The sequence below is a fragment of the Ovis canadensis genome, chromosome 7, assembly GCF_042477335.2.
Source record: "Ovis canadensis isolate MfBH-ARS-UI-01 breed Bighorn chromosome 7, ARS-UI_OviCan_v2, whole genome shotgun sequence".
Lineage (NCBI taxonomy): Eukaryota > Metazoa > Chordata > Mammalia > Artiodactyla > Bovidae > Ovis > Ovis canadensis.
The window spans coordinates 101598711-101887068 of NC_091251.1; positions in this window are offsets into that span (position 1 = coordinate 101598711).

The window sequence follows — 288358 nt, forward strand, 5'->3', positions numbered from 1 at the left end:
TTAACTGGATGGAGGTTGACATTAAGTCACTGTGTCTCTTGGCATCTTTCCTTTTCAAATGAAGTGCTGTTAGCTTTTTCACTGACACTTTGAAACCAAGACATTTAACTGACATTAATCCAAGACAGAGTGTGTCAGGGTTATGCACTTGGAACTTTTCAGTCTTTCCAATGAAAAGACAATATGTGTATCCAGTCTTCCAAAATGAATGCCTGAAGTGGAAGATAGCAGTCTAGATCTGTAATGTTTATTGGTTAGATTTTATAACTCTCATGTAGCCCGGGATATGAGGAATCTTTGAAACTTCCTCCAGGCAGAAGCTTATGCAATGCATGTCACTTCTGTTTGCCCACAAGAACTTCCTAACCTTCAAATTTGGCAGGTCTCTATGACATCCTGTGTCCAGAAAGCGTGGGCTGTGCGTTGATATGTCATAAAAAGCTTGCACTACCGAGGACTTTTCCCTTTTCATCTTCTGTTCTTGGACGACCATAGTAATCCACGGAGACCATTATTTTGTGTTCAGGGTGTCTTTTATTCTGAACTCTTCAAAGTGAAACTATCATTAAACTTGAGTGGCAATCATTGTTTGCCTCCAAACCCCAAGTGAGCAGAGACATAGTGGCTGTCTAAATGGCAAAGGGCTTGACCACTGACAGAATGCTGAACCTGGCTTCCGAACATATCCCTTGTCAGGAGGACAATGACACGGGGAGAGATTTTGTACTAGAGAGATTCAGTAGGAGAGAGGTGTTCTCTAACTGTGTGATCAGGGTCTGTTCATTGAAGAGCTTTCAGCAGGCCCCATGGCCCCGAGCCTGCCATTCTCTGGGAATTCTCCCTCCAGGGACACAGCAGCCCACAGTCACGAGTACATTTTTAACAGCTATGACTTTAAAGGAGAGATGTGCAGTTTCACACTAAAGTTTTCCAATTGGAGTTAAATTCTGGAAAGGTTTGGGAGTCAAGGACATAGCTAATTCCACATCCTACAGACAGATACAGAAGACTTAATTAGGAAAGACTTTACTAGAAGCATGATTCACCCTAGTTTGAAGTGTCTCAAAGGGAAACCTTTACAATTCCTCATGGATGCCCAAACACACCGTCAGTTAGAAGTTGCTATCCTCCTGTTTCCTTGAAATTTACACAAAATATTTTTCCTTCCCTTTTTGAACTTTTCTCCTCCTGTTGTTTCCTCCTAATATAGTGCTTATGCTCTTCCATTATCATTTCCATGTAGCTTCGGCCTGGAAGTAGATATCTAAATAATTTCTGAGGAGTTAGCCAAGTACTTCCCCTTTCTTGTAAGAGGCCCTGAGGATTATCTCAGATCCTCTGGCATGTCAGCCACTTATATCATGTACAAATTAAGTACACATCTTTGAGGTAAAAATATAAGGCTGATAAAGCCATATTTAAAGAACTCTTCCTGGCCTTCTTTCTTTTGTAATCAATTCTCTGTTCCCCGATTAAAATTTGAGATACTGGAAGCAACAAGGTCTTCTGCCGCTCGCATTGGTAATGTTCTGCATTCCTTTGCCATAAAATAAAAGACAGGGTCTTGCCTTGGTGTTCTTTCATTTGCCTATTTAAGGAATGCTTTGCCTCCATGATGCTGACAGTGCATTTTCCATTCTGTTCAGCCTTTCCTGCTCAAGAGAGCTTGGGTTTTCTTCCTTAGAAGGCCCATTCTGCTACAGACACATTACACGAAATCATCAGCAAAGTGGGCTTGGGTGATGAACGCATGCCTGTGCTGTCCATGCGAATGCCCTTGGATCCAATAAATCGTTAGCTGTCTAGAGCAGACCGCACACCTCTTCTCTCCCCCATCTCTCTCTGTTTCTCTCTCTTCCACGGTGCCTAGTGCAGTGCTGTATACTTTGTGATTCCACTAAGAAAAGGGCGCTGGCATACTTTGAAGACACAGTAATATCATAATAATAAAATTTCTCATTCTCTCTTCTAGTTTCCTAATCTAAGCTCTATCTTCCTATCAGTCACTCTTATAGTTCCCTTTAGCTCCCTCCATTTCAATTATATTCTTCCTGTAAGAAAATGAGCAAACCAATGTCAATTTTCAGGCATTTCCATGGTTTTATTTACTATATGTGCAGGTGACAGTCGGCTCATTCCATCAATCACGGAGGTAAATTCCCATGAGTCCCCAAGATGCCTCAATTTATTATCCCTGGACTATTTCCTTTGAGAGATTTATCACAGACAGGATGTTTCAAAGAAACCTAACAATCCTTGCATTGAGGTTCACTCAATCATTTAGACAGTCTAAAGGAATCACATTTGTGAAGACTCTTGATGCATAAAATAATGCAAAGAGAAGAATAGAGCTCACACTGAGCTTGCATTAGTGGGAAAGCCATGAATTGTAGTGATTAAAAATACAGACTTTGGGTTCAGTCAGTCTGGGTTCAAACCACAGCCCACCATTTACTGGCTGTGAGATAGGAACCAGTTCTTGAATCCCAGTTTCCTCATATGTAAAAAGAAAGAAGAATACTACCTCATAGGACTTCTGAGAAAATCCAATGGGATGATAGTTGTAAAATATGAAATCTAGCAAGGTGTATGGAATATGTTGCATTTTTCCCAAGACTGTAACTAGAGTTGTTCTTAGAAGCTGCAGAAAGCTTAATCTCATTGTGAGAAGGCTTGTCATTTCTGTTCCAGAGATTCTTTTAGTTAAATCACATCTTCCAAACTATCTCTATCGAACGTGGTAGAGGAGTACATATTATCAGACATGAGCTGTTTTGTACGGCCAGCTGTATAGCAGGATCAAGGTGCAGGGGGGCCATCTCCTTACATTATGAATCTGGCAGAAAGGTTTTTTCAATATATAGCTTGAATTATAGGCTTTGTGTTAATTCATGTAAAAGAGTAGTACTTGCTTTTAAGTTCAACTTGAAATTTCAATTTATTTCTCAGTTCTATGGAATAGTAATATGTTTATAATGTTACTATTTGTAACATTATTTTATTATTATAAAAGTATTATTTTATAATGATTATTAATTATATAATATAAATTATAACAATATTAATTAATTGCCAATATTAACAGAGTGATTACTCTGTGCCAGGCACTTGATTTCCTAGCAGAAATATTCCTCAATTTAGAAGACTAGTCTGTTGCGTCAGTGTGACAATAATCTCTAGGTAGGCAATAATGATCATGTTTTCTTCTTAAATGAGCCAACACTCAAATTGAGTTTTCCTTTGACTTTGGATCGGTCACCTTCCGGCAGCTGCTTGGACATCCATGTCTCACCAGGTCATTTGTAACTCCTTGATTTTTTTTTTCTTTGCTCTGAAGGCTGCTTTTTCAAAGATTGCTCACCAGTGTATAAAGACTTTAAACTCAGTGGATTGTCGTTGTGAGATGAAGATTTCCAGGGACCAGCTGTGCTATCTGGAGGGCCATGGCACCATGACTAGGACATTCTTTTTTTTTTCTTGTTGGAGTAGAATTGCATTACAATGGTATGTTAGTTTCTGCTGTACAAGGAAGTGAATCAGCTCTTTGTACACACATATCCCCTCCCTATGGGCCTCCCTCCCGGCCTCCCTCCCAGTCCCTATCGTACCCATCTGGGTCATCACAGAGCATTCTTTTCTTTAACTTATTTTTAATTGGAGGATAACCGCTTTACCATGTTGTGTTGGTTTCTGCCATCCCACAACATGAATCAGCTGTATATACACATGAACCCCCTTCCCGCCCCTCTAGGTCAGCAGAGCAGCAGGCTGAGCTCTGTGTTGCGCAGCGGCTCCCCAGTCGCTGTCCGCTTTACACGCGGCACTGGAAGTGTTTCCAAGCTACTCTCTCAGTCCGCCCCACCCTCTCCTTCCTCTGCTGTGTCCACAAGTCACAGAGCATTACTGTCCATTCTTAACTGGTGTGATAAAAAAGCAGAGGGTCTATTAGGACAGTCAAAACTATTAACAATGAATTCTAGACCTGAAAAACTGATAAATAGGGTGCCTAAGGGGCTGATAGCAGTTATTTCATCCTGGAGAGAACGCCTAAAGGTCTTACTTCAAATTCTGATGATACAGCAGATCCGGATGCCAGTGTTTCAAACGAATGCCTGAACTGCCAAACCTTAACCAGAAATCATTGCCCACAATACAGGTGGCAATCTATCATGGTAAATGTCGCCACAGAGAAGACCTGGAAAGCCAAAAAACCAAAAAGATTGGATATAAAGCTTATCCAACTGGACTTTCCTCTCAAGAGGAATTACAAATTCAGATATAATTGAGTGACCTCTGCTCTTTACAAGTTCTCAGAAAGTTCTGTAGGTCTGAGTGGTATTGTTTATAGCTCTGCACAGTTATGTTTCAGATCCCCGTACAACAGAGGCAGTCTTTGCATGACAAAAATTTCCAGGTTGTAAGTGGTGGCGATAGCTAGCATTCAAACTGATGAAATTGTAAAGGAGTACAAGTGATGGAACTGGATCCATCCTTGTGGTCAGTGTTAACAGAATTTAACTCTCAAGTTACTTTTTTGCAAATAGAAATAATTTTAAAAATAAAAGATGAATCAAAAGATAAGCTGAACTTATCAACTTTCCCTTTTAGATTTAATATCTTTATTTCTATCTATGATACCATAGAAATCTCCTATTACTGAGTTTTTAAAGCATAACACTTAAATAAAACATTCAGCTGCTTGGGAAGTTTCTAGGATCTTTGTTTCAGCAATAAGACTTAAACCACTGGGAGAATATGAAATCTTTTTGAATGGCCCCAAATTAACATCCTGAATTTTTCTTTGCTCATTTCCGCTCACCTCCAAAATTTTTACCTAAGCCATAGTCACATGTACGTAGGACAGTTTTTCCAGTCTGTCATGAGTTTCATCTATCTGTTTCTTCTGCTCAGAATGACTCACTTCCCCTTTCGGCATGAATAATGTTGTCATTATTAGTCTTCAAACTCCAAGTCAGCTACAACGAACAGAGCTGGTTGCCTCCTCCACGGTCTGCGCAAAGCGACTCTGTTAGAGCATCTGTCTCATTGTCCTGGCCTCAGACCACATCACAGACAGTGAGCAACTCTGATTTGTCTTTGTCGTTCCACAACTCAGAATGTCACTTGGGAATCAGCGGACAGTAAATGATTTTTTTTTTTCCCCTGAATGAATCCTTCCCAAGGCTGCTGTGTATACCCATACTGGTTTCACACACTGCATAGCTCCACAGACCACAATTCAGGTGGACTGAATGGGATGCCCTGCACCTATTTTAAGTAGTAAGGAGAGCACGGATAGTCCATGGCGTGACATGGCTATGTATGCAGTCTATCACCATCAGATACTTTTAATCAAATACTACAAGAAGCAAGAATCTGAGTGACCAGATATATGATACCGCTGAATATTTTGTCAAACTCACCATATTCAAAGTGTAGTATTAGACAACTCGGGAGATAGTCTAAATGTTAATGGACTTCCCAAAGGCAGCAAGTGTTTCTTGCTTCCCTGCTTCAGCAAGTGAGCTTCTCTGATAGCTCAGTTGGTAAAGAATCCACCCACCATGCAGGAGACCCTGGTTTGATTCCTGGGTTGGAAAGAGTCTCTGGAGAAGGGAAAGGCTACCCACTTCAGTATTCTGGCCTGGAGAATTCCATGGACTATACAGTCAGTCTATGGGGTCTCAAAGAGTTGGACAAGACAGAGTGACTTATATTTCACTTCTTCAAAGCAGCAAAACCTTAAGTGGAAGAGGTGTGTCTTAAACTCATACTTGCTGGGGCTGTATGATTTATATTGATTTTGATCCCAGCAATTTACATTTGAATTACAACTTGCAGTTCTCTGGAAACAGTTCAGTACTTTTGGGAAAGACCATAATGTAGTTGCTGACTCACGTTTTGCTAACAATGGAGGTGGACATAATCCAATAGGATTAACTGGGTGCAGGCCATGTTGTCCCATAAGCAGTTTCCATAGATTGAATAGAATATAGTCATGAAAGTAACTGACCATGACCAACTAACCTTCTTGACAAGAACTAACCAGCAGTCGTGAATGGAAAAAAAAAGAAATCTGAAAACTGGATCATTTCCTCAGGTTGATCCAGAATTGACTGTACAGATTCATTAGCAAGTAAGCTAAAAAGAGAGCTGTTTCTGTATGTACTGGCTTTATATTTTTTAAAAATTGAAATGTTTCTCAAAGCATTGGTAAATAAACTTCTACTGGCATGGAAAAGAAAAAGGCACTCTGTATTTTCTAGTCAAGGAGGATTAAAAGGCTGTGAAACTATATCCAATGTGCAAATGTTATAATTACGATAAATATTTGTCCTTTCTGTTTTCACTACAAACTCAAAAATCCTAGAGTCTGTGTTTGGCACACGCAGGAGATTACAGCCATCTGCTGGGAGACAAAGCTGTCAATTATAAAACAATCTGGCTTCCCATTCCATTCCATTAGCAGGTTAAATGCGGCCCAATTGAGGTAAAATCTATTTATTAGTATCATTACAGTCAGAAAGTTCTTGACATCTTCTGCCCTGTGATCTTATTCTCTGGATCACAGGAGATCTGTAAATCTTGGAAAAGTTTCAGTCTCCAGGTCAGCTTGCCTTTACAGGCCATTTAGTAAGGTGAATCGTCTTAAGGTTGAGCTTCCCAGGTAGTGTTAGGGGTAAAGAATCCGCCTGCCAAAGCAGGAGACAGAAGAGACATGGGTTCGATCCCTGGATCAAGAAGATCCCCTGAGAGAGGAAATGGCAACCCATTCCAGTATTCTTGCCTAAAGAATCCCATGAACAGAAGAGCCTGGTGGGCTACAGAATCACGAAGAGTCAGATAGGACTGAAGCAACTTAGCATGCGCCCTAAAGTAAGACTTTGAGCTCTTAAACCAACTTGAACATAAAATGATGGTTTTGTCCAATTAAAACATACTTCAGGCTAAGGAGAGACATTATGGCAAAGAGAAACAACTAAATTAAGATAGGAGGTCTTCTGCCAGCTGCAGTGATGAAGACCTAAAAAGGCTTTGAGGTCAAAAGAAAAAAAAATAGGCCGATAAAACATGAAAAGCAAAATGGCCGATTTAATAACAAGATTCAGCAACACTGAAGATCAGTTCACAACCTAGAGGTATTCTAATGGAAGAGGCTATGGCCCTAAGATCGTGCCCACTAAGAACCTGGCGGCAGTGAGTTAGCCTTTGCTTTGGCCCGATTCCATATTAGAAAATTCATCCTGCTTTCTCAAATTCTTCCTGCAGTTTTACTGGAAACAGTTATCTCAGGGTTTGTCTTAAGGCAGTTAAACTGCCTTTTAACAGACAGTTCAGGAACTTTCTATTCCTCAGCAGCAGAGGAGGAAGAGCTGGGTTTTAAACCCACACCTATTACAGAATAAATGTTTTCCCACCTAGATCTGTGCATGGGTTGGACCTGAGACCACCTGCCAGAGGCCACTGAAAACCTAGATAAAGCCTCTGTTTATACAATACTAATTATAGTGTTTACAGAAGGTTCTTCCTTAAGGCCATTAGTGATGAGAGGAGAGTGAAACTGAGATTGAATTTTCCCAAGTGAATCTGATTCTTCACCTCAGTTCAACAACCGTAGTTTGCATTTCATCGCTGTGACCCAATCTTGGTCAATAATTTCACTGACTAACTCTTGAAATCAAGACAGAAAAAAAAAAAAAAAAGACTTGTATAGGTGAAGAGTTCACTGAAACCTAACTCATAAACTTGTTAATAAACTAAAAGGAATCAGTTTAAAGCAAATTGGGTAATAATTAGGGCATTTGACTCTAGCCATTAAAGCAGATTTGGGCCCCTGGTTCAGAGAGAAGATTAAGCTGGATTTCAAAGTTACCTTCCTCTTTGCAGTGCTAAGTCCTCCCCTAGGGTGCCCACATCCACAGCAGCATCTGCAGTGCTACCATTCTGCCTTGTCTTCTCTCTGTCTCTCTAACCCAGCCATCAACGTTTACGCATCCCAGGTCTCATTCTGTCCACCAGGTTGAACGATAATGAAGTGTTAGTCACTCAGTCGTGTCACGCTCCTCTGTTCATGGAATTCTCCAGGCAAGAATTGTGGAATGGTTAGCTATTTCCTTCTCCAGGAGATCTTCCCGACCCAGGGATCGAACCTGGGTCTCCTGCATTGCAGGCAGATTCTTTACCGTCTGAGGAAAGAACAGTTGACTTATCCCACTGTTTAGTGTGGCGTGCTCAGCTGCAGTGTTGTGATATATTTCTGGGCCATAATCAACTGTGTGGCTCATCGTCATTAATTTAACACTTATAAAGAGACTCCCCTTATTAAAGACTTTCATCTTCAAACCTTTTATAGACTCAAATAAAACTCCAACACGAAACGATCAACTTTCCTCTCCTCAATAACTGGCAATATGTAGGGGATTTTGCAGATAGATGTTGATGGGGATCAGGACGTAACACCCCAAATTATGCCATTTTGACCCAAAGATTGCTTTAAGCTGAAGGCAATTGAGAATCAACAGATGCAGGAAGAGTTCTCTGCCCTCCCTTTCTCTGCTTAAAAACAAAGCATAAATTTCCCTTTGAGAAGGTGACCCCATGGTCACAAGAAGAAAAGAGTGACTCTTTATCACCTGAGATGGGGCATCAACACCAAGATGAGTTTATATAAACAAATCTTACTAAAATAGCCTTTATCTCCCCTTAGTTCCCCTAAATGTTTCCTAATCACAATTGGTAATCTCTTGAAGCCTAACCCCCTTTCCTATGGTAAAGTGATATAAAAGCCCCTGAGACTGATGACTTCTTTAAGTGTCATTCCTATGAACTACTGTGCATATGACTATTAAGAAAAATTCTGTGCCTTTCTCCTCTTAACATGGCTTTCATTAGTTTAATCCACAGACCTTCAAGACTGAACATAAAAGGGTGGAGGGAAAGTTTTTCCTCCAACCAGTATCCTGAAGTTGGGTTTCAAGACTGTATGCCTGAGGTTGATAGAGGAGGACGACAAGAGTAGGTTTGACACTGTAAATCCTATGAGTAGTAAATTTACCGCTGATGGAAATTTTTTCTGGGGACCATGTATGTTGATTCATACCAAAGGCAATTTGTATCTGCACACTAACAAGGTCAATGGTAGGAAAGCAGCCACCTTACAATCACAAAGTACTGGTTCATAGACACAAGCTAAGAATGATGAAGCAGGAGGTAGAAGGAGCCTAGCTCTTTAAGAGAGCGACTGTGCCAGTTCTGAACCACCCATCTCTGGAATTCTGGAATTCTGGTTATGTGAGAAAAGTCTGTTTGTTTGAACTACAGCTAAGCTTTCTGTTGCTTGAAACCATCACAATTCTAAGTGACACAAACTGCTTCAGCAGAATTTAATATTGATGAAAGCAGCTTATTTGGGGGATATAAACTTGACATGTCTTATTTGAAGACTCTGAAGGACTAGCTCACACATCTGTGCCGAAAAGTACCAGATGAGCATTTCTTTCTGTAAATATGGATTTATACAAAGAGAAGAATACAGAAAAGGACTTACAGACACTTTGGCTAGTCATATTTTTTTTTTCCACTGTCAAGGAACTAGCATTAGTGAATTATTTCTCTTTCTGTAAATTAAGTGCCCTGAGTAATATTCCTAGAGTAGCCCGCCTTCCCCTTGCTTGTCCACGGAAGCCGTCTGGTTGTGAGAGAAGGATGGAGTCCTAAGTAGCACTCCTGGAATCAGGCACAGCCATGGACATAACCTGGAAGTCTGTCCTCTTTGAGGATTTCCTTTGGTTGAATTTGTCACAGGGGACTATTTAAAACCTGCTGGCATAGTAAATGTAGCTATGAATAGATTTCTGAATTAACACACTCTTATTTTAACAATTCCTTCTGAAAATGCAGTCTTAACCCAACAAAGTGCTAAGAGAATGAGGAGGTGGATATCTGGGGAACTGGGCGCTTTCAGCCTTCTTCCAAAGGGGTTCTACCCCCACAGATAAGCCCTTCTAGAACATAAATGCTGGATGGAGTGTAAGTTGATGAAAATGCTGAAAGAAAGTGAAAGTGAAGTTGCTCGGTCATGTCTGACTCTTTGCGACCCCGTGGACTGTGGCCCACCAGGCTCCTCTGTCCATGGAATTCTCCAGGCAAGAATACTGGAGTGGGTTGCCATTTCCTTCTCCAGGGGATCTTTCCGACCCAGGGTTCAAACCCAGGTCTCCCACATTGCCAGCAGATGCTTTACCCTCTGAGCCACAGTGGGCTTGGAAGTGCTGAGAGGAGAGAAGAAAGGCAAGGCTTCCTTCCGGTACTTTGAATACGGTTCTTTGGGTTTCTCTTGGTAGGTCTGTGTGCACAGTAGGCATCCCATAGGGCTCCTTCCACCAGGTAGAGAGTCCATCATCAGGTTGGTGACGTGCAGAGTTCCCTCACTGCCTTATTCTCAAACGCATCAGTGAGCATCTCTTCCCTAAGACACTGTTTGCATTCAAAAGGGCCAAGGTTTCCTTGTTTATAATTATACCAGCAAAATATCCCGCTGTAACTAGATCCACACGGAGGCTTGCCAACATTCCACATCCTCACCCCAACACCCAGCTCATAAAGAATACACACTCTTTTGTGTTGGGTAGAGTGGAGCTCAGCAGCTGTTTAACAGCCACACAGCAACCCAAAAGGGGACAGAAAAGCAAAGGCCAAGGTTGGTTCTGATTGAATTCGCAGGGGAAATTTCAAGTGGCAGAGTGCAATTACCCCAGTTAGGATACTGAGGTTAAGTAACATCTAAGCTCTCTTATCAAAAAGGTATCTGGGATCTTTATCAGCTGTAAACGGACTTGGATCTTAGTTTTATAACCGGGTAGTGAAAAGGGAGGCAGTTCTCCAGGAGCAAGGCAGTCTCTTGCTTGGAAACACTGCTTCTCATCCGGCACCACCTGCACGCCCCCGTGGCCGCCCCCCAGCTGGGCGCTGCTGCCGCCAAATCCAGCGAGCCTGTGCGAGTGGCCAGGAACACAGCAGAAGGCATTGGCTTCCTGGACCCTCACTGAGGCCATCTGGACTCTAACACACCTGTCTGGGAAGGTTTCCATGGCTTGGTTCACAAATGGAAGTGTAGCCCAAAACGTTCCATTCCAGAGCTGATCATTTGCCTTAACTTTTTGTGGGAGTTAATTATGAAACAAGATCATTTCTGTGCCCATTTTTCTCTGCCTGTTATAAACTTTAGATGGCAAAAACTGAGTTTCTGAGTTTTTTTTTTTTTTTTTTCTTGGTGGAATGCACAGATGTAGAAGTGCTTTCAATTCCCTACTAAAGGTGACACTAGGCCAGATTTGATATTACACTGAGTCCCACATAACATTTAAAAATGAGTTTTTTCAAGCATAAAATTACTAATTGATCTGTCTTGTAAAAAGATAAAGGAAATGAATGCCTATTTGAGCTTCATTTCTGTCAGGCTCCCAATTCCTTATTTTATGTAGCGCAAAATGAATTTTAATAAAGCAGCCTCCAAATTTCAAAATATGCCATTACCTTTGGAAGTAATTGGCATATTTGACTGCCTTTTCCTTTCTTACAGTCTGTCTCACTTTCTAATCTTGAAGTCAGTACTCTGTTCAACATGTCTTCCACATACCATCTGAAAGAAGTAAATTAAAACAAAAGCAAGGACCATACCAGAGAGAGTTCATTCATTAACCATTCAGCAAATATTTATCGAATTCCTGATCTATGTCAGGCACTGTCCTGGGTGCTGCAAAGATAGTAGAGCACAAAATAGTGGAAAATCACATCTCTTGTGAGATTATGTGCTCATTGAGAGAAACGATATAAAAAACACACAAATATATCCTATTCAGGTGATGATCAAAGCTATGAAGAAACATTATGAATATTAACAGTATTAATGTTAATTAATATTAAGTTAAAGAGTATTTTTAATTTTTTACAGGGGAGCCAAGAAAAGCCTCTCTAGGAAGATGGTATTTGATCAGAGACCTGAATCCAGTGAGAATGTGAACTATTTGGAGAATCAGAATCAGTAGATAGAATAATCTTCTTTCTGCCTTGCAGGACTTCCCAGATGGCACTAATGGTGAAGAATCTGCCTGCCGATGCAGGAGATAGAAGAGACGTGGGTTCAGTCCTTGGGTCAGGAAGATCCCCTACAGGGGGAAATTGGCAACCCTTTCTAGTATTCTTGCCTGGAGAATCCATGGACAGAGGAGCCTGGCAGGCTACAGTCCATAGGGTTGCAGAGTCGAACACAACTGAAGCAGTTTAGCATGCACACATGTTCGACTCACTGACTGAACAACCACCACAAATACACAGCAGAAGGAAACAATTTTCTTAAATAAACGTTCCTGGCTCCTTTCTTTAACCTGGGATGTGTAGGGGGCATGACAGTGGGGAAGGCAGCTTTGACCAGAATATGTGTATTTCCACATCCCATAAATCTGATGATAACCCTCTGGTCTGAGGCTCTGATCTTCATTTTACAGCTGGGGAAGCAAAAGCTCTTGGATATCCAATAACTTGGTGGTTCAATTTTCCGGTTATTTATTGCGGCATCACAAACGTCTAAATTTTGTGGCTTACAATAACAATTATTTATTTTTCTCATAAATATGAGATTTGAGCAAGACTCGAAAGGGAAGGCCTGTGTCTGCTCCATGTGGCATCAGTTGGGGAGCACAGTTTAGGGCTGGGGGATTTATACTCAAGACATCTTACTCCCATGCCTGGCAAGCTGGTTCCATTGATCCAGGGATAGGTCAGCTGAGTCTCAGGGCCGCGGCCTCCATTTCTCTTCTGGGCTTCCTTACAGTGTGGTGACTGGGTTTCTAGGACTAGTTAGTATTCCAGGAGGGAGAGACTGAAGAACACAGCATTACAGCAATAAGTCTTCGAATTCTCATAGGCTTAAGCCAGTGTTTCACTAGTGTTGGGTCTTCCGCAAACTGACATAACCCTAACCCCCAACAAAGATGTTTTTCCAAATAGCAGATCCCTCTGAATCCATCCATTAGTCAGCAAGCCATCCAGAGTGCCTCTCACGTCATAGTTAAAACTCCCTTCTCTAGACTTCAATTGCTTGAACTTGGATCCTAGCTTTCCAATTTGCATACTGACAAAATTTATAAGATTTATTCAATCTCCCTGTGCCTCAGTGTTATTACATGTAAAACATCAGGATTTAAGGAATGTCCAGAGATTGTCTCATGAACCTAATAATACCATTAATCCCTACCTCTAAAATACTACCACTTCAGCCCCATTGCTTAAATAATCAACTCCAAGAAAGAAGGTAAAATGAGAACCCAAGGCCCACCTTCTCCAAAAAAGGCTTCCATGACTTCTTTGTCCCCAAGAGGTCCAAGCTCACATGATATTCTTTACAAGGACTCGTATGCTACTATAGTTCTATACAACCCTAAATCTAAGGGGACAGCAGAGGATTGATGGTTAGATATCATCACCAACTCAATGGACATGAATCTGAACAAACTCTGGGAGATAGCGGGGACAGGGGAGCTTGGTGTGCTGTAATCCGTAGGATCACAAAGAGTCAGATACAGCTTAGCAACTGAAGAACAAAAACAACAAAATCTAACTCAAGCTGTCATTTTTCCCCAAAGCACCAACCTGTTCCACATTTCTCTTTGGAATCATGGTTGATCATCAGGGAGTGAAAAAAAGCTACTTTATAAAGGATTCTCTCACCTTTCTTTAAGGGAAAATGAAAAGTCCTCTCCTGTGATAGCTGTTTCTTTATGGCATTTTTTTGTAGAATGTTTGTCCTCCTAGTTCTCTGTTACAGTTTATAAATCATTTCTCCTCTGATCATCCACAAACCTAATGACTTTTGAAGCAAGTGGCATCAAACTATGGGGACTTCCCCGGTGGTGCTAGTGATAAAGGACCCACCTGCTAATGCAGGAAGTATGGGTTCAATCCCTGGGTCAGGAAGTTCCCCTGGAGGAGGGCATGGCAGCCCACTCCAGCATTCTTCCCTGGAGAATTCCATGGACAGAGGAGCCTCACAGACTATAGTCCATAGGGTCGAAAAGCATCAGACGTGACTGAGTGACTTAGCTCACATGTATGACATCATACTACTATCTGCCATCCATTCATGACACACCCCTGCTCTTTCCTTACCTTTCATCTGAGACCTTAGTGCCTGGCTCATTCTCCAGGTCTTTCTCAATTATCATTCCTGTCACCATGCTATATAGCTTCAGCACATACACAGATAATCCATCCACTCTCCTGGCTTTTAACAATAATTTGTCCTTTGCTATTTGAACTTTCTTGCCTTTATCCCATCTCAACCATACACTCTGATGGCCATATTCTAGGTCCAGCCTACCTCCTTCAGCATGTGATTCTAACACTTATTCAATCCATCAAGTGTGTTTTTTCCATTTTATTATTCTTTAAGATTTTTTTTTGTGAACCATGTTTTAAGTCTTTATTGAATCTGTTATAATATTGCTTCTGTTTTATGTTTTGGTTTTTTGCCCACAAGGCATGGGGGGATTTTATCTCCTTGACCAGGGATTGAACCCTAATCCCCTGCTTTATAAGGCAGTCTTAACCACTGGACTTCCAAGGAATTTCCAAGAGTTTTAAATCACTTTGTCTCATCATCCTTCTCATTTTACTTCTTCCTTCCTTTCCCTGCTAGGTAGGATTCTTTAGTCCATTACTAGTGATCATTCCTTTGCATAGTCTATCAACAACTTGACCTTTGCAACCTACATATTAGTTCCCTATTGATGCCGTGACAGATTACTACAAACAGTAGTTTGAAGCAACACTCATTTACTATCTAATAAATTTATTGAAATTCCTTGAATTTCTCCGACCTCCTTTTCTACATTTCTGCTTTTAAATATCTCCTGTGATTACCATGGGCCACCTAGATACTCACTTTTTTCTTAAACTCTACTTAACCTTAATTACATCTGCAGTGTTTCTTTACCATCAGTTCAGTTTAGTCACTCGGTCCTGTCCAACTCTTTGTGACCCCTTGGACTGCACCACACCAGGCCTCCCTGTCCATCACCAACTCCCAGAGCTTGCTCAAACTCACGTCCAAGTTGGTGATGCCATCCAACATCTCTGTTGTCCTCTGTGTTCCCCTTCTCCTCCCGCCTTCAATCTTCTCCAGAATCAGGATCTTTTCCAATGGGTCAGTTCTTCACATTTGATGGCCAAAGTATTGGAGTTTCAGCTTCAGCATCAGTCTTTCCAATGAATATTCAGGACTGATTTCCTTTAGGATGGACTGGTTAGATCTCCTTGCTGTCCAAGGGACTCTCAAGAGTCTCTTCCAACACCACAGTTCAAAAGAGTGGTGGGAGGAGGGGTCAGGGAATTCATGTACACCCGTGGCGGATTCATGTCAATGTATGGCAAAACCAATACAGTATTGTAAAGTTAAAAAAAAAAAAAAAAAGAATCAGTTCTTTGGCACTCAACCTTCTTTACGGCCCAACTCTCACATCTATACATGGCTACTGGAAAAACTATAGCTTTGATTATATGGACCTTTGTTGGTAAAGTAACGTCTCTACTTTTTAATTTGTTGTCTAGGTTGATCATAGCTTTTCTTCCAAAGAGCAAGTGTCTTTTAATTTCATGGCTCCAATCACCATCTGCAGTGATTTTGGAGCCCAAGAAAATAAAGTCTGCCACTGTTTCCATTGTTTACCCATCTATTTGCTATGAAATGATGGGACCGGATGCCATGATCTTCGTTTTCTGAGTGTTGAGTTTTAAGGCAGCTTTTTTCACTCTCCTCTTTCACTTTCATCAAGAGGCTCTTTAGTCCCTCTTCACTTTCTGCCATAAGGTGGTGTCATCTGCACATCTGAGGTTATTGATATTTCTCATGGCAAACTTGATTCCAGCTTGTGCTTAATCCAGCCCAACATTCCACATGATGTACTCTGCATATAAGTTAAATAAGCAGGGTGACAATATCTAGCCTTGACATACTCCTTTTCCTATTTGGAACCAGTCTGTTGTTCCATGTCCAGTTCTAACTGTTGCTTCCTGACCTGCATACAGATTTCTCAGGAGGCAGGTCAGGTGGTCTGGTATTCCCATCGCTTTAAGAATTTTCCACTGTTTGTTGTGATCCACACAGTGAAAGACTTTGGCACAGTCAATGAAGCAGAAGTAGATGTTTTTCTGGAATTCTCTTGCTTTTTCTATGATCCATCAGATGTTGGTTTTCTTGACTGGAAAATCCCATGGACAGAGGAGCCTGGTGGGCTATAGTCCTTGGGCTCACAAAAGAGTAAGACACAACTTAGTGACTAAACAACAACACTATTCTGAATTTGTGATGGCAGATGTGAAGAAGGACTCACCAGAACCCAACAGTCACTCTGCATTTTCCTGGACAAGTTCTGCTTCCAAACTCTCAAACGGCATATCACGCACTTTTCTAATTCCTCAAAACTCTAACCCCTTCCTAATATTCTACATCTAAATGATGACTTCAATTCTTATTTCACTGGGGGGAGGGGGTTTGGGGGGATAAGATTCAAAGTAATCAGAGGAAAACTACACTATTTCCCTATCACTCATCTGTCTATATTTTTATGCATACACTCAGCCTCCCTGCTTTTATTTAATTCTCCCTGCTCTAATTTAGTATCTACCTTCCATGAATACACTCAATCCCATCCTCTCTTGCCTATTTATAACTTTCCTGTTGCAGTTTTTTTTTTTTTCTTCTCTTGCATCCCTTTCTCTCTGTCTTGAATTGCTAACATCACCATAAAAAATTTCAGACGTATCTTCCATACTAAAAAGGAAAAAAATTTCCTGGGACTTCATTGTGACTCCAGGTGCCATATAATTGTTAGAGCCATCTTTCCTTAAACAATGCTAGAACTTGCCTGGTAATGCATAAAAACCTAAGGAACTATCCCCGCATTCAATGTTCAATGATTGGAAAATATTAATGATGAAAGGCTGAAATTTAAAAATTTTTCAGTGGCCTCCTTTGTCCTCCCTCTACAATCTCACCAATCTGTCTCTGTTCTTAAATCCCATGAAATCCTGCATCAACTCCCCATTTCTCTGCTCATCTTCATAGTGGAAACTTCCTAGAAAGTTGTCTATACTTGCTATCTTTCCTTCCGTAATAGCTATTTTCTCTTTAACCCGCCCCAGCCATGGTTTGTCCCTGCCGTTTACTGATATTCCATTTCTCAAGGTGAATCTCTTATACACCAAATACAACGAACAATTCCCAATTCTCAGCAGCATCTGACTCAGTTGATGAATGCCCTGTTTCTAAGACAGCTTCTTTATTTATCTTCTGGATCCCTCTACCCTCCTGGGTTTTCTTGTGCCTGGGTCTGTCCTTGTTCAGTTTCCTCTGCTTGATTTCCCTTTTTCCTGACCTCTAAAGAGTGGACTTCCTCACGACTTGGTCCTCAGTCATCTTCTGCTCTTTATCAACATTCTCTCGGTAGCTGAGCTAATTAATCCCAGTGTTCTAAACATCTTCAATATACAGATGACTCTCAGTTTTAGATTTCTAGTTCTGACCTATGCCCTGCCCCCTTCAGCATTACACTGCTTTATAGATGCCTTACTCTACACCTCCACTTGGCTGTGTGATAAGGTTCTCAAAGTCAGCACATCTAAAACAAAACTCCTACTTCTCTCCATTTCCTCTCTCTTTTCCTCACCGCCGTTCAATTCACTGCCTGTCCCATTGTGGCCAATGTTACAACCATTCACCCAGTTGCTCACATCAAAACTGAATTAGTCCCACTTCTCCAGAAAGCAGACCCAGTAGGATGTATATACTTATAGAAAGAGAGATGTATTTTTAAATTCTGTTCATGCAATGGTAAGAGCTGGTAAGATTGGAATCTGCAAGGAAGACCAACAGGCTGGAGACTCAGAGATAAGCAGATGTTATTACCGGAGTACAAACACAGTCTGGAGGCAAAGTTCCTTCTTCTTTTGGGGAAGCTTAGTCTTTATCTTGGGCTTTCAATGGACTGGATGAGGCCCACCCACACTATGCAGAGTAATCTGCTTTATTCGAAGTCTACTGAATTAAACGTTAATCACATTTTTAAAATATCTTCACAGCAGTATCTAATGAAGTGAACACGATAATTAACTTTCATAGTTCACCCGTTGTCAAGTTGGAACTCATATACATCTACATACACTATATTTAATCTCCAAATAAAGGGCATAGCAAGGTCATACTTCTGCCTTCTGTTCAATTCAGTCTCTCAGTCGTGTCTGACTCTTTGTGACAGGATACAAAAATCCCATGTAGAACCATAAAAGCAGTACTATTGTCCCTAGAATAGGATGCAAAGTACTTAGCTGATGTTTACTTTTCACTTTGACATCCTACGGTTAAATACTATGATGTAAAGCCAATGTATCTTTTGTTGTATGATAAAGGGATAAAAAACCCCAAAGATATTATATTACAATATATATATAGAATATATATAATATATAAAGTAAAATTTATAAATATGTTCATAGCAAAATAAGAAAAAATGCTTATGATAATTACAGCCCTCATTTCTGTAACTGGCCATATCGTATTTTCAAATACCTTCTTGTACTGCTCATTCTGTATGTCCTTTGCCTTTAGCAAACACTGCATCTAGGAATGATTTTGTACCTGGTAGGGTGACCCAAACTTTCATTCTTGAAGGATCTGGACCATTAGTTTTCTTACCTGAATGGGGTTGTTGTAGATTTCCACTGACTTTAAACACAGGGCATGGGAGGTCTGGAGACACCCTAAAGAATTTCCAGTATCCCACACATACTCTTTCTTACCTCCACTGTGGAGCAGCAGTGCAGCTTCTTCTTAGTAATAATCAGTAATTTGGCTGCCTGTCCCCAGTAACTTCCTCTTTGCCTCTTGATTCAGAGGCAGGAGGAGTTCATGGTAGCAGATGGCAATCTAAACTTCTAGTTCAACAGAGTAATTGTTTTATCTCTTGGTGAAACACACTGACATTTTTGGTCTCCTGGAATTAGTGCCAATTCAGGGCTAGCATTCAATAATCTTCAAGAAGTCAGCTCATTTCTTTTTCCTCAATGCACAGGTACTCTGGTAGAAAGCTGTTGATCCTTTGGAAGAGACTGAGAGAAAGAGAAACTGAATACATTTTTGGCAGGGTAGTAGAGTCCTTCCTGGAGGGTGGCTGGCCCCTCCTTAATTCATTCAAGGGGCCCTGAGCCTGGCCCTTGATATCCTGGGATCCAATTACATTCATTGCACTTGAGTTTTCCAATTCAGTGATAGCAGTTCCCTCTATAATGTATGACCTACAGAGAAGTGTAATCCCAGAGCTTTTCAAGAGTGTTGTGGGTCTTCTCACGAATTTATTTCTCACATTTGTGAGAAGATATGAGAAAGTTCTGGAGAAAGATACGTCCTCTGTACTCTCCTAGACTGGGTGACCAGGTCTTGAATGATAAATCCTTTCTAGCTAACCCTTTGGATATCTTCCTCTACAGTTTGTCAAGGCAATTCTAGCACTTAAGTTCATTTAAGGTAAGCCCTCATTTGGTTCATGTCGCATCCAGACAACCCACCTGTTAAAGTTCTAACTCCCTAATTCTGCCTTACCTAATTTTATGATCCTTCTACTGCTTTCAGTTCAGTTCAGTTACTCAGTCATGCCCAACTCTTGGTGACCCCATGGACTGCAGCATACCAGGCTTCCCTGTCCATCATCAACTCCACTGCTTTGCCACACTTTTAATAATTATTCCCCCTGTGGTCCATGGATTTTTGTCTCTACACATTGGAAAAATCATATCATTCTTGTAGCGTGTACTGAATCCCTTCATGAGCCACACTTTGTACCTCACATTTAGGGACCTACAGGAACTCGAGTCTCACAATAGGTCTAGAAACAAAGAATTGTGAAGAATCAATGAAGTCTTGCAAGGCAACTACCTCAGAGGAGGCATTACAATATTCTCAGGTAAAGCAGAGTTCATCTCCTCCGATGGGAAGGGAACAGTTGCTTCTACTAGCAAAGAAGACTCATTGAAATTTCAGTGTTCTCAGCTTCATCAGGGTCTTCCCATATGTCCCCATTCCAATTTTCAGGATACCATTCCTTCCCAGTTGATGCCTTCACTTTAACAGCAGACACCCTGTGAGGTTGGAAATTCAATTTGCATTGTAATTCAACTATTTCCAGGATGAAACTATGGGTTTGGTTTTCAGCAACCTCAGCTCTTTGGCTACAAGTGATAGAAGTTTCTTTCAATATAGACATAGAAATTTTGAGATCATTTGTGCAAGCCACAAACTAGAGATTTGAACCCCTGAGTACATTCTTTTATTTCCTCACTTTGTTCAATACAATTAGGAGCAATTAGTATGTACCCATTGCTTGACAATAGTTCTCTGAGGTATCAAATGCATGGAAACTCAGAAACTTATCTGAGTAATTAATTGTTTAGGATTATGTAATGGTGATATTTTGTGAATTGCTCTTGCCACATTATACCAGGAACTATCTGCACTCTTATTGTTAATGGAAATAGCCATTAGCGCCTTTAAATCTAATCAGATTCAGGAACCAATTCCAAAAACTGGGTACCGTGGCCTAGCCAAGTTCACACATAAAATCAACCATCATAAAATCTACAAGACATCCTTGATGAATTTTACTCTTCCCGCACATCTGATTTTAATATATCCTGCCTCTGATCACATATCCCCTTCATCATTATCACCATCCTAGTCCAAGTTGCCATCATTTCTCACCTCAGCTCTCTAAATGACCCCCTTTTGCTTTATTTGCTTTCACCTTGCCTTCTATTCCACTGACCTCTTGCTGTTTGAGTCCATTATTTATGAAATAACCAAAGTGGTTTAAGGCCTAAATCTAATCATCCCACTCATTGGCTCAAAAGCTCCAGCAGCCCCTATTAAACTCAGGATAAAACCCAAATTTCCTATCACTGTCTGCAGCCCTATGTTGTCTGGTTCTGCCTCATTTTCTCTGATTTCATTTCCCCACTCACCAGTATTTTTACTAACTCCCTAATGTCCAACTGAAGGTATTTTTGTTCCTTTTGTCTGGAAACCTTGTCTTCAGATGTTCTTCTGATTCCATCCAGATCATAGCTCAAAAGTTACTCCTTCTAAGTCCTTTCAGGATCATCCTATTTAAATTTAACTGTATGATACACTATTCTCTTATACCAATTACCTTTTTTTCAAGAAACTTATTGCTAACATTATATTACATATGTGTTTGTTTAATGTCTGCCTTCCCAACCAGAATAAGACCTCCAAGAGCACAGGGGCCTACACACCTCATTTCCTCCAAAATACCAAGGTCCTAGAACTAGATCTAATATATAGTAATGCACAAATTTGGCAAATGAGTTAATGGCAATAATAATAGCACCCTAAGGTTAGCATTCATAAAGTTGTTGAGAGGATTAAATTTGATAACGTACTTATGCCAGAGACTGCTAATTATCTCCTAATATCAGTTCTTCCTTCCTTCTTTATCGAATCTCCAATTTTTATTTGGACACATCCCTTCTCAGAGTAAAGATGTCATTTCCCACCATGCCTTTCAATTAAGAATGATCACGTGACTAATTCCAGCCAATAAGGCACAAGAAAAAGTGCTACTGACAACTTCTGAGAAGAGTTAGGAAAAGAAGCAGGTGGGGTCAGAGCAGAAGCTTCCCCTCTTCTTTTCCCCTGCTGCCTAAATGTGGGCATGACTGCTGGAGCTCCAGAAGTGCTCTGGCATCCAGCTTGAAGCATGGGGTAATCGTAAGGATCTGAAGAATAGAAGTCAACCAAGGAAGATCACAAGATACAAAACTCCTGGATTCTTGCTACCACAGATTGACATATCATGTCTAGACCTACTACCTCTGGTCTGCTGAGTGTGAAGGAAAAATAAACTTCTATCATTTTAAACTCATTTTTAATTTGGGGTTTTCTGTTCTTTGTAACCATACCTACTTCTAACAATTTTAACCTGCAAATTGATCAAGACCAACTTTGGATCAGAGTAAGCCTCCTAGTAAGCCTCCCAGGTGTCAATATTGGTAAAGAACCTGCCTGTCAATGCAGGAGACACAGAGATGTAGGTTCCATCCCTGGGTTGGGAAGATTCTCTTGAAGAAGGGCATGGCAACCCACTCCAGTATTCTTGCTGGAGTATCCCCATGAGCCTGGGGGGCTACAGTCCATAGGGTCCAAAGAGTCAGACACGACCGAAGCACCTAAGCACACATGCACCCACAAGTGTTGATATCCTTTTCATTTGCTTTTTGTTATTCTCATTGCTTTAATTTTTTTTCCACTTCTGTATCTCCTTGTCATTCATGTTGTTATTGGTATATACCATGTACTGTGTCAAGTGCTGGGGATTAGGACGAGAATGAGATAAACTTTAATTTAAAGGACACTGTGGTTTGAGAAGAGGAGAAATAAAATTACAATGTGATGTAAAATAGGTTTTAATATCTTAATAAAAAACATACCATGGGAAGGACAGCATAAGTCTTCCAGGAGGAACAGAGGCAGCTTCATTGCAGAAGGCAGAACTTGAACTAAGACTTAAATATGTTTAGAAGACTGTCTTGAGAACAAATGGTAAGGGAGGGCAGAGGGAAAAGCAGGAGAATGACTACATATAAGCTCCCCTGTTCGGTGAGCAGGAATGATTTGGATCTTACCAAAAAAAGAAAGGCCTTGTTGCCCCTAAGAAAGCCAAGGCTCTTTTCTTACCCAATGGGTGTATGCATGCTGAGTCGCTTCAGTTGTGTCTGACTCTTTGTGACCCAGTGGACTGTAGCCCACGAGGCCCCTCTGTCCATGGGATTTTTCAGGCAAGAATACTGGAATGGGTTGCCATGCCTCCCCCGGGGGGAGGCGGGGAGTCTTCCTGACCCAGGGATCGAACCTGCATCTCCTGCCTTTCAGGCAGATTCTTTACCGCTGAGCTACCAGGGAAGGCCTCCGTACCCAATACTTCACTGCAAAAGCAAGGACACTGTATTTTAAAAAAGCTAATAGCACAGAACAGTTTGATGAAGTGAAGAGTTGATACCTTAGAAAGGAAGGATGTAGGGACTTCCTTGGTGGTCCAGTGTTTAAACTTCACCTTCAGATGCAGGGTGTGTGGGTTCAGTCCCTGGTCAGGGAACTAAGATCCCACATGCCTTGCAGCCAGAAAACCAAAATGTAAAACAGAAGCAATATTGTAACACATTCAATGAAGACTTTCTTTTTTTTTTAAGAACGGGTTTGTCATTTAAAAAAAAGAATGTTTAGAGTCAAGATTTTCAAAGCAGGCTTGATGGCATATCATGGGCGTGGACTTGTTGAGGGAAGGAAGAGAGGATTTGCAAGAAAGAGAATATGCCTGTGTGCCTGTTGAGTCACTTTAGTCGTGTCTGACTCTTTGCAACCCTATGGACTGTAGCCCGCCAGGCTCCTCTGAACATGGGATTCTCCAGGTAAGAATACTGGAATGGGTTGGCATGCTCTCCTCCAGGGGATCTTCCTGACTCAGGGACTGAAGCTGTGTCTCGTACATGGTAAAGAACCTGCCTGCCTATGCAGGAGACTTAGATGCAGGTTTGATCCCTGAGTAGGGAAGATTTCCCCTGGAGGAGGCATGGCAATCTACTCTAGTATTCTTGCCTGGAGAATCCCATCAACTGAAAAGGAATGAGAATATGAAAATATATAAATTAGAAAGGTCTTCCAGTCTTCTTGCCTGGAAAATCCCATGGATGGAGGAGCCTGGTAAGCTACAGTCCATGGGGTCACAAAGAGTCAGATTTTACTTTACTTTCCCAGGGAAACATAGCTACCAAAGGCAATGATTTCAAAAGTAGTTTCTAAAAATTAAGCTGTAAGTACTACCTATTCTATCTCTTACATTGACAGGCTGGAAGTTTTAAGATAGTATTCAATTGACAATTATCAGAGCAACGATTTTGCGTAATTTTGAGATCCTTACCCACCCTAACCATATGTGCTTTGTAGCCTGGAAAATCCCATGACCGGAGGAGCCTGGTAGGCTGCAGTCCACGGGGTCGCCAGGAGTCAGACACAACTGAGCGACTTCACTTTCACTTTTCACTTTCATGCACTGGAGAAGGAAATGGCAACCCACTCCAGTGTTCTTGCCGGGAGAATCCCAGGGACGGCGGAGCCTGGTGGGCTGCTGTCTATGGGGTCGCACAGAGTCAGACACGACTGATGCGTCGTAGCAGCAGTGGAAGTCAGAGGGGAAGGGGAGGAGCGCCAAGACAGCAAAATAAGGATGGGGAGTTTGGGATTTCCTGCGTAAGACGTGTCTCATGCTGCGAAGTCAGTGCTTTTGCTGATTCCTAATCTGGACCCTCAGGTCCCTTTGCCGTTGTCCATTTAACCTCCTGAAACTAAACTGAACTTACACAATTGCAAAATGCTCTGGACAAAACCTGTAACACTGAATTTAGCATTTACATACAGCTTCTCTCATACCGATTCTTGATGTATATACTGATAGTCTCACATCAGCAATTATTTAAAAGGTAATTTTTAATGTCTTAACATTTACTTTTCTATGCAAACTCATCTCTGAAAATATAATGGAAATCAATCAGAAAATATTGTTGGGCCTATAAAAATCTGATTTACAGATTTCAAATTTCAAGAAATAAAAACTAAACAAAGAAAAATACCCCACAAAGTTATCCCTATCGGGACTGGTTTCTGGGATTGAAAAAGAAAGGGAAAAATAACATTTGCTTAGTATTAACCTATTATAATGTATCTCTTACCTTAGCTTCTCTTTGCCACATTCTAAAGCAGCAATCCTTCTCATTGACTGCATAATTCCAATCTTTCTTTAGAGGAATATGCAATAGTTGGTAATTGCATGCATTCTAAAACATCTGATTTTATGCCCCCCAAATGCATGATTTACTTTAACTGATAAATATGGCTATGAAATGGAGTGTTTCTGCCATTCACAGATCAAATGTAACTGGGGAGGAATAACTCAGATGCATCCTGATGTTTTATATTTCCAGGCACTAATATTTGCTTCACACCGTATGTCACAGTCACTAAAGAATGTGAGAAAGTAGAACAGCCGAGTGGTTTTCTCCGCCAACATCTGGTTTTCTAAAGAAGACTTGCATGTCAGAGATTCATGTTTAAATCTCAAGGTAGGTGGGGTGATAAAAACCCTTAGTTAGAGGCAACACAGGGAAGGCTGGAAAGCCTTCTCCCTATCCTCACACTGGCATCAGTGTAGACTATGATAATCTCAACGAAGTTAAGCAGACAGACCCCTTAGTCCGCTGGACCTTCCCTGAAAAGCCACAGGCAGTGTCATTCCCAGAGTAGAAAAGAGAACCAGATGTCAGCCTTTTAATGGTGGCTATTCTTCCAACGTTCTGAGTCTTTAGATGTGTTCAAGGGAGGCAGCCCTGGAGACAACCACAGCCACCTAAGGAACAAAGGCAACATCCTCTTCCTGAACCTGGGCTGGCCAGTCTCCAGAGAAAAAGATCAAGACCAATTACAGTGTCTTGTTATGGGCTAAACTGTTGGGATTAACAACACATGCTGTCCAATCCTTTAACAAGGGAGACGGAGATATGCTTTCATACTCCTCTGAAGGAATAAATTAGCTGTATCTGTTCTTTTCATTTCTTCACATGCCCCTTATTCTTTGAGTCAGCTACTAACCCCGCCACTTCATATAAGCTACCCTTTAGTTCTCAAATAGCCACCATACAAGCTAAACTTCATGTACCATTTTCTATCTTTATTTCACTTCATCGCAGCATTTGACATTGTTTGCCGCTCTCTCTTTTTCATTGTTGTTGTGTGAGATGTTATGCTTCTCTGCTTTTCTAAATCTTTTTTGGTTGTGGTTAGCTTTGATGATTAGTTCACTTTTTCTAGACCCTCAAATTTAGTTGTTTTCTGAACTTTTGATGTTTGGTAAAGAAGGTCTTTGCCTTCTTCCTTCCACCTACATTCTCTTCCCAGATGATCTGTTGTTCAATCGCTCAGTCGCCTCCTGCTCTTTGTGACCCCATGGACTGCAGCATGTCAGGTTTCCCTGTCCTTCACCATCTCCTGGAGTTTGCTCAAACTCCTGTCCATTGAGTCAAGGATGCTATCGAACCATCTCATCCTCTGTCTTCCCCTTCTCTTCCTGCCTTCAATCTTTCCCAGCACCAGGGTCTTTTCCAGTCAGTCAGCTCTTTGCCAGGGCTCAGATAATAAGTCCCTATCAAATATCTAGTCCCTCATCATCTACATATGGCTTGTGCTGGTATCTTCTTTGCCCCTCCAGGTAAATTGCCCACCTTTCTTCATCCTGTTCTAGGCCATGGGAAGTTGCTTTCTATAAACTGCTTCTTTGGGTCTTTTGGTTAATGGTTTGTTTTTGTCAAGAAGGATATCAGTAGGAAATTGGATCCTGGGAGGAGAAAGAGGTAAGATGCAATTATTTTTTCTGGCTTCTTACATGCCTAGTTCTGGATTGGAGTGGTCAAAGACCTTCCTGTTAGGCAACACCCAGCTCTGATAGTGATAGCTCTTGGAAGGTTCCAGTAACTCTTCCTCTCTCTTTACACCGTGGGCCTCGGGATAGTAGCAGCTTTCAGTTGTGCTCATTCCAGAGTACTTCCCCAACTCTTGCTGTGTTCCCTGAACCCAGCCAATAACTTTGTAAATAGTCCATTCATTAAAGTCCTTTCAAGTGACTTCTTTCCAGGATGCCATCTACTTGCTGCGAGAACCTTCACTCACATGCTGAGATTACTCCAATCTGCATTTCAGGTCGATCTATCTATGCTAAGATCAAGATCCATAAAACGAACTGCTGTGCCTACTAAAAGGTCTATTTAAAATTTCTGTGCCATGCTGGGTTTAGTTGCATCTGACCCTTTGTGACCCCAGGCACTGTGGCCCACCAGGCTCCTTCGTCCTTGGGGATTCTCCAGGCAAGAGTACTGGAGTGGGTTGCCATGACCTTCTCCAGGGAATTTTCCCACCCCCGGGATCGGAAACAAGTCTGCCGCATTGCAAGCAGATTCTTTACCATCTGAGCCACCAAGGAAGCCCAAGAATACCAGAATGGGTAGTCCATCCCTTCTCCAGGGGATCGTCCCAACCCAGGAACTGAAACAGGGTCTCCCGCATTGCAGGCAGATTCTTTACCAGCTGATCTACCAGGGAAGCCCATTTAAAATTTCTAGAGGTGTTTATATACTAACGTGGCGAACAATGAACATGTCAGTTCCTCCTCTTCTTTCTCTTTGTTTGCCTATTTAGCAAAGGATATTGCTATTTGAAAAACTGTTTTTCAAGCCAGAAACATGAACATCACCTTTAACTCCTTTATTTTCTTCAGTTTCCTCATCCAACTGAATACTAAATTTTACTGAGTCTGTTCTAAATATTTCTCGAACCCAGCTATTTCTACCAACCTTACGGCTTCTATGCTAGATCAGAGTACCTTCATCCTCTGTCTAGTCTCCCTTACATTTTTCACAGGGAAGCCAGAGTGATCTTTCTAAGAAGCAAATTTCATTACATCAAAACTCTATTTAAATACCTTTAAAATGGATTTCCATTGCCTTTGGATAAAATCTGGGCTTGTTAACCATGTTGTGGGCCACTACCTGACCCCTGCTCCAGCATAACATTCATTATGCTCTGCTGTGGTTTGTTATCAAAACGTCAGCTGCGTCTGTCAAAGATCCACAGGTCAAGTGTTATCGGTTGAGTAGTATCCCTCCAAGGGACTTCCCTGGTGGCTCAGCAGTAAAGAACCCACTTGCAATGCAAGTGATCACACCCGAGCCACAGGAGATTGGGTTTGATCCCTGGGTCAGGAAGAACCCTTGAATCCCATGATATGAGGAGCATGGAGCGCCACAGTCCATAGGGTCACAAAGAGTCAGACACGACGGAAGTGACTGAGCACACACACAATAGCCCTCCAGATTTACACACTGAAGTTCTAATTCCAAGTACCTCATCCAGAATGTGGCCTTCTTTGGAAACAGAGTGCTTGAAGGTGTAATTAGTTAAGACGAGGCCTTTCCTGGAATAGCTATTGTTGAGCGTGTGAGTTCAGTCGTGTCTGACTCTTTGTGACCTCATGGACTATAGCCTACCAGGCTCCTCTGTCCGTGGAATTTTCCAGGCAAGAATATTGGAGTGGGTTGCCCTTTCCTCCTCCAGGGGATCTTCCTAACCCAGGATCAAACATGCATCTCTTGCGCCTCCTGCATTGGCAGGTGGATTCTTTACCAACTGTGCCACCTGAGACGGCATTCCTGGAAGACAGAGGGGGCTTTAATCCAGTACAACTGATGTCCTTATATCAAGGGGAATTTGAACAGAAACACAGAGCCATGTAGAGGAGAGGTGATGAAAAAAGCACAGGAGGAAGATGGCCATCTGCAAGCCAGGAAGAGAGGCCAGAGCAAGGCTTCCCCTCTCAGCCCTCGGAAAGAAGCAGTGCTGTGGACAGCTCGCTTATTTAGCCTCCAGAAGTATGCAGCACCTAATTTTTCTGTTGTTTAAGCCACCCAGTTTGTTATCCTTTGTTACAGTAGCCTTAGCAAACTATTAGAGTGGGAAGCATGTCTAGCTAGTAATTCTAGCCCCCCACGTCTGTGGCAGTGTCTCAAACATACACCGTAGGTTTTCTATAATTATTTGTTGAGTGATTGAATAAATTCCTATAGTTACTGTGAAGTAAAATTACATATCTGGCGCATGTGTGAGTGTGAAGTCGCTCAATTGTGTCCGACTCTTTGTGACCCCATCTGGCACATAGATTAGGCCAATTTGATGAAGCTTAGTTATGGTTCAGCTCAGTTCAGTCACTCAGTCATGTCTGACTCTTTGTGACCACATGAACTACAGCATGCCAGGCCTCCCTGTCCATCACCAACTTTGGGAGTCCACCCAAACCCATGTCCATCTAGTCAGTGATGCCATCCAGCCATCTCATCCTCTGGGGTCACCTTCTCCTCCTGCCTTCAATCTTTCCCAGCATCAGGGTCAGTTCTTTGCATTAGGTGGCCGAAGTATTGGAGTTTCAGCTTCAACATCCGTCCTTCCAAAGAACACCCAGGACTGATCTCCTTTAGAATGGACTGGTTGGATTGCCTTGCAGTCCAAGGGACTCTCAAGAGTCTTCTCCAACACCACAGTTCAAAAGCATCGATTCTTCAGCGCACAACTTTCTTCACAGTCCAACGCTCACATCTATACATGACTACTGGAAAAAAAATATATCCTTGACTAGACAGACCTTTGTTGACAAAGTAATGTCTCTGCTTTTTAATAGGCTGTCTAGGTTGGTCATAACTTTCCTTCCAAGGAGTAAGCATCCTTTAATTTCATGGCTGCAATCACCATATGCAGTGATTTTGGAGCCCCCAAAAATAAAGTTTGACACCACTGTTTCCCCATCTATTTGCCATGAAGTGGTGGGACCAGATGCCATGATCTTCGTTTTCTGAATGCTGAGCTTTAAGCCAACTTTTTCACTCTCCTCTTTCACTTTCATCAAGAGGCTCTTTAGTTCTTCTTTAAGGGTGGTGTCATCTGCATATCTGAGGTTATTGACATTTCTCCCAGCAATCTTGATTCCAACTTGTGCTTCTTCCAACCCAGCGTTTCTCATGATGTACTCTGAATATAAATTATATAAGCAGGGTGGCAATAAACAGCCTTGATGTACTCCTTTTCCTATTTGGAACCAATCAGTAGTTCCATGTCCAATTCTAACTGTTGCTTCCTGACCTGCATATAGGTTTCTCAAGAAGCAGGTCAGGTGGTCTGGTATTCCCATCTCATTCAGAGTTTTCCACAGTTTATTGTGATCCACACAGTCAAAGGCTTTGGCATAGTCAATAAAGCAGAAATAGATGTTTTTTCTGGAACTCTCTTGCTTTTTCCATGATCCAGCGGATGTTGGCAATTTGATCTCTGGTTCCTCTGCCTTTTCTAAAATCAGCTTGAGCGTCTGGAAGTTCACAGTTCACATATTGCTGAAGCCTGTCTTGGAGGATTTTAAGCGTTACTTTACTAGCATGTGAGATGAGTGCAATTGTGCAGTAGTTTGAGCGTTCTTTGGCGTTGCCTTTCTTTGGGGTTGGAATGAAAACTGCCCTTTTCCAGTCCTGTGGCCACTGCTAAGTTTTCCAAATTAGCTAGCATATTTAGTGCAGCACTTTCACAGCATCATCTTTTAGTTATGGTAGTATCACTAAAATCTGAAACCAAGCAGAAAATTGAAGGACAGCGTTTTAAAGTCCCCTTCATTCAATACTAATTAATCAAGGAGGAGCAAATGTTTCATCAGAAAAAAAAAAAAAACCACTGAGGATAATTACTCAGCTAGAATAACGTATTTTAAAAATATTATTAACGTATTTTTGAAATATTGTATCAGGTCTTACCTGGTCATGTAGTGGTTAAGACTCCATACTTCCAAGGGAGAGGGAGAGGGAGAGGGTTCAATCCCTGGTCAGGGGACTAGAATCCCATATGCTCCACAAAGTGAGTGAAGTCGCTCAGTCGTGTCCGACCCTTTGCGGACCCCATGGTAGGCTTACCAGGCTCCTCTGTCCATGGGATTTTCCAGACAAGAATACTGGAGTGGGTTATTTCCTTTTCCAGGGGATCTTCCCGACCCAGGGGTCAAACCCAGGTCTCCTGCATTGCAGGCAGATGCTTTACCCTCTAAGCCAGAGTAGTGCAGCCAATAATATATATATATATATATATATATATATATATATATATATATATATATATAAAATACTATATCAGCTTTACATTGTTTGCTTTATGAGCCCTTCAGATTTTACTTATCTAAATAATAGAGAGTGCTTATTGTCAATAGGGACTTAAGCACAGAGGGTAGAAGAGTTTGAGTGGGTCTTTTTTCATTTTTACTTATGTTAGAGATACTAGGGAAGGGAGGTGATTGAGTAGCTCCTTTTTGAGTTTCTCTCTTCATAAGTCAAACCTGAGAGTTTCAACTTCCCCAACAGAGTATTTAGAGGCTGAAGTTGGGTAACCCTGTTAAAATTTCATGAACCGCATCAGATTTATTGGTTCATTCAGCTTTTTTTAGTGCCCCTAAGGTTGAGGTGGTTCAGGTGAGGTATGGCATGTGGATTTCTTAATGAATAGTGAATTCTGTAAGTTTGTGTGTACTCTGAAAAGCCCACATCTCTTAACCCAATATCTCATGTTAAAGTTAGGTTATATCTTAGAAATTGGTGCCTCCTTGCCATTGGGGGCATTAGCGGTTGGCACTTCATAAATTAAATAGTCCTCTTAAATTAAATAAAGACCAGTCATGGTGATGAAGTGGTGAATATGATTTGAATTAAATTGTATTCTGAATGGTCATGTCTAAAAATTTCAGCAGCCTAGTAAAATAAATTAGTAGTGACCTTGTACTTGGTGACATCAGTGACCTCTTCCAATCCTGATTCTTCAGAGGAGAAGTCACATCTGTGACACTGGTGCATATTTTATCAAGTGTTACCAAGCTGCTGCCTTCAAAGAATGGTGAGTACTTGAATTTAACCACTCTTTATAGCATTTTTCTTACAAGCTGCTCTTTTCCAAACCCATAGCATAAACCAAGCCTGTGTGTGCTCAGTTGCTTCAGTTGTGTCCGACTCTTTGCAACCCCATGGACTGTTGTACGCCCAGCTCCTCTGTCCATGGGATTCTTCAGGCAAGAATACTGGAGTGAGTTGCCATGCCCTCCTCCAGGGATCTTCCAGACCCAGGGATGGAACCCTCCTCTCTTGCGTCTCCTGCCTAGGCAGGTGGGTTCGGTACCACTAGTGCCTCCTGGGTAAGCCCAAACCAAGCCTTTGAAGTGAAAGTCACTCAGTCCTGTCTGACCCTTTGCAACCCCATGGACTAGTCCATGGAATTCTCCAGGCCAGAATACTGGCATGGGTAGCCTTTCCCTTCTCCAGGGGATCTTCCCAACCCAGGGATCGAACCCAGGTCTCCCTCATTGTGGGAAGATTCTTTACCAACTGAGCCACCAGGGAAGCCCAAGATACTGGAGAGGGTAGCCTATCCCGTCTCCAGTGGATCTTCCCAATCCAGGAATCAAACAGGTCTCCTGCATTGCAGGTGGATTCTTTACCAACTGAGCTATCAGGGAAGCCCAACCAACCCTTTAAGTGCATTCAGAGTTTATCATGCTATACTAAGATAGCTATATAACCACAGTAAAATCCTCTACCAAGGGAAGCTTAATGATCAGAACTTTGTATTTTCTTTATTTTTAATGTGTGTGTGTGTATATATATGTATGTATTTGTGTGTGTGTGTATATATATATATGTATTCGTGTGTGTGTATATATATATATTTGTGTGTGTGTATATATAAATGTATTTGTGTGTGTGTATATATATGTATTTGTGTGTGTGTATATATATGTATTTGTGTGTGTGTATATATATATGTATTTGTGTGTGTGTATATATGTATTTGTGTGTATATATATGTATTTGTGTGTGTATATATATATGTATTTGTGTGTGTGTATATATGTATTTGTGTGTGTGTATATATATGTATTTGTGTCTGTGTATATATGTATTTGTGTGTGTGTATATATGTATTTGTGTGTATATATATTTGTGTGTGTATATATATATGTATTTGTGTGTGTGTATATATGTATTTGTGTGTGTGTATATATATGTATTTGTGTCTGTGTATATATGTATTTGTGTGTGTGTGTATATATATATGTATTTGTGTGTATATATATATATGTATTTGTGTGTGTGTATATATATATATGTATTTGTGTGTGTGTATATATATATATGTATTTGTGTGTGTGTATATATATGTGTGTGTGTATATATATATGTATTTGTGTGTGTGTATATGTATTTGTGTGTGTGTATATATATATATGTATTTGTGTGTGTGTGTGTGTGTGTGTATATATGTATTTGTTTGGCTGCACAAGGTCTTAATTGAAGCACATGTGGTCTTCAGTCTTCATTGTGGTGTGCAGGATCTTTGGTGGTGGCATGTGGGATCTAGTTCCTGAATAGGGATTAGACCTATCCCCCTGCATTGGAAGTGCTTTGCCTTATCCACTGGACCACCAGGGAAGTCCCTTGGACTTTCTTTAAGCAATAACTCTGGCCACAGCATGTGGCCAACTGTCAAGTCGAGAGGTCCTTATACATATTCCTGACCTATATCCTGAGCTCTATCATCTCACCACTACTGGAGTTCATTTTCCCAACACTCTGTTGAAGTGATCACTTTCTAGAATAATCCATGCCCTTGTCCTGATTAACAAAACCTTTCTGCCATGACATTGGCTTCTGCCCTAGTTTCTGCCCTGCACATGGCGCCTCACGCTGTATCACCTTTCCTTCCACCAAACAGATCCCTATGCTTCTTCATGCTATTGGCCATGTGGTAAAAATTTCCCCAGTCCAAGAAGTGGAAAACCAGATAACAATGAAAGCGATAAACCCTGATTTGTTACTAGTCCAGAACTCCCTTCTTAATATCCATAGTCCCTTAGAATCCTCATTTACAAACTCTTGGAAACGTGTTGATGCCTTGATGGTTGCTCTGTGGTTATTGCCTTAAGTCAGTTCAGTGCAGTTGCTCAGTCATGTCTGACTCTTTGTGACCCCATGAACCGCAGCACACCAGGCCTCCCTGTCCATCACCAACTCCCGAGGCTTACTCAAACTCGTGTCCATAGAGTCAGTGATGCCATCCAACCATCTCATCCTCTGTCATCCCCTTCTCCTCCTGCCTTCAATCTTTTCCAGCATCAGGGTCTTTTCAAATGAGTCAGTTCTTCACATCAGGTGGCCAAAGTATTGGAGTTTCAGCTTCAGCGTCAGTCCTTCCAGTGAATATTCAGGACCAGTTTCCTTTAGGATGGACTGGTTGGATCTCCCTGCAGTCCAAGGGACTCTTAAGAGTCTTCTCCGACACCACAGTTCAAAAGCATTAATTCTTCCCTGCTCAGCTTTCTTTATAGTTCAGCTCTCACATCCATACATGACCACTGGAAAAACCATAGCTTTGACTAGATTATATATAAGAAAATTATATACCTTAAGTCAGAGGTGTATGATTTTACAAAAGCTTATAAATGTTACAGAATATTTCTTCCATCACCAAAATATTTTATAATCCTCCTATTAGTTCACTCTCCTATCACCATAGCAATCAGAGGACTGATCAGTACCACTGCAGCCTAGAAAACAAATTCGAAGGTTACTGTCCTGAAAAAAAAAAAATCATCTGTAGTGTCAGTCCTTGCTTGCTTGCAGGTAGAAATTTGTTTTTGTTTGTTTGTTACCTTGCAAATAAATGATTCCAAGCGAGTCATCTAATTAGTCATTCATCTCAGAGAAACTGCTGAGAGTTTAAGAGGCAGGTGAAGGAGACAAAGGCCAAGGATAAGAGTGGGAAAGGAATTTGGCTAATTTAAAATTTCTTGTGCCTCTGAAATACCAGGATCCTTTGACAGACTTCACACCTTTGTCATGGTGAACCTCTCAGCTCCTCACTATTCAGCTGGTGTTTTCAGGTCCAGATATCCTTGAAGCAATCATTAAAGCAAGCATCTAATCAGCATGAAATAAAATAATTGCATCTAAAAATCCTTAGATATTCTAAATTCTGAACATTTGGAGCTTTTAAAATACATGCAAAAGTAATTTGCTTTTGAGTTTTGATATGAATTGAGAGAGACTCTTGCACTGATACAAATTATTAACAAAAAGATTTCAGTATCAATACGATATAGGATTAAAAGATGTTTATTATAATTTTTTAAAAGATAAACCTTCAGGTTATTTAACCTTTCTAACCAAAAGATACAGACAATTATCTCTAAAAGAAAGGGCATTATTAATAATTATGACATTTAGAAGACTTTGAAAAAAAAAGGGAAACAGTTTCTAGTGGACCAAATTCTTCAAAATACAGGTAAACTTGATATAGCAAAAAACATTATGAACTCAGTTTTTTTTTTTAAATAAATAAGTAAAGATAATTCAGTGTTTACCTTTTAATAAACTATTGATGGTCAGGATGACAATATGCACCACAAATAAATTTGCCTGTAGAGAAGAAAGATCATGCCTTTCCATGTTCTCTTTTCAGACACTGGAATAATTATACAATAGTGTATAAATCAATAATATGCTATATAAATCTGCTTTCATAGACCATCAAGCCCAAAGCCTGCTTATGTTTTGGTTGGTCAACATTTTTCTCAATTTTCAAGAAGAAAGTGTAAAATACAGAAACAGCTTTCTCTCTGACATGCTGACTTCCAAAGTAATGTCTGCACAGAGCCTCCAGGGAGGCTTGGGAATTGGAACTCTTTTTCTATTAGCAAAGGAAAATCGAAGAGAATTTTCAGTAGTGGCTCAATTAATCCAAGTACAACAGCAAACACATCCTAGTAGCTGGAGTAAGAAATAGAGGATCTCGGAAATACATTTCCAGGCCCCAAACTTCCACTTGCCTCACCTGTCCTTCAGGTCTCCCCACTGTAAAAATAAACATGTGAGATATAATTTAGTTCCATCACATGACAAGGGTTTAAAATACTTACCTACCAACATCATTCACGAACCCGAGCAAAGAGAGGGCCTCGAGACTGACAAGGCTATTAATTGCTGGTTACATCCTACACTAAGCTTGTACTCCTCAGGTCTTTCATGATTTCAAGAAGATTTTCATGTATCAGTCTTTATTTTCAGATAGTTCTGCTCTTCTGGATGGGAAAACGTTCGCCAGTGTAGCTGAGACAGTTGTTTTTTTAAATTTATTTATTTTAATTGGAGGCTAATTACTTTACAATATTGTAGTGGTTTTGGATAGAATCAGTTTCAGTTCTAAGTCTCTCTTGAGAGGCACTCACATCTCCAGGGTTCACCTAGGTTGATTCCAAGGAAGTCTCTTGAGTAAGGATCCTTGGGCCAAGTGCGTGCATTTTAGCCTCTAGCTGGGATTCCACTGAGTCAATAGCTTGTTAACATTGTTTTAAGAAACATGCGCTTGAATGGCAAAGATCCAAATAACATCTAAATGATCCTTTGTGAGGGAGAGTGTCGCTGTCTCTACGGATCCCTCACAGGTCAAGGCCAGCCCTGACAAAGCCCAGGGTGAAGTTCTCACCTTAGAGAAAAGACTCCGCACCCCCAGCAGCAATAGGAAAGCCAAGCCCCAGGGCAGACACTGCTCTTTAGGACGGCAAATTTCTCTTGCTTCCCCTTAACTGATGAAACTATACCTGTCTCTTCTTTTTTCAATCAAAATGCAGGTTAAATTTCTTCATGCATCATGGGTGCTTTGAAAGCACAATCGAGTTCTCAAAAAGCTCAGTAAGTAATATCATTGGTTTATTCCTTTGTGGAAAGCCATGCTGCTTTTCCGGTCTTGACTGTTTGCACACGCTCTTTCCTCTGTTTGTGATGCCTTTCTCCTTTTTCACTTGAATAAAGCCCAGTCCTAAAGAAGAACAGCTTCTTTCAAAACTTGCCACCTCCCAGATGGGTTGAGTGTCCATGTCTGGGTACCCAGGCCCTGCTGTTACTCCTATCTCATAGCACTTCCCCAGTGTGAATATAATGCTGGTTCGCTCTTTCGGTCGCTAGGCTGTGACGTCCCTGAGGCAGAGGACATATGGCATCAGCTTGGTTTCCATAAGGTCTTTAGACTCAGTGCTTAGCAGAGAGATGTACTAAAATGTTTGTTGAATTAATGTACTTAGCGCTGTCCAGTAATACATGATCTCAGGAAATAACCTAATTTAGATTTACATATCCTGTGTAATTAGTTCGGCATTTTAGTCATGAACTCTAGCCTGAAGATAATGGATTATCTTTAAACTCTTACTTTTCCGGGGTTGACCTCTGACTCAGATATACTTTCTTGTAGCTGTACTTTGTTCACATTCGTCTTCTTTATTAGACGTTGAAAAAAGAGACTGAGCCCAACTGCCTGTGGCTAGCAGGCACAACAATAAATACTTTTTGAATAAATAAACAATCAAATATGAAAAGATGACTGATGATGCCCGTGGCTAGGCAGAGGCCATGGCTATGGACTGACTCAATAGCTATGCAATTAATCAAATAGCGGTGATAACTGGAGTGAAGAAAGACAGAATAAGGTTGGAGCTGGAATAAGGAGAGTAGGAAGCTAATAATAAAAACCTTTCCACAGACTAAATAATACCAGTCATATTCAGGGTTAAGAAAAAAATTTATCCCTTATATAAAGATATTGTCATAAAAATAGGGCATGTGGCCCTCCAAGTACAGAAGGGTTAACACTTTGTTTATTGCTAAAAGAAGTTTTTGTTTGGCTGAGAATTAGGAAAAAAAAACAATCTGGAGCTTTCCCAAGGCAGGGAATGGAAGAGAGCCAGTCTAAAGAGCAGATTTGCAATGGGTAGCTTTCAAAAGACAAGGGTATGCTGCTCAGACATGGGGCAAAAGGGAATGAATGGAGATGTGATCAATTCCATCCATGGAGAGCTTCCTGAGACTCACGGAGAAGTGAGGAAGCAGGTGTTTTCATTTCCAAGCAAGTTGGCTTCTTTTTCAAATCTGGCCCATTGCCTGATAGGATAGAGAGTCTCCTTAGAGGCCCAAAGCACTCAGCCCAGATGCTTTGACAATTCTGGCATACATCTCCATTTCATCAAAGCTCCCAGACATCAGAGCATTTGTATTGCATCAACTGAAGACCAGCCCCTGTCTCCTGAGGCTTATGTGGTCTTAGGATGCACGAACACTTGGAAACACAGGAGAATTATCAGCCGAGGTGGCCCATAATACATCCAACCATGATTACCAGCAGAGCCCTCCTAATACCAGTACATGTTTTATTAAGGAAAATTAAAAAGCTGTTCAGCTGTGAAAGCCGTTTCCCATTGGATTGTTGCCAGCCCCAAATAGCAGTTACGCAGACCCAAGTTAGCAGCAACACATTCACATATACACCCTTCAGATAAAGCTCACGATCCATGTGATTTAGCATTGAATCCCAGCAAATAAATAGAAATGTTTTTCTTTCTTCCCCTTCTTCCTGTTGGCCAACAGGTATAACAAGCTGACTGAATCTGCAATCAGCTCCATCAGAAAGTGAGGATAAAAGAGGAAAAGGCAGAAAGATTTTCTGCCATCTAACTGACAGAGCAACCCCAGGGAAATTTGCAGAGGAGGGAAACATTGCTGAGAATTACTGTAATATACTACCTTTCATCAAAGGTGCTTACTGTGATTGAAACATATTAATAAGCTTCCTTCTCAAATTCCAGGATCAAGACTGTAAAGTATTTACCATTAGAATAGGTTTGGAGAAGACCATGCATCTCCTATCCAGACCAGTACTAACCCAATCCCTCATACGTGGGAAAATTGTATCACTACTTTTTTTTTTCCCCTACAGCCTGTAAGCCAGAGAGAAAATTCAGAATAGTCTTATGTCCACATCTCTGCTCTCTAAAATTTGAGATATGCTAGAAAGCCTATTGTGGGGGGAACTTCAAAGGCATGCAATGGAAAAAAGAAGGAGCTTGGAAACTGAGGAGCGATACAGTAGGAATTGCTCATGGCCATTTTACCAAATGGATTCAAGCAGTGTACTCTATTATCCCTAATGAAGAGATTAATTAATATCATTCATGCTTAATAGGTATTTAAGAACACTGCAAGACTTCAGGAAGTCAAAATCATTTGTTTTCCTTTCTCCTGTCTTAAAAGTCATCTCTAAATGGATGGTTTCCTTGTGTCTGCCTCAATTTCAGTCTCAGTATTTTCATGTTGGCATTTCCTATTGACATGTTTCGTACGCTCTCTGCTGGATTCTGGAGAGGTTTGACAGAATAGACAGTCCTCATCTCCGTGAGCTCCTCTGGATTGTTTGTGAGCATCGCTGCACCATTGCACACACACGCCTTTGTCCTGTCACGAGCCCCCACTGGGAACCTGCTCTTATAGGCCCTGACCTGGCCTCACCTGAGCACTGACCCCTCATCTATCAAAAAGGATGTGAACATTTCCTGATGGAGAAAATGGGTGAGGTTTGGTATTAACATCTCTTTCTTATTTCCTTTACTGTGACCCAGGCCATTGAACTCTGTTCAGTTATTTTCTGTTTCTGCAACATTCAGCTTGTAGACCTCCTGCTGCTTGGTTTGCCAAACTATACCTCTGACTACCCAGAGCATGGATCCTGGTGCTAGACAGCCTGGACTGAATTTAGCTCTAATCATAACTAGCTTTGTGCCTTGGTTAAGCTATTTATTCTCTCTCTGCCTCAGGCTTCCCACCCATAAAAGGGGGTTAATAAACTATTTTTATTTCATGAGATTTATTGTAAGAATGAAACTTACTGGATATCCCACAGACTCCGTTTTCCTTTTGTCATAGGCTCAAATGCTTGCCTCATTACATACCTGGTCCCTAAAGGTATTTGAACCGACATTTAAATATGTTCAGGATCCTCGTTGCCCACCATAAACCTAAGTCTATGAAATGCAGCTTCCCAAGGGTGCTAGTGGTAAAGAACCCACTTGCCAATGCATGAGATACAAGAGATGCAGGCTCCATCCCTGGGTTGGGAAGATCCCCTGGAGGAGGGCCTGGCAACCCACTCCAGTATTCTTGCCGGGAGAGTCCCGTGGACAGAGGAGTCTGGCGGCTACAGTCCATACTGTTGAAAAGACCACGACACAATGGAAGCAACATAGCATGCGTGCATGCATGGAGTGAGTACAAAGTCATAGAAGATGATTAAATAGACAATCAGTAGAAGTTTTTCTTGAAACTAGACATTCTTCTCTCCAAGTTCATTTTGAGAGCTTTGGTAAACCATCAGATAAAATTTTACTGGCCTCTGTGCCTAGCAAGAGCAGTAGTAAAAACAGAGCTAGTCCTAGGGGAACTGGTAATTCAACTACTCCAAGGAAGTGTGGTTTTACATGCTGATTTGATGGCCATAAAGACTAGTTGATTCTAAGCAGATTTTGTTTTGGACTGTATGAATATTCTGAGTTCAAGTTGGGAGAGCCAGTATGAGCTGCAGCTGGGCAGTAAGTGTCATGGTCTCGGCCGTGTTCACCGGAAAGAAGGAAGGAAAACACAGCGTTCCTGCCTAGACAAGTATGGGGAGGTCCAGTGTTGCATAAATATTGGTCTAGCTTCAGGTATGACCTAAATCAAATCCCTTATGATTATACAGTGGAAGTGAGAAATAGATTTAAGGGACTAGATCTGATAGATAGAGTGCCTGATGAACTATGGACTGGGGTTCATGACATTGTACAGGAGACAGGGATCAAGACCATCCCCATGGAAAAGAAATGCAAAAAAGCAAAATGGCTGTCTGGGGAGGCCTTACAAATAGCTGTGAAAAGAAGAGGAGCAAAAACCAAAGGAGAAAAGGAAAGATATAAACATCGGAATGCAGAGTACGAAAGAACAGCAAGAAGAGATAAGAAAGCCTTCTTCAGTGATCAATGCAAAGAAATAGAGGAAAACAACAGAATGGGAAAGTCTAGAGATGTCTTCAAGAAAATTAGAGACACCAAGGGATGATTTCATGCAAAAATGGGCTCAATAAAGAACAGAAATGGTATGGACCTAACAGAAGCAGAAGATATTAAGAAGAGGTGGCAAGAATACACAGAAGAACTGTACAAAAAAGATCTTCATGACCCGGATAATCACGATGGTGTGATCACTCATCTAGAACCAGACATCCTGGAATGTGAAGTCAAGTGGGCCTTAGAAAGCATCACTATGAACAAAGCTAGTGGAGGTGATGGAATTCCAGTTGAGCTCTTTCAAATCCTGAAAGATGATGCTGTGAAAGTGCTGCATTCAATATGCCAGCAAATTTGGAAAACTCAGCAGTGGCCACAGGACTGGAAAAGGTCCGTTTTCATTCCAATCCCAAAGAAAGGCAATGCCAAAGAATGCTCCAACTACTGCACAATTGCACTCATCTCACATGCTAGTAAAGGAATGCTCAAAATTCTTCAAGCCAGGCTTCAGCAATACATGAACTGACAATTTCCAAATGTTCAAGCTGGTTTTAGAAAAGGCAGAGGAACCAGAGATCAAATTGCCAACATCCGTTGGATCATCGAAAAAGCAAGAGAGTTCCAGAGAAACATCTATTTCTGCTTTATTGACTATTCTAAAGCCTTTGATTGTGTGGAGCAGAACAAACTGTGGAAAATTCATAAAGAGATGGGAATACCAGACCACTTGACCTGCCTCTTGAGAAATCTGTATACAGGTCAGGAGGCAACAGTTATAACTGGACATGGAACAACAGACTGGTTCCAAATAGGAAAAGGAGTATGTCAAGTCTATATATTGTCACCCTGCTATTTAACTTATATGCAGAGTACATCATGAGAAATGCTGGGTTGGAGGAAGCACAAGCTGGTATCTAGATTGCCAGGAGAAATATCAATAATCTCAGATAGGCATATGACACCACCCTTATGGCAGAAAGGAAGAGAAACTTAAAAGCTTCCTCAGGAAGGTGAAAGAGGAGAGTGAAAAGGCTGGCTGAAAACTAAACATTCAAAAAATTAAAATCATAGCATCTGGTTTCATCCTGGCAAATAGATGGGGAAACAGTGTCAGACTTTATTTTTCTGGGCTCTAAAATCACTGCGGATGGTGACAGCAGCCATAAAATTAAAAGACGCTTGCTCCTTGGAAGAAAAGTTATGACCAACCTAGATAGCATATTAAAAAGCAGAGACATTACTTTGCCAACAAAAGTCCGTTTAGCCAAGGCTATGGTTTTTCCAGTGGTCATGTATGGATGTGAGAGTTGGACTATCAAGAAAGCTGAGTGTGGAAGAATTGATGCTTTTGAACTGTGGTGTTGGAGGAGACCCTTGAGAGTCCCTTGGACAGCAAGGAGATCCAACCAGTCCATCCTAAAGAAAGCTAGTCCTGAATATTCATTGGAAGGACTGATGCCGAAGTTGAAACTCCAATACTTTGGCCACCTGATGCAAAAAAACTGACTCACTTGAAAAGACCCTGATGCTGGGAAAGATTTAAGGCAGGAGAAGGGGATGACAGAGGATGAGATGGTTGGATGGCATCCCCCACTCAGTGCACATGAGTTTGAGTAAACTCCAGGAGTTGGTGATGGACAGGGAGGCCTGGCATGCTGTATGTAGTCCATGGGGTTGCAAAGAGTTGGACAGGACTGAGTGACTGAACTGAACTGAGCCAAACACACTTATTTTAGTTCTTGTTGACATATCTATCACATATTACTATGAAAAAACAAACAGCAAAACCTCTAAAAACATTTCACTTAATGACTGGAAACATCTATCTTCAGGACAATAATAGAATGTACGTGTATGGATGAAAGTCACTCAGTCATGTCTGACTCTTTGCACCCCCAGGGACTGTATAGCCCGACAGGCTCCTCTGTCCATGGAATTCTTCAGGCAAGAATACTGGAGTGGGTTGCCATTCCCTTCTCCAGGGGATTTTCCCGACTCAGGGGTCAAGACCCAGGTCTCTTGCATTGCAGGCAGATTTTTTACTGTGTGAGCCACCGGGAAAGCCCAATAATAGAATAGAAGTCTTCAAATTTACAGACCCATTTATAAATTGATGATGGTTGCAGTGTGTCTCTTCAGTGTTTCTGCTTTTCATGGGTTTGAGTTTTGCTACCATTTATAGGCCTACCATTAGATCTTTCTCCCCCTTTAACATTTTCTATTTTGCAAGCCAAAATTATTTCATTTCAAACACCTGTAAATCTTCTTGCAAGTCATTAATTAAAAAATAAATCAAATAATTAAGTGTCTAACAATGTATCTTGATGGTCTGCCATGGAGCAGCCCACTCTTTCTGTTTAGCCCTTTCTGCTCCACTGTCCATTTTCCACCCCATTCTTCCAAAAGTTGCCATTTATCAAAAATTATTACCTAGAAATCTGTCAGCCTATGTTTGATCCATACATTTATATATTGAAAAAATATAAATGATTTTGAAATCGCTTCATAATTGAAGCTGAAGAATTGATGCCTTTGAACTGTGGTTCTGGACAAGACTCTTGAGAGTCCTTTAGACAGCAAGGAGATCAAACCAGTTAGTCCTACAGGGAATCAACCCTGAATATTCATTGGAAGGACTGATGCTGAAGCTCCAATACTTTGGTCACTTGATACAAAGAGCCGGCTCATTGGAAAGACCCTGATGCTGGGAAAGATTGAAGGCAAAGGAGAGGATGATAACAGAGGATGAGATGGTTGGATGGCATCATCAACTCAATGGACATGAATTTGCACAAAATCCGGGAAATAGTTAAGGACAGGGAAGCCTGGTGTGCTGCAGTCCATGGGGTCACAGAGAGTTGGACTCGACTAGCAACTGAACAGCAATGAAGCAGAACAATACCAGAGCTCAAACTAGGATGAGAGACATTTGAATTCTAATCAGCAGAAGTGAGGCACAGAGTAACAGGATAAAACTAGAGCGTCTGCCTGCAATATGGAAGACCTGGGTTCCTTCCCTGGGTTGGGAAGATCTCCTGGAGATGGAAATGGCAACCCACTCCAGTATTCCTGCCTGGAGAATCCCAGGAACGGAGCAGCCTGGTCGGCTACAGTCCCTGGGGTCACAAAGAGTCAGACACAACCGAGCCACTTCACTTCATACTACGGTAAGGACTTTCCTGATGGCTCAGTGGTAAGATATCCGCTGGCAATGAAAGAGACACAAGAGATTGGGTTTTGATCCCTGGGTTGGGAAGACCCCCTGGAGGAGGAAATGGCAACCCACTCCAGTGTTCTTGCCTGGAGAATCCCATGGACAGAGGAAGCTGGCGGGCTACAGTCCATGAAGCTGCAAAAGTATCGGACAGGACTTAGAGACTAAACAGAAATAACAACCTGTAAGTAACTTTTGATAGAGAAGGAATTGGCAACCCACTCCAGTGTTCTTGCCTGGAGAATCTTGTGAACGGCGGAGCCTGGTGGGCTGCTGTCTGTGGGGTCACGCAGAGTTGGACACAACTGACGTGACTTACCAACAGCAGCAAATAACTTTTGAAGCCTTCCAAACCATTCTCCAACACTCTTTGTAGGAAGATACACACAAAAGATCCCAAATAACATTAAATTTACAGTGTCTAACATTCAAACATAAAATTATTAACTATAATAAAATAATAAAATATAATAAAATGAAGTAAAATGTGACCAAAAACCAAATGAAAAATCAGTCAATAGAAACAGATCCAAAAATGACAGAAATAAAAAAAAATATGAGAAGGGGGCTGTAAAACTGCTATTATGAATATGCTCACTGTGTCTGAGTTAAAGAATATGAATATAATGTGAAGGGAAAGGAAAGATGTCAGAAAGTTTCAAGAGGAAATTGTCAGGATGAAAAATACAGTGTCTGAAGTGAAAAATTCACTGGATGGGATTACCAGCAGGTTAGATTACTGCATTAGTAAAAATTAGTGAGCCTGAGGACACTGCAGTAGAAGCAACACAAACGGAAATGCAGAAAGACAAGACTAATAGCTATAGTCTTTGTGAGCAATAGGCCAGTACAAAGTGGTCTGTGCGTGTGTACGTGGTAGTCGCTCAGCCTTATCCAGCTCTTTGCAACCCCATGGACTATAGCCCACCAGACTCCTTTGTCCGTGGAATTCCCCAGGCAAGAATACTGGAGTGGGTTGTCATTTCCTTCTCCAGGGAATCTTCCCAACTCAGGGATCAAACTTGGGTCTTGTGCATTGTAGGCAGATTCTTTATCATCTCAGCCACGAGGGAAGCCCCATCAAGTGGTCTAGCATGTGTGTTTATGGCATCCCAAAAGGATAGGAAAACTATGAGAAGGTTATGAAGAAATAATTCCTCCAAAGTTAGTAAATCTATAGATCAAAGCTGTTCAATGAAACCCAAACAGGAAATAACCACATTAGCACTAATACAGATGCCTGCATGCACACACACACACACACACACACACACACATACACACACGATGCATAAAATGAGACCAAAGAATATCATAAACAAATTCCCAAAAACCATGATAAGGAAATTTTAAGTCTGCCAGAGGAAAAAAGACATGGTACCTAGAGAGGAATGAAGAAAAGAATTACTACAGACATCTCAAAAGAAATGAGACAAGCCAAAGCAAAATGAAAACAACCTTCAGAGTAGTGAAAAAACCTATCAAATTGGCATTCTGAAAGCTGCAATAACATCTTTAAACATGAAGGCATGCTAAAGACATATTCAGACAAACAAGAGCTGAGAGAACTTGTTGCCAGCCAACCTGGATGTTAAGATATGATATGAAAGTTTGTCAGGTTGAAGGAAAAATGATTTCAGATGGGATTTTGGATCTTAGGGGGAAAGAAAAAACTGAATAAAAGGTATGGTAAATTACAAACATATGGCAAGTATCAAAGGCTTTTAAATCTCATGTTCGGCTTTCTTTAAAAGCTATTGATTTTTTTACCGCAAAAATGATCATGAAAGGTATCACCTATAATACGTAAAATTAAAATGTTTTACAACAATAGTACAAGTTGTAGTGGGAGAAGGAAATATGCTGCTTCTTCTTTGTAACTGTTATAGAGCAGAGTTGATTTACAATGTTGTGTTAGCTTCACATGTACAGCAAAGTGAATCAGTTATACATATATACGTGTAGCACACTTTTTTGGATTCTTTTCCCATATAGGCCATTACAGAGTCTTGAGCTGAGTTCCCTATGCTGAACAGCAGGTTCTTTTCAGTTATCTGTTTCACATGTAGTAGTGTTTATATGGCAGTCCCTATCTCCCAGTTTATCCCTCCCCACATTCCCCGGTAACCATAAGTTTGTTTTCTACCTCTGTGACTCTACTTATGTTTTGTAAAAAGTTCATTTGTACCCATTTTTTAGATTCCACGTATAAGTGATATCATTTGGTGTTTGTCTTTCTGAGTCTGACTTACTTCACTCAAGGTTTTCTTTTTTTGAATGTTTGTCTATGTATTTGGCTGTGTCAGGTTAGTTGCAGCCCTCAGGACCTTTGACCTGTTCTGTAGCATGCTGGATCTAGTTACCTGAGCAGGGATCAAACCTGGGCTCCTTGCCTTGGTAGCACCAGATCTTAACCATGGGACTACCAGTTAGGAAGCTAACCAGAAGCCCCTCAGGGTTCTTATGTTATAGTGAAATGGTGTCTGAAAGTCAGCTGTAGCAAATTAAAGATGCATGTTGGAAATGCTGGAGCAATTGCTAAAAACAAGCACACAAACAAAAAGAGTGATACGTCTAACAAAGAACAGACACGCTCAGTCGTTCTGTGGCATGAATTTGTCCTCTGCTTTTGTAACCAAATCTCCTCTGGGCTAAGTCACAGAGTGATGAGAAGTGAGACAAGCAATGGCTTTTAGATCAAAAACCTTAACAATATTTTAGACACTAAAGCATTTAGAACCATTGGGGTCAGCCTAATGAAGTAAATGAAATTTGTCTCTCAAATTCATTATTACTTGGAGAAGGGAATGGCAATCCACTCCAGTATTCTTGCCTGGAGAATCCCATGGCCAGAGGAGCCTGGCGGGCTACAGTCCATAGGGTAGCAGAGAGTCAGACTTGACTGAAGAGACTTAGCACCCACGCATACATGCACTTATGGAGAGCAAGCAGAAGTCTAAATGAACCATTAGGGAAGTTCTTTCCCTCTGTTACAGAGATTACACGCTCCACAGTGAAATTGCTGGAGGAAGACACAGAAAGACAGCTGGCGCTGGGAAATCACATATACTGCTCAGAGAGCTAGAGGTCAGCCATCCGAGGAGCTTGTGAGCAAACGAAGCTTCTATAGTCAGATCAGCTATGGGTGCCATCCAACAGTTTTTCCAGGTCTTCTCTTTCTATCTACTGAGAGCTAGACATGATCAAGTTACTTGCATTGGCAAAAAAAAAAAAAAAGCGAATGGAAATGCTGTGTGTCATATTTGTAAGGACGCCTCTATGAGCCAGCATACTCTGTGTTCCACTTCCTCTTGACCAGGGAGCAGCAGCAAAGCTCCCCAAAATGCAGCCTCGTTCTGCCTAGATCCTGTGACAGGAAATGGAGATCAAACCCCCTTCCATATACACAATGGAATATTGTTGTAAAAAGGAACCAAACTGGGTCCTGTGATGTGATGAACCTAGAACCTGACACAAAGAGTGAAGTAAGTCAGAGAAAAATGAATATATTAACGCATAGGTAGCACCAGAGGTAAAGAATCTGCCTGCCAATTCAGGAGAGGCAAGAGTCTCTGGTTCAGTCTCCGGCTTGGTAAGACCCCTTGCAGTAAGACATGACAACCTGCTCCAGTATTCTTGCTGGAAAATTCCATGAATAGAGGAGACTGGTGGGCTACAGTCCATGGCACTGCAAAGAGTCAGACATGACTGAAAACACAAACACACGGAATCTAGAAAATTGGTATTGCTGAGCCCATCTGCAGGGCAGGAACAGAGACAGAGATATAGTCAATGGGCTGTGAACACAGTGAAGGAGGCGAGGGGCGGGGCGCGAGTGGGAGAGGAGCGTTGACGTATATACACTGTCATGCATGAAACAGATAGCTGGGGGCAGCTGCTCAGTAGCACAGGGACCTCAGCTCGGTGCTCTGTGATGACCTAGAGGGGTTGGGGTGTGGGGGGGGTGGGAGGGAGGCTCAGGAGGGAGGGGATATATGTGAACCTATAGCTGATTCTCATTGTTGTGCAGCAGAAACTAGCACAACGTTGAATGTTTGTTGTGATAAGCCGCTAGAACAGGACTGGTTGCTGTGACTACAGCCCACCCTACCCTGAATGATGATAGCCACAGAACCCTTCCATAAGCACCCAAAGAGCGTCTCCTCTGAGCTTAGCAGTATGGCTGTCAAGGCAAGAGATCTGCTAGCCTTAGGGGGCAACACGGTAGTAGGGCGTCAGCTTCACAATGATGAAGTAACTGGAAAGGATTCCTATGTCACATTCAAGAACACCAACAAAAGAATATAAAAAAAGAAAATGCAGTGCTGGGGTTAGTCAAACAGAGATAGGTAGATGATCCCGTTTTTATACCTCAAAGCGAATTCTTCACTCAGGTGGTGTAGCATTTTCTAAATGTAATGCATAAGAAAACTGTCCTCCACTCACCACATTTCTGAACCCAAATTCATGGTTTTTTTACACCTAGCAATTCACCATTTCCTTCTCCAGGGGATCTTCCCGATCCAGGAATTGAACCCATGTCTCTGTGTCTCCTGCATTGGCAGGCAAATTCTTAACCACTTGTGCCACTTGGGAATCCCTTGGTGTCTTACAACTTAATGCACTTCTGATCCCAGCTGGAGTTAGTGCAGATCCTACAGGTTAAGAATTCAGTCCAATAGGACTTCAGATGCCAATTACAAGTATCGGACCTATAGGCTACCCATAGGACTATCTGCTACTATTAATATTTAGCTGCTAAGTCATGTCCAACTCTTTCCAACCCCATGGACTGTCATGTTCCAGGCTCCTCTGTCCATGAGATTTCCCAGGCAAGAATACTGGAATGGGTTGCCATTTTCCGAGGGATCTTCTTGACCCAGGGATAGAACACGTGTCTCTTGCATGGCAGGTTGAGTCTACCACTGAGCCCCCTGGGAAGCCTTATACTTCTGTCTGACTTGACTGTAAATCATGGGTTTCATAGAACCTCTTCTTCAGGTTCAATAATTTGCTACCCCAGCTCATAGAGTCTAGGCAAACACTTTACTTACTGGTTTATTTTAAAGGGTATTATAAAGGATACAAATGAGCAGTCAGATGAAAAGGTACATAGAGTGATGTCCAGAAGGGTCCTCAATGCAGGAATGCCTGTCCCCGTTGAGGCGGGTGGGCCCCCCCTTCCAGTGTGTATGTGTTCACCCACCAGAAGCTCTCATATTTGTGTGTGAGCCATGATTCTACTTTTCCTTCCTTTTTGGATTTTTATTGGAGTATAGTTGCTTTACAATGCAGTGTTAGTCTCTACCATATAGCGCAGTGAATCAGCTATCAGTATCTTTATATCCCCTCTTTTTTGAATTTCCTTCCCATATAGGTCACCGCAGAGCATGAAGGAGAGTTCCCTGTGTTATCCAGAAGGTTCTATTTAGTTTTCTATTTTATGTATAGTATCACTAGTGTATATATGCCAATCCTCATCTCCCAATTCATCTCATGCCCCTCACTTCTCCAAACTCTTTTGTTTAAGGTTTCTCCCTTCTTAGTCACTCAGTTGTGTCCGACTCTTTGCGACCCCATGTACTGTAACCTGCCAAGCGCCCCTGTCCATGAACTTTTCCAAGGCAAGACTACTGGAGTGGGTTGCCATTTCCTTCCCTAGGGAATCTTCCCAACTCAGAGATTGAACCTGAGTCTCCTGCATTGCAGGCATATTCTTTACCCACTGAGCCACATGGGGAGGCCTTCACTTGTAGGCATGATTGATTAAATCACTAACCATTGATGATTAAGTCACTCTCCAGCCTCTCTATCACCCCTGGTGGTTGGGAGGAGGGTGATAGTTCTAACCCTCTAATTACATGGTTGGTTCCTCTGGAACCCAATCTCCATCTTCCAAAAGTCATCTTACTAGCCTAAAGGTAGACATGGTTGAAAGGGACTTTAGATAACAAAAGATGCTCCTTTTAGCCTTACCACTCAGGAAATTTCAAGAATTTTAGAAGCTCTGTGGCAGGACCAAATGTATACTTTCAATAATATCACAGTAACACATAATATAATTGGTTTGCTCGTGTACCTGTATAACCACTTTTTGGTATGTCTCCTTAGCCCTAAACCATTCTTCTTTTCCTGGACACTGTGCCTTTTTTTGTTACAGTGTAACTCAGTTTCTCTGGCAATAAGGGCTTGTATAAGGAGTCTGTGGGTGACTGAACCTGAGGCCATCCCTTCTGTAATATTTGGAGTTGAGATCAGGAAACGCCACTCTTATCTCGGACTCATAAATGGAGAGGATTTTAAAACTTACAAACTGCAATTTTCCCAGTTTCTGTCATTCTATATAGAGGTAGAAGTGAAAACCAGAAAGCTAGCTTTGAAGACAGGCATGGCCAAGAGGAGCGGCAGTAAGAGAAAGAGGCTTTTGTGTTTCTTCTGTATTTTGGCTGTGCTGGGTCTTCATTCTAGTGCACAGGCCCCTCTAGTCAGAGAGGTGTGCAGGCTCAGTATTGTGTTGCAGGGGCTTCCTTGACTGACCAGGGATGGAACCTGTATTCCCTGCCTTGGAAGGTGGATTCTTTACCACTGGAATACCAGAGAAGTCCCAAAAAGAGTATTCCTTGACATGGCTTTCCATCCCCTTGTTCCAATACTCCAAGCGAGTTGCCTGAATGTCTGCACCCCGAGTCTCACAATCATACGTGATTTTTTTTTTAAGACTTTAAATTTTGAAGTAATTGGAGACTCACAGGAAGTTGTAAACATAGTACAGAGTTTACCTTTGCCCTTACCTACTTGTCCCTCTGGGCTTCGCAGGTGGCATCAGTGGTAAAGAACCTGCCTGCCAATCCAGGAGGCCAAGAGACACAGGGTCGATCCCTGGGTCCAGAAGATCTCCTGGAGGAGGACATGGCAGTTCACTCCAGTATTCTTTCCTGGAGAATCCCAGGGACAGGGGAGCCTGGTGAGCTACAGTCTACAGGATCGCAAAGAGTCGGATACGACTGAAGCAACTTAGCATGTATGCACACACAAGCTTAACCTTAGCAACCACTGTTTGGTTCTCCATCTCTATGGCTGTGCCATTTAATACAGTTATATAAATAGTCATAATATGTATAAGCTACTGACATTGGCTCTTTTCCCATTCAGAATAATGCCCCTGGTATCTATGCAAGTTGTGCTGCATCAGTAGCCTATTTCTTTTTTATTGATGTATAGTATTCCACCGTATGAATGTATAAATTGTTGATCCATTCACACACTGAGGGACATTGGATTGTTCACCTTTGGCAATGCTGATATGAGTGTTCATGTGAATGCTTTTGTGTGAACAGAGGCTTTCTTTTGTCTAAGATAAATGCCCAGTGGTGCTATTGCTGGACTGTCTGGCATATGCAATGTTAAAAAAAAATGCGGCTTTAATTTTTCCACTCTCAAGTTGATCTCTTTCTTAGAAACAAACTTTTCTAAATAAACCAAGTTGCTGAAGCCCATGCCTGTATTCCCCGCCAGAGTAAGAGTCATGCAAGGCAGGGTCTCTGTCTTAGTAATAATTGCAGACCCAGTGACAGGTTCACCACAGAGCAGACATAAAATGAAGTTGCTTGTGTTTTCTCTCAAAAGATCTAAGGTTGCTTTTGGTCATTTCTGGATGGATTGATCACTCGTATGTACAAAGAAGTCAATCCCTCACTCACATTAATAAAGAATTCTCACAGTACAGAAAGCTTATGTGGGGTCATTCTGAGCAGCGATTATCTGGAACTTGAATTTCATGCTTCAAAAACAGCTCAACCGTCACTGCCATCCTAATTTTCTCTTCAATCTCTCTTTGCACATCAAGTATAGACACAAGGTATCCTGATTTAGAGGTAGCTAGTTGATTATGACCGTCTTTTGTGATAAAAGGCAAGTCTTTAATAAAATCTCAAGGGAAGTAAAGGACATGATGTAATAGAGAAGAATAGGAAGGACATTTAAGACAGAAGGAACAAGATTAGCACAAATGAATACAATCTTCAGTTCAGTTCAGTCCAGTCGCTCAGTCATTCTGACTCTTTGCGACCCCACGAATCGCAGCACGCCAGGCCTCCCTGTCCATCACCAACTCCCGGAGTTCACTCAGACTCACGTCCATCGAGTCTGTGATGCCATCCAGCCATCTCATCCTCGGTCATCCCCTTCTCCTCCTGCCCCCCAATCCCTCCCAGCATCAGAGTCTTTTCCAATAAGTCAACTCTTAGCATGAGGTGGCCAAAGTACTGGAGTTTCAGCTTTAGCATCATTCCTTCCAAAGAAATCCCAGGGTTGATCTCCTTCAGAATGGACTGGTTGGATCTCCTTGCAGTCCAAGGGACTCTCAAGAGTCTTCTCCAACACTACAGTTCAAAAGCATCAATTCTTCAGCTGTCAGCCTTCTTCACAGTCCAACTCTCACATCCATACATGACCACAGGAAAAACCATTAGCCTTAACTAGACGGACCTTAGTCGGCAAAGTAATGTCTCTGCTTTTGAATATGCTATCTAGGTTGGTCATAACTTTTCTTCCAAGGAGTAAGCGTCTTTTAATTTCATGGCTGCAGTCACCATCTGCAGTGATTTTGGAGCCCAAAAAAATGAAGTCTGACACTGTTTCCACTGTTTCCCCATCTATTTCCCATGAAGTGATGGGACCGGATGCCATGATCTTCGTTTTCTGAATGTTGAGCTTGAGGCCAACTTTTTCACTCTCCTCTTTCACTTTCATCAAGAGGATTTTTAGTTCCTCTTCACTTTCTGCCATAAGGGTAGTGTCATCTGCATATCTGAGGTTATTGATATTTCTCCTGGCAATCTTGATTCCAGCTCGTGTTTCTTCCAGTCCAGCGTTTCTCATGATGTACTCTGCATAGAAGCTAAATAAGCAGGGTGACAATATACAGCCTTGAGGTACTCCTTTTCCTATTTGGAACCAGTCTGTTGTTCCATGTCCAGTTCTAACTGTTGCTTCCTGACCTGCATACAGATTTCTCAAGAGGCAGGTTAGGTGGTCTGGTATTCCCATCTCTTTCAGAATTTTCCGCAGTTGATTGTGATCCACACAGACAAAGGCTTTGGCATAGTCAATAAAGCAGAAATAGATGTTTTTTCTGGAACTCTCTTGCTTTTTCGATGATCCAGCGGTTGTTGGCAATTTGATCTCTGGTTCCTCTCTTTTCTAAAACCAGCTTGAACATCAGGAAGTTCACGGTTCACATATTGCTGAAGCCTGGCTTGGAGAATTTTGAGCATTCCTTTACTAGCATGTGAGATGAGTGCAATTGTGTGGTACTTGGAGCATTCTTTGGCATTGCCTTTCTTTGGGATTGGAATGAAAACGGACCTTTTCCAGTCCTGTGGCCACTGCTGAGTTTTCCAAATTTGCCGGCATATTGAGTGCATCACTTTCACAGCATTATCTTTCAGGATTTGAAGTAGCTCAACTGGAATTCCATCACCTCCACTAGCTTTGTTCATAGTGATGCTTTCTAAGGCCCACTTGACTTCATCAATCTTAACAAGAATAAAAAGATTTCCAGAGAATTTGACTCCTAGAATGTAATAATTTAACAAACAGTTTAATGATTAAAGGCAACTAATGATGCAGTCTTCCTTTTGATCTTCAACTGTCTGAATGGGTTTTATTTTCCTTGAAATAGCATGGCTATCTGTTACTTTGGGTTTCTTAAGTGGGGCTAGTGGTGAAGAATCTGTCTGCCAATGCTGGAGATGCAGGTTCAATCCCTGGGTCAGGAAGGTACCCTAGAGTAGGAAATGGCACCCTGCTCCAGTATTCTTGCCTGAGAAATCCTATGGACAATGGAACCAGGTGGGCCAGAGTCCATGGGGCCACAAAGAGTTGGCCACAACCAGCTCACACACACCCCCACACACATCTATCACTTTGCTGCCTGTGACAGTCCTCTGATATCCCACCTCCTTTGCCAAATCGGAAATTATAACAGAGGGGCATCCCTGTCCCCATTCCCTCATCTGAGCGTAACAAGGTTTCCTCACATGTGATACTTCCTGTACTACACACTATCAGGCCATCCACACAAGTCACAGGCATCAAGACAGCCAGCCATGGCTGCCTTCGCACCAAGAATAAACTCATGGGCCATGTGGGATAATCTTGGAAATATTAAAAACATGGGAGCAGCTAAAATGCCTCAATATTTTCCTCTAGTCATCCCCATATAGCGAGTAGGGAGGTCAAGTGGATGAAGGAATTTAAGGAGAGGAGAGAATGGGTAGGGACAATGCTTAGAATCCTTTTATAGAAGAAAAGGCATCTCTTTCTTTGAAACTGCATGTCACATTTCAGTGATTTTAAACGTGAAATGGGTAGGGAAGTGATGCTATTGTCAAAAAGACAAGCAAATGCAGGTTCAACTAGATTAAATGGAAAGCAAATAAAAAACTCAAAGTGAACACAAACCTTTTTACTTACGAAAGTTATCATTTTATTCTCCATGTGCGAGCTGGGTTGATCCAGACGAGGTAAACCAAAAAGGCTTAAACTTCAACTGAAATGGGAATCTTATTCCCACATGAATACCCCGATACTTGGAGGATGGCTCATTCAACAATCCTTCCGTAGGTTAGGCGTGGTGTTATGGAAGACTTGTTTCAGTTACAAGTAACAAAGATGCTCAGATAGCAGTAGCTTTGCCTTTATTGCTCTCAGACATAAATTAATTCTGGTGTAAGCATTTCAGAATGTGCACAGTGGCTCTGTGATCATTATATTTTATTGTTCTACAGTCTTTGACACGTAGCTTCCTCCTTACCGCCCAGGATGATTTCTTCAGTCCCTTGATGTCTGCAACTCAGCTGCAGGAAAAAAAAAAAAGTGTAAAAGTAATCAGCCCCACCTTTTAAGAACATTCCCTAGAAGCTGTGCATGACACTTCTCTTTATATTTAATTGGATAGAAATTAGTTACACGGTTACATGAAGCTTCAAGGAAGGCTGGAAAATGAAGTTCATATTTTAGATGAGTATTTGCCCAACTAACTTGCAGTGGTTCTATTATTAGAGAAAAGAGAAGAATCTTGAGAGAGAGCAGTCTCTGCCACGGGTTCCATGGAGCAGTAATTTGCCAGTAATGGCTGCCCCAAATCCTTTGAACATACTGTCTTTTTTTTCTTTAATAGTTTCCATCATTGCAAATCCCTACTGAAAGTGATTGAGAGGCAATAAATGAGGCTGGAGAGAGGGCAGAGGCCTGATTGTGAAGGGCCTCATGCATCATGCCAGAGAGTTTGGATTTTATAGGCATTGGATTGAGATTTATCTGAGGCTTATATGTAATAGATAGACAGACAGACATGTAGACAGAAATATAATGCTTTTGATTACCAACTAGGTTTAAGGCTTTTTAGCACAGATGATGCAACAAAAATAAAATTGACATTCATTACTCTTATGGAATTTATAATTTTGTAGAGAAGATATACTCGTAACTAAAATCCAATGCAAAGTAATAAAAGTTTATAGCCCCTTTTAATTTTCAGAGACCTTCCACAAAAGTGATTGATTAAGTGACTGTAGCAAAGAAACGGAGTCTGAAAAGGAAACGATATTTGGGGAAAATGAGAAGTTTATTTTGACTGACTAGGATTATATCCAAAGGAATAGTGGGAGAAACCCAAGAAAATAAACTTGAGAATATATTGAGGAATATATTTTTCCCGTTTCTGAAGATTTAAAAGCAACAAATATAAGACCTGAGGATTTCTAAGCACACACTTTGAGGCTTGCCTGAGCTTATTAAATCTTTAGTAAGTCAGATACTATATCAGGTATCAAGGACTCCAAGCCTCAGAAGTCCCACTGACTTCCAGGCGTGTAAATATCCATAAGGTCAGCTGTATGAGGTCATAGAAAACTATGACCTAACCGATCCAACCCTTCCCTTGGCTCCCAAATAGTAGCCAGGATATTTACAATCTGTCTCCAAATATGTCTTTTGTTTCCTTTATCTCTTATTGTGTAGCAAACCACCTCCAAGACTTAGTTTCTTCAGACAGTTATTGCTGATGTTGTTTAGTTGCTACGTCCTGTCCGACTCTTTGCGACCCCTTAGACCGTAACCTGTCAGGCTCCTCTGTCCACAGGATTTCCCAGGCAAGAATACTGGCCTGGGTTGCTACTTTCTTCTCCAGAGGATCTTTCTGACCCACGTCTCCTTCACTGGCAGGCACATTCTTTACTGCTGACCCACCAGGGAGGGCCCTGTTAAGACAGTAGCAATGTATTATTTCTTAAGATTCCGTGAGTATCTAAGATTCATTTGGTGTCAGCTGAGGTGATAAGAAGACTGGAAAGTCTAAAATGGTCTGATTTATATTGTTATAGGTGGTTCTGACTGCTGACTGAAAACTCAGCGGGGTGATCCACCAGAAGCCTCAATTTTCATCTCCTTGAGCCTCTCCTGGGACTTCTTGGGCTTCCTCACAGCATGGTAGTGAGATTCTAATGTGTGTTCCTAGTGGCAAAAGTAGAAGCGATAGATCTTTGAAGGACCAGCCTCAGAATTTGCACAGCATAGTATCTGCTTCAATCTTTTGTTCAAAAAATATCATGCTGCTACTGCCGATGATTTCATAGCTAAGCCATGTCCAACTCTTGCGACTCCATGGACTGTAGCCCTCTGGGTTCCTCTGTCCACGGAATTCTCCAGGCAAGAATACTGGAGAATTGCCATTTTCTTCTCCAGGGGATTTCCAGACCCAGGAATCAAACCTGGGTCTCCTGCACTGCATGCCGATTCTTTACTGACTGAGCTATGAGGAAAGCCCCATGGGGCACGCCAAATTTAAGGAGAGGGGAAATATATTCCATGGCTTGGTAGGGGAACAGGAAGATCATACTGCAAAGAACCATGTGGAACAGAAGATACTATTGCATCAGCTTTGTGGAAACAATCTGTCTCTATCCTCTAGCTGTGAGAATTCATATTCCTTCCACATGAAAACTGTTCCCATCCTATTCCCCTCCTCCCAGTCTCATGCATTTTAACATCAGACTCAAGGTCCACAATTTTTTCAGCTAAATTAGGTTCCATTGAGAATGAGTCTTCTTGGGTGTAGGAACCTATAAAATATCTACCCCTCTCGTATATCCAATAAACAGTGCAGAAAAGGGAATAGGATAATCATAATAGATGTTCCCACTCAAAAAGGGGAAGCAGGTAGCACTAAGTAGTCACCTTTTATAGAAATGATGATATCCAGCCAGACACATGTGGCTAAGTTTCCATGATGCAGAATCAGGAAACGGACATTGACGAGGACCACGTCTAACTCCCTCTGAATGATTCTCCTTGGCTCTACAGTCTGAACTCCAGACCCTCCCGTTAAATAAAACTCTCTTTTCCTTTAGAAATGGCCTGGTTTTGCAGTTGAGGAGTTTTTTCTCATCCTACTTCCTGACAGTAGAGGGTTAGGAGTCCAGAAATCTTGAGTCATTTTGAACAATTTCAGTCCTAATCCAATCTCTAGTCTAAACCAGCACTGATTCCTCTGACAGTTCTCTTAGAAACTTTGCAGATTGCTTATGACTACTACTGAGGCTAGCATCCTTGGACATAAGCCACACAAACTTTTGGGGTCAGCATCTTTGACCAAAGCCATATACACACTCAAAGTTATGGTTCTTTCAACCTTGGGGAGAGGGTTAGGGTGTTATGGAACATGGCCTCTAAAAGTTTTGCAAATTATTTACCTGTGTTGTTGTTTTTCAGTCCCAAAGCCGTGTCCAAATCTTTGCGACCCCGTGGACTCCAGCACACCAGTCTCTGCTGTCCCTCACCATCTCCTGGAGTTCACCCAAGTTCATGTCCATTGAATCATTGATGCCATCCAATTATCTCATCCTCTGCCACCCTCTTCTCCTTTTGCCTTCAATCTTTCCCAGCATCAGGGTCTTTTCCAGTGAGTCGGCTTTTCTCATCAGGTGGCCAAAGTATTGGAGCTTCAGCATCAGTCCTTCCAATGAGTATTTGGGGTTGATACCCCTTACGAATGACTGTCTTGATCTCCTTTACCTGTAAGGGTCTGTAAATCAGGCCCTTACATTTTTCATAAGGTGCTTTTTCTTTTTTTTTGTCCAGTCGAGAGCAACTAGGAGGCAGTCTTCATAAGGTCTTAATAATCTTACGAGCTTCCAAGTGATTCAGCGGTAAAGAATCTGCCTGCCAAAGCAGGAGACTTCAGAGACCCGGGTTCGATCCCTGGGTTGGAAAGGATCCCCTGGAGAGGAAATGACAGCCCGCTCCAGTATTCTTGCTTGGAAAATCCCATGAACAGAGAAGCCTGATGTGCCACAGTCCACGGGGTCATGCTAAGAGCTGGACGTCACTGAGCACACAATCGCCTTATAGACACATCCTTTCCTTGGTCTTGATCTAACACCGCATCTTGCTAGCATCATCCTGGCTTTGATCTTTTCCCAGAGCTATTTCTTACTTTGCCAACTTAACCATCTGGAGAGGCTTGGAATGAGAAACAGTTTTATTTTCCATCCTTAAAACTTAGGTTGAAAGACTTTCCTCTGAATTTCGCTTGAAATCCAAACCGTTGCTTTCGGTTTGCTTTCTTGTTCGTGACTCCATTATCAGCAGTTAAATGCAGCCAGTTGACACTTTCAATGTTCTGCCTTGAACAACTTTTGCAAAATTCACAAGTTTATTAGTTGCATTTTATATCATCCATATTACAATAGGTGACAATGTGGTCAAAGCTTCCATCACTACAGAAGACTGGATGCCTTTCCTCTACCCTTTAACATTAATGTCCTCATGACCTTATCAGCTTCTACTAAGTCTCCCTACTTGTCTTCATGCCTCTACCCACAGTGCAATCTCAAAGCCAATGCCATGTATTTTAAGTTTATATTATGGCTTTACCCCATTGCTATACTGTTCCAAAACTTAGTTGCTTAAAGCAATACAAAGACTCTGTCAATTGTCACTATTCTCTTTACTATGTTGTTGGTTGAACTGGCAGGATAAGTGAGAAGTCAAAAATAGCATCACTGACATGGCTGGCAGCTGGTTCTGGCTGCATTGATAGCTCATCTGATGATGTCAGCAGGAGTCTTGGTTATCCTTAACAGGGCCCCTCCACATACCTATTTGGGCCCCTTGACATGTTTTATTGCATTTAACATATCTCTTACTTTAGCATTGTGAGGTAGATTATCACTCTCATTTATTTTATTCATTTATTTAGCAAATAACATCAATTAGTAGCTGCTTATGAAAACAAAAAGTCAAGTACAACATAATTCTTGTCCTAAAGGAGTTTATATCCAGTGGAGGAGATGATTATTATGCAAAAAAATGAAAAAAAAAGAAAAAATGGAGAAATAGAAGTTCAAAAACATTAAGTAAATTTCTTTTCCTTCAATAATTGACTCAGATATGAAGCTAGATCTGCCTGGCTTCAAAACTATGCTTTCTCTGGAGCACAACTGAGCATTTAGAAAGTTAATATACATTTCTGGACCAATGATAATGAAGATTTGGAAGCTGGGAATGAAAAAAAATGGATCGAATGCAAAAATTTGCCCAAGCAAAATAGACAGGACTTGATGACTACTTAGATAAGGCCAACAGAAGAATCTAAGTTTAATCCTGTAATTAAAGTTAGGAAATCAGAAGGAAGGACTGGTGGTATTGACTTTAAAAATATCCAACTTGAGAGCTGTGAATTAGGCTTTATTACTGCAGCCTGGGAGACAGCACCTCAGCTAGAAATTCCTCTGAGACATTGCTCCAAAGAGGCAAGGGGGAGGACAGTTTATACATATATATTTTTGGGAGAGGGGGAATACGTGCAATCAAGCATGTATTTTTTGTAGAAAGCTTCTGCTGGTCTTGGGAGGCTTCTGCGAGTCATGAGAAACAAGTATCACCATGAAAGCTTTTAGTGCTCTTCTAGAAATGAGGAGATACAGGAATTGGGCTCATAAAATCAGCTCCTGAGACTAACTATCTGAAGAGCTCTCCTGCCAGTTTTCCTGCAGTATCGACTGCCTCATTTCTGATCTCCACCCTGAACTCCCCTCAGACGATGTTGAAAGTCGGCAGCAGCAGCAGCACATGATTTAATCCTTGTAGAGTCGATGGCAAGCACCCAGGGCAAGTGCCATTTTCTAATTGACAGTAGTAAACAATGATTCCATTTGTTTCATCCATGTTTAGTTTGAGGAACTACACAGACATACAGATGTTATCCACAAGCATGGTAAAGACAGAAAACTTCGATCACTCAAGAGCACTTCCTGTATGTCTGGTTCTGGACAGGTGAACCAGAAACCACATCCCTAATGTCAATGATTTAAAAGTCAAAGATGCAAAGACAGCCCGACAGGGAAACGATTGCACTTTGATGTGATAAGGACCACAATAAACATAGATACACAAGTCACTGCGAGGGAACAAATAAGAAAGTAAAGATGATACCAGGGAAATTAGGTACAGAGAGGTGGCCATTCTACTGGGGTATGGATGCAACTGCTAAGGGAAAGAAAAGAAGAACATGACCAATGACACTGGCTAAGATTCAAAGAAGCAGACGGGAGGAAAGTCCAAATGTAGGAAGAGAGTCAGCCACAGAAATCAAGGGAAGAGAAAATGTCCAAAAAGTCACTACATTACAGGCAGAGGCAGCCCCGTGAAATGAGATGTGGTCAGTAACTTTAATACACAATTGATACAAGGCAGTCAAAGAGGATAAAGACCAAGAAGAGATGGCTTTATTGGGCTTGAATTCAATTCTTTCTTTATGTTGATATGGAACTCAGATAAACTGTGATAATTCAGCCTTTCAAAGACATTAAAATGACTTCCTAACAAACAAGTATATTGGTTATATAGCTCTATCATGATGACTTATATCCCAAGAAGGAATAAATGAACTACAAGCTGAATGAGAAAGAAACACTTAGCTAAGACAATTAAGTCAGCTAGGCTTAATTGAGGGTTCAGAAGCACCAAGTTTTGGAATGTAAATGGTAGAGAATAAGCTTCTTTTAGAATATGATAGGATAATTTCAGGTTAAAAACTGAAGAGGTCTAAGGATTTAGTATCTGAGATGTCCCATTGCAATGTTTTGTTCTGTCTGAAGAAAATTTCATCATAAAAATAGAAATAGCTAGATGTTTGAAAAGTATAGAACAACTATTCTTTCTTTCTTTTTTTTTCCGCATTTTTAAAACTATTCCATACAAGAACAATTTAACCAAAATATAAAAGCATCTATAACAAGATGTTAAAAAAATTTTTTTTTGGTGTCAGTTTAAAACCCCAAAGATTAAGAACAAATAATAGGCGCAAAATACTGTTCCAGCAAGGCAGGTGGCTAGGGATGAGCAGAGAAATGGGGGCAGGGGCCAGGCGGCAGGAAATCATGCAAACGGTAAACAGTAGGAGTCCATGGGCAGACAAAAGAAAGCAGGAGCCTCTGGACTGATAGGAAACCATACATTTTGGGTGATAAGTGTCTGGGCAGTAGACAAAGACAGATGGGGAAAGGCAGGAATCTCGTGCCTTCAAACTGTGACCAGTTGTCCATTGTGCTCTCATTATAATAAGATTGGCCTTGCAGATAAGAAGCACTCATTATGAGCTGACACCATGACACTTCTGATCTAAGCTAAATAAGGACAGGAGTCACCCCTCTCCTCGGGGAAATGGAGCTGGGATGAAAACCAAGGAATACGATCCCCAAACTCTTCCTTCAGTTCAGTTCAGTCGCTCAGTCCTGTCCGACTCTTTGTGACCCCATGGACTGCAGCATGCCAGGCCTCCCTGTCCATCACCAACTCCTGGAGTTTACTCAAACTCATGTCCATTGAGTCAGTGATGCCATCCAACCTCTCATCCTCTGTTGTCCCCTTCTCCTCCAGCCTTCGATCTTTTCCAGCATCAGGGTCTTTTCAAATGAGTTTTTTCAAACTCTTCCTTACCCAGTGAATATTCTGCCCCTTTGTGTGTATGCCCCTCACAACTTGCCAAAGAAACCCAGGGCAGTAGCCCCTCATCTGTGTGCCTGCTCTCCCTTGGAGGGTGTATTCTTGCTAAAATACTTTCATTTTAGTTTCTTAATCTCCCTGCTTTGTCTTTGAATTATTTTGCAGTGAAGAAATGGAGAAGGAAATGGCAACCCACTCCAGTGTTCTTGCCTGGAGAATCCCAGGGACGGGGCAGCCTGGTGGGCTGCCGTCTATGGGGTCGCACAGAGTCGGACACGACTGAAGTGACTTAGCAGCAGCAGTGAAGAAAGAACCTTAACTTCACCAGGAACAATTCCTCTACAATCTTGAATGAGAATACTTGCAAAAGAAGTGTCCTGAAACTTGCTTTGGCAATCATTAGCATAAGGGCTGCCTCAAAGATATTTAAAAGGTTGGAGAGGGTAAAAAAGAGGACTATTTTTGAAAAGAGAGGGTTTTAAAATGAGATTAGCATTTGAATCATTAGACTGAATAAAACGGATTGCTTTCTAATGTGGGTGGGCCTCAAGCAATCAGTTGAAGGTCTGATGGCCTATAAATGCTGCTAGAGCTGGGATATCAGTCTTTTCCTGCCTTCTCACTGGAAAAACTGGCTCTTCTTGGGTCTAAAGGCTGCCAGTTTGGGGACTGTAATTTATACCATCAGTTCTCCTGGTTTTCAGGTCTTCAGACTGGAAATATATCACCAGTATAATCTTGGATCTCTTATCTGGAGACCCAAGTCTGCAGCTTGCTAACTGCAGATCTTGTGACCTCTCAGTCTTCATCATTGCAAGAAATGACTTCTTAGTTCTGTTTCTCTGGAGAACCCTGACTAATCTCCCTCCCCGTCTCCTTCTCTCTCCTCAACATTCCTCCATGAATGGGCACAATTCATGGTAAGAGGGCTGCCAGCGGGAAGTCTAGTCTTAACATGCCTTAGGTTCAGAATTAAACAAAGCACAATTAAACCAGAGTTTAACTGAGTCGGTGATGCCATCCTTTGAGATGCTCCTTCCTTTGAAATCTCAGCAAAATCCCCATTGTGTTTAATTCGCTCTGACTCTAGATAGGCACAGACCTAAACTAAGCAGCTGGGGCAGGAGAATGTTCTCTGGTTATCAGAAAAATGGAAGCTGGGGGAGAGGCAACTTAAAGAAAAGCTCTGATTGACTAGGTTTGAGCCACAAGCCAAGCTCTTGAGCTAAACGTGGAGTCAGATCCATCCAAAAGGCTGTGCAAAGTTATTTCATAGGTTGCACTGAGCTTCCCTAAAAGATAATGTTAACATTTTAACCGCCCTCCATACCTCAGTATATGCCCTTATCGAGAAATAGCGTGATTGTAGATACAGTTAATTGAGTTCATACTAAAGTAGGGTGGATCCTAATCCAACATGGCCAGATGTCTTTCTAAGAAGACAATGGTGATAAGGAAGGGGAAGAATGTTATGTGATGATGAAGGCAGAGATTGGAATTCTGCAGCTGCCAGTCTACGAATGCCAGAAATTGCCAGCAAACTGCCAGAAACTAGGAAGAGCCAAGAAAGGATTCTCCCCTTCAGGTTTCAAACAGTATGTGTGTACTGGTAACACCTTGATTTTGGACTCTAGGCTCTAGAACTGTGAGGTAATACATTTCTGTTGTTTTTAAGCCATTCGGGTTGGTACTTTCATACGGTCATCCTTGTCGTTTAGTCGCTAAGTTGTGTCCAACTCTTTGTGACCCCATGGACTACAGCATACTGGGCTTCCCTGTCCTCCACCATCTCCCAGAGTCTGCTTAAACTCATGTCCATTGAGTTGGTGATGCCATCCAACCATCTCATCTGTCGCCTGTCCCCGCCTTTAACTCCTGCCCTCCATCTTTCCCAGCATCAGGGTCTTTTCCTTTGAGTGGGCTCTTCTTATTAGGTGGCCAAAGTACTGGAGCTTCAGCTTCAGCATCAGCAGCATGGTCATCCTAGGGAACTGTTAAAGCTTAAGAGGTTATTTCAGTTCAGTTGAGTTCAGTCACTCAGTCGTGTCCAACTCTTTGCGACCCCATGAATCGCAGGCCTCCCTGTCCATTACCAACTCCCAGAGTTCACTCAGACTCACATCCATTGAGTCAGTGATGCCATCCAGCCATCTCATCCTCTGTTGTCCCCTACTCCTCCTGCCCTCAATCCCTCCCAGCATCAGAGTCTTTTCCAATGAATCAACTCTTCACATGAGGTGGCCAAAGTATTGGAGTTTCAGCCTTAGCATCATTCCTTCCAAAGAAATCCCAGAGCTGATCTTCAGAATGGACTGGTTGGATCTCCTTGCAGTCCAAGGGACACCACAGTTCAAAAGCATTAATTCTTTGGTGCTCAGCCTTCTTCACAGTCCAACTCTCACATCCATACATGACCAGTGGAAAAACCATAGCCTTGACTAGACAGACCTTACTCGGCAAAGTAATGTCTCTGCTTTTGAATATGCTATCTAGGTTGGTCATAACTTTTCTTCTAAGGAGTAAGTATCTTTTAATTTCATGGCTGCAGTCACCATCTGCAGTGATTTTGGAGCCCCCAAAAATAAAGTCTGATACTGTTTCCACTGTTTCCCCATCTATATGCCATGAAGTGATGGGACTAGATGCCATGATCTTTGTTTTCTGAATGTTGAGCTTTTAGTCAACTTTTTCACTCTCCTCTTTCACTTTCATCAAGAGGCTTTTTAGTTTCTCTTCACTTTCTGCCATAAGGGTGGTGTCATCTGCATATCTGAGGTTATTGAAATTTCTCCCAGCAATCTTGATTCCAGCTTGTGTTTCTTCCAGTCCAGCGTTTCTCATGATGTACTCTGCGTATAAGTTAAATAAGCAGGGTGACAATATACAGCCTTGACGGACTCCTTTTCCTATTTGGAACCAGTCTGTTGTTCCATGTCCAGTTCTAACTGTTGCCTCCTGGCCTTCATACAGATTTCTCAAGAGGCAGGTCAGGTGGTCTGGTATTCCCATCTCTTTCAGAATTTCCCACAGTTTATTGTGATCCACACAGTCAAAGGCTTTGGCATAGTCAATAAAGCAGAAATAGATGTTTTTCTGGAACTCTCTTGCTTTTTCCATGATCCAGTGGATGTTGGCAATTTGATCTTTGGTTCCTCTGCCTTTTCTAAAACCAGCTTGAACATCAGGGAGTTCATGGTTCACGTATTGCTGAAGCCTGGCTTGGAGGATTTTAAGTATTCCTTTACTAGCATGTGAGATGAGTGCAATTGTGTGGTAGTTTGAGCATTCTTTGGCATTGCCTTTCTTTAAGACTGGAATGAAAACTGCCCTTTTCCAGTCCTGTGGCCACTGCTGAATTTTCCAAATTTGCTGGCATATTGAGTGCAGCACTTCCACAGCATCATCTTTCAGGATTTGAAAGAGCTCACCTGGAATCCCATCACCTCCACTAGCTTTGTTCATAGTGATGCTTTCTAAGGCCCACTTGACTTCACATTCCAGGATGTCTGGCTCTAGATGAGTGATCATACCATTGTGATTATTTGGGTCATGAAGATTTTTTTGAACAGTTCTTCTGTATATTCTTGCCACCTCTTCTTAATATCTTCTGCTTCTGTTAGGTCCATACCATTTCTGTTCTTTATCGAGCCCATCTTTGTATGAAATGTTCCCTTGGTATCTCTAATTTTCTTGAAGAGATCTCTAGTCTTTCCCATTCTATTGTTTTCCTCTATTTCTTTGCATTGATCACTGAAGAAGGCTCTCTTATCTCTTCTTGCTATTCTTTGGAACTCTGCATTCAGATGCTTCTATCTTTCCTTTCCTCCTTTGCTTTTTGCTTCTCTTCTTTTCACAGCTCTTTGTAAGGCCTCCCCAGACAGCCATTTTGCTTTTTTGCATTTCTTTTCCATGGGGATGGTCTTGATCCCTGTCTCCTGTACAATGTCACGAACCTCATTCCATAGTTCATCAGGCACTCTGTCTATCAGATCTAGGCCCTTAAATCTATTTCTCACTTCCACTGTATAATCATAAGGGATTTGATTTAGGTCATACCTGAATGGTCTAGCAGTTTTCCCTACTTTCTTCAATTTGAGTCTGAATTTGGCAATAAGGAGTTGATGATCTGAGCCACAGTCAGCTCCTGGTCTTGTTTTTGCTGACTCTGTAGAGCTTCTCCATCTTTGGCTGCAAAGAATATAATCAGTCTGATTTCGGTGTTGACCATCTGGTGATGTCCATGTGTAGAGTCTTCTCTTGTGTTGTTGGAAGAGGGTGTTTGCTATGACCAGTGCATTTTCTTGGCAAAACTCTATTAGTCTTTGCCCTGCTTCATTCCGCATTCCAAGGCCAAATTTGCCTGTTATTCCAGATGTTTCTTGACTTCCTACTTTTGCATTCCAGTCCCCTATAATGAAAAGGACATCTTTTTGGGGTGTTAGTTCTAAAAGATCTTGTAGATCTTCATAGAACCATTCAACTTCAGCTTCTTCAGCGTTACTGGTTGGGGCATATACTTGGATAACTATGATATTGAATGGTTTGCCTTGGAAATGAACAGAGATCATTCTGTCGTTTGTGAGATTGCATCCAAGTACTGCACTTCAGACTCTTTTGTTGACCATGATGGCTACTCCATTTCTTCTGAGGGATTCCTGCCCACAGTAGTAGATATAATGGTCATCTGAGTTAAATTCACCCATTCCAGTCCATTTTAGTTCACTGATTCCTAGAATGTCGACGTTCACTCTTGCCATCTCTTCTTTGACCACTTCCAATTTGCCTTGATTCATGGGCCTGACATTCCAGGTTCCTATGCAATATTGCTCTTTACAGCATCAGACCTTGCTTCTATCACCAGTCACATTCACAGCTGGGTATTGTTTTTGCTTTGGCTCCATCCCTTCATTCTTTCTGGAGTTATTTCTCCACTGATCTCCAGTAGCGTGTTGGGCACCTACTGACCTGGGGAGTTCCTCTTTCAGTATCCTATCATTTTCCCTTTTCATACTGTTCATGGGGTTCTCAAGGCAAGAATACTGAAGTGGTCTGCCATTCCCTTCTCCAGTGGACCACGCTCTGTCAGACCTCTCCACCATGACCCGTCCATCTTGGGTTGACTCGCAGGCATGGCTTAGTTTCATTGAGTTAGACAAGGCTGTGGTCCTAGTCTGATTAGGTTGACTAGCTTTCTGTGAGTATGGTTTCAGTGTGTCTGCCCTCTGATGCCCTCTTGCAACACCTACCATCTTACTTGGGTTTCTCTTACCTTGGGCATGGGGTATCTCTTCATGGCTGCTCCAGCAAAGCACAGCCACTGCTTACCTTGGACGAGGGGTATCTCCTCACCACCACCCTTCCTGACCTTCAACATGGGATAGCTCCTCTAGGCCCTCCTGCGCCCACGCAGCTACTGCTCCTTGGACGTGGTGTTGCTCCTCCCAGCCGCCGCCCCTGCCTCGGATGCAAGGTGGCTCCTCTCGGCAGTTCCCGCGGTGTCGCAGCCTGGCACTCTCGGCCCCTGCCCCTGACCTCGGACGTGGGGTAACTCTTGTTGGCCGCTGCCCTTCGGGCATGGGGTCCTCCTGGCTTCTGCCCCGACCTCGGACATGACCTCTCGGCCACACTTAGGGCGCCAGTCACAGCCGCCCATGCTTAGTGCACTTAAAACAGCAGAGTAGATCATCGCCACCGAGATGGCCATGAAATGACATCACAACACATAGTAGCCACACAGCATAATATATATTTCATTCATTTATTCCACAAACTGAGTGCTGCCGCTCAGCGAGGCACACATGCCACTCACGTCTTGCGTAAGGAATAGAAAGATATGGTTATCAGAGAAACAGAAGTTGGGGGAAAGGCAACTTTTAAAAAGGTATCTTGATATAGTACTTACAAATCATTTTCATTGTTTTTAAGTGAAAACAAATCCTGTGTATTTATCTATGCAAATGCTATCAGGGTAACTAAAACACAGATATTTTGTGTTTATATGGAAGTTTTTCAACCTTGTTGTTCTTACCCAGGCAGACACTCTGCTTGCCAATTATACCATTTTTCCTATTGAAATGAAAAGGAAAATTGTTACTTAGAAGCAAATATTTCCCAACATGGAATCATGGGCTGTGCTGAAAATAATAAAAGAATCTTTTATATAAAATACATTTAAACTTTTGGCATCCTAGACTAGGCATCTGAAGCAGTAACAGCAGTGACACGTGATCAGGGGCTATTCAGTGTTCCAAAGTGATCATCTTTGCTCATTATCCCTCCTGGACACAGAATGGATGAAGTACACCTAACATTTTTAGTGAAAAGGCGTACATTTAAGCAAACAATAGAGCAAGTGACATGAAAATAGGAATGATGTAACTGAATGAATGTGAAGTCCATTTGTCAAATAATCAATAAGGTAAGCACTTGGGATATTTCGCAATTTATTGGATGATGGTATGCATTTTCTAATTTATTGGATGCTTGCTTCTTTCATAAAGGTAAATTATATATCATTAATCTTTCTAGGAGTCTGTTGTCTTAGAGTTAATTTAGTGATGATTTTTCGGATAATACACCTACTAGAGAAGTAGTATGTAGTCAATACAAGAAAGTAATCAGATAAGGTGTATATGCCCCCCTTTGAAATTTTTTTATAATTAGTGGGATATAAACTGTGGGTTGGGTTAAAGAGAAGGACTAAAACAGAGATACAACTTGCCCTGGAATATCAGTCCTAACGCTATTTCTTCTGCATCAGGGGCTCCTTCATTTACTTAGTGGCTTCTTTCATCTCTTAGTACCCACCCTGCCTCCTGCCAAGTTCCTCTGGCACTCTCCTGTCACCCTTCTTCCCTATCCTTTTCTTCTTATCTTAGAAACACCCTCACTCTCATCCCCAGGGAACTATAGTCCTGTTATTTCATTATGCATCATAATTTTTGCATCCCATTTTTTTTGTAATATCTCACATCCCTTCTGGCTTTGGCCTTAATATTTACATAAGCCAAAGGGCCATTAAAATGTTTCCCTAGAGTTCTATCTTTAAGAGAAATGCTGCTCTCTTTTTATCAATAGGCTCTAATTACAAGCATCTTTTGAATATTCTGGTTTTCATTGCTTCTAGTAAGGCCAAGTAAGCTCCTGCATACTGTCTTCCCATAGACAACAATTGCAGACTCTGGATACAGCACAACAAAGCACCTGAAAGCACTGGACAATTAACAAGCTGATTTTGAAGGGGAGCTGACACTTGGGAGAGGTGAATGCACCAGATGAGTGTCAGTCTATCCTTGTCTTTCCTTCCTTTTTCTTCCTCTTCCTCATCTTCTTTTCTCATTAGTGTTTAACTTAAGCAGGGGGCAGGCAGAGACACGCAGGACAGGTGAAAATTTAACAGAAAGCCACACCCTTTTTGATCTAAAAAGCAGAGGACAGAGTTGAGGAGCTACAATTTCTAAAAGGCAAGAGGGACTTACTTCCCTGGTTATCTAGTGGTTAAGATTCTGCCTGCCAAGGTAGGGAGGGCTTCTCTGATGGCTCAGAAGGTAAAGACTCTGCCTGTAATGCAGGAGACCTGCATTACAGGGTTTGATCCTTGGGTTGGGGAGATCCCCCTGGAGAAGGAAATGGCAACCAACTCCAGTATTCTTGCCTGGAGAATTCCAAGGACAGAGGAGCCTGGCAGATTACAGTCCATAGCATCATAAAGAGTCAGACATGAGTGAGTGACTAACAACTTCACTTTCACATTTCAATGTAGGGAATATGGGTTTGATCCTTGCTCGAGGAGGATTACACATGCCAAAGGGCAACTAAGCCCCTGTGCCACAACTGCTGAGCCTGCACATCTGAGAGCCCACGCTCTGCAAAAAGAGAATCCACTGCAATGAGAAGGCCACGCACCACGACTGAAGACTAGCCCCCGCTCACCGCAGATGGAGAGAGCCCGTGTACAGCAACGAAAACCCAGCGCAGTCAAAAATGAATACAGTAATTAAATAAAATGTAAAAAACAAGAGAAGTGGGGTGGGGGAAACTCCAGGAAGAAGAGAGCCAGACAGGAAGAGTTACAAATCCTATGTATACATTTTGTGCAGAGAGCTCAGAAACAAGGATAACAACCTGAATTTGCAATGTGCATTTGAAGTAGAGGTCAGTCTCTTCAGACAGAGCGCTTAACCTGTGGGATCTGACGCTATCTCTGGGTAGATAGTATCAGAATTGAGCTGCCTTGTAGGACATTGGATGGAGATAATGGTAAAGAACCCACCTGCCAGTGCAGGAGACACTAGAGACGTGGGTGTGACCTCTGGGTCTGGAAGATTCCCTGAAGGAGGGCATACCTCCATACCAGTATTCTTGCCTGGAGAATCCCATGGACAGAGGAGTCTAGTAGACTGCAGTCCATGGGGTTGCAAAGGGACCCCATGAAGTGATTGAAGTGACTGAAGTGACTTGGACACAACTGAAGTGATTTGCACACAGGCACAGAGGATGATTGGCTGGTGTTGCAGCCTTGTGTGTTTGGATATGTGGGAAACCCTCACCATCCCCTGGCACTGGAATTGGTTCTACAACTTTTCAACTGAAACTTTTATTCCACTTTGCTATGTGTATGAAAACCAGCTTTTTTTCCTCATTAAAAAGTTCTTATGAGCAACTTGGATAAAGTTATGTAATACTGCTTAAAATCCAGTAAGAATGGCTGAATGCTAGATAAACATTAAAAAAAAAACTGGAAAAGATGTCTATATAAGCTTCATGGAAGTCTAGTATTATCTATCTGCTTAGAATTCTAGGGAAATTATCCTAAGACAGTTTACAGTCATAGAAAACAAGGCTGACTGATTGAGTGGTTAGCATACTAAAATAACTGAGTACTTAAAAAGAACAGGCAACTCCTAATTCCTTAGATAAAAAATATGATGTACAGATTTATACTATGTATCCTCAACTTGAAAAACTAGAAATAATTAGATAAATATTCAAATGACTTTTAAAAAAAAAGAAAAAGAAGTACTACATGAACTTCCTTTAAAAAAAAAAAGCTTGCAGCACAAGTGTTGCTTTCTAAAATAATTTCAGAGTACATAGTTCTGTCTATATAACATAAAATCCAAAAAAAGAAAAGTGATAAATTCGACTGCATGAAAGATTAAATTCCTGCAAGATAGAATCCACCATAAGCAAAGCCAAAAGTCAGATGGCAAACTGGGAAACACTTACAATTCATGTTACAAAGCATTAATTTCCTAACATATATGAGAGATAAAAATCTCCAGAAAGCAATAACAAAAAGACCAATAATCCAATATAAAAATAGGAAAGGATATGAACAGGCATATCACAAAAGAAGAAAATTAGTTATTTTAAAACATATGAAAAGATGCTCAGTCTAGATAATAAAAAAAGAAATATAAACTTACACCATACTGAGCCTACAGTTTTCGCCACCATATTATCAAAGATCAGAAAAGATGATACTGTCCTCATGGTTCCAGGTATGAGGAAACCTGTCATTCATTAGCGTGAGTGTAAATTACCATAACCTCTATGGAGGGCAATTGGACTGGGACCAGCTGGGGAAAGGGGGTTTCCCAGGTGACACTAGTGGTAAAGGCCTGCCTGCCAATGCAGGAGGTGTAAGAGATGCAGGCTTGGTCCCTGGGTTGGGAAGATCCCTGGAAGATCATCATTCCAGTATTCTTGTCTGGACAGAGAAGCCTGGCAGGCCACAGTCCACATCATTGCAAAGAGTTGGACAGGACTGAAGTGACTTGGCAGGCACGTACACAGCTAAGGAAAGGAATCCCGGAATCATCACAGCTCTCTACCTCCTCTAACTTTTTTTCCCTTCCCCTTCTTGTCCCTAGGGGCTCAGATGGTAAAAGCGTCTGCCTGCAATGTGAGAGACCCGGGTTTGATCCTTGGGTCAGGAAGATCCCCTGAGGAAGGACATTGCAACCCACTCCAGGACTCTTGCCTGGAAAATTCCATGGATGCAGGAGCCTGGTGGGCTACAGTCCATGGGGTCACAAAGAGTCAGACATGAGTGAACAACTTCACTTTCACTTTTCACTTCTTGTAGCCTGTTGTTTAGTTGCTAAGCCGTGTCTGACTCCTTTTGCCACACCGTGGACTGCAGCCCATCACGCTCCTCTGTCCGTGGAATTCTCCAGGCAAGAACACTGGACTGGGTTGCCATTCCTTCTCCAGGGGATCTTCCGAACCCAGGGATCAAACCTGCGTCTCTTGCATTAGCAGGTAGAATCTTTATCCTCTTGTAGCTTAGCAGTGAGCTAGTTTACCAGGTTGGAGTTGGGTCTTCAGGCTAGTGGGAGATCTGTGGTTAAGAGCAACATTAGTATGTAAAGTCACTAGCATACATATGGACCAACATGTCCATAAAGGAGCTCTGGCCCCTCATGGACAGTTCCCAGTCCAGGAAGCATCACCTGTCACAGAATTAAGGAAGTGCTCTCTCCTGGATCACCCTAGAAATGCAACGAGCTGAATGTGTGTAGGGTCCTCTTCCTGGACCACTTGCCATGGTACATCCTGTAGTGCCCAACACAGAAGGCCTCTCCTTGGGACCTTAACAGGACAGTGAAGCCTTACACACTACCAGCCTTTCCACCTGTGAGTTTTTCCAGCAAATCCAATTTTCTGGGACTTTCCTGGTGGCACAGTGGGTAGGAATCCACCTGCCAATGCAGGGGACTCAAGGTTGATCTCTGGTCTGGGAAGATCCCACATGTCGAGGAGCCACTAAGCCCATGGGCCGCAACTGCAGAGCTCAAGCACTGCAACTACTAAAACCTGTGTTCCTAGAGCCTGTGCCCCACAACAAGGGAAGCCAACAAATGAGAAGCCCAGGCACCGCAGCGAACAGGAGCTGCCACTCCCTGCCACTGGAGAGAGGCTGCTCAAGGCAGCAAAGACCCAGCACGGCCCAAGAAAAGAACAAAAAGTTTCCCCTAATTTTCTCCCATGCAATGTAACATGAGTGTGTGTGTGTGTGTCCATTATCTTTATGTGGACACATCCAAATTATAAATGCATATACCCTCTTGCTCAGTAATTTTACCATTGAGATTTCATCTGCAGATATATTCATACACATACAGGAAATGCCTCTATGCAAAATTATTCATCATATCATTTTCTGAGATACAGAATATTGGAAATAGTCTAGATGGCAACAAGTGGGGAACTAGCTGAATCATGAATTATGGTATATTCACACAATGGAAAATTACACAGCTATAAAAAAGAATGAGAATGTTCTTTATGTATGGATAAGGAATAATTTCTAAAATAAAACTTTAGGTTAAAATTCAAGATGCAGGGGACTTAGTGGTTAATACTTTGCCTTCCAATGCAGGAAGTGTGGGTTCCTGGTCAATGAAGTAAGATCCCACAAGCCTTGTAGCCAAAAAACCAAAGCCTAAAAGAGAAACAATACTGTAACAAATTCGATAAAGACATTAAAAATGGTCCATATCCCCCTTCCCCAAAATAACCAAGGTGCAAAATCCATTATGTAATATTAAGCTGATAACTGTAGTTCCCTTTGGGAAGATCTAGTGGTTATCTGTGAATAAGGATAAGACAGGGAATTCTGTGTGTGTGCAGTGGTTAGGACTCTGCCCTTCCATGGCAGAGGGCATGGGTTTGATCCTTGGTTGGGGAATTAAGATCCCGCAAGCTGTGTTTTGAGCCAAAAAATTAAAAAAAGAAATATTTTACTATACACCCCTTTGGGCCTTTTAAATTTTAAACCACAAAAATGTATTATATCTCTAAAACAAAACACTGAATGAAGTAACTATTCTAGAAGTCCAATAAATCATGGCAGAAGCTAAGGATCGTTAGTTGGGAGGGTCAGGATAGGATGGCAAGATAGAAGGGGATGGAGGAGACTGATATAGACAACCCCTGAGGCTTCTTTTGACAATAAGATCCTCAAGCACAATAACACTCCAATACAGCTAGGGAGAAACAGCAGATATTTGACAGGCACTCCATGCCCTCTTTGCCAATTTTCTATTTTTTTCATTTGAGTAGCCCTGCTTATCATTGCATGCTAGTTTCATGGATCCTTTTTAATTTTTATAAGATTTTAGAAGACAGAGGATAACCTGAGATTGATTACCTAATGCTCTTTAAGATGAGAGGCTTTCCATTTTCAAGAGTATTCAGCTTAAATCATGTTAATTCTTTCCCTTCCCACCTATAAGGAAGAAATCAGACAATAATTCTTATAACATAAATGGAAATATTTGAAAATGCCACAATGTGATGTGGCATGCAACTAAAATTTCAGTGAAATGATTATCTCAAAAGTGGTGGAAAGTCGGTATGATGAACCCAGAAGTCTTCAAAATCCTAGATCATTCCTACCAAGGGGGCAGAGGATTTTTCACTCTGCAGGGAACTGGGGAGTTGCCAGGCAAAGCAATCGCTTTTCACTTGCTCGAGGTTCCGCCTGCAGTTTTCAATTGGAGGTACTTCCCACTCCCCATCACAGTGCTCCCAGCTGCTAGGAATGACTGCAGACTTTTACTTCAGAGGGAAGAGCTTACAGAAAACACCAAAGTTAGAAAAAGGTAAGAAATTATAAAAATCAGAGCAGAAATAAATGAAAATGGAATGAGGAAATCAATAAATGGACTTGTGGACACAGCTGGGGTAGAAGAGGGTGAAATGAATTGAGAAAGTAGCACCGTTAACTACACACTATTATCATGTGTAAAATAGCTCATGGGAAGTTGCTGTACAATACAGGGAGCTCAGCCTGGTGCTCAGCAACAATCTAGAGGGATGGGATTGCAGTGGGGTAGAGGCTCAAGAAGGAGGGAATATGTTTATACTTATGGCCGCTTCATGTTGTTGTGCAGCAGACACTGACACCACATTGTAATTATCTTGCAATTAAAAAGAAAGAAAACAATTTGAAGTCCAAAAGATGAGTTCAGTGAGTAGCAGAGAAACGAGTTGTCTGACAAATATCAAGACACTCTTGGAGGCAAGGAGAAAGAGGTTAATTGTGACTGTTTGGTAAAAATAATTAGCAATTATTGTTGCTACTTAGAGAGGACTCACTATGGTAGGCACAGTACTCAGCGATTTTACCTACATAATTTTATTTAGCCCTTGCATCAGCTCTGTGAGGTGGTGCCTTGTGCTGTGCTAAGTTGCTTCAGTTATGTCCAGCTCTTTGTGCCCCTGTGGACTGTAGCCTGCCTACCCAACTCCTCTGTCCATGGGATTCTCCAGGCAAGAGTACTGGAGTGGGTTTTCCTTTGGGAATAATCATTATCTCCATTTTCCAGAGAAAAAGATGGCAGTGGCTAAGTTTCTTGTCCAGGTTCACATAGCTTACAGGTGGTGGAGCTGACATTTGAATCTAGCTTTTATTCCGCGGTGGCACCTTCAATCATTATATGACTACAGTACTAAAAAGAACGCCATCCAGATACAAACACTACGGCTGACAAGTGAGACTTCCTAGGGTGTGAGAACAAAGCAAAAGCAAAATAAAACTCTGCCTCTTTAAAACACTCGTGTAGGTTCTTTCTTCCTTGGACCTTCAGAAAAGACTGGGGCAGGTCTCATGGCTCTTAGCTAATTAAAAAAAGATTCTCTTGTACTTCTAAATGCAATAACAATCTCATTTCAGAATTAAAATGGCCAGTCCGTGGTAGTAATCTAGACTCTGAGCTTTATTTGAGGTTAAAATTCTTATTTCACCCAACTGCACTGTTTCCTTGTCCATTTTGGGAGTAGCGTGGGGGTGCAGGGAGGGGAATACCGAGAGGAAGAAGATGTTATTAGGGGCAGGAAAGGTGACACGTGGCTGGCTCCTCCCCACATGATCTCACTTTGCTGATCTCTGAGCTTGGCTGGTGGCCAAAGCTGACTTATTATCTCTTGGGGAACTTTTATGTCTTTCTCAAAAATTTCCCCAGTGGGAAGAGCCTCGGTTAAAGCAGTGCTTCTCATTTTGGTGTCTGCTTGTAATTCCTCCCCAGACCATGGGCATCCAGTGCTTTACTCTGTTGGAGTCCCCCCTTCCTTCTAAGCAGCCCCTTTGGGTGGTATCATACTGGCTCCCAGGTTGAGCCCCACAGTTAATCCCTAGGAAACACGGATTGAGTGCTGCTATTTACCGATGCAGCCTCCACCACATCCCATGTTCAGACTTTTCTTGAAATGGGTATGGCATCCATCTATGCCTTTCATAGATTTTTAGGGACAAAGATCAAACTTGTTTCCTTCACATCCAATTAACTGACTTGCAGTAACTGCTGTGGTCCACGAGCAGGTTGGAAAAGAATTTCCAGACATGAGGCAGGATGAGAAGAGAATAAAGTTTATTAGCGTGGGAGACTGTTAAAACAGTCAGCTGGCTCAAGAGAGAGCCGAACCCTTTCACAGGCTAGCAGTCAGCTTTTATAACCTTAAGACAGAAAATTCCTACTGGAATGATGGTGGCTCAGCTGATAAAGAATCCGCCTACAATGCAGGAGACCTCAGTTTGATACTTGGATTGGGAAGATCCCCTGGAGAAGGGAATGGCTACACACTCCAGTATTCTTGCCTGGAGAATTCCATGGACAGAGGAGCCTGGTGGGCTACAGTCCTGCTGCTGCTGCTGCTGCTAAGTCACTTCAGTAGTGTCCGACTCTGTGTGACCCCATAGACGGCAGCCCACCAGGCTCCCCCGTCCCTGGGATTCTCCAGGCAAGAGCACTGGATTGGGTTGCCATTTCATTCTCCAATGCATGAAAGTGAAAAGTGAAAGTGAAGTCTCTCAGTTGTGTCTGACTCTTAGCGACCCCATGGACTGCGGCCCACCAGGCTCCTCCGTCCATGGGATTTTCCAGGCAAGAGTACTGGAGTGGGGTGCCATTGCCTTCTCCAGGGCTACAGTCCACGGGATCACAAAGAGTCGGACACGACTGAGTGACTTTCACTTTCTTTCTTTCTTTCACTCGGATGCTATAGGTTGGATACAGGATAAATATTTTACCAATATGGGGTCAGGGAACTGGGCAGTTTAGATCCTGAGGCTTATGGCAACAGTTGCTATGGGGTTTGGTCAATTCTAGAGATTTTTATCCTGGGACCATGGTACAGGGCTCCATAGTAAGGAAAATTCTCTTTTCCCCCATGGTGATGAGGAGTGTGTTTGAGTCAGAATCGGTAGTGAATTCTGTGCCATTCCAATAACTCTCTCAAAAACACATATACCCAGAATAATGTTTGACCAGATACCTGGGAGCTCCATGACCCAGTCAGGTTGAGACATAAAACTAATCGTCACAGAGACAAAAACCAGTTCTCTTTGGAATGACTTTAGCTCCTAAATTCAACTGGGTATGCATGAAGCACTACCCTTGAGCTTTTCAAATAATGATCTATGTATGCCCTTGTTTCTTAAGTCATTTCAGTTATCTATTCTAATTGAAATATTCGTTATTATCTTTATAATGTCCTCGGACCCATGTGGCTCCAAGGAAATCATTGGCAAGTTCCTAGCTGAGACTTTGTTCTCTGTCATCATCCTTAAATCTTTGGGGGAAAATTATAGGTCTGTGCTCCTCTTGTCTATGAGCCAATAACTTGAACCATAGTTACCTATTTGTTCAACAGTAGAAATAATACACACTGTAGAGTTGCTTTTTTGATTCACTGAGGAAAGAAGCTCTTTCTTTTGGCTATAATATACTTTCTATTTATGCTTTTTCAGAACTTTTCTATGTGTTCCCACACCAAAATATCTCATTGAAATATTAAAAACACAATCGGCTAATTGTCCAGGAAAGCAAGTAACTTTATGTCTTAGAGTAGTGACTAGAGGATTTATACAGCCCAAGGAGATATTTGAAATTCTCCACAATTTCATGCAGTCTATAAGCTGACATTTTTCCAGCCCTTGAGATGTCCGCATTTAAGACTCCATAGAGAGAACTCAATCAACCAAGCAATACAATCAGATTGTTTTCTTTAACACTTGCTTTCTGTTAACTTTTTTGATTGCAGTGGCACGCAAACAAAAAACAAATTCTCCCTGGTAGACAGGAGCTATATCAACTCAAGGATAAACTACAGCATCAAAAGGTAGTAAGAGCGCCAAATGTTAAAAGGATTCATTTTACTCTGAGGATATCTGAAAGCTTGCTCCACCTTGTTTGACTATATTCTGGGCCTTGCTTCTCTTCTTGCAAGCTAATTTCAACAGTGAAGACTGGGGTTGAACCCCTGTATCAGGTGATCACCACCTAACCCGACATTATCGATGCTTCTGGAAAGTTACTTATAAATCGAATCACGTTGGAGGCTCACTAGAGGAAATTGTTATCTAAAGGAGTTATACAAGAAACCTTTTTTTAAAAGCAAGGCATCTATTTGGTAAAATAAAATGTCTCAGATTTGATGTTCATGTATAAATTTGGTCTTTCTTATTTTGGACTTGCTTTAAGCAAGTCTGAAGTTCTATTCTTTGAAATTCATCATGAACCAGATGAAACTGAGCTCTTAGGCTAAAGCAAGAGCAGAGGAAGTAGGACCCAGTTAACTGAGGACTATGCGTAAGTAAAATTAAAGTCTCTCTCTCCTTGCCTTTAAGCCTGCCTTAAAATATTTAGATTGAGAGATAGAGAGAAGGAGAGAGAGAGAGAGATAACATAATTTCAATTTGGTAAACAAATTTTTTTTTAAAGTTAAGGAAGAAAAAATATCTTACTTGGACAGCGTTGGATTCATTCTATTGTAAGTGATAGAGACTCAATTCAAATTAGCTTGAGGAAAAAAATAAAAACATAATTTACTGACTCATTGACTCCTTAGTGGGATAGAAATATATAGTTCTTCAAACCCTTGCTGATGGTAAGAACTGACAACTTTTCATCAATTTGAGACTAAAAAGATACCTCATTATAAACATTTTCTTTTCTTGATTAGTAGCCATACTAGAGTTTTCTTCACATGTTTATTAGCTATTTAATCCATTTTATTTTGTCAATTGCCCACTTGTTCATTTTAATTGAAATGTTTTAAAGTTAAAGATATTCATCCTTTAATGACATTAGTATGTCTTAGATTATACACTGTATAAGGCAGGAATCATGGTTCTCAAATTCGCACGTGTACTAGGTCACTTCAGTCATGTCAGACTCCTTGCAACTCTAGGGACTGTAGCCAGCCAGGTCCTAATCCATGGAATTTTCTAGGTAAGAATACTGGAGTGCTATTTCCTCCTCCAGGGAATCTTCCTGATCCAGGGGCTGAACCTGCATCTCTTATGTCTCCTCCATTGACAGGTGGCTTCTTTATCACTGTGTTGTGCTGAGCTTAGCCACTCATTCCGATCTGACTCTTTGCAACCCCATAGACTGTAGCCTGCCAGGCTCTTCTGTTCATGGGGATTCTCCAGGCAAGAATACTGAAGTAGGTGGCTGTGTCCTCTTCCAGGGGATATTCCCAACCCAGGGATGGAACCCAGGTCTCCCACTTTGCAGGCTGATTCTTTACCATCTGAAGCACCAGGGAAGCCCAAGAATACTGGAGTGGGGAACTTATCAGTTCTTCAGGGGATCTTCCCGACCCAGGAATCTAACCAGGGTCTCCTGCATTGCAGGTGGATTCTTTACCAGCTGAGCTACCAGGGAAGCCCTCTTTATTACTAGGGACACCAAATTCACATAGTGCTAGTTACACTATCAGACAAAAAGATGTATCAGTGTTTATCAGTGCTTCTGAATGATCATTGATGAATGAGATCAATTACATGATCATTGATGTTCCTGATCATGAATCATATAGAAGTAATGTTGCGTTGTTGTGTAGTAGCTAAGTATGTGACTTTTGCGGCTGCAAGGACTGTAGCCTGCCAGGCTCCTCTGTCCATGGGATTCTCCAGCCAAGAATACTAGACTCTACTGCCATTTCCATCTCCAGGGGATCATCCCAACCCAGGGATCAAACCCACATCTGCATTGCCGGTGGGTTCTATACCTCTGAACCACCAGGGAAGCCCACATAGAAATATAGAATATTAAAATATTCGTTGTTCAGTCGAACCCCACCTTCTGCGCCTTCTGCATTGAGAGGCAGACTCTTTACCACTGAGCCACTTGGGAAGGCCTCAGGGTTATTTAGTCCAGCTGCTAAATGTGACCCTTCTGCTTTTGATCTTTCCCAGCATCAAGGTCTTTTTTAATGAGTCAACTCTTTGCATCTGGTAGCCAAAGTATTGCAGTTTCAGCTTTACCATCAGTCCTTTCAATGAATATTCAGGAGTGATTTCCTTTAGGATGAGCTGGTTGGATCTCCTTGGAGTCCAAGGGACTCTCAAGAGTACTCTCCAACACCACAGTTCAAAAGCATCAATTCGGTGTTCAGCTTTCTTTATGATCCAACTCTCACATCCATACATGATTACTGGAAAAATCATAGTTTTGACTAGATGGACGTTTGTCAGCAAAGTAATGTCTGTGCTTTTTAATGTGCTGTTTAGGTTTGTCATAGTTTTTCTTCCAAGGAGCAAGTGTCTTTTAATTTCATGGCTGGAGTCACTATTTGCAGTGATTTTGGAGCCCAAGAAAATAAAGTCTGTCACTGTTTCCACTGTTTCCCTATCTATTTTCTATGAAGTGATGGGACCAGATACCATGTTCTTAGATTTTTGAATGTTGAGTTTTAAGCCATCTTTTTCACTCTCCTCTTTCATCTTAACCAAGAGGTTCTTTAGTTCCCCTTCACTTTCTGCCATAAGGGTGGTGTCATTTGCATACCTGCTGCTAAGTCACTTCAGTCGTGTCCGACTCTGTGCGACCCCATAGACGGCAGCTCACCAGGCTCCCCTATCCGTGGGATTCTCCAGGCAAGAACACTGGAGTGGGTTGCCATTTCCTTCTCCAATGCATGTAAGTAAAAAGTGAAAGTGAAGTGAGGTTATTGATATTTCTCCCAGCAATCTTGATTCCAGCTTGTTCTTCATCCAGCCCAGCATTTCTCATTATATACTCTGCATATAACTTAAATAAGCAGAGTGACAATATACAGCCTTGACATACTCCTTACCCAATTTGGACAGTCTGTTGTTCCATATCTGGTTCTGTTACTTCTTAACCTGCATAGAGGCAGGTAAGGAGGCAAGTAAGGAGGACTGGTCTTCCCATCTCTTTAGGAATTTTCCAGAGTTTGTTGTGGTTCCTTGGCATTGCTTTTCTTTGGGATTGGAATGAAAACTGACCTTTTTCAGTCCTGTGGCCATTGCTGAATTTTCCATATTTGCTGGCATATTGAGTGCAGCACTTTAACAGCATCACCTTTTAGGATTTGAAATAGATCAGCTGGAATTCCATCACCTCTACTAGCTTTGTTATAGAGCTTGGTTAAAGGCAGCTTGCTTTTAATGAGTATCAAAACAAGAACAGTCATTGCTAGGAGATGTTCATAGCAGCAGTGAGATCACATAATTAAATAGGTGACAAAGCCTAAAGCTTATAGTTCCTATAACCACTGAAGAGGATTAATATGAAATTCCATTATTAACACAAGTCTTATTTCAATTTTTAAAAATTGAAAATATGTGGTTAGTTGTGACTTTTTATAGCATATGTTCTCTTATGTCTTTCCAAGTTTGATAGTAAAATGTCACAAACTGGGCTTCCCAGGTGGTGGTAAAGAATCCGCCTCCCAGTGCAGGAAACTCAACAGACATGGGTTTGATCCTTCAGTAAGGAAGGTCCCATGCAGGAGGAAATGGCACCCCACTCCAGTATTCTTGCCTGGAAAATTCCATGGTCAGAGGAGCCTGGTGGACTACAGGCCATAGAGTGTCCCAGAGAGTCAGACATGACCTAGCAACTGAGCACATACACACAAGTCACAAATGTATACTATAAGTTTCTCAAAGTTGGCAGATGTCACAGAGATTTGCTAAAGCTACACTGTCTTAAAAACTCCTTTCTTTTGCAAAGGACTCTTGACGTCCCTGCTACAGAGATCTCTTACCTCTCACCCCACTGTTCAAAGCATCCGATTAGCTGAATGGCAACTAGGAGGAGGTAGGGGAGAAGCACCCCACATGGAAAGGAGGAAGGGCACAGTCCTTCCCACAAGGCCCTCCAAGGCGCAGGGAGGGTCTTTGTCAACAGCAGCCCCAGAGAAAAGGTAAGGCTGCCCAAAGAGATACAACAATTAGTACAAGTCATGTCAGTTCACAGTTTCTTTTTATTAGTAGTAGTATTTTATTGTGGCAAAAGTAGCATAATATAAAATACTGTTTCAACCATATTTGACTGTACATACAGTTCAGTAGCTCTAAATACATGCACATTGTTGTACAACTCACTGTTGTCCATCTCCTGAGTTCTTTGCCTTCCTAAATAGAAGCTCTGTCCCCATTCTGTATGTAGGAAATGGATAACTGATGAGAACCTACTGTATAGCACGGGGTGGGGGGCAGGGGAGAAGGTATAATCTGCCTGTGGGACATATATTAAGTTAACCTTAAAAATGCTTTCCAATGTATACTTGGCACAGACGAATACTATTTGATTCCACTTATGCGAGGTACCTGGCACAGTCAAATTCGTCGAGTCATGAAGTGCACTGATGGATTGCCAGGGGCCAGGAGGTTGGAGGGTGGGGAGGGAAAATGGGGAGTTAGTGTGTAATGGGGACAGAGCTTCAATTTAGTAAGGTGTCCATATGTTTGTTCTTTACACCTGTGTGTAGTTTCTCTTTAAGCCGCTGTCTGCTCCATCGAAGAGAGGCAGGCCCATGGAATTTTAAATTTCTGCGTGGTCCCGTGGTGGATACGTGAGGACATATGGCCCTTTGTGTGGGAGGATAAAGATGATCGTATATGTTAGAAAAGGATATAAAAGAGAGACAAAATGGGATTGAGGACAAACTTTAAAACAAAAAATACGCTTATTTATTTATAATATTTGGCTGTGCCAGGTCTCAGTAGAGGCACTTGGGATCTTCCTGGCATTATGCAGAATCTGTTTGTTGTGGTACTTGAATTCTCTAGTTGTGCCACATTGGCTGGTATCTGGGATCTTAGTTCCCTGACCAGGGATCAGACCCGCATGCCTTGCATTGCAAAGCAAGTTCTTAACCTCTGTTCTACCAGGGATGTCCCTGAGGGTAAACTTTATTTATTTCAATAAATTAAATTGACCAGGGGAAGCCTCTATTCATTTGCTAGGAGGTAGGAACTGAGGCTTTAGCATTTGACAGATATCACATTGGTTAATCAGCTGTGGGCTCTGAGTTCATAGTTACTGTATTAGACTGGTTTCTCTAGAATAACAGAACCAATGGGATCTGTGTGCGAGTTTGCAAGAGGTGGGCAGATAGATAGCAAGATAGATTTTAGAGAACTGGCTCATGTAATTGTAGAAACTGGCAAGTCTAATAGCTTCAAGGTAGGCTACAGACCCGGGCTAGGTTGACCTTGTTGTCTGCTGGCAGAATTCCTCTTCCTGGGAGGAGGTCAGTCCTTTTTTCCATTCAGGCCTTCAACTGATGGAATGAGGCCACCTATATTATGGAGGGGAATCTGCTTTATTAAAAATATACTGACTTAAATGCTCATTTCATCTAAAAATACTTTCACAGAAACATCTAAAATAATGTTGGCCCAAACAGCTGGGTACTGGGACACATAATGTTAACTCTTAGATTCTCTGTGGCCATTAATGGAGGAAAACCAATGGTTTTAGGACCACTGGGCTTCCCCGGTGGCTCAGGTGGAAAGAATCTGCCTTCAATGCAGGAGACACAGGTTCAATTCCTGGGTCAGGAAGATGCCCTAGAGAAGGAAATGGTGACCCACTCCAGTATTCTCACCTGGGAAATCCCATGGACAGAGGAACCGCAGGCTATACAGTTCATGGGGTCACAAAGTTGGACACAACTTTGCACATAAGCAACAATAACAATTTCCAACTGTGTCTTTTTTTTAAGATTTTTTTTTTAAGCATACCATTTTTAAAGTATTTAACTTGTTACAGTAACGTTTCTGTTTTATGTTTTGGCTTTTTTGGCCATGAGACATGTGGGATCTTAGGTCTATAAGCAGGGCTCAAACTCACCTGCATTAGAAGGCCAAAGTCTTAACCAATGGACTGCCAGGGAAGTCCCTCCAAGTATGTCTTCTTCTTGTCGTTTACTCGCTAATTCATGTCTGAGTCTTTTGTGACCCTATGAACTGCAGCCCAACAGGCTCTTCTGTCCATGGGATTCTCCAGGGAAGAATACTGGAGTGGGTTGCCATTCCCTTCTCCAGGGATCTTCCTGACCCTGAGATCACACCCATGTCTCAACTATGTCTTGGCTAACTCAAAAAGGAGCTCTCTGGATGAAGTTTTCAATCACTCCTCTCAAAGGCTAGGATCACAGAAATGTGACATGCAATGACGTTTCAGCAAAATGATGGCCTTTGTCTTATTCAGGGCAGTTCAATGAGCCATGTAATTTGAAGACATGAAATATCTTGCCTCATATCAAAGGCAATGCAGCTCACACAGATGTCAGTTTTTCGCCCCTGGGGTACAATAATTAATGTTCAAAGATCTGCTGACAAGCGTACCCTTTGTAGATTATCTGAAGAAAATGATCATTTTTACAGTCATATTTATTTGTTCACTCTGTCAGTGAAACTGTTTAGTGTCCTTAATGTGCTAGTATGTGAGTTACGTGCTGAATATATGAAGGTTAATGTCTTAAAAATTCCTCCTTTCACGATTAAAATTGAGAGGCAGATTAATACAGACTCATTTTCCCACACCCAAGTGTTTTTGTTGTTGTTTCAGTCGCTAGGTCATGTCCAACTCTTCTGTGACTCCATGGACTACAGCCTGCCCGGCTCTTCTGTCCGTGGAAGTTTCCAGGCAAGAATACTAGAGTGGGTTGCCATTTCTTTCTCCAAGGGATTTCCTGACCCAGAGATTGAATCCACGTCTCCTTTGCTGACAAGTTGATTCCTTACCTTTGAGCCACCAGAGAAGCTGGCTAAGTGTTTTAGAAGGTCCTAATTCCACCACTTTGGGGGTATCAGGTAAAGGAATGGTTTTCTGTGGTGGTTTCCTGAAATTAGACTTAATTGGTGAATAATAATAATTAATGATAGAAAAATAGGCAAGATTCCTTGACTACTTTCTTTGTCCAGGCATGGTCATAAGCAGCGTACATATATTCCTCTATTTAATGACTAACCCTTTACCAGACGCCTTGGGTTGAGATGGTATGTGAGGTAAGAGGTGTAGCATGTACAGACTCATGGCCTAAGACCAGTAGACACATTTAGGGAACTTCAAGTGACCTAGTAGTGGAACATAAGGCTGCCATGCAGGGTATCAGTGAATGAGACTGAAAACTCTGCCTCCCGGAGATCCCATTACCAGTAGCCAACGTGCTGCTTTGCTCCCATCTCTAAGTGCCCACACTCCATGTCTGGACTGATGCTGTGGAGATCTCCTGGTGTTCACCCAACAGACCTGGAACTCTGAGTGCAGTTACCCATTTAGTTTCGCTGTCTATTGCCTCAGGGTCTCAACGTGTTTCCTTTGTTTATCTAGTCGAATAGGAGCGTTCAGAATTCTTGTCATCATCACAGCTGCCCTCTTCTTGGGTGCATTTGGGTGATGGATTCTTCCAATCTTTCCTCTTTGTCAACTGAATTCAATCTGCCTTCTATCTTTAAGGGATTCTTCACAAGTTTCGGTTTAAGGGTGGTACCTTTGATGTTTTAGTGTTCTGGATTTCATCTACATCTATATAATCTATAAGTACATAGGCATATGTGTATGTCATATCAAAGGATTTGGGTAACAGGAGAGGTCATCACAGGGCTTCCCTAGTAGCTCAGACGGTAAAGCATCTGCCTGCAATGCAGGAGACCTGGGTTCGATCCCTGGGTCAGGAAGATCCCCTGGAGAAGGAAATGGCAACCCACTCCAGTATTCTGGCCTGGAGAATCCCATGGACAGAGGAGTCTGGCGGCCTATATAGTCCATGAGTCTCAAAGGACACGACTGAGTGACTAACACACACACACACAGGTCATTACATCCTTGTTTTACTGTTATGATAATTTTGGATACTGGGTTGATGGCTTTTTTCCCCCAGGTTTTACTGATGATTTTCATTGTGCTGGCCTCTTGCTGAGTATTACAGTCCTTCTGACCTTAAAACCAATGCCCCTATTTGTTTTTCATCTCCAGACTTGAGGGACTGTTCTTTCTGTCCCTGTAGTTTGAGAGACAGACAGCATTTGGAGCTGCTCACTGTCCCCCTAGGACCATAAATCTTCGTTCTTGATGATCTTTGAATAGTGTCCTTTCAAAGACTGTTAGTCCCCTGCTGAAGATCAAAGGATATCACAGAATGGCTTAATATGCAAACATGGTAGCTTATAAACTGTTGACATCCCAGGCGAAAGGCTCATTTGGGTGCCTTGACTTTCCTCTTCATATTCTTACTCTGTTCTGTGTGCCGTATATCTCTGTCAGGGTCTGAGTGGAAGCGGGGCACAGGGACTCAGATACAGTTTAGAAAATAGAGGAAATTCTCAAGTCAGAGTGATGTTTGTAATGGAGGTTCAGGAAGTTGGAAAATCCAAAGGTCTCTAAGGTCAATCACTGCAAAAGATAAAAGGCCAAGGCATCTGAAGGGGAGGAACCGCCTTGTGGGATATGCCGCAAAGCAGAAGACCAGCGCAAAGGGTCTCCGAGTTTATTCTCAAGGGGTCTAGGTTTCGTATCAGAATTCCTGTCATTTCGCCTGCGTGCAGTGCTTTGGGGCTACTGGAGAACCCAGGCATCATCTCTCTCTCTCAGTTTTTCTTTCTTTCTCTGCTTCCTGCTTATGGTTTAACATTTTATTTTCTTTCTAAATTGAAGGAAAGTTGCTCTGATAGCCTTCCTTTATCTTACTATTGTAGTAAAACTCCATGGTTCAAGCCCTCCATGACTCATTTTCTAAAAATCACACTTTGTTCCCAATGGCATTTAAACCAGAATTGAAAGAGACACATGTACCCCAATGTTCATCGCAGCACTGTTTATAATAGCCAGGACATGGAAACAACCTAGATGTCCATCAGCAGATGAATGGATAAGAAAGCTGTGGTACATATACACAATGGAGTATTACTCAGCCGTTAAAAAGAATTCATTTGAATCAGTTCTGATGAGATGGATGAAACTGGAGCCGATTATACAGAGTGAAGTAAGCCAGAAAGAAAAACACCAATACAGTATACTAACACATATATATGGAATTTAGGAAGATGGCAATGACGACCCTGTATGCAAGACAGGGAAAGAGACACAGATGTGTATAACGGACTTTTGGACTCAGAGGGAGAGGGAGAGGGTGGGATGATTTGGGAGAATGACATTCTAACATGTATACTATCATGTGAATTGAATCGCCAGTCTATGTCTGACACAGGATGCAGCATGCTTGGGGCTGGTGCATGGGGATGACCCAGAGAGATGTTATGGGGAGGGAGGTGGGAGGGGGGTTCATGTTTGGGAACGCATGTAAGAATTAAAGATTTTAAAATTTTAAAAAAAAAAAAGAAAAAAATAAAATCAATCAGTTTATTAAAAAAAAATGAATGTTTGATTTATATAGAATTCATATAGCATAAAATTGTCTTCTGAAGTATACAGTTCAGTAGTTATAAACATACTCATGGAGTCGCCTAACTACTACAACAGTCTAATTTCAGAATGCTTCCATTACCCCAAGTAAATCTCAAATACGTTGACAGTTATTTCTCATTTCCTTCCTTCCTTCAGCCTCTGGAAATCCTGTATCTACTTTGTGTTTTTATGGATTTGCCCATTGCGAGTATTTCCTATGGGATTATACAGTGTGTGGACATTTTCCTTTTTTGACGACTGGCTTTGCTTACATTCTGTTTTCAGTGTTCATCCTTGCTCTCGCATGTATTGATACTTCCTTTCTTTCTACTGCCATTGCAGAGATATACCACATTTTGCTTATTCATTGTTCAATTAATAGAGATACAGGTTCTTTCCACATTTTGGCTACTATGAATGGCATTGTTGTTGTTCAGTTGCTATAACATTGCCGTTGCTGTTGATTCCCAGTTGCTCAGTCGTGTCTGACTCTTTTCAACCCCATGGACTGCAGCACGCCAGGCTTCCCTGTCCTTCACTATCTCCTGGAGTTTGCTCAGACTCACGTCCATTGAGTCAGTGATGCCAACCAACCGTCTCATGTTCTGTCACCCCCTTGTCTTCTTGCCCTCAATCTTTCCCAACATCAGGGTCTTTTCAAATGATTTGGCTCTTTGAATCAGGTGGCCAAAGTACTGGAGCTTCAGCTACAGCATCAGTCCTTTCAATGAATACTCACGGTTGATTTCTCTTAGGACTGACTGGTTGGATCTCCTTGCAGTCCAAGGGACTCTCAAGAGTCTTTTCCAGCACCACAGTTCTAGGTCATCAATTCTTTGGCGCTCAACATTGTTATGAAAATTCATTTAGACATGGATTTTCAATTCTTTTGAAAATTGTCAGGTTAAATGGAAAGCCTTTGCTTAACCCTTTGAGGAATTTTCAGAATGTTTTCCAAGGAGCTTGCACTGTTTTGCACTGAGATCAGGAGTATACAGATTTCCGATTTTCCACATTGTTGTCAAAAGTTCTTATATGTCTTTTTGCTTGAAGTTATCTTACTGTGTATGAAGTGGCATCTCAATGTGGTTTTGATTTGCAATTCCCTGCTACTAATGATGTTGCATATCTTTTCCTGTCCTTATTGGCCATTTGTATATCTTCTTTGGAGCAATGCTATTCAAAGATGGCTTATTTTTCTTCAAGTTGTCTTTTTATTGCTGAGTTATAAAACTTTAAAAAAAATAAATTCTAGATATAAATCCCTTATCAGACATAAGATCTGCAAAAAATTTGCTCTCATTCCATGAGTCATTTTTTCACTTTCTTCATGGTGTCCTTTGAAGCATAAAGGTGTTTAATTTTGATGAAATTTAATTTATCTATTTTCTTTTATCATTTGTGCTTCATATTTGTTTTTTTCTATACCTAAGGGATTGTTAGGATTTAGAAAAACCCTGTTCTCTATCAAGTGGTCTGGCTTCAAAGATTGTTATCTCACCATGGACTTAAGAAAGTCCAAACTTTCTTAAGTGATCAATGACCTCTTTGTACTAGACAAAGAGGCTATAATCCTTTATGGAAGGTCTGCTATCAGGGTTAAGAGATAGATTGCTTTTTGCTAGGGTGGACAAGAGACATATGAAGACTTTTTTCAACTTGAGTAGGGTTTAGATAGAAAGATGTCCAGTCCCTAGGGTATCACAGATTGACCCAATAAAGGTATAAAGTTGAAAGGGCTGGTTGCAATCTGAGCTAGAGCAGAAAGTGTGTGGTAAACAATTGAATGTCAAACCAAAGATGAATTGTATTGTCCCATGGATAAGCTATTAGATGTTTGTTGCAGGGGAAGGTAGGAAGATTATTCCTCCTGGGTTTTTACAAATGTTCATCTAGATTGTAGTCTAGAGAAATGATTGTGAAAAGTGGGCCTAGAGGAAAGGACCCACTTTGATTGCTATAGAGGGTCTATATCAATGAATTAGGTGAGACGGCTTAAATGAGCCTTGGTAGCTACAGTGGGACAAAGAAGGATGGCACAGATGCTTTGGCGCTGGATCTGTTGAGTCCTTGGCACTGTTGAGATGCAAGGTGGGAGCTGACAACAAGAGCAAGAAAACAAGTTAGTTTCAATGAGAAAAATCTCTCTGATTAAATACATAAAATATCATTTTGAAGTAATTGTGGTGCATTGTTCTCATGTTCCAAAGGGACTGTAGCTTCCTTAATCAAAATGACCTAAATTACCTTGTTTTTGAAAATTATTCCTGCAAATATTTTTTCAGCTCCCAAGGAAGGATACTTCTGAAGAGGGGAATATATTCATTTTGCCATTTTGACTTGAGCTCTAATGGAGAAAAGAGTCTGCATTCTATTTGCAGTTCTTCATGGCAACATCTTAAAATTCTCATTTCTCTATGCAAATGAAGTGCACCTTAAATGGTTGTATGTGTTTTCCTCTTGAAGACAGAAAAAAAAAAGGCTGTGTATGTGTGACTGCAATAGCATATGAGGCAGTACTCTTTGGTATTGTATTTTTGTCCTTATAGATTGCTCCACAGTAGGCCCTGAAGGTTCCAAAAGATATTAAATTTGTACAGCAGACTTACGGAGTGACAGGAAGTTCATATTTTCTGGCTTTTCTTCCCACAAGCCCTAGTGATTTAACCTCTGAAGAGCAAAGATAGCTCACTTAAACTTCAGGTTTAAAGAATTCAAAGAAAAGACATACAAATATCTTCTAAGATATATACATATATGTAATGAAGTGATTATAATACAATTGTGTAATGAAATCTCCCTGAGGGCTAGTTCCAATTGTACACTGGGTCATGGGTTTTTTATGTTTGTTTTGTTTTGATATAATTTTGTCAGGGACCTTTAAGAAATGGGATGGAAGCCATGGACTCTTTCCTGCTACCTTTTGCGAACAGATTGAGGGGTCATGCAGATTTTCTGAAGACACAATCTCTGTTGCTCTGTGAAGAGGCTCCCACAGCAGCATGCTTGAGTGCTGTGCACACTCTTGGAGAATAGTCTCAGGATGGTCACAGTGGCATGACTGTCTGAAAATCATAAGCATAAATTACATTAAACAATAAAACACAAAAATTCATAGCAGAGGAAGGATGCCTTGTATATATTAACAAGGAGATGAGTTAATAAGAGAGTGAGTAACTTCTCACATTTTAATCATTTTTCAATGGTCACAGTGCAGTCAGTTCTTTATTATTCCCAAATAATATAACAAAGTTATATCAGTTCAGTTCAGTCGCTCAGTCTTGTCCCGCTCTTTGTGACCCCATGGACTGCAGCACGCCAGGCCTCCCTGTCCATCACCAACTCGTGGAGTTTACTCAAACTCATGTCCATTGAGTTGGTGATGCCATCCAACCATCTCATCCTCTGTCGTCCCCTTCTCCTCCTGCTCTCAGCCTTTCCTAGCATCACGGTTTTTCAAATGAGTCAGTTCTTCACAACAGATGGCCAAAATATTGGAATTTCAGCTTCAACATCAGTCCTTCCAATGAATATTCGGGATTATTTCCTTTAGGATGGACTGGTTTGATCTCCTTGCAGTCCAAGGGGCTGTCAAGAGTCTTCTCCAACACCACAGTTCAAAAGCATCAATTCTTCAGTGCTCAGCTTTCCTTATAGTCCAACTCTCACATTCATACATGACCACTGGAAAAACCATAGTCTTGACTATATGGACATTGTTGGCCAAGTAATGTCTCTGTTTTTTAATATGTTCTCTTTAGGTCTTCACTTTCTGCCATGAGGGTGGTGTCATCTGCATATCTGAGGTTACTGATATTTCTCCCAGCAATCTTGATTCCAGCTTGTGCTTCATCCAGCCCAGCATTTCTCATGATGTACACTGCATATAAGTTAAATAATCAGGGTGACAATATACAGCCTTGACGTACTCCTTTCCCTATTTGGAACCAGTCTGTTGTTCCATGTCCAGTTCTAACTGTTGCTTCCTGACCTGCATATAGGTTTCTCAAGAGGCAGGTCAGGTGGTCTGATATTCCCATCGCTTTCAGAATTTTCCACAGTTTCTTGTGATCCACACAGTCAAAGGCTTTGGCATAGTCAATAAAGCAGAAATAGATTTTTTTTCTGGAATTCTCTTGCTTTTTTGATGATCCAATGGATGTTGGCAATTTCATCTCTGTTTCCTCTGCCTTTTCTAAATCCATCTTGAACATCTGGAAGTTCATGGTTCACACACTGTTGAAGCCTGGCTTGGAGAATTTTAAGCATTACTTTGCTAGTGTTTGAGATGAGTGCAATTGTGTGATAGTTTGAGCATTCTTTGGCATTGCCTTTCTTTGGGATTGGAATGATAAATGACCTTTTCTAGTCCTGTGGCCACTGCTGAGTTTTCCAAATTTGCTGGCATATTGAGTGCAGCACTTTCACAGCATCATCTTTTAGGATTTGAAATAGCTCAGTTGGAATTCCATCACCTCCACTAGCTTTGTTTGTTGTGATGCTTCCTAAGGCCCACTTGACTTTCATTCCAGAATGTCTGACTCTAGGTTGGTGATTTTACCATCATGATTATCTGGGTCATGAACATCTTTTTTGTATAGTTCTTCTGTGTATTCTTACCACCTCTTCTTCATAGCTTCTGCTTCTGTTAAGTCCATACCATTTCTGTACTTTATTGTGCCCATCTTTGCATGAAATATTCCCTTGGTATCTCAAATTTTCTTGAAGAGATCTCTAGTCTTTCCCATTCTATTGCACTGATCACTGAGGAAGTCTTTCTTACTCTCCTTGCTCTTTTTTGAAAATCTGCATTCAAATGGGTATATCTTTCCTTTTCTCCTTTGCTTTTCGCTTCTCTTCTTTTCACAGCTATTTGTAAGGCCTCTTCAGACAGCCATTTTACTTTTTTGCATTTCTTTTCCATGGGGATGATCTTGATCTCTGTCTCCTGTACAATGTCATGAACCTCTGTCCATAGTTCATCAGGCACTCTGTCTATCAGATCTAGTCCCTTAAATCTATTTCTCACTTCCACTGTATAATCATAAGGGATTTGATTTAGGTCATACCTCAATGATCTAGTGGTTTTCCCCACTTTCTTCAATTTCAGTGTGAATTTGCCAATAAGGAGTTGATGATCTGAGCCACAGTCAGCTCCCAGTCTTGTTTTTGCTGACTCTATAGAGCTTCTCCATCTTTGGCTGCAAAGAATATAATCAATCTGATTTCGGTGTTGACCATCTGGTGATGTCCATGTGTAGAGTCTTCTCTTGTGTTTTTGGAAGAGGGCGTTTGCTATGACGAGTGCATTCTCTTGGCAAAAATTTGTTAGTCTTTGCCCTGTTTCATTCTGTACTCCAAGGCCAAATTTGCCTGTTATTCCAGATGTTTCTTGACTTTCTACTTTTGCATTCCAGTCCCCTATAATGAAAAGGACATCTTTTTTGAGTGTTAGTTCTAGAAGGTCTTGTACGTCTTTACAGAACCGTTCAACTTCAGCTTCTTCAGCATTACTGGTTGGGGCATAGACTTGGATTACTGTGATATTGAATGGTTTGCCTTGGAAACGAACAGAGATCATTCTGTCATTTTTGAGATTGCATTCAAGTACAGCATTTTGGACTCTTGTTGACCATGATGGTTACTCCATTTCTTCTAAGGGATTCTTGCCCGCAGTAGGAGATATAATGGTCATCTGAGTTAAATTCACTCATTCCAGTCCATTTTAGTTCACAGATTCCTAAAATGTCAATGTTATATTGTTGACAAAGCTATATAGTAGGATATGAATCATGAGGTGTGGTGATGGAATAAGCTGTCACTTTTGTTTGTCTTTTTAGAGCGAGGCAGTTGCAAACCACATACCTAAATCAAGGTCTTTTTGTGTGTGCTCAGTCATGTCCGACTCTTTGCAACCCCATGAACTGCATCCTGCCAGACTTCTTTCTATCCCCAGAATTCTCCAGGTAGGAATAGTGCGAGTGGGTTGCCATCTTCTTCTCAGGGGGTCTTCCCAGCCCAGAGATTGAACCTGCTTCTCTTTCATCTCTTGCATCTCCTGCATTGGCAGGCCAATTCTTCACCATTGCACCACCTGGGAATTCCCAATCAAGGTCTGGGGTACTGCACATGAATTACTTTCAACATTTTACTCATATTTCACATTGGCAAAATTAAATAAGTGCTGTGTTCTGAGAGCATTTTTACTAGACTGCAGGTAGAAGTCATGTACAGGTGCTGATCCTATAGGCAGATAATAAAATTAGGATGTGTTTAGTCTATCCTTAAGCTCCCACTCTGGCGACTGTGTACTCATGGGTTTCAGTGTCCATCAGCAAGCAGCCTCTGTCCCAGGATCTAGCTCACTGCTACCTGGACTGATGAGCCCAAGACTGAAGATCACGATATGGACTCCCCATGGCCTCTGATGTGAAAGGGATCCAGAAGCACTACTTGCCCCTCCAAAGAGGAGAAGTGTCTGTGAGGTCTGAGGAGGTCCACAACACTTGACTTTGAACTACAGAAAAAGCAGAAGAGGGAAGCTTTGTGAGAGGCAAGGCTCATGGCAGGAGCCTCATGAATGGTTGTGCAGGTTGTTCCTGTGCCAAGGAGCCTCCTGGAGAGGTGTGCAACTGTGATCTAACTTCCATTCTGCCCTTGGTGCACGACTATGTCCACATGCAGGATACTCTTGTCTCCCATCTGACGAATGCCCTTTGTAGGCTCGAGGTGGCCATGGTTCAAAGTCAGTGACTGTCACAGTCTTTGTAGACCAGGACTGGAGTCAATAAGAAGAAGGATGCAGGGGACCCAAGTCTTGAGTGAAACAAGGGTACTTTATTTGCAGAAATGCATGCTTATAGATCTTCAATAAAATGATTACTCAGCCGTTAAAGAGAATGAAATTCCACCAGTTGCAATAAAATGAATAGTCCTTTAAGTACAAGGTCACTGAAGAGAGTCACTGAAGGCAGCCACTGAAGGGAATCCAAGCAGGTGCTCTTTCCCAAGATCTCGGTCCGGAGAACTGCACGCAGCTCTGCTCATTCCTGCTTTCCAGGAACTGATAAGGAACAGAGTCCTTGAGAAATGGCACACAAGGGAAGACAACATATTGGATCGCTTAAAGTTGAATGTCCCCTGACAAGTGACAAATACTGATGTCCTTCCAAAGTCAGCGGAACAGGTTCCAACACCACTGAATCGGCACTTAGAGAGACTGAGCGGAAGGCAACATGAAAATCAGGCCAAACCCTGAAGCCTTCAGGTTGTGTCAGCTCTCCTTTGAAACAAGACACTGCCTTGGGGAGTAAAAAGTGGAGGGGAGAGTCAGCCCCTTCAGGAAATTCAAGATGAAATTATCTAAATATTTACTCAGCTGAGACGGATCACCCTGAAAGAAACGATGGGAAGTCAAGACTCTGCTGTAACTCAAATTGTCGAGTTTCTGTCCTCAATCCCTCCTGCAGCAGACACACCCAGCCTTTGAAACTTGATCTGTTTCATGTAGAAGATGATACACTTATAACAAAGAACCCTGCTGTTTCTGCAGGACAAACTGTAGAACATAACCTTTGACTTGTATGTTATATCTGTTCCCCTCTATAGTCTATAAGCCTCTCTAAGCCACAGTTATGTTTTTATTCAAGTATTCAAGAATGCTTTCTACATAGAGGATGCTCAATACATTTGCACCGAAGTGTTTCACTAATAGCTTAGGATGTAACAAAGCATGTTTATCTCTTTCTCTAGAAGACTGGCGGCCTTTTCAGTCTCCAGATAACATATCTTTGTTTTCATCACATTTTATATCTTTGTTGTCAATGTTTGGGGTTTTGGCAGAAGACAGAGAAAGGAAAACCTGCTCATTATATGCATGCAATATATATACTCAAATATTGGCATAGCCTCAAGCCTGATAAAAATCTGTTCAGCAATCATATTAAATTAGTTCTTTAATCCTATGAAAGGGGAAAATTACTGGGAGATGAATAGAATTCTTGCAAGATGCTGGCTTAGCAATTCTCAAAGCTCATTCTGAAGACTTCTCTAATTAAGTTGGAAATAGTGAGGTACATTTCTCCCCAGCATTCCTGACTCCAATGCAATACGACACTTGCGTGTCTGGTCGAACTGTCATCTCTTTAATATTTATTTATATGACTGTGTTAGGTTTTAGCTATGGCACTCGGAATCTTCGTTGCATCATGTTCGATCTTTCATTGCCGTGCACTGACTCTCTCGTTGTGGTGTGTCAGCTCAGTAGTTGCAGTATGAGGGCTGAGTTGATCTGTGGAAGCTTAGTTCCCTGGCTAGGGATTGAACCAGCATTCCCAACATTGCAGGTAGCTTTACAAGGTGGCTCAGTGGTAAAGAATCTGCCTGCCAATACAGGAGACATAGGTTTGATCCCTGGGTTGGGAAGATCCCCTGGCAAAGGAAATGACAATCCACTCCACTATTCTTGTCTGGAGAATCCCACAAACAGAGGAGCCTGGTGGGCTAGATATAGTCCATGGGGTCGCAAAGAGTTAGACATGACTGAGCAACTGAGCACACACATACATTGCAAGGTGGATTCTTAACCACAGTCAGGGAAGTCCCTATAATCTCTCATAGGGATTCTGTCAAGCTGTCGTCTCTCTTCTGCTTGTGAGGAGTACACATGACACATCGAGGCAGAAAAGAGTGACACTAGATGCCAGTATGAAAGGCTGTATTCATCGTCTGCCTAGAATATACGACAGACCTTGACTGTAATATCTTATTCTGTTGAAAAAACCACTACAATATTGTACAGTAATTAGCCTCCAATTAAAACAAATAAATTTACACAAAAAAAGAAATATCTTTTGGTATTTACTGACTTTTTGAAATTGTGGTAAATCTCTTCTTTCCAAAATAAAAATCTTCATTGTTTTCGCCTTTCTTTGATAAACTCTCAATGCTTATATTTTAACTTTTATTGAAAGTGAAAGTCACTCAGTCATGCCCAACTCTTTGCAACTTCATGAACTACACAGTCCATGTAATTCTCCAAGCCAGAATACTGGAATGGGTAACCTTTCCCTTCTCCAGGGGATCTTCCCAACCTAGGGATTGAACTTAGGTCTCTCGTATTGCAGGCAGATTCTTTACCAGCTGAGCCACAAGGGAAGCCCAAAAATACTGCAGTGGGTAGCCTATCCCTTCTCCAGGGGATCTTCCTGACATAGGAATTGAACCCAGGTCTCCTGCATTGCAGATGGATTCTTTACCAACTGGGCTATCAAGGAAGCCATAAAACTTTTAGTAATTTGTGCTATAAATATTATACTGCAGTTTTTGGCTACTACACTGCTGTTTGTCACAATATATGTAGCATCAGACAAGTACACATAGATTGCCTTCACGTTTTCTTTTTAAATTAATTATATATTTTTGCCTGTGTTGAGTCTTTTCTCTAGTTGTGGCAAGTGGGGGCTATTCTCTAGTTGTAGTGTGCAAGCTTCTAATTTCAGTGGCTTCTCTTGTTGCAGGGCAAAGATCTAGGATGCTCAGGCCTCAGTATTTGTGGTTCCCAGGCTCTAGAGCACAGGCTCAATAGTTGTGGTGCGTGGGCTTAGTTGCTCCAAGGCATATGGGATCTTCCTGGACTAGGGATTGAACCCATGCCTCTTGCATTGGCAGACAGATTCTTTACCACTGAGTCACAAGGGACGCCCTGAGAGGATGTCTAGTGTTACACTGTGCAGTCTCTGCATATATGAATTTCAATAGAAAATAGATTAACACACTTTTTGCTTTTTTAGTGTTTTTGCACTCAGTGCTGTAACATACATATTGAAATATATCTTTGTGCATTTTCCAGTAAATTTCTCTGGGTTTCTAGAAATAAAATTGCCAAGTCTAACCCTATGTGTTCAAGCTATTGATCTGTATTGCCAAGCCACTCTAGTATATTTATACCACTCAGACACTCACCTGGTACTTCTCATCATTTTTAAGTAATAGCACAGAGAGGCAATGATAGTATTTGGATGGTCTGAGGGTAAAGAGGGAAAGATGTTCTCAGCAAGGCCAACCAGCTTCAGGGCTGCACCTGCCTTAACAGTTGGAGTATCTGTACTCTCATAGCTCATTTTTTTGTTGTTCATTTCATCCCTGAATATTTGTTTGTTTCTTTAAAAGATAAAATATTGCTTAAAACCATAACCACATCCCATGATCACACCTAAAAAATTGACAGTTCCACAATATCAACAAATATCCAGTGTTTAGATTCCCTGATTGCCTCCAAAATAATGTTTTTTAAATCTTCATTTGTTTGAATTAACTTCTAAACAGCGTTGACATATTCACTTGGTTCTCCTATGTCTCTTAAGTTTGTTCTAATTCATAAATTCTCCCATCTCTTTTTTCCCTCAGTAAATTTCTTTTTTTAAGCAATTTCCTTGGTAGAGTCTCTTGAGTTTTGGATTTGGATGATTGCTTCCTTGTGTTGTCATTTAACATATATTTTTGCCTCTCATATTTCCTGAAAACTGGCAATTTGATCTAGAGGCTTGCTTTGATGGTTTGATCTGATTTAGGTCTCTCTCTCTCTCTCTCTTTTTTTTTTTTTTTTCAGAAATACCTGAATAATGTCTGCTTGTCTCTTTTTTTGTGTGTGTAATCTTTTTCTGGTTCTTAAAAAAACTTTTTATTTTATATTGGGGTATAGCTGGTTAACAATGTGACAGTTTTTTAGGTGGACAGCAAAGGAACTCAGCCATACATACACATGTATCCATTCATTGCTCATTTTTGAACCATCGTTCTGGAAGTGTTCTGCTAACAGTGTACCCAAGTTTATTGTCCATATTTTAAAAGATCTTTAGTCTCATCTGCAGACATTTCTCATATGAAGTTTTTATTTTTTTGACAGTCAAGGATGTTGAACAGCTTTTATCTGTGCAGATTGCTATCTGTATTTTCCTAAGCATTTGCTCTCTATGTGCTCTGCCCATGGAGCCCCAACGTGAGCTGCCTGGATGTTCCCAACCACCACACTTCTGAAACTCTCTAGCCACTGGCTAATCTCCCTCCCCACATCCTATGAATCATGGTTTCCAAGGATTCAGCACATGGTGAAGTTGGTTGTACTCTTAGCTCGTGCTCTGAGCCTCCAGCATGCTCAACACCACTATCCATGACACTGGACACCACTCCTCCTTTGCAGTTTCAAACATAGTCTTGACATAAGCCTGTTGTGAGTTGCAAATGTTTAGGGAAATTGGATCATAGGGGCTTACAAATATAAGCTAGCCAATAAACTAAAACTGAGTATCGGACTTCTCTGTTCCCAAAAGTCTTGCTCCTGGCCACCAGGGGGAGACCTCCTCTGCCCTCCTGCATCTGCTCAGCCCTTGCACAAGCTTCTTCTCAAATCTTGAACTCTTCTTTCCTTCTCAGTGTTCCTGAAGAGTTCCTCAGAAGTCTTTGCCCTTCTCAGGAGTTCCAGATGCTTTAGTCTTCCCAGAAATCCTACATTCTTGTTAGTTGAAATGCAAGGCAATGTGAATCTTATACTTAAACTTCAGTTAGGCTGAATCAAGAGGGATTATCTTTTCAACCATAAAGTCCATTCAAAGTGTTTCCTGGAAAGAAACTCTCTCTTTCTTGTGATAATGATAAAAATAAAAAACACTATAGTCTTTTGTTCATTTCCAGTGTCTTTTTAAAGAAGATCTCCTCCCAATTTCCTAGTGGAGTGTTTGCTTTTTCTCTTTGTAAAAGTTCATTATATCCCATTTCTACCACTTGTAAGCTCCTGCTCTGGATAACTCTTTTAACTTCTCTGAGCCTCAGTTTCCTAGTCTGTAAAGCGAGTTTAACAGTATCTCATACGTCATGTGGTTGTTAGTAAGCTAGTTAAGCTTATTACAATGTCTGGTACAAAGTAATCACTATATATGTTGGGTAGTAAATTTACATTTATTATTACTAATAATATTAAATTATTTTGTTTATTGCAAATAATTTTTGCTGGGGTCCAGCCTCAGTGGATCCAGGGTAATTTGAAGCAGGGATGGCGTGGCGAGGAAAAACTTATTTATTTAGAAATATAAAAGAGAGATTAGGAAAGAATTGTGTAGTAGGAAAATTTAGTGGAGAAAAGAGGCTGAATAACTTGGTTTACGGGGAAGGCTAATAAAATCTCAGGACAAGAGATTTGCACCATATACGTTAGGCCACCGGTGCCCATTTGAATATCGGAGAGTGCCCCGCCTTGGGCTCCCTCTCTCATGGATCTTAGAAGCTGGGGCAAGTGAGTATACATGGTGAGCCTCCCCGCTACAGATGGGAATTCAGCCTGAAGATAGAGTAAAGAAGACACGGGGGAAACCAGTCCTGTGACTGGCCCCTCCTCTATTGTCCGGAAAGGCCTTATATACCTTTTGATTTTACATAGAGATCAATGGATAATACAAAATTATGCAGCATCAGCAGCCCTGACTCATCAAGACCAGGCTTTCTCTCTGCATACTTAGTCATATACACAAGTCTTAGGTGATTTACATCATTTTCTGGCCAGAAGGCCAATTAACATTTCACGGCCCTTTTCTGATAAGGGTTTGTCAACCAGAAGACTTATTTGCCCTAATAGTGTTGTTCTTCCCAAAGTCTGGTGCCACCCTCAGAAAGCACTAAATAAAGTTACATTCTTACATAGCAAAGACACAACAATTTATAACAATGAAAGAAGTACAGTGATTTATAACAAAGAGAAACGTAACTCAAAAGTCTAGTATTGCTAACATCATAACTACTATATTCCTTTTCCTATATCCCAATTACATTGATTAATATCCTCCTAGGTGCCTAAAAGATAAAGGATATGGAGGCCTGGCGGCAAACATTAACTCAACAAACTCTTCACCAAACTAATTCTTAACTCTTAAAGGCTCTATATCTTTAAGATGTTTTAAGCTCATGCCTCTCACGGTTGGGGGCTGTAAACAATCCATAAATTGTAAAAGTCCGGGGGAACCTGTCAGGCAAGAAGCTGAGACATTCTTTTTATATGCAGGAGACTGTTGGAGCTCTGAATTAACTCTTTCCAGAGAAAAGGTGGTAATGTCAGAAGAGTACAGTATAGCAGACAGTAAATAGACAGATTTTGGTTTGGGGTAGATGCTCAGGAACACCCAGGGGGAACCCCTGAAGCCTGACTTGCCTTGCCCATTAGGCCTCTCCACATGACCTTGTCATGGGTGGGATCTTCCATGCTGGCTCCCAGCAAATTTTCCCAGTTTTTAATCAGTATTTTCAATTTTGACTGTCTTCTGTGAAAATTGTTGTGGAGCTATTATTTTTTTTTTCTTTTATGGTTTCTGGTTTAATGTCATGATAAGATTTTATCTATCTCAAAAAAAAAAAAGACTTTATCTCAAGTTTATTTTTAAAAATTCACCTGCACACTTATATTTAAATTTACTGTTAAAATATTCATTATTAATTGAATTACTATTGATTTTTATTCAACACAGAAAGAGTCGTTAACATATCAGATGGTTGACACTGCATTCCCATCCATCCAAATGAATATTCCTGTACCCTCAGACTCCATGAGATTTAAGTTCCTTAAAGTCTAGATTTAATAAAAAACAACAACAAAAAATTCATCCCAGAATGATTGGACTTATTTTTTTCCCATGACATGAATTGACATAAGCATGAAATTGATCCAAAATTATAAGCTACAGTCCCTGAGTTCTCACTTTAACTAACTTTCATAAAACACTAGTGAACTGTGAGCCAGGTGAGCTGGGGGAAACATCCTTTTAGAATGTGGATCTTCTCCTCTCACTTCTTATTTAGCACAATCCTCACCTCACCAAGAGCTCCACACACTCTGTCAGTGTGAGTTTAGAGCAATGGTAGCAGTGAGAGACTTAAATTCCTTTACATTAACATAAAGTCTTTAGTATAAAACTGGTATTTCATGCAGACCAAATGCGGGCTCTTCCTCAAACTGTCCATAGAGACCTTTCCCCTGATCCCCCACCCCCTACTCCCCCGCTATAGCACATCCCTGCAGAAATGAAACCTAAGGAAATTTATTCTTCAGTGAACTCAGCTGCAGTCTTGCTGTGGCTGCCAGTTGCTCAGGAACAGCCTCTTTTTCTCTGTACTCAGTGTCTCTCGGTTTGCATGGAAAGAAGTAAGAGAAAGAAACAGCTTCTAAGCCAGCTCCCACAACTCTGCCCAGCACTACAGGGGTCTATGATACTTCTTGGGTAATATTACCATAGACACCCCTTGTCAATTTTAAAGCTTACGTTTCCTGGGCAGCTCTATTATACCCACTTGGGCTAGATATATGCTTAGTGTGAGGACATGGGGAGAAAACTGTTTAGATTTGTACTGCACCCAACCCTGTCCGAAGTGTGAGCAGAATGAGCATCTGCGTTACAGAGAGAAGAAAAAGAAAAGTCTATCAAAGAGAAAGATTTTTAAATTAAGATAGTGTTAACTACAGATTGGCACTTGTCCTTGGCACTTGCCACCTACCTCTGCAAGGTTGCTGCAGCTGCTGATTTTCAACACCCCCTGAAAGAGTTCAGGGAGGAGAGCAGAATTGAGGCACTCTGTGCCCAGGGGAAACACTGGCAGAACAAGTCTTCAGACAGATATTTTTAGGAGTCAATTTTTAAAACCCAATTCTTACATTTCCTCATATTTAACAAAGCACTAAAGTCTTTCTTGGTGCCTATTGCTCATCATGACTAGCAGAAATATTCTGCTAAAAATATGTGCTTGATTGCATTTATTCCCCCTTCATCAAAATCACATACATACTGACCTTTCTCCCTGCCTCTTTGGAACAGTTTCCCAGAGTCAACTGAAATGTGTTTTCCCAGGCTGCAGTCCTCTTTTGCCCCAAATAAAACTTAACTCGCAACTCTCACATTGTGCATTTTTTAAAAAAATAGACAATAGGCGCAACCATTTTTAAACTGTAAATCAGGAAGCCTTTATCTGGTAAATCAGTACCCACCAAAGGACTTGGTTCAGTCAGTCATGTCCAGCTCCTTGCGATCCCATGGACCATAGCACGCCATGCCTCCCTGTCCATCACCAACTCCTGAAGCTTGCTCAAACTCATGGCCATCGAGTCAGTGATGCCATCCAGCCATCTCATCCTCTGTCATCCCCTTCTCCTCCTGCCTTCCATCTTTCCCGCCATCGGGGTCTTTTCCGATGAGTCAGTTCTTCGCATCAGGTGGCCAAAGAATCAGAGCTTCAGCTTCAGCATCAGTCCTTGTAATGAATATTCAGGACTGATTTCCTTTAGAATGGACTGGTTGGATCTTCTTGACCCCTGAGCTATAGGGCTTGCGAAGGATTTAAGATGGTAGAAAATAAGGAAGTGAGCACAGGCAGGAAACAAGGGCTAAGGGTGAGGAAAGAAAGCTGGAAATTGTTATTGAAAGAATACTGTTATACTCAGAACACTCAAGTTTATTCATTCATACAACAAATATTAAATGACCACTTACTAGATGCTTAGTAGTGAGCCTGGCACTCAGTGCTTGCTGGTGAATGTGACACCTGTGTTTCTGGCCTTTAGGAAGTTTACACCCTGATGGGGAAACCCAGTGAGGTCTATAATTACAAATGGTGATATCTCCAATAGAAAGGTACACTAAAATATGTATAACCTAAAAGTTGAGAGTTGTATTTTATTCTGCAAACATTCTTAGGACTTCAAGCCTAGGAGTCAGGACTCTTGCATAATGCTGAGAAAACTGCTTTGAGGTGGGAAGCCCGGATATGCGGGAGTTTTTGCAACAACACCAGGAAGTCAGAACAAAAGGCTACTGTTAAAAGAAATCTTCCCTGGTAGCTTCATGGTAGAGAATCCGCCTGTCAATGTAGGAAACGTAGGTTCAATCCCTGGGTTGGGAATATCCCCTGGAGAAGGAGACGGTAACCCATTGCTGTATTCTTGCCTGGGAAACCCCATGGACAGAGGACCCTGACAGGCTATAGTCCATGGGGATGCAAAAGAGACACGATTTAGCAACTGAACAAAAGCAGCAACAAATAAAAGAAAATCAGACATTTCAAGTTAAGGAATTGAGCACTTTTTATGTATGGGAAGTTTGGGCTCACTGGCATCTCTCCTTTGATGTGCACCTTGGCTGTCTTAACGTGTTTTCTCATCCAGAGTCTCTCTGGGGTGCTCTGTCCAGGGTACCTGCAGTCTGATGACTGCTAGATGGTGGTCATTCCATGTTTCCATCCTGAGGGGCTCACCATCGAGGGTGGCTGTCATGCGGTGTGGGCACACTACACACTTGTTTACTGACATGGCAGCAGTATTTTATTTCTCAGGGGCAAATGAGCAGGGTTCAGGGACAGGAGAATGAGTTTACAGGTGGGAGTTTTTCATTTGGTAAATGGGTCAGGGTAGGTCTCTCTTAGAAGGTTTTAATCAAAGCTCAGAGGATGATCTGGAGGTGGTCATGCAGATGAACCAAACAGAGAAAGAGTCATGTGACGAGGCCTAGATGAAGAGTTTAGTGAGCTGGAAGCACTAATGGTCTGATACGATGGGAAAGCACTGAAAACAGTGGACAGCGGCCTAAGATGAGGCTGAAGGGCAGACGGGGGGTCACACCAAGAAGGGCCTTGCCGGCCACCTCGTGGAGGTTGGCCTGGCAGTGGGGAGCCACTTGCCATCTTCCTCTGCAAGGATTGCAGCAAAGATTGCAAGCAACAGCGGATATGATTGGAGTCATACTTCAAGATTGCTTTCTGGATGCTGGGTGGAGAAGTGACTGTTCTTATAGTTCTGTCTCTGCCTTAACTTGCTGTTAGAGCCACTTCTGTGGGTTCTAAGGGTTCTCTGAGTTCTCCTGGAGTTGTAAAATCTCAGCCTTTTATTAGCTCTAACAATGAGTGATGAAAAGTGGGAGGGGAGAGTGTGTGTTGGTGGTGGGGATTTGGAGAGGACATTTCAGGTGCTTCTGGGTGAGTATGCATGGCAGAGTGGAAGTTGACAGAGTCAAATATCTCATGTCCTATGTTTACCCAGAGCTGGTCTTTCCCACCAGCCAGAAAGTAACACACACTTTAACTTCACATAGCTTGAAATCATATATCCTTTATTTACATCTTGGGAATCTAGGTCAAGTGTCTTTGGTACACTCACCAAATATTTATTGTTTCCTGTTTACACAGAAAGTGAAAGTCTTAGTCGCTTCAGTTCAGTTCAGTTCAGTTGCTCAGTCGTGTCCGACTCTTTGCGACCCCATGAATCACAGGACTCCAGGCCTCCCTGTCCATCACCAACTCCCGGAGTTCACTCAGACTCACGTCCATTGAGTCAGTGATGCCATCCAGCCATCTCATCCTCTGTCACCCCCTTCTCCTCCTGCCCTCAATCGCTCCCAGCATCAGAGTCTTTTCCAATGAGTCAACTCTTTGCATGAGGTGGCCAAAGTACTGGAGTTTCAGCTTGAGCATCATTCCCTCCAAAGAAATCCCAGGGCTGATCTCCTTTAGAATGGACTGGTTGGATCTCCCTGCAGTCCAAGGGACTCTCAAGAGTCTTCTCCAACACCACAGTTCAAAAGCATCAATTCTTCAGCACTCAGCTTTCTTCACAGTCCAACTCTCACATCCATACATGACCACTGGAAAAACCATGGCCTTGACTAGACAGACCTTTGTTGGCAAAGTAATGCCTCTGCTTTTGAATATGCTATCTAGGTTGGTAATAACTTTTCTTCCAAGGAGTAAGTGTCTTTTAATTTCATGGCTGCAGTCACCATCTGCAGTGATCTTGGAGCCCCCCAAAATAAAGTCTGGCACTGTTTCCACTGTTTCCCCATCTATTTGCCATGAAGTGATGGGACAAGATGCCATGATCTTCGTTTTCTGAAAGTTGAGTTCTAAGCCAACTTTTTCACTCTCCTCTTTCACTTTCATCAAGAGGCTTTTTAGATCCTCTTCACTTTCTGCCATAAGGGTGGTGTCATCTGCATATCTGAGATTATTGATATTTCTCCCGGCAATCTTGATTCCAGCTTGTGCTTCTTCCAGCCCAGCGTTTCTCATGACGTACTCTGCATAGAAGTTAAATAAGCAGGGTGACAATATATAGCCTTGACAGACTCCTTTTCCTATTTGGAACCAGTCTGTTGTTCCATGTCCAGTTCTAACTGTTGCTTCCTGACCTGCATACAGGTTTCTCAAGAGGCAGGTCAGGTGGTCTGGTATTCCAGAAAACTCTTTCAGAATCTTCTACAGTTTCTTGTGATCCACACAGTCAAAGGCTTTGGCATAGTCAATAAAGCAGAAATAGATGTTTTTCTGGAACTTTCTTTCTTTTTCCATGATGAGAGAAGTGAGACTCAGAGACATAACCTTACAGTGTTAGTACAAGGCAGGGCTGGGATATAAACTCTGAACTATCTCCAAGCCGCATATGGTTTCCATTGGATCACATGCCTTTTTTTTGTTCCCTCCCCCTTACTGTGGAAGGGCTTCCCTGGTGGCTCAGATGGTAAAGACTCTGCCTGCAATGTGAGAGACCTGGTTTGGGAAGATCCCCTGGGGAAGGGCATGGCAACCCACTGCAGTATTCTTGCCTGGAGAATTCCATAGACAGAGGAGCCTGGTGGGCTACAGTCCATGGGGTTGCAAAGAGTTGGACATGACTAAGCAACTCTCTTGCTTTTAAGTTCAGAGTTTATATCCCAGCCCTACCTTGTACTAACACCGTAAGGTTACGTCTCTGAGTCTCACTTCTCTCATCTGAGCAGGGGGAATGGCAACACCTACCTGAATAAGATTTTGCACACAAAGCAACTAATTTTAGAGCCATTATTATGAATGAGTAAACATTCAGTATACCTGTATCACATTTTAGGGTCTCCTGGATTGTTTCCGTCAAGGAAGGCAAATTAATTCATAGCATATTCTTCCTATATTGTCAAACAAGTTCCAGATTACAAAGTCATCTCTCAAAAGTTTCTACTTTTAAGTTTTTAATAATTTCATTTATTTATTTACATTTTGTGGTGCAGGGTCTTCACTGCTGCATGCGGACTTTCTCTAGTTGCCCCAAGCAGGGGCTACTCTTCATGGTGGTGCAGAGGCTTCTCTTGTTGCCCAGCATGGCCTCTAGGGCATGCAGGCTTTAATAGTTGTGGCCCACAGGCTTAGTCACTCTGCAGCATGTGGAATCTTCCTGGACCAGGGATCGAAGCCCTGATTTGATAGGGAATGGGGGCTTCCAAGGATAGGAGGGTCATTCCTAGGACAATAAGAAGATGAGCAGATGTTTGTTAATTACTTGTTTCCCCTTAGTTCAAAATAATCCTCATGTAAATATGACGTATTTGGGCAAGGCTCGTTCTGAACTCCAAAACGACTAGAGAATTTTTGCTTTGCATTTGGGCAAAAGATCCACAAATTTGAGTGTCATACAAGTAGCAGAGCTGATGCCTCAATTATTCCTTCTCTACTCCCTGAAGCTGATGCCTATACCTACAAGTTGGGGGAGCTCCAAAAGGAGAAAGAAAACCAAAACACCTTGTTGAAAACAGTAGAGAGAAATATCCCATACTGTGGGTATGGCTGTGGCTCTTCAGTCCTGTATGACTCTTTGCAACCCCGTGGACTATAGCCCACTAGGCTCCTCTATCCATGGGATTTTTCAGGAAACAGTAGTGGAGTGGCTTATCACTTCCTCTTTCAGGGGATCTTCCTGACCCAGGGATTGAACCCGTTTCTCCTGCATCTGTTGCACTTAGCAGGTGGACTCTTTGCCACTGAGCCACCTGGGAAGTCCAATATGAGTATAAACATGAAAGTTTTATCCTAAGTGATATAAAGATTTTGACTGAATTTTGTATTTTTATGGTACAAAACATTATCCCCTTTAAAACAGAACTCAAGCAAGACAGTTACTGGTGATAAAAAGCTAAAAAGGGTTACTTGTTTGAGGGGTAGGTGTGGAATCAGAGTTAAATGGCAATTTCTCCTTAAAAGAAACACCCATAGTCCAGAGTTAGTCACTTCTACTTCAGCTGATGCATGTAGTAGTCAACATCTCTAGTAATTTAAACTTACTGTGGTGCCTGTGAGAAATGGAGTATTTCCTGCCGTATCAGTAGACAAAGGGTGTCATGGTCCTTAGCTATTGCAGCCACCACCGAAGGTGAGCTGGTGAGCCCCGAGGGCACTCAGGAAGAAGCAGCCATCAAACTGCAGACACTCCCTAGGATGAGCCTGAAGGAAGCTCAGAATGTGAAAACCAGGAAGCTCACCCCAGATAGCTGAGGTGCCTATCAAAGGAAAGGCTCCCCAGGGGCACTAGTGGTAAAGAACCCCCCTGCCAATGCAGGAGACATAGAAGATGCAGGTTTGATCCCTGGGGTGGGAAGATCCCCTGGAAGAGGGCACAGCAACCCGCTCCAGTGTTCTTACCTGGAGAATCCGCATGGACAGAGGACCCTGGCAGGTTATAGTCCGTAGCATTGCAAAGAGCTGGACACGACTAAAGCGACTTGGCAGACATATAGAAGGATGATTTCAGTGAGCCCAGTCTCTTGCATTTTTCCATAACTGGAACAGCACTAAATTCCTTAACTTGTGATATCTGGTTTTCTTTAGCAATAATCTTTGGATGTTCAGACTACCTGCCCTTTGTTGCAAAAATTCTATATAACCTGGGTCCTCCCCTTGTCTCCTGGGAGCAATTCTCTCAGGGTTACTTGAGATGCTGTCTCCTGGGCTTGAAGTCCTAAAAATTCCCACTGAATAAAGCATAACTCTCAAATTTAAGGTTGCAAATATTTTTCAGTCGACACCTGTCATGACCTTATTGTATCTGGTTCATTCTTTCCAAGTCCGGGGTGCCCATTGTAGCGTGGAGCTCACCAAACAGCAACTCACCTTGTTAAAGCAGCTTGCTCAGAAGATTCTCACCTTGACTGATCTTCCTTGGCTGTGGAATCATAAATTGAAATGATAGTTGGGTCTACCTGGGTTTGAGCAGTATTACCTATACAGTGTTCTTTATGACTTAAACAAAAGCATTTACCAAGAATGATTGAATCATTGTCCTCCAATCAATAGCCCATATATATATAATTATATTATATTATAATATATATTATATATTAAATATATATAAAATATTATATATATAATATAAATATATTCACATATTATATATAAATGTATATTATATATTTATTATATAAATATATTTATATGTATAAAATATATATATAATTTAATTAACAGTTGTGTTTAAATGCAAAAATACACGTTGGTAGGGCTATAGTTTTGTATCTTTATTCCTATTCTCAATATTTTTACTAAGTACAATTTGTTCTTGTTATGCTAAGGATTTTCACTAGTCTTTTAATTAAGTGAAGATAATTCATAGGATTTTTGGAGACCCTCACTCAGTTATTAGTGTTCATGTGGGCTTCCCAGATGGTTCAGCGGGTAAAGAATCCACATGCAATTCCAGAGATACAAGAGATCTGGGTTCGGTCCCTGGGTTGGAAAGACCCCCTGGAGCAAGAAAAAGGCAACTCACTCCAATACTCTTGCCTGAAAAATCCCATAGACAGAGGAGCCTGGCGGGCTACAGTCCAAAGCATTGCAAAGTATCAGACATGACTGAGCAACCAAGCACACTGTGTTCATTTACTTTTCATAAATATGTTTGCCTGAGTGGTCCTCAGAGGTAGCTGAGGTCTGGGCAGGTGTGGAATAGAGCAGAGTTATGTTTTCATAGGCATATAGGGAAGAGCATGGGAGAATAGTCTTAGTGCAAAGGGGATGCCTAGAAAAGGTGGGGAGACAGTCTCTTGGGGATTCCATGTAATTAGGAGAATAACGTGGAGGGCTTTGGTATTTGAAACAGGGAGAAACAGAGTAGGCTAAAGTAAGAGAGAAGCTCTAAAAAGGCCACTGAGAGTTTCCAGCTTTCAGTTCACTTCTTCAGGTCTTAGATGTGACATCTTTTGTTCCATCAGTGATCCCCAGCTCAGCATGTAGCCCCTAAAGGCACTTAGACTCTTTAGTCTCCAGCTCTTGTTCTGTTACATGACAGCCCAGATGACATGAAAAGTTGCTTTCTGCTCAAATATTCCATGGACTCACTCACTGCTGTGGAGTGTGGAGGCAATACTTCTGCGCTCCACAAGAATGCACAGGTACATAAACAGCGTGGCAAACTGTCCACGAACGAATTTATGCAAATTGTATGGAAGCTGGAGAATCACAGCAAAGGTCGGGAATCTTGCAGTGGAGCAATATTATTTTTTAAGACATCACCTCAATAAAATGAGACGTTGTCAGGGGCGTGGAAAGAGCCACAGATGAATATTTTTGTAAGTTTTGTGAATGTTCTCATGATTGCTTTGCTGCATTCCGATTATGCACTTACAATAAAGAATCCAGTGAAAACAAAAGCACTCTTGACATACTCTGAAAAAGAAGAAAATCTGAGAGGACACCGTGGGGTCAGTGGTCACACTTCATTCATCCTGAAAAAAGAACCTATTGCAATTGTGTCACGGTATGGGTTATATCGGGCGTCCCTGACTGTTCAGTGGTTAAAAATCTCACCTGCAGTGCAGGAGATGCAGAAGACCTGGGTCTGATCCTTGGGTTGGGAAGATCCCCTGGAGAAGGAACTGGCTACCCACTCCAGTATTCTCGCCTGGAGAATCCCATGGACAGAAGAGCCTGATGGGCTAGCGTCTGTGGGGTCGTAAAGAATTGGACACCACTGAGCACACACACATATTATATCACCAGGAAAATATGCCTACTTCAGAAACACTCACAGGGCTATGGAGCTAGATGGGGAGGATAAAAGGAATTTTCTCTCTAACACGGACATCCTCAGTTGCAATTTTTTTTCTTCTTCTGAGAATTTGGCCACTATAGAAGAGAAAAATTCTTAAGTCCCTGAACACTGCTTTAGAGGCACCATGGACACTTGCTTTTAATTCAGCTCCTTCACTGGCAATTGAAACCGCATCCAGCCTCCTCAGCGCCTGAAGGGCTTTTTGTGCTCTTGTTTTTCTTGAGAGACTTGTGCGTCACACAGAGGCACAAGGCAGCGACGGGGAAGACTGGCTTTGTTTGGGGAGAGTGATGACGAGGGTCCCCCAGACCACAAGCCACTTCCACCCTGTTTTCCCCAGTCAGCTCCAGGACTGCTTTTACTGAAGGAAGTGAGAATCCAGCTTTTAAAGTCACTTCTTGGCTATGTAACAGTCTTAGAGGAGGAAACCTTTTTTGCTTTTTATTATTTATGTATTCATTTTTAATGGACTCAGAGTAAAAGGAAGCTGAGAAAGCTTTGTAAAAATACGCTTTATCTGTACATGTTCACCCTTCATTTTTGAGGAAGGATTTGAGAAAAGGTTAAAAAGTGTTCTGATGCCCCTATTTTCTTATCACTTACAACAGAAGCTAAACATTTGTTCTCCTTCTCAACACCCTCTAAGGTAGGTACAAAACGGCTGAGTACCTAACACAGAGGCTTACTGAGCTGCAGCATGAAGCTGGCTCAGACGGTAAAGAATCTGTCTGCAGTGCCTGAGACCAGGGTTTGATCCTGGAGCAGAAAGATCCCCTGGAAAAGGGAATGGCTCCCCACTCCAATATTCGTGCCTGGAGAATCCCATGGACAGAGGACCGTGGTGGGTACAGTCCATGGAGTTGCAAAGAGTCAGACACCACTGAGCGACTAACTCTTCATGATGAAGGGTTAGGTTCTTGAATCAGAGAGGCCCTCACTGGATTGTCACTTGCTCCATCATCCAGTTGTCTCATAATGCCTCCTGGACCCAGAAAAGAGGACACCTACCCTGGGCTCTGTGGATTAAGGGGTTTTCAGATCCAAAACTTCCAAACTACATTTACTAACTCAGGATACTGCATTCAACACTGACACACGATTGTCAACATCCATTCTTGCGATTAACACAATTCAAGACCCAGAAAAATGCTCCTCCATATCTCTTCGGAAGGAAAGTCACCTCCACTGGAATACTGCGAAGGCTCGCAGGCGGTGCTGCTGGGGACATCAAAGAAGAACACTGCTTTGGAGCGCAGGGACGATTGGAGCTGCAGCAGAGGCATTTAGATAAAAGACAAATTAATTAACTTGTCAAAACTTCCTCTCAGATAGCATAAATGCAATACATTCTTACATAATGAAGTGTCATTTCCAAGTTGTACTGAAACAAATGGCTCCAAAGGCATCTGCTAATTAGAGCAGTTTCTGCAACAGTTGTGTTGGTGACTAAGGAACATTTTGTAACATTAAACATTATGTTACATTCAATTTGTACATATATGTGGGTATACTGAGATCTAACACGTGCTGTGGTGTTTTGCAGTGATGTCTGACTCTTTGTGACCCCGTGGACTGTAGCCTGCCAGGCTCCTCCGTTCGTGGTATTTCCCAGGCAAGAATACTGACGTGGGTGGCCATTTCCTTCTCCAGGGGATCTTCCCAACCCAGGGATCGAACCCAGGTCTCCTGTGTCTCCTGCATCAGCAGGTAGATTCTTTACCATCTGAGCCACCAGGGAAGACCAAGAGATGTAGCATGGAACAATGTAATGCCATCTCTTTATATTGGTGTTTAAATGGCTATTAAATACTCAGAGTGGGATCAGTTTTGTTTTTATAAAATATTTCATGAGATTTTATTAAATTTCAAAGACTTAAGTAAGCATTTCATCTTTATGAAAATTATTTTAATATTCTTTAAATATACTTATATTGCTGCTGCTGCTGCTGCTAAGTCACTTCAGTCGTGTCCGACTCTGTGCGACCCCATGGACGGCAGCCCACCAGGTTCCCCCGTCCCTTGGATTCTCTAGGCAAGAACACTGGAGTGGGTTGCCATTTCCTTCTCCAATGCATGAAAGTGAAAAGTGAAAGTGAAGTCGCTCAGTCGTGTCCGACTCTTAGCGACCCCATGGACTGCAGCCCACCAGGCTCCTCCACCCATGGGATTCTCCAGGCAAGAGTACTGGAGTGGGGTGCCATTGCCTTCTATTAGGCTTTCCAAAATTTAATAATATAAAATATTTTAGAAGAAAATTAAATTTGAAGCACAGTAGTTTGATCCCTTACATTTATTTTAATTTACAGTTTTGATAAACTATATTAGGTAAATAATATTTGAATTTGGGTAAAAGAAATGCAAATGTTGCATACTTTCAATATAATTTTGCTTTATTTTTTAATCCTTTAGATTATCACACTGGAAGAATATAAATATTTCAAAAAATTGCATATAATAGTATAATTACTGTGCTCAAGACAAGAAAAATATATTTTAAGGAATATCCATCATAATAATTTCTTATTTTCTTGTGTTATTACTCATTCATACATTTTTACTCCAGAGACAGAATATCTGAAAACATACAGCAATTGTTAACTTTAATCACTTTTAATGTTTTGTCAACAAAATGTTGGATGGCATCACTGCCTCAAAGGATATGAGTTTGAGTAAGCTCCGGGAGTTGGTGATGGACAGGGAAGCCTGGCGTGCTTCCCTGGGGTCCATGGGATTGCAAAGAGTCGGTCACGACTGAAAAACTGAACTCAACTAAGTAGTATAAAAAATATAGATTTACATCTATTTTTCAATTTTGTTTTTATGAAAGTACATGTGTCAAAATAGAGAATGCAATATATTTATTTACCACTGGATAGTTTCTTGATGAAAGTGAAAGAGGAGAGTGAAAAAGTTGGTTTAAAGCTCAACATTCAGAAAACTAAGATCATGGCATCTGGTCCCATCACTTCATGGGAAATAGATGGGGAAACAGTGTCAGACTTTATTTTGGGGGGCTTCAAAATCACTGCAGATGGTGACTGCAGCCATGAAATTAAAAGATACTTATTCCTTAGAAGAAAAGTTATGACCAACCTAGATAGCATATTCAAAAGCAGAGACATTACTTTGCCAATAAAGGTCCAGCTAGTAAAGGCTATGGTTTTTCCAGTGGTCACGTATGAGTGTGAGAGTTGGACTGTGAAGAAAGCTGAGCACCGAAGAATTGATGCTTTTGACCTGTGGTGTTGGAGAGGATTTCTGAGAGTCCCTTGGGCTGCAAGGAGATCCAACCAGTCCATTCTGAAGGAGATCAGCCCTGGGATTTCTTTGGAAGGAATGATGCTAAAGCTGAAACTCCAGTACGCCACCTCATGCAAAGAGTTGACTCATTGGAAAAGACTTTGATGCTGGGAGGGATTGGGGGCAGGAGGAGAAGGGGACGACAGAGGATGAGATGGCTGGATGGCATCACCAAGTCTATGGACGTGAGTCCGAGTGAACTCTGGGAGTTGGTGATGGACAGGGAGGCCTGGCATGCTGCAATTCATGGGGTCGCAGAGTCGGACACAACTGAACGACTAAACTGAACTGAACTGAACTGTGACAGTTTGAGCTATTACTGTTAAATATGTTGCCATATGGCATGAAGTCCTTTATTTATGCCCTCACCCAGGTCCCACAGTTTCTACAAATGAGTCTGAGTAAATAATCCTTAGAATTAAACCTCTTGGGACTTGAATTTCCCCATCAGTAAAATCAGAACGATTATACTTCCCAAGATGATGGTGAAGGTGATAGGAATGTCATAATCTCTTTAGTCCATGAAAGATGTTGAGAGTTCAGTTGCGGTGAGTTCAATTATGGTGTCCATAATTTTCTTACAAGAAGCAACATCTAACTAGCTTCTGACATAGCACTGTCCAATGAGATAACATGTAAGAACCATACTGTCTCTTTACATAGGCATTTAAATGTGTTGAACGTGAGAAGCACAAATGATGCTATTTTTATATAAGCATTTAATGAGATGTTTTTAAATTTTGAAAACCAAATGAATAGTTCAATTTTACTTAATTAGTTTAAATAACACTTCTTAAGATGACGGTGGGGCTGAAATAATGAGATGATGGCAAAAAGTGAAGAGGAACTAAAGAGCCTCTTGGTGAGAGTGAAAGAGACAAGTGAAAAAGCTGGCTTAAAATTCAGCATTCAAAAAATGAAGAACATGGCATCCAGTCCCATCACTTCATGGCAAATAGATGTGGAAACAATGGGAACAGTGACAGACTTTTTTTCTTGGGCTCCAAAATCACTGCAGATGGTGACTGCAGCCATGAAATTGAAAGACTCTTGCTCTTTGGAAGAAAAACTATAACCAACCTAGAGAGAATATTAAAAAGCAGAGGCATTCCTTTGCTGACAAAGGTCTGTGTAGTTGAAGCTACGGTTTTTCCAGTAATCATGAATGGATGTGAGAGCTGGACCATAAAGAAGGCTGAGCACTTAAGAATGGAAGCTTTTGAACTGTGGTGCTGGAGAAGACTCTTGGACAGCAAGGAGATCCAACCAGTGAATCCTAAAGAAAATCAGTCCTGAATATTCATTGGAAGGACTGATGCTGAAGCTGAAGCTCCAATACTTTGTCCACCTGATGTGAAGAGCCCACTCATTGGAAAAGACCCTGATGCTGGGAAAGATTGAGGGCTGGAGGAGAATGGCACAACAGAGGACGAGATGGTTGGATGGTATCACCTACTCAATGGACATGAGTTTGAGCAGACTCTGGGAGAGAGTGAAGGACAGGCATACCTGGTGTGCTGCAATCCATGGTGTCACAAAGAGTCAGACATGACTAAGTGACTGAACAAGAACAACAGCATGATGGTAAAGGCAAAATGAAATTATACCCATATAGCCTTTAGCAGAGTAAGTGCCTGAAAGATGGTGAGAAATCAATTATGGCCCTTATCATTTTCTTATATGAAATAACTTCTAACTAACCTATCATACAGCATTGTTCTTATTAAATATATCCCAACCAAAGTTAACATTTTTTTTTCTGGCACTGGTGAAAACACAAAAATTTACCTTATAAAGCTTCAGCTGCTATAGAACATGGCTATTTTAAAATACAGCACTTTGTTATCCACCTTTTATTTACAGAGAGGGAGTGCACATGTGGTGTTTTGGCCTCAGGAATAATTTTCTTTAAAGGTACTTGTTTGGCTCCTCTAATCTTCCTTTTCCTTTTCTGCTTTATTGTTTACTATAGAGCTTCCACTTTTATAACACCAAACACAGCACTGAGTGTAGAAGCTTAAGAAGCATGAATTTAATTTTTCAGTGCTCCTTACTTTTATTTTGTTGAAAGTTTTTATTTGAATTGGTTTAAAAAAAAAGAAAGAAAAAGACACCCACTATGGGCCCTTAAACTAAAGTGCCTACCTAGTTTTCTCATGGATTTCTGGTCATGAAATTGATAGCTCTTGTATCACTCATGGTGCTTACTGACTTTAAAATTTTTAATTCATACTAGACATCACAAGAGTAAAACAGTACTTATAAACAAAAGCAGCATAAGGCAGACAGGTCAAAATGAACATCAAAGGAAAGCAAAGCATCATAAGAATTACATTTTTAGCTTAAACAAAATAATTTTAATAACTACAAGGGTTTGAGAGAAAGTTACCAAGAAGATCATCTTCTACTATCTAAAATGACATAACAGAAACAATAGACAACTCTCCCTTTATGGGAATTGTCGAGGCAGATCTTTTTCTTTATTAACAACAATGAAAGTTGAACCTAAAAATCAGATTCACTATTCCAAATAATATCAAAACATGACCATTAGATAGCAGATTTCTTCTGGCACTTTAAGTCATGAGATTATGATGTCAAATTGTTATAAAAATATTGCTCAATATTCTGTGCTGCTCACTTATAATTGAGTTGTTATCTGTAAGGAATGCTGATAATATGCTATTGAAAAAAAAGATCTCAGTGGTTGGTCAGAAGGAATGAAACGTAAGGTTCTATTGGTTTGAGACAACTTATCTCTAATCAGCTGTCTCTGTAACCTTGTAGCTCTTTCGATGTATGGAATCTGATTTTTCAACTATTTTGTATTTTCTCAATTATGATTTTATAACAATTCTGTTTATATATCCAAGTGTAGTGCTTTGAACTTACTCCTCATAAAATTACATTTATTGGTTTAAAAAACTGACCAAAAATTTTCTGGAATACCTCCACTAAAAGTACCCAAATCTGGGCCCATATGTCTTATTATCTGAACAATTCAAAGCCATTTAGTTCCAAGTTCTCTCTACCCTGCTGCCCTTGTCACTTTCAGAAAGTATACAGATTGCCCCCATAACCTTCATGGCTGGTGGGGGGGGGGGGTCCTGTGACCTTGTTCTGACATTTAAGACCATCCAAAACAAAGTCTCAATCAGTCATAAATAATGCTTTCATTCTACATGTAAGCTTCCAATAATTCAAACAAACTATACCTTTCTTCAATACCAGAACATGCTGGGTTATTTTGATTGTGATTTCTGCCTGGAATGACAGGCTGCCTCCTATCTCCTACATTAGAAATCCATCCTGTCCCTCAAGGTTCATTGTTCCTAATCTCTCCAATCACCAGCTGAGCTCTTCCTTCTTTAAAACATTAAATTCCAACTCAAAACACTTTATACTCTTTGGATATTTTTAATATTGTGCCTTGAATATCAGGTTTTGTTGGGATTTTTTTGTATGTTTTTGTTTTTCAGGGGTGAAGTACGTTTGCCAATTGCCATTCTGGATCATTTCTCTTTCAAGGCAAAAGCTGGGATTTACTTATCTTTAGAACAATGTCAACTCTAAGAAATATGTTGAATTAAATATTTATGTTGACTCAATTTCTAGATTTTTAAGGCATGTCTAGATATATCTGAAATTTGAAAATGTGGAAAGAAAGAAAAGCTAAGGGATACTGGCAGTGGAAGTGAGAAATAGATTTAAGGGACTAGATCTGATAGAGTGCCTGATGAACTATGGACAGAGGTTCTTGACATTGTTTAGGAGACAGGAATCAAGACCATCTCCAAGAAAAAGAAATGCAAAAAAAGCAAAATGACTGTCTGAGGAGGCCTTACAAATAGCTGCGAAAAGAAGAGAAGTGAAAAGCAAAAGAGAAAAGGAAAGATATACCCATTTGAATGCAGAGTTCCAAAGAATAGCAAGGAGAGATCAGCAACCAATGCAAAGAAATAGAGGAAAACAATAGAATGGGAAAGACTAGAGATCTCTTCAAGAAAATTAGAGATACCAAGGGAACATTACATGCAAACATAGGCTCAATAAAGGACAGAAATGATATGGACCTAAAAGAAGGAGAAGATATTAAGAAGAGGTGGCAAGAATACACAGAACAACTGTACAAAAAAGAGCTTCACGACCCGGATAATCACGATGGTGTGATCACTCACCTAGAGCCAGACATTCTGGAATGTGAAGTCAAGTGGGCCTTAGGAAGCATCACAACAAACAAAGCTAGTGGAGGTGATGGAATTCCAGTTGAGCTGTTTCAAATCCTGAAAGATGATGCTGTGAATGTGCTGCACTCAATATGCCAGCAAATTTGGAAAACTCAGCAGTGGCCACAGGACTGGAAAAGGTCAGTTTTCATTCCAATCTCAAAGAAAGGCAATGCCAAAGAATGCTCAAACTGCCACACAATTGCACGCATCTCACACACTCGTAAAGGAATGCTCAAAATTCTCCAAGCCAGGCTTCAGCAATATGTGAACCATGAACTTCCTGATGTTCAAGCTAGTTTTAGAAAAGGCAGAGGAACCAGAGATCAAATTGCCAACAACCGCTGGATTATCAAAAAAAACAAGAGAGTTCCAGAAAAACATCTATTTCTGCTTTATTGACTATGCCAAAGCCTGTGACTGTGTGGATCACAAAAAACTGTGGAAAATTCTGAAAGAGGTGGGAATACTAGACCACCTGACCTGCCTCTTGAGAAACCTGTATGAGGGTCAGGAAACAACAGTTATAACTGGACATGGAACAACAGACTGGTTCCAAATAGGAAAAGGAGTACGTCAAGGCTGTATATTGTCATCCTGCTTATTTAACTTATATGCAGATTACATCATGAGAAATGCTGGTCTGGAGGAAACACAAGCTGGAGTCAAGATTGCTGGGAGGGAAAAAAAAAAAAGATTGCTGGGAGAAATATAACCTCAGATATGCAGATGACACCACCCTATGGCAGAAAGTGAAGAGGAACTAAAGAGCCTCTTGATGAAAGTGAAAGAGAATGAAAAAGTTGGCTTAAAGCTCAACATGCAGAAAACTAAGATCATGGCATCAGGTCCCATCACTTCATGGCAAATAGATGGGAAACAGTGGAAACAGTGTCAGACTTTATTTTCTGGGGCTCCAAAATCACTGCAGATGGTGATTGCAGCCATGAAATTAAAAGACGCTTACTCCATGGAGGAACGTTATGACCAACCTAGACAGCATATTAAAAAGCAGAGACATTACTTTGCCAACAACTGTCTGTCTAGTCAAGGCTATGGTTTTTCCAGTGGTCATGTATGGATGTGAGAATTGGACTATAAAGAAAGCTGAGTGCCAAAGAATTAATGCTTTTGAAGTGTGGTGTTGGAGAAGACTCTTGAGAGTCCCTTGGACTGCAAGGAGATCCAACCAGTCCATCCTAAAGGAGATCAGTCCTTGGTGTTCATTGGAAGGACTGATGTTGAAGCTGAAATGCTGATACTTTGGCCACCTAGTGTGAAGAGCTGACTAATTGGAAAGACCCTGATGCTGGGAAAGATTGAAGGCAGGAGAAGGGGACAACAGAGGATGAGATTGTTGGATGGCATCACCGACTTGGGTTATGGGTTTGGGTGGACTCTGGGAGTTGGTAATGAACAGGGAGGCCTGGTGTGCTGTGGTTCATAGGGTTGCAAAGAGTCAGACACGACTGAGTGACTGAACTGAACTGAACTGAACTGGCTTATTTGAGTAACTTTATCTCTTTTGTAGAACCATGCCTAAAGGTTACTGTCCAAATAAGATGCTTTGGTCTTAATATATGGAACTAGTCAGTGGGTTTCTGTCTGATTTCTATAAATAGGAAAAAAAGTCACTGCAGATTTATCTGTTCATTCATTTTTTCAACATTGTAAACACTTATTTTGCACTGTTTGAATTTTAAGTTGCTAGAAGTCCCTTTGAACATAGTGAATATTAGTAACTGCATCTGCTAATACTCACCATCTAAACAGCTCAAAAGTTCCACAGATTATATCAACATCTACAAAAATGACTCTTAGGTGTAGCCTGCTCTGTTTGGAATCAGAGTGATGAATAAGACAATCTACTGAAGTTTCTTTCTGGCTTCTGTGAAATATCAAGAATGTAGACACCAAGCACATTTAGTCATTAACGGTCCCACGGCACAAATTGCCCAAAACAAGATGCTCACAACCCAGATACCTTGGCCTAACTCCAAAGAAAGTAATTACATTCAGTCTACCTGAAATTCCCACTGCAGTAACTGGAACTGGGTTTTGTATCCTGCTTAGCTGAACTCTTACGCAGTATCATTGTATAGAAGTAAGACAGCTGCTATATTTGATTGACTTCTACTTTCTCCCAGCTTTAGCAACTAAAATGGCTCTGTACCAAATTTTTCTAATAAGAACTTGAACAGATAAGACCTATGTATTCCTTCCTCTGTTTCTTTGTTGTTATTCAGTCATGAAGTCGTGTCCAACCCTGTGACGCCATGGACTGCAGTACGCCATGCTTCCCTGTCCTTCACCATCTCCTGGAATTTGGTCAGACTTAAGCCCATTGAGTTGGTGATGCTATCCAACCATCTCATCCTCTGTCATCCCCTTCTCCTCCTGCCTTCAATCTTTCCTAGCATCAAAGTTTTTTTCAATGAGTCAGTTCTTTGCATCAGGTGGCCAAAGTAGTCAGCCAAGTGATGCTTCTGCTTTCCAATACACTATGTTTGTCACAGCTTTTCTTCCAAGGATCAAGCATCTTTTAATTTCATATTTCTAAGACCCAGGATTTCTGCTAACAAGACAACTGATGGACAGGGTTACGTAATCTCAACCTTATAAAGAATCTAGTTGCAACATGGCATAGACATGTTTTAAATCACCATGAGGAACTCATTTTTTCTCCTCTTTTTCAGCAAAAATATAAAAAGTAAAAAATCAGAGGAAGAGATAGGGAATCTACCTGATAAAGAATTCTGAATAATGATAATGAAAGTGAGCCAAAACCTTGAAAACAAATTGGAGTTACAGATAAATAGCCTGGAGACAAGGATTGAGAAGATGCAAGAAAGGTTTAACAAGGGCCTAGAAGAAATAAAAAAGAGTCAATATATAATGAATAATGCAATAAATGAGATCAGAAACACTCTGGAGGGAACCAACAGTAGAATAACAGAGGCAGAAGATAGGATAAGTGAGGTAGAAGATAGAATGGTAGAAATAAATGAAACAGGAAAAAAGAAAAAAGAATTAAAAGAAATGAGGACAACCTCAGAGACCTCTGGAACAATGTTAAATGCCCTAACATTCAAGTCATAGGAGTCCCAGGAGAAGAAGACAAAAAGAAAGACCATGAGAAAATACTTGAGGAGATAATAGCTGAAAACTTCCCTAAAATGGGGAGGGAAATAATCACCCAAGTCCAAGAAACCCAGAGAGTTCCAAACAGGGTAAACCCAAGGTGAAACACCCCAAGACACATATTAATCAAATTAACAAAGATCAAACACAAAGAACAAATATTAAAAGCAGCAAGGGAAAAAAAACAAATAACACACAAGGGGATTCCTATAAGGATAACAGCTGATCTTTCAATAGAAACTCTTCAGGCCAGAAGGGAATGGCAGGACATACTTAAAGTGATGAAAGAAAATAACCTACAGCCCAGGTTACTGTACCCAGCAAGGATCTCATTCAAATATTAAGGAGAAATCAAAAGCTTTACAGACAAGCAAAAGCTGAGAGAATTCAGCACCACCAAACCAGCTCTCCAACAAATGCTAAAGGATCTTCTCTAGACAGGAAACACAGAAAGGGTGTATAAACTCGAACCCAAAACAATAAAGTAAATGGTAATGGGATCATACTTATCAATAATTACCTTAAATGTAAATGGGTTGAATGCCCAAACCAAAACACAAAGATGGCTGAATGGATACGAAAACAGGACCCCTATATATGTTGTCTACAAGAGACCCACCTTGAAACAAGGGGCACACACAAACTAAAAGTGAAGGGCTTGAAAAAGATATTCTATGCAAATAGAGACCAAAAGAAAGCAGGAGTAGCAATAATCATATCAGATTAACATAGACTTTAAAACAAAGGCTATGAAAATAGACAAAGATGGACACTACATAATGATCAAAGGATCTGTAACTCCAATTTATAACATTTATAAATATATATGCACCTAAAATGGCAATCCACTCCAGTACTATTGCCTGGAAAATCCCATGGACAGAGGAGCCCGTAGGCTACACCCCATGGGGTCGCAAAGAGTCGGACATGACTGAGTGACTTCACTTCACTTCACTTCAACATAGGAACACCACAATATGTAAGACAAATGCTAACAATTATGAAAGGGGAAATTAACAATAACACAATAGTAGTGGGAAAATTTAATACCCCACTCACATCTATGGATAGATCAACTAAACAGAAAATTAACAAGAAAACACAAACTTTAAATGATACAATAGACCAGTTAGACCTAATTGATATCTATAGGACGTTTCACCCCAAAACAATGAATTTCACCTTTTTCTCAAGCGCACATGGAACCTCCTCCAGGATAGATCACATCCTGAGCCATAAATCTAGCCTTGGTTAATTTTTAAAAAAAATTGAAATCATTCCAAGCATCTTTTCTGACCAAAGTGCAGTAAGATTAGACATCAATTACAGGAGAAAAAATATTAAAAATTCCAACATATGGAGGCTGAACAACATGCTGCTGAATAACCAACAAATCACAGAAGAAATCAAAAAAGAAATTAAAATGTGCATAGAAATGAATGAAAATGAAAACACAACAACCCCAAACCTATGGGACACTGTGAAAGCAATGCTAAGGGGAAGGTTCATAGCAATACAGGCTTACATCAAGAAACAAGAAAAGAGTCAAATAAACAACCTAACTCTACACCTAAAGCAACTTGAAAAGGAAGAAATGAAGAACTCCAGGGTTAGTAGAAGGAAAGAAATCTTAAAAATTAGGGCAGAAATTAATGCAAAAGAAACAAAAGAGACCACAGCAAAAATCAACAAAGCCAAAAGCTGGTTAATTGAGAAGATAAATAAAATTGACAAACCATTAGCCCAACTCATCAAGAAACAAAGGGAGAAAAATCAAATAAACAAAATTAGAAATGAAAATGAAGAGATCACAACAGACAACACAGAAATACAAAGGATCATAAGAGACTATTATCAGCAACTATATGCAAATAAAATGGACAACTTGGAAGAAACGGGCAAATTCTTAGAAAAGTACAACTTTCCAAAACTGAACCAGGAAGAAACAGAAAATCTTAACAGACCCATCACAAGCATTGAAATTGAAACTGTAATCAGAAATCTTCCAACAAACAGAAGCCAAGGACCAGAAGGCTTCACAGCTGAATTCTACCAAAAATTTAGAGAGGAGCTAACACCTATCCTACTCAAACTCTTCCAGAAAATTGCAGAGGAAAGTAAACTTCCAAACTCATTCAATGAGGCCACCATCACCCTAATACCAAAACCTGACAAAGATGCCACAAAAAAAGAAAACTACAGGCCAATATCAGTGATGAACATAGATGCAAAAATCCTTAACAAAATTCTAGCAAACAGAATCCAACAACATATTAAAAATATCATACATCATGATCAAGTGGGCTTTATCCCAAGGATGCAAGGATTCTTCAATATCCACAAGTCAATCAATGTAATACACCACATAAATACATTGAAAAATACAAACCATATGATTATCTCAATAGATACAGAGAAAGCCTTTGACAAAATTCAACATCCATTTTGATAAAAAACCCTCCAGAAAGCAGGAATAGAAGGAACATACCTCAACACAATAAAAGCTATATGTGACAAACCCACAGGAAACATTATCCTCAAGAGTGAATAAATGAAAGCATTTCCACAAATCCACAGGAAACATTATCCTCAATAGTGAATAAATGAAAGCATTTCCACTCAAGTCAGGAACAAGTCAAGGGTGCCCACTCTCACCACTACTACTCAACATAGTTTTGGAAGTTTTGGCCACAGCAATCAGAGCAGAAAAAGAAATAAAAGGAATCCAGATTGGAAAAGAAGAAGTAAAACTCTCACTGTTTGCAGGTGACATGATCCTCTACATAGAAAACCCTAAAGACTCCACCAGAAAATTACTAGAGCTAATCAATGAATATAGTAAAGTTGCAGGATATAAAATCAACACACAGAAATCCCTTGCATTCCTATACATTAACAATGAGAAAACAGAGAAATTAAGGAAAAAATTCCATTCACCATTGCAATGAAAAGAATAAAATATTTAGGAATATATCTACCTAAAGAAACAAAAGATCTAAGACTATAAAACACTGGTGAAAAAAATCAAAGAGGACACAAATAAATGGAGAAATATACCGTGTTCATGGATCAGAAGAATCAATATAGTGAAAATGATTACCCAAAGCAATCTATAGATTCATTGCAATCCCTATCAAGATACCAATGGTATTTTTCAGTGAACTAGAACAAATAATTTCACAATTTGTATGGAAATGCAAAAAACCACGAATGGCCAAAGCAATCCTGAGAAAGAAGAATGGAACTGGAGGAATCAACCTGCCTGACTTCAGTTAAATAAGCAGGGTGACAGTATACAGCCTTAATGTACTCCTTTTCCTATTTGGAACCAGTCTGTTGTTCCATGTCCAGTTATAACTGTTGCTTCTTGATCTGCATATAGGTTTCTCAAGAGGCAGGTCAGGTGGTCTGGTATGCCCATCTCTTTCAGAATTTTCCACAGTTCATTGTGATCCACACAGTCAAAGGCTTTGGCATAGTCAATAAAGCAGAAATAGATATTTCTCTGGAATTCTCTTGCTTTTTCGATGATCCAGCGGATGTTGGCAATTTGATCTCTGGTTCCTCTGCCTTTTCTAAAACCAGCTTGAACATCTGGAAGTTCATGGTTCACATATTGCTGAAGCCTGGCTTGGAGAATTTTGAGCATTCCTTTACTAGCGTGTGAGATGAGTGCAATTGTGCGGTAGTTTGAGCATTCTTTGGCATTGCCTTTCTTTGGGATTGGAACGAAAACTGACCTTTTCCAGTTCTGTAGCTACTGCTGAGTTTTCAAAGTTTGCTGGCATATTGAGTGCAGCACTTTCACAGCATCATCTTTCAGGATTTGAAAGAGCTCAACTGGAATTCCATTACCTTCACTAGCTTTGTTTGTTGTGATGCTTCTTAAGGCCCACTTGACTTCATATTCCAGGATGTCTGACCCTAGGTGAGTGATCACACCATCATGATTATCTGGGACATGAAGCTTTTTTTTGTACAGTTCTTCTGTGTATTCTTGCCACCTCTTCTTAATATCATCTGCTTCTGTTAGGTCCATACAATTTCTGTTCTTTATCGAGCCCATCTTTGCATGAAATGTTCCCTTGTATCTCTAATTTTCTTGAAGAGATCTCTAGTCTTTCCCATTCTGTTATTTTCCTCTATTTCTTTGCACTGATCTCTGAGGAAGGCTTTCTTATCTTTCCTTGCTGTTCTTTGAAACTGCATTCAGATGCTTCTATCTTTCCCTTTCTCCTTTGCTTTTTGCTTCTCTTCTTTTCACAGCTATTTGTAAAGCCTCCTCAGACAGCCATTTTGTTTTTTTGCATTTTTTCCCATGGGGATGGTCCTGATCCCTGTCTCCTGTACAATGTCATGAACCTCTATCCATAGTTCATCAGGCACTCTGTCTATCAGATCTAGTCCCTTAAATCTATTTCTCACTTCCACTGTATAATCATAAGGGATTTGATTTAGGTCATATCTCAATGATCTAGTGGTTTCCCCCACTTTCTTCAATTTCAGTCTGAAAATGCCAATAAGGAGTTCATGATCTGAGCCACAGTCAGCTCCTGGTCTTGTTTTTGCTGACTCTGTAGAGCTTCTCCATCTTTGGCTGCAAAAAATATAATCAGTCTGATTTCGGTGTTGACCATCTGGTGATGTCCATGTGTAGAGTCTTCTCTTGTGTTGTTGGAAGAGGGTGTTTGCTATGACCAGTGCATTCTCCTGGCAAAACTCTGTTAGCCTTTGCCCTGTTTCATTCTGTATTCCAAGGGCAAATTTGTCTGTTACTCCAGGTGTTCTGCATTCCAGTTACCTATAATGAAAAGGACATCTTTTTGGGGTGTTAGTTCTAAAAGGTCTTGGAGGTCTTCATAGAACCATTCAACTTCAGCTTCTTCAGCGTTACTGGTTGGGGCATAGGCTTGGATTACCATGATATTGAATGGTTTGCCTTGGAAATGAACAGAGATCATTCTGTCATTTTTGAAATTGTATCCAAGTACTGCATTTTGGACTCTTTTGTTGACCATGATGGCTACTCCATTTCTTCTAATGGATTCCTGCCCACAGTAGTGGATATAATGGTCATCTGAGTTAAATTCACCCATTCCAGTCCATTTTAGTTTGCTGATTCCTAGAATGTCGACATTCACTCTTGCCATCTCCTGTTTGACCACTTCCAATTTGCCCTGATTCATGGACCTGACATTCCAGGTTCCTATGAAATATTGCTCTTTACTACATCGGACCTTGCTTCTATCACCAGTCACATCCACAATTGTGTATTGTTTTTGCTTTGGCTCCATCCCTTCATTCTTTCTGGAGTTATTTCTCCACTGATTTCCAGTAGCATATTGGGCACCTACCGACCCAGGGAGTTCCCCTTTCAGTGTCCTATCATTTTGGCTTTTCATACTGTTCATGGGGTTCTCAAGGCAAGAATACTGAAGTGATTTGCCATTCCATTCTCCAGTGGACCACATTCTGTCAGACCTCTCCACCATCACCCACCCATCTTGGGTGGCCCCAAAGGGCATGGCTTAGTTTCATTGAGTTAGACAAGGCTGTGGTCCGTGTGATTAGATTGGCTAGTTTTCTGTGATTATGTTTTCAGTGTTCTGCCCTCTGATGCCCTCTCGCAACACCTACCATCTTACTTGGGTTTCTCTTACCTTGGACATGGGGTATCTCTTCACAGCTGCTCCAACAAAGCGTAGCCACTGCTCCTTACCTTGGACAAGGGGTATCTCTTCATGGCCACCTCTCCTGACCTTGGGCATGGAGTAGCTCCTTTTGGCCCTCCTATGCCAGCACAGCGGCTGCTTCTTGGACGTGGGGTTGCTCCTCTTGGCCACTTCCCCTGACCTCAGGCAAATAAAAACCTCAATGAGGTACCATTTAATGCCAGTCAGAAAGGCTGCTATCCAAAAGTCTACAAGCAATAAATGCTGGAGAAGGTGTGGAGAAGAGGGAACCTTCTTACACTGTTGGTGGGAATGCAAACTAGTGCAGCCACTGTGGAGAACATTGTGGAGATTCCTTAAAATGCTACAAATAGAACTGCCTTATGACCCAGCAATCCCACTTCTGGGCATATACATGGAGGAAACCAAAATTGAAAGAGACACGTGTATCCCAGTGTTCATCGCAGCATTGTTTATAATAACCAGGACATGGAAGCAACCAGATGTCCATAAGCAGACAAATGGATAAGAAAGCAGTGGTACATATACAGAATGGAATATTACTCAGCCATTAAAAAGAATACATTTGAATCAGTTCTAATGAAGTGGATGAAACTGGAGCCTATTTTATAGAGTGAAGTAAGCCAGAAAGAAAAACACCAATACAGTATACTAACACATATATATAGAATTTAGAAAGATGGTAATGATAACCCTGTATGTGAGACAGCAAAAGAGACACAGATGTATAGAATAGTGTTTTGGACTCTATGGGAGAGGGCAAGGGCGGGATGATATGGGAGAGTGGCATTGAATCATGTAAATTATTATATGTGAAATGAATTACCAGTCCCGGTTTGATGCAGGATACAGGATGCTTGGGGCTGGTACACTGGGATGACCCAGAGAGATGGGATGGGGAGGGAGATAGGAGGGGCGTTCAGGGTGGGAAACACATGTACACCCGTGGCAGATTCATGTCAATGTATGGCAAAACCAATACAATATTGTAAAGTAAAAAAAATAAACAGATTTTAAAAAACAGAAAAAAGAAAAAATCAGTTGGCATGTTATACAGAAACCCTTTCACTTAGTTCTTTCAACAACAACAATAAAAATGTATCCTCTTATGATGGAGCACTGCTATTGCCATTTAACCAGTGACACTAAATCTAGTGCATGGACAGTATGATGCCTGTTATAGGTGGTTCTAGCAGCGTTTAAATAATTCTTATTTTCAGACCAAGATATGTTTATTCATTCTTAGACTTATAAAACTTCTGTATATTTACTAAATGTAATTTATTAATATATAATCCAGTAAACTACTAGGGGAAGGCTTTAACTCCTTTCCTCATTCCTAGATATTTATTTCTTTTTTAACAAGCTGCAAATGACATTGGCCAAGTCTTTGGCTGCACTTACTGATGAAAGATCAAGAGAACATGAAATGACATCTCGAAAGGAACAGTTAATAATCACTAGCATGTACTAGGGAACTTACCACATGCCAGGCACTCCTGGGTTAAAGATGTGAGCTGATTTAATTGTCACAGTAACCTTATAAAGTGGGTGGTTTTATATTTTTGGCTTAATGATGAGGGGAATCAGAGTTAAAGATGAATAACTTGCCTAATAGCACAGTTAGAGAGTGGCAGAATTTCATCCAGGCAGTCTGATGATCTCAACTCTACAATATAGATGATAGGAAAATTTTAAATATCATAGTATCTTAGAAAGAAAACAACATTTATGAAAAACTGTGAGAGAAACTAAAGAAGTCTCTCAAGTTCTTTGTAAAGAAAACTGTCATTAAATTTCAGTCTTAAGTTTTAAATGGTCTAAACAAGTAGTTACCCACAGAAAATAGTAATTGTTCTATGAAAGTTCCGAGTGAAAGGACAGTTGAGCAACTTTGCTTCCAGGTAGCTTGTTCCAGCTTCAGTTCAGTTCAGTCACTCAGTCATGTCCGACTCTTTGTGACCCCATGAATTGCAGCACACCAGGCCTCCCTGTCCATCACCAACTCCCAGAGTTCACTCAGACTCACATCCATTGAGTCAGTGATGCCATCCAGCCATCTCATCCTCTGTCATCCCCTTCTCCTCCTGCCCCCAATCTCTCCCAGCATCAGAGTCTTTTCCAATGAGTCAACTCTTCACATGAGGTGGCCAAAGCACTGGAGTTTCAGCTTTAGCATCATTCCTTAGCCTATGTTAAATAGGACATTAAAAAAAATTGTATTGGTTTTGTACTTGGCTTTGATTGAAAAGGAAAAAGCAAGAAGCAGAGAGAGAGACACACACAGACAGACGGAGAGAGACAGAGAAAGGAAGAAAAAAAAGATTAATTAAAAACAATCTTTTAAGCAAACGTTTCTTCTTTACTACAAAACAATCAGTAATACTTGGAATAATAAGAAGACCAACAGCACCGACTAATGCAAAGCAGGTTCACTTAGGTTCATTTTGCTTTGCTGAGACATTAAAGGAAGTGAGTGAATACAATCAAACGCTTTTGTTTGGACCTTGTTGAAAATCTAATAGGTAGTTTCCTTGGGTTCCTTTTTTCTCTTTCTTTTGTGGCTGTCATTTAACTCTTAGTTATCCAGAAATCCATTAAATAAGACAATTTATTTCTTGTGCATCATGTGTTAATTTAGGGCTCGCTGTGTCACTCCATGAACAAGAGTGAGATGCTAAGCTACCCATCCCAGACAGGAATTTTGGAGCAAACTCTCTTCTGACAAGAGGGCTGGACAGGAGAGAGGTTTGTGGAATAAGTGAGGCCTCTTTGATCTTTATTTCAGGTCCTCCAATACCTCTTACAAATGTTTTCGATTACTCAAATGTGGCTCTCTTATTTTTTGAGGTTAGGGTTTATAAAATTTAGTATGCATCAAAATCACCTAAGGGGCTGGCTAAAACACACTGCTGGGTCCTGCCCCCAGAATTTCCAATTTAGAGTGAGGCCATGGATTCTATGCCTGACCCGTTCTTCAGTGATCCTGATGTTGCTGGTCTGGGGGCAGTCCTTTGCAAAACACACTCTAAGTTACGTGGAGGCATCCTTTTGCTAGGCTGACCATTCTGAAATCTAGAATTGACATTTTTCCCTACGTGTCCCCTTCTGTCACTGTGTCACTTTTTAGGAACTCCAGCGGTGCAGCTTATGTGGTTACACGTCGTGAACACTGGTGACTTGTACAAGGCTAGGCACCTGTTACAGACTCTGCTAATCAGAACATTTCTCTGGGAATTTTTGTTTTAATTGAGATCAGAAATGTGCAAATCTCTCTCTCTCGCTCTCTCTCTGGTACAAAGTGCTAGGGCATGAAATGTAGGAGGTCTTGGCATTTCCTGTATGTTATGTAACCTACGGAGAAGGCAATGGCAACCCACTCCAGTACTCTTGCCTGGACAATCCCATGGACGGAGGAGCCTTGGTAGGCTGCAGTCCATGGGGTTGCTAAGAGTCAGACATGACTAAAGCGACTTAGCAGCAGCAGCAGCATGTAACCTAGTCCAAAGGGCAAAGGATAAAGTAGATTTGCTACGAGAAGCAGTGGTGAGAGATGGGAAAGCATGGGAGGATTAAGTTCCAGCTAGCCCTGTGACTACCTTTCCTGTTGTTTGGATAAGTGAAATGAACTAGTAACCTGCCAAACAAATTGCCTTTTCTCCTAGCCAGCCAGAATTGGGTTTTGCTACTTACTACAGAAAATATACAGCCCTTTCATCTGTACTTGTCAATGCACACATTTCTCATAAGGAGTTAAAACCATGTAAAACCAGGTAGCAAAGCACAAATATTTAGTGCACAAGTAAACTGGCTTCTGGAAATATATCCCAAATCACTTGACTCAGAAAACATGTTTCTAATGACAGAACTTAAGAGGAACAAATTCTCGCTCATATACGTCCCATCTAAGCTCACCATGACTGTTTGAAACCTGGCCCCAATGTCAGTCTCTTCAGCCAGACCATCAGGAAGCAGAAGGAATATTTCACAACCAAGAAACTCATATTCTTTACAGCCAAGAACACATAAATAGCTTCCAAAACACACTCGGAGGCTCTAGGGTGACCCACTCTTCCCACTTTAATCAAGACTATCCTAGTTTAAAAATGAAAGTCACACGGGATACGTGTGTCTTTTTGAATTGTGGTTTTCTCAGGGTTGGGAAGATCCCTTGGAGAAGAAAATGGCAACCCACTCCGGTACTATTGCCTGGAAAATCCATGGATGGAGGACCCCATGGACTCCATGGGGTCACAAAGAGTCGGACATGACTGAGCGACTTCACTTTCACTTTCTTTTCTCAGGGTATATGCCCAAGAGTGAGTTTGCTGGGTCATATGGTAATTTTATTCCTAGTTTCTTAAGGAATCTCTGTACTGTTCTTCAGGCTTCCCAGGTGGTGCTAGTGGTAAAGAACCCACCTGCCAATGCAGGAGACATGAGATGCGGGTTTGATCCCTGGGTCAGGAAGATTCCCTGCAGGAGGGCATGGCAACCCACTCCAGTATTCTTACCTGGAGAATCCCATGGACAGAGGAGCCTGGTGGGCTACACTCCACAGAGTCCCACAGTCGGGCACGACTGACACATCTTAGCCCTCACGCATACTGTTCTCCATAGTGGCTATATCAATTTACATTCCCACCAACAGTGCAAGAGGTTCCCTTTTCTCCACAACCTCTCCAGCGTTTATTGATTGTAGGCTTTTTGATGATGGCATCTGACTGGTGTGAGGTGATACCTCATTGTCGTTTTGACTTGCATTTCTCTAATAGTAAGCAATGGTCGGAGGGAGGCTCAAAAGGGATGGGATGTGACAGCTATAATTGATTCACGTTGTTGTACAGCAGAGACCAATACAACATTGTGAAGCAATTGTCTTCCAGTTAAAATATAAAATAAAACTAAAGCCCCAGGTCCCCGGAATCCCTTCAAGTCTTCAGCAAACCAAGACAGTTGGACAACCCACACTGAGCCCACTGTTTACTGAAGCAGTGATTTTCTGCCCTTTTCTTCTGAGAAAACTGTGGTCTTTCAAAATGGAAACTGAAAAATAAAACCTGATGGTTTTGGTTTCAAGAGAGCAGGAGATGAATGAAACCTTAGCAAATGCTCACATTAACTACCCATTCTCGGCACATCATTGATCTGTGACCATGCTATTCTAGGTAGACTTTTCCCCGCATTGAGGACCAAGCTTAGCAAATTTCTTCTTTTCCTTTTCACTATTTATCTAGCACAGTTGAAAATTTGTCTTTATGCAGACCAGTTAATGTTAAACTGTGTAGAAGCTGAAGATGTTGATGTGCTTTCCAGACTGTTACTAGTCTCCCTCATTTTTATTAGCAAAATCAGCATTACATATAAGTGGCTGATATGTTATCACTATGGTAGCCTTTGGTTTTACATAGAAGACTCTTCTGGACATAATGTCTTAATCTCAGGGCAATTTCTGTTGTTGAAATGGATAAATCATTAATTGACCCAGACTGAACCAGTGCTCATTTTGATCAATACTTGGATATTGATTGTATTGTGTTCTGGTCCAGTTATCATTTAACCAAATGCACTGGGTCCTGTCAAAGATACCAAAATACAGAAACAAAATTCACCAAATGTCTGCTGAATAAATAAGCATATGGCAGTGTGTCCATTTGGAATATATGATAGACATTTTGACAAGTAATTTAAATGTATATACTTGCAGTTATCTATCACTCCTGGGTTAATGCAAAGCAACGACTTTCTATTTCACCCAGCAACTCCTCCTTTTTCTCTTCTCTCCAGTTTCCAAGAATCTGCTGTTACTATTACAGTTTCCTAGGCTTGGAAACCAGGAGGCTTTCACCTTCCATGACCACAAATCACCTGGTCTTGTAAATGTCTTATGATAATCTCTCTGGTGCTTCTATTCTGGCTCAGGTCATATTAACTTCAGCCTTGATCATTATATTAATAACAACCTCTTCTCTTGGGGCTCTCCCCTGTTCTCTACACTTTAATCCACTGTGACACTATCATCATACTTATTTCCTTCAAGTGTCGTTTGATCATTCTACTAGCATGCTGAAAAACATTCATGACTCATATCAAACAACTGAGTTTTTAAAAAAAGGTGCATATAAAATGGTCATTTACAAGATATTTGCAATAATAGTCAAAATTAAAACTGTATTATTTGAATCAATTCTGACCCAAATTTATTTCTGACATTTGGAGCTGGGTTGTCTTTCTAGCTTCCACTGTAGATTTCACATCTTCCCAGTAGTATTTTTGCTACCAAGCTTCTGGGAATTTCTAGGAGGAGTCAGCGCCATGTGATACATTTTGATTTACAGAGAATGATAAACTGGTGGTAATGGAACCAAGCTTGCAAGATCATTTTCCTTTTTTCTTCTGTGAATGCAAAACTTCACAGCTGCTAGTCTAATGAATTAGCCCAACATAGAGTCTTAATTTTTCCCTGTGTTCTTTTCTCTTGAAAAATGCTGTTTATATTCTTTTAAGAAATCACATAGTAAAAAGGCAACATCACATAAAATTAACTGTGACAAAACCTAACTATGAACATAAATATTTATAAAAATGAATAAAATTTCTGAAAGATTCTAAACAAATGTGAGTTTCAAAAACCAAGATAACTTGAACTGTAGGGCGTAGCACTACATTAGACATTTCAAGAAACAATGAGGCTTTTCCCTCAAGTAGGTTAGAATAGCTTGATGCACAAAAATAAAAGACAGAGGGACTTTCCTGGCGGTGCAGTGGTTAGGACTCTGTGCTTCCAAGGCAGGGGGAATGGGTTTGATCCCTGGTCTGGGAATAACATCCTATGGAAAAGTCAAACGAACATTTTGGCTAACCCAAATAGATAAAAAGAGGATAGGTAGAGAATAGCCAAAGTGTTTTAGTTGAAGGAAATATAAGTAGATAAGAAAGAAGTGACTACCTGGGATTTGGGGAAACAAAGAGAGCAAGTCAAGCTGAGGTTTAAGAGATGGGTGCAATCTACCAGGAAGAAAAGTGGGAGGAGGCATTCCAGGGGAAGGATATGAACAAAGAGCCATGAAAAGGGTCTCACTTAGAGCATCCCCAGGCATGTTGGATGGCCAAAGCTCAAGACAGAAAAAGGAAAAAGTGAAGTCGCTTAGTTGTGTCCAACTCTTTGCGACCCCATAGACTGTAGCATACCAGGCTCCTCTGTCCATGGGAGTTTCCAGGCAAGGGTACTGGATTGGGTTGCCATTTCCTTCTCCAGAGGATCTTCCCGAACCAGGATCGAACCCAGGTCTCCCACATTGCAGGCAGACACTTTACCATCTGAGTCACCAGGGAAGCCTCTAATTTATTACTTATTATTGAATAATAATAGATTTATTTTGAAGTACCTCAGTTGGAGGGTTCCAGATTTGTCAAATAAAAATCATGATTTCCAGTTTATACCTTCACATTCCTTGGTTACCAGAGATGCTCTGTGAAAGGCATGAAGTCTTCACCACTTGGAAGATGCCAGATTGACTGAGCAGCCAGTAAAGGCACATCTGAAGCACCAGCTCAAAGGTGATACTCAGGAGGATGGGGAGTCATTCTAGCAAAAATCATAGGGATTATATGATGCATCTTTATATACGATGTTCCTAATAGGTAAAATAAATGGGTACAAGAACAAAGAAGTGGTTAGTTATGGTTCCATGTAGAGTTATTTCCAATGAGTCATTCAGGGACTTTATGCTTTTCATTCTCACGAATTAAAGGCTCTGGTCTTCATACAGAGCATATTTGTCAAAGTCCTGTTGAATAACAACTACGGCTGCCATCTGGGATCTCTGGACTTGAGTCCATAGACCAATAGGTAAGATTTAGCCAAGGTGTCAAAGACAGTTAATCCTGATCATTAGGAAGAGATAATCCTCCTGTTCCATAGCGGTGACCATGTGATCCACTTGGGGGCATCTTAGTAATTACCTCGCCACATTATTTCTGTAATTCATCAGGTATAGTTACCTAGGCATGGTGACAGTGAATTAGTGTCCTCAGGGATGAGAATTTGGGTCATGCCATAGGTAAGTCACCAGGTTCAACAGAAACAATAGTCAAAGATGAGAGAACATAACGTAGATAGTGAAGGAAGGAAGGACAAGTGTCATTTGCAGACTCCAGGCTCCCTCTTCTAAGTTTACTCATAAGGGAAGCTATCAGAATCCTACAAGATCTGCTCCCAAAACATATATGAGGAAATGGACCTGAATAATGCAGTGGATCCGTATTGGTAAATATGGGGATGGGTTGCCTAGACTCACCTCCAAGAAAGGAATTGCCACTCAGTTGTAAGCAGTATAGTCAGTTCCTTTGGTGTCTACTTCAGCAGGGAATGGCAACCCACTTCAGTGTTCTTGCCTGGGAAATCTCCCATGGAGAGAAGCGCCTGGTGGGCTACAGTCCATGGGGTCGCAAAGAGTCGGACACAACTGAGCAACTAACACTAACACTTGGTGTCTACTTCAATTTCAGAGAGTCATCTGATCTAAGCTCTTCCCAGGTAACCCACAGCTGGTGACTGAGGGAGTCACTGGCAGGAAGACCTAGCCATCTTGACCCAAGATGGGACCACTTCCACTTCTCTCTGGAGTGCTCTCCTGGGTTGGGTGAGGGTTTGGCAGGCTGTGTTGCTCTTCAGCTTCTCCTCTGCCCACTAATGATCCCCTTTCTTAATTTCACAGATGTTGATCTCCAATAAGCATCTCACATTCCAAACCCAACCTAAGATAACCGACAAAGGATTTGAAAGGATGTAAACTGGGTTTCTAAGGATATATTAAGACTTATGCAACCCCAGGGGCAAGTTCTTATTGATAATTAACAATTACATGTGCACTCTATCACCTGATGAAGCAGTAGAGACAATAGTTATTAAAAGAAACATTTTTTGATCCAGAAAATCTAAGCTTGCATCTTGACTCTACCACTCCCTTAGATCAGTGATTCTCAATTGGGATAATCCCCCCAACACACTTTGCAATATTTGGAAGCATTTTTAATGGTTGAAAACAGAACGAGATGCCACCAACAACTGTGGATAGAGACCATGAACACTGTTCACCATCCTACAAGGCACAGGACAGCATGCACAGTGATGGAATCCCACTCTCACATTTCAGTGGAGTTAAGGTTGAGAGATCCTGCCCTAAATTACTAACCTTCTGGGAATTACCTACTCTTACTAAGTACATTCATTTCCTCTTGTTGCTATAATAACCACAAATTGGATGGCTTAAAACAACACAAATTGATTCTCTTACCATTGTGGAGGCCAGAAGTTGGAAATCAGGCTCACTTGGCTAAAGTCAAGGTCCTGGTAGGACTTGTTCTTCTGGACAGTCTAGAGAAGAACCTGTTGCCTTACCTCTTCCTTCTTCTAGTAGTCACCTGGTTCATGGAAATTTCTTGTATCACTCCACCCTCTGCCTCCATGATAACGCCTTCTACTCTGTGTGTCTTGACTCTGCTCAGTTCAGTTCAGTCACTTAGTTGTGTCCGACTCTTTGCGACCCCATGAATCGCAGCACACCAGGCCTCCCTGTCCATCACCATCTCCCGGAGTTCACTCACACTCACGTCCATTGATTCCGTGATGTCATCCAGCCATCTCATCCTCTGTCATCTCCTTCTCCTCCTGACCCCAATCCCTCCCAGCATCAGCGTCTTTTCCAATGAGTCAACTCTTCGCATGAGGTGACCAAAGTACTGGAATTTCAGCTTTAGCATCATTCCTTCCAAAGAAATCCCAGGGCTGATTTCCTTCAGAATGGACTGGTTGGATCTCCTTGCAGTCCAAGGGACTCTCAAGAGTCTTCTCCAACACCACAGTTCAAACACATCAATTCTTCAGCGCTCAGCCTTCTTCACAGTCCAACTCTCACATCCATACAAGACCACAGGAAAAACCATAGCCTTGACTACTCCCCTTATATTAGGAGTCTTGTGATTACATCAAGCCCAGAAAATCTCTCCATCTCATTCTAAGGATTAGGACACAGGCACCTTTAGGATCACGCTATCTACCATACTAAACCTGTTTTCTCGTCTGCAAAGTGGAGACAGTGAGAGGGCATGTGGGCTTCAGGGGTTGCCTCTTATGGGCTCAGTAGCTGCAGTGCACGGGCTTAGCTGACCCTTGGCATATGGAATCTTCTGGACCAGGGATCAAACCTGTGTCTCCTACACTGGCAGGCAGATTCTTGTTTGTTTTTTTTTTTTTTAATATGTCTTTATTGAGGGAAAATTGCTTTACAGAATTTTTTTGTTTTCTGTCAAACCTCAACATGTATCAGCCATCAGTTCAGTTCAGTTTAGTCGCTCAGTCATGTCCGACTCTTTGCGACCCCATGAATCGCAGCACGCCAGGCCTCCCTGTCCATCACCAACTCCCGGAGTTCACTCAGACTCACGTCCATCGAGTCCATGATGCCATCCAGCCATCTCATCCTCTGTCGTCCCCTTCTCCTCCTGCCCATAGGTTTACACATATCCCCTCCCTTTAGAACCTCCCTCTCATCTCCCACCCCATCCCACCCCTCTGGATTGATACAGAGCCCCTGTTTGAGTTTTCTGAGGGCAGGCGAATTCTTAACCACTAAACCACCAGGGGAGTCCTGACATAATTATTGCTAACGTTTTTGAGTCCTAACTAATATTATTTAACTAGGGCTATAATATTAATTCCACCTGTAATTCAGGTGACAGGTTATATCCCTGGGTTGAGAAGATTCCCTGGAGAAGAAAATGGCAACCCACTCCAGTATTCTTGCCTGGAGAACCCCATGGACAGAGGAGCCTGTTGGGGCTGCAGTCCACATGGTTGCAAAGAGTCAGACATGATTGAGTGACTAACACTTTCACATAATATTAATAGAGTACACACTAGGCTATGATATAAATAGTGCACATGGTATTTATATCATAGTGCAAAAACTATAACTACCAGAGCTTTATCTAGGATGGCAGACACAGCAAGTGCTTCCATATTTCCTGGATACTTCTAAGCAAGCCTCTGGTTTTGGCAAAGCGAAAGATTTCTAGTGGTACATCTTATTACATGGGTGGTCGAGTTATTGAACTCTGTTGACAAAGGGCTGGATTTTCCGGCAAGATGGAGCTTCATTAAAATTCTGCAGAGACTGAAAATTCAATAATCTTTCTCACAAAGCACTGCATGAGCAGGGCTGATTAGGCAATTTCTCTCTCATTCCATTTCTTTTGCTAAAAGCATTGTTACTTCTTGTTTGGTACAAAAAGACAATCATTAAATGAGCATTCGCTATAGGTGATTAAGCGGAAAGTTTTAAAGGTGCACTGACTCCTTTCTCAGGGCCTAATTGAGGGCTTGAAAAGGGAGGGGAAAAATTAAACAAAGCATCATTTCCATATTCTGGACTGAAGCATGCAAAACATGATGCTAATAAGTATTTTGCAGCTTATTTCTTTTAGACTCTTGATCTCTTTCTTGTTTACTCAAACTTGCTTCTTCTCCACCAATCCACTGCCGCCTTCTTCTTTAAACATTTTTTTTTTAAATTGGAGTGACTTCTTTTTCTACTGTACAACCCTCTTTTTACTCAGCTACATTTTTCCAGAAGAATTAACTCATGCTGCACATAATACACAATTTTGCCCAAAGAGTTTCACATTCCTGTAATGAAATCTATCACAGTTATTGGAACTGAGAGTAGATAATATCAAATACCTTTATTTCAATTCCCATTTAATATCTAATACTTGGTTGTATCAATGGAGTAACTCTAGAAACCTGGACTACCACGTGTAAATAAGATTTCAGGATAAGACTAAGAAGCTCTCTCCTTTCATTCATGTATTTTCTCTCTTTCTCTCCTCTTCTCTGTCCTTATTTTTATATCCTAGCAGAAACAGTCTTTGTCATGGTAGCTTTCTCTACAGAACATTACTAAGCTGGCTTTTCCATGAGATTTTTAAAAATCTGTTACTTTCACTGATACATATATCAAGTACTTAGAAGAGGGTCAAGCACATAGTTATTCAATAAATACTTGCCTAGTTAATTAATTAATCTTGAGGGCAATAACAGGTAAGATCTGTCCCATGAAGATGCCCTTCTATCACAGTAATTTGGCATTCTTCAACTTGAGTTTTTATTAAGATGGGAAAACTATTAATTGAAAATATCAACCTGCACTATGAGAAAATAAAGTTATATCTGTCATTGTCTATTATTTTAGGTTTAATTATATTTAAGAAAAATGGAAATTATATCTATTGGGATTCTGATAAAATATTTATTTGTCTTACTTAAGGAGTCTTTGAAAGATCTTTACTAGGTATTCCTAAGACTCTCTTCTAGTCTGGGCCAAATTCCTCCATCTTGCACCATCCAGGTCCTACTGATCCTCTTAAGCTCAAGATGCTCAGTTCTTGTCCCATAACATGCTCTAGGATGTCACCTTTTTACGTCAGGACTTTTATCCTCTATATTTTACAAATGAGTCTAAAGATCCGACTTTAATCTGCAGGTCTTTATCTATTCTATTACAAAGAGTATTTTAATCCCAGCCAATGCTTTTGTAAAATACCTGCTGTAAATTACTCATATGCTCAGATTCCAGAAGGTTCCATGTGCCCTGACTCAGCTGAACACCTTCAGGTCCTGCCCTTGTGTCTTGCAGGTGCCTCTGCAATAGGAAGGACATTGTATTCAGCTTCCTTTGGCTGAAAGAGAAACAGGTATGCTCCTTTACAGGTGAAATCTCTTTATAGCAAACTCCATGGGCCTCCCAAAGTATTCATATTTGATTATATGAGAATTAGAAAATATAAAATTCATCTCAGGTCCCAGAGCTTGGTCTCCCTGTGTCATGAGTTTTGAAACGAAGAGGAGTCAGATAGGATGGACAGAGTGATATGACTGGCAGAAAGGGCCGTGTCTTCCTTGTGGCAGGCTGGATGGAAGCTCATTTCAGGACAGCTGTACCGTAAGCCAAGTTATGGAAATCCCAGGCAGGAGAGACAGAAGCTAGACATCAAGAGGGCTGAGATGGTGCCCCGGGCAATTGGAGAACTGTGGCTGACTGACCCTGACAGGCCAGTCCAAGACACTGAGAAAGCTGGACTCTGAGCAAAGGCTTCAGGGCAGTGACAACTATGGAAGGCAGGGAAGAAAGCAGTAAAACCTGCATTGTGGGTAAGAGCAGGACCAGGCCAAAAGATGACTAATATTTATGTAACTTGAGTCCAGTCAGCCAAAAGGCAATGGATAAGGAACTCTCTGGACTCTAAAGAACCCAAGCTCCAGCTCCTTGCCCTAATCTGCTCTTCTTTCCATATAACTGTCATGCTCTATGCAAAATCATAAGACAATCCATCGTTGTAGCCAGCTCACATGGTAGCTCTTTCATTGCATCGTCCATCTTCCTTTCCCACTTTGGAATCCTATGAAAGTGAAAGTGAAAGTAGCTCAGTCGTGTCTGACTCTTTGTGACCCCATGAAGTACAGAGTCCATGGAGTTCTCCAGGCCAGAATACTGGAGTGGGTAACCTTTCCCTTCTCCAGGGGATCTTCCCAACCCAGGGTCTCCTGCATTGCAGGCAGATTCTTCACCAGCTGAACCACAAGGGGAGCCCTTGGAATCTTATGCCCTCAGTAAATTTTCTCCTTCACCTTCCTTGAAAGAAACCTACTCTTAAACTGCTGAAATGGCAAAATCATTTCGTGTTCTGGATGACTTAAGTGTTTGAATCAGTGGACTGAGTCAAGCAGGTTGCCCTCCTCAATGTGGGTGGACATCACTCAATCTATTGATGACTTGAAGAGAATAAAATTGCATGGCAAGCAGATTTTTTACCATGTCATCTACCACGCAAGCCTTAAAATTGCAACAGAAGGATAAATTTCCTCTCTGACAGCTTGAGTGGAATATTGGTTTTCTCTTTCTCTTGAACTCAGATACCATAAAGTATGAAAGTGTTAGTCACCCAGTCATGTCTGACTCTGTGACCCCATGGACTGCAGCCCAGCAGGCTCCTCTGTCCATGGAATTCTCCAGGCAAGAATACTGGAGTGGGTAGCCATTCCCTTCTCCAGGGCATCTTCCTGACCCAGGGATTGAAGAACCCGGGTTATGTACATTGCAAATGGATTCTTTACCATCTGAGCCATCAGGGAAGGCCCAGGTATCATAAGCTCTCCTGGTTTTCAGGCCTTTGGAGTAAAAGATTAAACTATATCACCAGATTTCCTGGATTTCCAGCTTTCAGACAGCAATTGTGGGACTTAACTTCTGTATTCAAATTAGCCAGTTCCTCATAATGGCACTCTCTCTCTCTCTCTCCCTCTCTCTCTCTCTATATATATATGTATATATACACACACACATATAATATATCTCTCTCATACACATATATACATACATGTATGTGTGTATATATTTATATACATATATATTCTGTATCTCTGGGCAATCCTGAAAAATACAAAATGTGATGAAATATTTTGGATTTTCTTTATTAAATACAAAATATGGAAATAACACTTTCCCTTTACTACTCAGAGACAGGACTGTGAGCATCCATTTTCAATAGAATGTTCTATGGTCATTTTTGAGATGTTGGGTCTTTTCCCTCAGGCTCACAGTCATCATTTCTTACAGATATTAGGGGGCCTGTCTCCAGTGGAAACAGAGCTGACAAAACCACAAAGATACAAAATAAAGATTTTAGCTGCACTTTATCTGAGAACCTATTTTCTGATTCATAAAATAATAGTAAACATTGTCATGATAAGTGGAAAAAACAAACACAAGCCTAGTGCATAATAGGTGCTCAAATCAGTAAATATTAGCATTGTGAAAAGCAGCCAATTAAAATGATTAGTGTATATTGAGGAAGTAAGAGCAGGAGGGATAGATGAAGGAATGGGAAGATAACACTGGAGGGCAGAAGTGTAAAAACTTTCATATCTTTCCACTGTCCAGTAGCTTTGACTCTACCTGTTAGATTCTCTAAGGTATAGCTCAAAATCTCCACACCAATAATCCAGGATTAATCCCTGCATCTGTCAAGATTCAACCAGTAAGGTATATACATACATGCATACATATATATGTATATGTGTATATACATACATACATATATATGTATATGTGTATATACATATATGTGGGCTTCCCTGGTGGCTTAGACAGTAAAGAATCCACCTGCAATGTGGGAGACCTGGGATTGATCCCTGGGTTGGGAAGATCCACTGGAGGAGGGCATGGCAACCCACTCCAGTATTCTTGCCTGGAGAGTCCCCAAGGACAGAGGAGCCTGGCAGGCTACAGTCCATGGTGTTGTAAAGACTCAGACATGACTGAGCAACTACGTGTATGTGTGTATATATATATACATACACGCACGCATGCATGCATGCTAAATTGCTCAGACACGACTATCTAAGTGTTTATACACACACACACACACACATGCATGCTAAGTTGCTCAGTCGGACACAACTATCTAAGTGTTTATATATATATATATATATATATATATATATATATATATATATATATACATATACATACACACACACACACACACACACACACACACATGCATGCGTGCATTCTAAGTTGCTCAGCCGGACACAGGTCTTTGTGACGCTATGGACTGTAGCCTGCCTGGCTCCTCTGTCCATGCAGATTATCCAGAATAATGTCCTCTACTTGAAGTCAGCTGACTATGAATGTTAATCAAATTTACAAAATACCTTCACACCAACACCAAGATTAGTGCTCGATGAATAACTGGGAGCTATAATATGGGCTTCCCTGATGGCTCAGTGGGTAAAGAATCTGCCTGCAATGCAGGAGACATAGGAGACGCGGGTTCAACCCCTGAATCGGGAAGATCTCCTGGAGGAGGAAATGGCAACCTACTCTAGTATTCCTGCCTGGAAAGTTCCATAGGCAGAGGATCCTGGCAGGCTACAGTCCAAAGGTTTGCAAAGTGTTGGGCAGAACTAAGCCACAAGCACAATAGACTAGCCAAGTGGACACGTAAACTGACCATTACAATCCTTTACCCTGTAAGTCTTATATTTTCACTGAAGCACTAACCTTTGCAGGTCTTGTTTTAGAATTAGGTAAATAGGCATATGTTTTTTTTTCCAACAAAGAAAATATTAAGAACAAAAGACATCAATTAGCTTTATTGTCTCCCAAAGTACTGAAACCGGAAGTCTATACGTATTTGATTAATTACATTTCTCCACAATTTCACTTTAATAAAGAATTCTATTTTCAGGTCTCTGAGTTTGCAAGAAGTTTTATCTCTGCAGTACTTTGGCTAAAGGAAGTAGCTAGTGTTTATTTTTTGCATTCTATAGGAGAAAAATTATATAACTCCAAAATTAAGACCTCTCGAAGATTTGTGGGGGATGTGTGTGTCTGTGGAAGTTTGTTGAACAAAATAAATTAAGACAACTTCATTTTACCTTTATTTTCTCAGTGTGTGGGCTTATGTGTCTGTATAGATTATAAATTTTAGAAATGCCGTTCACTATGCCTGAACTGTTAATTCCTCATGGATAAAAAATTAGCTGGATATTTAGATATAGATATACTTTATTATTTTAGTAGCAGTTAATATTAATTACTGGGGGACATGGCAAACAGTCACCAGTACTTTAGAGTTAATCTTTCTACGTGGCTGTTAATCCTGCCCACTCAAAAATAAATAAATAAAATAAAAATAAATAACAATGAGAAAATAATTTTATCTTGTAGAAAATGCAGAAATAATCATATTGTGCCCTGGAATATGTTTAAGGATAGAAAGAGGGATGAAGAATAATATTCTAATAGAGACAACAATGGATAATTGGGAGATGACCCAGGAAAAGGATGCCTCTTAAGAAAAAAAAAAAGCAAGCAAGTATATCCAAGTATTATTTCTGGGCATATGGTTGTTATTAAGTTGTGTGTTAAGTTGTGACGTTAAGTTGTGTCTGACTCTTTTTTGACCCCGTGAACTGTAGCCTGTCAGGCTCCTCTGTCTGTGGAATTTCCCAGGCAAGAATACTGGAGTGAGTTGCCATTTCCTCCTCTGTGGGATCTTTCCAAACCAGGGATCAAACTCGCCTCTGCTGTCTGACATGCAGATTCTTAACCACTGAGCCACTAGGGAAGCAATCTATAGGTATCAGTTCAGTTCAGTCGCTTAATTGTGTCCGACTCTTTGAGACCCCATGAACTGCAGCATGCCAGGCCTCCCTGTCCATCACCATCTCCCGGAGTTCATTCAGACTCACGACCATCCAGTCAGTGATGCCATCCAGGCATGTCATCCTCTGTTGTCCCCTTCTCCTCCTGCCCCCAATCCCCCCCAGCATCAGAGTCTTTTCCAATGAGTCAACTCTTCTCATGAGGTGGCCAAAGTACTGGAGTTTCAGCTTTAGCATCATTCCTTCCAAAGAACACCCAGGGCTGATCTCCTTTAGGATGGGCTGGTTGGATCTCCTTGCAGTCCAAGGGACTCTCAAGAGTCTTCTCCAACACCACAGTTCAAAACCATCAATTCTTTGGCACTCAGCTTTCTTCACAGTCCAGCTCTCACATCCATACATGACTACTGGAAAAACCATAGCCTTGACTAGATGGACGTTTGTTGGCAAAGTAATATCTCTGCTTTTTAATATGCTGTCTAGGTTGGTCATAACTTTCCTTCCAAGGAGTAAGTGTCTTTTAATTTCATGGCTGCAATCACCATCTGCAGTGATTTTGGAGCCCCCCAAAATAAAGTCTGACACTGTTTCCACTGTTTCCCCATCTATTTCACATGAAGTGATGGGACCAGATGCCATGATCTTCATTGTCTGAATGCTGAGCTTTAGGCCAACTTTTTCACTCTCCTCTTTCACTTTCATCAAGAGGTTCTTTAGTTCTTCTTCACTTTCTTCCATAAGGGTGGTGTCATCTGCATATCTGAGGTTATTGATATTTCTCCCAGCAATCTTGATTCCAGCTTGTGCTTCTTCCAGCCCAGCGTTTCTCATGATGTACTCTGCATATAAGCTAAATAAGCAGGGTGACAATATGCATATATATTCTCTCAAAAAGTGAGAAAATAAATAGAAGCACAAAACCAAAAGCTACTCTTTTGAATCTAATTCTGGACAAAAAAGAGGAATTCAAAGAGACCAAGGTGGTTGAGAAGCAAGCCTCTGGTCAGCTCAGGATCAGAGGAGCAAAGAAATATCCTACGACAAAAGTGCAAGGTATGGAATGGACTGCTTGAAGGCAGGGTGCTCTGAGAAGTGTCCAGCGGCTCACGGACACAGCTTTGTGACGTGAAAGTCACTCAGTTGTGTCTAACTCTTTGCAGCCCCATGAACCAAATAGCCCATGGAATTCTCTAGGCCAGAATACTGGAGGGGGTAACCTTTCCCTTCTCCAGGGAATCTTCCCAACACTTACGTAAGAGCATATTGATAATGATAAGCAGGATGACAGGAAGTACTTGAGAGGGCTACACTCTTGTGCAAATGCAAGACCAAGAGGTTCCCACTGTCCTGAAGGAAATTTTTAACAAAGATTTTTGTGACCTGATGAAGATGAATCTGTCTTGTTTCCCTCTGGTAGGCAGGTTCTGAGACAGGGCGAAAAAAATATGCATAATTAGATCAGGACCAGGGCTTTCTGGGAGGAAAGGCAGAGCTCAAGTGGGGTGTGTATGTGTTTGTGTGTGTGTGTGTGTGTGTGTGTGTGTGTGTGTGTGTAGGGGAGGAAGATAATGGACTAATTTGATCAAGAAGCATAGCTAGAGGCAAGATGAGATGCTGAGTGAATTCATCAAGAGAAGGAGATTGTGGTCTGAGAAGATCAGCTAACCAGTAGCCTCCAGGGTCATAAAGAAGGCGGGTTCCAGGATATCAAAATCTTTCTGTTCACATTTGCCTTTGGAATGCAAAGTGACTTAGAGAACCACAGTTGAGTATAAGATGGTATTTTCCCTAATGCATGCGTTAATGCTAAGTCGCTTCAGTGTATCTGACTCTTTGCAACCCTATGGACCATATCCCTCCAGTCCCCTCTGTCCATGGGATTCTCCAGGCAAGAACACTGGAGTGGTTTGCCATGTCCTCCTCCAGGGGATCTTCCCGACCTAAATATCGAACCCACGTCTTTTATGTCTCCGGCATTCATAGGTGGTTTCTTAAAAGTCTCTTGACGAAAGTGAAAGAGGAGAGCGAAAAAGTTGGCTTAAAGCTCAACATTCAGAAAATGAAGATCATGGCATCCGGTCCCATCACTTCATGGAAAATAGATGGGGAAACAGTAGAAATAGTGTCAGACTTTATTTTGGGGGGCTCCAAAATCACTGCAGATGGTGATTGCAGCTATGAAATTAAAAGACGCTTACTCCTTGGAAGAAAACTTATGACCAACCTAGATAGTATATTCAAAAGCAGAGACAATTACTTTGCCGACTAAGGTCCGTCTAGTCAAGGCTATGGTTTTTCCTGTGGTCTTGTATGGATGTGAGAGTTGGACTGTGAAGAAAGCTGAGTGCCGAAGAATTGATGCTTTTGAACTGTGGTGTTGGAGAAGACTCTTGAGAGTCCCTTGGACTGCAAGGAGATCCAACCAGTCCATTCTGAAGGAGATCAGCCCTGGGATTTCTTTGGAAGGAATGATGCTAAAAGCTGAAACTCCAGTACTTTGGCCACCTCATGCGAAGAGTTGACTCATTGGAAAAGACTCTGATGCTGGGAAGGATTGGGGGCAGGAGGAGAAGGGGACCACCTAGGATGAGATGGCTGGATGGCATCACCGACTTGATGAACGCGAGTGTGAGTGAACTCCGGGAGATGGTGATGGACAGGGAGGCCTGGCGTGCTGCTATTCATGGGGTCGCAAAGAGTTAGACATGACTGAGCGACTGAACTGAGCTGAACTGAGTGCCATGTAGGAAGCCCATTTTCTGTTAAACTCACTGTGAAAAAGCCTAAATGAGGGCAGGAAATGTAATCAAGAACCAGCCTCACTCAGTGAGCTTAAATCTCCTTATCAAAATTAGTGATTTTCCTAAATACCAAGAGTCCCTACTTTGAGACTGTTAAACCATTCTTGCAAATTTTTGAAGAACCATGATTAAAAGGAAGGTGCAAGCAGACAGAAGACACACAAATAGGGTTCTGTGAATGGTTGCCTGGTGAGGTGATTGTCAATTTTGAGAAATCTATTCACTTAAAATGTAGGTGTGAGCACTTCCCTCATAGTGATTATTACCTCACTTTTAAACATTATTTGCAGTGAAGATCTCATATTGGAGCTACTTAATTTTATTTTTGGATCATTTTTATCCTGATGAACTAGAGCAGAGCCCTGTTTAGAAGCAATGCCTCTGAATTTTAGCACAGCATTGACAAGGTGCCTCCCCTGAAATCCTGTGGACAAGATGGAAAGATATGCCTGAATAATATACAATTAGGTGGCTTAGTAAGTATGATAAATATGCAGGCTCAGTTGTTCTGTCATGTCCAACTCTTTTGTGACCCCATAGACTATATATAGCCTTCAAGTCTCTTCTGTCCGTGGGATTTCCCAGGGAAGAATGCTGGAGTGGTTTGCCATTTCATACTCCAGGGGTTCTTCCAACCTGGAGGTAGAACCTGAGTCTCCTGCATTTACCACTAAGCTACCTGGGAAGCCCATATAATAAATACACTCAGTGACAAGAGATTTCTCTCTTCAGTTCAGTCTCTCAGTCGTGTCCAACTCTTTGTGACCCCATGGACTGCAGCACACCAGGCCTCCATGTCTATCACCAACTCCCAGAGTTTACTCAGACTCATGTCCATCGAGTCAGTGATGCCATCCAGCCATCTCATCCTAGGTGGTCCCCTTCTCTTCCTGCCCCCAATCCCTCCCAGCATCAGAGTCTTTTCCAATGAGTCAACTCTTTGCATGAGGTGGCCAAAGTAGTGGAGTTTCAGCTTCAGCACCAGTCCTTCCAAAGAACACCGAGGACTCATCTCCTTTAGAATGGACTGGTTGGATCTCCTTGCAGTCCAAGGGACTCTCAAGAGTCTTCTCCAACACCACAGTTCAAAAGCATCAATTCTTCGGCACTCAGCCTTCTTCACAGTCCAACTCTCACATCCATACATGACCACTGGAAAAACCATAGCCCTGATTAGACAGACCTTTGTTGGCAAAGTAATATCTCTGCTTTTGAATATGCTATCTAGATTGGTCATAACTTTCCTTCCAAGGAGTAAGCGTCTTTTTATTTCATAGCTGCAATCACCATCTGCAGTAATAACCACTTTTTAGAGATGTGGTTTGCAAATATTTTCTTCCCATTCCATTTTCTTGATTTTTCTTTGATGTGAAGATGGTTTTTAATTTGACATAGTCCCCCATGTGCTTCCCTGCTGGCTGGGATGGTAAAGGATCTGCCTGCAATGAACGAGACCAGAACTCAATCCCTGGGTCAGGAAGATCCCCTGGAGAAGGGACTGGATACCCCCTCCAGTATTCCTGCCTAGAGAATTCCATGGACAGAGAAGCCTGGCAGGCTACAGTCCATGGGGTCACAAAGAGTTGGACATAACTGAGTGATTAACACTTTTACTTCCACATTTCCCATGTATTTATTGAGCTGATCATATGATCCTTACACTCCCTTTTGTTGATGTGGTGTATCACATTTATTGATTTGTGTATGATAAGCCATCTTTGTCTCCTGGGAATAAATCCCATTTGATAATGGCATATGATCTTTTTTAATGTACTATTGAATTAGTTCGCTAATATCTTGTTGAGGATTTTTACATCTGTGTTCAGGATGAAATTACTGGTTGTCCCAACCACAAGATTTTCTACAATTAGCTGGAGTACTATTCAGAAAAGATCCAAATTTTATCTACCAAAAGCTGAGGCAGGTGATTCTTATTGGAAAGTTAAGGGAATTAATATTTGCTACAGTCCAGGGCAGTTTTAGATATTTTTATCTACATTGTGTGCTCATTGGAATGCCAGGAAAACTGGGAGTTTCATGACCTGTAAAAAGGGTAGTAACAAGAAGATATAGAGAGATTAAGTAAATTGGTCAGAGTCAGAAAGCTAATAAGGCAGGGTCTTTCCATTGCATCACACATTGAAAGTCTCTTGCCTTGCTCAGCAAATTTGGCCTCCTGGACTTTAATGTTTTAATGACAGGTCACTCATGTTCTGTCATATTTGTTTTACCTTGCTGTGGTTCATCACTATTCTTATTAAGCATTTACTGTTTGCTAGGATTTGTCATAAAGGCAACCATAGTTTAAATATACATTAGTGGTATTCTGTCCATCTTTTGTTTACTACTTGAACCTCAGATTTGTAGGACTGTCCTTTCAGGAAATAGCATAATTTTCAGAAAAAGGATTTGTGATATCTTTTTTTCAAAAGGTGTTTACTACCATCCTAGCTATAGAATTTCTCTTTTTCATAAAGTATGTGTGAACTGTTTAGTAAGTAATTCACATCAGCCAATTCTCTTAGTAATCTCAGGTGCTTGGCTGGCTGATTTATAAATGTGCGAAATTTCCAAGTTCTGTATTCCCTCACCTGATTATTGCCAATAGCTATTTGGCAAGGTTTTCATTATATCTTAATAGTCCAAATTTGTTTGCTTCATTTTTCCTGTTAAATCTGGATGCAAAGAATGAGTTCAGTCTCTCAGCTACTTTAGAACTGTCGTCAGTTTCATACCCATGCTCACTGTTTGGCAGCCTTAATGTTCCCATCTCTCCATTCCCCAGGCCTATTTATAAAAGCCTTCCTTTGTACTCTGCAACCTGTGTTAGCAGTCATCATTTCACTACCTTTATCTTTTCCTACCAAGTTTCAACTGATGTGGAATATTTCTGTTCCATGCTCTCCTTTTTAGTCATGTCAAGTGAGAATTTTGCTCTCTCATCAGCCTCCTGTGATACCACATTGAGTGTGTCAGGCAATTAACATTGCTGTTTTTCAGAAGAATTGAAGCACTATCCTGATAATTTGGGCTTGAGCTCCACGTCTGCCTGAAATGTCTAGATAATTGCAGCATATGTGGGTGTTGTGGAGTTTCTCTCTGCTTGAATTGTCCAAATCATTGCTTTAATTCCCCTCATTGCTTCACATATAGAGTCAAGAACACGAAAAAGGTAGACCTGGAAAATGGCAGAATGAAGGGAATTTTGCATGGGATCTTTATTCTGCTGATGGCTACAAGCTTATTTCTTTAAGGAAGTGCCTCAGGTCACCACTGTGCACTTACTTGCTATCCTGGGTTGAGTAGTCCTTTCTGTGTGAACCACTTGCTCAGCTGGCTGGGATTCAAAGGGTCTCATATAGAACCCAGGATATTTTAGTAAAGGGTTTCTCACATAACCCAGGAGATATATATATGTTTTTTTTATTTTTGCTATCTTTAACATGTGTCTTTGATGAATAATACTATTTAAGAATGTCAGAGATAAAAGGAGCCCAGAATAGCAACTAGCCTCCCTCCCCTGCCACCACCATTTTATGAATGTAATAACTGGGACGTAAAGGGATAAAATAACTGCATATCTTTTCATAGAAGATCAGTGCAGAGATAAAATCAAACACAAGTTATAAGTCAGCTGTAAACCAAAACAGCGCATTTCTAAAAACCAAACAATAACCCCAAAATGGTTGACTTAATGACCTTTTCACTAAATGCTTATGAAACAAAATGCAAGTGTAGTCATACAAAGTATGATTTAGGGAAAACTGGATCTGATCCCAGAGGTCCACCGCCTCCTGGACTCTGCCACCTTTTGCTGAGTAATTCAAGGTGGAAAGAAGACAAGAGTGACCTACGCACATCTTTCCTCCAGAAAGCAAGGGTCACAGGTGTCAATCTCTGTATTCCATTTCTCCTGCTCATTTTCTGTAGATCTGTGCAAGAAGCCAGCTCTGAACTACCAGCTATAACTCTGATGCCGACGCAACTCCAACCTTAGAAATAACAGTGTCTAAATTTAGACTGGGTGTCGGTGAGGAAGCTGAGTCCTTCCTGTGGCTGCTCCCAGTAATGAAGGAAAGAAAGTGAGTACAGCTATCCAAAGTCTAAGACTCTATGGAATTCGCCTCTGCTCTCACGCCTTTCTCTGGCTGCCATAGAAGACTCCATCTTTCTGTCCCCTTTCTCTTTTCCTGCCAGAGAAATCTTCTCTCCAACCTTCTCCTTCTCCCCCAGGCTGGTTGCACATGTGTATGCATGTGTAAGTGTGTGTGTGTGTGTGTGTGTGTGTGTGTGTGTGTTTGCAACCCAGCTCTAGGTGTCCAGGCAAACGTTTGGATTTTTCCATCTTGCCCTTCAACGTGGAAACTGGGCAGAAAGAATTGCTGACAGTGAACACCGCCCACCACTAGAGAGCACCCAAAGCCAGCATTTTCCTGGGCAAAACCCTCTTTTTAATAAGCTGTTTTCAAAGGAGCCAGGTTCTTTTCGTCTTTTCATCCTCTTTTTCACCTTCTATCTTTCTCTCAGCCAAATACCCTGCCAGTCTCCTTCACAAGGGAACATTCCATATATCTATTCAGGTGTTATGGGGACAGTGAAAACTCTGCTCAAAACGTTTGTTCTTGAAATCTCCACAGTTCGATTCCATTAGCACAATCAAGCTGACCTATGTGAATTATAAAATGTCAAAGATGTAGATAATTTTGCAGTAAAACAAAATGAGTTACCCCCATAAATGGATAAGCAAACAAAATCAAATCCTAGTAGGTCCTTCCCTAAACCCCACTAGAGGGACCAACAGAACATAAACCTAAGCAGGGTCCCAAGCATGCCTTTAGGTTTGGTTCGTCCTCATGGACAGCACAATTTTTCCAACATTAATAAAGACTGAAACTGGGCTTCATATAGGCTGTCTTTCAAATTTCAGTAGGTCTATGTTGACATTGTTTAGTTTAATGAACAGTAAAATAAATTCATTTTTGACTGGTTAGCCTGATATTGTGCAAGAAGAATCCTATAGTTTGAGAGTGAAAGGCAAAGGAGAAAAAGGATTTTTGAAATCTGGAAGACTGAAGATTCAGAATTGTGGACTGTGGATTTGGTTTTCTTTCTTTCTTTTTTTTTTTTTCTACATTTGTATTTGAAATTTGTCTCTGCCACTTAGTTGAAGTTGACCTCAGGCAAGTTATTTAAGCTTTCTCTAAACCTCAGTTTCTTCCTCTGTAAGGCAGAGGTCATAACTGGTTTTTACAATGGGACTGCCATGAAGATGAAAGGAAGATGTATGGAAAGATATATGCAGTTCACTTAAGGGATTAACTGTGATTGTTCAAAGGGTTTAGCAGGTGCCAGGCTCTCCACTGACTTTTTCTGCCTTATTCTGCTACTGATGTATCTCTATATATCCCATTTCATTTTTAATTTTATTAAATATTCATTAAAAATATGTTACATTCCCAGTATATTTCTGGTCCTCAAGTGGTTACAATGCAGTTTTCCAAACAGATAAAGAAATACGAAGGAATGAAGTGCAAAGAAGACATATTTTACAATATTTGATTTTAAAAGGAACACATAAGACATGTATGCTATCCAAACTACTCTCTGGACAAACAAGTGTCTGTACAGTTTAGTGGTGTATACGAGTTCTTTTTTTAATTCTTTATTAACCAGTGTTTCTTTATGGCTTAAATTAATGTTTCATATCACCCTTGATATTTTTTGTTGCTGTTGTTCAATCTCTCAGTCATGTGGGACTCTTTGTGACCCCATTGACTGCAGCACACCATGCCTCCCTGTCCATTGAGTCGGTGATGCCATCCAATCATCTCATCCTCTGTCATCCCCTTCTCCTCCTGCCTGAAATCTTTCCCAGCATCAGGGTCTTTTCCAATGAGTTGGCTCTTCGCATCAGGTGGCCAAAATATTGGAGTTTCAGCTTCAGTATCAGTCCTTCCAATGAGTATTCAAGGTTGATTTCCTTTAAGATTGACTGATTTGATTTCCTTACTCTCCAAGGGACTGTCAAGAGTCTTCTCTAGCACCACAGTTTGAAAGCATCAATTCTTCAGCGCTCAGCCTCCTTTATGGTCCAGATCTCACATCTGTACATGACTACTGGAGAAAACATTGCATTGACTATACAGACCTTTGTAGGCAAAGTGATGTCTCTGCTTTTTAATATGCTGTCTAGGTTTGCCAAAGCTTTTCTTTCCAAGGAGCAAGTGTCTTCTAATTTCATAGCTGCAGCCACCTTCTGCAGTAATTTTGGAGCCCAAGAAAATAATCTAATATGGATATTGTTATCACCAATATCTAACAGGTGGAATACAGCTCAGTCATGACAGAGAACACTGAAATCTATTCTCGCATTCTTTCTAAGGGCTTCACCAACAGACAGTGACTCTTTGGGGTTTGATTGCATTCATCAACTGTTAATATAGATGGTGCAATAGCAGTATCGCCAAACTCCTTGAATTGAATTATTTTAACTGATGCCCTGAGCAATGGGGCTGCACTCTCAGTGCTAAATGGAAGTCAGTTCACATGTGTTTAGGGCACAAAATCAAGTTCAAACAATTATCATTGCAGCGATTTAGGGAAGGATCCACAGGAGATAGAGTGGGACGTAGATGAGTTGGATTTTAACAAACAGAGCAAGAGGAAGGGGAAGAAAATGAGGGTGTGCAAGGCTGCAGGAAAAGAATCATTAAAGGCAGTGAGAAAGTAGGAAAAATAGCATTTATCAATTAACTCCTATGTAAACGAGACACCTTGATGCCTTTAACTTGTTCGTTGCCTCCACAAGCCTGAAAGGTTTACAGGAACGGCCTCAAATTGTAAACTGAGGAAACATGAGACTGAGGATACAGCCAGGAAGAGGCGAAACCAGGATTTGCATTCAGATCGGCAGATTCCAACTGTATGTCCATTATACCACACTGCCAGGGGCATAAAGAAGTATGATTATGGGGGAAGGAGGTGCTGAAATAAAAGTAAAAACTATTGCATTGTCTCCTTGAAAGACAATAAACGTTTCAACTGGGTTATGAGAAAGGGCCTGCTAGGCATTGACAGTGATCATTAGAAATTGCTGCTTTTTTCCTCCTGTGACAAGATTTGTTCATAGGGGATCACTAACAATCAGCAACTACGGCTACTCCAAGGGTTAGTAAAGGAAAATAAATCTAAAATTAAATAGACTAAAAAAGATCACAAGCTAGTTAGAGAACAATAGATGATAAGGGGGAAAGAAGCTATGGATGGATGAGAAAAGAACGTAGACATTATGAACATACAAAATGGTCACGTTACTATAAATCATACGTTTGAAATAAGGCTATTTTCTTCCTAATGCTGCTCCACCACTAATTAAGCTGTCCCAAGTTTAAACTCCTATCCACTCCTTAAATAGTTACAAAGAACCCATTTTCAGGATCTCAAAGACATAGCCCCAAAGCCACCTCTTCCTAAAAGCCTTATTTAATCCTTTAGAGCTATAATTCATCACTCATTTCTTCGAATTCCTAAGAGCATTGTTGTTTGGAATATACCTATGCTCAGCCCTGACTCTTGGCAGACTTTCTGCAGCCCCATGGACTGTAGCCCACCAGGCTCCGCTGCCCATGGAAGTTTCTGGGCAAGAATACTGGAATGGGTGCCATTTCATACTCCAGGGGATCTTCCTAACCCAGGGATTGAAATTGCATCTCTTATGTCTCCTGCATTGACAGGAGGATTCTTTACCAATAGTGTGACCTGGGAACCCCATTGTGGTTATTTATTGATGGCTTATTTATCCTATTGGATAGGATCCTGGAAGAGTGTAAGATCCTATCCTATTGGATAGGATCCTGGAAGATTGTATCCTATTGTAAGATCATGGAAGCTATGGTAAGGATGATTCATTATAACATGCCTTAGCTCCACATTGCATGCAGTAAGCACTCAGAATGTTTCTTCGGTGAATGCTGAAAGTGTTTCACATGAGTTAACATCAGTTTCTAAAATCAAACTTCGTGCCTACGTAAATTGTTTTCAGTTTGCTTTTTCATTGGTTATCACATGATCACTGTACTAATCATATACACTATGATATCCCAGGGGATGGACTGTATTGCTGAACCAATAAACTTGTTGAATCTGGATTTCCAAAGACAGAAATGTCTTTAAAAGACTCAGAATTCTGCATACACTGAGTTTAGGCAAAATACATATTGTTAATGCCATTAGCAATACAACAGTGACTGGAGCTTTGGTTAAAGCTACCAACTAAAATTTTTGATCCAAATGGTTCCATAATTTCAAACTTTCAGTAGTCAGTGTCATTTTTAACAAAATAAGGCAATGAGACATAGTTATGGTGAAAAACAAAATAAATAACTGTACAAAATTCCCAAGCCCATAAGTGAACTGAAGCCCAAGACTCCTGGGCTTTGTTTCAAAAAGCAGATTGAGCCACTCAGAAATAGGGATTCTTTGGAATTCTAGGGACTGAGGGGGATGTGAAAAAGAGGGGGCTGGAACAAGACTGCTGTTTGAAGCCAGGGAAATAGGCTTCTCTTCACTTAGGAAAAGCATATGTATGTGTTGGGGTGGGAGGCAGTGGTTACTTTGGAGCGAAGGGTTACTTTATATAGGCGACTTCCCTATAGCTCAGATGATAAAGAATCTGCCTGCAATGCAGGAGACCTGGGTTTGATCCCTGGGTCAGGAAGATCCCCTGGAGAAGGAAATGGCAACCCACTGCAGTATTCTTGCCTGGAGAATCCCATAGACAAAGGAGCCTGGTGGGCTACAGTCCATGGGGTCACAAAGAGTTAGACACGACTAAGTGACTAACATAACAACACTTTATTTTGAGATAGTTGGAATTTACAGGAAAATCATAAGAGTAGAAAAGACCTCTACATAGACTCCATTTAAATTTCCCAACTGCTTTTATCTTCTTGTTTTTTTTTTAAATTATTTTTACTTATTTATATAGGCTGTGCCAGGTCTTCATTGCTGCGCAGGCTTTCTTCTAATTGCAGCTGCTCTCTAGTTTCGGTGTTCAGGCTTCTCATCGTGGTGGCTTCTCTTGCTACGAAGCATGGGCTCTAGAGTGCTTGGGCTCAGTGGTTGCGTTCCCCCAGCTCTCGAGTGTAGGCTGCATAGCTGCGGTGCATGGGCTTAGTTGAGGCTTCTTCAATGGCTCAGTGGGTGAAGAACCCAGAGGAGACGCAGGTTCCATTCCTGGCTCAGAAAGAGCTCCTAAAGGAAGAAATGGCAACCCACTCCAGTATTCTTATCTGAGAAATCCCATGGATAGAGGATCCTGGCAGGCTACAGTCCAAAGGGTCATGCAAAGAGTCAGACTGGGCAACCGAGGAGAAGCAAACACAGGCTTAGCTGCTCCACGGCATGGACCAGTGGTGGAATCTGTGTCCCCTGCATGGCAGGTGAATTCTTTACCACTGCACCATGAGGGAAGCTCCTTTTCCTTTTTTACTGAGATATAATTAGCGTACAGCACTGTATAAGCTTAAGGTGTACAGCATGATGATGTAACATATATATCATGATATGATTAACACAAAAAACTTAGTGCATATCCATCATCTCATAGACATAAAAGTGAGGAAGCAGAAAATATATTTTGCTTGTGATGAGAAATCTCAGGATTCACTCTAACAACTTTCACAAATATAACACTCTGTTGTTATCATTATATTTATCACATTGTACATTATTACATCCCTCAGTTCAGTTCAGTCGCTCAGTCTTGTCCAACTCTTTGCGACCCCGTGAATACACACCAGGTCTCCCTGTCCATCACCAACTCCTGGACTTCACTCAGACTCGCGTTCATCGAGTCAGTGATGTCATCCAGCCATCTCATCCTCTGTAGTCCCCTTCTCCTCCTGCCCCCAATCCCTCCCAGCATCAAAGTCTTTCCCAATGAGTCAACTCTTCACATGAGGTGGCCAAAGTACTGGAGTTTCAGCTTTATCATCATTCCTTCCAAAGAAATCCCAGGGCTGATCTCCTTCAGAATGGACTGGTTGGATCTCCTTGCAGTCTAAGGGACTCTCAAGAGTCTTCTCCAACACCACAGTTCAAAAGCATCAATTCTTCAGCACTCTGCCTTCTTCACAGTCCAACTCTTACATCCATACATGACCACAGGAAACACCATAGCCTTGACTAGACGGACCTTAGTCAGCAAAGTAATGTCTCTGCTTTTCAATATGCTATCTAGGTTGGTCATAACTTTTCTTCCAAGGAGTAAGCGTCTTTTAATTTCATGGCTGCAGTCACCATCTGCAGTGATTTTGGAGCCCCCAAAAATAGAGTCTGACACTGTTTCCACTGTTTCTCCATCTATTTCCCATGAAGTGATGGAACTGGATGCCATGATCTTCATTTTCTGAATATTGAGCTTTAAGCCAACTTTTTCGCTCTCCTCTTTCACTTTCATCAAGAGGCTTTTTAGTTCCTCTTCGCTTTCTGCCGTAAGGGCGGTATCATCTGCATATCTGAGGTTATTGATATTTCTCCTGGCAATCTTGATTCCAGCTTGTGTTTCTTCCATCCCTAGTACTTATTTATCTCATAACTGGAAGTTGGTACCTTTAGACTGCCTTCATCCAGTTCCTCCCTATCATCCCTGTCTCTGGTGATCACAAATCTGATTTTTTTTTCCCAAGATTTTATTTTTTATATCAGAAACTAACACAGTGCTGTAAAGCAACTATACTCCAACAAAAGTTAATAAATAAATAAATAAATTTTAAAATGTTTGCTTGCTTTTAAAGTGTAATTTATACTCTCAAATTATTAACTGCATTGGTTCATCACTCTCTACATATATGTAAATACATATACTTGAGAAAAAGTTTCAAAAATTAGGTCTTTTTACCCCAAAATACTACATTTTCATAACCATGGTAGAATGATAAAAAGCAGATAAATAAGTTTGATACAATACTATTCTATAATCTGCAGAACTCATTTTAAATTTGATCATTGTTTTAATGCTATCTTTTATAGCATATATGGAAGAAAAACTTTCTAGGATCAACATTGCTTTTAGTTTCATGTTACTTTCATCACTTAAATGAGTCTCTCTTTTTGAATTCGCTTTAATGACATCAAGATTCTTGAAGAGTACAGACAAGATATTTTGAAGATATCTCTAACTTGTGGATGTCTGATGTTTCCTTATAATTGAACTTGGGTTAAGTCCTCTAGGCAGGAATACACTGAAAAATGATATTCCATCATCTTCTGGCTTACATTTTAAAAGAAAAGTCTGCTGTAATCCTTATCATTTTTCTCACTAAGTAACATGGATTTTTTTCTCTTGCCTCTGTTAAGATTTATCACTTTATTTATACTGGTTTTCAAGAATTTAAATATCCTGTTACTTGGTGGGGTTTCCTCTGTTAGTGATTTTGTTTTGCATGAGGTTCACTTTGCTTCATGAAGATGTGGTTTTATACTTTTCATCAGTTTTAAAACTTTTATGCCAGTGTTGTTTCAGGTGTTTTTCTGGTTTTCCCTTTCTCTTTCTTTTCCATCTTATGTTGCAATTATGTGTATGCTAAATTGCTTGATATTTTCTCTCAGGTTAATAAGCCTCGTATTTCATCCTTCTTTGTCTCTGCTCTATTCCATTAGGATAGTTTCTATAACTATGTACTTAATAAGTTCACTAATCTTTACTTCTGCACTGTTTTGTTGTATGCTTTATTACGATAGATGTTTTATTTCAGATATTATGCTTTTATAAATAGATGACTCCTTTGGTACATTTTATATTTCCCATATCTCTCCCCTTTATGTTCATATTTTTCTTTAAATCCTTGAGCATCCTACATATAATATCTATTTAAAAATCCTTTTCTAACAATTCCAGTATCTTGTTTCTGTGTTTGCTCTGTTTACTTATTTTTCCTCTCCTTATGAGTTACATATTCCTGATTCTTGACATGTCTAGTCATTTTTATTAGATATTGTATCTTGAGATCTGTAAGTTTTTGAGTGCCTGGATTTTATTGTCTTCTATTAAATTTGTAAGGCTGTGCTTTGGTAAAGAGTCAATTTACTTCAGATCAACTGGATAATTTTAAGACATCTTGGAATGTGAAGTCAAGTGGGCCTTAGAAAGCATCACTACAAACAAAGCTAGTGGAGGTGATGGAATTCCAGTTGAGCTATTTCAAATCCTGAAAGATGATGCTGTGAAAGTGCTGCACTCAATATGCTAGCTAATTTGGAAAAATCAGCAGTGGCCACAGGACTAGAAAAGGTCCATTTTCATTCCAATCCCAAAGAAAGGCAATGCCAAAGAATGCTCAAACTACCACACAATTGCACTCATCTCACAGGCTAGTAAAGGAATGCTCAAAATTCTCCAAGCCAGGCTTCAGCAATACATGAACAGTGAACTTCCTGATGTTCAAGGTGGTTTTAGAAAAGGCAGAGGAACCAGAGATCAAATTGCCAATATCTGCTGGATCATGGAAAAAACAAGAGAGTTACAGAAAAACATCTATTTCTGCTTTATTGACTATGCTAAAGCCTTTGTCTGTGTGGATCACAATAAACTGTGGAAAATTCATAAAGAGATGGGAATACCAGACCACCTGATCTGCCTCTTGAGAAATCTGTATGCAGGTCAGGAAGCAAGAGTTAGAACTGAACATGGAAAACAGACTGGTTCCAAATAGGAAAAGGAGTCCATCAAGGCTATATGTTGTCACCCAGCTTATTTAAATTCTATGCAGAGTACATCATGAGAAACGCTGGACTGGAAGAAACACAAGGTGGAATCAAGATTGCCAGGAGAAATATCAATAACCTCAGATATGCAGATGACACCACCCTTATGGCAGAAAGTGAAGAGGAACTAAAAAGCCTCTTGAGGAAAGTGAAAGAGGAGAGTGAAAAAGTTGGCTTAAAGCTCAACATTCAGAAAACAAAGATCATGGCATCCAGTCCCATCACTCCTTGGGAAATAGATGGGGAAACAGTGGAAACAGTGTCAGACTTTATATTTTTGGGCTCCAAAATCACTGCAAATGGTGACTGCAGCCATGAAATTAAAAGACGCTTACTCCTTGGAAGAAAAGTTATGACCAACCTAGATAGCATATTCAAAAGCAGAGACATTACTTTGCTGACTAAGGTCCATCTAGTCAAGGCTATGGTTTTCCCTGTGGTCATGTATGGATGTGAGAGTTGGACTGTGAGGAAGGCAGAGCGCTGAAGAATTGATGCTTTTGAACTGTGGTGTTGGAGAAGACTCTTGAGAGTCCCTTGGACTGCAAGGAGATCCAACCAGTCCATTCTGAAGGAGATCAGCCCTGGGATTTCTTTGGAAGGAATGATGCTAAAGCTGAAACTCCAGTACTTTGGACACCTCATGCGAAGAGCTGACTCATTGGAAAAGACTTTGATGCTGGGAGGGATTGGGGGCAGGAGTAGAAGGGGACAACCTAGGATGAGATGGCTGGATGGCATCACTGACTCGATGAATGTGAGTCTGAGTGAACTCCAGGAGTTGGTGATGGACAGGGAGGCTTGGCGTGCTGGGATTCATGGGGTCGCAAAGTTTCGGACACAACCAAGCAACTGAACTGAACTGAAGGCTTGGTTTTAAGCTTTGTTAGGGCAAGCCTTTAATAGCCTTTCCTCTCAAAATTATTTAGCATACATGTGTGCTTTGTCACTCAGTGTGACTGACTCTGCTACCCCATGGACTGCAGCCCACTAGGCTCCTCGGTCCATGGGATTATTCCAGCAAGAGTACTAGAGCAGGTGGCCATTTTCTCCTCCAGGGGATTTTCCCAACCCAGGAATTGTGACTCCAGCATTGGCAGGCAGATTCTTTACCACTGAGCTACCTGAGAAGCCCCCAGGATTATGTAGTCTAGCTGCTAAATATGACCCTCTTAAGATCTCATTATTGTCATTCAGTTACCCAGTTGTGTCTTATTCTCTGCAAACCCATGGACTTGCAGCATGCCAGGCCTCCCTGTCCTTCACCATCTCCCAGAGTTTACTCAAACTCATGTCCATTGAGTCAGTAATGCCATCCAACCATCTCATCCTCTATCATCCCCTTCTCTTCCTGCCTTCAATCTTTCCCAGCATCAGGGTCTTTTCAAATGAGTCAGTTCTTTGCATCAGGTGGCCAAAATATTGAAGTTTGAGCTTCAGCATCAGTCATTCCAATGAATATTCAGGACTGATTTCCTGAATGGGATGGACTGATTTGATCTCCTTTCTGTCCAAGGAACTCTCAAGAGTCTTCTCCAGCCCCACAGTTTGAAGGCATCAGTTCTTTAGTGCTCAGCCTTTCAATTGTTCAGCTCTCATATCCATACATGACTACCAGAAAAAACCATAGCTTTTGACTATACAGGCCTTTGTAAGCAAAGTAATGTCTCTACTTTTTAATATACTGCCTAGGGTCTCATATTTAGTGAAAACTCCTAATTCTTCATTTTGAAGCATGAACATTTCTTCACCTTCTCTGTGTTCAGGCTGTATTTCTAGCTACATGGAAGTTGTTCTCTATTTAGCTTATGGAATTTCATATAAGCACAGCTTAATAATCAATAAAGCCTTGAGATTACCATTATGCAGACTCTTTGGAGCCATGTGCATAGCATGGTAGTAGTAGCTGCAGCTCTGTTCTTCCTAAAACTAAAATTCCTGCCCTAAGACATCTGCCTCCTTTACCTCTGACTATCTACCTTAACTCAGTAAGATTGGCATGTTGTTCTTAGAACGCTTTTCCCTCACTGTGGTCTAGAATGTGCCTCCAGTCAGAGTCAGGTAAATCACAGGGCCCATTTTCTTTATTTCTCTGCTCTCAGGGTCCCTGTTTTGGGCTATCAGTTGTCCAACATCTGTAAACAACAAGTTAATGTATTTTTTATTCAGTTTCCTTGTTTGTTTACCATGGGAGAGTAAGTTTATGCCCTGTTAAATTTTCATGGCCAGAACTAGAAAATTGTCCCTTCCTCTCTAGTCTGTTTTCCCAAGAAGCATTGCCTGTCTAAGACAGTATTTTAGGGCTAGACATTTTTTTTATGTCCATGCTTTGATCTACCAGGATGGTTTCTCAGTGTTTTTGCACTAAAAAAAAAAAAAAAAAAAATTTGTCTTTCTGAATGTGGTTTTACTTCAGTCTTCTCTTTTCTGCACACTTTTGCTCTTTCCCTCTTGTTCTCTACAAGGACTCATTGTGGGAGTTCAAGAACTAGCTCTCTTCAAAATTATTATTTTTCTACTTACAGGTAATTTGAGGTTGTAATATTTGTTTGTTTTATAATTATGATGAAGTTTGTGACTTGTATGGTTTTATTTATTCTTCTTGATATTTTTATAGGTATTTTTAGGATATGTAGGAAAGGTGACTATCATTATCACACCTTCCTGAAAATTATGGCTATAGCTTTAAAAATAAAATATTATTAACAAATTAAAGAATAAAAATCATATGATCATCTCAATAGGTAGAGAAAAGGCTTTTGATAAAATTCAACATTCATTCATGATAAAAACTCTTCAGAAAGTGGGCACTGAGGAAACATACCTCAACATAATAAAGGCCACAAACCCATAGGTAACATCATACTTGAAACTGAAAAGTTGAAAGCAGTTCCTCTAAGATCAGAAAGAAGACAAAGATGCTCATTCTTGCTGCTTTTATTCAATGTAATTTTGGAAGTCCTAACCATAGCAATCAAAGAAGGAAAGAAAATAAAATGAATCCAAGTTGGAAAAGAGGTAAAATTGTCACTGTTTGCAGCTGATGTGATACTTTATATAGAAAACCCTAAGGCATACCAGGAAACTACTAGAGACCATCAATGATTTTAGTAAAGTTGCTGGATAGGAAACTAACATACAGAAATATGCTGCACTTCTATACATTAATAACAAAATATCAGAAACAGAAAGTAAAAAAATAATCCCATTTACCATTACGCCTCAAAGAACAAAATACTTAGAAATAAAGCTACCTAAGGAGACAAAAGACCTGCTTTCCAAAAACTAAAAGACACTGATGAAATAAATTGAAGATGATACAAACAGATGGGAAAATATACTATGTTCTTGGATTGGAAGAATCAATATTGTTAGCTGACTATGGTACCCAAGGCAATCTATAGATTCAATGCAATCATTATCAAATACCAACAGCAATTTTCACAGAACTAGAAGGTATCTCAGCTAGTAAAGAATCTGTCTAAAATGAGGGAGACCTGGGTTTGATCGCTGGGATGGGAAGATCCCATGGAGAAGGGAAAGGCTACCCATTCCAGTATAGTCCATGGGTTCACAAAGAGTAGGATAAAACTGAGTGACTTTGACTTCACTTCTTCAGAACAAAGCGTTATAAAATTTGTAGAAACACAAAAGACCTCTAATAGCCAAAATAAACTTATGAATATGAAAGAAAAATGAAGCTGGAGAAAGCAGGCTCCCTGACTGAAGACTATGTTATAAGGCTATAGTAATGAAAACAGTATGGTACTGGGACTGAAATAGACACATAGATCAATAGAACATGATAGAAAGCCCAGAAGTAAATCCACACACTTATGGTCAATTATCTACGACAAAGGAAGCAAGAGGATACAGCAGGGAAAGGAAAGCCATTTCAATAAATGTTCCTGGCAAAATCGGACAGCTAACTCAGATGGATTAAAGATCTAAATGTAAGACTGCATGCTATAAAACTTCTGGAGGAAATCATAGCAATATTTTTTTGGATGTGTCTCCAAGGATAATGGAAATAACAACAAAAATAAACAAGTGGTACCTAATTTAACTTAAAAGCTTTTGCACAACAAAGGAAACAACTGGCAAAATGAAAAGACAACCTACAGAATGGGAGAAAATATTTGCAATTGATGCTACTGATGAGAGATTAATTTCTAAAATATACAAACAGCTCATACAGCTTAATATTAGAAAAGCACAATCAAAAAATGGGTATAAGACCTAAATAGATATTTCTCTAAAGACATCCAGATGGCCAATAGGCACACGAAAAGATTATCAACATCACTAATTATTAGAGAAATGCACATCAAAACTACGATGAAATATTATCTCACACTAGTCTGAGTGGCCATCATTTAAAAAGTCTACAAGTAATAAATGCTAGAGAAGGTGCAGAGAAAAAGGAATCATCCTATACTGTTGGTGGGAAGGTAAATTGGTATAGCCACTCTGGAGAATAGTATGGAGGTTCCTTAAAAAACTAAAAGTAGAGTTACTGTATGATTCTAAAATCCCACTCATGGGCATGTATCTGGAGAAAATTATAATTTGGAAAGCTATATGAACCCCAGTGTTCATAGCAGCACTATTTACTACAGCCAAGTTCAGTTCAGTTCAGTTCATTTACTCAGTCATGTCCGACTCTTTGCAGCCCCATAGACTGCAGCAGGTCAGGCCTCCCTGTCCATCATCAACTCCTGGAGTTTACTCAAACTCATGTCCATTGAGTCAGTGATGCCATCCAACCATCTCATCCTGTCATCCACTTCACCTCCCGCCTTCAATGTTTCTTGGCATCAGGGTCTTCAATCTTTCCCAGCATCAGGCAGAAAGCAAAGAAGAACCAAAGAGCCTCTTGATGAAAGAGAAAGAGGAGAGTGAAAAAGTTGGCTTAAAACTCAACATTCAGTAAACTAAGATCATGGCATCCCGTTCCATCACTTCATGGCAAATAGATGGGGAAACAGTAGAAACAGTGACAGACTTTATTTGGGGGGGCTCTAAAATCACTTCAAATGGTGACTGCAGACATGGAATTAAAAGATGCTTACTCCTTGAAAGAAAACTTATGACCAACCTAGATAGCATATTCAAAAGCAGAGACATTACTTTGCCAACAAAGGTCCGTCTAGTCAAGGCTATGGTTTCTTCAGTAGTCACGTATGGATGTGAGAGTTGGACTACAAAGAAAGCTGAGCACTGAAGAATTGATGATTTTGAACTGTGGTTTTGGAGAAGACTTGAGAGTCCCTTGGACTGCAAGGAGATCCAACCAGTCCATCCTAAAGAAAATCAGCCCTGAATATTTGTTGGAAGGACTGATGCTGAAGCTGATACTCCAATGCTTTGGCCACCTGATGCGAAGAACCACAGCCAAGACATGGAAGCAAACTAAATGTCCATCAACATATGAATGGATAAGGAAGATGTGGTATACACACACATACACGTATACACCACATCTCAGCCATGACAAAGAATGAAATAACGACGTTTGCACCAACAGGGATGGACCTAGAGATTATCACATTAAGTGAAGAAAATTAGACAGAAAAAGACATATATATATATATATATATATATATATATATATAGAGAGAGAGAGAGAGAGAGAGAGAGAGAGAGAGAGAGAGAGAGAGAGATTACTTACATGTGGAATCCAAAAAATGATACAAAAGATCTTATTTACAAAAACAGAAATAGGCTCACATACATAGAAAATAGAGTTTCGGTTACCAAAAAGGGATAGTGGGGTGGGGGTGATTGAGAGATAAATTAGGGGTTTGAGGTTAATATATGTATACTACTATATATAAAATAGATAAACAACAAGGACCTACTGTATGTCATAGGGAACTATATTCACTATCTTATAATAACCTATAATGGAAAAGATTCTGAACAAAAGTTATATGTATGTATAACTGAATTGCTTTGCTGTTTGCTGTGTTGTCCCGGGTGACTCAGACAGTAAAGACTCCTCCAATAATGCAGGAGACCTAGGTTCGACCCCTGGGTCAGGAAGATCCCCTGGAGAAGGAAATGGCAACCCACTCCAGTATTCTTGCCTGGAAAATCCCATGGACGGAGGTGCCTGGAGGGCTACAGTCCATGAGGTCACAAAGAATCTGACACAACTGAGTTACTTCACTTTCTTTCTTTCATCTAAACTAGCACAACATTGCAAGTTAACTATATTTCAACTTAAAAATAAATAAAAAATAAACCTTACCATCAATCACCACCATCCCCCTGAAAAGTATCCTAGGACATAGCTGGACAATGTAAAAGTTGCAAAATTGAAATGACTGTTAATTAGATCTGAATTATCTTCACTACCACTAGAAAGCAGGTATACCTAAATTCCATTATAAGACCAGAATCTTGTTTTCAGATCTTTGGGATTCTAGATAGAGACTATTAAAGAATGCCAAATTTACATATATGAAGGGGTAGAGGAAATCTGCAAACAAAAGAAAGTCAGCCAACAAAATCAACAATCAAGACATAAGTTATCTCCCACTCACAATATAATTTCTAGTACAGATTTAAAAATTAGGATGCTCAATATAATAAAAAGAGAGGAAAAAATCACATTAAAAACTTATAAGAGATATAAAATAAAAATAGGAAATATGTAACAATTCAGAACAAAAAAAATTAGAAACTTTGGAGATAAACAACACCCATGGAATCTAAACTGAATGTTGTTGAAATTCACCATACAAAAACTGTCAGCAGGGAGCCCTACATTGACTCCGCCTGCCAATGCAGGAGACACAGGGTTGATCCCTGAGGCAGGAAGGTCCTACATGCGGTGTAGCTACTAAGCCTGTGTGCCATAATTATTGAGCCTGTGCTCTACAGTCTGGGAGCTGCAACCACTGAGCTCTTGCACTGTGACTACTGAGACCTCACATGGCAATCACTGAAGGCCCAGCATCCCAGGGCCCATGCTCTGCAACAAGAGAAGCCACCGCAATGAGAAGCCTGTGCGCTACAGGTGGAGAGTGGCCCCCATTCCCTGCAACTTAGCGAAAAGCCCACGCAGCAACTAAAAACAGCCAAAGGGGAAAATAACAAGTAAAATTATTTTTTAAAAAACTATCAGCAAATTAGAACTGATTCAAATGAATTCTTTTTAATGGCTGAGTAATACTCCATTGTGTATATGTACCACAGCTTTCTTATCCATTCATCTGCTGATGGACATCTAGGTTGTTTCCATGTCCTGGCTATTATAAACAGTGCTGCGATGAACATTGGGGTACATGTGTCTCTTTCAATTCTGGTTTCCTTGGTGTGTATGCCCAGCAGGGGGATTGCTGGGTCATAAGGTAGTTCTATTTGCAATTTTTTAAGGAATCTCCACACTGTTCTCCATAGTGGCTGTACTAGTTTGCATTCCCACCAACAGTGTAGGAGGGTTCCCTTTTCTCCACACCCTCTCCAGCATTTATTGCTTGCAGATTTTTGGATCGCAGCCATTCTGACTGGTGTGAAGTGGTACCTCATTGTGGTTTTGATTTGCATTTCTCTAATAATGAGTGATGATGAGCATCTTTTCATGTGTTTGTTAGCCATCCGTATGTCTTTTTTGGAGAAATGTCTATTTAGTTCTTTGGCCCATTTTTTGATTGGGTCGTTTATTTTTCTGGAATAGAGCTGCATAAGTTGCTTGTATATTTTTGAGATTAGTTGTTTGTCAGTTGCTTCATTTGCTATTATTTTCTCCCATTCAGAAGGCTGTCTTTTCACCTTGCTTATATTTTCCTTTGTTGTGCAGAAGCTTTTAATTTTAATTAGATCCCATTTGTTTATTTTTGCTTTTATTTCCAGTATTCTGGGAGGTGGATCATAGAGGATTCTGCTGTGATTTATGTCTGAGAGTGTTTTGCCTATATTCTCCTCTAGGAGTTTTATAGTTTCTGATCTTACATTTAGATCTTTAATCCATTTTGAGTTTATTTTTGTGTGCGGTGTTAGAAAGTGATCTAGTTTCATTCTTTTACAAGTGGTTGACCAGTTTTCCCAGCACCACTTGTTAAAGAGATTGTCTTTACTCCATTGTATATTCTTGCCTCCTTTGTCAAAGATAAGGTGTCCATATGTGTGTGGATTTATCTCTGGGCTTTCTATTTTGTTCCATTGATCTATATGTCTGTCTTTGTGCCAGTACCATACTGTCTTGATGACTGTGGCTTTGTAGTAGAGCCTGAAGTCAGGCAAGTTGATTCCTCCAGTTCCATTCTTCTTTCTCAAGATTGCTTTGGCTATTCGAGGTTTTTTGTATTTCCATACAAATCTTGAAATTATTTGTTCTAGTTCTGTGAAAAATGTGGCTGGTAGCTTGACAGGGATTGCATTGAATTTGTAAATTGCTTTGGGTAGTATACTCATTTTCACTATATTGATTCTTCCGATCCATGAACATGGTATATTTCTCCATCTATTAGTGTCCTCTTTGATTTCTTTCATCAGTGTTTTATAGTTTTCTATATATAGGTCTTTAGTTTCTTTAGGTAGATATATTCCTAAGTATTTTATTCTTTTCGTTGCAATGGTAAATGGAATTGTTTCCTTAATTTCTTTTTCTACTTTCTCATTATTTGTGTATAGGAATGCAAGGGATTTCTGTGTGTTGATTTTATATCCTGCAACTTTACTATATTCATTGATTAGCTCTAGTAATTTTCTGGTGGAGTCTTTAGGGTTTTCTATGTAGAGGATCATGTCATCTGCAAACAGTGAGAGTTTTACTTCTTCTTTTCCAATTTGGATTCCTTTTATTTCTTTTTCTGTTCTGATTGCTGTGGCCAAAACTTCCAGAACTATGTTGAATAGTAGCGGTGAAAGTGGACACCCTTGTCTTGTTCCTGACTTTAGGGGAAATGCTTTCAATTTTTCACCATTGAGGATAATGTTTGCTGTGGGTTTGTCATATATAGCTTTTATTATGTTGAGGTATGTTCCTTCTATTCCTGCTTTCTGGAGAGTTTTTATCATAAATGGATGTTGAATTTTGTCAAAGGCCTTCTCTGCATCTATTGAGATAATCATATGGTTTACTCAGCCGTTAAAAAGAATTCATTTGAATCAGTTCTAATGAGGTGGATGAAATTGGAGCCAATTATACAGAGTGAAGTAAGCCAGAAAGAAAAACACCAATACAGTATACTAACACATATATATGGAATTTAGGAAGATGGCAATGACGACCCTGTATGCAAGACAGGAAAAAAGACACAGATGTGTACAACGGACTTTTGGACTCAGAGGGAGAGGGAGAGGGTGGGATGATTTGGGAGAATGGGAATTCTAACATGTATACTATCATGTAAGAGTTGAATCACCAGTCCATGTCTGACGTAGGGTGCAGCATGCTTGGGGCTGGTGCATGGGGATGACCCAGAGAGATGTTGTGGGGAGGGAGGTGGGAGGGGGGATCATGTTTGGGAATGCATGTAAGAATTAAAGATTTTAAAATTAAAAAAAAAATTTAAAAAAAAAACTATCAGCAAATTATTAACAAACTTGCAGTCATATATTTAAAAGCACATATACACCCAAATAAAGTTAGGTTTATTTAGTTTACTACAAGGGAGAGTGCACCACGGAAGAATCTCAGTAAAGGTAGTTGAGGGTGTGTTTGTGCATTACATGGATTATTTGAAAGAGGAACTAGGGAAGCGGGGAAGGCTTCTGAATTGGACATTGTTAAGAAGGAAGAGAAGCTAGCAATTCAACATTGGAGTATGGTAATAATTTATTTGCTCATAAAGTGGGAGGAGCTAAGTAACACTGGGCTATCATTGGTAAGAAAGTAACAATAACAGAAGCACTTGTCACCTATTATTATAGTATGACCTTGTATAGAAGAGGTGCTTGCTTGCCATTGCCACATAGTAATGAAAATACTCTTTAGAGTTTATTACCAGCATTTTAAACTCATTGGAAGGACTGAGGCTGAAGCTGAAGCTCTAATATTTTGGCCACCTGAGGCAAAGAACTGACTCATTGGAAAAGACCCTGCTGCTGGGAAAGATTGAAGGCAGAAGGGAAGGGGATGAAGAGGATGAGATGGTTGACTCGATGGATATGAGTCTGGGAAAGCTCCAGGAGTTGAACATGGACAGGTAAGCCTGGCGTGCTGCAGTCCATGGGGTCACAAAGAGTAGGGCACAACTGAGCAACTGAACTGAACTGAACCAGCATTGTTGATTTTCACCATTTCTGGGAACTAATGAATTAGAATATAGTTTAAAAGAATTCACTCAGAATTTAATGTGAAGAGTCAAAGAAACACATAAAGACAGAGGGACAAGGAAGCTTGATCAGGAGAATGACTAAGAAATGATTAAGAAGTGCCAGTTGAAGAGATCAGAGCTTTTTCCAGAGAATTTTCTGGAATTGAGTAAAATATTATTCCTCAGATTAAAGTTCACTCCAGTACTTAGTAGTAGTAAATAACAACACCTAAAACATTAGTAACAAGATAAAAAAGGATACTTTGTGTAATTATAGTGTTAGGTTCCTGTATCTTTAGATTTGTTAGAATAAATTATGTGAATATATGTATGTGAAAAATTAAGATAATCTCATAACTTCTAAATATGCAGAGAAAAATTAAGGGGTTATTTTTAAAATTATTGTTCAAAGAGAAAACAAGGAAGCAAAAGAATAAAAGCCAAGGAAAAGAAGAATAAACAGTAAGCTTGAGTTTAAATAGTGGTTCAGTTCAGTTCAGTCGCTCAGTCATGTCCGACGCTGTGACCCCATAAATTGCAGCAAGCCAGGCCTCCCTGTCCATCACTAACTCCCGGAGTTCACTCAGACTCACGTCCATCAAGTCCTTGATGCCATCCAGCCATCTCATCCTAGGTTGTCCCCTTCTCCTCCTGCCCCCAATCCCTCCCAGCATCAGAGTCTTTTCCAATAAGTCAACTCTTCACATGAGGTGGCAAAGTACTGGAGTTTCAGCCTCAGCATCATTCCTTCCAAAGAAATCCCAGGGCTGATCTCCTTCAGAATGGACCGGTTGGATCTCCTTGCAGTCCAAGGGACTCTCAAGAGCCTTCTCCAACACCACAGTTCAAAAGCATCAATTTTTTGGGGGTTCAGCCTTCTTCACAGTCCAACTCACATCCATACATGACCACTCGAAAAACCATAGCCTTGACTAGATGGACCTTAGTCAGCAAAGTAATGTCTCTGCTTTTGAATATGCTATCTAGGTTGGTCATAACTTTTCTTCCAAGGAGTAATCGTCTTTTAATTTCATGGCTGCAGTCACCATCTGCAGTGATTTTGGAGCCCCCAAAAATAAAGTCTGACACTGTTTCCACTGTTTCCCCATCTATTTCCCATGAAGTGATGGGACCGGATACCAGAAGTGATTGTAAATATGTCAGTGATTATGGTATATGTTAATTTACAAGTTAGAAGACAGAACATCCATGTGGAGCTTGTAAAAAATATAGCTCACCAATCTTTATTTTTAAAAAATCACACAGACATATTAAACATCACAGGTATAGGAAAGTTATATCAGGCAAACGCTAATTAAAATGAAGCTGCTGTGCTGGGCATATTACCCTGAGAAAACAATAACTGAAAGAGATACATGTACCCCAATGTTCGTTGCAGCACTATTTACAATAGCTAGGACATGGAAGCAACCTGGATATCCATCGACTGATGAGTGGATAAAGAGGTTATAGTAGATATATACAAGGGAATATTAGCCTTAAAAAGAACACATCTGAGTCAGTCCTAGTGAGGTGGATGGAAGTAAAGCCTGTTGTACAGAATGAAGTGAGTCAGAAACAGAAAAACAGGTATTATAGATGAATGCGTACTTATGGAATCTAGCGAGGTGGTACTTACGAGCCACTTCGCAGGGCAGCAGTGGAGAGGCAAGCACAGAGAACAGGCTTGTGGGCATGGTGGGGGAAGCAGAGTGGGGACAGATTGAGAAAGCAGTGTGGACACATATAAATTAGCATATGTAAAGTGGATAGCTGGTGAAAATGTTCTGTATGATGCAGGGAGCCTAAATCTGGTGTTCTGAAACAACCTAGAGGGGTGGGGTGGAGTGGGAGGTGAGTTGCAGGAGACATGTGTATACCTCTGGCTGATTCATGCTGATGTATGGCAGAAACCAACACAATATCGTAAAGCAATTATCCTTCAATTTCCAAAAAAAAAAAAAAAAGAGATGGTTCCCACCCATGAGGCTTCACTTTCATTAGGATGTCTATTATTTAAAAAAACAAACAAACAAAAATAAAAACAGACACAGAAAACAAGTGCTGATGAAGATATGGAGAAATTTCAACCTTTGTGCAATGCTGGTGAGAATGTAAATGGTGCCGCTGCTGTGGAAAACAGTACGTCAGTTCTTCAATTAAAAAGTACACCAAATTACCATGATCCAGGAACTGCACTCCTGGGTATATGCCCAAAAGAATTGAAAGCACAAATGCAAACAGATATTTCTACACCAGTGTTCATAATAGCGTTATTCACAATAGTCAAAAGATGGAAGCTACCCAAGCGTCCATGGATGGATGAATGGATAGGTAAAATGTGATCTATGCAGACAATGGACTATTATGCAGCCATGAAAAGGAATGGAGTTCTTCTTATGTAAGCTCTAACATGGATAACCCATTATGAAAAAATTTTGGTGGTGATTGCACATTGTGAATGTAATTAATGTCACTGAAATGCACTTGAAATAGTTAAAATGACAAAATTTATGTTTTTTAATATATTTTTAACACAATTTTTAAAATGAATAATGTAATTTCTCAAAGGCAAGTCAAGTCCTCTTGTAGAATATGGGCTGGCCTTAGTTGATGCTGCTGGACTTCCTCAGCCAGATCATAAGTGGCAACCCAACTTGTACCTAGCTCTCTTGGCTGGGAGCCCTGAACCAGCATATAAGAAGCCCAGCTACCCTGCAACGTCATACTAGAGAGACCACATAGAGAGAATGGCAGCAGCAATTTGAGTATTCTCCGCTCAAGCATCAGATATGTGGGAGAGCCTTCAGATGATCCAACCCCAGCCTGGGCTGTCTCAAGCTATCACCAAGCAAAGCAGAGAAGAGCTTTCCCACCAAACCCTGCCCAAATCACAAATTCATGAACAAAATAAGTGATGCCACCATTTAAAGCCACTAAGATTTGAAAGATGATGCTGTGAAAGTGTTACACTCAATATGCCAGCAAATATGGAAAACTCAGCAGTGGCCACAGGACTGGAAATGGTCAGTTTTCATTCCAATAACAAAGAAACGCAATGCCAAAGAATGTTCAAACCACTGCACAATTGCACTCATCTCACAGGCTAGTAAAGTAATGCTTAAAATTCTCCAAGTCAGGCTTCAGCAATATGTGAACCATGAGCTTCCAGATGTTCAAGCTGGTTTTAGAAAAGAGAGGAACCAGAGATCAAATTGCCAGCATTTGCTGGATCATTGAAAAAGCAAGAGAGTTCCAGAAAAACATCTATTTCTGCTTTATTGACTATGTCAAAGCTTTTGACTGTGTGGATCACAACAAAGTGTGGAAAATTCTGAAAGAGATGGGCATAACAGACCACCTGACCTGCCTCTTGAGAAACCTGTATTCAGGTCAGGAAGCAACAGTTAGAACTGAACATGGAAAACAGACTGGTTCCAATTAGGAAAAGGAGTATGCCAAGGCTGTATATTGGCACCCTGCTTATTTAACTTATATGCAGAGTACATCATGGGAAACGCTGGGCTGGAAGAAACACAAGCTGGAATCAACATTGCTGGGAGAAATATCAATAACCTCAGATATGCAGATGACACCACCCTTATGGCAGAAAGTGAAGAAGAACTCAAAAGCCTCTTGATGAAAGTGAAAGAGGAGAGTGAAAAAGTTGGCCTAAAGCTCAACATTCAGAAAACGAAGATCATGGCATCCGGTCCCATCACTTCATGGCAGATAGATGGGGAAACAGTGTAAACAGTGTCAGACTTTATTTTGGGGGGCTCCAAAATCACTGCAGATGGTGACTGCAGCCATGAAATTAAAAGACGCTTACTCCATGGAGGAAAGTTATGACCAACTTAGACAGCATATTAAAAAGCAGAGACATTACTTTGCCAACAGAGGTCTGTCTAGTCAAGGCTATGGTTTTTCCAGTGGTCACGTATGGGTGTGAGAGTTGGACTGTAAAGAAAGCTGAGCACCGAAGAATTGATGCTTTTGAACTGTGATGTTGGAGAAGACTTAAGAGTCCCTTGGATTGCAAGGAGACCCAACCAGTCCATCCTAAAGGACATCATTGGAAGGACTGATGTTGAAGATGAAACTCCAATACTTTGGCCACCTGATACGAAGAGCTGACTCATTTGAAAAGACCCTGATATTGAGAAAGATTGAGGGCAGGAGGAGAAGAGGACAACAGAGGATGAGATGGTTGGATGGCATCATCAACTCGATGGATATGGGTTTGGGTGGAACCTGGCAGTTGGTGATGGACGGGAGGCCTGGTGTGCTGCGGTTCATGGGGTCGCAAAGAGTCGGACATGACTGAGTGACTGAACTGAACTGAAGATTTAGGGTAGTTTGTTTTGCAATGGTGGGTAAATTGTATAGTAAGCATATTATGTGTTAGAATTTATTTCAATTTAATTTTAAAATTATCATATACAAATACAACAGATTTGAGTGATAAAAAAAGCTACTGTAGCTATAATAGCACACAAGTTAGAATTTAAGATAAAAATATATGGTAGTGATAGAAAAAATCCACCAAGATTTAAAGATCATGACTTATACACACTTACCACTTGAAAATTGAGATATACAAAACAAAAGTGGACATAATTACAAAAAAGAAGTTGACCAGTTCACAATGGAGTAATGATTTATACCACTTTTTTCTCAGAAACCAGTATAAGAAGTCAAGAAAAATTTATAAATATGGTAAGTTTGAAAAATAAAATTAATAAGATCAATCTATTAATAATAGATTTTAAATACAACTTTGTATCCAGTAAATAAAATATATAATACTTTTAGGTACTCATGGAATATGTACAAAAATGATCATTAAAAGAGGTTTGACAAGCTCCAAGAAAAGATACTATAGATTATATTCTCTTACCACAATTTGATTCGATTAAATAAGTGATAAAATTAGCACCTGCATGAAAACAAAAAAGCAAAGAGGCAACAGGTTTGGAAAACTTTAAAGTGCACTCAGGAAGTCTACCTAGTTCAAGATAAACCATGAGCTGAATTCAAGTCACTCCCTACCCACTTCATTTCTACCAATCCACATAATTAATAAACTTGATGGTCATAAGACCGGAACTCTGTTGTTTCATATTACAAAATGAGTTGAGATATCAAAGGGCTGTGTTAAAATATGGAGAAATATTGTATTTGCTAATTTCTAGAATCAAAGAAGTTTTGAAAGAACTAAGATAATTTTTTAGAAATGTGGTACAAATAAAAAAGCCCTTTATTAATAAAATATGTTTTTTAACATGTTTGCAATATTTTGGTTAATGAGTGCTTTATTACATACCATGGTATCTTTCAATATTAAGTATTGAAATAATAGCTGATGGTAGTGAAGTTTCTGGATTATTTTGATCTTGTTCCACTTAGGTAATTGCATTTAACCAATTTTGGACAGAGGAGTCTGGCAGGCTACAGTCCATGGGGACACACAAGAGTCAGACACAACTTAGTGACTAAACAATAGCAACAACAACAGTTACAGCTTTAGCCCTCAGAATACTGTAACTTTTCCAAATTTTTGGTCAATTGAACATTTAGGAATACCCAGTTATTGTTTTCCTTAGTCATTCCCATGACCATTGTCTTTGTTGAGGTTTCTGCGTTGCTAAGAAAAAAAAATTTTAAAGCCCTTCCTTCATTTTGTATGTTGGGAATTAAGGAGATTCTGTTGGAGTATTTTAGAAGCAAGTTAATAAGTGCATAAGTCAAGAAGATAGAGTTTAAAACATCCCCTTTGTATAAGGTTATTAGAACACATGGCCCAAATGCAAATCAGGCATAGGCTTCTTGATTTAGCATCCTAGCTTTACCCAAACTTTTATCCCAATCAGAGCCACTGGCAACAGTGAACAAAGATGGATATCTCACTTAACAAAGGAGCAAAGCAGAATTCAGACACTCTATAGACAAACAGCCAGGGTGAGGGCACAGGAAGATTAAGGGACATGTAGTGTGTCCATTATATTCTTTACATTGCTTAATTAGAGAAGAGACTTTGTTTACAGGCAGGAATGAAGAAAGGAAGAGGGAATTAAGAGTGGTATCTGATCAAGCGTTTCAGGTTAGAATGTGTCAAAATATTGAAGAAGGAAAAAGAAACCTCACTGTTTCATTTTATTTGGTAATTGGTAAGTATGAATTTGTGTATAAACTTATTATGAGAGTGTTTCATATTTCATCTCAAAAACAAGGTATCTAGGGTCCAAACTCCCCCCTAAAGACTCAGGTGCAAAGACACCAAGCCTGCCCCGAGTTTCAGGGGGCAAAGCTGAGCATGCTGTGCAGAGAGATCAAATGGCGTCAAGTGTAAGATCCCAGGTGAGTGTGGGCTTCGGGAGCAAAATAGTTGAAAAATCCCAAAGGTCAGTGAGAGACTTAAGGGTAAGATATAAAGAGAAACTTGAACAGTAAACACAATACAGAGTTCTGGAAGCATGATTCCATGAAGAGAATGGACCTTTCATGCAGCAATGTCTTAAACTGGGATTGTTGAAGGGAAAAAGTCAGTCGGAAAAATATGGAAGATATAACTAGCTAAAGAGTTAAGAGTTTGGAATTCTGGAATTCCGGTGACAGTCAGTTGAGGAGCTTTGGGAAATTATTTCCTTCTCCAGATCATTTCTCAAGGAAATAATTTCCTTCCCAGTTTCCTCATTTATTCAATAAGGAATTCATCATAGATTGGCTTACAGTTATAGAATTTCCATTATACAAAGTCCACAATGAAAACCAAAAACAGAATTTTGAACTTTCACCAGAAAGATTATTGAAATATGCTTGCAGGAAGGATTCCATTGAAAGAAATATTATTTGATTTTAGTGTTTTCCATAGCTATGTATTCCTCAGGGTTAACAATTTGCCAGAAAAATACTAAAGTGTTTTTCTTACACTCTGGAACAATGTTTTCAGGAAGGTATGAATGTGATTAGATAGACTGCTAAATTTTAACCAGAGAGAAGACACCTTCTTGAAAAGAGCATCAGCATTTCCAAAATGCCTTTATAATTTGAAGAAATTATTTCCAAATGTAACTTTTATATTTTAACTCAATTTATATTTTGAAAACAAAAATAAACTGTTCTGTTTTTGTAATACAAAATACTGTCAGTTGAGCTTTAGTGAAATCTTGACTGGTGCGGTCGGATAGACAGAATAAACATTCCCTCCCAAATAGGAACGTTTATTCCGGGTGGAAGCATGAGACAGACTCGGGAGGGCAGACTCGGGAATATTAAAAAAAGGAAGTCAAAAATATATATGCCTTAGCTTGGATTTCCTTGAAAGTTGAACCTGAGAGAGTATGCAGTAAGTTTATTTAGGAATAGTATGAGGAATTAGGAGAGAAGAGGAGGAAATAGAAAAAGCCAGTACCAGGATGCTTTCTACAACTGGGGTTCAATTCTACTGGAAACTTCTGATCAGATTATGAAATACCTCCTGATGTATGGGAGGCTGAAGACTTTGTCTGTGGACGCTCACCCCTCCAGCTGAGAGTGTCCCATGGGCAAGAACTCCCCTTAGTTCCAGTGTCTGTTTCTATGATGTTGGTAAAAGGCCCTCAGAAGGAAAAACAAAACAAAACATATCACGTTTACAGTAAACATAGCCCAAATGAGGATGAGATGAAGCTGAGCTCACACAGAACTGACCAATAGCTAAGCACTAGAAGTATTTACTACAGTAGGTATTCCTGGCCAATATTTAGAGCTTGTATTTGTTAAGTGAAATGATTTATTATAGAGTCTGATTATCTAGATAAGCGCCTTAATTCTACCCAGGGGCAAACATTCAATATGTTCTCATTCACCACAACTAAGCTGTAATTCACTTTCCTAATTGACTTTTCCAATTCCAAGTCTATCTTTTATACTGTCCCAACATTTTAGAATATACTTTTGCATATTTCTTAGCTCTTTCCTTTCTTAGTTCTCCTCTCTTCACTCATTCAGCAAACATTTGCTTGTTTGCTGTTATATGCCAGGAGATGTGAGGCAGTATGCTAGGTACAGTGCTAAGCACTTCACCTGAATAATCTTATTTACTATCCTGGACAATCCTGTGAAAGATAGGTCATTATCATCCCCATTTTACAGGTGAGAACATTCAGATACAAAGATGTAAAGTAACTAGCCTAAGGCCACATGGTTACTGAATGCCTGAGGCATGTCCTGGGCACTGAGCAGAGTCTCTATGCTCAGGCTGATTTGAGAAAAACAGTGTAGACTTTTACACCATTGTCCCCAGTACCTCACAACTTCTGTACAGATGCCCTCTCCTGTGTGGCTTTGCGGATCCTCAGAGTAGAGGCATATGTTTTTTCATCCCATGGATACTGGGTCTGGCCACGTGACTTGCATTGGCCAATGGAATGTTTGCAAACGTGATATAAACAAAAGTTTAAACTTGATTGCACAGTGCTCTTACACTTTTTTCAGGCATGTGTGCAGACTTAGCTTTGAAGGAGAGATTGGAATTCTCTGGGATTTGGTACACCTAGAATATAAGGCTTCACAGAGGAAAAGATAACTGGGGTGACCAACTATCCCAATCTGTATGGAAATGAGGAATTTTCCAGGAGATGGAATCTGTATTGCTATCACTGGGATATCTCTGGGCAAACCAACATGGTTGGTTACCCTAGGCTGGAAAACTAACATTATGGACAAGTAAGCAGATGGTTTTTCTTTTCACTTACTCAAGTGCTTTATAGAAAATAAAACAAAATTAAGAAGACATTGGGACTTCCTTGGTGGCCTAGTGGATAAGAATCTGCCTGCCAATGCAGGGGACACAGGTTCGATCCCTGGTCCAGGAAGATCCCACATGCCTCGGAGTTACTAAGCCTGTGTGCCACAACTACTGAGTCCATGCTCTGGAAACTGTGCTCCTCAAGAAGAGAAGCCACTCCTGTGAGAAGCCCTCATACCGCAAGGAAGAGTAGCCCCCGCTAGCTGCAACTATAGAAAGCCTGCACAAACAGCAATGAAGACACAGCACAGCCAAAAATAAATTAATTAATTGAAAAAAAATTAAGGAGAAATTCGTGGAACCTAGGGAGTCATGAGTACATTGAGGAAAGTACTTGATATGTATGTACTTTGTATGTAGTTTGCTTTCCAGATCCATGCAAAGATTTACCTTCCTAAAACTCTCTCTTCTGAAGTTATAAATCCATACATGTGATTGCACATTTTGCTCACTTGAGCACAAACTTTAAGTATAGGGAACACTTCAGTCAGTAAGAGTGGCTCATCCTGGCAACGGTTCACAATAGGGGAGAGAGAGGCATATGAGAATCTAGAGGCTGGACTCTGATATAGCAAAATAAAAAGTTCAGTAAATTTTCTCCCCACAAAATATCATACAACTGGAAGAAATTCAGGGTTATGAAAACTGACCACAATAATACAACAAATTGAGAAGTGTGTATTGTTTTAAAAAAGAAAACTGGTATTTTTTATAATAACATTGAGGGTCTGTGACATTTCCTCCTGAAGCTGCTCCCACCCTTCATCTCAGCTAAATCTGCCTGGTGATGCTACCAATGCAGGGCAATGCATAAAACAAGCAGCTTTGTGTCTGGAGGGGATGTCTTGATTTGGATCAGAACACAACCAGTGTTACCATCTAATAAAAACCATGACAAATGGCACATGAATTGGGAAGCAAATGAATTTAAGTGGCAATGAACTGGGAAGACAAGAGGTTCAGTTAGCCTGAGGTTATAGTCCTGGCTAGGACAAAAAATGGAATAGCAAACTAGCCAGCAATTTTACAGAGATGTATTAGAAACACATCTGCGCAGGAAAGACTGCAGAGAGCCCAAGCCATCCACACATCCGTGGCTGATTTTGATACTGCCTAAAACTGCACAGAAGATATGAGAGAGCTCAGAGGGAAGCAAAATCTGGGCAAATTTAAAATTGCCTGAACTTTAAATGCACTCCTTAGCATAAAAACATCTCTATCAACATAAAGTGCAAACTATTCCGGCTTGAAGTGTTCAAATACAACTTCTGTCCAATCAATAGCTGACTACTGAGCTCTGCAAAAACAGAGATGTGACTTTGAGGTATTCAGGCTTAAAGGCAAAAACAAGAATTAAAAAATATATATATTGAACAAAGATACCAGTAGCTTCACAATATAGGGAAACAAATTCCATAAATACAGTTCACATAAGTTATAAAACAAGTAAGCAACAGCAACAACAAACTTTGATTGGGATTACAATCAAGAGTTGCAATAATAGGTTATCCAAACATCTGGTGTTCAATAAAAATAAAAAACTATATGACATGGAAAGAAGCAAAAATTGTATCCCATTCTCAAGGAAAAAAAAATAAGAAATAAAACAGATCCCACGTTTGGGATTTATCAAGTAAAGGCTCTCACGGAACTGTTCATGTTCAAAGAGCTAAAGAAATTCTGCTTAGAGAATTAAATGGTAATGTGATGACAATAAGTCAACAAATAAGGAATTATGACAAAAGGATGGAAATTTTAAAAACTAAAAATTTTGGAATTGAAAAGTAGGATAAACAAAAAATGATATTTTTGTAGGAGTGCTGAAAAGCAAATTTGAAATTAAAGAAGAATCAGTGACTTTGAAAACACATTAAAAGAATTTACTCAGTTTTGAAGAACAGAGAAAAAAGGAATGAAGAAAATTGAACAGATCCTAAGAGTCCTATGGGACAATGTTGAGCATATAATATATGTGCTATAAAAGTCCTCTATGGAGAAGAGAGGAAGCAAAGGGCAGGAAAAAGGTAAATAAAGAATGATTGAAAATATCCCAATACAGATAAAAAAAAAAAAAAACTTGGTGTAAAGAGACTCAACCAACCCTAAGTAGAATATAAACTCCCAGATTTTATACCTAAGAACAACCTAGTAAAATTATTGAAAGCCAAAGAATTTTAAAGGCAGTAAGAGAAAAATAATTAATCACATCCAGGAAATAAAAATACCATTAAATGACTGAATTTTCATTAAAAATTATGGAGTTGAAAAGTCAATGAAATGACACAAATACTAAAAATGTAACTCTCAACTGAGAATTCTATGTTAAGTGATATATAGACATTCTAAGGTAAACAAAGACTGAGGGAAATGTTTTTTAGGAGCATTGCCTTCTGAGAAATACTGAAGAAACAATGAAAAGGATCATATAAGCAATTTTATACTAACAAATTAGTCAACTTAGATGGAAAGATGACATTTGTAAAAAGATACAAATAACCACAACTGATTCAATATGAAAAGTAATAGGCATATGAAAAAAAGAAATTGAATTATCAATTAAAAATTTTCCCAGAACAGCTACCATCTAGAGTACAGAATACATCATGAGAAATGCTGGCCTGGAAGAAACACAAGCTGGAATCAAGACTGCCGGGAGAAATATCAATAACCTCAGATATGCAGATGACACCACCCTTATGGCAGAAAGCAAAGAGGAACTAATAAGCCTCTTGATGAAAGTGAAAGAGGAGAGTGAAAAAGTTGCTTAAAGCTCAACATTCAGAAAACGAAGATCATGGCATCCGGTCCCATCAATTCATGGGAAATAGATGGGGAAACAGTGGAAACCGTGTCAAACTTTATTTTTGGGGGCTCCAAACTTTAATTTAGGGGGCTCCAAAATCACTGCAGATGGTGACTGCAGCCATGAAATTAAAAGACGATTACTCCTTGGAAGAAAAGTTATGACCAACTTAGATAGCATATTCAAAAGCAGAGACATTACTTTGCCGACTAAGGTCCGTCTAGTCAAGGCTATGGTTTTTCCTGTGTTCATGTATGTGAGAGTTGGACTGTGAAGAAGGCTGAGCGCCGAAGAATTGATGCTTTTGAACTGTGGTGTTGGAGAAGACTCTTGAGAGTCCCTTGGACTGCAAGGAGATCCAACTAGTCCATTCTGAAGGAGATCAACCCTGGGATTTCTTTGGAAGGAATGATGCTAAAGCTGAAACTCCAGTACTTTGGCCACCTCATGCAAAGTGTTGACTCATTGGAAAAGACTCTGATGCTGGGAGGCATTGGGGGCAGGAGGAGAAGGGGACGACTGAGGATGAGATGGCTAGATGGCATCACCGACTCGATGGACGTGAGTATGAGTGAACTCTGGGAGATGGTGATGGACAGGGAGGCCTGGAGTGCTGCGATTCATGGGGTCGCAAAGAGTCGGACACGACTGAGCGACTGAACTGAACTGAGGCAAAAAGAAAGAGAAAGTTCTACATAGGACTGGCAAATCTACTTAAAAAACAAGCAAACAATTTTTTACAAAGAAATGTCCAAGTCCAGATGACTTTCACTGGTGATTTCTAGTAAATATTTTAAGAAGAAATAATACCAAAAATTCACAAATTCTTTTGAAAAATAGAGAAAGGTACAATTTCCAACTCATCCTATGAGGCTAGTATTATCCTGACACCGATACTAGACAAATCACATAAAAAGAAATGCACAGGTCAATACACCTCATGAGCAGAGATGAAAAATTCCTTCTTTTAAAAATTATCAAATTGAATCCAGCAACATATTAAAGAAGATTATCCAGCATGCGTGCTCAGTTGTGTCTGACTCCTTGCAATCCCATGGACTGCAGCCCGCCAGGCTCCTTTGTTCACAGGATTCTTCAGCCAAGAATACTGGAGTGGGTTGCCATTTCCTCCTCCAAGGGATCTTCCTGACCCAGGGATCAAACCTGTGTCTCTGGTGTCTCCTGCATTGGCAGACAAATTCTTTACCACTGAGCCATGTGGGAAGCCCTATCCACCACGACCAAGTGGGAATTATTTCCGTAATGTAAAATTGGTTTAACTTCAAAAAAATCAGTTATTGTGATAAATGATGCTAACAGAATAAAGGGAAAAGTAGTTATCATGATGGATGAGTAAAAACGCACTTGACAGAATTCAACCTTGTTCATGATGAAGACTCTCAACAAACTACTAGAAAAGGACATTCTTCAACCTGGGAAAGGGGCTGGATGTGGAAAGAGACTGCATACAGAAAAGGTAGAAGTTGTTTGGATGAGGAAAATGTTCTAAAAGTCTATTATGGCTATGGCTACACAGCTTCATAAAGTTACAAAAACTTATTGACCTGTACACTGAAATGTATGCATTTATGTAATGCAAATGTTATCTCAATAAAGCTATAACAATTAATACACAGTGAGGGATAGATGGTGGGGAGATTTAGATGAAACAACTTAGGCAATATACTGAAAACTGTTGAAACAAGGTTGCAGACAATGGCAAGGTATTTAGGTGACTGGGAGTGTAGGACAAAGTTAAGAGATGCCCCTCTACTAGTCTGTCTACTTTTGTGTGTGTGTGAAATCTATCATAAGAAAAAAAAAAAGGCTTTAAAAAAAATCAAAGTGTTGGAGGGAAAAACAACAAGTGGGAACTTTGCAGGGAGAAAGTGTTATGCAAAAATACCCTTTGGGTCATTCTGACATTCTTCGTCTCCTTTGGGAAGCACCTTCTTAAGTTTCTAGCTGTTTTACATAGTTTTTCCTTTGGTGAGTGCATTTGATCCTAATATGTGAAGAGAGGAAGATAAGACAGTGTTATCTCTGCTATGCAGATGAAGAAATCACAGTTCAAGGTAACAAAAATAGAAAGGGGTTAAGCTGAGGACAGTTTGGGTGCCCAGTGCTCTAGCCTCTGCACTGGGAGGCCCCTTGCACCAGCCCAGGGCAAGGCTGGACCCACACCGAATTGTGTGATAGGTAGGAATTGTCTTCAATGTCCTCACAATGCCCCATCTCTGTGAGGACTCTTTTCTCCTAATTTGGCCTCACTGACATTGCTTTGCCTCAGCCTACACTCTCCATCCCCTAAAATACACACACATTCTGTTTTGAAACGCTTTACAAGGCAGTCCTTTTCAGTTAGTACTCCACATTCTCCTTCCATCTCGTTTCCCTACTCCATCAGCATCTTCTTTTTGAATTCTTGGTTGAAAATGTTCAATAAAATATATACTCCAAAGGGTTACTAGATTAATGCTAATCTTACCAGAAGTATATACATATTAACAGAGGCCAAAAAAACCCACAAGGAATACTTGTCTTACTGAAAAACTTTAAGGTTCTGTAGAATGTTGAGAAGGAAAAACATTTTTGGGCCTTGTATATTACCTTCCAGCCAATATATTAAGGCTTAACCCTAGTTATCATTAGTAAACAAACATTGAGGGTAATGAACAAGTCAGCATTAGTGTATAAACCAAGCTTCTCTTTACTCATGATGGAAAATGATCTTCCATTGTCATTTCATGTGAAAATTCTGTGATGAGTCAGCTACAAATGGGGCTCATATGAACATAAAGGGGCAGAGGGTGGTGAACAGTATTTGAAATGTATCTCGGGTCCTCTTCCTTTCTTCCATGTGGGAATGTTCAACAACTTAAAGATCACTCTTGCCTTCAAGCGTGTCTCAGTGAGTCAGAATACTAGATATTTGGTTTGAGGTGGGTATTTTTCGCAGACTTCTTCCCACAATTCTTTCCAGTTGAGTCTCTGTTCTTTGATCCACTCTCTTGAACACTTTCTTCATTGAGATCACCATGTTGTATTAAATATGTGCATGTTTATTTATTCATCCAACAAAAATTTTTGAGCATCTGTTATGTGTCAACACAATTCTGGGTGAATGAGACATCAGCAGTGATCAAAACAAAGAAAGATGTTGCCCTGTGGAGGGAGGCAAGATGAAGGAGACAGACAATGATACCATAAAAGATACATGATGTAGGAGCTGGCAGATGCTGGGAAATGTTAGCAGCGCATATGACCTAACACTGCAGGACACATGGGGTATTTGAGGAGCTCTAAAGATGTTAGTGTGGCTGGAGAAGGGGGAATGGGATGGAGGTGGGTAGGGAAGAGGAATAGACGCCAACGTCTATGATAGATCACATGGGGCGTGGTAGACCTCTGAAAGTTCTGACCCTTCCTCTGACTGTAATCAGGAGCCACTGCAGGCTTCGAGCAGAGGAATGGAATCATCTTATTTATATTTTATAAGAATCACTTCAGTTGTTATGTATAGAATAAGGAGAAGGGTAAAAAGAGAGAGATTAATTGTAAATCAATTAGAAAAAATCAGATGAGAAAGGCTAGTCCAAAGCGATAGTGGTAGAGACAGGGAGAAGTGTTCTTCTGGTTATAGAAAATCCAGATTCTAGAAAATTTTCTTCACCGGGGAATAAACTCACTAAACTATGATCTGGGCATACCCCCAAAATACTATGCTCAATGCATGTGTGATTAATGAATTAAGAAATGAATTAATGAATATTGGATGGTTATGATCAATCTGAAATACGAAGGGAATACAAAGCTATTTCAAGACAGCATGTCCACCCTAAATATTATCTGTGGCCACAAGCCGATAATTGTTGTGGAGAACAGCTGTAATCATCTTTGGATATGAAAACTTCTGGTAATTTTCATTTGGAAATATCTGAAATGGGTATTTCCAGAATAGAATTGGAAAGTTTCTGCCCGAGATTTGTTCTCAATAGATTCATAAAATGAACCTTCCTTCATTCAGCAGCCATTATTAAGGAAATGTGTACAAACATACAATTTTGAACAGTTATTAAGTTCCTAAAATATGGTGAATGGTTGACAGGCTGTACCATTAGTCTTCTAACTCTGATTCTACCTACAGGCTCCCTTGTTCCCATAGACCTCCTGTACCATTCCCAGGGCATTGTCTCTAAAGCACATTTCTGCTTTCAATAATTTTTCATTAACTTTTCACTTAAGGAAAATATTCTCAACCTTGGCATCCTAGGCACTTCAAAATATTTAGCTTTACCTTTCCACCCATTACCTAAGTTCAAGACAAGTATACTTATTATTGAGAGAACTTTAAATGTTCTTAAGGAGACAGGTTCTGAAGATGAACTTTCTGGGTTCAAGTCCCAGCCAAACACAAGAAGTGACCTCTCGAGTCCCAGTGTCAGCCTTTGGTAAAATGGAATACTAACAGTTCCTACATTATTCTTTGCAAGGATTTATTTTGATAACAAATGTAAATCTTGCTAGACTCTAAGCTCCATGAGTTCCAAATTGTTCCACGTGCAGGCTAAGCCACTTCAGTCATGTCCTACTCTTCGCAACCCTATGGACTGGAACCCCACCAGGTTCCTCTGTCCATGGGATTCTCCAGGTAAGAATACTGGAGGGGGTTGCCATGCCCTCCTCCAGGGGATCTTCCCAACCTAGAGACGAACCTTCATCTCTTAAGTCTCCTGCATTGGCAGGCGTGTTCTTTACCATTAGCACCACCTGGGAAGGCCAAATTATTCCACATTGTACCCCAATGTCATATATGTAGCTGACATGGAATTTATTTCCAGTGAACAATTTTACAATTTGTCTGCCTGGTACTTTTCTAAAATCTGAGGATATTATAGTCATTCTTCTCAGGAAGTTTGCCTTCTAGTTAAGGAAGATAATAAACAAAAATGAAAACAATATATATTGAATTTCACATATTGATAAACGCCATTAAAATAAATAAAACGGGGTAATATACAGGAGTGCCTGGTTTGTGGCCATAGAAAAGGTCTCTGAAGAAGTCAAATATGGACTGAGATCTAATATTGGGAAACAAAAGTCATACAAAACAAGGGCAGGTGAGGACACTACAGGTGAGAGGAATTGGAAGAGACAGGTTCTGAGGCAGGTGTGTTCAATGAACAGAGAAAAGACCAGCACATCTAGGTTATCAGGTCAGTGGTCATGCTGAGAGTAACAAGAACTGAGTTGAAACTGGTAGGCAGGGCCCTTTGGCTAAGATAAGAATTGTTGTTCAGTCGCTCAGTCATGTCCAACTCTTTGCAACCTGGTGGACTGCAGCATGCCAGGCTTCCCTGTCCATCAACAACTCCCAGAAGATAAAAATTTGAAAATGTATTTTTAGTGTAATAGGAAGCCACTGGAATATTGTAAGTAGGGGAATGGTCACAGTTCCTAGGCAGTTGTATAGAAGATGGATTTTAGGGGATAAGAGTAAGAGCAGGGAAATGGCTAAGAGCTCATATTGTAATCCATGTAAGAGATTATGGTGGTATGCCTTTGTCTGATACAATGTGAGAGGAAAGATTTAGAAGATATTGGGGTGTCCAAAAAGTTCACTTGGGTTTTTCTATAAGATGTTATGGAAAAACCTGAACTAACTTTTCTGTCCAACTTTTCTGTCCAAGTAGTTTGAAGATAGAAACAAAGGTATGAGAGGAGTCAAAGATGGTTTCATTCAGGACCATGTCTTTCATGGGCTCTTCTACCATGAAAATAATATTTAAAGTTATATTTTATGACTGTACGAACCCAGGTCTCCCGCATGGCAGGCAGATTCTTTGTCATCTGAGTTACTAGAGACAATAAAGAATCTGCCTGCAATGTGGGAAACCTGGGTATGATCCCTAGGTCAGGAAGATCTTCTGAAGAAGGGAATGGCTACCCACTCCAGTATTCTTGCCTGGAGAATTCCATGAACAGAGGAGCCTGGTGGGTTACAGTCCGTGGAGTCAGAAAGTCAGACATGACAGAGCGACTAACATTTTATGACAGTATGGATATAAAGACAAGCATAATCCAAGCTAGGTTATATTATTTTCCTTCCGGTTGTAAAAGAAGTGAAAACATTTTCATGGATCTCTAAAACTATTGTGGACCCTAAGCACTGTGGCTAATAGATAAATTGACTCTGGTTCTATTTTTTATATAAGTTTAAAATGGGATATAATTAAAATTAAAAGCTTCTGCACAACAAAGGAAACTATAAGCAAGGTGAAAAGACAGCCTTCTGAATGGGAGAAAATAATAGCAAATGAAGCAACTGACAAACAACTAATCTCAAAAATATACAAGCAACTTATGCAGCTCTATTCCAGAAAAATAAACGACCCAATCAAAAAATGGGCCAAAGAACTAAATAGACATTTCTCCAAAGAAGACATACGGATGGCTAACAAACACATGAAAAGATGCTCAACATCACTCATTATTAGAGAAATGCAAATCAAAACCACAATGAGGTACCACTTCACACCAGTCAGAATGGCTGCGATCCAAAAATCTGCAAGCAATAAATGCTGGAGAGGGTGTGGAGAAAAGGGAACCCTCCTACACTGTTGGTGGGAATGCAAACTAGTACAGCCACTATGGAGAACAGTGTGGAGATTCCTTAAAAAACTGGAAATAGAACTACCTTATGACCCAGCAATCCCACTGCTGGGCATACACACCGAGGAAACCAGAATTGAAAGAGACACATGTACCCCAATGTTCATCGCAGCACTGTTTATAATAGCCAGGACATGGAAACAACCTAGATGTCCATCAGCAGATGAATGGATAAGAAAGCTGTGGTACATATACACAATGGAGTATTACTCAGCTGTTAAAAAGAATTCATTTGAATCAGTTCTGATGAGATGGATGAAACTGGAGCCGATTATACAGAGTGAAGTAAGCCAGAAAGAAAAACACCAATACAGTGTACTAACACATATATATGGAATTTAGGAAGATGGCAATGACGACCCTGTATGCAAGACAGGAAAAAAGACACAGATGTGTATAACGGACTTTTGGACTCAGAGGGAGAGGGAGAGGGTGGGATGATTTGGGAGAATGGGAATTCTAACATGTAAACTATCATGTAAGATTGAATCGCCAGTCCAAGTCTGACATAGGGTGCAGCATGCTTGGGGCTGGTGCATGGGGATGACCCAGAGAGTTGTTGTGGGGAGGGAGGTGGGAGGGGTGGTCATGTGTGGGAATGCATGTAAGAATTAAAGATTTTAAAATTTAAAAAAATAAAAAATAAAAAAATTAAAATTAAAAAAAAATAAAGTATATAGCATTATAGTTCAACATGTATACATAATATAGAGTAATCACCACCACAATCTGTTACCATTCCTGCCATACAGTTGGCTCCCTTCATCCATTTCACCCACCTCCAACTCCCTTCCCTTTTGGAAACCACTAATTTGTTCTCTGTACCTATGATTTTGTTTTGGTTTTGCTTATTAAGGGTTTTTTTTGTTTGTTTGTTTGTTTGAGTGCTTGTTTTCTTTGTTCTTATATTTCAAATATGAGTGAAATCATGTTATTTGTCTTTCTCCACCTGACTTATTTCACTTTAGGTCCATCCACGCTGTCTCAAATAGCAGAACTTTATTCTTTTTTATGACTGCATAATAGTCGTGTGTGTGTGTGTGTGTGTGTAACATCTTCTTTATCCATTTATCCATCAGTAGACATTTAAGTTGTCTCCATATCTTGGCTACTGTAAATAATGCAGCAATGAACAGAAAGGTGCATGAATCTTTTCTGGTTACTGTTTTCATGTTCTTTGGAAAAATACTCAGAAGTAGAATAACAGGGTTATATTGCAGTACTGTTCCTAAATTTTTGACAAATCTCCTTACTCTTTTCCACAGTGGCTACACCAATTTGCAGTCTCACCAACAGTGTACAAAGGTTTCCTTTTCTCCACATCTCCTCCAACATTTGTCTTGCCTTGTTTTTTTGATAACAGCCATTCTAACAGGTGTGAAATGATATTTCCCTGTGCAGGTGAATTTGCATTTTCCTGATAAATTAGTGATGTTAAACAATTTTTCATGTCCCTATGGGCCATTTGTGTGTCCTCTTTGGAAAAATGTCCATTCAGATCCTCTGCCCGTACTCTGGTTCCATTCTTAAAATAAAAGAATACAAAGTTTAGCAGAATATGTTTGAAAATAGTAAGACCTTAATGCATATTAACTATCAAACTATCATTACTATTATTATATATTGGACATGCTCTATGCTTCCTAATCTCTGTGAATTTGCTCATGCTTCACCTTAAATTCCTCTTTACAGTCAAAAACTCATCCAACTTTCCATGCCCAAACCAAATGCCAGCTCTTAAGTCTTTTCTGGATCTTCAGTTTAGTTCAGTCACTCAGTAGTGTCTAACTCTTTGAAGTCCCATGAACTGCAGCACACCAGGCCTCCCTGTCCATCACCAACTCCCGGAGTTTACCCAAACTCATGTCCGTTGAGTCGGTGACACCATCCAACCATCTCACTCTCTGTCGTCCCCTTCTCCTCCTGCCCTCAACCTTTCCCAGCATCAGGGTCTTTTCAAATGAGTCAGCTCTTCGCATCAGGTGGCCAAAGTATTGGAGTTTCAGCTTCAACATCAGTCGTTCCAGTGAATGCCCAGGACTGATCTCTTCCAGGATGGACTGGTTGGATCTCGTTGCTGTCCAAGGGACTCTCAAGAGTCTTCTCCAACACCACAGTTCAAAAGCATCAGTTCTTCAGCACTCAGCTTTCTTTATTGTCCAACTCTCACATCCATATATGACTATATATGGATCGTCAACTGGATCTGCAACTGGTCGTAATTCTTCTCCTATCTGACTCCACAAGTCCCTACTGTTACTTCCTCTCACAGCTCTAATTAAAGCCTGATGTTAATTTATGTGCTTCTGTCCCTTACACGTTTTTAGTTCCTTTTAAAGCTTGTTATTTATCTTGCACCATGGCTCTATCTTTTACTGTGCCTAGCCAGGTGTATTGCACAGAGTAGAGCCTCAATAAATATCTGTTGACTCAAATATCAAAGAAAACAGCCAGTCAGCCAAGTACCCTCACCAAAGCCTTTCGGGGCAAACTGATCTCCCTTATTGCTGCCCAGACTCTGGCACATAATTACTTTGAGACCTTCTATTAAGCAACATACAAATTTCCTCCTGAGAAATACAAATTTCCTCCTGCATACAAATTTCCTCCTGAGAAATCTGTATGGAGGTCAAGAAGCAACAGTTAGAACTGGACATGGAACAACAGACTGGTTCCAAATTGGTAAAGGAGTATATCAAGGTTGTGTCTTGTCACCCTGTTTATTTAACTTCTATGCAGAGTATATCATGCAAAATGCTGAGTGAAGCACAAGCTAGAATCAAGATTGCTGGGAGAAATATCAATAACCTCAGATACCCAGATGGCACCACCCTTATGGCAGAAATCTAAGAAGAACTAAAGAGCCTCTTGATAAAGTGAAAGAGGAGAGTGAAAAAATTGGCTTAAAACTCAACATTCAGAAAACTAAGACCATGGCATCCCATCCCATCACTTCATGACAAATAGATGGGGAAACAATGGAAACAGTGACAGACTTTATTTTGGGGGGCTCCAAAATCACTACAGATGGTGACCACAGCCATGAAATTAAAAGATGCTTGCTCCTTGAAAGAAAAGCTTTGACAAACCTAGACAGCATGTTAAAAAGCAGAGACATTACTTTGCCAACAAAGGTCCATCTCATCAAAGCTATGGTTTCTCTAGTAGTCATGTATGGATGTGAGAGTTGGGCTACAAAGAAAGCTGAATGCTGAAGAATTGATGCTTTTGAACTGTGGTGTTGGAGAAGACTCTTGAAAGTCCCTTGGACTGCAAGGAGATCCAACCAGTGAATCCCAAAGAAAATCAGTCCTGAATATTCATTGGAAGGGCTGATGCTGAAGCTGAAGTTCCAATACTTTGGCCATTTGGTGTGAAGAACCGACTCATTGGAAAAGACCCTGATGCTGGGAAAGATTGAAGGCAGGAGGAGAAGGGGATGACAGAGGGTGAGATGGTTGGATAACATCACCAACTCGATGCAGACGAATTTGAGCAAACTAGGAGTTGACGGACAGGGAAGCCTGGCGTGCTGCAGTCCATGGGGTTGCAAAGAGACACAACTGAGCCACTGCACTGATTAAACAACAGAATGCTAAAAGAACAAGGAATGCCAATTGTGACTCCCCACTTTGCAAATGCTGCTGCCAGGCTTCTAAATAAAAACTTATGGAGCATCCTTCCAAAACAACAGCTGAAATGCAGACAGAGACTTGCACTTTGTTGACTCCCAGAACCATAAATTTAGAGTCTTAGATAGTCTCCATCATAGTTGATGATGACTGTGATCTATGGCAGCTGAAAGGTAAGGATTCTGATTAGACATAGAAAGGAAATCAGATCTTGAGTAAATGGAAACATTATTCATTTGAATCACATTTGTTCTAATACTTAATACAGCTCACTGGGCTTGACTTTGTGGAAAAGACAGAGATGGAAGATCCAGTCTTTGTTCCCAATAGTACTTTTTTCTACAGCAAAAGATGGAGCTCGTAGGTAAAAGACCCTGCGGGGTGGAAAATGTGAAGAGGGCTCTGTGTCCTCAATAAGAAGAGGCTACTATTTAGTTCCAGCATGGAAGTTGTTGTGTGACCTTGGACAAATCAGCCCAAATTTCTGAACTTCAATTCTTTTCTCTGGAAAAAAGCTAATTGCTTGCTACCAGGAATGCTGGCTTGTTTTACTACTCAGTGAACATCATAATTTCTGGGCTTTTCAATAATTTAGTGGCTTTTATTGCTCAGTTTTCAGTTAAATACACGTGTTGCATTTAAATATGCAAGCTACTATTTTGGGGAAAGAGAGAGGAATTAATACCTCAGTAAATTAACAAACAAGCACAATTGAAATAATTCATATATGTATCAACAATTATTTGTTGAATGCCAATTAGCAGCAAGGCAATTTGATTGGCATGAATCAGTGTTTCTCAGATAGTGTCTATTTCATTTCTTAGGGAACATTTGACAATTTCTAGAGATATTTCTGGTTGTTCATTATGCCTTATGCTTTCTAACAAATAGGATTTTTTCCCTAACTCTTCTCTTGGAAGATCTTTCTTAGCATCTTCTCTCAATCAATCTTTTCTTACTGAAATAACCAAGACAATAACAGTTGACCCTCAAATAACAAGAGGTTGAATAGCATTGGTCCATGTAAATGTGTATCTTTCTCTGTAAATATGTACTACAGTGTCACATTACCTGAGGTTGGTTGAATCTGACAATGCATAATCAAGGATATGTATATAATGAAGTTATATACCTGAATTTTCAACTGTGTAGAGAGTGCTCTTAACCTCCATGTTGCTCAAGGATCAGCTGTAATTCTCAACAAGGGGTATGAAAAGAGGAATCATGTACTAATAATTTCAGGCCAGAAAAGCCTTGCTGTGGAGTGCTGTCTTTGACACTAAAGGATGTTTAGCAGTGTCCCTCACCACTACCCACTAGAAGCCAGTAGCACCCCCCTTGCTGTGGAGAAAAAAATGTCTACAGAGTTGTCAGACACCCTGTGGGAGAAGGGGCATGATCACATCTAGGTGAGAACCACTGGTACAGGGGAATTAGAAAGAATCAAGAGGTGTGGTCTGACTCTTACATCCATACGTGACTACTGGAAAAACCATAGCTTTGACTTTATGGACCTTTGTGGGCAGTGATGTCTCTGCTTTTTAATATGCTGTCTAGGTTTGTCATAGCTTTCCTTCCAAGGAGCAAGTGTCTTTTAATTTCATGACTGCAGTCACCATCTCTAATTTTGGAGCCCAAGAAAATGAAATCTGCCACTGTTTCCATTTTTTCCCCATCTATTTGCCATGAAGTGATGGGACAAGATGCCATGATACCAGTTTTTTGAATGTTGAGTTTTAAGACAGCTTTTTCACTCTCTTCTTTTACTCTCATCAAGAGGCTCTTTAGTTCCTCTTTGCTTTCTGCCATTAGAGTGGTGTCATCTGCATTCAGGGGTTGTTGATGTGAGAGTTGAACCATAAAGAAGGCTGAGTACTGAAGAACTGATGCTTTCAAATTGTGGTGCTGGAAAAGACTCTTGAGAGTCTCTTGGACAGCAAGGAGATCAAACCAGTCAATCCTAAAGGAAATCAACTCTGAGTATTCATTGGGAGGACTGATGCTCAAGCTGAAGCTCTAGTACTTTGGCCACCTGTTACGAAAAGCCAATTCATTGGAAAAGACCCTGTTGTTGGGAAAGATTGAGGGCAGGAGAAGGGGATGACAGAGGATGAGATGATTGGATAGCATCACCAATTCAGTGGATATAAGTTTGTGCAGACTCCAGGAGACAGTGAAGGACAGGAAAGCTTGGCATGCTGCAGTCCGTGCAGTCACAGAGTTGGACACGACTTAGCAAGTGAACAACATCAAAAGCCGTAACAAATGCTCATAACTTTTGAGCTGTTAATTATACTTCTAGGGCATCTATCATAAAGAAAGAATCCTAAAGAGATATTTTTAAGGGCCTAAATGTCTAATTTTCCTGGAGGAAACAGGTAAGTAAATTCTAGAATTGCTACATTATGGAATATTATGCAAACCTTAAAAATACAATGTTGAAGAAGATATTTCTCTGATGTTGAGTGCATAAAAAACTGGTTGTTGAACCACAACTCTATAAGCAACACTCAGTATAAAAGCAAAGCAAAAAAATTTCAAAAAATTTTAATAATACTATTTTTAGATATTAGACAAATATGGTTATTTTATCCTTTTGATTGCATATATGAATCCTTGTTATATATAAATGTAGCCAATTATTTTTCCTTCTTGTTATAAGACCCAGGTCAGTGTGAAAGACTTATGGGGTATAGTCGGTGATGTCTCTGTAATAATGAATTGAGCATTACAATGCTTCTTCAAGTCTCTTACGATGCTGTTTTGAAGAAAAGATATTGGTTCTTCTGTTGGCACCCTGCTTACTGGTAGAAAAGAGCAAACGATCAGTAGTTAGTTTCCCTTTTGCTCCAAAATTTGGCATGCAAGACAAACCACTGATGAAATGCATTTGCATTTGAATTATGTCTACCCCAGAGCCAATCCCAGGTCTCTTCCAAAAGCTTTTTATGTGCGATGTGAGTACTTGTTCAGTTTGTTCCAGTAGCGAGGCTCTCTACTTAAAAATGATTTCCAGTTTAGCTGAGTGAGAATAAAGCCTGCCAGGAGAAAGCCATCACTTTTTGAATATGAAATGTCCGTAAAAGAGACAGCTTCAGTAACTCATTCCTCAAAGGAGATATGGATAGGGCCAGAAATCAGAGTGCAAAGGGGTAGCTTTTGATGCCTACTGCAAACCCTGCCTTATAAAACAAGAAAATGTATATATTTGTTGTCATCAAATGTTCTGTTTTCTAGATGCTTATTTATGAATAACTTGGAATCAAACTGTTTAAAAACATAGTATTAATGCATGGGAGTTGTTTTTCTAATCCATTGAAATTTTTTCCCAGTATTAAATTAAATGGTAGGCAAAAAGCTTGAAAAGGACACACACACACACATCATACGTGACTGCTTCAGCAACTGCACTTGAAAACACAGTTACTTTCTTGGTAGTCATACCTCATTGACTCAGTGCAGTCGTACTTTGGAAACTGATCTTTTCCATAGCTACGCTGAGTTTGCATGTAATTGGACGTATCTAAACGTTCGTGTTTTTCTTACATGCCATGGGAAAGTGGCGACATCCTTTCTTTGTGGTTTTGGTTAGCATTTACACACCCTTCCCGAAACACCACCAGAGAATGTTGTTTCACTGATGGGAATGCAATGATATGCTTCACATGTGACGCCCTCTACTAAGGATGCCACCCAAGAAGATCAGAAAGTCCACTGTGAGAGCAGAGTAAGTCATTTCCAATATGAAATCACAGCCACTGCCTGGATTCAACCTCCTTCAAATACAGTGTGTGTGATGATTTCTCCTTTTCTACTCCTAAGGAAGTTCTGTCTGACATGCAATGGGCTGAACGGTAAGAAAGTGTGATGTGTATTCATGTACGATATTTATTTTCTTCTTTCTGACTTAACTCACTCTGTATGACGGACTTTAGGTCCATCCATGTCTCTGCAAAAGGCACAGTTTCATTCTTTTTTATGCCCGAGTAATATTCCATTGTATGTATGTACCACATCCTCTACCCTCTCCTCTGCTGATGGATATTTAGGTTGCTTCCATGTCCCTGGCTATTGTAGATAGTGCTGCAATGAACAATGGGGTGCACATATATTTTGGAATTATTGTTTTCTCTGGCTTGGATTTCACTTTGATGAGGTACACAGAATAGACAAATTCATACAGTCAGAAAGTATATTGGTGGATGCCAGGGCCTAGGGGTGGGGAGGGGGAATGGGAAGTTCATGTTTAATGGGGACAGAGGTACAGATTAGGAAGGAGAAAAATTCAGGAGATGAATGATGGTGAGAATTGCAAAATAACGTACATGTACTTAGTGCCACTGAACTGTACAGTTAAATATGGTTAAAATAGTATGGTTTATATTATGTGACCACAATTTTACCACAATTAAAAAAACATTAAAAAAAAAAAAGGAATGATATGGAGATGCATGATTACCCAGCCTGGACACAGTAATGGTTTTAGTGAATATTCCTACTCGTTTCCCACCCAACATTTCAAATCCACATGACTGCCTTTCATTTTTCACATGTCTTTTCTTTTGAGTCCCTGCATTGTATCCAAAGACACATAAAAGGAGGCCTGTTTCAGGGAACTCCACACAGGACTGAAGGTAAGAGATGTTGGATGAGTCCCACTGAGCATTCAGTTCAGTTCAATTGCTCAGTCACGTCCGACTCTTTGCAACCCCATGAACCACAGCACGCCAGGCCTCCCTGTCCCTCACCAACTCCCAGAGCCCACCCAAACCCATGTCCATTGAGTCAGTGATGCCATCCAACCATCTCATCCTCTGTCATCCCCTTCTCCTCCTGCCCTCAATCTTTCCCAGCATCAGGGACTTTTCCAATGAGTCAGCTCTTCGCATCAGGTGGCCAAAGTATTGGAGTTTCAGCTTCAGCATCAGTCCTCCCAATGAATATTCAGGAATGATTTCCTTTAGGATGGACTAGTTGGATCTCCTTGCAGTCCAAGGGACTCTCAAGAGTCTTCTCCAAAACCACAGTTACATACCCAAAATTCATTGAGCTCTTGCATTTAAAGTGATAAGTACATTGCAATCTGATATTTCATGCTTTTTAATCCTTGAAACAACCTTATAATATGGACTCTTCTCCTCATTTTACATATTTAGAAACTATGGCACAGAAACCCTCAAGTTCTTGTGGCTGCAATACATGGAATAAACTGGGATTTTAAGAAGAGTCTGTTGGGTCTCTAGAGAAATTGATCAACCTTTATGTGCTTCAGGAACAAAATTCTGAAATATCCTAGAGTTTATAGCTATTCATCCCTCCAAAGCCCCATTCTATTCAGGTCAATTAAGCAAGGCCTCTACTGTCTTTGGTTTTGTATCTAAACGCTCTTTAGCTTTCCTGAAAAAAACCCAACAATAAGCCTCCAAAGATGTGGATACAGACCAAGGTTGTAATTATGTTTATTACATACTAAGGATGTGACTCCAATAGAGTTTTTCCAGAAACAAAGAGGGCAGAGACGTAGCAGAGGTTACACTGAAAAAAGACCTATGTGACAAGATGAAAATACATAAATCTGAAATAGTGACTGAAATCTCAGACACGGTAGATTACCATGGTAGTATCTTTGAAGACTTTATGAAAATATGAAGTACATGTAAAATTGTAGTCATCCATCCTTATCTCCTCTTTCTGTATTAGTATTTTCTAACTTTCCTTCTTCCCAAATTACCACCAAGATATGGGGTTTCAATGGTGTATCTCTTATGTAAACATTTGCATTAAAAGTGGGCCATGTGACAAGGCAATTTTGAAACAAAGGAATATATTCTAGCAGTAAGACTTTAGACATCTGGCTGGCTTGTTGGGGACAAGGAATTTCCCAGGGCCCTACAAATTACTATTTACTCAGTGACGAAGACCCAAGATGACTAGACTTCCTATGTTCTCTTTTCCCAAAAAACTGTCCTTAAGAAAGTTTTTGGCACACAGAAAGTTATCAGCCACTGTATCTTCATCTCCAGTCTTCAAACTCCTCTGAGTTCCTGCTTTACATCCTTAATTTTTCATTACAAGTTTTATCTCAATATTACAGAGACATCTTAAATCCATGTACACAACTGAATGGATTGTTTCTGTCCCTAGACCTGACCCTCTTCTTGTTTCTCATTTTCTGACTATGCCACCCAAGATGGACCTAGAGTTTGTCCAACAGAGGGAAGTAAGTCAGAAGCAGAAAAAAAAGTATCATATATGGGCGCATATATGTGTAATCTAGAAATATGGTTCAGATGAACTTGTATCAAAGGCAGGAATAGAGACCCAGACATAGAGAACAGACATGTAGACACAGGAGAGGATGGGGAGGAAGGGACGAATAGGGAGACTGGGACTGATGTATATACACTGCCATGTTTAAAATAGATAGCTGGTGGGAACCTGCTGCATAGCACAGGGAACTCAGCTCCGTGCTCCGTGATGACCTAGAGGAGTGCGATGGGGCTGGGGCTGTAGGGAGGCTCAAGAGATAGGGGGTATATGTAAATATAGAGTTGATTCACTTCATTGTACAGGAGAAACTCACATGACATTGTAAAACAATTATTTTCCAATAAGTTAAAAAAAAAAAGTACAAAAAAGAGTCTTCAACTCTTCTCACACCCTTAGAAGATTCAAACTGAGGTTTGAAGTTCTATTCCTGAAGCATATACTGTACACCAGTGTACAAACTTCATTGTCAAGCCTCTGATTTAAGTCTTTGTCGTCTCTAGTGTTGGCTTCCCTGGTGGCTCAGTGGTAAAGAGCAGGAGATATGGGTTCTATCCCTGGGCTGAGAAGATCCCCTGGAGAAGGAAATGGCCACCCACTCTAATATTTTCTTGCTAGGAAATCCCCTGTGTAGAGGAGCCTGGAAGGCTACAGTCCATGGGGTAGCAAAAGACTCAGACAAAACTTAGTAAGTGAGCAACAACATCTCTTGCTTGCATGTCTTAAAACCTCCTATGTGATGGGCTGCAAACGTTGCTCTCCTTCATAGCATATCCTACATTGCTACTAGAAATACAGTTGACCCTTGAACAACACAGGGTTAAACTTGTTGACCATCTTCACAGCTGGAAGTCTGCATATAATATTTAAATATTGGCTCTCCGTGTCTGTGTTCTTGTTCTTCCACACTCACATTTCTACACTCATGGATTCAGCTGAGTCAAACTGTGTATCACTGTAGTATTTACTATTGAAAAAATCTGTGTATAAGTGGACCCACACTGTTCAAATATGTTCTGTTCAAGGGTCAAGTATACTTATGTAATAGAACTGATCATATTTAATCTTCTGCTTGAAAATATTTATTCTATAGGCCACATCAGAGTTCAAACTCCTTCCTGTGAGTCAAAGCTGTTTAAAATCTGCCTTCATTTACTTCTTCATTTCAAACAGTCACACTCTTTACTGTCTCAATAGCCTACAACACTGAAGTGTGAAAAACTCTTAAGTTTTCTTTCTTTCCTGTGATCAAAAAATGGTCTTCAGTGACCATTTCCATGCTGTACTAATTCTTGAAATTTCAGAGAAAATTCATTTATTTCTAGGTTTTCCCCTATTCTTGTCCAATAACTTCTTAGTCTCCTCCAGATTAAACCTTAATATAATTGGGATTTCCTCCCTCTTCAGTCCCTTGCAAGTGTTCTATGCTTCTCCCTCTTCTTGGCCATGATTTAGAGGCTCTGGGTGGTTCATTGCTCCCTTTTTTGTTACTACAGAATAAGCACCGCACTTTCTGGCTTCTGTGATCATGCTAGCCTCTGTAACTAAAGCCCCCATCCTCTTAAGCTTAGATAACACCCAGTGCTTGTTCAGCATGTGGCACCTGATCCATCTGACGCTTCTCCATTGACTGCCTTGCAGCTTTCTGCCATCTGCATTCTAAGAAGGATGCAGCTACACCCCCATTCACTCCATGCAGATGACCCAGGTCTTCGCTTTGTCTTTTGATTGAGATCTTAGCTTTCCCTCTCACCTAATACTTAGGTTTTATTCATGGCTTCAGAAGACATGGAATACTCCCCAAAGCACCTGGGGACCATGGGAAATTGAGAAAGAGGTGTGATAGGGAGATATCAATGCCATCACGTTTTCTGTTCTTCATATGTGGGACTCATTAAGGAAGCTGCTGCATTTTCAAGAACCTACAGACAGGAAGCAGGTGGCAAATCTTCACAAATCTAGAATCTCAATCTTATAGGAAAGTTGACTCCAGGGAAGGGCATAGAGAATAAGGTCCCATCATGGACTGTCATCTCTCCAGACTGTTTCTCTTTTCAGATCAGAATCTTCTCATAGAAATAACAACATGAGGAAAGCACAGAAAAAAAAAAAAAATCCCATCTTTTTGTTTTAAATCTCCTTATTGGGTGTGTGCCACATTGAGGTTAGAAGGAAAAAATCTAGCATCTTTTATTTAAGATCTCAAAACAAAGCAAAATGCCACTATAGAAGGAAGTGAAATAATATTTACATAAATGAAAGAATATACCAATTTCCTAGATTGGAAAATATTTAGTACTGAAATTCTTTCACCTATGTTAAGATTATTTGTCTTACATAAAAAAATAGAGCATGCTGGCAATTTACTTGGTTTGAATTAACAGCAATATGTTTATAAGATATTATTAAGATAAAGTTGGTACTTCCCCAATGGTTCAGCAGTAAAGAATCCACCAGCAATGCAGGAGACAGAGGAGACAAGAATTTGATCCCTGGATTGGGAAAATCCCCTGGAGGAGAAAATGGCAGCCCACTCCTGTGTGCTTGCTTGGGAAATCCCACGGACAGAGAAGCCTGATGGGCTACAGTCCATGGGGTTTCAAAGAGTTGGATACGACTAAGAACGAGCTTGAGCATTAAGATCAAGTATTCTGTGGCCATTTGGCACTTAAAATTTTCCCATTTAGCAGAACCCATTAAAAAAAAAAAAAAGAACCACACGACTAATATGTTAAATGAGGCTTTTTTTTTATGAGACCAAAAACAACCATGTTGATTGTATAATCTTCGAAGTGTTTAATTTGTATTAAAACTAAATCCAGAGGCTCTGAAACCTTAAAAGGAAGGTTATTTATCTTGACTATTTGATTTTCATATAAATGTTACAATTAGCTGATTAACTTATAAAAAAGAATTCTGATATTTTTATTGAAATCATTAATTTATAGATCAATTTAAGGAAAACTGACATATTCACAGTATTGAATCTTCAATAATGTTTGGTGAAAGAAGCCAAGCAGGAGTTCATAATATATGACACACTTATATAAAGTTTAGAAACAGAATATGTGTTGATTTACCACTTCCTAAGCACACCGAGTACTTTCATGCTTCTAAGCTTCACACATACTGGCTTGCTCCTCCGTTTCGTGACAGTCTACCCATCTTTCAAGGCCCACGATAAACGTCACTTCCTTTGTAAAGAACCAGATAGCCGTAACAGCCTCTGAGGTTAATTGGTTGCATCAGAGGTTCCAATTCTTCATAGATTTCTAGGTTTTCATCCTTTGCCAGGTAATCTTGTAATGTTCCGTCTGACTCTGGATCTGGCCCTAAAATCTGCCTAAGCCAATGAGATGTTAGCAGACCTGAATTGAAAAGAGGCTTGAAAAGCACCTACACAATTGGCCTTCTTCCCTCTTGACCTTTGACATTGCTATAAGAACATCTGGCTAATCTGCTGCAAGAAGAAAGCCAGATGGATCAGAGCCAAGTAGCCTAGTTGTCCCAGCAGTTGAGGCCTGCTTAGATCATCCACCTGCCAGCAGACATTCAGCCTCTTGTGAATGAGCCCAGCCAAGATCAGCAGAGACATCTAGAAGACCTGCAGCTGACTGCAGACGAAAGAGCCAGTTTAGCTGAGATTATCAGTTTACTCCAGATCAGCAGAACTCTGCAGACTCATGAACTAAGTGATGGCTTATTATTGTATACTAAAGAACTTTCTGGTGATAGATTATTAATATAACCTAGAACTTGTTCTGTCTAGTCAGAATTTAAATACCATAAAATACCATAAATAAAATTTGTTTTGTTGGGTCTTCATGCATTGCTCTTTTAAAATGTGAGCGTCCATTGGTTACATCACACAGGATCTCAGGAAAAAAAGAAAATTGGCACAGTAAAATTAGGATAATTTCATGATAGTTTAGTAAAGAAACTATTTATAAGGGGGCAAGCCAAATTTTTATTTTTAAAGATTTGACTTTCTTTGATGTGGACTGGTTTTAAAGTCTTCATTAAATTTGTTGCTATGCTGTTTCTGTTTTTATGTTCCAGTTTTTTTGGTGATGAGGCATGTGAGATTTTACCTCCCTGACCAGGGATCAAACCTGCACCTCCTGCCTTGGAAGGTGAAGTCTTAACCACTGAACCACTAAGGAAGTCCCAGGCAGAGTATTTTTTAAAATACAAGAGATAATGAAGTATCCCAAGACAATTACTATCCTTTGATCCAAAGGATTTAGGAGAGAGAGAGAGAGCAATCATTAGTCCTTAGAAAGTAAAAGTTGTGTGGAAAGGGGACCTTGAGAGGAATTGTGACTTTTCATTGAAAGGGGACAGCAAGCAACTTATGGCCCCTGCAGAGGGGTAGCAGGTGACTTAATATCTTGGCTTCATTTTTATCCCTTCTTCCTATCTTTTGCCAGGGACTGCTGTTGGCCTAACCAAACCTAAAGCCAAGAGGCCAGAGAGCTCTTTGTTATAATCAACATATGGCATGGTCTGGGCAGAGAAATGGTAAAGAATAGTTATGGGAAAACGTGCAGGGGGAAGCAGAAAATCTCCAGCAAAAATTGTTATACATGTATACTCAGCTGTCTGTATGAATCTGTCAATCCCTTCTTGGGAGCCTACTTTCTTATTGGGAGGGATATTGCCAGACTTTTTTGTTGTTGCTCAGTCACCCTGTTGTGTCTGGCTCTTTGAGACCCCAGGTTACCCTCACCATCTCCCAGAGTTTGCCCAAGTTCATGTTCATTGCATCAGTTATGCCATCCAGCCATCTCATCCTCTGATGCCCTCTTCTCCTTCTGTCCTCAATCTTTCCCACATCAGGGACTTTCCCAATGAGTCGTCTGTTCACATTAGATGACCAAAATACTAGAGCTTCAGCTTCAACATCTGTACTTCCAGTGAATATTCAGAGTTGATCTCCCTTAAGATTGACTGATTTGATCTCCTTGCTTCTCAAGGGACTTTCAGGAGTTTTCTCCAGCACCACAGTTTGAGGGCATTAATTCTTTGGCATTCTGCCCTCTTTATGATTCAGCTCTCACAACCATACCTGACCACTGGAAAGACCACAGCCTTGACTATACACGACCTTTGTTGGCAAAATGGCTCTCCTTTCCAACACACTGTCTAGGTTTGTCATTGCTTTCCTGCCAAGAAGCAATTGTCTTCTGATTTCATGGCTGTAGTATCCACCCACAGTGATTTTGGAGCCCAAGAAGAGGAAATCTGTCACCACTTCAACCTTCCCCCCTTCTATTTGCCATGCAGTAATGGGGGCAGATGCCACAATCTTAATTTTTTTTAATATTTAGTCTTAAATCAGTTCTTTCATTCTCCTTCTTCACCCTCACCAAGAGGCCCTTTAGTTCCTCTTTGCTTTCTGCCTTTAGAGTGGTATCATCCACATATCCAAGGTTGTTGATGTTTCTCCCCCTTATCTTGATTCCAGCTTGTAGCTCACCCAGCCTGGCTTTTCTCATGATTTGCTCAGTGTACAGGTTAAACAGGGTGACAGCAGACAGCCCTCTCATACTTCTTTCTCAATCTTGAACCAATCAGTTGTTCCATATAGGATTCTAACTGTTGCTTCTTGACCCACATACAGGTTTTTCAGGAGACAGGTAAGATGGTCTGATATTTCCATCTCTTTAAGAGCTTTCCACAATTTGTCATGATCCATACAGTCAAAAGCTTTCGCATAGTCAATGAAACAGAGATAGATGTTTTTCTGAAATTCTCTTGCTTTCTCTATAGTCCAGTGAATATTTGCAATTTGATCTCTATTTCCTCTTCCTTTCTAAACCCACTTTGAACATCTGGAAGTTCTTGGTTTGCATAAAGCTGAAGCCTAGCATGGAAGATTTTAAGCATGAAGTCAAATCCTGTGTGAATTCACAGTAGAGATAATGAATAGATTCAAGGGACCAGCTCCAGTTAACAGTGTGCCTGGAAAACAATGGACAGAGGTCCATAATGCTGTCCAGGAGGCAGCAAACAAAACCATCCCAAGAAAAAGAAATGTAAGACAAGCACTTATCTGAGCAGGCTTTATAAATAGCAGGAGAATGAAGAGAAGTGAAAAACAATGGAGAAAGGGAAAAATACATCCAATTAAATACAGAGTTCCAAAGAAGAGCTAGAAGAGGCAAAAGGCCTTCTTCAATGAACAATGGCTAATAATTAGAAGAAAACAACAAAAGGGGAAAGAACAGAGATCCCTTCAGGAAAATTGGAAACATCGAGGGAGTATCCCCCCCAAAGATGAGCATAAAAATGGACAAAAATGGCAGAGATCTAGTAGACGCTGAAGGGATCAAGATGAGATAGAAAGAATACATGGAAGAACTGTACAAAAAACATTGTAATGAACTGGATCACGACGATGGTGTGTGTAGTCACCCAGAGCCAGACATTCTAGAGTGTGAAGTCAGTTCAGTTCAGTCTAGCCACTCAGTCATGTCCAACTCTTTGCGACCCCATGAATGGCAGCACGCCAGGCAAGTGGGCCTTAAGAAATGCTGCTGTCAATAAAGCTAGTGGATGCAATGAAATTCCAGCAGAAATATTCAGATCCCTAAAGGATGATATCATCAAAGTTTTGAATTCATTACATCAGCAAATCTGGAAGACCTAGCAGTGGCCACAGGACTGGAAAAAGGTCAGTCCTCATCCCAGTTCCCCAGAAGGGTAGTACCAAAGAATGTGCTAACCATTGGACAATTGCATTCATCTCCCATGCTAGTAAGGTCACGCTTAAAATCATTGCCAGAATTAGGCACCATAAATTGGGAAGAGTAAGGTCTATAGAGACAAAGGGGAATATGTTTACATTTTTCGCATTTCACAATGCACTTCAGAATGGCCCTTCCTAGAATATTCCACCCACTCAGTGAGTAGCAAATAAGTAATTGCTAAATTTACCTTGTCAGTAGAGTTGTAAACAGTTGGTTACAACTGTATGTTTTATGTTATGGCCTCCCAGGTGGTACTAGCAGTAAAGAATCCGCCTGCCAATGCAGGAGACACAAGAGGTGCGGGTTTGATCCCTGGCTTGAGAAGATCCCTTGGAGGAGGAAATGGCAACCCATTCCAGTATTCTTGCCTGGAAAATCCCACCGACAAAGGAGCTTGTTGGGCTACAGCCCATTGGGCCGCAAAGAGTAGGACACAACTGAACACACACACACACACAAACAGACCTCATCTGAACTAACGTGGAAAATCAAACATGTGTACACAGGTACATAGTTTTGGTCTTCTGGCCATAGTCTTCACTTAAGTTTATTTTGCTTTGCCAGTGAAAATAGCATTAAAGATACAGTAAAATATTATCCTCTTTTGTACTGTTATTCCATAGTGTAATTTTTCTATTTCTCCATCTACTTTGAGGCAAGAATTATAAGAAGATGAATATTTCTCTTGTGATATATATTTCTGTTTATTAAAAGAGGGATGCTTGAGTGGCAGGACCCTGTGCTGTAGGAGACAATTAGCAAGCAAGGGAGAAGAAAGCTTTTCATTAGTAGACCTTGTGGAGGATAATCATTATTCTGAGATCGATCTCAGCAAAGATTAACAGATGCAGATCAAATTGCTTCTCGAATATACTCTTGTTTTTGCTTTGAGTCCTCAACTTAATTTGAAAAGATAATTGAGGCAAGTTAATTTGGCAGAAAACACCATGAAAGCATAAAGCCGCTAATCTTAAAAAAAGACCTGGGTTCAAATTCAGGCTATGGTGTGTTACCTCAGGCTAGCACCAATAAAGTGAAGACAACCCTGCCTGACATCACAAGACTGTTGTCAGTGTTAGGCAAGCCACAGTCTTATCCAAGGAAGGATCTTTGATATCCTTCTTGTCATATAGACAAAACAGGCTGCATGTCCAGGCTCAGTAGAAGAAGTCAAAGGAATGTAATAGAATCTAGATATAAACTATCACACTAAACACTTTCTAGGAATAGGTTGCCCCTATCCTGTCTCAAATCCTAGCCAGGACTATATTCATTACCAGTTAGACTGTCTTAGTCCATTTAGGCTGCTATTACATAATGCCATAGATTGAGTGGCTTTTAAACAAAAAACGTTCATTTCTCACAGGTCTGTATTCAAGGAAGTCCAGAATCTAGGTGTTGGCAGATCTGGCCCCTGGTGAGTGCCCACTTCCTGGATCCTGGTTCACAGATGCCTGCCTTTTTACCCCGTAACATCTCACAGCAGAAGGGGTCTCTTTTATAAGACCAGTAATCCCATTCATGAGGCAGAGCATGGCAACCCACTCCAGTATTCTTGCCTGGAGAATCCCATGGACAGAGGAGCCTGGAGGGCTACAGTCTATGGGGTCTCAAAGAGTCGGACAGAGCACAGCATAATCCCATTTATGAGAGCTCCACCCTTATAACTCAATCACCTCCTGAAAACTCCACCTCAAAATACCATTCTGTTGAGGATTAAGCTTCAACATACAAACTCAAACATTCAGTTTACAGCATAAACTTTTATTCAGTGTTGACCAAGAGTCAGAACTATGGATCCAGGTATTCCTAAAATAAACACTGGATTGCAACAGACCAAGATTAATTCTGTACCTACACAATCCAGTCTCTGAACCTGAATAAACTTTCTTAATTAAAATTTTCTCCCCCTCATCATCTCTCTGCATCCTTGACAATGTTTATCAGCAAACACAAACATGGTAAACCCATATTCATTGAATAAATATTATTTGGATGCTGTTGAATGATGTGTTCAATGAGAAATTTGTTTAGTGGTTGGGTACATTTCTTCCTACAACCTGCTTTGAGTCATCTTTGGTTTGCTGTCCCATTCTTTCAGAGTGATCGTGTATTTGATGGTGATATCATGGCTAATGGAACGGAGGTGACAGTTACAAAGCTTGTCCATACATTCTTCATCCTTATTTGAGGAGTGTGTAAAGATATTGTCAGGAGTGGTATTCAGTGGCAGCCAGCATGTTGCCTATGACAAGCAAAGGCCTGTGATTCTGGCCTTAGAGCTCTGTGTTGGACTTCAGAGGATATTGAGCCATTTTGGGAAAAGTCTAGTATAATCAAGTTTTTCCTCTGAAATGATTCTGCAAAATCAATTGAGTTCTTAACAATGGTGTATGTGAGTGCATACTTGAATGTGAAAGAAAGTGAAGGTGAAAGTTGCTCAGTCACATCTGACTTTTGTGACTCCATAGACTATACAGTCCATGGAATTCTCCAGGCCAGAATACTGGAGTGGGTAGCCTTTTCCTTCACCAGGGGATCTTCCCAACCCAGGGATAGAACCCAGGTCTCCCACACTGCAGGTGGATTCTTTCCCAGCTGAGCCACAAGGGAAGCCCAAGTATGCTGGAGTGGGTAGCCTATCCCTTCTCCAGTGGATCTTCCTGACCCAGGAATTGAACCAGGGTCTCCTGCATCAAGGTAGATTCTTTACCTACTAAGCTATCAGGGAAAAGCCCACTTGAATGTGAGTGGTGTACTTTTGTGAATGTATGTGTTTGTGTATTGACCCTTTGTAATACAAAGGCAAGTTCTTCTCAGTCCACCCTTTTCCACACACATTTATAGAATCTTTTTAATGTAAGAAATAATTTGGAAATTAATTTGAACCCATGTTTCACCCAAGGAAAGACGTTATGCAAATCTGTGGCTCCTCAGTTATCCCACCATAAAGAGATAATGCAAAAGCTGAGAGACGGCCCCATATTTCAGTGGTTTCTGTGCAAATTATTAAGCCTCTTTATACTTAATATCAGACTTCTGCTCATTGTAATTTCCCATCAACTGTAAAGCACATCATTTATAAAATTGATGGTTTTGGGAGGAGAGGTAGATAACTGCTCTTAATTTATTAACCAAAAATTTTAAGTGTAACCTGCTTCCTAAAATATAGAAATGTGGAAAACACAGGGTTTAATGTTGTGACAAGGCCATATATTTTCACCCTAATTATTTAACCTTTATGCATATTACATCACGTGAAATGCTGATCTGGATGACTCACACGCTGGAATCAAGACTGCTGGGAGAAATATCAACAACCTCAGATATACAGATGATACCACTCTAATGGAAAAGAGTGAAGAGGAACTAGCGAGCCTTTTGATGAGAGTGAGAGAGGAGACTGGAAAAACTGACTTAAAACTCAACATTCAAAAAACAAAGATCATGGCATCTGGTTCTATCACTTCATAATATGTAGAAGGGGGAAAAATAGAAGCAGTGATAGATTTTATTTTCTTGGGCTCCAAAATCTCTGCAGATAGTGACTGCAACATTGAAAATAAAAGATGCTTGTTCCTTGGAAGAAAAGCTATGACAAACCTAGACAGCATATTAAAATGTAGAGACATCACTTTGCTGACAAAGCTCTGTATCACCAAGGCTGTGGTTTTTCCAGTAGTCATGTGCAGATATGAGAGTTGGACTGTAAAGAAAGCTGAGTGCTGAAGAATTGATGCTTTCGAATTATAGTTCTGGAGAATACCCTTGAGAGTCCCTTGGGCTGCAAGGAGATCCAAACAGTCAATCCTAAAGAAAATGAGTCCTGAATATTCATTCTAAGGACTGATGTTGAAGCTGAAACTCCAGTACTTTGGCTACACCTGATGCAAAGAACTGACTTATTGGAAAAGACTCTGATGCTGGGAAAGATTGAAGGCAAAAAGATAAAGAAGTTGGCAGAAGATGAGATGGTTTCATAGTATCACTGACTCAAAGGACATGAATTTGTGCAAACCCTGGGAGATAGTGGAGGACACGGAAGCCTGCCACACTGCAGTCCATGGTGTTGCAGAGCTGGACATGGCTTAGCAACTGAACAGCAACAACAAAAAGTTGTTTTAATGTCTTATTCTTCAAGAGTAGATTGCACTGTCTTTGAGAATGAAGTTCCTGGGATCTAAAACATTCCCAGAAATGAGTCCATGTTAGGAAAAAGTGGTTTACCTTCATTGTAAAGGCCTAGAACTGACTGAAAAAGAAGACTGAGTGCTGAAGAATTGATGCTTCTGAACTGTGGTGTTGGAGAAGACTCTTGAGAGTCCCTTGGACTGCAAGGAGATCCAACCAGTCCCTCCTAAAGGAGATCAGTCCTGGGTGATCATTGGAAGGACTGATGCTGAAGCTGAAACTCCAATACTTTGGCCACCTGATGCGAAGAGCTAACTCATTTGAAAAGACCCTGATGCTGGGAAAGATTGAGAGCAGGAGGAGAAGGGGACGACAGAGGATGAGATGGTTGGATGGCATCACTGACTCAATGGACATGGGTTTGGGTGGGCTCTGGGAGTTGGTGATGGACAGGGAGGCCTGGTGTGCTGCAATTCATGGGGTTGCAAAGAGTTGGACACGACTGAGCGACTGAACTAAACTGAAGCCCAGAATGGGGAACAAAAGGAAACAAATATTCTAGTTAAATGATAAACATCAAGATAGAGGGTATTAGTTGTCAGAAAAGCAGAGGAAAGGATGTGTATCAGAACCGCCTATGTTGTTTATTCAAAATATACACCCCCACATGTTCCTCCAGACTCGTAAGCAGGGTGGGTCAACTCATATGTAATTTGGAGACACCCCTTCTAAAGGACTTTGGGTTTGTTTGTTTTTTATCTTGCTAAGCATCTATTCTCTCTTTCTCTGATAACAGCACCTTGACCTTCCTTTGAGAAACCACCATCCCTTCACTCCAGATCTATGCCATTAGAGTCGCCCCAATCCTGTTTGGATGGAAGACCCATGAACCAGTCCTGCCATCAGATATCACATTTTCTGGCACGTGACCCAATGAAAAAATCCAGCAGTTAAGACTTCGCTTTTCAATGCAGGGGTTGTGGGTTTAATCCCTGGTCAGACAACTAAGGTCCCATGTCCCTCATGGCCAAAAAAACAAAACATAAAACACAGAAGCAATATCATAACAAATTCAATAAAGGCTAAAAGTGGTTCACATTTTTAAAAATCTTTAAAATAATAATTTCAAAAAAAATTTTTTTAAAGAAAAGTCAAACTTAATCTCAGGATTTGGGTTGAAACTATTAGAAAAAAAAGTGACTTGCTTTAGCTGATATCATGGTATCACTTAACTGGAAGATTATAAGGCTGAGAGCTGCTGTTGTCCATCTTTATGCTACAGAGAGCTTGCCTAAGAATTAACACATAGAGAAGGAAAGATTGCCTAGAGATGTGACAATATTTGACATAACTTATTTCTTACAAAATATTTATGGATTTGGTTCTAGCCATGCCAACCAGTCCTCCCAGACCCCTTATTTATACAAACAAAGAATCCTATCTTTTTCCTTAAGAGAAATTGAACCGAGTTTTCTGCCCCTTGGAACTGGGAGAAGCCATGTTATACACTTCCCTAGAGATCCAGATACATCCTCCTCCACTTAAACACTGGTACCCTGAAGAGCTTACAGGGTCCCTGGGCTAGGGGTCAAGAGGCCTGGACTCTGGGCCTGACTCTGCTATACTCCATCTGCAAGGTGTTCGGCAAGTCAGTCAAGTTTCAGACACTTCAATCTGCTCATTTAAAAGAATGTGACTAAGGAAATATTCAGTGTCTATTTCAAAAGGCTGCCAGGAGGTTCTAAACAAGGTAGTGAATGAGAAAGCACTTAATAAATGGAAACCTTATACTTATGCAAGTTATTGTCATTATGGTGTAGCAGGCACTGAGATGCATTATTCTGCAAGCAGTCAAGGAAAAATTGATGGTCAGAATGCAACAATGTGCTTATCTGTGCTGAACTGGATTAATGATTTACTTGTGAGCATGTTCCTTGGGGGTCATAGCCAAAAAAAAAAAAAAAAAAAAAAGGTCCTATACTTATTATGAATTCTGGCCAAGTTGTTGATTGTTTGGTTTTGTTTTTTTTAAACCTAATTTTGGAGAGCAGAAGAAAGATGGAAACTGTCCACAGCTGCTGGTGTACATGATCTCTCATCATTTCCCTTCCCACCATGGGATTTTGCTCTGTTGAGGACACAGACCTATTTACTCACAACTCCTAGGATGCTGAGTCCTGCTAATTCCCCTTAGAACACAACTGATCTCATTACCTAGAAGCTACATGAGGAAGTAACAGATTAAACAAGCTCCTCTGTACATTTTTCTGGATATTTTTGGATTTCTTAGGAAGGTGTTCACTTACTTTAGTGGTGTCTGTCATCTCTGGGCTCCTGGATCACAAATACACGTGCTGACATAGATGGGGAAAGGAGGAACAGTTACTACTTTCCCAACCAGAAATAAAAAAAAAACATTAAAGCAAGAAGAGTCCAGTTGTCCTAAACTGACAACCGTTCAAAGTTTTCATGAAAGCCCTGGTGGCTCTTTCCTGAGACGCTATTATTCCCCTTTATATACATAACATTGAGTATTGGGAGGCTTGGGTTTCCTTATTAAGTCAGGCATTTGTCAAATTTAGCTCCCAAGGGACAAGAATAAATTTATTTTCTTTCTTTTTCCTCAACCAAATTCCATAGTCCCTCCCCTCCCATACTTCTCTGTTTGCCCGAGGAAATGAGTTTTCGCCCACACTCCCCAGTTCCCAAAGAGGTAACTATGTTTTCTATGTTAGCTGACACCCACTGCCGTAGGAGAGACAGAAGGCGGGAATATGGAGAGAACAGCCAGGCCTGCTAGAGGCCACGATGAAGACAGTCAAAAATATGACCAGGGCTGGGACTGTGCAAACAGTGGGTCACCACTGCTCTCAAGATGGGTAACATTAGAATCCCCAAAGAGTGTTTGGTGACTGCAAAAGTCTATCCTTGAGTTCATGATTCTTGGCCCAGCTGCAACATTCCCCTTCAAAGTCTTCTTATTTTTAGACAGCACCTCCTCCCAGTGGCCTGAGAAGGTCTCCGTTATTTCTTATCCAGAGTGGGAGCGGACTTTACTCTGCCCGTCTGTATGGGCTCTAGGCCCACTAATGAGATGCCAGCCTCTTAGGGTTTCAGCCTCCTCCTCCCCTACACACACCCCACTAGTGGTGAGAGGGAATCTGAGCCATCCTCCTTGGAAACTAACTTTGTGAAAATAAGGAAAACAAGCGATGGCTCTCCTCTCTACACGGCACAGCTACTTTTTTTTGTTTTTTCACTGATCTGCTAATACATTAAAGGCCTGTGAAGTGTGAATGGACGCCAGTGACAAAGTCCTGCTGAATCTTCTGCCAGCATGACAGACGCACGTGACCTCTTTGGGTTTCCAATTTGGATCCGTTGGTTTTGTTTTCCACCTTAATTCCCCACTGAGGAAGAGCCGACTTCTTAGAAAATAAGTCACCATGTCATCCACTCTTGACTTCAGTGTCCATTCCCAAATCAGGAACACAAAATGGGAAGTTTAAGCAAAACTAAACTTGAAGCTAAAGGTCAAGTTCACAAGGCTACCTATCGGCTGGGAGAAGAGCTCTGAACCAATGGACCTGCTTGATGAAGGAGGCATCAGCGTTAGTCAGACTGAACAGTTTAGTCCACAGAAGCGGGTGAAACCAGAAGACCAAGTTTCCCACCTGGGAAGTTGGTGTCTAGGTGTCAAAATTAGATATACACACAGCAGCAGCCTAGAGACAACAGCCAAAATAAAAAAGCAGCAAGCCACTTAGGAATATAGCTTTTTGTTATGAATTTGAAAACATTTCATACTACTATTTTTTTTTTCTTTTGCTTATATGGCTTTCAAGAACCAGCCCTCTTAGAGGGCTGATTTATCACCCTGCCTGATAAATCAGTTAAAAACAAACAAACAAAAAAATAAAACAACAAAAAAAAAAACTGATAACCCTAAATTAGATAAAAGAAAATGGTAGTCTTATAGCTCTTGGGAAGCAAAGACTGCCAGACTCCAGCATGGGAAAGCTAATGGGAGGACTTAGCTGATGCGGGCCCATGCCCTCCACAGGGGCAGGAGGAGGTCTTTAGCCCTCACTTGCTCATGAAACATAAAGTTGTTCCCAAGAGTGGAGATGGACACCATCCTTCCAGAAAGCCTTCAGAGACATGCCTTACACAGACAACCACCCAGGAGGCTGGTGGGCTGGAATTTCCCCGTGGGGGATATGGCCACACAATCCAAAGGACTAGTAATGGGAAGAATCACTGGGTATCCCCCTTTCTTTTTTCTCAGGTACAAGGATTGAGGCTCTGCAGTCACTCTCAGCGGGGCTCACAGGACTCTAGTTCTCAGGGGTCACCTGTGAATGCTGTGAAGGTGTGCACAGGACAGGATGTGGAGCCAGGGCCGTCTCAGGAAGCCCGACCTGTTGCTATTTTAACCATGGCACAGCTGGGCAATAGAGGAAGAGGGAAAAAGTAAGAAGATTATTGAGGGCATTTTGCCAAAAGTTAATTAGATTACTCTATTAACATGCAAATTTCCCTCTCTCGTTTGAGCCAAGATACCAGTAAGTGTGGACATCACTGAGGAGCGTATCTGCAGAAGACAGTGGATTTTTTAATTATGAAACAGCATGTTGGCCAACAAGAAATCCATGTGCCACTGGGGGAGAAGCGCTCCCTTGTCGCAGGTTGGGCAGGCAGCAGCTGCTAGCCCTGGGGCTTATGTAAGGCGCTGCTTCAGCCCTTGGGCCCCAGTGCCCGGTTTCCAGCCAGGATCCAAGGGGTCAGCGTGCCAGGTGAATGAAATCCTGCCTTTGTTTGACTGCCCCAGAGTCTCTCGCCCTGGGACGTTCCGTGCAACAGAAACCCAGACGCACTTATTATACAGAAACCCGGGAGGGGAAGAGGAAGTAGGCTTCCAGGTGCCAAAGGCAATGGCAAAAACTGAATAGGCAAGATCGTTCTCCCAGCCAAGTCAGCAGAGTGTCCCCAAGTCTCAGAGATTCCACAGTCTATGAGGTTGGGAGAGAGTGTTCCCAGAAAGCAATCCAACTACTGTAACACAGCACACACATCAAATGTAGCCCTGTTTTTAAAAACATGGAGCTCTATACAGAGAATATTTAAGTGTTTTAAAAATGCATTATAATACAGATTTTTAGTTGCATGTATTGACTAGATTGAAGGCTGTTGGGTCCCTGCTAAACAGACACAGACTATATAACCTGATAATGACATCATGGGTCCATTAAATTCAAGGAGACACATAATTCAGTTTTAGGTAGTGTCATAAATTATATAATTATGTTTATTATAACAGTGGTAGAGAAATGGAAAATGCTACTTAAAATATCACGAATCTAGCCCGATCACCAGTATATGCAAAACAACATAAAACATTTCAGTTGAGACCTTAACCTCATCTTTGAATTAGGTCTGTTCTTAGTCTTGCCTCTTAAGAAGCCAACAACAGCAAAGAGATGCTATACTGGGTATTTACAAACACTCACACATATATAAATATGACAGAAGGCACAGTGAATTTTAAACCCAGTGAAACATCAGATATTTATGGAAACCCTACGGTGTGACAGGCACAACATTATTATGAATAATAGTATTATTGTTGCACATCAGGTGATCTGTGGCTCCTACCTTCAAACATAAGGCAAACAGTATAATAAATTCATATTTGCAAGACTTCCATGTATCAGTTGTTTCTTTGATATGTGCTGGAATTCTTGCCTGGAGAATCCCAGAGATGGGGGATCCTAGTGGGCTGCCATCTATGGGGTCACACAGAGCTGGACATGACTGAAGCGACTTAGCAGCAGCAGCAGCAGCAGCAGAAGAACGCCTGAAGATGTACGTTCTTACATCAAGGTGATAGCTTCACAGGATGTGGTAGAGCTCTACCATGGGATGTAAAAGAATAATTAGCCTCAAAAGTCAGGGAGGCAGTCAATAATACTTACCAAGTACCCACCCCAAGTGCAGCTGGGGCCTGCAAGAAATCTGGTTAACAAGCAGTTTCTGACCATCTACTCAGTAGGCAATCGACTAAGTGCGGCGAGAAATAAAAGAGGACACTGAAAGCCCAAGCTCGTGAAGGATTTTCTTCTAAACGCAAAATCCGCACATGGGAATTGACATGGGGGCACTTATAGACAAGTGTGAGATACCAGCCTGCGTCTAGCTGATTTTAGAAAATACATATAGTATACACAATAGAAGAGCCGTCAAGTTTAGGCAGGGTTTGTCCCAAGCTTCTCAGAGAAAGGAGAGGTGTGGAGGCTGGCTCATTTCATTAGGAAGTCACATGTTTCACTCTGCGCTTTATTTCTGTAATTCAAGGGTTTTATTTTGCTTAACTGCCAAGTTAAAATTTTAATCTGAGAGCACTATTTTCTGACATACCATTGGAGACCAGGCTCTGTATGAACACCTGGAAAGAAAGCTTAAGTGACTTGGCACTGCTGGCCAGGGGTTGTAAGCCCTCCGAAGCAGTCCCTGAGGCACTCTTTAGGAGGACTCTCTAGCCGTGATTGGTAGCATAGGAAAAGAATGATGGGACTTGAAAGTGCTAAAAACTCTTTTATTTTATTTTTTTCTCTCTGGGACAGCTGCAGCTTTAAATTAAATTACAAATTTGCCAGTGGTTTCAGCTTTAATTTAATTCTTCAAATATATATTGAATTGGTTCTGTGGGCACTGGAGGAGAGGGTCTGTGATCCATCCCAGCTCTGTGAGATGGAAGAATCTCTGGTAAGCCACACTGGGAGCATCACAGAGGCCTTTGGTACCCACAGTCTTCTGGAAGAGTCTACAGAGAAACATCCCCATCCTTTGCAAAACAAGAGAGTACTTCAGAGCCATTCCCAGATAGCCAAGAGGAGAGACCAGTGGGGTCAGGAAGGATTGCTTGAGGCCAAGCTTGAGAATGAACTGGCTGTGAAAATAACCAGGGAGGGGCCATGGAGACACTAGTCTAGTGGATGAAAACTTTATAGCCTGGGGTTAGTAAGGCAACACCGCCAATGACGTCCCTGGTCCTGGAGCTTTGCAACCAAACATTAGAGACCTAACAATGGAGATTCTCAGTAGGCTTTCCTTTTGTTTGTCCTTTATAAGACAAACACTAAAATAATAGACTTCTATGAGTATATTCACGGTATGCACATTCCAGCCGTAATCCTATTTCTTTCTCATTCAACAGGATATCCCAAAGAATGTATAAATATCCTTGAATCTGTTCTGGTTTAATATTTTAATTGAGATTAGTTTTCAGGGACATAAACATTTTTACACAGAGGTTACTTTGAATGAGTATGTTCATTGTATATAAAATGTGACACATTTGTTAAATTATTCTAGATTTTTAAGTATATAGTCAATTATATAGAAAAAGCATCACCTTGATATATAATAAACTCAAGTATGTAAAAATAAACTTGGAAAAAATTTGAGTTTATTTATATTTATTAAAATATCAAGGATATTATCTTCATCACTTCTGAAAGATGATGTTTTTAAACACTAAAGGGCAGTAACTGTTAAAGTCTAGGGAGGAGGAAAATAACACTGAAAGACTATGTGCATTTTCTTCTTCCTGAACCTCTAAAGTATCACATGCACCATTGTTTCCAGCTTAACTTGTCTAATTCTAAAATTGCAATCTCTCTTCCCTAATCAGTATTGTATTGGTGAATTGCAAATTCTCTTTCTTCTTCTCCGATAAGAAATGCACTTCTTTTCTTCCTACCTAATTCTGCATCCTGTTTTAGATTTCTCTCCTTTGTATTTTAAAAAGCGAATTATTTACAATTCTTGGTAGTTTATCCATTAGCAATTACAGTTGCTAATAGCTCATGAATAACAGCAGTACACTGGGAACCACTGTTTCAGATGACTGGGCTGCTCAGTCCAGTCCTGTACTGAAGAGAAGGAAACTGAAGAGAAAGGGCAGTGTTGAGAAGCAATCTAAAGACAGCTTAGGTTAGCCCGAGTTTCAGGAATCAGGAAACCAGTGATGGAGCCCAGTGTCATGAAAAGTGAGCTGGAAATACATAGACTTTTCCTACTAGGAAATGGCAACCCACTCCACTGTTCTTGCCTGGAGAATCCCAGGGACAGAGGAGCCTGGTGGGCTGCCATCTGTGTAGTCACACAGAGTCGGACACGACTGAAGTGACTTAGCAGCAGCAGCAGCAGCAGCCTACTAGAAAAAGATAAGTGGCACCTTTTAGTGAATCAATGCAATGCCCAGCATGTGTATGCACAAAGAAACAGAAACCAATGTATGGCAAAAGAGTAGTTATCAATATTAAGACAGAAAATTGTGGATATAGAATGAAACATAAATTAGTATTAGCTAGTTACTTATAAACCAATATCTAGAGATGTGAGCCCAACAAAAGAAGACTAAAAATAGATAGCATGGAACAAAGGTAGCCAGATTGATATTTAAAATATGTTCCTAGCAAGTTCAATAGTTCTTAAGTGAAGAAAGATGCACAATTAAATATAAACCACACCTCTAATATTCTACTTATAATCAGTTACATGAGTTTATATCAAATGCCATGTTTTTTTAAAATCCAGTATAAGATTTCCTTAACTCATCTAAATCAAGATTCTTATTTCAAAAAAATAATAAGAATCTTATTTCCAAAGTCCTAATATTTAAGGGTTGTAAAAACAGAAACTCTGGAATTTAGGGTGAGCTTGACTAACCAAAGTCATAATTTTGATGCTCGAAGAAGATCTACATTGACTGAGTTTTTCTTAATGGATACAAATATGTATTTATTTATTCCATATATAGTCTGCCTCCTGAGAAATCTGTATGCAGGCCAAGAAGCAAAAATTATAACTGGACATGGAACAATGGACTCAAAATTGGGAAAGGAGTATGTCAATGCTGTATATTGACACCCTGCTTATTTAACTTATAAGTTAACTTATAACTTATATAAGTTAACTTATAACTTATTTAACTTATATGATGTATCATGTGAAATGCCAGGTTGGGTGAAGCACAAGCTGGAATCAAGATTGACAGGAGAAATATCAATAATCTCAGATATGCAGATGATACCACCCTTATGGCAGAAAGTGAAGAGGAAATAAAGAGCCTCTTGGTGAAGATGAAAGAGGAGAGTGAAAAAGCTGGCTTAAAATTCAACATTCAAAAAACTAAGATCATAGCATCCATACCATCACTTCATGCAAATAGATGGAGAAACAAGGGAAATGGTGACAAATTTTATTTTGGGAGGGCTCCAAAATCACTACAGATGGTGACTGCAGCCATGAAATTAAAAGATGCTTGCTTCTTGAAAGAAAAGCTATGACCAACCTAGACAGCATATTAAAAAGCAGAGACATTACATTCTCAACAAAGGTCCATATAATAAAAGCTATAACTTTTCCAGTAGTCATGTACAGATATGAGAGTTGGACCTTAAAGCAGGCTGTGTGCTGAAGAATTGATGCTTTTTAACTGTGGTGTTAGAGAAGACTCTTGAGAGTTCTTTGGACTGCAAGGAGATGAAACAATCCTAAAGGAAATCAATCCTGAATACTCATTAGAAGGAATGATGTTGAAACTGAAGTTCCAATACTTTGGCCACCTGATGCCAAGAGCTGATTCACTGGAAAAGACCCTGAGGTTGGGAAAGATTGAAGGCAGAAGGAGAAGGGGGTGGCAGAGGACAAGATGGTTGGATAGCATCACTGACTCAATGAACATGAGTTTGAGCAAGCTCTGGGAGAGGGTGAAGGAAAGGGAAGCCTGGCATGCTGCAGTCCATGGGTTTACAAAGAGATGGACATGACTGAGTGACTGAACAGCAACAATTTTGTGACACTTACCATGATCAAGGCACTGTTCTAGACCCTAGGACTGAAGCAGTGAGCAAGGTAGACAGAATATGCCCTTATCTGAGGCCCAAATAGAAACATTCTGCTCTATGGTTTACAGAAAGCCAGGTTGCATTTGACTCATCTTGCAACCTTCTATTGGAGAAGGCAATGGCACCCCACTCCAGTACCCTTGCCTAGAAAATCCCATGGATGGAGGAGCCTGGTAGGCTGCAGTCCATTGGGTCGCTAAGAGTTGGACACAACTGAGTGACTTCACTTTCACTTTCCACTTTCATGCGTTGGAGAAGGAAATGGCAACCCACTCCAGTGTTCTTGCCTGGAGAATCCCAGGGACGGGGGAGCCTGGTGGGCTGCCGTGTACAGGGTCACAGAGTCAGATACGACTGAAGTGATTTATCAGCAGCAGCAGCAGCAGCAGCAACCTTCTAAAGTCTCCCTAGTTGCAACTATCTTAGAAACTTATCTCCATGTGTTAAACCAGATTTCCAATATAGAGTTCAAATCAGGGCACAGTGATTTTCCTCCTATGATTTGAGAAGAAAGCTACATTGGCGATGTGAATAAAGACTTTTTACCCTCCATGAACAAGGAGTTACTCAACACTCAAAAGATAATTAGGCAGATTATTCTCTTCTTCTCTGACTGGATAATTTGCGTGTCTGTGTGTGTATGTGACCTTAGACTGAAAACTAGAAAGCCAGAATAAAAAGAGGAATGCTTATTAGACATCCACAAGCCAATCACCTAAATGTCCATGTTTTGTTTTTTATTGAGTTTTAACCTCAAATCAGCAAAGGCAAACACGCAAGAAAAAAATGTCAAGAAGAAAAAACTTGGGGCTGATAAAAAGTACCAGATTTTTATAATAAACTACTTTTCCACTTATTAACCCATTCACAATGTCCTCAAGTGAAATATTCCCCTGGTTGCATGATAGTTCAGTTCTGCTCTGAACTGCGGACAAATGACCTTTCAAGTAACACATAATTTGGGGCAGCATTCGCCTCCACACACAGCTGGGATGGGAATTGTCTTCACATGTTTTGTTTTCTCTGGCAACTGGGTTTCCTTGTTACAAGCCTCAAACTTAGGGCAACATAAAAGGTTGCATATTTGCAATTTTTGTTTGTATAATGTATGTTGAGTGTGTCTCTGGCACGATGTAAGTGCAAATTCCTAGAAACAAAACTGCTGGGTATTATATATATATTAATTATTACAAAGCCATAAGAAGCAATTCCTTACAGACATTGTATGAAAAAGAAATTTTATGACACACATATAAAATAAAACCAAATAGGCAAATGAAAAGTGGAATACTTTTTCCTGGTATCATCTCAATAAATAAATAATTCATCATTAACATCCTGAGTTGCTCTAATCTTTGTACTACTCATCAGACAGGTCAACAATTATATTAAAAAATCCTTAGGCTGAAATTCAATCTACTTCCCTCATAAACAGATTATTCTCTTTCCCTGTTATCAAACTAGGGTCAGTAAATTCAGGAATGATTACCCTCAGATTCCCATACCACACATGCAACAGCAAGAAAGGATGCTGTGACTGGTTAGTGATGGGCAAGCTACAACTCTGCCTTTTTTTTTTTTTAATTGGAGTATAATTAATTTACAATGTTGTGTTAGTTTCTGCTATACGAGGAAGTGAATCAGCTGTATGTATGCATATATCCTCTTCCTGTTGAATTTCCCTCCCACTGCCTTCCAATAACTCTTTGAAAGTATGCTCTCCATAGCCCTCCAGGCAATCCTGAGCAATCCACTGGGGTGGCCACAGATATGAAGTCCCTTTGCCATCAAACCAACCAAACTGAGAAGATGAGTTTAGGGAATGAAGTGAGCATATGTGTCTGCCAGGAATATCCAGATACTTAGAAAATTCAATTAATTATCTGTTGAACATTTGGAAAATCCACAGCACTTTATTAGGAAAGGGAAGAAATTTTTTTGAAAAAAATGTATGTCATCTTGTAAGTCAAGAGGACTGCAACCTAGATGAGGAGGCAAGATTAGCCTACAAACATAAATAATGTGTTTTCCATTGCATAGGTACAGAGACACACTGCATGCATGGTCGGTCATGTCCAACTCTGTGACCCGTGGGGTGTAGCCCACCACGCTCCTCTGTCCATGGGATTTCCCAGGCAAGAATATTGGAGTGGGTTGCCAAGTCCTCCTCCTCCAATGGATCTTCCTGACCCAGGGATCGAAGCTGCATACTCTGTGTCTTCTGTACTGGCAGGCAGATTCTTTTACCACTGAGCCACTTGGGAAGCCAAGTACTAAAGAAATTCAAAACAGACTGAAATCAGCCTGGTCTGGAGTTATGAGTAAAATTTTCATGGATGAAACTTGAAATGGAATTTAAGCTGAAAAAATTTTTAACTAGAAAAAGAGGAATTTGAGCATTCCAAGCTACAGGGGAAAAATCTAATAAAAAGCAAGGATGTGGGACTAGGTATGGAATAGTCATCAGAAAACAAGAAGACTAGAGTCATTAGAAAGGAAGAAACATGGCAGGAAATCAAAGAGCAAGTGAGAAATAAGATAAAATGGATCTGAAAATGCAAAACCGGAAACAAAGGCACGCATACTTGGAATTGACACAGGAAGCAATGAGTCCGTGAGAATGTTCTCCTTCTCACATCAACTCAGTAAGTTTTTAATAGGTATGCGAACTGGGATCCTGATATATGAATTGGAATCCTGGGACTGCCACTTATTAGCTCAAACATTACCCTCTCTGCCTCAGTTTCTTTATTTTTAAAACAAGGATTGTATTATCACCACAAAGTGGAGGTGAGGAATAAATGAGTTAATATTTGGAAAGGTCAAAGGACAGTGCTGCGTATATTGTAGGCAGTGTCTGAAAGTGTTAAGTGCATGGAAAGTGTGATATGGTCTTCAGAAACAAGAATAGATCTGAGATATTCAGAGCAGAGCAGAACCTATGGCCCATCGTCTTTTCTCTGATTTTTTTTTTCCCCTAGTCCTCTTAAAAGTGGTGTCAAGGAAGGTCATCTGGCTGAAAGTACATGACTCCTGAGTGTGAAAACATAAATCAGGCTCCCATAGGCAATTTGGAGTACTGAGAAATGGAACACACCCATGGTTTCAAAGGACGCTTTATTTTTTCAAAGGACACTTTATTTTATGTTCCTGGAGATGGAGGCGAGGCTTGAGCAAACCTGCCAAAATGATCTTGGATTTCTTTGAATGTGGAAATGAATTCTCACATATGTTCTCTCAATTTCACACTCCATGAGATACCACAATGCCAACCACAGAAACTCAAGAGGTCAAAAACTCCCTCTTTTTATATGGAATTTTAGAGCATGTTTGCATACATTTGTTCCCAGAATAATCCCGAATCTGTGAGAGGGATTCTCTCATCATATTTTGCAGAAAACAAAACAAGTCATATTGAATGGGTGAACATTGTGACTGGTTGTCATAAAACTAGTCTGGATGAGAAGGGGACCCACTACAGGAAGCTGAAGACAGGGTAATGCAGCGGTGAAAGCATCAAATAGACGCGAGCTTGAATTCAGGCTACAGCTCTAATGTTTAGATCTGTACTAAATGTGTGGCCTTAGTCAATTTATTTTACCTCTCTGAGCCTTAGTTTTCAAACAACACTTACCTTAGTGGGCAATAGGGAAGAATAAATGAGACAAGCACACACACACACACACACACACACACATATATAATGTTATATAATGTATATATTTACAGACACATGATGTATAATAAATAATTGTCAACTTCTATTTTTATTACTCTAAAACTTACTGTTTGCACAAGCAAAACGAAAGATGGTTAATTTCTATCTGCAGAAGGTACTAAGTCTATTTCAGTGCGATCAGAGTGACACAGGGGTCAGAAATAAAGTTCCCTCTCTCCTCCACTGCACTGGAAAGTACCAGGGGACTAAAACTGCTGGGTCTGATGGTCCTCTACCACTTGCTGTCAGATCTTGGGAGAACTCGCTACACTCCTCCAAACTTCTAACAATCAACAAAAAAGGCAGAGAGTGGGGAGTAGATGAATAGTGTAGCAGTGATGGACAGCGCATACAGAGCCCTCCCTGCCTACTTCATCAGCATTTTACAAAGGATGAAATGTGAGGATGTGTGTGAAACTGGCATACTAAGGTCAAGGGGGCAGGTGGTTTGGTGGTTTAGTTGCTAAGTTGTGTTCGACTCCTGCAACCCCTTGGACTGTGGCCCGCCAGGCTACTCTGTCCATGGGATTTTCCAGGCAAGAATACTGGAGTGGATTGCCATTCCTTCTCCAGGGAATCTTCCAGACCCGGGAATCAAACCCAGATCTCCTGCATTGCAGGCAGATTCTGTACTGACTGAGCTATGAGGAGGAGGAGGGCGGCAGGTAAATGCCAGGAATTATCTCAGGGAGTTTTGAATGTCTTCTACTGGCTCTTTGTTGCCTGTACTTTTTACAAGGTTGTGTTTTCTCTTTAAAATGAGTAGCTAACATTTGATCAAATAAAACTCCACAATACCTTTGGCAGTGATTCCTTTCCCAGCACACACTTGATTTTCCTCCCCATCAGCACTCACCTACCATTTGTGGATGTGGCCAACTGAGCTGCCTAAGTTCCCCATCCTCAACTATCAAACTGACCTCAAGGGAACTCTCCCACCCTTCCCTATTTTGCTGCCCATGAAAGGAAGGCAGCAAATAACATCAAGGTGACCCCAATCTCCATATTCCCTGCAAGTTGTAAAACGTCTGGGGCAAAGAACCCAGAAGTGGATGAAGAACTCCTTGTCTACCTGGAAGCTTGATGACTTGCTTAGTCAGGGAGGATCTGATGCAGGTACAGTAGGCTCACCCTGCCCAGACCTGGTGAGATTAGTTAGACTCAGAAAGCCAATTTAGAATCTTACAAAGGAGAAATGGCTCTTTGTGGTAATGAAATCTATTTGAGAATCCAAAGTTAACAGATGTTTTTTGAGTACTAATATGCACAAAGCACTATGAATACTATAAGGACATCAGCACTACTTTTAAGAAGGCTGCAACCAAATATGGTATATCAAACTCACATCATAGAACAGGTTTTGTTGGAATGTAGGATTCTGATAGAAAAGTAATGTGAAATACATTTCAAGTCATGCTGTAGAAGGCTCAGGATACAGGCAGCTACTGTTTTTTGAGTACGTTTTACCTAGTATCTAACATCTCGTTGAATCTTTCCCAAATTCCTAAGAAATAGTTATCATCACCTCTGTATCATACATGAAAACTGCATTTCAGAGATATGAAATCGCTTTCCCAAATCGCCTAGCTAGAAATAGGCCAAGCTCAGATCTGAACCCAAGTCTCTCTGATGCCAATGCTAATGAAATTTCCAAAACACTTCCCTCCCTCCAAGATGCCTGCACAAGACATGCCTGCACTTTTATTACAGCCTATGTAGTTAAGAATCATAAAAATTATTGAACAGGGAAAAAGAAGATCGATTTTACATTAATTAGTAAAGTAGATTAGAAACAGGGGAGAGATAATAAAGGAGATGGCTCAAAGCTATTTCAATTGTCTGGCTAAAGGAGATGAAGGTCTGATCTAGATCAGTGGCAACAAGATGCAAAGAAAGGGCAGGAACAAGAGACGCCACAAAGATTAATTTACTAGGTGTGGCAACTGTCTAGCTGTGGAGAAAACCACACTGCAGTGAGATGGGTCACTGCTGGCTGAAGTGAGTATCTCCATGAAAGATGCCTTAGAACAGTACACTGACCTTGTGCTTGACCTTCCAATGAGATATGCTCCTGTTTAACTGCAATGTTCCATGATTTTTAAGTTGGGTCAGTAGGGCCTATTGTGCTGCAAAACTGTTCTGATAAACACAAGAGTCACTCCAGTTGGCCTGAATTCATGGTCTGCCTCTCCAAAAAGTTATTCGAAGAATAGCCTTTGGTCCCCACTGACTCCAACTAAGGATACGTAATCAATGATCATCTTGTCACATAAGGGTCTAGCTGGTCAGGTGACCAGGAGTTCTGGTCCAACATGAGCTGAAGTTTGGCCCCTAACCTCATAAGAAAGCTTTCAAGCATTTTAAAATATTTAATTTACTTTTTTTTTTTTCCAAACAGAATAATGGAGGAAGAGAAATAAGAATTTCTGAATTTCAAAAAAACTGCTGTTTTCCAAGAGAATGTACAATTGTAAAGCTTTTAGACAGTCATTTTAGGTGATATTTATCTCTTTTTAAATTAATGGGACTTGCTGCCTCCAAGAATCTCTCTGGTCACTTAGGATTTATCCCACATGTTGTTAGCAAGTGGCAATATATAAAAGACAAGATCTAATATTCAAAATGCTTGTAATAGCAAAGTCCTGCCTGCCAATTTTAATAGCATTAAAATGATCTCACTCGTCTAGTAAATCTGCTGCCTTTCAACAACTGGAAGCAGACCAGATTCACCTTCTGTCTGCTGCATGAAGCCAGAACTCTGAAGACAAGGGAAAAAAAAAATTAGTGCTGGTATTAACTCTGACCTCCTGATCTTCTATTACCCCCATTAGACTCGACTCAGATCGAAGCCCAACTTTTCTTTCTAAAAAGCGACAGCTGGATAGCAGAAGACAAGGGTATCCAGGGCCTTGTAAAATCACTGAGATGAAACTGCAGGAGGAATGAGGGAGGCAGACGCCCCCTTTCCTGTGCCCGTGAAAAAGAAATTAGGCTTCATCAAAAGTGATATGTACAGAATGGAGACAAATGTGGGAAAGGCCTTCAGCTGTGCTGGGTGAAAACCAAAAATGATCTAGGGTGGACTAGAATTGGGGTGAACACCAAAGAGTAGAACTGGAATGTTACTGGGCACCAAAGTAAAAACCAAGGCGAAGAAGAGAGAACCATTTCTCAAGGAAGAAACTGGTCACCCCAGAGAAGCTCCCTAGTTACTCATCCTTGCTAAGTCCACAGTGAGGAAATCAAGGGAAAACAGAGTTCTCACTGGAAACACAGTGAAATACACACAGAGGCAGCTGGGTGCCCATCTTGATCAAGCTAGTAGGTAACCTGAGCAAGTTATTTGAACTATCTAGTCCTTAGTTCCTCAGCTATAAAGGTGGTCCCATTCCAACTCTATGGTTTTGTACATTAATTGAACATCTATGTGTTTCTAATCTGACCTCTTGAAGTTGGAGGGTTGGCAGAGCTTTTGAAATCATTGAGTCCAGTTGCTTTTTCCAGGACTTAATAAGGGCAATAAAGGGAGATGGAATTTTGAGACTGATTTTCTTTACTTAATCCTAGAACATTCTGATAAATGCAAATTAATCTAAAGAGAAAATTTACATAAATTACCTTTAAAATTCCTTTGAATATACTTTGCCAGTGCTAGTGCTGTGAGCTCAGTTGTGTCTGATTCTTTGCGACCCCATGGACTATAGCCTGCCAGGCTCCTCTGTCCATGGAATTTTCCAGGCAAGAATACTGGAATGAGTTGCTGTTTCCTTCTCCAGGGATCTTTCTGCCCCAGGGATCAAACCTGCATCTCCTGTGTCTCTGCGTTGCTGGCAGATTCTTTACCCTCTGAGCCATCAGCTTAATACCTGAATAAAAATTATACACGCACCTAGCCTAGGAAAAAATGATGTGGAAAAATAAATTTATAAAACCAACAAGTCAAAGGGCAACTTCCTTATAAGCAATTCACCTTAGCAATCTTTTTTTTGTGGAAATTTTCCTTTTCTGGAGCATTTAAAAACTAAATTTGGTCAGGCAAAAACAAATTCCAACAGAAAATTTTTGTATAAATCTAAATGTCCTCAATAAAATATATTCAGAAAACCGCTCTAGAATTGAATTATTTTGTAGCGGGGTCAAGGTCTGAAATTACAAAAACATATCTGCATTTTGTTATAAATATTTTACCAAAGATCTAATCACACTGAGAGTAAATGTCAAATTCCGTACAATGACCTGCAACCTTACCACATCTCTCCATCAGCTCCACTGGGTACCACTTTATCTTCATCTCCTACCCACATCTCCCCCTCTGACCAGGCCATGAGGCTTATTTTTCTCCAGCCACACTGAACTCCTCAGTGTTCCTATAACGTAACAGGTATGGCCCTGCCGGAGAGCCTTCGAACTTGCTGTTCCCTCTGGTCAAAACGCTCTTCCTGCCAGATATCCAAACAAATTGTTCTATTCCTCTCAGTGGAGCCTTCCCTAGAGGTTCTCTGTAAAATGCTTTAACAATTTTATTTTCTTCCTTTCGAACACATCACCATTGACAGAGCTGGGTGAGACGGAGGAGAGATCCAAGAGGGAGGGGATATATGTATGTACACAGCTGATTCACCTCATCGTACAGCAGAAATGAATACCACATGATAAAGTACTTACAGTCCAATGTTTAAAAAAAAAAGATCCAAAGAAATTAGAACACATCCTATCGAACGCACAAGACATTTACTTCTGCTCTAGGACGCAAGGTGCTTTATCTGTATTGCTGTGTTTTGGCACCTTGAGCAGTAGTGGCATGAATAAGGTCGGTTCAGTTCAGTTCAGTTCAGTCGCTCAGTCGAGTCCGACCCTTTGCAACCACATGAATCACAGCACGCCAGGCCTCCCTGTCCATCACCAACTCCCGGAGTTCACTAAAACTCATGAGCATCGAGTCGGTGATGCCATCCAGCCATCTCATCCTCGGTCGTGCCCTTCTCCTCCCGCCCCCAATCCCTCCCAGCATCAGGGTATTTCCAGTGAGTCAACTCTTTGCATAAGGTGGCCAAAGTATTGGAGTTTCAGCCTCAGCATCAGTCCTTCCAATGAACACCAAGGACTGGTCTCCTTTAGGATGGACTGGTTGGATCTCCATGCAGTCCAAGGGACTCACAAGAGTCTTCTCCAACACCACAGTTCAAAAGCATCAATTCTTCGGCACTCAGCTTTCTTCACAGTCCAACTCTCACATCCATACATAACTACTGGAAAAACCATAGCCTTGACTAGATGGACCTCTGTTGGCAAAATAATATCTCTGCTATTTAATATGCTATCTAGGTTGGTCATAACTTTCCTTCCAAGGAGTAAGCGTCTTTTAATTTCCTGGCTGCAGTCACCATCTGCAGTGATTTTGCAGCCAAAAAAACAAAAAAGTCTGACACTGTTTCCACTGTTTCTTCATCTATTTCCCACGAATAAGGTAGGTACCTAATAAATATTTGCTGAATTAATGAATTATAAAAAAACACAGCACTGTGGCATTTATTAAACATCTATTTCTGGTTTATTGACTATGCCAAAGCCTTTGACTGTGTGGATCACAACACACTGGAAAATTCTGAAAGAGATGGGAATACCAGACCACCTGACCTGCCTCTTGAGAAACCTGTATGCAGGTCAAGAAGCAACAGTTAGAACTAGATATGGAACAACAGACTGGTTCCAAATAGGAAAAGGAGAAAGTCAAGGCTGTATATTGTCACCCTGCTTATTTAACTTATATGCAGAGTACATCATGTGAAATGCTGGGCTGGATGAAGTACAAGCTGGAATCAAGATTGCTGGGAGAAATATCAATAACCTCAGATATGCAGATGACACCACCCTTATGGCAGAAAGTGAAGAAGAACTAAAGAGCTTCTTGATGAAAGTGAAAGAGGAAAGTGAAAAAGTTGGCTTAAAACTCAACATTCAGAAAACTAAGATCATGACATCTGGTCCCATCACTTCAGGGAAAATAGATGGGGAAACAGTGTCAGACTTTATCTTTTTGGGCTCCAAAATCACTGCACATCATGACAGCAGCCATGAAATTAAAAGACATTTGTTCCTTAGAAGAAAAGCTATGACCAACCTAGACAGCATATTAAAAAGCAGAGACATTACTTTGCCAACAAAGGTCCATCTAGTCAAAGCTATGGTTTTTCCAGTAGTAATGTATAGATGTGAGAGCTGGACTGTGAAGAAAGCTGAGCGCTGAAGAATTGATGCTTTTGAACTGTGGTGTTGGAGAAGACTCTTGATTGTCCCTTGGACAGCAAGGAGATCCAACCAGTCAATCCTAAAGGAAATCAGTCCTGAATATTCATTGGAAGGACTGATGCTGAAGCTGAAACTCCAATACTTTGGCCAACTGATGTGAAGTGCTAACTCATTTGAAAAGACCCTGATGCTGGGAAATATTGAGGGCGGGAGGAGAATGGGATGACAGAGGATGAGATGGCTGGATGGCATCACTGCCTCAATGGACATGAGTTTCAGTAAACTCCAGGAGTTGGTGATAGACAGGGAGGCCTGGAGTGCTGGAGTCTGTGCAGTCACAAACAATCAGACCCGACTGAGCAACTGAACTGAACTGAACTAAAAATCACATTCCCTCATTCATTTTGGGGTTTTCCTCATAGCTTAATTGGTAAAGAATCTGCCTGCAATGCAGGAGACCCTGGTTCAATTCCTGAGTTGGGCAGATCCACTGGAGAAGGGATAGGCTACCCACTCCAGTATTCTCGAGCTTCCCTTGTGGCTCAGCTGGTAAAAAAATCCACCTGCAATGCAAGAGACCTGAGTTTGATCCCTGGATTGGCAAGATCCCCTGGAGAAGGGAAAGGCTACCCACTCTAGTATTCTAGCCTGGAGAATTCCATGGACAGTCCATCGGGTCGCAAAGAGTTGGACACCACTGAGTGACTTTCATGTTCACTTCACTTCATTCATTTTACAAACTATCAACAATGAGAAACAGGGCATAGGTGTGCTCATTGAGGGAGTTTCCCAGGCGGTTCAGCGGTAAAGAATCCTCCTGCCAATGCAGGAGGTGTGGGTTCAATCCCTGGGTTTGGAAGATCCCCTGGAGAAGGAAATGGCATTCCACTCCAGTAATTCTTGCCTGGAAAATCACACAGAGGAGTTTGGCGGGCTAATGTCCATGGTGTTGCAAAGAGTTAGACATGACTTAGCGACTGAGTGTGCAGATATGTACTCATTGAAAGAACAGTTGTGAATCATGTGATTGGAAATGCATATTTGTGGAGTTCCCAATTTGTTAGGAAATACATGTATGTTTTTTCAGTCACCCAGTCGGGTCTGACTCCTTGTGATCCCATAGTCATCAGTCTCTGATGCTGGGAAACATTGAGGGCAGAAGGAGAAGAGGGCATCAGAGGATGAGATGGCTGGATGGCATCACTGATGCAATGGACATGAATTTGGGGAAACTTCAGGAATTATATATATATACACACACACATATATATATACAGCTGTTTATATATATGCATACATGTATTGATATATTGATATTTAGTCTTAATTCAAAAGGGTTCAAAACAGATGTTAACCTGACAAATGATATAGCCTAGTTGTAACTATGTATAAACTTTTACTAGTCAATACGAATATTAGTATTTGATAAGTTGACTTATTCTCAAGACTTCTGGTATTGTTTCAAATGGAGAAACACCTCAAGCTGAGATAGAAATGCCAAGAGATCTAGACTTTATGTTTGGTTCCATAAAATTGCAAGACATTGTGGCTTATTAAAGCATGATTTACTTTCCCGTTAAACATTTCACTCAATGATTGACATAAATCTAGAGGTTTCCCTCCATCAATGGCAGCTGCAAAAATTCATCAGAGTTTGTGAATCTCTCCTAAAGTGTGGCTTCATTTCCACCCTCTAGAGGTGATTCTGTCTAACTCATCCTACATTATCCTATGGAAAATAAGAGCAGGATGAAGACAACAGTTTCCTTGATCTGGTTTGAAAACGGATACAAGTACTTCCCTGAATAAACCCATAATTCTCTTCATCTCCCTTCTCACAGTTTTAGGTTACTTTAAATGTTTATTAGAATGTGTCCAATGGAGGACAAGGCTAAAGACTTTTAAATTTTGCTGTACATTGTTGATTTGGTATAGAAGGAAGGCATTTGTCAAGTTCTTTCTTTGTATAAAGTAAAAATTATATTTTACTATGACATCTTTCAAATATCACACAGCCTAGTGACAGATAAGACTGTGGATGTCAAGAAAACTCACAATCATAATCTCTTTCTTCATCACATCTTATAATTTAACTAATTCATACAATTTTTTAAAAAATATTTAAGCACTTTTAAAAAATTTATTTTTAATTGGAGGATAAAGTTAGCCACATAATTGTGTCCAACTCTTTGTGACCCCATGGACTGTTGCCTGCCTGGTTCCTCTGTCCATGAGATTATCCAGGCAAGAATACTGGAGTGGGGCGCCATTTCCTTCTCCATGGAGGATAATTGCTTTACAATATTATGCTGGCCTCTTCCATACAACCATGTGAATCAGCCTATCCATCCTGTACATATGCCCCCTCCCTCTTGAACCTCCCCCCATCCCCCACCCCATCCCATCCGTCTGGGTTTTCACAGAGTATCTAGGTGAGCTGCCTGGGTCATACAGAAACTTCCCACTAGCTGTCTGTTTTATATATGGTAATGTATATGTTTCAATGCTACTTTCTCAGTTCATCCCACCTTCTCCTTCCCCTGCTGTGTCTGAAGTCTGTTCTCTACATCCGCATCTTGATTCCTGCTCAGCAATTATGTTCATCAGTACCATTTTTCCAGATTCCATATATATAACACACCTTTATGAAGAGTGATGTAAAGAGAGCTAGTAACCAACCTTTTTTTCTGAGCAAAACATTTGTAACTTTCCTTTTTTCTCTTTCTCTAGCAAGTTGAATAAATTTTCCTTTCCTTAGGCTAAACATCTCAAATTTCTTACTAGTAGGGGGTTAGACCACACTGGTTCATGTGTACCAGTTAATCTGATAAAATCTCTTTTGCTGAATTTCCAAGCATGAAGCACCCTAGAGAAAGGTAAACTGGGTTGGACCCCTGAGCTGAGTTTTGGAATAAGCCCTAGGTTATGAGTCAGATTACCCGCGTTCTGGTCTTGTACTATCAGTTACTAATTCTGGGAGGAGGGACAAGTCATCTAACCTCACTGAACCTCAATTAACTTTTCTGTGTAATAAAGGGGGGAGATATTGAGCTTTTTATTTCACTATCTGATGGATATTTGAGCACTAAATAACACATGGGCATTATACTGTTTTATAAACTGAATGATATCATATAAATGTGATAAATTATTATAATTGCTCCAAATTTTGCCAGCTGAATTTTGGTCCATGCCTCATTTCCGGTTGTGCTGTGTTCTCATTATTTATCATCAGGTCATTACCTTTCACTATCCAACAGCTGCAAAAATTATTTAGCTGCTCTGGACATTTGTAATGGTTAATATTGCTGAAAATTTAAAAAAAAAAAAAGGTCTGAGGTTTTTTCTTGTGGTTTTTGTTGTTGTTGTTGTTTTAGTTAGATCAACCCTGGGAAAATTTATTTTATTTATAGCACATCCCTTTATTCTATGGCAAGACCAGTTTTCTCTGTGCCTTTCTCTTTTCTAGTGTGTCCTAATGCTTCATCTGGCTCTAATGCCAGAAGAAAACCTTAATCCAGTAACTGTAGTACTTCACCCTTGATGGCCTATGTAGATGGCATCCCCCGTGATTGCCCATTCTCTAATACACATGTATCTGGCTAGCACTTCATTCTTGACCACTATAATCTGAATAACTAGCTCAGTTCAGTCACTCAGTCATGTCTGACTCTTTGCGACCCCATAGACTGCTGCACGCCAGGCTTCCCTGTCCATCACCAACTCCTGGAGCTTACTAAAACTCATGTTGGTGATGCCATCCAACCATCTCACCTCTGCCATCCCCTTCTCCTCCAGCCTTGGATCATTCCCAGCATCAGGATCTTTTTAAATGAGTCAGCTCTTCCCATCAGATGGCCAAAGTATTAGAGCTTCAGCTTAAGCATCAGTCCTTCCAATGAACACCCAGGACTGATCTCCTTTAGGATGGACTGGTTGGATCTCCTTGCAGTTCAAGGGACTCTCAAGAGTCTTCTCCAACACCACAGTTCAAAAGCATCAATTTTTTGGTGCTCAGCCTTCTTCACAGTCCAACTCTAACATCCATACCTGACTACTGGAAAAACCATAGCTTTGACTAGATGGACATTTGTTGGCAAAGGAATGTCTCTGCTTTTTAATATGATGTCTAGGTTGGTCATAGCTTTTCCTCCAAGGAACAAGAATCTTTTAATTTCCTGGCTGCAGTCACCATCTGCAGTGATTTGGAGCCCAGAAAAATAGTCTCTCACTGTTTCCATTGCTTCCCCATCCATTTTCCATGAAGTCATGGGACCAGATGCCATGATCTTAGTTTTCTGAATGTTGAGATTTAAGCCAACTTTTTCACTCTCTACTTTCACTTTCATCAAGAGGCTCTTTAGTTCTTCACTTTCTGCCATAAGGGTGGTGTCATCTGCATATCTGAGGTTCTGGATATTTCTCCTGGCAATCTTGGTTCCAGCTTGTGCTTCTTCCAGCCCAGTGTTTCTCCTGATGTACTCTGCATATAAGTTAAATAAGCAGGGTGACAATACACAGCCTTGATGTACTCCTTTTCCTATTTGGAACCAGTCTGTTGTTCCACGTTCAGTTCTAACTGTTGCTTTCTGACCTGCATACAGGTTTCTCAAGAGGCAGATCAGGTGGTCTGGTAGGCTCATCTCTTTCAGAATCTTCCACAGTTTATTGTGATCCACACAGTCAAAGGCTTTGGCACAGTCAATAAAGCAGAAATAGATGTTTTCTGGAATTTTCTTTCTTTTTTGATGATCCAGCAGATGTTGGCAATTTGATCTCTGGTTCCTCTGCATTTTCTAAATCCAGTGTAAATATCTGGAAGTTCATGGTTCACATACTGCTGAAACCTGGCTTGGAGAATGTTGGGCATTACTTCACTAGCGTGTGAGATGAGTGCAATTGTGTGGTAGTTTGAGCATTCTTTGGCATTGCCTTTCTTTGGGATTGGAAGGAAAACTGACCTTTTCCAGTCCTGTGGCCACTGCTGAGTTTTCCAAATTTGCTGGCATATTGGGTGCAGCACTTTCACAGCATCATCTTTCAGGATTTGGATTCCATCACCTCCACTAGCTTTGTTTGTAGTGATGCTTCCTAAGGCCCTCTTGACTTCACATTTCAGGGTGTCTGGCTCTAGGTGAGTGATTACACCATTGTGATTATCTGGGTCATGAAGATCTTTTTTGTACAGTTCTCCTGTGTATTCTTGCCATCCCTTCTTAATATCTTCTGCTTCTGTTAGGTCTAGACCATTTCTGTCCTTTATCAAGCCTGTCTTCACATGAAATGTTCCCTTGGTATCTCTAATTTTCTTGAAGAGATCTCTAGTCATTCCCATTCTATTGTTTTCCTCTATTTCTTTGCATTGATCGCTGAGGAAGGCTTTCCTATCTCTCCTTGCTATAGACTATCGTATATTTTACTTTTCATCTTCATGCCCCTGGGCTTAGAAAATAGCAGGCATTTAATAAATTTAATTGACAGGCTCATTTATGGAAAATTCATGTTTTTTTTTAGGGAGACTTTACTTTTGAATCACCTTCTGAAGGTGATCAAAAAGAGTCAGTGGGAGTTCTAATCTGTAAGCAAAATTTGACCTTCATTCTGGCTATTTTGAATAAGAGTGGATTTATGTGAAGGACTTTTCAGGTAAATGGCAGTAGGAATTCACCAACAAATGAACTGGATGCTTGTAGATCAGCTTAGAAACAGTAGGCAATAAGGTTACTATCGATATTTGAAACCAGAAGAGGAAATACGGCTCTCTCTTGGCAAAACAGGAAAAGTTGATCTGAACGTCCCTTCTGTTGCCGCCAGCAGTTTTGGCTCTCCTTCCTCTGTAGCTTCCATGCCTGTTTATGTGCTGAAATGAATGCGGTCTCCAAACACTATCAACAACTAAAGTGTAGAGCCTATCTATCTGGGCTCATAGAAGTGTGGAGGGAACAGGGGAAATGCTTTTGTTTGGCTAAGCTCAGGTCATATGCCAGACATGGATAAGAGAAGGATTTTCAGTGGGGAAAGACCATAGCAGGCAAGTGCAGGTGTGAGGAATTGCAACCCAACCCAGACTATTTCCACTTAAGAGAAAGAATTCCATGGGAAAATCAAGGGGATACATTCTCGGCATCAAAAAAACATCACATTGACATCAACTACCAGCAAGTAAGTAGTCCACGTAATTTCAGCTAAAAAGAAAAAAATCTGAAAATAGTAAGAAAATAAGAGGAGAATATTGAGACTCCTTCTCAAAGATCCAAGAAGATGTGTGAAATACAGAGATGATAAATTCTTCTCAGATTCAGATGTAAGGTTTAATATGGACTCTGCCAGTTTTTCTACATTGGAAGAATCATTTATGAATTAGAATCCCACTTAAGCTTTTTTATTTTTTTGGTGACTGTCATCATCTATGACTAGCAAAGATGGAGCACTGTCTTCCCCAAATAAACCTATGCCAGCAGTCAAAGGTCAAAGTTAGATTAACAGAAAAAAACTTCTTCAGTGATTAACTTACTCAGTTATTAGAATGCAATGCAACTGGATATTGTAGCCGTACGCTTAATACATTGAAAAGAATCAGATTATTAATTCTTACTGTCACATGCTGCTCTGTAGAAACTTCCATATCATTTCCTGACTCACTTTTCATTGAAATTTAACTCAGCAGTACTCATATCTGGGTATATGGGTCTCTCTAAAGTGAGTAAAATCCAGGGGTAGCTGAGGAGGAGAAATGAAGGAAGTAGGGCTCTTGTCTGCAGGTAAGGTGCTCTCCTCTGGTCTAGGAGGTTGTTTTGTGCAGGGTAACTCCTGGTGCAATCATAAGAAGAGAGTTTAAAATGAGAGCATCTGGCTGGGGAGTCCCCACAGGTTGAAGACCCCATGCTCATCCCAAGTGGGTCATCACTGAGGTTATGAGAAATGTTTATTCTCTTGCATTGTACAGCTTGCATTGCAAACAGGCACCAGGTGCTCCAGGCCTCCTTTGCTATACAATTAGTAGCAAACCCTGCATGGAGTACAATCGCCTGGCCCGAGTGATTTGGCTTTTTCTACTGGAGAGGCAAAGAGCAAGTTGGCACATCCCCCACCACTCAAATCCCAGCTGGCTTCTCTTTCCACAGGACTCCATCTCCACCTCATCAGTGCACATCCAGCCTGCCTGGGTTCAGGGAATCTTGGAGGGAACAGAAGGGAACATTTTAGCTTGATTGCCTTCAAGGACAATTCACCACACTGATTGTTCATCTATAAAGGGAAGTGACAGTGAGTCTTAAGATTTTATTTTACTTGCAGAGGAATTTATACCAATACAGTCAATTGTTCAAAATAAAGCTGCAAAGGAGGGGTCATTTATTCTACATTTTTAATGGTAAAAATTAAACAGGAAAAACTTTTTCTATGAAAGAATGAACCAAATCCTTGAACTCAGGATGACTTCAGCCGTTTATCTACATGATCTTTTAAAAAGCATAAATCAGATTATGTCATTCTCTGGCTTAAAATCCCCAGTGGATACTCTTGTGCCTAGAATAATCCAAATACTTTACACGCCATGTTCATTACTGCCTCAGGACCATTACTCTGAATCTTCCCTCTTAATTTATTCTGTCCACAACCCACTGCATATAGGACTTCTCTGATCAGGGATTGAACCTGTGGCCCTGCAGAGGAAGCCCAGAGTTTTACCCACTGGGCCACCAGGAAAATCTTTCCTTCTGCTTTAGATGTTTTCATCCCCCTCTCCCAACATCCCCAACCTGGTTGGCTCATTCCTACTATTTGATTCTCAACCCAAGTGCAACCTCATGAGAGGGATCTTTTCTGATTATTTTAATGGGCATATCCCAACCCTAGGTATTTGCCCCCTTGTTTTGTTTTTATTTTAGCTTATTTCTTGTGTTTCCCACTAGAATAGTGTATGAGGCAGGGACCTTGATTACCATATTCACCATGGTAGCCCCACCTCTTGGAATAGTGCCTGCTACAATGTTAGGCACAAACTCAGATGATTTGTTGAAATATAGCAACTCACACACTTTTAACAATTTGAAATATACATATGTAATACAAAGACAAATTTTTATATTTAATATATAAATCATATATAATAATTACTACAATATGTAGTGAGGGAAACTTTCTACCTATGGTAAAGTGTATAATAGGAAAGTGAAGTTGCTCAGTTGTGTCCGACTCTTGGCAACCCCATGGACTGTAGCCTGCCAGGCTCCTCTGTCCATGGGGTTTTCCAGGCAAGAATATTGGAGTGGGTTGCCATTTCCTTCTCCTCTACATATGATAATTGTATCAATTAATACCATTAGTTGATAATACCTAGTAAAGCATACTAGGGCAACCTAGTGTGCTTAAGATTCATCTTAAATTGCCATTTTGGTGGCTCCGTGGCTGTGGAAGCATAACCAGTCTCTGTCTACATCTTTACTTGCCTTCTCTCCTGTGTTCCTGTGTTTCATCTCAAACCTCCCCCTGCTTGTGTCTTGTAAGGACTCTGTCATGGGATTTAAGGCTCACTATAAATCTAGGATAATTCCATCTCAAGATACTTAATATCTGTGAAGAGCCTTTTTCCAAAATAAGGTCACATTTACGTGTTCTGGAGGTGAGAACTTGGACATGTATTTCAGGGGAAGGTGCAGGCACTATTCAATTCACTACCCCTGTACTCAAGATAGCCTCATTTCACTTATCTTCCTAGTCACATGCAAGGAGCCGGAAACTGATAGTCCCCATGTCCACCCCAGTGGGTTTAATGCCTGGGCATCAGGAGAGAAAGAGAGCCAGAGGACAGCACACCTCTGGGTGTGAGCACATTCCAGTCCAAGAGATCAAGACAGACTGGCCCTTCTGGTCGTGAGAGTGCCCTCCATAGAGAAAGGTGACCCAGAAGTAGACTTCTCACCATTCATATCCATGACTCCTCATCCTGGGAGACTATTCAGAAAGATACAGGAGGGAGCCTGGATCACCATTCCACACCATTCCTGAGCTCCTGGGAATGAGAAAAAGCAGTCTTCCACTTATAGAAATTCATAAAAAGAAAATATGGGATCCTGTACTCACATCTCTTTCTGGCCTTTAAAAGAAGCACTAACATGAACAGCTAACAGTGTAAGCCAGTCTAGAATGTTATAAAATATGGTTTCTGGAGGTTAGAATGAATATACATAGGTATATTCATTTAGTCATTTATTCAGTAATGTATGTAAGTGACACCTAGGTTCTGTAAAGGCCATGGTGACTGAGGCATTTATGGTCCCTGGCCAAATAGAACATATAGTGTGGTTAGTGGGACAATGTGCTATATTATATAATTGCATCCTCCACTGTCTAAGTGTTGAGACACAAGAACATATACCAGGGGGTTTGCAACATAATTTTATTTTTTTTTTATTTTTTGTATTTTTCCTTTCTTTTCCTTTGCAACATAATTTTAAAGGGCTTAGGGGAATAGTGGCATCAAGACTTAGAATAAGACTTAGAACCAAAGACTTCACCAAAATGTCTGGGTGAAGAGAAGCAGGTTGGGGCAGGTGACAGATGAGGAAGCATCTGGAATTGCAGCAGCTGATGAGATGAACAAGAGTTAAAACAAACATGCTAAGGTATTTGGACTCGTCGTACAAGCTAGTGATGTAATTAGATTGCATGTGGAAAGGCTCGCTCTGACAATAGCGTGCAGAACTGACTAGACCAGCATATACCAGCGGTGCAGAGGCCAACTTAGAGTTTCTTGAGATAAACCATGGTGTTTGTTGGCATGTTAGATACCAAAATAAATAAAAATTGCCTGTGGCTCCCCCCTCCATTTAGCCAACCCCATCTCTAGTTCCCCAGTCTGTGGGTTACAATGGCCAGTCCAGGGAAGAAGGAAGTTTAGAAACACTGCTTGAAATTCACTGAGTTCCATCTTTTAGCTTCAAATAAGATTCAAACTAAGAGATTATTGGCCTTTGTAAGCAAAAATTGACTTCAAGCATAGCTCGATGTGGAGACTCAATATCGTCAGGACTATGTCTCCATTCTCTTTCCATTTCCTAATTCTCTTCTGTTTTATGTTGGCATCACCTTTAGTCAGGTCTTCTCCAGGGTGGTGTTCCCCTACATTGACTCAAGGCACATCTTCCTCATCCTGTGATCAGCAGGAAGAGTGCATTGTTTCTTGAAACAATTGTGACACAACTCTTCTCATTGGTAAAAATTAGATCTTTCCAACTCTGAACCAACAAATATGGCAATAAAACAGAACACATTTGTTAGGTTGAAGTGAGGTGCTCATCCCTAAAGTGGGGCATAGATCCATCTATAACATACATAGAGTGAGGGACTGGTAATTTTCAAAGGTAAATTCTAAGTGTCATTATCAGAAGTAAAGAATGTTGATTCTGGATTGGCAAAGCTAAAAGCTGTCTACCATACATCCTTATTCTTCCAACCCACCAAACACAGACTTACATTATCAATATGCAGTTTTCCATTAATAATTTCAGGTTGTGGACAAGAATCCTGGCCCTGGGAAAGAAAGGTTAGAAAAGCTAGGACTTTTTTCTGAGCAAACCTGGCTTCTTAGCCCAACCAGGCTGCGGCATTATCTGTGTGTGGCAGCCAGGTGGACTGCATTTTAGGGACAAGAAGAGTGCCAGCTGGTTATTTCATGCCTTGAATTCCAATTTAGGTTTTAATGAAAAGGAGTAGCATCTTGACTAAAGTCATCTTGTACTCTGGAAGTGAAACTCAGAGAACAATTAATAATACAAAACCCAGGACTTTGTCTTTCTCATTGGAGAACTCTCACATTTCATATAGAGCAAAATTTCACTCAAATCTCATTCTCAGAAAGTGGAACTCTGTCGATGAAAGTATCTGTGGGGGATACAAAGCTTACCTTGGCTGAATCAATTTCCAAGAGTCTAGGAGTAAGGACTCTGGCCAGACAGAGATGTAAGGAGGCCATTTTGGCTATAGAAACCCCCTGGAAATCCAAAAGTAGCAGTGAATATAGCAGAATTCTTGGTAGTTAACACCATTGAATAGCATCAGATTCCGATATGTCTTATCTCTGGTTACTCCTCTTTGGCCAAAGAGTCATGAGGTTACAGTGGAAATAATGACTTTTCTTTAGGACATGCTATTATTAAAATTTTGGACAATGGACCAGAACTTGGCATTGGTCTTTGTTTGCAATAGATATCTGTCTTTTCGGTCTGCTTAAAGTTTATTTCCATTTACTGTAATAATACCCCCATCTCAGTGATTCAGGTGACATTCCAGGGGAGAATATGTAGCCCTGGCCTTGGAAAATACTTTGGCCCGCAGTGATTGGGTCATTAATGAGCATGTGACCTAACTAAGGTCAGTGAGAGTCAGACCAGGGAAGAAATTCAACTTGGGCACCCTTTAGCAATAAGCAATTTTACCCATTTCTATATAGGCTCAGCAGCATTAGGGAATTCTGAAGACAATAGTTTTATTTACATTATATACCACTGCCTAGAAAATAATCTCTCAAAATTTATTCGGTTAAAAATGCAATTATTTTATTTGCTCATGATTCTATGAGCTCTGGCGGGTACAGTGGGGGTGGTTTATCACTGCCTCTCAAGGCCAGGTTGGGCTAAGAAGCCAGGTTTGCTCAGAAAAGAGTCCAAGCTTGAGCTGTCAGTGGGCGGGCTCAAGTGGTGACGGGTGGTTGAACAGAGGTCATGTGTTTGGAACCCCGGTACTAGTTCTTTCTCAGATTTCACAATGCACTTCCTGACCTCTGTACATGACTAACTTGGGCTCTCTCATGGCATGGTAGATTCAAGGTAATACAATTTCTTTCCTGACAACTGGATTCTAAAACAGAATATCCAATAGAATAAGATATTGAATATCCAGCATTGGTACAAGCACTTACTAATCCATGACCTGAATCTTTTTTTGGTTAGAGTCACATGGTCAAGGCCAGAGTCAATATGGAAGGGGTTAAAACAAGAGCCTAAATTCTGAGTAATGATATTCAGCTGTGAGGAAGGAACGCTCATACACCAAGTTTATTATAGGTTTGGATGATGAATTTCTCACAAAGATAATGAACGTCTCTTAAGTTGCTTCTCAGAGGCTATAGTAAATGGTAATCACTCAATCAGGAAAGAAAAAACATAATGGCCACCAAAATATTGCTATAGCTCAAAGACTGCCTCACGCAAGGAAAACTTTACCTTGGGCACTCTGAGAAATAACATGATATCTCACGTGCATGATGCTAAGTCACTTCAGGCATGTCCAACTCTTTGCAGTCCTATGGACTGTAGCCTGCCAGGCTCCTCTGTCCATGACATTCTCTAGGCAGGAATACTGGAGTGGGTTGCTATGCCCTCCTCCAGGGGATCTCCCCAACCTACGGATCGATCCCACATCGCTTATGTCTTCTGCATTGGTAGGTGGGTTCTTTACCACTAGTACCACTTGGGAAGCCCGTAGGATATCATGAGGAGTTCTAATTTCCTACTTGAGCTTGGTGCCCTACAATTTTGGTGTAAACGGAAATGAAATTCCTTTTCTAGTTAAAATGTGATGAGGTCTTGCAGAGAACAGCAACAATAGCAATGATAAATATGTGGTATTTTAAAGCCCAGACAATTTCTTTAGCTTTCACCCAGTTCCTCCACATAACATCTGAGTCACATACAGCCAGCATTTTCTATAATATTTTAGAGCAAACTAATCAAAGAAGTATAAATTCCTGCATGAGGAAGAGTACAAACTAACCTGTAATTTTAAGAATTATAATAAAAACTTTTATCACAGGGAGTCAGCTATACTACAACTTATCAAAGTAAATATTTTCTATCTTTTCCTCATTAGTCTAATGTTGGTTCTATTAGCCAGTGTTCTCCAGAGAAACACAATCAATAGAATATATACAGATATATAAAAGAGATTTATTGTAAGAGGTTGGCTTGTACAATTATAGAGTCTGAGAAACCCCGTGATCTGCCATCTGCAAGCTGGGAGTCCAGGAAAGCCAGTGATGCTGGTGGATAAGGCACGAGAAGATGGATATCCCAGCCCAATAAGAGAACAGATCTGCCCTTCCTCTAAACTTTTGTTCTACTCAACACCCTAAATGGTTCAGATAATGTCTGGCAGCCCTGGTGAGAATGATTTGCTTACTTAGTGTATGAATCAAATGCGTCTCCTCCAGAAACACACACAGATACAGACACACTCAGACACACCCCAAAACACTCACAGACACACTCAGAAATAATGTTATACTACCTATCTGGGCATTCCTTAGTCCAAACAAATTGATGCATAAACTTAACCATGTCATTGGCTGCTGCTGCTGCTACTAAGTCACTTTAGTCGTATCCGACTCTGTGCGACCCCATAGACGGCAGCCCACCAGGCTCCACCATCCCTGGGATTCTCCAGACAAGAACACTGGAGTGGGTTGCCATTTCCTTCTAATTGGCTAGGGCTACACAATCTGCTTTTCTAAGAGGAAATGCTTCTGAATGGATTTGATTTGAAAGCTCATCACTTGTCCTTTGCCCTTAACTCCTCTCACCAACAAAAGGAAACTCAAAATTGACCTCCTTTACCAGTTACTGGTGACAATGGCAGATCTCTTTGAGAAGAAACCAAAATGATAATTAACAGCTCAAATGGAAGGGTAAGCTGAACTCCATGTGATGATATTACTATATGTTTCAAAGACATCCCTCAAATAAAAAAAGCAGTCTGCTTGATATGAGAAGTTCCCAGTAGGGGAAATATCATGAAGAAAGTGTGTCATCACATGTGAGATGAGAAGACTGACATTTCGTATAGAAAATAGAGTCCTTCTTATTCTAGTTTTGCTTTTCTTATTCCTTTCTTCTGGCAAACTCTCTTTCATTAATACATTTCACCAGGCTGAATGTCAACCATTTAGTTTGTACAAACTCAGTGGGACCACAGTGAAGGAGTATAAGACTGATCCAGTCTGAGTGAACTCCGGGAGTTGGTGATGGACAGGGAGGCCTGGTGTGCTGCGATTCATGGGGTCGCAAAGAGATGGACACGACTGAGCAACTGAACTGAACTGATCTAATGAAAGAGAATATCACCCCTGAAACTAACACAACATGTATGTCAACTACAGGGCAATAAATTTTTTTAAAAAACGAATATCAAAACTTCTCCTCTAACATCAATCCTCTTTAGCGTTAAAAGTCTTTGACTTTGGTTAGTTAACCATCATATTTGTATAGCATGTCAAGTATACTAGGTACTCCTCTAGGTGATCTTCTAAGTATTCTTCTAGAATTACAGGAGTGAAGAAAACAAAGCCCTTGCTTAAGGACTTGCATTTATGTGTGCAGGAGGGGCAAGGAGTGAGGGGAAAGACAGTATATACACACAAAAATAATTAGAATTCATGAACTGATTAGTGCTATGAAGAGACTAAAATGAAGATAGGATAGCAAGGGACTAAGGGAAGGAAGATAAAACGGGCTGAATGAGAACAAGGGCTTGGGTGAAGGAAGACAAGGTTGTTTTAGCTAAGATACTGAGACTCATTCTGAGACCAGAGGTTGGTAAATAGCTAGTGTGAGGTCACAAATGGGCGGCCTAGGACTATCACCCAAGTCTTCTGACTCCAAGGGCTTTATAGTGATTGTGTAATTTATTGCTGCTATGACTTTGCCAAATTAACATTTGTTCAGTGGAACACAGGACGCCAGATGATGAGCCATAGTTCAACCACTGACCGCAAGAACAATTGAAATAAACAAGTTTATCACTCACAGGTCCTGGAGGAAGTACATAGCATACCTTGAAGAGCCACACAGGGGGTCAAGGCAGACAGAGCGGGAGGCGGGACCTGGAGTACGTGTCCATAGGTCGAGTGCTTGGGGTTCCCAGGCTAGGACCAAAAGAGCAGGTTTTGATCAGCCCACAGGGGCCTTTACTAAGTGGAACATAGGCCTATAGGTACTGGGAGGCAGCAGAGATCATTGCTTACAAGGGCTACGGGGGAAGTCATATCAGGAACTCACATTTGCTTGTGACCCCATGGCTGCTATTTAGGACACGTGTTTGCATGGGGGCTACTGTCAATTTAAGGCCCCTGCAGGCTGCTTGACCAAATAAAATGGCAACTGAGGCATCGATACCATGGAAGAGCTTAGAGAAACTGTCAACACTTGTCCAAACAGGGACGCTTCTGAAAGCAACAAGGGGGCACGCTTGAATGAAAACAGTGATAATAGTTTAAGTATGGTATTTATCTCTGAAGGAATTTTGGTCCTTTCACATATGTTATTCAGCCTACTCTCCTAAGGAAGAGAGAGCGTCTCACAAATAAGAGACCTGTTGTAAATAAAAGACAAAATATTCCACAGAGATTTCAAGAAATATCCTTATATTTTAGAAAACAAATAAAAAAACTTGAGAGCCCCTAGTTAAATGAAATACAAAGGATCTCAAAGGGAATACATATGAATATCAAATCAGGAAATATTTACTATGCATATAATAAACTCCAGGACCAATGCTAGGTTCTGGGAAACAAAGATAAATATGAGACTATTGCCTGGAGAAACCATATTCAGCCAGCTGAAGAATACTGTCTGCAACTTAAGAATACTTTATATGTGTCAAAAATAAAGACCACGAATGGTTTCTGCCTTCTGTTTCCTCTTCAGTTCAGTTCAGTTCGGTTGCTCAGTCACATCCGACTGTTTGCAACCCCATGGACTGCAGAACGCCAGGCCTCCCTGTACATCACCAGCTCCCAGAGTTTACTCAGACTCATGTCCATTGAGTCGGTGATGCCATCCAACCATCTCATCCTCTGTTGTCCCCTTCGCCTCCTGCCCTCAATCTTTCCCAGCATCATGGACTTTTCAAACGAGTCAGCTCTTCACATCAGGTGGCCAAAGTATTGGAGTTTCAGCTTCAACATCAGTCCTTCCAATGAACATTCAGGATGATCTCCTTAAGGATGGACTGGTTGGATGCTTTCTCTTACATTTGTATAATCCCTAAATGCGAAGACTTTGACGACCATTAGGTGTACACTCCTAACTGGCCGCTTGTACTACGGTTCCCACCATGTCTATGAAAAAGTGAAAATTACTCAATCATGTCTGATTCTTTGAGACCCCCATGGACCATAGGCAGCCAGGCTCCTCTGTCCATGGGAAATCCTCCAGGCAAGAATACTGGAATGGGTAGCCATTCCCTTCTCCAGAGTATCTTCCCAACCCAGGAATCAAACCCAGGTCTCCTGCATTGAAGGTGGATTCTATACCTTCTGAGCCACCAGGGAAGCCTTAAGTATTCCTCCAAAAAGAATATTATGATCGCTATGACTTCCATTTCACAGTAATGTTTGGGAGACAAAAGAGATAAAGACATGAACACTGTTACAAGAAAACTGCCTAAGGGCAAACCTTGAAGATGACAGCTTCTCTGGGTATCTCCAGTTTAATTTGTTTTCTTCCCTGCCATGGAATTCTCCATGAAATCAGCATCTACTTCTATATTCCCTATTCTCTATGAAACTCAAGCCTTGGGGACAAATCTGATGTATATCAAGTTGAATCAACTAGCTTCTCATCCCTGGGTATTCGTGGCTCAAAACTTATTACTAATTGCTAAAGAAAGGCTTTGTTCTTGGTTGGAGAAATTTCAGAAATCCTGGAGAGACAATGGAAGACGAGTCCTGAGAGGTAAGGTGCCTGTTCAGATGAAGTGAAAGCCTAGCAGAAGGGAACACTGAATCCAAGATATTCCAGGAAAAGAAGGGCTTTCTAATATCCCAAGGGCCCTGGGAGATGGCCATGCCTTTCAGGAAGGGGGTCTGGGAGCGGTGGTGGAGAGAAGGTGAAAGAAAACCAAGGCTGACATTGTGAATAGTCCCACTTTCTCCTCTTTGTGACCACTGTTAATAGAGCAATGGATTCCAAACGTGTTCAAAGTCACTCAGCAAGCTGGCTTGGCTAATCAATCAGAATCTATAAAAAGCTGGTATTTATTTTCTAAGAAAGCCATAGGAACTCAAACTTAGGAAATGCTTTCCCCCATTCATTCCTTACTGACAGGAGACAGTGAACCAGGACCTCCAAGGCAGCAGGGGAACAACCTGTCACAGCTTGTAAACCCAGACTCTTCTGGTTCGAAAGGGATGTGTGTCACTAGCCTGGCCTGACCGCCTGCACGTTATGTAACTAAGTTTCTTCTCACGTAAAATTGGGGAAAGAGTAGAAATTTAACCAGAGGACAGTTGTACAGGTTTTTGTTAAGCCAAAGGCAACAGAGAACATGCACTGAGAAAAGTCAATACACATTTGTCAATTGGCTTGAAATGAAAGAGTCACAGTGGGAAGACTGGTGAGTTGTAACCTGCCCAGTCTTCCACTTCTGTGAAGTAACAGCCAGCCTAGAGGGAGAGGATGGTCCAATAAACATCCTGATGATTGCACCCCTTCCTTGCAAATCACTCCAATGAGACCTCCCATGTGGATGTAGATGAGAGGAACCCCATTGCCAGAAGAAGGGAGCCAATTTGAAGACCAGGAAAGGAGCTCAAAACACAGCCAAAGCAACTGCCTCCGTGTCTTCATGACGCCTCCTTTTATGCATTCACTTTTTCATGCGTTCATTCATTAAAAGAGTGAGCATTTATTAAGTTTCCACTCCGAGCCAGGAATTGCTCTGGGCATGTGAACTCAAGACCCTGTTCCTGCCCACAAGTTTACAGGGCAGTAAGGGAAGACATAATTCAGTGAGTGATGTAAGTGTCTTGACAAGGACACTGGGGGAAACCAGAAGAGGAACACCTAGCCAAAACATCTGGAGGGAGAATTAGGTAAACCCTCCAGAGGAGGTGATGTCCAACATGAAACTGAATGGCATGAGTTATTCCAGCAAAACTGTCAGGGGTAAGGGAGTGGTGGTGCTGGGAGAGGCTTTCAGAAAGGAAAACCATATGCCCAGAGGCTGAAAGACCTCTGTAGACTGGCCTCTACAAGGTAAGCAATGTACTAGATACAGTGTGATAGATTCAGATGAGCAAGGTACTACTCTAGGAAGCAAGGAATATAAAGCCTAATGAATAAGATGCTTCCACAGTGCAATAGTGCAATAATAGTCTTATTGTACCTCCGTGAGTCAACATTGCTTTACTCTGTCTAATCAGTTCAGTAATCTGAGCTTCTATAACTATTACCTCTGCATCCTCTTATTCCCCATTTACCCTCACCTGCCTTATCTTGTAACAGTGACAACAGTAATCTACACTGACCAGAGCACATTGAAAAGACCCTGTGGGGAGAGCCTCTGGCCCCGAACTTGTATGTTCCCTGTTCAGTGTCTAACACAGAGACATCCATTTCAGCAAACATTTGTTCACTCATTAATGGCTTTACCTAGGGCATGAGAGTGCCTGAGAATAAAGAGTAAATATCTGAATGGTACAAACATCAAAGAGGAAGGGCAAACCATTGGTCAGGATTCCAGGACATAAAGGTGAAGAGTTGCAACTGGCCCAGGAAATTGGCTTCTGAATGCCCAGTAATGCTTTCAATCTGATGGACCATGGGCTATCCCTTCTGAGAATAACTGAAACCCTTGGGGCCCTCTAGATGCCACCTGACCTTGAGTAACACTGGGGAAGAAACCTCAAGGAATACTGTGATCTCTCCCTGGCCCCCTGGTAAATGGAGCACCTGACCTGGTTTCATCTTTCCCATCTCATGGTTCAGGATGATTCAACTGGCCTGAAGCTCCAGTGGAATGCTGTCTGCCTGAACTCTGGTGTCCTGCCTCATGGCCTGGGATCTAGCTGCCAAGTCCCCATGGCAGCCTGGATTCCTGGCTTCTGGCTTTTCCTTGTCATCATCTGGTTGTGAAATGAAGTGCAGCCTCTGCTCTCTCAGCAGTTTCCAGTGTCTACCCCATTTCACTTGCATGGACTCCACTGGATTTTGACAGGTCACCCTCTGCATGAAACCACAGTTGAAAGCAGTCTCAAATGAGGCTCTGACGGACTCTCTCTGGGAGTGAAAGAGAAGCCGATAACAAATAAAAGCAAACCTTTGAAGCAGAGCATTTAGAGGTAATGTTCCTGGTTGTGATGTCCTGTCTCTGCCTTGTCACTTCCTTTGCTCTGCTTATGTTCCCTTCTTCCTAGTGAAGTTGCTCAGTCATGTCCGATTTTTTGTGATCCCATTGACTGTAGCCCATCAGGATCCTCCATCCATGGAATTTTCCAAGCAAGAGTGCTGGAGTGGGTTGCCATTTCCTTCTCCAGAGTATCTTCCCCAATTGGGGATCGAACCCAGGTCTCGCTCATTGTGGGCAGACGCTTTACCCTCTGAGCCACCAGGAAAGCCTCTTCTTCTCAAGTAGACGCTAACTGATCAGTGAAAAGCTACATGAGCAAAGACCTATCGGAGATATTAAGGAATATGCCACCTGTTTTATGGGTTCTGATGATACGGCAAGTGGCTTCAGAGGTACATTTTATAACTGGTATCATCTTGGTTGATCCAAATTCTCCTTTAGAGTATTATAGAAATACTATGGGCTTTCAGCTTCAACAATGAAAGGTTGGAAAGTTTTACCACTGCCTGTAATCAGAGTACATAGCCATTACTTGAGAATCAAAATGCCAGCCCTGCATTTCAGAGCATTCTTCAACAGAGGAAAGTCACTTTCATCTCCGCACCTGGAATATTATTATTATGGTTCTAAACATCACTCTCTCTTGCCACCCCAGAAGTTAACAATGAAACAAGAGCCTATCTTGAGAGAAGAATATTTTAAGCAAGTCTAAATGCATACTGTGGAGATAAAGGATTTACTGTTGCCAGAGCAAATCATAGATTAGTTATCCTAGGCTAAAATTATTATTTGAAATACAAATATCCAAAATATAAATGATGATTTATGAAAAGATGATTTACGATGAAAACTTGTGGGGAGGGTAGTTAAGTTTAGCATTAGTATTCTCCTTGGGGTTACTGTTTGTTATCACTAGGGATGCCTGAGTTGCTAAGCTCATCCAAGATTAGAAATGTTTCCCAACTGCCTCAGTGTGCATACAGGTCAGAATATGTCCCCATGGGACCACTGGCTCTTCACTGCAACTCTTAATCAGGTTCCTCTGGGGCACTACCATGCCACAGTTTCAGGAACATCATTATCAAGCCTGATTTTTGCCCTGTGGCTGCAACAACGGACTTTTCACCTAGTACATGGTTTTACTCTCTGAACCAAGTCACGTGTTTTCTTTTTTTCCCCCTCAGGTGAGATTTTTTGGGGGGAATATGACATAGAGTTCTGGATTTATTCCAATCATTTTGGTAAAATAGTACCTTGACCTTCCTACCTTGGGATTCCCTGGTGGCTTAGATGGTAAAGAATCTGCCTGCAGTGCAGGACACCCAGGTTCAGTCCCTGGGTCTGGAAGATCCCCTGGAGAAGGAAATGGCAACTCACTCCAGTATTTTTGCCTGGAGAATTCCATGGACAGAGGAGCCTAGAAGGCTACAGTCCATGGGGTCCCAAAAAGTTGGACACGGCTGAACGACTTCCACTTCTCTTCACTTTGACCTTCACTTTCCTGATTCCTTATAATATATGTCCTTATTCTCATGGGGAAGTAATCACCAGATTCCCGGACTGGGGAGTCTCAAGGTAAACACTAGGGTTGGTGCTTACAAATCAGGGCTGTTCAAATTCAAATCCTAGTAAGGGATGGGCAGAGGAAAGAGAACTCCATCCTCTGCTAACCTCTTTTCAACAAATTCTTCCTTCTTGACAGAACTACAGCTGACTGAAAACATAGATCCCATGTCTTTGTGGAACATGAAGCTGCAATGTCCAATTCTTCCATAACATCTTCTAGCAATAACATCTACCTTCTACATTGCAGGCACATTTTTAATGAAGCTTGGGATTGGGGTGTCAGAGCAGCAAGAGGCTGGACTGGTATTCAAACCCTGACAATGTCCTCATGAGGCAGAAGAGTGAAGAGGCAAGGCTGGGGGCTGGAGGCTGACGTTTTCGAGGCTTTGAAGTCTCTCCTCCAGTCAACCCCTTGCCCATGCACCTACTTGGGAAAAATAATCCAATTCTAGATAAGTAGAAGCACGGAGTGTTGTATTGCTGGGAGCTGCATGTGGAGGCAGAGGAGAGGCCAAGGGAGGCAATGTCTTGGACTACTCCTGTTCCTAACGCACTTAAGAATATCTGATGACAAATGATCCCCTCCCATCCCACCTCCTACTGGAACCTGGGAAAAGGGTCTGGCTCCGTCATTGCTAGCAAGATGTATAATGCATGGGGATGAAACCAAAACTGACTTTAAGAAAAGTCCTCTTAAATCATAAAAGAAACTCTGGGGCTTCTCAAGTGGAAAGAACAAAGCAATAAACGAGACTGACTCTGCCCAGAAAGCTACTAGGTACAGTAGAGCCTCTCAAATAGACATGGATTGTTTGGTTAATGCTAAAAAGGCTCTGTACCTCTTCCCAGGGGACAGAACGCAGGTGTCAGAACACAGGTGAACATCAGAGAGTTGGAGAGCTGACGCAGCTGCTGAAAGTTTTGATATTCATTTACTCAAGCAAGGTCACCATGGTCCTTTACTCAATTACGAGGTCACCGTGGAACTAACTTAGCTATTTTTCACTGTCGCCAAAATTCTTCCTCTCTATTATATTATCACTATTCAGAAAATATACAAACGTACCCTAATAGTATCTTCCTTTAGAATTAAAATCTCTGTCTGATTATATCTTATTTTCTGTTCCCCTCCACAGGAAAACTTCCAGAAAGTTGTCTGTGTGCTGTCTCAATATCCTCACTTACATTCACCTTTTTGCTTTTCCTATTATTAATGGCTTACCAGTCCAACCTGGCTTCGGTACCATCGTCAAATTCCACTGAAACTGCTCTTGTCAAAGTCAGTGACCTCCATGTTGTCAAACACAAAAAGCACGTTTTTCCATTTTCCCTCTTGTATAAAACACTCTCCTTTCTTGACTTCCAGAATAATACTCTTCTGGGTATTTCTTCCCTCTGTTACTGGCCATTCCTTCTAAATTTTGTTGTTGCTGTGGTTGTTTTTTCCTCTCTCTTTAACTTTCTTCATACAACTCCTTCATAATACTCCTTCAGTATTCTTGCCTTGAGAATCCCACAAACAGTATGAAAAGGTAAAAAGATAGGACATTGAAAGATGAACTCCCCAGGTCAGTAGGTACCCAATAGGCTACTGGAGATCAGTGGAGAAATAACTCCAGAAAGAATGAAGAGATGGAGCCAAACCAAGAACACCCGGTTGTGGATGTGACTGGTGATGGAAGCAAAGTCTGATGCTGTAAAGAGCAATACTTCATAAAAACCTGGAATGTTAGGTCCATGAATCAAGGCAAATTGGAAGTGATCAAGCAGGAGATGGCAAGTAATTGAATTCCTACCTCTCTGCTAAATATTCCTTCATTTATGTTTTTGGCCCATACCTCTTCCCTGAGCTCCAGATCTGTTCACCCATCTGCCTGCTTGACAGCTCCATAACCATGTGGTCATTCGAGGATCCACATTCCAAGGCAGACTCCTGTTTCCTCCTGAATTTCCCTTCTCCATGTCAATAAGAAAGACCATCAGTTATTTAACACTGAAGTTATAAATGTAAGTGCAATCCCCTCCCTTATTCTTCCTTGTCCCTCTCACCCTTCATATCCAATCCACCTGTGTTTCAGTGTTAGTCACTCAGGCATGTCTGACTCTATGCAACCCCAGGGACCAGAGACCACCATCCATTGCCCCTCCATCCATGGAATTCTTCAGGCAAGAGTACTGGAGTGGGTTGCCATTTCCTTCTCCATGGGATCTTCCCAACTCAGGGATCGAACCTGGGTCTCCCATGCTTCAGGCAGGCTCTTTATCATCTGAGCCACCAGGAAGCCCAATCCACCAAACCCTGATTATTTATTTCTAACATGAATCTCAGCTCTGTCCCAGATGCTACATCTCCATTGCCACCTCCACATTCCAACCATCATCCTCTTCTGTCCTAATGACCATAGTAGCCTCTTGGCATACCACCCTGCTTCCATTGTCATTCCTCTCCTGCCAATTTTCTTTACCACAGAGACAATGATCTTTATAAACATGTAAACAAAATTACATTGCCTTCTAATTCAATTCCTTGGATGAGTGCCCGATACATTTAGAATAAAATCTGGACACCTGCAGCACCCTGATCTGATCTCAGTCTTTCATTCCTCATCATTCCTTCAATGTACCAATCTTCCTCATCATTACCCTCCAGCCATCAGGAATATCGTCATCATTATCTCACGTCAAAATCCCATGCTTATTTTCTTCATAAGGCATACAGTAGGCTTAAAAATATTTCCTTAAGTGATACCCACATTCTAATTCCTGGAATATGTGTCGTTTTATCTGGCAGAAAAACCTTGCAATGGTGATCAAGTTAAAGATCTTGAGATGGGGAGATTATCCTGACTTCTCCAGAGGAAACCTAAATGCCATCAAAAGCGTCCTTTATAAGAGGAAGGCTGAAGAAGATGTTTCCATGAAAGAGAAGGTGGCAACATGATCGTGGAGGCAGAAACTGGCATGATGAGGCCACAAGCCCAGGAATGCCGATGGTCATTAGAAGCTCAAAGCGGGAAAGAGGGGCTTCCCCCCAGAACCTCTGAAGTGATGGCAGCCCTGCTGATACCCGGATTTCAACCCAGTGATACTTATTGGTCCTCAGGAGCATTAGAGAATACATTTAAGTTGCTGGGTTTGCGGTCATTTGCTACACCAGCCACAGGAAAATGATTCAGGGTTCTCATAACTTGTGATGATTTTATCTATCCATTTCAGTCAAGTTCTCCCTTTTTAGTCTATAAGCACTATGAGAGCAGAATTACATCTGTCTCTATTGTTTTCCATCATATGACCAGTACTTTGCTATTAGTAGTTCAGGAAATGTATTTTGGGTGAATTGATTAATTTACCTTTCAATAAAGTGTTGCACTTTAAGAGATCATTCAAAAGTTTTACATCCAACTTTTTGTCTATAGGCTGTGATCTCCAATATCAGTCAATGAAGTGGGAAACTTCTCTTCCTGTCTCAGCTCCACCCAACCCAAAGCCAATCCATCAGCCACTCTCCACTCCTAAATATGTATTTGAGTTGGCCGAAAGCTTTGGTCAGGTTTTTCTTTGTACAGTTCAGTTTAGTCACTCAGTCCTGTCCAACTCTTTGCAACCCCATGGACTGCAGAACACCAGGCCTCCCTGTCCATCACCAACTCCTGGAGTTTGCCCAAAGTCGTGTCCATTGAGTCGGTGATGCCATCCAACCATCTCATCCTCTGTCGCCCCCCTTCTCCTCCTGCCCTCAATCTTTTCCAGCGTCAGGGTCTTTTCAAATGAGTCAGCTCTTCGCATCAGGTGGCCAAAGTATTGGCATTTCAGCTTCAGCATCAGTCCTTCCAATGAATATTCAGGATTGAGATCCTTTAGGGGGACTGGCTGGATCTCCTTGCAGTCCAAGGGACTCGCAAGAATCTTCTCCAGCACCACAGTTCAAAAATATCAATTCTTCAGTGCTCAGCTTTCTTTATAGTCCAACTCTCTTATCCATACGTGACTACTGGAAAAACCATAGCCTTGACTAGATGGATCTTTGTTGACAAAGTAATGTCTATGCTTTTTTAATATGCTGTCTAGGTCATAACTTTTCTTCTAAGGAGCAAGCTTCTTTTAATTTCATGGCTGCAATCATCATCTGCAGTGATATTGGAGCCCCCAAAAATAAAGTCAGCCACTGTTTCCACTGTTTCCCCATCTATCTACCATGAAGTGATGGGACCGGATGCCATGATCTTCATTTTCTGAATGTTGAGCTTTAAGCCAACTTTTTCGCTCTCCTCTTTTACTTTCATCAAGAGGCTTTTTAGCTCCTCTTCACTTTCTGCCATAAGGGTGGTGTCATCTGCATATCTGAGGTTATTGATATTTCTCCCGGCAATCTTGATTCCAGCTTGTGCTTAATCCAGCCCAGTGTTTCTCATGATGTACTCTGCATATTCTTTGTAACCAATCCAATATATCTTTCTCCAACATTACCCCACCTCCATTCTACTCCAAACTCCTAGACTCTCTTCTTGGACTAAAAAAACTCTTCTTAATTGGTTTACCTACTTCACTTTTTCTCTCTTTCTAATCTGAATTTAAAATGACCTAATAAATAAATTTGGTCCCATAACATTATGTTTAGTGTCCTTTAGTGACTTCTTTGACCAACATCATTAACACAGTCTACAAAGATTTTATTGTTTGTCCCCTCCTACTTCTCCAGCATTTCAACACGAAACCCACTTCTTACCTTTGTACAGTAGCATGGAGGCTTAGGCTGACTAAGGTATTCAGTTACTATTCATCCCCTTCACCAGACTGTGCACTCTAAGAGGGCATGAGGGTAGAAATCATATATTTTATTAAAATTATTTCTGTAAACACAGAATTTATCAATGGGTCCAATTTAGCAGTAGATTTTTTTAAGACAATTAAAAAACATTGAATGAGTGAACGGTAACAAAAATATTTTAATTTTTTTAAAGAAATGCTTTCATTTTTATGGTGACTTTAAATATTTCAAAGTGTTTTTACACACTATTGCACTTAATATTCCTAGGGATCCTGTAACAAAGACAGAATAGGTAATGTGATTCTTTTCACTTTTGTAAGAGGAAGAATTGGCTCTCAGAGGTTTAAATGACTTCGCTAGTATAATATGGCTAGTAAGTTTTCAAAGGGGTAATTATGCTACACACAAGTGTAGGATACAACCTGCACTTTATGTCTAAGCATAAACTTACTGTCTTGATTGTAGCACTTCAAGCAGTGTGCACTGTAAGTGCATTAATTAATTTAATCCCCAAAGTAACCCCATGAAGCAGGTACCCCTATATTCTCATTTTAAGGTTGAAGAAATTGATTTGTGGTTGAGTAACTTACTCCTTGGAAGAAAAGTTATGACCAATCTAGATATTTAAAAGCAGAGACAATACTTTGCCAGCAAAGGTCTGTTTCGTCAAGGCTATGGTTTTTCCAGTAGTCATGTATGGATGGGAGAGTTGGACTGTGAAGAAAGCTGAGCGCCGAAGAATTGATGTGTTTAAATTGTGGTGTTGGAGAAGACTCTTGAGAGTCCCTTGGACTGCAAGGAGATCCAACCAGTCCATTCTGAAGGAGATCTGCCCTGGGATTTCTTTGGAGGGAATGATGCTGAAGCTGAAACTCCAGTACTTTGGCCACCTTATGCGAAGAGTTGACTCATTGGAAAAGACTCTGATGCTGGGAGGGATTGGGGGTGGGAGGAGAAGGGGACGACAGAGGATCAGATGGCTGGATGGCATCACTGACTGGATGGTTGTGAGTCTGAGTGAACTCTGGGAGTTGGTGATGGACAGGGAGGCCTGGTGTGCTGCAATTCATGGAGTCGCAAAGAGTTGGACATGACTGAGGGACTGAAATGAACTGAACTTAAAAAAATACCCACAGTTGATGTTTGGGAGAAACAAGGCTTAAACTTAGGTCTGTGTCATTCCAAAGCCCCAGATTCTCAGAGGCTCACCTGGGAGATTCTTGTTTAATACTGAGGTGTTTCAGATATACTAAAAGCATAAAAACTAATATAATGTAATCCATTAATTTACCATTCAGGGTAAGAAATAAAGCATCAAAGATAAACGTGTGGTTTCAAAGTCTCTTGTCATATTTTCTTCTCTCACTGATAGAGTTAACTAGTCTTCATTAACAGTAATTTCAGTATAACATTTACACCAAGAAGAGCAATCAGTCTTTGGAAGGAGGAAGATTTTGCTATTGTTCTAATCCATGCATGAAAAAAAAATATACAAGGAAGAGTAGCTTGTGCAAGTCTCCACCTGCCCCTCCCCCCACCCCGACTCCTCTCTCTTCCTTATTATATCACTGCAGCATTTAGGTCGAGAAAACAAATCATTGTCCAAAGTCAATTGATGTTTTGTCAAGCCTGATCCAATACGCTTGGTCAATGAGGAGTGCCCTGTAAGCAGCCCTTTGGAAATTGCCTCATATTCCGGACACTTTTCAAGCTTCCTCTAACTAATGTAGCACTGGACCCTCCTGGGAATGGCAAAATGTTTCTGCCACATCTCCTTAATCCCACATAGGGATAATTCAAACTTTGATAAGATTTTAGATGTGGTAATTTTTAGAATACTTGGAAACCAGACCTTTGAGGAGTTAAGCTTCTTCACCAGTCAACTGGTTGTTGGACAAAAATCAATTGGTAGAAATACCACCCTATTTTTTTTTTTTTTTTACCCAACTAATGGAATCTTTGATTAATCCCACATAGGGCTAATGCAAACTTTGATAAGATTTTAGATGTGGTAATTTTTAGAATACTTGGAAACCAGACCTTTGAGGAGTTAAGCTTCTTCACCAGTCAACTGGTTGTTGGAAAAAAATCAACTAGGTAGAAATACCACCCTATTTTTTTTTTTTAACCAACTAATGGAATCTTTGATACAAAGAGGACATGATTATAGAATCCATGGAACGCTCCTTGGGCATTGCCCTATTTAACTTGGAGAGAGTCTACTTGCAAAAAAGAAGTGTGGCAGATTGCTGTTTTCCATGACACAGATGTATAAAGCATTTGGTCTCGAATTCTCTTTAAACAGCTGGTATTTTGAATCTGAGCTCTGGGTTGTACTATTAGTTCAAAAAGCTTGTGATGCTCTGACAGTGTCCACTGGCTCTAATATTTTCCTTAATTGTGCCTGCTGGCTAGTGCAACTTCTTCATGGGTTCTTCCATATTCTGAAAATTTCTACTAGTCCTAATAAGTGAAGCAAAGACCTATTTAATTAACTGATTATGACATATCATCTGTCAGATAACTGGAATATGGAATCACTCTGTAGCCAGTCTAGGTCTCTAAATAGTTGCATACTTGTAAAAACAAAGAGAAAATTGGGACATAAAAAAACTAATAAGAGTTTCTTTTAACTACAGGCTTGAACTGAACACTCTTTGGTTCTTCTTCAAGTAAATTTTTCCTTCTTTTTGCATAATAACATTGAGTTTAAGATGAGGACTGGCTCAAAAGAAAAACAAACAAAGAAAAGAGGAAGAAGGGAAAGTTCCATCCATCCTCGGTAAGTTAATACCCCTGAAAGAAAAGTCCAATATGGATATTCCCCTAAGGAAACCTGAAAAAAAAAAATGCTTTTTAGTACATGTCTCTGGAAGGCCTTTTACAAAGTCCAAGGACAGACTGACCATGGGAATGGACATGAGACAAGTCATTCTGGAACAGTCAAATGAACCTTGCTAAATATCCCCAAATCAAATAATGAGCACGCTTGGTTCCAGGCAGCTGCAGGTGGAAATGTGCCTGACATTGGTCACCAGTGTTTGCTCTTGTCTGGGATGCTTTCACACTTAATTCTCCACCTCCTGCCTCCCTCCCCTCCCCTCTGCCTTTTCTATTCCTTGCAGTCAAGAAAGATTCATAATGGAATGTTGACTCGGTGATCTCATTCCAAGGCCCTGTCTATTTAGACACAATAATTTGAAGAGGAAATAAAACTAGTCATACTGGAAAAGGAAAACTAATAAAAAGTTTTTAGTCAGTCACTTAAAAGGAAGAAACTGAATTCAATCTCTGTTTCATTCCCAAGCTGGTTTGTGTATGTAGGCCAAGCCTGGATAATAACACAAGCTCAACAAATCAGGATTCTGTTCTTGAGAAATTCAACATGTAGCCGAAAAGCCCTCATATTGGAGCCCTTCTCTAATGGCTGATTTGCAGTCATTTCTGAAGTGGAAGGTGGCAGCTGTCTCACAGCTGGCTAACATCATGCACTGGAGATAGCACCAGCAAGTGACAAATAGCCTTTTGAATTTCAGCTGTCAGACTGATGAAGGAAGAAGAATGTACTTCACAAAAACTTCAAGGAGGAATCTGGGTAAATTTTGTATTCAATGGTTCCGATATTAACAAAGAGACTAATTAGCCATGGAAATTCAGTTATAGTTTTACCCCTTCTGGAAACTGGAGTTGCTTCCTCAATACATAGAAGCCAAAAAGCTAAAAACTCAGGAATGATAACTTTCAACCCAAAGTGTATTTTTAAATGAAAGTTGGTTTTTATATGTGTTTCTTGGTATAAAATATAAAAAAGATATATAGAGAGAACTAATGTTTATTTAACACCCACTCTGGGTCAAGCATGATACCTGGAAATTCACACACATAACCCAGTTAAATTGCCACGACAGTCCTATGAGCTTCTGCAAAAAGAAATAAAAGTCCTTCAGCAATGTCCCACTGTGGAGTCATACACAGAAAGAACTAAGTTGCTTTCTAACAACACTTAACACTTAATGAGATTAACCTCGGTGATAAAACTCAATAGAGAACAGATTCAGAGTTCTCACATTTACTCTAGATAGGGAAGAGCTCTTGAACTTAAGCTGAATTCTGACAACTCTCCTAGTGGGTGAGATACTTGGTCCTGGGGGACGTCTTGGGGGACAAAAGAATTCTTCATAAACAGTTGAAAGAAAGAGGTTATTTCAGTGGGAAAACTGTAAAAAGTAAGAAGGCAGCTCATTTAATAGGATCCAAAGAGACTTGATTTGGAATTAAACTAATAGATAATTCTAAACCTCCCAAAGCCATTTGCCCTCTGATCTTCAAATGCAGATAAAAGATAGAACTATTTACTTTGTGATACACTGGGATTCCTGTAATGATAACCAAAGTGTGGCTCTTTCTTTCAAACTACTTACTATATAACTATTTATGGTTTATATGGGGCGTAGGTAGAACAATTGTAATCTGAGTGGAAAACTACAGTTCTCTTAATTAACTTAGCAATTTAAAAAAAAAAATTCAAACGGTTAAAAATAAGTAACTTTTAACCATCCCAGTAAGTTTTTCTAATGAAGTTTTCTAATCAAATCATTCAGTAATTTTAATATTTAAAAGATAAGGAAACTGGGACTCAGAACAATGAAGTGACTTTCACATTTTCCATGGCTTCTCGGAACCCGGATTTCTTTCCTGGTTGTATTGTATCCAGTGTGGTTTTTCCTATACCACTGGGTCTCATTGTGCCGAACTATTTCTCAACTCATTTCAGAGTCATAATGAATTAATTAAAACTATGGGTTAATGTATTTATTTACCTATACTTGTAAGGGGGTGAGCAGTTGTATCAGTAACTGTCCAGTTCAACCCAGACAGTCAACCTTACAGCCTTAGGTAGACCAACCTTCCAAGAGTTTTCTCATGGCATTAGGAACGTGTCAGTGCAGAAAGCTGTTTGTCAGAGAACAGCACGAACTCACAGTCAGCCTGTTTGGTAAGATTCGTGTGACTAAATCTGATAATGGTGTCAGGGTTTTGGCAGCATAACCACAAAAATTACAGGTCAAATCCAGCCACTTATTATCCCATCTGGAGTTCCCTGATGAGAGAGGACATGCTGTATTGCCAGGCCCATATGAGATTAAGGTAATCATTTTAATAGTAAACGACGAAAGGCATTGGGAAATATTTATTAGCAACTAGCAAGCAATTCCTACCTTGGATTTCGGCTTGAGTGTTGCACTATCGTTACAGTATACCTGAATTACATGACTTAGATATTTTGACATAATCAGAAGAGTAATGTGTCCTGAATGTTGTGTTGAGACCACTACCCAAAATATGGAGGGATATACATTTACAGATAGAGAATTCTAATAGATTTGAAAGAAAAAAAAATTGGAACTCCACTGGGACTCTTTACAATACCCTTGAAACTTTTCACTGACTCATGGTTTTGGGATTAAAAACCAGGCAACCTTGTTAAAAGACTTGATGCCTTCTGAATGAATTCAACAGGCATTGTTTATCTTGGAAAATTACCTCAATGCTCCACAGGCATTGATACCATTGGGCCTAATGTCTAACTAAGGTAACTATCATCTTGGAAGAGATGAATAGATTTCATTACAGTAGTTTCTTTCAAGTTTCTTGGAAAGGATCTACCATGAGATGCTGGAAGATTGGTTATCTCCCTAAAGGATCAGCTTAAGCCTCTCTTAATCATCACAAAGGTAAAGCTATTAGGAAAGAGAATGAATGAGTACATTGAATGGCAATCTCACTGTTGTCTCAAAGACAAGCTGGCATTGCCCGTTTGACTTCCTACTTCATGTTCTGCCCTTCATCTTATGCACTGGTCTCTTCCAAGTCTGCTCTGTATACTCATTGCTCCTCAAATATCCCTAGAATTTCACTTATTTCCATAATGTCTAAATGTGATGTTCTGGCGAGGTAATCTTCTTGTCTAGAGCATAGGAGTAAATGGTCATTTTGATTCTCTCTGTATAATGATTATGTTAAATATTTTAAAATATGAAATTTTGTATATCTTAGTTATAGTTTGTTAAATATATGTTAGTAAAAACTATCTTAAATAGGATAATGATTTCCTTCTTTAAAGTGCTGAGTTTTTTGTGTTTTCCTGCACTGAGGTGAAAATAATTCTCAAAAAGCATCTGAAAAGCAAAATACATGTCACTGTGATTATAATCTATCTGGCATTTAGGGAACAAGATGGACTCTTAAAGTTCTTTAAGACATTTGTGTCTATTGGCCAATTAATTAACTATGTTTTTCATGGAAAAATCAGCTATCAAAGTCATCGTGAGTCAATGATTTAGAGTGTGACTTCTGAAGCCAGATCCCCTGGACTTGAAATCTGCCTCCTTCACTTAACAGGCACCTGGTCATAAGCAAGTAAACCAACATCTCTGTCTAGCCTTCCTCATCTCACAAAATGAGAACAATAGCAAGGTTCACTTCAATGGATTATTACAAATTAGATTAATACAAATGTTTACGTTATATATATTATACAAGTGAAGTGTTTAGAACAACATTTGGCACAAAGTAAGAACTCAGTAAGCAAGCTGTTATTATACTCTTGGAACCAGCTCACTTTCACTCACTCAGATCAGCACTTTTTACTTCCCACCTAACTCATCTTCCTGCTAGATTTCTCTTCTGATTGACCCATGCCAATACCTCACCCTGACTCATAGTAACGCAGAAACTCCTTAGTAACACAGAAACTTCTTAAAGATCACATTCTTTACTTCTTGATATTTCCCATGTGATTTAACATTATATTCAGCCTAGGATGGGTGAAAACTAAGTATTTATTGCCAATTGCCCTAGTCATCCCTGAACAATAAGTGGTCAGTCAGGCACAGTTTCCTCTCTGGTTCCTTGGTGAGATGACCCAGTGCCATCTTGAGAATTATTAGGTGTTTTAAACAACATGACTCTAGTTAAGCCTTTAAATCTTATAGGGTGTGATCTGTAATATATTCATGACTTTGTTCTCAGAGAGTTATTGAGCAAAAGGACAAAAGCCAAGAACGCATGTGGAGCTAGGTGCCAGCTAATAGACTCTGATATTCAGATTATGAACTAGATCAAATTGTTCTTTTGAAAAGAATAACCACATTATTAATAAGAGGTAGGCTGGAGAGGAATCAAATTACAAATCACTGACATGTAGCCAAGAATCCAGTCTACCAAGATAACTTATTTTCTATTAATACATTACCTACTTACCTGCGTGAGCTGAGAAAACAGCTACAAGTAAACATGGAGACAATTCAACCAGTGCTGGAAAGATGAATTAGAAGTGTTGCTCAACAAAAGTCATGTCCCTCTACCACTTTCTACTTGGTTTCTCTATCTTTTTCTTCCTCATCTATATAGAAATGGAGGAAAGTATACTACTACATGATATACGAGGATTTTCCTTCCAGCTTAAGCGTTCCGTGATTCCAACTTTGACCAGGCATCAGAAGCAGACTCTACAGGGTCTGACATGGTCCGTGACTGTAGGAAACCAAAGCAGGACCAAAGGAACTGAACATGAGTCTTGCAGAAGAAGTCGAAGCCACTCTTTCAGTAGAGACCTAGTAAATGACTTCAGTGATCCTTTCAAAACCAAAAGCAAAAGAGGAGAATCATCTTACTGGTTAACCTTATCTCTCTACAAGTTCTAAGCCAGGCATCTTTAGATTGGGTGGGGTTGACAAATAAATAGGAGAAGTAGATATATATATATTTGTTTTCATTTAAAAATGATATTTTTGGAAGTGTCTATCTAAATCAATATTTTATAAATCTGGTAGCTGAAACGTGTTAGAAAAATTTGATATTTAAAGTAGCTCGAGGACTTCCCTGGTGGTACAGTGGATAAGAATCCACCTGCCCATGCAGAGGACAGAGGCTCCCTCCGCAGTCCAGGAAGATTTAACATGCCGTGGAGCAAATAAGCCCTGAACCACGACTGTGGGAGCCCATGTGCCCTCCAACCCATGAAGCACCACTGCTAAGCCAAGCGCTGCAGCTCCTGAATCCCACACAATCTAGAGCTTGTGACCCACAAAAGAAGCCACTGCAGCGAAAAGCCAGTGCACGTTAGCCACAGGCTGCAAGAGCAGCCCGTTAGCCACAGCTAGAGAAGGCCCTCGTGCAGCCACGAAGACCCAGCTCAACCCACGCGAAGTAAGTAAATATGATAAAGCAATCTATGATGATTCTTCCCACACAGCACATGATTGACAGCTCATATATATGGTCGACATGTTCCCTCCTTTCATTAAGTAGGGTGCCTCTCTACCTTGAAAAGCAGTGCCACAAGTTTGGGAAGTCCAGTAACGGAAGACAGTAAATACAGAATCCATTTGGGAAAAAAAAAAAAAATGTAGTGCCACAATGTCAAGGTTTCTTACCAGGTTTATTCTTGCCTTTGTTTTGTGAGGATTAAGCAAGTTAACATATAGTAAAGCCCTTCAGAGGGAGCCTGAAGCACAAAACACTCAGGAAATGTCAGCTACTGTTATTCTTGTTGCTTTTTTTTTTTTTTATGGTAGTATGTCCATAAATTTCCAACTATTCCCCAGTGAGGTGGGTTAGAGAAATCTCTTTCTTATTTACTTCTTTTCTGTGAACCTCTCCTCACTACCAAATTTTCCCTGAAGCGAGTAAAAGCTCTAACTGGAAAAACAGGATTCAAGTATATTCTTCAGAGGATTTCACAATCAGATTTTGCTCAGGTAATGCATAATTCATCATACTAAGTTCATATTTTTGCTAAGACAGAAAGGCGGCTATTAGCTTTAGTGATATTGACTTAAGTAGTAAAATCACACTTTTAATTCTATGTAGCCTTTTCTTGTCAAGTTTAATTGCTTATTTATCTGCTTTATCACCTATAAAATTGTTCTATTTATTGAACAATTGTTCTATTTCTTTTAAATTTCACAAGGGGTTTTGAAAATCTTGGGACCTAAACCTATGCTTCCAATTGATAAATGCTACCAATTTTTCTTTTTAACATGCTACCAATTCTACTATAAAATACAGAAAGAGGCAGTATAGAATTAAAAGATGGGTTTGGGAATCAAAATTTAGTCCTTTCATTAATCATGATTTTTAGGCACATTACTTATTCTCATCCAGCTTCAATTTCCTCATTTTTAATATAGGGACAATGATAGTTCAGAGTTCATAGAGTTATTGTGGGGAGTTAAATAATTTAAAATAAATGTCAAGGACCTTGAATGTGGTAAATTTTCAAGGCTTATAATTTTATAGAAAGAACTGAGCAGGGCAGAATCCCAGAGGTCTTTAGAGTAGCCTTTAAAGAAAATTTTTAGCCTCAGCAACTATTCTTTTAAAAGAATAAATGGAAATATAATATATACACTGCATTTTAAACATGGATATTTACTTGGCTCTTGTCCATTTACACTCAGTTTGAGCTAAGTGTACATATATACACAGAGGCACACATTTAGATAGCAGTGTATTTATATGTGCATTTACGTAGACAATGTGTATTATTGGTCTGTAACTTTCTCTGAACACGTTTGAGCATACATTAATGAGTCTCTTCTGAGTTCAGAATTGGCACAGTATGTCCTCATTAAAACTCAAATTTTCAGTGATCTAATGTTTTCCTACAACTTTTAAAATATTTAGAATGTATATTCTTGATCCTTTATCTCTTTGGTTTCTAACACTTCACATTTAAATCTGCCCTCCCATCAAAACTTTGGAAAGAGTATCCTCTTCCCATAATTATCTCCAATCTACCTGTTTCCAAATACATTAATCATATTTCAAGGTCACTTCCAAGCCCTGTTGTGTTTATTGGACAACATCAAAACTGTTCTTGCCAAAAGTAAGAAAACCACCCCAGAATAGAAGAGCATTCAATTGATTTCCATATTGGTAAACTGGTTTTTATCAATGGTACAGAGTTAAGTAACCTACTCATGTTTAGTAAATATATAACAATAATAAAGGTGATGCTACTGACTTACCTTCATAACATAGGTGCTTTGAATTATTTTCCTAGTGTTGTCACAGATTATACAAACTGTGTATATTCTCCTTGTTAAATAAATTCTGCCCTGCCCACTCTGCATGCCTGCCACCAGCACTCTATTTCTTTCATGACCAAATGCACTGATGACAGGGGTAGCTGGGGATAACTGGGCTTAAAAGTATAACACATGTCCTCCAATAGATAAAACTTAACTGACTCATACTGACCTCATGATCCTGCCTTTGTTAGGAGCTTATACTCATTAATGAAGCTAACTGGCCTACATGCAATTGATATTAACTAGGTTATTGAATAAATTGAATTAACACTAATATGGTTTCTATGCCCTTATGGTCTCAGGAAAAGACCTGGCTGTCAAATGAAGTTGTATTATGCACATCCTTCTGTATAACTAACATTGCACACGGGGACTTAAACGGATAGTCTCTGACTCTTCCCGGTTCATTCTTGTCACTAATTGGTGCTTTTTTACATTGTTTGTATGTGTTAGCTGTTATTGTATTAGAATTATTTAAAGCTTAAATCTCATTGTTTTTTCTTCCCTATTTCCCTCATCATTTGTAAACACGCTGTTTTATATGGCATTACATTTCTGGTTTTCTGTGATATTGGTTATCTCTGTATTATTATCTTGCCTCTACCTCTCTTTAAAAAATGTATCTTCTGTTTTCCCTATAAATTTGCTTTCCACTGCTTTCTGAATTTTCATTTAAGGCACATGCTCTTAGAGTGGAATTAAGACAAAAGACAGGAAGATATGCACTCACCTAAACTCATCAGAAAAAAATATTCATGCCGTCTAAGAAGAGATGGCAAGAATACACAGAAGAACTGTACAAAAAAGAGATTCATGACCCAGATAATCATGATGGTGTGATCACTCACCTAGAGCCAGACATCTTGGAATGTGAAGTCAAGTGGGCCTTTAGGAAGCATCACTATGAACAAAGCAATTGGAGGTGATGGAATTCCAGTTGAGCTATTTCAAATCCTGAAAGATGATGCTGTGAAAGTGCTGCACTCAATATGCCAGCAAATTTGGAAAACTCAGCAGTGGGCCCAAGACTGGAAAAGTCAGTTTTCATTCCAATCCCAAAGAAAGGCAATGCCAAAGAATGCTCAAGCTACCACACAATTGCACTCATCTCACACACTAGTAAAGGAATGCTCAAAATTCTCCAAGCCAGGCTTCAGCAATACATGAACTGTGAACTTCCAGATGTTCAAGCTGATTTTAGAAAAGGCAGAGGAACCAGAGACCAAATTGCGAACATCCACTAGATCATGGAAAAAGCAAGAGAGTTCCAGAAAAACATCTATTTCTGCTTCATTGACTATGCCAAACCTTTGACTGTATGGATCACAATAAACTGTGGAAAATTCTGAAAGAGATGAGAATACCAGACCACCTGACCTGCCTCTTGAGAAACCTATATACAGGCCAGGAAGCAACAATTAGAACTGGACATGGAACAACAGACTGGTTCCAAATAGGAAAAGGAGTACGTCAAGGCTGCATATTGTCACCCTGCTTATTTAACTTACATGCAGAGTACATCATGAGAAATGCTGGGCTGGAAGAAGCACAAGCTGGAACCAAGATTGCCAGGAGAAATATCAATAACCTCAGATATGCAGATGACACCACCCTTATGGCAGAAAGTGAAAGTGAAGTTGCTCAGTTGTGTCCGACTCTTTGCTACCCCATAGACTGTAGCCTACGAGGCTCCTCTGTCCATGGGATTTTCCAGGCAATAATACTGGAGTGGATTGCCATTTCCTTCTCCAGGGGATTTTCCCAGTCCAGGGCTCAAACCCAGGTCTCATGCATTGTAGACAGATGCTTTACCGTCTGAGCCACCAGGGAAGGCAGAAAGTGAAGAGGAACTAAAAAGCCTCTTGGTGAAAGTGGAAGAGGAGAGTGAAAAAGTTGGCTTAAAGCTTAACATTCAGAAAACTAAGATCATGGCATCTGGTTCCATCATTTCATGGCAGATAGATGAGGAAACAGTGGAAACAGTGGCTGACTTTATTTTTCTGAGCTCCAAAATCACTGCAGATGGTGATTGCAGCAATGAAATTAAAAGACGCTTACTCCTTGGAAGGAAAGTTATGACCAACCTAGACAGCATATTCAAAAGCAGAGATATTAGTTGTTTGTCAGTTGCTTCATTTGCTATTATTTTCTCCCATTCAGAAGGCTGTCTTTTCACCTTGCTTATATTTTCCTTTGTTGTGCAGAAGCTTTTAATTTTAATTAGATCCCATTTGTTTATTTTTGCTTTTATTTCCAGAATTCTGGGAGGTGGATCATAGAGGATCCTGCTGTGATTTATTTCTGAGAGTGTTTTGCCTATATTCTCCTCTAGGAGTTTTATAGTTTCTGATCTTACATTTAGATCTTTAATCCACATATATATGGAATTTAGGAAGATGGCAATGACGACCCTGTATGCAAGACAGGAAAAAAGACACAGATGTGTATAATGGACTTTTGGACTCAGAGGGAGAGGGAGAGGGTGGGATGATTTGGGAGAATGGGAATTCTAACATGTATACTATCATGTAAGAATTGAATCGCCAGTCCATGTCTGACGTAGGGTGCAGCATGCTTGGGGCTGGTGCATGGGGATGACCCAGAGAGATGTTGTGGGGAGGGAGGTGGGAGGGGGGGGTCATGTTTGGGAACGCATGTAAGAATTAAAGATTTTAAAATTAAAAAAAAAATAAATTAAAAAAAACAAACAAAACAAAAGCAGAGATATTACTTTGCCATCAAAGGTCCATCTAGTCAAGGCTATGGTTTTTCCTGTGGTCATGTATGGATGTGAGAGTTGGACTATAAAGAAAGCTGAGTGCCGAAGAATTGATGCTTTTGAACTGTGGTCCTGGAGAAGATTCTTGCCAGTCCCTTGGACTGCAAGGAGATCCGACCAGTCCATTCTAAAGGAGATCAGTCCTGGGTGTTCTTTGGAAGGAATGATGCTGAAGCTGAAACTCCAGTACTTTGGCCACCTCATGTGAAGAGTTGACTCATTGGAAAAGACTCTGATGCTGGGAGGGATTGCGGGCAGGAGGAGAAAGAGATGACAGGATGAGATGGCTGGATGGCATCACCGACTTGATGGACATGAGTCTGAGTGAACTCTGGGAGATGGTGATGGACGGGAGGCCTGGCATGCTGCAGTTGATGGGGTCGCAAAGATTTGGACGCGACTGAGTGACTGAACTGAACTGAATATAATATATGTCAATATTAATTCATATAATTAGAATTGCTATGATACTAATATATGGTCTTATTTATATTAAATAATATGATTTTAATGTTATTAATTGACTTATATGATTAATTAATTCCAACACAGCATCTTCTATGCTATTTTTAGTTTCCTTGTGACATGTGGCAAATCTAACTCAGGCACCAGGAGATATCCCATTTATCTCTTCATTCATTTCTTTATCCATTCATTCAATTAACAAGCATTGAATCCTCTTCTCTGTGCTCTGTACTTTGCCAATAACTGAGGACACAACATAGAAACTAGACTGAGAAGCACCCTGATGCCCTTATGTAATTGGCATTCTCATGTGGTAAGAGCAACGTAGGGTAACATTCCTTCTACCTGCCTGCCACCGTTTCTAGTTCTCCTCTCCTTCCAAACCTGAGAGCTGAATGCACTTTTCTAAACCCTTAATATTAGGTCTGGCCTTGTACTTTTGCATGGTCAAAGGGCAGGGGGCACTTGTCACTTCTACTTGGATGTATTTAAGCACTAATGTGCGAACTCAATTCTGCACTTTCTCTGTTCGGTTCTACCAAGGATACTACAGAAGCGCTGAAATGCCACATCCTGTGAGTAAAAAGCATCCATCATTCTAGGCCCACGAATGACTACAATGTGCAGAACTCCCCTGTTGACCCACTTTGAACATGAAGTGCAAATAAGAAATTGACCTTTGCCAATTTTAAGCCATTGAGATCTGGAAGGTATCAGTTATGGCAGCAGAGGTCAGATCAAGATATATCTTTCTGAGGAAGCCGAGAGAAGTTTAAGTTGATGCTGAGGCTAAAGAAAGACTCCATACAGAGCAGAGAGAAAGATTTTAAACATAAACTGAAATTTTAAATATAAACTGAAGAAACAGCAGGCACAAAGGACCTGAGGAGGTAAAGAGCCCAGAATATTTAAGGAACTGACAAAATTCCCTCTCGAACTGAATCTAAAAGCAGAAGACAGTGGTACAGGGATTGCGGGGCCATTCCTTCCACCTTCTAGCTTTTGCAAAAGGTAAGGAAGAGACTATCCACCCAGTAGTCAGCATCTGTATCCTTGACTGACCCAGGATATTACTGCTTTTCCTATTTACTTTTCCTGATTTTCCTGTTCACTGAGAAGGCGCAGACAAAGTGTTTAGGAGAAAAGTAGAGACAGATGACTTAGAGAAATAATTTCCTCAATAGAAGATCACCATTCTTTGAGTCCATAATATGCAGGGTATCCTAGTGGGCGTGGATGCAGTCAAGTAGGGAGAGAGTCAAGCTTTGAGGGCTCTGAAGCGTAGACAACTTTCCAGGAGGGGCCTCTTTAGGGCCTGAGGGTACAGATTGCAGAAGTTCCACCTTTATTAGCTTCAGAGCCCACTCATTTTATTGTATTTATTTTTAAATTAATTTTTGTTGGAGTATAGTTGTTTTACCATGTAGTGTTAGTTTCCTCTGTACAGCAAAGTGAATCAGTTATACCTACACATAAATCCACTCAATTTTCAATTCTTGTCTCATATAGGTCATTACAGAGTACTGAGTAGAGTTTCTAGTCCTATACAGTAGGTTCTTATTAGTTATCTATAGTAGGGTGTATCTGTCGATCCCAATCTCCCAATTTCTCCTTCCCCTTTTCTCCTTGGTAACCGTACATCTGTGACTCTATTTTTGTTTTGTAAATAGGCCTATTTGTACCTTTTTTTTTTTTTAGATTCCATATATAAGCAACATCATATAATACTTGCCTTTCTCTGTATGATTTGCTTCACTCAGTATGACACTCTCCAGGGCCATCCATGTTGCTGCAAATGATGGCCCACTCATTTTTATGTGATTTTCTGATTTTAAACCTGTGGGAGCTCCTCAGTGTCTATTAGAACATTCTTCAAACTTTCAAAAACTCAAATTTCTTCTGAGATAGTTAAAAGTCTCATGATGTTCTACTCCCTATTATTACAATTATGACAAATCCGTTGTCCTTTCCTCATCATTAGTTAACCCCATAAAGCACCAAATCGCTTAGTCAGTTACAGTTAAGGCTTTGGGCGTGATGTTATAAGTCCTCTCCCAGACAGACCCCCATCTGCATTGGCAGACCTATCACCTTCACACCCACTGGGCAGCGGAGCCTGTCCTTTGGCCAAACTACACGGCTTACTGTGTACCTTTAACTCATGCCAAGTAATATTTTACGCTGTGACTCTCTTTGTGCTCTTTCTTTAAGATTCGGCTAAAGTACCTTCCGCTATATTACCTCTAAGTTTCCCAGACATATTTATTCAATTAGTAAAGTTTTTTCTATGTTCTGTAATATTCTATTGTAGCACGCAATAAATCATAGCTTTGTTATTTGTGTCTCTCTCCACCATTGAAATATAAACTCCCATAGAGAAAACAGGTTCTCACTGGGGACTCACCAAAAAGTTGCAATTGAAAACCTTGAAGGAAGGGAGGAAAGCATCAAAAAGGTCTAAGACAGCTCTGAAGTTGACAAGTGTGTATTTTTTAATTCCTTTACCAAAAGTTGGCATTGGCCTCCTTATGTTTTTTTCTTTCAGTTTCATAGGGGATGCATGTTATATGTAGAATTTTTAATATAAATAGTTTAAAGGAAAAAAATCACTTGTGGTCCCGTTAATATTCCTCATTGACACTTTTTTCCCCCTTTGGGCTTTTAAATTTCCTACTTGTATTGAAAATTCTTTTCTGTGTAAGATGTGAATTTTTTGTTACTTTTGGATAACTGTATTCATATAAAAAAACAAAAATTGCAAAACATGTCCTACATCTTTACATGATTTGCCTATAAATTGTGACTGTACCTGCTGGTGGGCAAATATATAAAAAATATGAAAGTGTTATGTTCACTCTAAAAGTACATGAATTTAGATAGCCTAAATAGAATATGAACTTATATTATATTATTTTTAGTCATTTTTTATAAATAACTATGAAATATTAGCATTAGGTTTCATAGTCAAATGGAAGACAAAACTCAACAATATCGGCTGAAAAATATTTTTTAAGGAAGGGTAATTTTTACTTTTTAAAGTTAGTTTCTAAAGTAATATATGCTAATGTTAAAATTCAGTTAGTCAGAAAGATAGAAAATGAATTGGATCATCCAAGATGTATATAATATAAACTGCTTCTTGGGCATCCTTCTAGAATTTTCTATTCATTTAGAAATTTTAAAATCAAACAGTTCTATATCCTTATAAATTATCTGCAATTTATTCTCTTCAGGGAACAGACTATTTTAACCATAGCTACATATTAGTATATGTATATATATATATTAAATATATATATATAGGTGGATGGATAAATAGATATACATAGATAAAGAGATGATAAATATCTCAGTTCTTCTTTCTGTGGCATGCCTGGGCTGAAATACACTCAACCTACTATGTAGATTGTTGCCAAGATTTTTATAGATAGATAGATATACATAGATATATGTATAGATATGTATATATGTGTATGTATATATATCCATATACATATATGTATATCTATATATCTATATCTGTATATCTATCCAAAGTTTTATATCTTCACTATATAAATTATTTGATTGTTTTTATTGTAGTTTGTCTTAAATACAAGCTAAAAATTATTTTAAAAAATAATTTTATTATAGCTATTGTTAACAGGTAAGTTGGGTCTTAAAACTAATATGTCATATGTAGTTTTTAAAATATCTTTGCTTTCTTCCTATTGTTATTGAGAGCTTTATCTACTTTATGTTACAATAATTTTCTTAATGATTATATTTATAATTTAATGAAATTTATAGTATTCCTAAGTGCTTCCCTGGTGGCTCAGATGATAAAGAATCTGCCTGCAATGCAGAAGGCTGGGTTCGATCCCTGGGTCAGGAAGATCCCCTGGAGAAGGGAATGGCAAACCCACAGTTCAAAAGCATCAATTCTTTGGCACTCAGCTTTCTTCCGGAGAAGGCAATGGTAACCCACTCCAGTATTCTTGCCTGGAAAATTCCATGGACAAAGGAGCCTAGTGGGCTACAATCCATGGTGTTGCAAAGAGTCGGACACGACTGAGCAAGTTTGACTCAATGACTCATAATATTCCTAGTGATTATAATTAGAATCTAATGATATTTATAATTTTCATTAATGATTCTATTTATAATTTAATATATTTATATCTCTTTATTTTCAATATTAGGCAGTATTAATGCTTTATAATATTTTCAGTTATAAAATATGACATTTCTCCACTAAAATGTTCTTCAACCTCTCCTTGCCTATCATGTCTGAAATTCATATGCCATATTTTAATTTTACACAGTCAAGGTTTTCACATTTGCATTAATTAGTTATCATAATCCCACAGTTTTTCAAGCTAAGGCCCATATTTAAATTGAATCTCCATTTCTTTACTATTCTTACAAGATACAGCTTCTCTTATTCTTTAGTTGATTCATCTCTTAGGATGAATTTTAGAATTCATCTCAGGAGGCTGAATTTTACCATAAGGGAAGTTTCTCTCTCTCTTTTGATTTTTGTTTTTTGTTTTCTTTTGTAATCCAGGAAAGGCTCATGAGTCCTTGCATGTTTCTGTGTGTGTATATGTGTGTGTGTGTATGTGTGTGTGTGTGTGTATAATATCTTGTTTCAGAATTCTGTGATGACAATGAGAAAACTGAGACTAGATCACCCTTGAAATTAAACTCTATCTGTTTCCATGTTGATCTTCCACTCCTACACCCTCAAAATTCTTGTCTTCCTTTATCTGTGAAATTTGTTCTGTTTTATCTTTGAATATATATTCTATTTCTGTATGTTTTATACCTCAGATATACTAGCTATGTGATACTTTGATCTCCTATAGCTTCCATATCATCAGCTCTCTAATTATATTTTCCGTTGTGACATCTCAGGTCTAAATATCACGTCATCAACATGATATTTCTCAGTTTTAAAATGCCATTAGTACTATACAAATCTATTTTTTTTTTTTTGCTGCTGGTTTTAATGTCATTACTTTTTATGCAATAGTGTAATTTTTTTCTTAGCCTTCTTCTTGAGCTTTGTCAGTGTCTCTTCCATCTCCTAATATCTTTGTTACCTCTTTTAACTACCTTACGGCAGAAAGTGAAGAGGAACTAAAAAGCCTTTTGATGAAAGTGAAAGTGGAGAGCGAAAAAGTTGGCTTAAAGCTCAACATTCAGAAAACGAAGATCATGGCATCTGGTCCCATCACTTCATGGGAATATAGATGGGGAAACAGTGGAAACAGTGTCAGACTTTATTTTGGGGGGCTCAAAAATCACTGCAGATGGTGACTGCAGCCATGAAATTAAAAGATGCATACTCCTTTGAAGAAAAGTTATGATCAACCTAGATAGCATGTTGAAAAGCAAAGACATTACTTTGCCAACAAAGTTCTGTCTAGTCAAGGCTATGGTTTTTCCAGTGGTCATGTATGGATGTGAGAGTTGGACTGTGAAAAGCTGCTGCTGCTAAGTTGCTTCAGTCATGTCCGACTCTGTGTGACCCCATAGACGGCAGCCCACCAGGCTCCCCCGTCCCTGGGATTTTCCAGGCAAGAGTACTGGAGTGGGTTACCATTGCCTTCTCCGGAAGAAAGCTGAGTGCCAAAGAATTGATGCTTTTGAACTGTGGTGTTGGAGAAGACTCTTGAGAGTCCCTTGAGATCCAACCAGTCCATTCTGAAAGAGATCAGCCCTGGGATTTCTTTGGAAGGAAAGATGCTAAAGCTGAAACTCCAGTACTTTGGCCACCTCATGCAAAGAGTTGACTCACTGGACAGACTCTGATGCTGGGAGGCAGGAGAAGAAGGGGACGACAGAGGATGAGATGACTGGATGGCATCACTGACTCGAAGGACGTGAGTCTGAGTGAACTCCGGGAGCTGGTGATGGATAGGCAGGCCTGGCGTGCTGCGATCCATGGGGTCGCAAAGAGTCCGACACAACTGAGCAACTGAACTGAACTTAACTACTTTTATCTCATTTTTTTTCCAAAGTATTTTTTTGTGTCTCTAATTAAATCTTTAAGGATATAAAATGTATTTGGTAGAATTTTCTTCTATTTCCTAGAAAGTTTATGTTTCCCTAAAATGTACTTTCATTTGCTCTTTAATATAAGTCATGTATTTTTTCATCTTCTTGTTTCCGTAGCATTTGTGCCAAGGCCCTGGTTTGGATCCCTCCTGATTATTGCTCAGAATAGTATGAGGAATGGGCAGGTGGTTGACTTGTTTAACTGCTTTGTCATTTCTGCACTTTTTCCATCAGGTTTGCTCTGTCTTCTGCCCTGGGTAGATCTCTCTGCAGCTGATCACTGAAGTAAGTCTATGTGACTTGAAAGGAAGCACCTCATCGCAAAGGCGTGTTACCTGAGGATTTGGTGTTTCTCTTGATCATTTTTCTTACGATCCTTCAGACACTTACTTCTTATTGTTCAAAAAAAAAAATCATTACATGGATCTATCAGGACCTACTTTAAGAAGAATTTGTACTCTGCTTAAGGCTCAGAGAGATGAAAACCGGCTTTCAATTTCTTCCCTCTATTCGATCTAAGTCCTACTATATGGTGGCTCAGACGGTAAAGCATCTGCCTACAATGTGGGAGACCCGAGTTTGATCCCTGGGTCAGGAAGATCCCCTGGAGCAGGAAATGGGAACCCACTCCAGTACTCTTGCCTGGAGAATCCCATGGATGGGGAGCCTGGTAGGCTACAGTCCATGGGGTCGCAGAATTGGACACGACTGGGCGACTTTACTTTCTTTCTTTCCTACTATATTTGATGGACAATTACAATGCATAGACCGTAACTGGAAATTTTAGTCACTTTTAAGTTTAATGCAAATATGAGTTTATATTTCCAAATTTAAGCTTTTGTGTTCATTAGGTTTCTGGCATGGGGCAGCTGTAAGAAGTAAAATAAATATGTCTACTCCAGCATATTTTGTAGGAAATCCTCTTTCCCTTTTAAACTATTTGATAACAGTCTGTTTTAGGGAATTTATTCTCACACGTGTCAATCACAAAGCTTTTACTGAATTTAATTTTAAATAATGAATGGCATAAGTTACATTGATCTCTACTATCTATATATCTATATTCCACGTTGTGAGGATGTTCTAAATGTTCCCAATATTTAAAAAAAAAATAAATTTCTTCTGGGGATAAAAGCAATGCTGAAATTTTAGAACCATGCCTATATTCTAAACAAGAGGATTTAAACCACCTATAATTTCACTACCTTATAACAATTATACTTCAATTCATTTTAAGGTGAATATTTTCTCACATTGCAAATTTTCTGAAATGGCTTCTGCCTTACAATTGGTGGCATGTAATAACTTAATCAGGAGTCTATTTTATGTTACTGGTATGTAGGCTTTCCAGGTGGTGTAGTGATAAAGGACACACCTGCCAATGCAGGAGACAGAAGAGATGTGGTTTCCATCCCTGGGTCAGGAAGATCCCCTGGAGGAGGGCATGGCAACCCACTTCAGTATTCTTGTCTGGGAAATCCCATGGAAAGAGAAGCCTGGTGGGCTACAGTCCATGGGATCGCAAAGAGATGGGCACAACTGAAGCTACTTAGCCTGTACACATGGTATGTGAAAAAATGCTGAATCATATTGCTGATCCCATCTTAGATTTGATGGAATTTATTTTCTTCCAGTTATATGTACTATTTTAAATCAAAGTTGGAATCATATTTATGTAATTTTGTGGCCAACTCTAAATGAAATGCAAAAATTTGAGCTCCTTGTAGGATCAAATAAAGCAACATTGCAATATAATAATCTCTTTAAAAACATCATGTAATTTTATTACTGGGTGATCTAAACACCTACATGATTTAAAACAAAGAGAAGAATGGTATCTGCTCCAAAATCCAAAGGTAACTTAACTCCTCTAAGTCTCAGCTTTTTTACTTATGTATAAAATGAGCCTACTAATGATACATACCACCTAGGGAAGCTAATGCTTCTTTAGTGAAGTGTTTACTTCAATGGGGCACATATGAAATACTCAAAAAATGTAAATCATCTGCATTATGGTTACTAGGATCATTAGTGATGATCCTTTAGGGAATGGCTCCTTTGCGTTTACCTCCAAAGACCAGTGGCTGATTCCATTCTATTAACTTGACCTGCTTACTTCATGCCAGACAGTAGCTAGACACTGGGAATACAAAGACAACCACAGCTCTCACACAGGCTCCGCTATGGACCAGTTTACTCTCTGGATCTCATTCATTTCTTTTGGTTGAATAGATCAATTTCCTCTGAGCATTCACTGCTTTCCACTGACCACGGGCCACATATCCCTCCTGCAGGTTATACTCCCGTGTAACACTTGCCATTCTCCCCACACACCGTTTGGGCCCTATTCCTGCAACTCCCTTCCAGCTACCCCTTCATCTGTAGGGTTCTTCCCCTCTCCTCTCTCCAGAGGCCCAAATTTCTCCTAACCCAACAAATATTCCGAATTCAGAAAGAGGTTCCTTATCATCTGATTTCTGTTCAAACAGAAGACAAGGAACAAGAACTAGAAAACAAACCAGTTCACCAGTGTATTGGGCAGCGCCATTCACACTGAACTCTGCTTGCATTCTTCAGGAATCCAGCCCCTATGACATCATTGCTCCTTCCTCACAGTCCCCAGAGCATTATTGGCAATGTTTCTTATCATGTTCTGTATCACAGTATTGTGTGCATGTCCTATTTGGCCTAGATTGTGATGTTTCAAGGGCAGAAATGTTATGTTATCTGTCCTTGTCAGCATAGCATTTGGCACACAGCACATGCTTAAACAAGTGCTCTTTGAATTGAATTACTTCAGCCACCTTACGCTTAAGACCACTGTCAGGATTACTAATTGCCTGAAGTAAATCATTCCATCCACTTACTTGAAAAACGATCAATGTCTGACGTTATCATATATGTCTGTGTGGGTGTATGTGTATGTATATGTGTGTGTATATATATATATATATATGTATGTGTATATATGTGTGTGTGTGTATATATGACTCCATCCACTTAACTGAAAAAAGATCAACATTTGCTATTTTCATATGTGTGTGCACATGGGTATGTGTATATATATGAAAAATATGTTTTCCAAGCCTTTCAACAAAAACGGCCATCTCCTTGTGCTCATTTCCATGTATCAACTTCAGAGGCAAACCTTGGTAACTCCTTAACTATTCTTTCTTCTTCATATTTACAAAGCATGTATACAGGGCTCTTTCCTACCTTTCCTATGTTCTTAAGCGGAAGGTAAGCATTGATTTTTTTACATATCTTGCCTTTCCTCACATATACTTTGAAATTTGAAGGCATTGCCTGCCTTAAGAGATTCTGATATATGGTGTGAGAGGTGAAATACTATTTGTGGATTGCAAGACACAAAGTCGGGTAAGTTAATTGGAGAGGCAACATTAGGGGTGAGTGGTGAGGGGACAGGGCTGAACTGAAAGCCAGGCAGATTTTCCAAAGCATCATTGCTTTAAACATGAAAGAACATGGTAGGAAATCTTGCTGAGAGTAAAAGGATTGGAAGTAGAGACTGTTATATGGAGCCAGAAAAAAAGTTCCCCGGGAACAACAACAACAAAACTATTTCCAGCTGCTTTCTACTTGGTGCCAGCCCCTGAGAGGAAGCCTCTTCAGCGGCTGACCAAGATCTTGACACCCAGATACTCTCCCACCTCAATTTCATTTTCTTAGATGAGATTAGCTTAGCACTCATGAGTTTGTACATGACCCTGAAACACAAAATGCAGTCATACCAGGGAGCAAAGCTATTCGTGTTTCCTTACAATTGAGGGTCTTTCCAGTCCAGCAACTAAGGCCAACAACAAAATGGTTCAAAAGCTCTTTCAAATCATCCTGCTCAAGAGGGTCCTTCCGTTCTCTATCATTAGGCAGCTGCTGTCTTTGAAATGGAAAGGTTAGGAATGCTGGCCAGGCCAGCAGCAACCTCACTGGTACTGAGAAGTCTGAATAGCAACCACATGCAGAATTCTATGATGATGCAAAATTCCATTTGAATCAATACCAATATATGATGCACAGTCATACCTGTCTTCCATTAGGTACTGCCCCATGCTGTTGGAAAACATCTCTTCAGCCTTGCTGTTAATGTGCCACTTGGTCTTTCATTGTCCTCATGAACATTCAGGATCATTCCCTAAATGGTGCCTCAATGTGCCTTTTCTGTACCCCGTGAAACAAAGTTTTCTATTCATGGACACCAGATAATATTAACAGGTGGAGCCTATTGACAATTGTTTCTAAGTGAAGTATGCTTAGATGTCTTACCTCTTCCAAAACAGATGGGGTACACATTTGTTCCAAGAAAGGATAACTCTTATCACATGCAGATCCCTTACTTAAAGTTTTCTGCTTAGTCATGATACTTATTTGAGCTTTGGATATATATGATGCTAAAAATGCACTGGAGAAAGAAATCTCAAATAAGGTAAATGAAAATCTGGAGGAGGGTTATAAAAGCAAAGAGAATACTCTCCTACCACCCATCTCCCCAACTGCTGAAGAACTCACAAGGCTTTTCCTGCAGGCCTTGATCTGCAAAGCGTGATCCACTTGACAGCGCTGTCAGATCATAAGGATCTTACTAGAAATTCATGATTTCAGGACCCATCCCTCCTCAATCAAAATCTTCATGTTTAACAATCCCCAGGTGATTTGTATAAATACTAAAACTCAAGAAGCACTGCCTATAGGGATACTGTGTCATAAGGGGAGCCATAGGTTGTCAATAAGTTTCATTATTGGTGTTGCTTTTGATCATTTGTAAATGGTAGTATCTGCTAAGTTTCCCTACTATAAAGTTACTTATTTTCTTTTTGTAATAAATAAGTATTTTGGCTTCCCTTGTGGCTCAGCTGGTAAAGAATCTGCCTGCAATGAGGGAGACCTGGGTTCGATCCCTGGTTTGGGAAGATCCCCTGGAGAAGCGAATGGCTACCCACTCCGGTGTTCTGGCCTGGAGAATTGCATGGGCTCTATAGCCCATGGTGTCACAAGGAGTTGGACATAACTGAGCGAGTTTCACTTTCACTCATACAGAGACACTTTGAAACTATACAAGCATCCTATTTCTCTTTGTATTTTGCTTACTAACTTTAACATCTATTGATAATACTTGACTACAGTAATTACAGTATTAACCAAATGGTGATTTTAAAAATCTTTAAATAAGTTCTGAACAGTATTAGAATACACATATATCCCATATCTAGTTTACCTGTTACTAACAGTTTACAAAAATATACTTTTTGTACTAATATTGATCCATTATTATCAAATAAAGTCCATAGTTTATTCACATTTTCTCAGTTCTATGTACCATCTTTCTTATTCTAGAATCCCATCCAGAATGACAGACTACATTTAGTTACTTAGGTTCATGCTGCTTGACAGTTTTTCAGAAGTTTATTTTCTCTATGACTTCCTCATTTATTAACTTAGAATTCAATTTAAAGAACTGTCCTTTCTCCACCACTTATTTGCTTATGTTTGTATGGACTAATGGATATTTATTTTATTCTACATATTTTAAGCTATTGGCATCATTATTTTTTTATTACACAAATTGTCTCAAATGTGTCTGGAATTCTTTCAAGTTGACTCCCTGAGATGATCCCATCTGCTTTTGAGCACATCCGACTTTCTGGCATCATAAAATGTTTCAGGCTCATCATGTACTTTTCTGATCCCAGCCCTGAATCAGATACTTCCCTGAGGAATAGGGATCTTCCAGTTGGTGAGTGGTGTTAGAAACCAAGATCTGAAGCGGGGGCGGGGGGGGGGGGGGGGGGGTAGGTATTTTTTTGCTACAAGGGTGTCATTACTTCTAGTCTATCTCTATGGCAGAGCTAGAAATTATAGAAGTATTCCAAATCATACATATAGATATACCTATTTCTATTTCCATGTACATTCAAAATCATGAGTTTATACTCAAATATGACTGAGTTTCTAATCAGGTAACTCTGAATACAATTCAATAGCACAGGGTTCTCTTTAGCCTTCACTTTTTACTTATTTGCAAGTTCTTTATCTGTCAAAAAGCTTGGATTTCATTATCATATCACTGTAATTCACTTATTTATTCACTCACAGAATACAAATAAAGAAGCTGCAGAATTGGTAATCCATACTTCTTGAATACCTCTTCATAGATCGTAGCCTTCTCACAGTGAAGGGGCTTGTGCAACTCAATGAAGCCAAGAGCCACGCCATGCAGGGCCAGCCAAGCTGGGCAAATTATAGTGAAGAGTTCTGACAAAATGAGGTCCACTGAAGGAGGAAATGGCACCCACTCCAGTATTCTTGACTCAAGAACCTCACAAACATCATGAAAAGGCAGAAAGATATGATACCAGAAGATGAGCCCCCTGGGTCAATATGCTACTGAGGAAGAGTAGACAGCAATTACCAATAGCCCCAGAAAGAAAGAAGCATCTGGGCCAAAGTAGAAATGATGCTCACTTGTGGATGTGTCTGGTAGTGCAAATAAAGTCTGATGCTGTAAAGAACAATATTGCATAGGAACCTGGAATGTTAGGCCCTTGAATCAAGGTAAATTGGACGTGGTCAAGCAGGAGACGGCAAGAGTGAACAACATCTTAGGAACCAGTGAACTAAAATGGACGGGAATTGGTGAATTTAATTCAGATGACCATTATATTATATTTACTATTGTGGGCAGGAACCCCTTAGAAGAAATGGAGTAGTCCTCATAGTCAACAAAAGAGTCTGAAATGCAGAGTACTTAGGAGCAACCTCAAAAACAACAGAACGATCTTGGTTTATTTCTAAGGCAAACCATTTACCATCACAGTACTCCAAGTCTATGCCGCGACCACTGAGGCTGAAGAAGTTGAAGCTGACCAATTCAACTTCACTTTTTGGTGTTAGTTCTTGGAGGTGTTGTGGGTCTATGAACACCTTCAAGAAGTAACACCAAAAAAAAAAAAAAATGTCCTTTTCATCACAGGGAAATAAATGCAAAAGTAGGAGGTCAAAAGACACCTGGAAAAACAGGCAAGTTTGGCCTTGGCATACACAACGCAGTAGGGCAAAGGCCAACAGAGTTTTGTATAGAGAACACACTGGTTCCACAAACACACTTTTCCACAACCCAAGAAATGAGCTTACACAAGGACGTCACCAGATGTACAAGATCAAAACCGGGTTGACTATGTTCTTTGCAGCTAAAGATGGAGAAGTTCTATACAGTCCGCAAAAGTAAGACCGGGAGTTGACTATGGCTCAGATTATCATATTTTTATTGCAAAATTCAGGTTTATATTGAAGAAAGCAGGGAAAACCACGAGGCCATTCAGGTATGACCTAAATCAAATCCCTTAGGATTATACAGTGGAAGTGATAAAAAGATTCAGGAATTAGATCTGGCAGACACTATTCCTCGATATTTTATCCTTGATATTGTTTCCTTGAATATCCACTATTCCTTGATATATTAAAGTATTTGATAAGGAGCAAGGAATATTTAAACCTTGTTGATCAACATATGATTACTAACATTTTTAAATTCCCATCTCAATATAATCCAAAGATACAAGTATGATCTAACCCAGAAAAGAAAGGCGTTTCTAATTTAGGCTTCCTCTAAAACAATAGTGTGCTTTCTTTCCGTAATTTAATGTGACTTCTAATCTGAATTTGTACCTCCAAATGAAACGTGAGCATGAATAGAGGAGGAAGTGACAAGTCAATAAGCCATCAATGAGAAAACATATGAGGCACTTATTGAAATAAGTCTGGAGAGTCAAAAGGAGAGTTAGAAAGTTCACAAGGCACTTAATATTCTCAATGGCAGCTAAGGCACAAATAAGTAAAAATATGAATCATTTATAAGAATAAAATCCACACCCTTTGGTTTGGATATCTAAAAGTCACTGTAACACTCTGAATTTTTCAGTCAACTCAGTGCAGAGTTTCAGGGTCCTAAGCCCTATCAAAATATTAATAGAGAGTTATCTCCCTTTCCCCTTAAAGAGGTTGACAACCTTCCTTAATTTGGAGCCCAACAAATAATAAGCCAAGCCTGAACATGACTCCTTTGGGTCTTTATCCAATGTCTCTTTGGATAAGAGGCACTTTGAGCAATACCTCTTTTCCACGCTCTTTCCTACTTATCTCTAAATTGCAAAAATTCTCTCTCCTACAGGTAAAAATTATGGCACGTGATTTCTCTCACTCTCCTTACCCCCATGTATTCAATGGTTAATACCATTCCAAAATTTTAGTGGCTTTACACACACACACACACACACACACACACACTATATATATATATATTATATATATATTAATCTCACTTGTGTAGCTTCATCAGGTGGCTTTTGTTTGAGCGGTGATTCAAGGAGACTCAGGTGTCTTCCATCTTGTGCATCACTTCTGTTTGGTCCTTAGAACCTTCTCTCAGGGGCTAAAGGGGAAAAGAAAATGAAGTGTTACAGGAGATGGGCTCATGAACCAGACCTATATTCCACTGGTAGAACCCCTTCACACAGTCATGCCCAGCTGTAGAGAGGATGGGAAATACGCGCAGCTGAGTGCCTGTATGAGAGGAGCCATGGTTTGGTGAACCACCAGACCGTTTCTACTGTGGGTAGTAAACTCCCGTCAAACAGATTTCTATCTTTGCTTAAACTCATTTGATTTGCTATTTTATCATTTACAACCAAAAATATGGACTAAGACTGTGCAGCCTTGTGGGGCAAGGTTATTTGACCTGGAGGCTGGTAAGTATGCAGAACTTGATGTGAAGAGGTCAGGAGAGGTCATTCTAGAACAAAGTCATGGCTGGGAAAGCATCAGGCAGGGTCAAGGGATAATGAGCCGACCCAGTGTGGCTGGAGCAGAAGCAATGAAGCAAAAAATACAAGGAAGCATGCTGCATGTTAAACTGTGCCCTGTGAGCTCAAAGCACTATGGAAATTCCAAGAAGAGAGTCATTTGGTTAGAACAGCCAAGAAGACTTCATGGAGACAGCAGAGCTTGAGCTGGGTCCTGAAGGCCAAGAAGGATTCTGTTAACAGAAAAGGGAGAAAAACTATTTTTATTTTGATGCTTCTGAAAGCCAGCAGACGAAATGAGGTACTACATGACTGACTAACTTATTTTTCAGGTAGAAGTACTAGGGTCTTACATATATAGTTTAACACTACTGTAAAGGTGTATCAGTTGTTTATTTGTTTAAATGTCTGTGTGTCCTATAGGACATGAGTCAGTTTTCGGGAAGTTAATGTCATAATATTTTTTAAACTAAAATTAGGAAAAACCACAAATAAAAACAAGCATTTAAAGAAAGGGGGGATTGAACACAAATATATAAGCATGCAATCATATATGTATATAAGATATATGCATAAATAAGCAAATATATATTATTTAATATAAATATATATCATATTTTGGAATATATATATGTGTGTGTGTGTGTATATATATATCTCTGAACTTCCTGGAAATTAAAGCAAAAACAGAGGCATGATCATTTACCCAATTCTCAATATCTGTGAAATATCCAAGTAATTGTACTAATTTTTAATGGGAAGGAAAATTTAGCCTTCAACCAACAGTAGAGGAAATATAGCAACTGCATTTGAAACACTGAACAACGTTCTGTGAAGTTTTATATGGGCTCTTTAGCAGAGGCACAGAAGACAGCAAATCTCAGAGGTTGCCCAACGTGTAGAATCATTACTGCCTCCTTGGTGAACTTCATGACACATCCATTGCTCACTCACAAAGAGCCAAAGCAAACTTGATTGTTACAAGATTTTCCTTACTGCCGGCCCTAAACCTCTGGAAGAACCAGGATCATCAGAAAGGAATGTTTCTGATGTATCTATGCAAAGTTGGTTCAGCTGCTTTGATTTAATTAACAACCAGTCAACTCAATCAATTAACAATTTGATTCCATGGAAAATACTCTATCAAAATTCAGTAACATGAAAATGAAAGAGCCCACCAGTATAGATTTTTATCTACTCAGATGGCTATGTACCATGTGAACCGTGTAAAGACACAGTGATTTTTCTTTAAGTACAGTTCTGAGTATTCCTGGGAAATAGCTAATTCTCTGATGATAACGACTTGTGCATGCATGATGTTTCCAGAACTTATTTACAAGGATAACTATCTTGTGAAGCTGTGTTTTTACCTATGAAACAGTAGGTTCAATAACATGACCGAAGTCTAACATCTAGTTTTAATAGAAGAGGAAGAAGCATGGTGTTATATGAAGAACTATGGGGTCATGGTGAACAAGGATTGCGTGATTCATCTTCCTACTTCCAAATTCTTGGCCCTACACTCTCAACTTTGGCCTCCAACTTTGACTTCTCCAAATTTTGCGTTCATTTTCATTCTCATTTGAAATTGGATACTTGGCAATATTCTGAGGCAGCTCTTCTGGTCTTAGCATCTTTTGCCTTAATTGAGAACCTTTGTCTGGCTCCAGCAATATAAAGAACAAAGCCCTTAGGTTGGGCCTTGGCTAGACCAGCACCCACTATCCCGAAGGCATCTATATGCAACACAGGCAACTCACACAGGCAGTAAGGATTAAAATAGAATTGGTATCAAATGATGAGGATGGTTTAGACAGCAGAAGATTAAGCTCTGTATACATAATATACATTGATACATATCAAAACTATGCAGGCCCCTTACTCTGGCGTAACAATACGTTTAGGTGGGTTTCAAGCGAGATTCTCTGAGCATAATATATCATCAGCAAGTATAAATGCAAAAATCCACTCCATTTCTGTTTAGTTTCTCAAAATATTAACACACAAATTATTTTCCACCAGAGGGAGGTACATATTTAAAATTATGCTATCATTTGCACTGTTTAATAGAACCATGTGGAATTCGGCCTCTTATTCTAGTACTGAAGTCCTATCTCTGCCCCAACCCTCTTCCATTGATAAGATCAGATTTAGGGTATCTTTAATTAATAAATAGACTGAGTGACACTGGATGGTAGCAGAAACAGTGCCAACAGCTACTTGTTATCCTATTTATCTGTCCTATCAGCTGATGTATAAGCTTCCTACAAGAAGTTATTTAATGGTTCTTTAATAGAAGAAGGTTTGAGAAAACGCCAGCAGATGGTATTGCGGGTTATGACCCAGGCTACGGTGATTTAAGTAATGACTTGTCTTATCTATTTACCTGTACTCAAAGGCTGAATTTGCACATATGCACTCACAGGCATGCACATTGTCTTCTGGTGGACTAGGTTGCCTAAAAGCGTTTTAGTAGAGAGAATGTAAACACAATTACATAATTAAAATATATGACTCAAGAAAGGATCAAATCTGGAAAAAAACAACAAAACAATAGTAATAAATGCTGCTGCTGCTGCTGCTGCTGCTGCTGATACAATCCAAACAAAAACTACTTATTACCTCCATTCTAAATTACCTTGGCTTTCCATCCAAAGATGTAAGGCCTCTTCCTAGAGTTGTTGATTAGTCGCTAAGTTGTATCTGACTCTCTTGAGACCCCATAAACCGTAGCCCACCAGGCTCCTCAGTCCATGGGATTTCCCAGGCAAGAATACTAGAGTGGGTTGATATTTCCTTCTCCAGGGGATCTTCCTGACTCAAGGAGCAAACCTTAGTCTCCTGAATTGGCAGGTGGATTCTTTATTCGCTGAGGCACCTGGCAAGCCCCTTCCTAGAGTAAGTACCTTTTAACCACTTCCTGAAAGTTTCACAGAGATCTTGAGTTACCTAGTATCAAAAAAAGATGAATAGAAATGGCTTATTTCTTCCAAATAGCCCTTTGGCATTCACACACAACAGAGCCAACTCTCACAAGCAGTGAGGACTCGCACAGGACTCATATCAAATGGTACTAATTAATTTCTCGTGGTCACTATTGTCTCTATTAATGATCCTGCAGCTACAGCCATATCCAGGGTAGCTTCCCCTGACTTTCTACAAGTAAAAGTATATTTGGAAACAATCCTTAAAGACAATGACCAGGTCAAGTGCAGTAGCATCCTACCTATTGTTTCATTTTAAGTATTGGGAATATAGGAGGGTCAGAAGCTTGGCTGTTAGCCTGGGGTCAGTCAGGAGCAGGAAGCCGGGACGGAAGAGGAAAGTCTACGGTGACTGGCTCCTTTAGCCATTCTGGACAGTGGAATCCAAGAGCTTCACGGACCTGTGCTCTTATGTCTTGGTCAGGCCTGATTTAGTTGTGAGCACTGTTTACAGCTGGTCTCTGGGGATAGCCACAGTAGTACACTATTTCAAGGACACTGAGCTTGCCTCCGACCCCTGCTCCTGGTGCCCCAGACAGTACAATTTTGCCTCTGGCCGTGATGAGACGATCGTGAGGTCATTTCTGGGCAAGGTTTCCATGGAACGGAGACAGAGTCCATTGGGGCTAACATGTGGGAGACATTTCAGGGCCCTGATTCTTAAGAGAGCTGCAAAAGGCATTACTAGGTACTGAGAAGAATAGCCTGTGGGCTTTTAAAATAAAATTAAAAAGGAAAGGCAAAATGAGAGTTTTCCCAGGAAAACTTGACTTGGACATACTTTCTGCGGGCGGAGCAGCAGACACCAGTACTGACCCTGCTGACCAATTTTGGATGAAATCAGAAAGCAAGCAAAGCTGATCTTCCCAGTCCCGGCCAAGCACCCTCAACCTCTGTACTTCCCTGGCCATTTCTGTGACTCATTCTGAGTTTGACCTCTCTGGGAGCATCCCATTCTGCAAAATTCACAAGCTGGTCTTCTAAGCTGTCCAGTACGGTAGCCACAAGCCACAGGTGTCTGTGGGGCATTCAAAACGTAATTAGCCTAAGCTGAAACACGCTATAAAGTATAAAACACAAAACAGACTTCAAAAATGCAGAAAAATATCACTCAAATGTTTTTGTATTGATTACATGTTGAAATGAAAATATTTGGGTATATTAGCTTAAATAAATATATTATTAAAATTAAACTTTCCCTTTACTCTTTTGTTTTTTGTAATGTGGTTATTATAAATTTTGAGATTACATTTGTGGCTTTCATTTGTGGCTCACATTTTATTTCTTTTGGACCACACTGTTCTCCAACCTCAGGGCTTTTCTTTCTAATATGATAAATTCACAAAGGTGAACTTTCTCAAATAGCGTGTGATTTTAACAGGAGGTAGTGGAGACAAGGATGTGAGGGAACAGGTAATTCCTTTGTCCTAGAATGTGCTCACATCTTCTTCATCCTGAAAAACTCTTATTAATTCATCAAGATCCAGATCAAATGTCACCTCCACCGGGAAGCTTTCCGTAACTCTCCCAGGCAGTGATAGTCCCCTCTGTACTGTCTCAGCACTCCATGCAAATCTCTCAGAGCACTATAAATCATTATAATGCACCTTAACTTAAATGTCACCTCCACCAGGAAGCTTTCCGTAACTCTCCCAGGCAGTGATATTCCCCTCTGTACTGTCTCAACACTCTCAGAGCACTATAAACCATTACAATGCACCTTAATTTAGATGTCTTCCCTTCTAAGCTGCTAACTCCTTCAAAAGAAGAACTGAGTCTTATTGATTTTATTAATAACAATTCTGTAAGAGGCATATCTTAATTTATTAATTTATAAATTTATCCATTCATTCTGAAATCAAGGCTTCTGAGCCACTCAGCTAGCAAGCAGGAGTCTGCCCATACCCCTTGCTCTTCAAAAAGCTCCTCATGAATTGCCATCCTAGCTACTTACAATGAATTCGCTTAGAAATAACTATTTCAGTGATGATTGGAGAGAGTTTAACCATGTCCCTGACTGCCTACAGAAGTGTGCTGGGTTTATGTCCCTGTATATGTCATATGTAATCCAACCCATGCCAGTTTGGGGTCCTGCTTTTGCACTGCTCTCTGAAGTCTTTCTAATGCTTTTCTCAGTGTTCTGTTGTAAACTATTTTGTTATCTCAGCCCTGCAAATACTCTCCTGCTTCCAAATGCAGTGTTTATTATGTTGCTTGGGTGTTGACTCTCCTCGAAGCCAGTGGAATATGGGATTCATTAGGAGGACGATGGAGCTACGTGCCAAACACTTCATGAGTTAGCAAGGATTCTATCTTTTCCTCGTTTCTGACAACTGCCAATCTGAGGGCTACACTAGTCAGCTTTCTAACACACCCAAACCAGGCTGTTAGCCTGGCCCCGCTGCTGGCCTTGTTAATCCTTGTCATGTAGAGAGATGTCCTATGTGTAGTAAAAGGAGCCGGGACTTTGCTTGACTGCTTGGAAGTGTTTTCCATCTGCATAGATTGCCATGGAATACCCAGCTACAGATCTTGCTCTTGCAGCCAGCTGCCCTCTTTTTCTAATGGCTTCTGTGTGAGCCACCTATGTGTGTGTGCTAAGTCGCTTCAGTCATGTCTGACTCTTTGGGGCCCCAAGGACTGTAGCCCTCCAGGCCCCTCTGTCCATAGGATTCTTCAGGCAAAAATACTGGAGTGAGTTGCTGTGCCCTCCTCCAGGGTGCCTTCCTGACCCAGGGATTGAACCCAGAAGATTCTTTACCACTAGCGCCACCTGGGAAGTCCAAGCGAAAGCGCTCAGTCGTGTCCAGCTCTTTCCAACCCCATGGACTGTAGCCCATCAGGCTCCTCCGTCCATGGGATTTTCCAGGAAATAATACTGGACTGGGTTGCCATTTCCTTCATCCAGGGGATCTTCCCGACCCAGGGATTGA